This window comes from Hemitrygon akajei, chromosome 1 (genome assembly GCF_048418815.1).
Source record: "Hemitrygon akajei chromosome 1, sHemAka1.3, whole genome shotgun sequence".
Lineage (NCBI taxonomy): Eukaryota > Metazoa > Chordata > Chondrichthyes > Myliobatiformes > Dasyatidae > Hemitrygon > Hemitrygon akajei.
In genome coordinates this window covers 80,529,021-80,817,378 of record NC_133124.1, presented here as the reverse complement: position 1 = coordinate 80,817,378, position 288,358 = coordinate 80,529,021, and the positions used below count along the sequence as shown (strand labels likewise).

The 288,358-nt window shown below is 41.4% G+C and overlaps 1 protein-coding gene across 6 annotated transcripts; it reads right to left on the bottom strand.

Annotated features, from left to right (window-relative positions):
- Positions 1-144,444: 144,444 nt before the first annotated feature.
- On the bottom strand, positions 144,445-267,418 carry LOC140728151 (cadherin-7-like). 6 transcript variants are annotated; one of them, XM_073046400.1, is made up of 12 exons: positions 267,005-267,418; positions 219,515-220,007; positions 213,356-213,650; positions 212,104-212,223; positions 200,118-200,285; positions 191,930-192,117; positions 181,633-181,886; positions 172,464-172,600; positions 165,127-165,248; positions 161,040-161,157; positions 157,439-157,690; positions 144,445-151,963 (listed from the first exon to the last, which is right to left on the bottom strand). In XM_073046400.1, exons 2-12 carry the CDS (start codon positions 219,698-219,700, stop codon positions 151,476-151,478), a joined length of 2,328 nt encoding a protein of 775 aa, XP_072902501.1. In that variant the 5' UTR covers positions 219,701-220,007; positions 267,005-267,418; the 3' UTR covers positions 144,445-151,475. The 6 variants fall into 6 exon arrangements, with proteins under 6 accessions (XP_072902501.1, XP_072902518.1, XP_072902510.1 ...); XM_073046417.1 differs by lacking the exon at positions 219,515-220,007; XM_073046427.1 differs by lacking the exons at positions 144,445-151,963; positions 157,439-157,690 and adding an exon at positions 160,723-160,915.
- Between the last annotated feature and the right edge of the window lie 20,940 nt (positions 267,419-288,358).

Below are 288,358 nucleotides of genomic sequence, written 5' to 3'. Positions count from 1 at the left end.
TAATTCACATCTCATACCTTCAAAGTTACCCTTCTTTAAGTTCAGAACCTTTGTTTCTGAATTAACTATGTCACTCTCCATCTTAATGAAGAATTCCACCATATTATGGTCACTCTTACCCAAGGGGCCTCGCACGACAAGATTGCGAACTAACCCTTCCTCATTGCTAATGAAAACAACTTCCTTTGACTTGACTTTGACTTGTCCTGCTATAAAATCTCATCTCAACCGTCTTTGTTTAAACAGAACAACTCAGGCCTAATCCAAGACACAAAGATTCCGCCAAGGGTTCCCAAACTTCTTTATGCCTTGGACCCCTACCATTAACCGGGATATCTGTGGGCCCCAGGTTGTGAACCCCTGGATTCAGCAAATGCTGGAAATCTTGAGCAACACAGCAAAGAGCATGTTAGGCAATATCAATGGAGTAAAATTAGTAATTAATGCTCTGGGCAGGGATCTTCCCTTCATCAGCGCATCCTGTTCTCTGCCTCTCACTCTGTGATAACCTCTCTTCTGTTCTTGGCCGTCAGGGTTTGGGCCAGAGATAATCTTGGTTTTGTGGAAAATGATTAAGAGATCCAGGATCTAATTAGTGAGCAAGCACAAAGCATTCTTGTATTAGAATCTCCACCTTGCCTCAAGGGAAAGGGAATTACTCTGCAGGCATTTGGAAGTACTGTGACCGAGAGCAGACACCGAAGGGAAAGTGTGTACTGATTACCACAATATGTTCAGATTCTTCAGCAGTGCCAAGACCTGCTCAGGCTTCAATATCCCACTTGTGGTTAACAGCATATTTTAGAAAGATTTAGATTAAGTTCCCTGCTTTTTGTCTCGTGCATGTACTCATGAATCCCATGACCCAATGCACTTTACTAACCAGCCACACAATAAACCCTGCCATATTCAGTGATTTGCACACATATCCATCCAGTCTCTCTGTTGCTGCACATCCTTTAATACGATGCTATTAAGCCTGCATTGTCTCAACTCAGTCTTCCAACCAAGTAGTGTTCTGTTAATATAGTTCACATAATATATTTTCCTGCCCCTTAAAATTATTGGGTGGAAAATCACAGGGTGTGCATCCTCCCTGCTGATATATCTTTCCAGCAGGACTGAGGTCTCAGCCTCTGAAAAGCACAGAGTAGGAAATGCAGCAGTGACAGAAAGGTTTCTTTATTAGAGCAGTAGCTATAATCAGAGTGCCTCGGAGGACGAGTCAGGGAGTTTTATTGCAAGAGCCAAGTGTTCCTTTATGAAATAAGCCAAGAGTTTGTCAACCTAAGCCAGAATCTCCAATGGTTAAATAAGGTGAATCTTTTCTCTTTTCAGTCATACTCTTCTCGAGCAAATACCGGTAACTCATTTCCACTTTAATCAAAGAGGATTAGTACTGTGAAGATCAAGTTAATATCTGTGTATTAATTTTGACATCCACCTCACCTAGCTAACTAAAGTATGGAGAAATATTATCAATGATGTAAAGCCTGACAGGATGACATGTCACATCATCTCATTATCACGAATTTAAACAACAAGAAATGATGCATAAAATTAAAAAGGCTAATGGCATAAATGATTGCTGAAATGCTACAGTCAGTAAAACGATGTGCAATGGTTTTCTACACTGCTGCTATTATACCCATCATATATAAAATATCATTAGCTGATCTTGTACCAGCTGTGGGATCTAAACAAACACATTCCAGGGCAATGTGTTTGCAAAGATAAGCCTACCATAAATGATGTTTTTCTCCATGTAAGCTATCTCAAAGGATTTATAATTTAGCATATGACCCTCATGGGATGCTTTGATACATAATCAAAGTTATAACAGGCTGTGGAGTCAGGCTTTAGAAGCAACCAGAGCTCAAACATTCTAATTAAAGAACTCAAAAAATGTGTCAGGCTCAACACTCAACACTTCTCCTATCTCAGATGATCAGTAGTTGAAGCCCTCAATCTGTGGTTCTTACATCTGGACCCAAATCTCAGAACAAAGTATTGGACCCTGTCCCTCATTCCATGAAGCTGAGCTCATATAAAACTCTCATATTCGTGCCCCAATTAGGACCAACTCCCATCATCCATCATGCTCTGTTCACTGACCTTCACTGAAAAAAAACTCCCTAGTAAAATTCTTATTCTTGTTTACCGATTACACGGTCATAGAGACATACAGCACAGAAATGAACCCTTCAGCCTCCACATCACAATGACTTTCCCAATCTATACTAATCTCATTTGCCTGTATTAGGATCATATCCTCTGTTTTATTTATTCAAAAACCTCTGTAAATGTCTCTTAAATGTAGTTCAAGTACAACTTTAATTGTCATTCAACCATACATGAAAACCCATAAATACAGCCAAATGAAACAGCGTTCCTCTGGGACCAAGGTGCAAAATATAGCACTAACTGTATATATATATATATATATATATATGTATATAACTGGGTAATAGAGTACCCAGACAGTGGAAAACATCCTGTATTGTCCCGGTACCGAAGAAACCACAACCAAAGGAGTTGAATGACTTCAGACCTGTTGCCTTGACATCGCACGTGATGAAGACCATGGAGCGGCTGATAATACAGAATCTGAGGCCACAAACCAGGCACGCCCAGGATCCTCTTCAGTTTGCGTATAAGGAGAAGGTGGGAGTGGAGGATGCTATCACGTATTTGCTGTACAAATCACTCTCTCACCTAGATGGGGTCAGTTGTGCTGTGAGGATTACATTCCTTGACTTCTCTAGTGCCTTTAACACCATCCAGCCCAAGATCTTAAGGCACAAACTAACAGAGATGGGAGTAGACTCTCACATGGTGGATTGGATAGTGGACTACTTGACAGATAGACCTCAGTATGTGCGGTTGGGAGACTGTAGATCTGACATGGTGGTCAGCAGCACAGGAGCGCCGCAGGGAACCGTACTCTCTCCGGTCCTGTTCACCCTGTACACATCAGACTTCCAATATAACTCGGAGTCCTGCCATGTGCAGAAGTTCGCTGATGACACGGCCATAGTGGGGTGTGTCAGGAATGGACAGGAGGAGGAGTATAGGAAACTGATACAGGACTTTGTGATATGGTGCAACTCAAACTACCTGCGTCTCAATATCACCAAGACCAAGGAGATGGTGGTGGACTTTAGGAGATCTAGGCCTCATATGGAGCCAGTGATCATTAATGGAGAATGTGTGGAGCAGGTTAAGACCTACAAGTACCTGGGAGTACAGTTAGACGAGAAGCTAGACTGGACTGCCAACACAGATGCCTTGTGCAGGAAGGCACAGAGTCGACTGTACTTCCTTAGAAGGTTGGCATCATTCAATGTCTGTAGTGAGATGCTGAAGATGTTCTATAGGTCAGTTGTGGAGAGCGCCCTCTTCTTTGTGGTGGCGTGTTGGGGAGGAAGCATTAAGAAGAGGGACGCCTCACGTCTTAATAAGCTGGTAAGGAAGGCAGGCTCTGTCGTGGGCAAAGTACTGGAGAGTTTAACATCGGTAGCTGAGCGAAGGGCGCTGAGTAGGCTACGGTCAATTATGGATAACTCTGAACATCCTCTACATAGCACCATCCAGAGACAGAGAAGCAGTTTCAGCGACAGGTTACTATCGATGCAATGCTCCTCAGACAGGATGAAGAGGTCAATACTCCCCGATGCCATTAGGCTTTACAATTCTACCGCCAGGACTTAAGAACTTTTTAAAAGCTATTATTAATGCTTTTTGAGATAGTGATTTAGATGCATATCATATTTTTTACTGAGTTAAGTATTGTATGTAATTAGTTTTTGCTACAACAAGTGTATGGGACATTGGAAAAAAGTTGAATTTCCCCATGGGGATGAATAAAGTATCTATCTATCTATCTATCTAACTGTCATACACAGCTCAAGGCACATATAAGAGAGCAGTAAACATAGTCACATAAGCAAAACATAATATAGCCAAAGTCCGAGTTGAAAGATGTCGTCAGCGAGAACAAGCTCACAGCAGTCCGCATATGAAAGCAATCCAGCTTGTCTTCCACTGAGCAAGCACTTGAGAGCAGCACTGAATGGAGAAGGCAACCCAAATCCAGCATAGATACCGCGCCACGCCGCCCCAAAGTGACGTCTTCTGTGCGGCTGCAACAGGTGATACCGCGGCATGAGGCCCAGTCTGCGTTACAACTGAGGGCACGCAGCTACCCAACATCGGTCTTGCCAATAAACTAGTGAACTGGACTTGTGGTATTCTACATTGCCAATGTCCAACAGGGTCTTGCAATCACAAGAAAAATGTCCAAGACAACCATTTACTGTTAAACTGCACATCACCTTCACGCACCAACTCTGACTCCCTGTCTGTAGCAGGTAGCAACACAGTCTGCACAAAGTCCAGCTCGTCTGCTAATGAGCAACTCACTGACGGAGTAGGCATGCAGTACTTGAAGTTCTTAATGTCCGGCAGTATCTTAAAATTGTAAAAAAGACTTTTGAAAAAGAAAATAACGCCTTTAGTTTGCCCTGTAGAGGCTGCTGTGTCCAAATGTGCCACTATCTTACCGGATGATGTAGTAATTCTGTCTGACTCCAACAGCTCCTTTGGCAGGAGGTTCCAGATATCAACAGTATCAACAGCTCTCTGTATAAATAATTTACCTCTCATATCCCCTGTTAAACTCCTTCTTCTCACCTTAAAACAATGCCCTTTTGTTTTTGATACCACTTCCTTGGAAGCTAGATTCTGACTCTATCTATGTCGCTTACAAATTTCATAAACCTCAGTCATGTCACCTTCTCAGCCTCCTTTGCTCCAAAGGTAAACGTGCCAGCCTCTCCAAACTCTCGCCATAACTGAAGTCCTTCAGTCCAGGTAACATCCCTTCAAGTATTCTCCCTTTTCTCCACCTCAGCCTGTAATCCTCCGACTTTGGGTTCTTTATTTGCTGCACCTGGGTGTGCCTTCAGTTGCAGAGGTCTTTAGCTTTGCAATTTCCCTCCTTTAACATCTATGCCTCTCCTTCTGGACATAAGACACAGAACATAGAAAAGTACAGCACTGTAATGGCCCTTCGGCCCATGAAGTTGTGCTGACACTTTAACCTACTCCAAGATCAATCTGACCCTTCACTCCCACGTGATCCTTCAATTTTCTTTCACCCATGTGTCTCTTAAATTTCTCTAATATATCTGCCTCTAACACCTCTCTTGACAGCATGTTCCATGCATCCACTGCTCTCTATGGAAAACAAATCTACCTCTGACATCCCTCCTATGCTTCCTCCACACATCTTCGAATTATGCCCTCTCATTTTTGCCCTGGGAATAAGACACTAGCTGTGCACTCTACCAATACCTCTCGTCATACTACACAGCTCTATCAAGCCACCTCTCATCCTGCTTCACTCCAAAGAGAAAAGAATTAGGTCACTCAACCTCTCCTCATAAGACATGCTCTCTAAACCAGGCAGCATCTTGTTAAATCTCCTCTGCACCATCTCTAAACCTTTTACATCATTGTTATAATGAAGCAACCATGACTCAATAGAATATTCCAAACATGGTCTAAAAACAGACTTTTATAAAGCTGCAACAATATCTTGCAGCTCTCTAACACTGCTGAGAATCCCGTGATTAACCCTGTAACTCCCTCTTCAAGTTTGACCTTCCAAAGTGTATCACTTCACACTTTTCGGGATTGAACTCCATCTGCCACTTCTCATCTCGGCACAATATCCTGTCTACGTCCTGTTGTAACCAATGACACTATTGACACCACAACCAAGCTTTGTGTCACCTGCAAACGTACTGACTTGCACATTCAATTTCAGCTTTCTCAGCAATTTTTAGTCACCTATCCTAATATCTCTAAATGTGGCTTGACATCAGGTGTGGCTTGGTGGCAGTTGTTGTACAACACAGAAGTGTTCCTGTCACACTCTGTGCTCAGGAAGTAGAAGAATTTCCTTTAACATGTATATCATCTCCACAAATTACTTAGCATTAAATACATTCATCCCCTTGGGATTTAGAAGTTTTTATGGATGCAAGAAGGAAGTTTTAAAAAGGATTGCGATTTCTCAGCGCATTTCAATATAAATTTGCCAATGGTTTACTTCTACATTGGCTCAAGCTTTAATTCTTGAATTATTACAAGATACAAGGATTCAATGGAAATCAGTTGAACATGCCCTCTTCTTGTTACAATCATCAAGGAGGATGTAGTGGAAGCTTTAGGAGTAGCTTCTTCCCTTCCACCATCAGACTTTTGAACAGACCAATAAAACCATGTACATTACCTCAGTATTTTTTGCTCACTTTTTGCACTACTTATTTAGTTACACGTGGAATAGTAAGTACATTTCCAGCTGTGGTGTAGTGGGTGGCATGGTGGTGCAGTGGTTAGCACAGCTCGTTACAGTGCAGGCGACCCAATGCAAATCACGCTGTTCTCACCGTGACTGCGTGGGCTTCTTTCACGTGCTTTGGTTTCCTCCCACAGTCCAAAGACATACCGGTTGGTAGGTTAATTGGTCATTGTAAATTGTCCTGTGATTAGGGCAAGGATTAAATGGGATTATATTGCATTGTCCCTACATTAGTGTGTACTTCCAATCACTGTACGTTAGGAAGAGAGGGAAATTCTCAAGGCTACAGAAAATATTTACTGGGATGTTTCCTGGGACAAAGGATTTCAGCTCCAAGGCTGAACTGAACTTAGTTCTTCTCCTTGGGTGGAAGAAGTTCAGGAAGTGAGTTTTCAAAGATGGATTCAATTAGCTTAGATTGGTTTAGTAGAAGGCAGCTGTTTCCATTGGCAGAAGGTTCATGGACCACAGGGCAGAGATTTAAACTTCTGAGGTAAGGATACAAAGAGAATGTGAAGTGAAATATCTCAGCACTGGGAGTACACAAGAGATTTACAGATTCTGGAAATCTGGAGCAACACGCACACAATTCTGGATGAACTCAGCAGGTCAGGCAGCACCTATGAAGTGAAATTCATTGGGACTGGAAAAGAAGAGGCCACTAGGAGTAGTTTTGTATAATTTTTTTTAATTTATATTTTTTTGTGAATGCTGTATCCCTAGTGCTATGTGCCTGTGATGCTGCTGCAAGTAAATTTTCCATTGCACCTGGGCATACAATAATAAACTTGACTTTGACTTTGACTTTGATCCAGAGCTCACAGTATGCAGAGATAAGTCAATCTGTGCCACCAACAGGCCCTTAGACATTTTGTGAGGAGAGCAATTTGCAGGGCAAGATGAAAGAATGCGGACAGTGAGACTGATGGATTTGCTGTATTAGGATCTTCGTGCTGTAACAATCCCTTGGCTCCATACTCATAGCATTAGAATATCCTCAGGTCAATGGAAGAAACTGCAGAAGTTTTATCATAAGAAGTAGACTTAGGTATTTATTGCTGCTGACCTACCAGAGCTTTAAGGAGCTGGTGAACTGGAAACCTCATGTGGAAATCAGTGGACGTATGAGAAAGTGTAAATTATTGGCAATATACGTGTGAGAATTACAGCTGGAATGTTTCTGAGTTTCTTAGCTAGAAATGGATCAGAAATCATTGTCATCTGAATAGTTAGTTCCATGGAGTCATCGAGTCATGGAGATATATAGCATGGAAACAACTCATTCATGTTGAGCAAGATGTCCAACCACCACAGTCCAGGAACTGAAACTTAATGTTCTCCTTCTTGTAGTTGGACCTGGAGTATTCCTGTCACCTGCAAAATAATCAATAAAGTCCTTTTTAATGGCATTTCCTATCGCTACATGATGATAACATTCTCTGATAAACAAGGTCTGTAATGGGTCAGTCCGCCGCAGGCTCGTCACTTCCTTCCTACTAGTCCGTCTGTATGGTGTGTTGCTTCATAACATTATCAGCAACGATGCCTGTCAACTTGACCATTCCATCTTCTCTCTTCGACTTTCTGGAGCTTGAAAACTCTGACAATGAAACTCAAGAACAGCTTCTTCCCCACTGTTATCAGACTCCTGAATCAAATACTTTTTTCACAGTCCCTTCCCAGTGATGCTGCCACGTTCTTGGATTATTAATTCTGCCTTTCTTTTGGCTATTATCACTTCAGAGTTTTTTTTGTACTATTCTGGATTGCAATACAATCTTTTCACATTCTGTTGTTTAGTGCTCATCGCTGTTTCCATTGCAGTATTTATTATTTCCGTACATGCTGTTTATTCTGTAAGCTTCATGCAAGCAAGGGGTTTCATTGCACCCTGGTATGAATGACAATAAACTAATCTGAATATAGATTTGAATGTAAAACCAATCTGGTTAGACAAAATGTTGCAGATAATACAGTACCAGGTAGCAGTGCAGATTCCAAAGATTTAACCAGACAGACTAGTCAGGGAAGTCTAACTGAAGTTTTCTAACAGAGGAAACATTTCACAAGAGGAGAGATGGAATATTGTTCTGAAAACATAGTAAAGTGGAATCTTTATGCCATGGGTTTCAGTTGCAAATGTTTTAGTTCAAAGTTGAAAATAAATGTATTATTGAAGTACATATATGTCACCATATTCATCACCCTGAGATTCTGTTTCTTGCAGGCGTATACAGTAAATCCAAGAAACACAATAGAATCAATGAAAGACCATGCCTATGAGGATGGACAAACAACAAATGTGCAACATACATCAAACTGAAAATGCAAAAAGAAAGCTGAAAATAAATAACACAAACATATAAATAAATAAATAAACAAATAAGTAGATAGATAAGCAATAAACATGTAGAACGTGAGATGAAGAGTCCTTGAAAGTGAGTCACAAGGTTGTGAGAACAGTTCATTGTTGGGGCAGGTGAAGTTGAGCAAAATTATCCTCACTGGTTCAAGAGCAGTAAATATAGAGAGACGGGATGCTGAGGGTCTGGAGGTTTCTGGAGCTAAAGAGATTTGATACATGGGTTCAGAGTCATAAATAGTTTTGACGCAATAAATAAAAATAAACTGTTCCAAAAAAAAAAATAAGGTAATTGGCAAAAAATCAAAGGCAGAGTGTGGAGTTGTGATCTGGATTTACAGTCTGATAAGGATAGTGGAGGCAGATTAAATCATGATTTTTAAATGTTTGAAGGAGGCATATTTGCAGGGACATGGGGAAAGGAACTAGTTACTGAGGCTAACTGAATGGGTTTACCAAACAACCAGGTACAATGGCCTATATGGCCTCATTTTTGCCAAATTAGTTGACAGTTTTGTTCTGAGAAATGCATTGGTAGGAATGTTTAGAATTCTACTGTATATTGCATTAAAATAATCTTCCTCTGATTTAAATGGTGAATGCACTGTTTACAAAACAGCTCAACAAGATGGCAAAAATTGAACTAGCAATCTCAGTTGATAGAGTAATTGGTATAAGTAGTGACAGGTAGTTCTGTGGTGCCTGGAACCTTAGAAAACCTTAAGACGTAATAGCAGAATTAGGCCATTGGGCTTATCGAGTATGCTCCACTATTTGACCATGGCTGATTTATTATTCCCTCTCAATCCCATTCTCATGGCTTCATGCAGTAACCTTTGATGTCCTTACCAATCAAGAGCCTATCAACAATTTTGGTTGGCAGAGCAGCATAGCAGCTCATGTTATGCTTTACAGAACCAGTGAGAGGGGAGAAATTTGATAGATACCTAAGGGTCATCCTATACACCCAGAGGGTGGTCAGTATGTGGAAGAGCTGCCAGAGGAAGTGAGTGAGGCAGGTACATTAATGGCATTTGGGTACTTGGACAGGTACATGAATAGGAAAGGTTCAGAGGGATATGGGCAAATGGCACTAGTTTAGATGGGAATCTTATTTTGGCTGAATGTCCTGTTTCTGTGCAATATCACTCTATGATTCTACTCTTCCATCCCTTATACTTGAGAGGACTGTCCTATCAAGAAATCCTAAACAGATTGTATCTGTATTCCTGGGAGTTTAGAATAATGTGTGTGATTGTCTTGTGACGGGTAAGATCCTGAGATGGTTTGACAGGTCAACTATTGACTGTTTTTACACCAGTGGAGATCAGGCAGTAGACATATTAAATGAAGGTGCATAGAAGTTTATTTTTGCAGAATCTCTGGAATTCTTAACCTTGGATTATGGTGGAAGCTAGAAGATTAGAAGTATTAAAGGTGAAGGAAGATAGATTTTTGTTTGTTCGGGGGATTGGCAACTGTTGAGGAATCGGCACAAAAGTCTCCAGTAGATTGAATGGTGGGCTGATTGACCTCTCAAGGGGCTGATTTGGCCTATTCCTACTCTGACTTTCTTGAGGTTTAGCGTGTTTGTAATCAAAGTATTAAAATTTCAAAATATCTTGCCCATCTCAAATGAACGCTGCCTCATAAATTTCAAATTGAAGTAAACATTAACAGGTGCATTGCTTAAGTCTGCACAAAAGGTGCTACAATAGTCCGAGAAGTAGGTTGATTGGCTGAAAGCGCCATAAGGCCTGGTCAGATGAACTAAAAAGACTTGTTCATTCCTAATGAGATCAAATCACTACTGCCACTGTGGGGCTTGAGGGTGATTAAGTAGTTTACTAAGACAAGTTTTGAAATGTACAGCATGAAGTAGCTGGGGTTATATATTTCCTGTAGATATCTCTGCGCAGAGAAACAAAATTGAATCTGCACACAATTTTTCAAGAGGTTTTTGTGAGCATAAACAAGACAAAGTTGTGATGCGAAAGGAAAATGTTTTAGTAAATCATTTTTCATTCCTCTCGAGCTCACGTTGCTGTCCTCTATTGGTCGTTGCTGACGGGAATCATTGTTCAATCTGTCACCGGTTAGATCAGGACTTTCATCACACCACTGCAGAAACATCATGAATTACACTCTGGGTTCTGTCAAAAAAAAAGCAGAATTAAGCAGCCAGAAGCAAGGTTATTTGTTAACAACTGGAGCCACGCTTGTGCATATAGCTCATGATCATTTATGATTCACTGGTTGTCCTGAATAAATCAGACAACAGACAGTTTGAGACAAGTAACTGAAGAATAAAAGAGCAATGCGCAATATAGTTTTCAACTAAATCCAAGAACTTTTGTGCATTTTATTGAAGTGGCAACTTGTTGTCAGAAAATATGCAGGTACAATTCAAAACTAGTTTCAAAAACTCAACAGGTACAAGAGACAGCAGATGCTAGAATCTAGAGTGTATGGCTCTGTCTGTCACTCATCCTTTACTACTCCACAGCACCTCCAGTCCCTGTCTCACTCCACCAATTCTCCTCTTTATACTGACCCTCTTCCTTCTCCACTCCCAGTCCTAAAATAAACTGAAAACATTAGCAATTCTTTAGCCCAAAGATGCTGCTCAATCCATTAAATTCCTCCAGTGGTTTGTTAATTTCCTCATATCTTCAAGATTCCTGCCAATAGTTTAAGAACATGATAGAGTCATAAAGAGGTGCAGAACAGAGACAGGCATCAACCTTCAAGCTCTCATTTATGCTAATCCCATTTTATTCTCCCCATATTCCCTTTAACTCCCCCCAGATTCTGACGCTGACCCTCGCACTGGAGGCAATTTACAGAGGCCAATTAACCTACCAATCCACATGTTTTTCAGATGAGGGAGGAAAGCAGAGTGCCCAGGAGAAATCGACACAGGCACAAAGGAGAATGAGCAAGCTTCACACACTGGAGGCCAGGATCAAATCCTGGTCAGTGGAGCTATGAACTTTAGCACCATCAGGTGCTTCACGCTGCATCCCAATGTCTCTGAAAAGGCACTGGCTTTGCAAAATTCATAAAGGACTTCTTAAAATCAGGAAATGCCAGTTCCTTGTAGAATATGTAGATGCATTCTACATCGAATAAGATATATGCAGAGAAGCAAAGGAAGTTGGGATTTGAATAAAAGAGTCTCCGTTTACCGTCATGTACCTTAATATTAAGAAAAAAAAAGGTTAAATATTGTTTTTTTTTCTTTCAGGCTTTAGACATTACGGCCTAGGTTGACACTTAATTCAAATCCTTTCAGCCCTTGAGAAGGTGTTGGTGAGTACTCTTCTTGAACTATTGAAGATTTTTTGGAAAAGGAAGGTCTGAAAGTAAGATCTTAACTTCAAGTCTTAATCATTCTAATGTTCTGTGAAATAGTTCTAGGGTTGAGACCAGGCGAAATAAAGGAACAATGAAATATTTCTAAGCCAGGAAGGTACATGACTTGGAGAAGAACCTGTAGATGATGGTGTTACCATGTGCCTAGTGGACTTGTCTTTCTTGGTGTTGAAGTAGATGGGTTAGAGGTAAGGAACTGCAGAGCAGTTTGTAAATGTGCACACTGTGGCAACAGGACACAGTGGTAGAGAGGTTGGCAGTGGTGGTGGGATGGTATGCCTGGTTCTTGGTGTATTGACCTGCTAGACTGTTGTTGAGAATTCCATTCATCCAGGCAAGTGGAGGTTATTGAATCACATTCCTGTTTTATGCCTATAGTTGGAGGGAAGGTCTCAAGTTGTCAGGTAGTGAGAGACTTAAAGCAGAACATCCTGCTGTCTTGCTTTATATTGTTCTAGCTGGTCCAATCAGATTTATGCTTAATGGTAGGCCGCAGAACATTGACTGTGGGGGACTTTGTGATGGTATTACCATTAATAAAAGGAGAAAACTGAAGAGCACTAGAACAACAAGAAATAAAAATTCAAATACTCCATTCCCAACATCACAACCAATAACTTATCAACTACAGAATGACACTTCACAGTAACATTTGTTGCCTTTCAGGACCAGAGGGCTTTGCATGAATATAAATGCCTTTATTAAAATGGTACTTATGTTGTTAATTACTGGTTCTATCTTCCTGCACTGAGATTAATTGGTGATTAATGCATAATGCAACCACTTTGTGAAACTGATAGGTGACTGTTTCCTCAGGAGTAACTGCACCAATCATTCAGCGACTTCTCTGCACTACTAGTCACATGACACATCTCCTCTCCTCAAGCAGCTACGTGATCCAAATTTATTAAATTCATAGGTTTACCCTTAGTTCTTCTTCGGCCCTCCAGGAATGATGTAAGATACCTAGTGTATATGTGTCAGGATGCGACTACTTTCCGAGGAGGCTAAGGAAATCAGATAGGACTTCTTGATCCTTACCAAATGTTATTGATGCCCCATAGAAAGCGTCCTATCTGGATGCATAGTGACTTGGTATGGCAACTAATCTGCATGTGACCACAAGAAACTGCAGAGGGCCGTGGATGAGGTTCAGCATATCACAGAAACCAGCCTCCCCTCTGGACTCTTATATTTCTCACTGCATCATAACATAACCAAAGTCCTCACTCACCCCAGACATCCTCTCTTCTCCCCTTCCCATCCGGCAGAAGATATAAAAGCCTGAAACCTCATACCACCAGACTCAAGAACAGTTTCCACCTCATTGTTATAAGACTATTAAATAGTTCCCTAGACCTGACAATCAACCTTTTTAATGACCTTATTGTTTATCTGACTGAAGTTTCTTTGCAGCTGTTACACTTTATTTTGCATTGTTGTTGTTCTAACTTCGTTTACCTCAATGTTCTGTGTAATGATCTGATCTGTGTGAACATTATGCAAGACAAGCTTTTCACTATACCTCAGAATATGTGGCCATAATAAACTAACTTCAATTCCAAAAGCCAGCTTTCATCAGGTAGTGTGACTCTTGATACCTTGGTGCGCTCAGGCACTGCAGTTCAAGAGAAAGTATAGTCTGTTTAAAGCTCCATCTCAGTTGCTTTTCTTATGAAACCAGTAAGAGAAAGGGGAACACATGGTCCTGGGAACAAATAAACCAATTCTATACACACAAATATCTTAGTTCTGACCAGAACTTGTTTTGATCAGCTTCAACAGTTTTACAGGGACATAAATCATTATTAGTGCTTGATGGAAGAATAACATGGCACATCAAAGAAAGGTTGAAACGCATTTCTATCCAAACATCATGAAGTATTTTTATGACTAATACCATCTCAAGTAGAGGCAAACTTCAAAATTGTAGACCGTGAGATGTTTATCATATCATGATGCTAACTTACTGATCTGAGTGTGAATCCTCTCTCTTTCTCACACACATTCTCCTTTCTCACTCCCTCTCTCTCTCTCTCACAGTTTTTTATTGCAAATCTGTGAACACAGCTCATTTCATTCCACAACGCGAATCAATCTTCTCTCTATTGACTATCTACTTCCTGCTGCCTTGGGAAAGCAGTTAACATTATCAAAGACCCCACCCACGCCATCATTCTCTCCTCTCGCCCTCCCATTGAGCAGAAGCTAAAAACGTCTGAAAGCACCTATCACCAGGCTTCTACACTTTTATTATAAGACTCTTGAACAGAACTCTCGTATGATAAATTTGAACTTTTGATTTCATAAACTACCTCATCGTGGCTCTTATACTTTACCTGCCAACCTGCACTGCACTTCAGTGAGCAATTTTGAGTCCCTGGTGTTAATATCTTTGACCTGGTCCCAACATATTGATGCAGTTAGAAAGAAAGCAAAACAGTGGCTATATTTCATTATGATTTTGAGGAGATTTGGTATGTCATCTAAAAAACTCAAAAATTTCTACAGATGTACCATGGAGAGCATTCTGACTGGTTTGGTATGGAGGGGAGGTGCTACTGCACAAGATCGAAATAAGCTTGCAGACAGTTATGAAATTAATCAGTTCTATCATGGGTACTAGTATCTGCAGTATCTAAGGCGCTTTCAAGGAGCAATGACTCAAAAAGTGACATCCATTATTAAGGACCCCCAGCAGCCAGGACATGCCTTCTTCTCATTGTTACCATCAGGAAGGAAGTACAGAAGCCTGAAGGTACACAGCGATTCAGGAACATCTTGTACCTCACTGAATGGACATTGAGTCCTCAGACACTATCTCACTACTTTTTTATTTCTGTTCTTGCACTACTTATTTAATTTATCTATTTAATATGCATAGATACATTATGTCATTTACTTTGTTATATATTATATTTATCATGTGTTGCATTGTACTGTTGCTACAAAGTTATCAAACTTTGCGATATGTGCCAGGGTTATTAACGTGATCCTGATTCTAACTTTCTCAAACTATAACACTATTATTTGCATTCTGTTACTGACTTTGCTTTTGTACCATCTCAATGTACAGTACTTACGTATGAAATATTCTGACTGTGTGTCATATAAAAGCTTTTCACAGAATCTAGCATGTGATAATAATAAACCAATTAGTATTGCAGAAATTTCTAGTTTAATGTCAGCTTTTTGACATTGTCCCACTGCCCAAAAGCTGCTGATACTGTCACCTGCAGCTCTCACCATCTATGCTAGGGTTCCATTCCTGCGAACTGTTCATAACCCAGGCAGTTTGCAAGTCAGAAATGCAGCCATGAGCTGAGTTTCCAGACGGCAGAAGATGTCTGCTGCCAAATCCATCCTGTCGGTCTCCCAAACAATTGTTCCTATGTATGGAACAACACACACCAAATGCCAAAGGTTTGGGCCAAAACCTTTCATCGGGCTCAAGATGAAGGGACGCAGCCCAAAACATTTATCTCCATAGATGCTGCCTGACCTGCTGAGTTCCTCCAACATTTTGTGTGTGTTTCTTCAGATTCCAGCTTCTGCAGTCTCTCTTGTGTCTTCACATGAATGGGCTGTACATATGTTTTTTAATATAGATTTTTAACATATCAGCCTAGTATTTTGGCACAATCATGAAGGTAGACATCAATGTAAGCCTTTCTCATGTCCTGTTGTCTTAATAGTAAAGGAACTGACACTATTGTGGCAGATATGGATGAATGTTCCAGCTATGTTGAATAGTAATGATGTCTTTTTACATCAATATCATTGAACGTTCTGAATGTAGTTTGTTAAAAATGTTCAAATTGTGGTTCAGACTGTGCGATGTGGCTGTTGAGCTGGATTATAAGGTGATTCCAATCATTCAGTTCAGAAAAGAACATTCAGAAGAAAGTATACTGCTACATTCAGAACTCAAGGATCAATGCTGTTGTGATTGATTATTCACCAAAAAGTGTCAGAAATTACACTTAAGACTAAGTTTATTTTCACAGTTTGTTAAGTGCTTCTGCAGATCAATACTTATCTTTGTGTTTCATGGATTAATACCTAATGGAAACATATCAACATTAATATTGTTTGGAAATAAGAATAATGTGTTATGCAATATTACAATAATGATACTGTTTTTATTAATAGGAATCTGTTTATAAGAAGTATGAAAATGCTATGGAGGTGTATAAAATCACGAGGGGTGTATATAGGGTAAATGTTCACAGTCTCTTCCCTAAAGTTGGAACTAGAACGAGAGAGCATAGGTTTAAAGGGAAAGGTGAACAATTTAATAGACATTTGAATGACAAATTCTGTTACACAGATGGTGGTATGTATATGGAATAAGCTTCCAGAGGAAGTGATTGAGCAGATACAACAACATCTTCAAAAAGCCATTTTGGACAGGTACATGGATAGAAAAGGTTTTGAAGGGTATGGCTGAAATGCAGGCCAACGAGACTAGTTTGGATATGTAGCTTGGTCAGCGCAGACCATTTAGGCTAAAAGGCTTGTTTCTTGATTCTATGACATACCAGAGAGGCAATACAAGCCAGAATGATATGGAGCAAGCAACCCACACAAAATGCTGGAGGAACTCAGTAGGCCAAGCAGCGTCTATGGAAAAGAGTACAGTTAATGTTTTGGGTTGAGACCCTTCATCAGGATTGGAACAGATGAAAGGTCTCAGCGTGAAACTTTGACTGTATTCTTTTCCATAGATGCTGCCTGGCCTGCTAAGTTCCTTCAGCATTTTTGTGTGTGTTACTTGGATTTCCAGCATCTGCATATTTTCTCTTGTTTATGATATGGAGCAAAATCTCTTGGAAAGCAATGTGAACCTGGTTGAACCTGGTTCCTGAAATTTGAATCACATTATTGCTGCCACATGTACTGAGGTATAGTGAAAAACTCTGTTCAAATTTCAAAGTAAATTTATTAGCAAACTATGTATATGCCACCATTTACTGCTCTGAGATTCATTTTCTTGCAGGCATGCTCAGTAGAACAAAGCAATACAATAGAATCAATGAAAAACTACACACAACCAAACACTGCAAAACAACCAATGTGGAGAAGAAGACATGCCATCTGTACAGATCATTTAATTACATCAGTACTTTGAGGTGGTACAAGGGAAAAAACAATAACAGAATGCAGAATAAAGTGTTACAGTAACAGAGAAAATGCTATGTGGGCAGACAATAAGGTGCAAGGCCATAACAAGGTAGATTGTGAGGTCACGAGTCAATCTTAACATGCTAGGAAACTATTCAGTAGTCTCAGTGGGATAGAAGCTATTCTAGAGTCTGGTGGAACAGGCTGTTATATCTTCTGCATGGTGGAATGGGGGGTGGGAAGAGAAGAGAGAGTGACTCCGGTGGGTGGGGTCGGTGAAAATGTTGACAGCTTTACTGAGGCAGTGAGATATGTAGACACGGTCCATGGAGGGAGGCTGGTTTCTGTGATACTCAATTCTCTGCAGATTCTTGTGGTTCCAGACAGAGAAGTTGCCATATGAAGTGATGATGCATCCAGATAAGATGCTCTTTATTGCACATCGATAAAAATTGATGAGGGTCAAAGGGAACACGCCGAATTCCCTTAGCCTTCTGAAAAAAGGTTCTAAGGTTTAATTATTATCAAAGTATACAATGCTGAAAAGCTTCTTCTCCAGGTAGCCACGAAATCAAGAAAGAAAAGAAAGGCAGCACGATCATCAATCCCCAAATCCCTCCTCCCGTACAAAAAAACGAGAAACATCGGTCAAAACACAGAATATAAAAAATATAAAACTGAAAAAAAATCTATAGTCCAAGTCCACATCCAAAATACAGAAAAGCTGGGTAACATTCTCCCCTCTTCAGTAGCATAGCAGAGAGATCCTCAGTGATCAAACCACAGGCAGCTGGCATTCATCCTCCACACTCATCTCAATGCTTCAATCTCACTCATCGTTTTAGTTGGCGCACAATGGAAGCTTAAATCAGCGAAAATCAGTCTTTGTGCTACAAGGTCTATGCACACTACCTCTGTCTCCCGAAATCCTCTTGGAGACTGCAGAGCACCGGAACAAACAAACGATCTCCGAACTTTCACATTTGCCTCGATGTTTCAATCTCCCTCATCGCTTTGATCAGCGAAATGGAGCTGAACATCAGCTCCTGTTCCATCCCTCAACCTGCCCGCCATGAGATTCGCTCACACTGCTTCTGCTTCCCAGAATTCTCTCGGAGATTGAGAGACTCAGAGCACTGGAACACTCAAACAGCAAATCACGGGTTCCAACAATTCCAGAAACACATTCAAGATGAAAAACAAACATAAAAGACATAAAGCAAGTGATCTATCCAGAAGTTGTACAGAGGATCCATCTTGACCAAAATCGGAATTAATTCAGAATAGAGACAGTAGCCATGTTATCTATGTGGTTGGTCCAGGAGGGTTATTGTTAGTGGTCGTTCATAGTAACTTAAAGCTCTTAAACTTGAAATTTAAAGGTAACACATGGTCCTATACATCCCAATATTCCGGATGTAAAGTATTGCTTTGCAGTGCAGGACTTCAATTTTAACTTGATGATATTTTGCAAAATACCAGATGAGCCTTATCGTTGGAATCAAACACCAATATTTCAATTACCCGACATGGAAACACTTTCAGTACTACAGTGACTTTGTTTCCGCTTGCTGCACTCCAGTTGTGCAATAATTCCGTGTATTAGTGACCAATCTCCAGGTTGTACATTTGTCTACTCTGTCCCTGGGCTTGAATACATTGATATTTTTCAGTGTCCTCAGATGCACTAGGCTCAGGAATTTGGTGCTGAGCAAACATATTTACATTTCTGCCCACCCTTCTGCACTCTCTCACTGCGTAAACACATTAAAGGCCATTAACATGCATTAATGCTTGTGGTAAAGACTCAGTCCGTCTAAACCAAAGGCAGAACTCAGGCTACATCCACACTAGACCGGATAGATCCATAACCGAAGCTTTTTCTCTTCGTTTTGACCCTCCATCCACACTGAAACAACGTTTTCCTCCCCCAAAAACGGAGCTTTTCTAAAACGCCCTCCAGAGTGTGTAATTTGAAAACACCGATTAGACAGAGTAGTGTGGACGGGGTAACCGTAGATTTTTTAAAATGCTGTCATGACGTGCCAGAACAGATAATGGTGGCAGCACGGCATTTCATTATTTTCTTGAACACATATCCCCCACACAACCTAACAAGTTCAGAACAGACGGCAACGAGACTGAAGCCAGAAGAGTTAGAAATGTACTCACCAAATACTTTGACCCATAACTTACTGAATAAATAAGTATACTCACTTTACCCTGTTTTCTGTCCTTGCTTGTATGAAGGTGGTTTACCTATTTATGCAAGTACTTCTCTGACAACAGATGTGTAACAGCCTAATGTAACATTGTATGGAAATACAAGATAACACTGATGCAGGCATGTTTTATACATTTAACAAGGTGCTTTATTAATGCAACAGAGTTAGTCAGTTTTTCAATGTTCGTTGTCAGCTGGGTCATACTGGCCGTGAACTCCCTGTCGGCTGCCTCCATATGCTCCAGTATTTGTTTTTTTTTCCGTTTTAAGACCTCCTGCGCAATAGCCAACGGCTGTCCGTCATTTGACAATTTCCTTTTAAGTTTTTCTAGTCACAAACAAGCACGAGCACAAACGAGCACTTTCACAGTGAGATTTGACACCAAATATGTTGTTTGTTTTCTGTAGATGTGTCCTGCACATGCCCAGTAGGAGGAGATTCACCCTAATACTCATTTTAACGTGGTCGGAGGTATTTTCAAAAACGCTTAGTGTGGACACCTATTGCTTTTACTCAAAACCAGCATTTTCAAAATTATCGGTCTAGTGTGGACGTAGCCACAGTCACTGGCTGCTTGATTTTTGTAATGTCCCAATGTACCGTCATTGTGCTGAAACATTTAACACTCTTGCTACACATGCTGCCTAAGCTACTGAGTGCTTCCAGCTTGTTTTGTTTTACTTCAGGCCATTAATATTCATTCTGGTTTGCACATTTTTCCTCTGAAATCCCAAAGATGAGCTGTTAGGTCAGATAATTGGCCACTAAAATTGCTCTCAGTCAGTATTTGGTGGAGTATGAAGAGAATTGATGGGAATCTGGGAACAATAAAATGGGATTAATGTAGAATTAGTTTGAAAATACTGCTCAGCATGGACTTGATGGGCCAAAGGGCCTACTCAAGTTCTGCGTGATTCTATGACCATCACTTTTCCTCATTAAATAAATATCTACTGTTCCCCTGCCTTCCCCCTTTCAAAGCCATTTTCTTTGTCTTGTCCAACTTAAAATCAATATTAGCTCTTTCTTTCCTAGCTTTGATGAAGTGCCTTCTGCCTAAGATGTTCCACAGATGCTGACCAAGCATTTCCTGCATATTCTGTATTTCATTTGAGATTTCAAGTAGCAGCAGTTTATGAATTTTCAAATTTCAATGATACTTTCATCCTGTTATAGGCTTTACTTTCATTAACAAAACTCTATTGATAAAAAGATGTGAAATTAATTGTACCAGAAGTGTACCAAGTTTTTACCACTTCAGTTTTTCTATATTCTATAAAAATGGCACAAGTTCATATTATCAAAGCAAAGAATGACAAATGATGGAAATCTGAAACAAAAACAGGGTATTCTGGAAACACTCAGCAGGTCAGGCAGCATCCATGGAGAAGGTATTAGAGCTACCAACTCAGGGTGCTCTTGGGGTGATTGAGCTTCGGTGTTAATCAGACAAAGTCCATCCACATTTAATACAGACCATCCCTGGGTTATGAATCCAAAATATGGATGCCCATACATTTGAATGAGGCCCCACAATTATCAAATTAAAAAGTTCGATGTGTGTACACAGATGCTCTCTTTGGAACAGCAGAGTTAGCTTTTCTCATTATGCATTGCACCTTATTGCTTACTAGCACTGCATTTGCTCTGTAGCTGTTGTACTTTATTCTGCATTCTGTTATTGTTTTCTCTTGCATCATCTCCAGGCTGTCTTGTAATGAATTAATCTGTGTGAACAGTATGCAAGATGGTAACACTGAACATTCGTGCATGTGACAATCGGAAACCAATTTCAATTCCAGTTCCAATTGTCTCTCTCCACTTTCAGTAATTGTTCTTTCTTTATCAGTCTTGTATACTTTTGATGTTATTCATTACAATGCTCTGGAGGTGTGGTTACCATATTGAGGAATTTTTGTGCATTTGCCAACCTATGGATAAAATCAATTGGAAAAAATGGAACAAATTTATTGCCCATGGCAGCCTATGCAGTATATTATTTCTAATGAAGAAGCAAATCACTACAGGTCCCTCCTAAATTGCTGTCTGAAGCTGCTCACATTACTGAAGTTAATAAGACAATTAATGCAGGATTGGTGTAAAGGATGTAGACAGTCATTGAGGACTCGATGGCTGAAAGCTCTATCTCCATGTTATTCTGTTCATCACTCTTCATCACTCCAAGCTCTATAAGATATAGCCTTACAAATCTAAACCAGAGCCTATGCTTTGAACAATATGCAGTCCTCAGGGAAGTCTTCAATGTTCATCTGCAAAGATATTTGTTCAGGCAGAACACTCTTTAACCTTCAACCAATATCTGAATGCTTGATAAAACTAGTACTTCAAGTGAACATTGATCTCCAAGCCAACCAGCTGTCAGATAATAACCTATATTCATGTTGTGTCCTATAAAATTGAACTACAGCCTCCAGGCAGAGGACCATGCCTTTATTGTTGGAGGTATTAACACTCAACAATAATGATCAGCTAGGCACAGGGAGAAACTTTATTTACTGGCAAATAACATCATTGGCTTAAGAAGCAAACACATGAGTTTGCAAAACCAAATACTAGTGCACATAACCACTAGGCCTCTCTGATCCTTCCTGAACAAAGAATGGAAACAATAATACCCAGAAAGAGGAGTTTACACTGGCCAGGCATTCCTCTTGTGTATTCTCCACATTTCCAATGTGGGTTCATCCTTGTCCACGTGGTTGATCTCCAGAGTTGTCACAGTCTGTACTGCTGAAATCTTCCATTCTTATCCTTTTCCTTATCAGATCAATTGGTTATGTTTTGATTTCATTGGCTCGGGTTCATCTTACAGACCTGTGTCAGCTTCTTATTGGATCTGGCCCAAGGCAACAAGCAGTATTACTTTATGGCTCTTCCTCCCAGAGTTGTGACCTAGAGAATTTCCTTTGTTCTTTCCAACTGAGATTGGTTCAGACCAATCCAGCCAGGTCAGCCAAAGACTGGGCACCTGTCACTTCAGAGCACAGGTTGTGCTTTCTACAATCCTGCCATTTTTATGTAACCGGATTACCAACTTCTTAACTGGAAATCGTCTCAGGTTTCTTTCAACCTCATGCTTTGTCTGCTTCCACTATCCTTGCCTCGTTCCTGTTTGCTGTTTTGCATATCTTAGTTCTTTCTGGCCAACACTAAGAGGATGACGTAGTCAGGCAGCTAGTAGTGCTGTTGCTTCACAGATCCAAAGTCCTGGGTTCAGTCCTGACTACAGGTGTTCTCTGTGTGAAGTTTGCACATTCTCCCTGTGACTGTGAGGGTCTAATTTCCTCACACATTCCAAAAGCATATATGTAAATCACATTACAGATTGCCCCAATTTATAGATGAGGGTGAGGGGTTTATTGATGGAACATTTGGGAGAATAAGCAGGTTGTGGTATGAATTATGTAAAAGTGAATGGAGGGGTATGCCTTTGTGATTCTCCAACCACAAAGTATACTTAACACCAGTCTCAGGGTATCACTGTGACATTGGCAGGTGGTGACCATTGAACAGGAAAGCCTACCTTGGAAACTTCTTGAGCAACTCCTAAAAATAAGATTATAGTAAGGAGTTGTGAGCACAGCCCAGCACATCATGGAAACTTCGATCCCCTCCATGGACTCCATCTATAGTTCTCACCCCCTTGAGAAAGCTGCTAATATAATCAAAGACCCAAATATTCTCTTTTCTCTTCTCTCCTGTCAGGCAGAAGATACAGAAGCTTAATAACACACACCACTAGGTTCAAGGACAGCTTCAATGCCACTGTTATAAGACTTACAAATGGACATCTTGTAGGATAAAGATGAACTCTTGTTAACACAATCTATCTCATTATATCTGCATCTTATTGTCTGCCTGCATTGCACTTATTTTGTAAATGTAACACTTTACTCTGAATACTGTTATTACTTTTCCCCTGCACTACCTTGATCTACTGATGTTTTGGAATTATATATATGGATGGCACGAATAACAGTTCTTTCCCTGTATCTTTGTACATATGGCAATAATAAACCATTTACCAATGACAGTCACAAGAGATTCTGCAGATACTGGAAATCAGAACAATATGCACACAAAATGCTGGAAGAACTCAGCAAGTCAGGCAGCATCTGTAGAGGGGAATAACTAGTCAATGTTTTGGCCAAGAGTCTTCATCAGGACTCCGTTTCTACTTTTCCTTGGCTTCCTTGTATTTACCCTTGAATTCAGATCAGTGTTTGTCCCCCTTGAACTCTTCCTTTCTAACATTAATACTCGGCCTGTTCTTCAGACCTTCTTTTCAAAGTCACCTTCTTTTACATTCCTCCCCATGACGGGATCAGTGGATCTGGCTTCACTAATGGAACTAAATCTCTAACCTTCATTACTTGTGCCCTGAAGCTTTGATTCTGAGAGAGGATGACTGGGGTATTCAATTCTCCGGGATGTGAAACAATTTATCGGCAAAATTGCACAATATGTCTGATGCATTTTCCAATCCTTTTTTATTTATTTCTCAGCTAAACAACAGAGCACATAAATTTCCTGAATTATATTTCTCCAAAGCCCTCTTACAGAATTTACTGCTCTCACCAACATCCCGATTCAATCAGGATTCAATCGAACCATCTCTCCCAGTGAGTGACTACACTGCTCCTCATTCTTTTTCTCTGTTTCTTTCAGCTCCTGTCTTGTTGGCACTTAATCACCTGTCAGCACCAAGAAAAACCATTCGGCCCATCATGTTTTGACCAGCTCCTCTTCTTGTCTCCATTGCCGTATAAGATGTCCTGTATTTTTAAATTTTACTCAAGCAAATTTCAGTATCAGAATTGGAATCAGGTTTAATGTCACTCTTATATGTTATGATATCTGTTGTCATGTGGCAGCAGTACATTGCAGTACGTAATAACAAAAACTGTAAATTACAGTGAGAAGTATATATATATATTTAAAAAGTTAAATTAAATAAGTAGTGCAAAAAGAGAATAAAAAGTAATGAAGTAGTGTTCATGGTTCAATGGTCCATTCAGAAATCTGATGGCAGAGGGAAAGAAGCTGTTCCTGAATTGTTGAGTGGTTGAGTGTGTGCCTTCAGGTGTCTGTACCTCCTCCCTGATGGTAGCAATATATCAATAGTAAGTCTTAAATAGAGTTTCAATCCAGTTAAAATATGCAACATGATCTCTCTTTCATATTTTTCTTAATCTCTCTTGTTCTACCTCCATATCTTTCCTTCTTTCTCGCCTTCTTTCATCCTGTTTTTTTTCCTTCTACCTCTTTTTATCTTTCTCACTCTTCTTTCTCCTTTTCAGATTTCACTCTTTTTTTGCTTCGCTGCTCCTCTCTGTTTCTCACTTTCTCTCAGTACTCTGTTCATGGCTGTCAGGACGTACGGAAACACAGAGCCCTAAGCCCCTTCCCACCACCCCACCATCATCTGGCTAAAGTACAATCTCTGGAAAATAAAGCAAGGAATATTTTGGGAACAGCTTCTTCTCTCTGCCATCACACTTCTGAATGGTCCATGAACACTATCTTGTTCTTCCTTTTCTTTGTTAGTTTATGTTTATATTTTATAGATTTTTATGTATTTGCAATACTGTTGCTGAAAAACAACAAATTTCATGTCATATGTAAGTGATAATGAATTGATTATGATTTGTTCCTCACTTTTCTATCTTTCCCCTCTGCTTCATTCTGTCTCATTCTGCCTCCCTCTGCCTCACTCTACCTCCCTCTGCCTCACTCCTCTTCCCTCTCTTTTTTTTCTCATTAATGTTCCATTTCATATACTTTTCCATGGGCAACCAGAGGGCATAATTTGAAGGTGATTATAGGAAAGAATAGGGGGGGTGTTAGATTTAGTATTTTCTACAGAGAGTGTCAAGTGCATGGAACACACTGCTAAATGTAGTTGTAAAGGCAGATACACTGGGAACATTTAAGAGACTCAGATATGCACATGGATGAAAGAAAAATAGAGGGCCATGTAGGAGGGAAGGTTTAGACTGGTCCTGCAGTAGGTTAAAAGATTGGCATAACTCCTTTGCCTAAAGGGTCTGTACCTTACTTACAGTTCTAAGATCTATGCTTACTCTATATTCACTTCTTTTCACCCTCACACTCGGAATCAGAAGAGTAAGAACAGTAATTTCAAAGAAGATATGGGGAAATAAAGTTTCTGTAAGATGTGAATTGTAATCTTTTTTATACAGATGCAGTTCAGTCCATCATGAGTAAAGCAATGATCACATCTACATGGAGCGTTGTCACAGGAAAGCAGCATCCACCACCAAGGAGCCCCACCATCCAGGTCATGCTCTCTTCTCACTGCTGCCTTCACAAAGAAGGTACAGGAGCCTCAGGGCTCACACCACCACGTTCAGGAGAAGTTTATTACACCTAACCCTCAGACTCTTGAACCAGAGGGATTGTAGGAGCCTGGAACAAGCTGTCAGGGGTAGTGGTGAAAATAAATGGGATCAAGATGTTTAAGAAGCTATTAGATAAACACATGAGTATCAAAGTTCAAAGTTAAAATTAAATTTACTACCAAAGTATATATATGTCACCATATAATGTACAACCCTGAGATTCATTTTCTTGAAGGCATGTTCAATAAATACAATAACCATAATAGAATCAATGAAAGACCACACCCCAAAAGCTGGACAGCCAGTGTGTAAAAGACAACAAACTGTGCAAGTACAAAAGGAAAAAGAGAACAAATAAACAATAAATATCGAGAACGTGAGACGACTATTCCTTAAAAATGTGTTCGTAGGTTCTGGGAACAATTCAGTGATAAAGCAACTGAAGTTGAGCGAAGGTATTCCCTCTAGTCCAAGAGACTGATGGATGAGGTGTAAAACTGAAACTGGTGGTGTGAGCCCTGAGGCTACTGTATCTTCTTCCTGATGGCAGCAACGAGAAGAGAGTTGACCCTGGGTGGTGAGGGTCCTGATGATGGATGCAGTTTTCCTGAAAATACACTCCATGTAGATGATGGGGAGGGCTTTAACCATGATGGTCTGGGCTATGTCCACTACCTTTTGTAGGAATTTCCATTCAAAGGCATTGGTGCTTCCATACCAGGCTGAGGTACAGCCAGTCAATATACCCTCCACTTTATCCCTGTAGAAGTTTGTCAAAGTTTTAGATGTCATGACAAATCTTCGCAAACTCCCAAGGAAGTAGAGGCATTGTCGTGCTTACTTCATAATTGCCCTTATGTGCTGGATCAAGGCAGGTCTTCTGAAATGAATTTAAGGGATTTAAAATTGCTGAGGAATGACTCAGCCTCCAGTTTCCTCCTCCTGAAGTCAATAATCAGCTCCTTGTTCTTGCTGACATTGAGTAAGAGATTGTTGTTATGGCAAATTTTCAATTCTTCTCCTATATGATGATTCATCATTATCTTTGACTTGGCTGATGTCAGTAGTGTCATCAGCAAATTTAAAAATGGCATTGGAGCTGTGCTCAGCCACACAATCATAAGAGTAAAGCAAGTAGAGAACACAACCTTGCAGAGAACCTGTGCTGATGGAGGTGATAGAGGAAATGTTATTGCCAATCCAAACTGACTGGAAATCGATTATTCAAGTACACAAGGAGGTATTAAGAATATGCAGAGAATGAAGCGATATGGATCACCTGCAAGCAGAAGGAATATAGTTTAATTTTGCATCGTGTTCAGTGCAGACATTGTGGGCCAAATGGCCTGTACTGTTCTTTGTTCTATCTCCTATGAATCACTGTTTATACACTGTTGTTATACTCTCTATTGTTGATAAAATCTCAGCTGCAACAAGGGTGCATACAAGAGTTAGATAGATGGGCTGGTTGAGTTGAGTCGCTACAATAACCTATCATCAGGATGAAGTTGGGAAACGCACAGCAATTTTCATTGAGGGGTCAGAGGTGGAAAGGGGAAACGGCTTTACATTCCTGGGTGTCACGAAGAAGGCACACCAGTGGCTCTACTTTATTAGGAGTTTGAGGAAATTTGGAATGTCACCAAAGACTCTGGCAAATTTCCACAGATACACAATGGAGAGAATTCAGACTGGTTTCATCACAGCCTGATGTGAATGCTCCAATGCATAGAACTGAAAGAGACTGCAGAGTATTGGAAACTCAGACAATACCATCAAAGGCAGAACCCTCCCTAGCATCAGGGACATCTTCCAACTGTGGTGCTTCAAGAGGGCAGCATCGATCATTAAGAAACCTCACGATCCAGGACATGCCCTCTTCTCATTAGTATAATCAAAGAGGAGGTACAGGAGCCTGAAAACCCTTAATAATTCTGAAACAGCTTCTTCTCATCAGATTTCCAAATAGTCCATGAATGTTACATTGTTAATCCTTTATTTTCACTATTTATTTTGTAATTTATAGTAATTTTACATTTTTGTGCTGTACTGTTGCTGCAAAATAATAAATTTCACACCTTATAAGAATATGATGATAAACCTGATTCAGAGTCTGACTTCTTTTCAGCTTAACCCTGTGCTGTAAATGTCTCTGTTGTGGGTATTGATTTTCCTCTGTCCTCCCTATCCATGTGCATCAGAATACTGTTTACCCCCCCACCCCCTGTCTGTTTGCCTCCAAGGAAACACAACCCATATGATCTGGTCTCTCCTGGTATCGTAAAACAGACTGAGCACAATAGAAAAGTTACAATTAATAATACTCAATACTTCTCTCAAATTTGTTCATCATCAGAAAAAACATTAAAAATACAACAATGTTGATTACCCTGTAATTGATGTCTATTAAAAGATTTATTTTTTTATACAGAGTAATACCATTTTATTCTACATCCATGAAGGGCTCATTCATCTTAATGCAGTTAATTATAGCTTCAAAATATGTTTGGATATAAATTTGAATTGTTCACTGTTTGCCTACAGTAAATATTTAGTTGATCTGGATTATACTGTGTAATCACATTTCTATGTATTAACAATTAATTTAATTTAAAGTAGTGCTGAGTAGCATGTAATATCTATCCCCAATCTATCTGTGAGTCATCTATGGCCTTGACCAGTGACAATGTTTGGCGACAATAAAGTAATAATAATAATAATAATGTCTGTGGTGACAATATTGCTTATGCTGTTGGTTAGGATTTGTGGGATTTAAACTCATCCAGGAAAGTCAGGATGGTCTGTGGCTTGGAGGAGATGTTGGACTTGGTGGTGCTCCCACTGCCTGCTTGGGTGGCAAAGGCTGTGAAATTGGGAGGACAGCCTTTTACATGAGTTGCTGAGACCTGAGGGCCAGTTGATGAGAAAGCTTGAGCAGGCTGGAATCTTATTCCTGGGAATATAGGACACCGGCAAGTGACCTTACAAAGGCGTATTGATTCATAATGTACAGAGGTGTACTGAAATCAAACCCACATCCATCACTTCAGCTGGCAGTTTGTTGACACCCCCACCACTCTCTAAGTGAAGAAGCTCCCCCTCATATTCCCTATAAACATTTCACCTTTCACCCTTAACCTACAGCCTCTCAATGTACTTTTACCAAATCTCAGTGGAAAAAAGCCTGCTTGCATCTACCCTGTCTATACACCTCATAATTTTGTATAACTCTATCAAATCTCCCCTCAACCTTCTACATTCAAGGGAAAGTCCGAATCTATTCAACCTTTCCCTATAACTCAGGTCCTCAAGTCCCAGTAACATCCTTGTTAATTTTTTTCTGCACTCTTTCAATCTTATTTATAAATTTCCTGAAGGTAGATCACCAAATCTGGTGATTTATGGATCTCTATTCCCAGATACTTCTGTTCTACCATACTCCTCAGTACCCAACTTCTTGTCATGTAATGTCTGCCCTGCTCGGCCTCCCAAAGTGCAACATCTCACACTTGTGTGCATTAAATTTCATTTGCTATTTTTCAGCTCATTTTTCCAACTGGTCCATATCCCACTGCAAGCTTTGATAGCCTTCCTCGCTGTCCACTACACACCCACTCTTGGTGGCATTCTCAAAATTTGCTGATCCAGTTTACCATAGTATCAACCAAATCATTGATATAGATGACAAACAACAATGGACCCAGCACCAATCCCTGTGGCACTCCATTAATCATAGGCCTCTGGTTGGAGAGATAGCTATCTACAACCAACTCCTGGCTTCTTCTGTGAGGCCGAAGTCTAATCCAATTTACTACCTCATCCTGAATGCCGAACCTTCTCGACCAGCCTCAATTTCAATTACAGGATACAAATATGCTAAAAAAAAAAGTCCTAAAGCTGCTCAATCCATGAGATTTTAAATATAGAATAAATAATTGATTGCAACCCAAATCAGATAAAATTTGCTCTCATTTCATTGAAAGATCTGCACCAAGTGACAGGGAAGTCATTTGGTCACTGAGTTCTTCAAAGGGTTTTACCTATCAATACATTCTTGCCTTATTAGTCTTCCTAAAATATCTCATCCTGCATTCTTGGGCTTCAGTTCCATCTTCATCTTCTCTACCCTTTCTGATCTATGACCATCTACAAGAGTGAAAGAAGGATTGAACTGTAAGGCACCAAGATCTTGCAGGGCAAGGTCATGTGATACCTCAATCAGGGGCTGTACTGCTCCAGAATAACATTACACCTTTGAGGAGCTTTCAGCTTTCATTGGAAGTCCAGTGAACTGAAACACTTCATGAATTATGGTCAGATAACTTAAAGGCATTCATAAAAGTGAAATTAAAACATGCGATTTCACAACTGTTTATACCTTGTGTGTTCCGAATGCACTGCTGTATGACAGGTGCATAAACATAATACAGGAAGGGTGCAGCTTGCAATGCAGCTGTGTTATTTTGATAATAGAAGATGAAACAAGCTAAGAAGTATCTGGTATTTGATCCTGTATAGCACAAATAATTGCAATGACAACTGGATCAGATCCAGACAAGACCGTGTCCTACTGGTTTCATGTCAGATTGATCTTGCCTTTTCTTAACAGCAGTAACCCTGGTTAGAACCCCCCTTGAATTTGAATAAAAGCAGCACAGTATTACTGCAAGCTTAGAAAGAAAATTGATGATTTACACCATTAGGGCACCACTGCTTAATACAAGAGGACATGGCTTTAAGGTAACAAGTGGAAAGTTCTAGGGGGATATTAGTGGAAGGTTTTTTACTGAGTGAGTGATTGGTGCATGGAATGCACTGTCTGAGTCAGTGGTGGAGGCAGATACACTAGTGAAATTTAAGAGACTACCAGACAGGTATATGGAGGAATTTAAGGTGGAGGGTTATATGGGAGGCAGGGTTTAAGGGTCGGCACAACATTGTGCTGTATTGTTCTATATTCTATATTCTATTTTAAAAGCCATGATATTAACAATTAAAGCAAAGTTTATTTGCAATTATAGTTGCAAATATTCTGTCTTCCTACCAGCCACACACAACCATTAACTCCTGTGTAGATTAAAAATCAACTTATCTCTCCTCTGGGAGGAATTTTTAGGGAATGGTGAATACTGCCCAGTTTATCACAGGCTTGTCACTCCTTTCCATCCAGTCCATCTTCATGATGTGTTACTTCAGGAGGGCTAACAGCATTGTCAATGATACCTGCTGCCCCTGACCATTCTCTTTTCTCTCTATCTACATTCTCAGAAAAGATATAGGAGCTAAGAAGCCCCAAAACTAGGCTCAGGAACAACATTTTCCCTGCTGCTATCTGACTCCTGAGTGAATTACATCCCCTTCCCATTGGTTCCCCTACATTCTTAAACCTTTAATTTCTACTTATTTCAGTTATTCCATTATTGTCATTTTTGCATTTCTTTTTGCCCTAGCTAATTTTTCACCACTGTACTATGCAGCATTCTGTTTTGTTCTCATCACTGTATGTATGCTTCTACTGATTATTATCATATGTTCTGTTTACTCTGTGAGGTAGTCACAAGCAAGGAATTTCACTGCATCCCAAGCATATGAATGTTACAAGGATTTAACCCTAAATGATAATGATCAGTTAGGCAAAGAAAGAATCTGTATTTACTGTCAAGTACCTTTCAAAGTTCAAAGTAAATTTCTTATCACACTACATGTACGTCACCATAGACAACCCTAAGATTTGTTTTCTTGCAGGTATATTCAGTAAGTCTAAGAAATACAATAGAATCAGGGAAAGACTGAATCCAACAGCATGGACAAAGAACCAATGTGTCAAGGACAACGAACTGTGCAAATACAAAAGAGAAAATAATTATTAAATAAATAAGCAATAAATATTGAGAACATGAGATAAAAAATCATAGAAAGTGAGTCCATAGGTTGTGGGAGAAAAGAGCATGGCTCAGTTGGTAAATTCATGAATTTACAAAACTACGTATGTGTGCGCACATCCACTACGTTTCCCTGACCGACCGTGGACAAGCAAAAAGACAAAGGGTAATACCCTGGAAATGGAGTCTACAGTGGCCAGGCTTTCTTCTTGATCAAGATGTAGTCTACATTTATCTGACGTGGGGTCATCAACTTATATGATGGTTGGTCTCCACAGAGTTGTCACTGTCTATACTCCCAGAGTACTATATTCCAATTCTTTTCGATAACAGATCAATCTATGATGGTTTAATTTTGTTGGCTTAAGGTCATTTGACTGACCTGTATCAGCTCCTTATTGGAAGTAGCCCATGGCTATAGGCAGTATTGCTTTATGGCTCTTCCTTCAGCCTTATGCCTTAGGTAATTCCTTCTGTTCTTTCCAACTCAGAGTGGTTCAAACCAGTTCAACCAGGTGAGACAAACATTAGGCACAGACATCCAGATAACAGGCTGTTACTTCTGCAAACCTACGTTTTGCATAGAGCTTCTTATCCTAAAATGGTCGCTGTGGAAAACTCATTGTGTCTATGCTTAGTTCCTCTGATTAAGTTATCACTGACCAAGACCAGATCACCAAACAATTCACAAAATGGTGGCTCCAAGAACAGTCTCACTAAATGGCTGCCTCCATTCCTGCAACCACTTGGCAAAAACAAAGACTTTTGCATTGTCTGTTTCCACTGCCCTTCCCTCATTCCTGTTCACTGATTTGTAAATTATAGTTCTTTCTGGCCAACATAACAAATCTGAAGGTGAATATATTCAGCGATGTAGTCTTCTTAGCATGATGAAGGAGGCAATAATAAAAAAAATTCAATTTGAACTGTGAGACCCCCAGTTTAGATTTCCCCAGACGTTCCCTTAAAAATTCCCTCATACTCTTATGTGTTTCAATAGGATCACCTTACATTCTCATGTATCACCAAAAATTTCCATTACTTCAGATACTTACATTTCAAAGTTGGTGGACTGATATAAATACTTAAATAATAAGAAATATGGGTAAAGCAAACTAAAAATAAATAAAATAAGGTCAGTAAATGTTTCACAGTTCTGATGAAAGTTTGTCATAACATTAACTCTGTTTTTCTCACAGGTGCCACCTGACTTGTTGAATATCTGGAACATTTTCAGTTTTTTTTTTAGATTCATGAGACTGTGTCTCTTTTTCCAATTTTCAAGAATTGGGATTTCCTAGCAAGATCAGTATTTGTAGCCACTTCCTAACTATCTCTAAGAAGATAACAGTGAGTTATCTTCTTGAATCAGTCTAGTACATACTGTATGATGAATAATTCCGTAGTTCTGTATGCAGGGTGTAAGGAGTTGGGATGATCAGACCCAAACTATTTGTGTCCAGGAGATGTGGTAATAAGCGTACAAGCACAACAAAGTAACTAAGCTATATTTATTATCATAAAATAGAAAGCTCAAATAAATCACACAAAATACTATGTAGTAAGTTACAAAGATTTCCATAAAGATTTCAGGGCTCACAATTCTTAGCCGCCACTTGACTGTCACTGTTGTCGGGCGAACTCCGAATTCTGACTTGTGAAATCACCCTGGGTCTTCAGCACCTATCATGGTTCCTCAGTCTAGGCGAAGACCAAAAATGAGAGAAAGGTACCCCAATAACTAGGAGTTCCACAAGCATGGAGAGGCACACAGGGACAGAAAAACTCTTTGATCTTTTGTTCTCATGTCTCTAACTCCACATGGTTTCTGTAGGGGTTTGACAAGTGTAGAGAGATACACAGAGATGGACAAACTCTGATCTTTTGTCCCAATGCCATTAACACAGCATGGTTTCTTTCATCCAAACAACTCATGTTGTCTTCGACAGATATTCTTATGCCAATGCTGCCTGAGACCAAGGAAGAATCCAGCTACTATCAGCAAACATTAGACATTAACAAACCTGAAGTGTTTAATTTGTACAGACGCCCTACATGGTGAGAGCTCACAGAGTTAAACTGCCACTTTGAACTGTTCAGACTTTCATAGAGTATTTCACAAAATATAATAGAACACACAAGGTGTGCCAGGGTTTATACATTATTGAGAAGGTAGCATGTTTCCTCGGCAGAATGGTATTCGACTTGGAGGAGCAATATTAGATTTGGTATATGGACAAAGCAGTGAAGGCTCTTCACTATCTCTGCATCAATTAAGACTCATTCACAATAATTTCTTCATGATCTTCTACCATATCCATTTTCTTCATGATAAATAAGATCTATGTGCAAACATGTAGCTTTACACAATGGAGCAATGGTTTACCACACCAGCAAAGGTGCAAGATATCTCTACTCAGTTGGGTATTTTCCACGCAATGTGTATCAGATAAATACAAACAAGTACATTTATAAGGACTGGCTTCTTCATTGTACTATGTGTTGGGGGGGGGATCACATTATCAGAATATATAAAAGGAATAGTCCTGTTCTGTTCTGCCATACAAAGAAGAGCAGTGCTCTTTTATATTGTTATTTTGATGGATGTTATATTGTTATTTCTTGCTGTGTGGGCATGTGGCCAAGTGGTTAAGGTGTTGGTCTAGTGATCTGAAGGTCGCTAATTCATGTCTCAGCTAAGGCAGTGTGTTGTGTCCTTGAGCAAGGCACTTAACCACACATTGCTCTACGACGACACTGGTGCCAAGCTGTATGGGTCCTTGCCCTTCCCTTGGACAACATCGATGGCGTGGAGAGGGGAAGGCTTGCAACTTGGGCAACTGCTGGTCTCCCATACAACCCTGCCCAGGCCTGCGCCCTGGAAACTTTCCAAGGTTCAAATCCATGGTCTCTCGATTCTAACGGATGCCTATTGTTTCTTGTTATTTATTTATATCTGCATTTGCACAGTTTGTTTACAGTTTACAGTTACTGTCCTACAGATTGCTAAGTATGCCTGCAGAAGAAGAATCTTAGGGTTATATGTGGTGACACGTACGTTCTCTACTCTGATAATAAATGTTACTTTTAACTTTGAAGTTTACTTCATAGAACAGAACACGCAGATGAGATTGTAAACAACCTTGTACTGTTTCTTTTCTATTCCATTTGCCATATGTCTTTAGTTACTAATGAAGTTTATCTTGAAATTTAAAAAAAAATCTTCCCCACCCACCTACAATTGCTGCCTGGTCTGCTGAGTTTTTGCAGTTTTCTGTTTTATTTCAGACCTTACTTTGCTTTTGACTGGATTGTTGGGAGTACATCATGGAATTTTAAGGCTGTGGCATCATGCAGGTGAAAGCCATTAAGGTAATCGTTTGAGAGGTCCATAAGAGTCCAAAGGAGAAATAATATGTAATTACTGTGATTTTAATTATGATAACTTCTGCTAATTCCTCCAGAGTTTTATTTCCCATTAAACACTTTTCCTTAATTGTTAAGGCAGATCATCCTCAACATATCTGGAAACACAGTTTCTGTTTTATCTTCTGTGACAGGTACCACAGATCATAAACTTCGATGCTTTCTGGGATACATGATAAGATCCAAACTTCTGGTAAATCCTTCTGCCTAATCCTACCCAGATCCAAAATGTCAGCCCTGAGGGAGCAGCAGAGAGTCAGCTCTACTTTTTAATTAGTTTTTTTCTTTTGAACAAATACTACAAGGGTAGCTTTCTGAATTACATGTACGTTAATTCAGTAATCACCATCTCAGGCAATAATCTACTAACATAACTTGCCTACAGCACAGCAGGTTCTTCAGGGAGACTGCTCCCATGACATTTCGCAAACCCATTGCTTTTGCAAGTAACCAATGAAATTTCAAATAATAAAAAGCAGCAAAGTGTGAACCCGGAAAATGACAGCAATGTTGTTAAACCCAGCCGGAATAGGAATAAATCCCATTCTATTTTATCTGTGGATTACACTGGCCTGTCACATACTGTTCTATTTATGCCACTATCCTCCACTCACTGCTCTCTGCTGGAATAATCAACCTTTTATACTGACAGCTTTTGCTTTAGCCATGAATTCCAATTGCTGTGATTCATCATGGTTCTTCTGAAGTCAACACCGTAGATTTTTGCTGCAAAGCATTGTTGAAATAGACCTAGTTTGCAAAATAAATAAATTTTGTCTCATGTGAGTCACACCCCTCCTGCAACTGACTGCCTGACACAGCAGTAGTGAAGAGGCGTGAATTCTGGAATGGAATAAGAATTGAGAATGCCCTATTACATTTTCAGTATGTTAGCAACTGCCCTTACCACAGTTTTGGCAATGGTTCATTGTTAATTGTATTAAAGTATTACAATCTCTCTTTAGTGCAGTGTATAATAGCTATTTCTTTGATATCTAGATTGTGCTAATTTAATGTCTCATTAGAAATGCCTCAAGCAATGCAGTAAATAGAAAAGGTTCGTAAGTCTGATTCATCCTTCTATGCATTGCTTCTTCATTTGTTTCCTGCAGTGCTTACTCAATCTTTCTGTTTTGGAGATAAGAAATGTTTGATAAAGGTGTCATTGGTAGAACAACAGAATGGAGTACATCACCAATTTCACTGTGTTTTCTGACTGAAATCTCCCTGAAAGCTGGAGACCCTGTGAGACACTTTACCTCTCTGCATCTCACATGACTAAACATCCTGATTATTTTACTCTACTTGTATAAGTCTAACCTGCTGGTCTGTTACCACACCATCTTATTGTCATGTACCCTGTGACCGGGTTACCAAACCAGCAGAAATGGAATAATATGTTGGAGTCTGGTAGTATTGTAGCTAAAAGTGTTTATTAGCAAACTAAGTAATACAGTACTATAAAATGCAAATATACATATAAAACAGGTTAGCAATGATATATACAGAAGTGTAGAAATATAAATCAAAACCAAGCTCTATCAAAGTCTAGGGGTAAATGAATAGTCTTAAGATGATGCAGAGTTCAGTTCAGTTCAGTTTAAGTTGAGGTAGTTGCTGTGGTACCGTTGGAGAGAGAGAGCGAGCAAGAGGTGAACAGTTGCAGCAGGCAAACCTGTTGTCTTCTTGTCCTGTTGTGCTGTTGCGGTCACCGACTGTGACCTCTCTGTTCCCGGCCAGACCCTTCTTCAGTGGTGAGCACATCACCCAGGCGAGGGTGGACACACACACAAGCCCCCACTGGTCTGCCTTCACACACTGTGAGCCTCTGATCGATTCCCCCGGATCGATCCTCTAAGCCCCCACCTTCCTGTGGGTGCACAATGCTCTTTCAGTGTCCCGTGGTGTGCCTGCCTGTGTCTCAGCAGACTTGCTTTTTATCGCCCCTGCCAGGGTACGAGCCATCCGTCACATGTCCATCACTTGGCATCGCTTTGCTGTCTCAGCAGGAATGCTCACAAGCAGGCAAAGAAAGTGTCCTTGGAGCAAAAGTAAATAATTAGCCATGGAGCCATAACTTTAAATCATTGTCTCTCTCTCTCTCACATCTGCGCTGGGTGTCCCCCCCACTCTTCTTCCCTCTCTCTCATTAGCAGCACAAACAATGTTCAAAAGCCTGTATCATTCTCCCGCCATTTCAAAATGGTTGTCCACAGAAAACATGAACCCTAGGGGTACCTAACACTATTAACAAGAATTCTGTGTCAAGTCTTGTTAACAGACTAACGCATGATTGTGTTGAAGGGTCTCGGCCCAAAACATCAACTGTTTACTCTTTTTCATAGATGCTGCCTGGCTTGCTGAGTTCCTGCAGCATCTTGTGTGTGTTGCTGATGCGTGGTAACATCACTCACCCTCTGAGCGACTTTGTCTTCTGTCAGTCATATCCATCTTCGTTCTGCACTGACGTTCTCCATTGCTGCTTCCGTTATCTCTTTGCTGAACTTTCCTTAACTTACATAGGAGGACCAGCAAAGTTCCACAGATATACAGTAGATGCAGTGCATCCTGACTGGTTGAATCACCACCTGGTATGGAGACTCCACTGCAATGGATCATAAGAGGCTGCAAGGGGTTGTAGATCCAGCCAGATCCATCATGGGCACAGTCCTCCTCACCTTCGAGGGCATCTTCAGAAGGCAGTGCCTCAAGAAGGGGACATTCATCATGAAGGGTCATCACTGTCCAGAACGAGGCCTTTTAAGACCATGAGACCATAAGATCTAGGAGCAGAATTAGGCCATTTGGCCCATTGAGTTTGCTCCACGCCATTTCATCATGGCTAATCCATTTTCCCTCTCAGCCCCAATCTCATACTTTCTCCCTGTATTCCTTCATGCCCTAATCAATAACTGATCTATCAACCTCTGCTTTATATGTACCCAATGACTTGGCCCCTACAGCCACTTGTGGCAATGAATCCCACAGATTCACCACTCTCTGGCTAAAGAAATTCTTCCTAATCTCCATTCTAAAAGGATTCACCTCTATTTTGAGGCTGTGTCCTCTGGTCTTAGATTCTCCTACCATGGGAACCATCCTCTCCACAGCCACTCTGTCAAAGCCATTCAACAATCAGTAGGTTTCAATGAAGTTACCCCTCATTCTTTTGAATTCCAGTGAGTACAGGCCAGAGACATCAAACAGTCTTCATAAGACAAGCCTTTCAAGCCCAGAATTATTTTTGTGAACCTCCTTTGAAACCTCTCCAATGTCGACACATCTTTTCTTAGATAAGGGGCACAAAACTCCTCACAGTACTCCAAGGGAGGTCTCTGCAGTTCCTTTTAAAGCCTTAACATTACACCTTTGCTTTTATATTCTAGTCCTCTTGAAATGAATGCTAATACCACATTTATCTTCCTTACCGCCAACTCAACTTGCATATTACCTTTTAGAAGATCCTGCACAAAGCCTCCAAAGTCCCTTTGCATTTCAGATTTTTGAATTTTCTCTCCATTTATTTCTTCTACCAAATTGCGTGACCATACACTTCCTGACTCTGTATTCCATCTGCCACTTCTTTGCCAATTCTCCTAATCCGTCTAAGTCCTGCTGTAGCCTTACTATTTCCTCAAAGCTCTCTGCCCCTCCACTTATTTTCATATCATCTGCAAATTGTGCCACTAAGACATCAATTCAGTCATCCAAGTCATTGACAAGTAACATAAAAAGAATCAGTCCCAACACAGACCCCTGTGGAACACCACTAGTCACCAGCAGCCAATCACAATAGGATACGTACACAAGGCTGGAAGAACTCAGCAGGCCAGGCAGCATCCGTGAGAAAAGAGTAGCCAACTTTTCGGGCCGGGACCCTTCATCAGGAATGGGGGCCTGATGAAGGGTCTCGGCCTGAAACGTTGGCTACTCTTTTCTCACGGATGCTGCCTGGCCTGCTGAGTTCTTCCAGCCTTGTGTACGTATTCTTTGATCCACATCAACTGCTGTTGTATTTTTGTGTTTTGAATCACAAAAGGCTCCCTTTATTCTCGCTCTTTGACTCCTGCCAATCCGTCACTGCTTTATCCATGTTTGAATCTTTCCTGTAATACCATGGGCTCTTAACTTGCTAAGCAGCTTCAAGTGTGGCTCCTTATCAAAGGCCTTCTCCGATTCTCCTTCGTCTATCCTACTTGTTATTTCTTCAAAGAATCCCAACAGATTTGTCAGGCAAGATTTTCCCTTGAGGAATCCATACTGACTATAGTGTATTTTATCATGTGCCTCCAAGTACCCTGAACCAACATCCTTAACAATCGACACCAACATTTTCCCGACCACTGAGGTCAGTCTAACTGGCCTATAATTTCCTTTCTTTTGCTTCTCTCCCCTCTTGAAGAGTAGATTGACATTTGCAATTTTCCATTCCTCTGAAATCATGCCAGAATCAATTGATCCTTGAAAGATCATTACCAATGCTCCATAATATTTTCAGCCACCTTTTTCAAACCCTGGAATGTAACCCATCTGGTACAGGTGACTTATCTACTTCAGACCACTCGGTTTTCCAAGACGCTTCTCCCAAGTAATGGCAACTTCACTCATGACTACCTACTGACACAATAAAACCTCTGGCATACTGCTGGTGTCTTCCATAGTGAAGACTGATGCAAAATACTTATTCAGTTCTTCTGCCATGTCCCCCATTACTACCTCTCCAGTGTCATTATTTTAGTGGTCTGATATTCACTCTCATCTCTCTTTTACACTTTATGTAGCTGAAGAAACTTCTAGTATCCTCTTTAATATTATTGGCTAGCTTACCTTTGTATTCCATCTTTTCTTTCTTAATTACTTTTTTAGTTGCCTTCTGTTAGTATTTAAAGGCTTCCCAGTCCACTAATTTCCCCTTTATTTTTTACTCTATCATATACCCTCTCTTTGGCTTTTATGTTGGCTCTTGTTAGCTATGGTTGTGTCATCTTGCCTTTTCAATACTATTTCCTCTTTGGACTGTATATATCCTGTGCCTTCCAAATTGTTTCCAGAAATTCCAGCCATTGCTGCTTTGCCATAATCCCTGCCAGTGTTCTTTTCCAATCAATTCTGGCCAACTCCTCTTTCGTGCCTCTGTAATTCCCTTTATTCCACTATAATTCTGATAATTCTCACTTTAGCTTCTGCTTCTTAAATTGCATGGCAAATTCTTTATATTATGAGCACTTCTCCCCTAAGGGTTCTTTTATCTTAATCTTTCAAATCAATTCTGGTTCATTGCACATCACCTAATCCAGAATAGATGATCCCCTAGTAGTCTCAAACAAGAGCTGCTCCAAAAAGCCATCTCGTAGGCATTCTAGAAATCCCCCCGTTTGGGATCCAGCACCAACCTGATTTTCCCAATCTACCTGCATATTGAAATCCCTGCATGACTATTGTAAGTTTGCCTTTATGGCAAGTATTTTCATTCTCCCATTGTAACTTGTAGACCACATGCTTACTACTGTTTGAGAGTCTGTATATAACTCCCATCAGAGTATTCTTACCCTTGCGGGTCTTAACTCTACCTACAACAAATCAAATCCTTCTAACCCTAAGTCACCAATTTTGAATGATTTTATTTACATTTTTACCAACAGAGCCACACCACACACTCTGCCTACCTGGCTGCCCTTTCAATACAATGTGGAATCTTGGACATTAAGCTCCCAGCTATAATCTTCTTTCAGCCACAAAGTCATTGATTCCCACAACATCATACATACCAGTCTGTAACTGCGCTACAGGTTCATCTACCTTACTCCATATACAGTGCACATTCAAATATAACAGCTACATTCCTGTATCCAACCTGTTTATCCACCTTTTACATTGCAATTCTTCCTGCTGACTGCCAATTTGTCCTGTCAGCAGCCTCACTACGCATTGCTTGTTTGTAAACCAACTACCTCATCTCAGCACCATCACTCTGCTTCCCATCTCCCTGCCATATTTGTTTAAACCCTCCTGAACAACTCTAGTAAACCTGCCAAGGATATTGGTCCCCTTCAAGACCAGGTGTAACCAATCCCTTTTGTACAGGTTGTACCTTCTCCAGAAGAAGTCCCAATGATCCATAAATCTGAACCTCTGCGACCTGTACCAGTTCCTCAGCCACACATACATCTGCTAAATCATTCTAGCGTAACCCTTACTGGTACTTGGCACATTCAGCAATCCAGAGATTACTGCCCTGGAGGTCCTGTTTTTCAGTTTTCTATCTGGCTCCCTAATATTTCTCCTCAGGACCTCCACACCTTTTCTACCTATGTCATTGGTGCCAATACGTACTAAGCTGTTCACCCTACCCCTTTAGAATGCCATAGACTCAATCCAAGACATGCCTGACCCTGGCACTTGGGAAGCAACATACCAACTGAGTGTCTTTGTTTTGCCCACAAAATCTCATCTCTTCCTCTGACTATGGAAGTTCCTACCACTGCTGTCCTCTCCACCTCTCTTCTCTTCTGAGCCACAGCACTGGACTCAGTGCCAGAGACCCAGTCACTGTGGCTCCCCCAGTACTTCACCACCACTACAGTATCGAAAGTGGTTTACGTATTATTGAGGGGAATGGCCGCAGGCGGTGCATTTCATTCCTTCTCTTGACAGTCACCCAGTCACCTGTCTCCTACAACCAAGGTGAGACTACATCCCTGTAGCTCCTATCTATCACCTCCTCATTCTCCCATATGAGTTGAAGATCATCGAGCTCCAGTTCCATGACACATTCTCTGAGGAGCAGCAGAAGTCTCCCAGAATTCTCACATCTTACAAACACTGTCCCTGGAGCCATTCTCACTATGCTACTGTCCTCTAACAGATGAGGGATGATGGGTTAAGAACAACGAGAAAAACTTACCAGATGCTTTACCTCATCCAAGCCTGATGAGCTGAAGCCACATGAAACACTGATCTGCTCACTACTCTGCTTGCCCTTGAGTTATTTTTATTCACCCTTTCTAATGAGTCCCAATCGGTAATTGGTTGCAGTCCAACTCCGAAGAACTGCCACGAAGTTCTGCCTTTTTAATCTTGAGTGCGGACCTGATTGAAAAGGTAGTTCTCATTACTAAAATCGGGGAGGAGGTTCAGAAGCCTGAAGACCCACACTCATTGTTTAAGGACAGCTTTTTTCTTAATTTCTTAATAGTCCATGGGCACTACCTAGCTATTAATCATTTGCACTATTTATTAGTTTATTTTGTTTGTAACTTACGTTAATTTTTATGTCTTGCACTGTACTGCTGCCACAAGACAACAAATTTCATGACATATATCAATAATAATAAACTTAATTCTGATTCTTATTCTCAAGTTCCATTTACTTCTCAACAGTTGTGCACTGTACCTGACAATGAGGCAATGAGGCTCGTATGACCTGCCAATGGGAACAGGCACAAAACTTGTCCATTTGAATGATGCGGGTTTTCTAGTCTGTCTTTGCCTCTACCCGAGATTCATGCTGCATTGTTTTCTACAATATTCCACCTGGGTAGTTCCAACTTGATGGCATGAACAGCAATTTCACCAACGTCCAGTAATTTTGCCCCTCCCCCACTGTTTATTCCCCACTTTGGCCCCCTCTTAGCTCTTTTCTTCTCCTTACCTGCCTATCACATCGCCCTGGTACCCCTCCTCCTTCCCTTTCTGTCATGGTCCACTCTCCTCTCTTATCAGACTCCTGTCTAGACCTTTGCCTTTTACATCTATCATCTTCCAGCTTCTTCCTTCATTCCCCCCATCTCCACCATCCACCCAGCTTCAGCTATCACCTTTTAGCTTGTAGTCCTTCCTCTTGCCCCAGCTTCTTATTCTGCCTTCTTGCCCCTTCTTTTCCAGTGCAGATGAAAACTTTTAGTCCGAATCATCAACTCTTTATTCATTTCCATCGATGTTGCCTGACCTGCTGAGTTCCTCCAGCACTTTATGTATGTTGTTCTTGAATCTCTTGTGTTTTTGTTTAACAGTAAGCTGGTAACTTTTAAAAATCCCCCTAGGCATCAAAAAGTTTTCTAGCAAAGTAGTTACTGGAAACAAACCCAAAGTAGTTTTGCGGATTCGGCAAAAAAATATAGGTTGCTTTCAAAATTAGGTCACAATAATTAGGAGCATAAATTAAGTGCTGCTTTTCTAACTTTGCAATAATGACTGTTATTCAATAGTATTTAATTGGCTGCCTGAATTTTTGGGATGTAAGAGGCACTAAGCAGAATGTTTATTCTCACTGACATATGTCATGACATTCAATGTTTTGTGCAGCAACACAGTGGAAAACATTTTAAAAATTACTATCATTTACAATGTCCTATTGTTTACTTAGATCAGCACTTAACTTTTAAGACAGGGTTTCAAATTTCTGGGTCATTGGGATCTCTACTGGGAAGGTATGGCCTGTACAAAAAAGATGATCCATACCTTAACTTGGGGGCCCCAATCTTCTTGTGGGTATGTTTGCTCAAGCTGTTGGGGAGGGTTTAAACTAATTTGGCTGAGGGATGAGAACTGAAGTGATAGGGTTAAAGATGGGGCAGTTGGTATACAAGTTAATGCATTATGTATTGAGACTGTGAGGAAGGACAGACAGATGATGCGACAAAATTGCAGTCAGTGGGATGAGTTGAAATGCAACGGGGGGGAAAACAAAAAAGTACTAAAGATGTTACATTTGAATGGACGCAGTATATGGAACAAAATAGATGATCTTGTGGTGCACTTAGAGATGGGCAGGTACGACACGTGGGCATCACTGTGTCATGGCTAGAATAACATCATAATTAGGAGCTCAACATCCAAGGATACACATTGTATTGAATGGACAGGCAGGTAGCTCTGTTGGTAGAGAATTAAATCAAATCCATCAGAGTGATGATGTAAGATCAGAAGATGTGGAAGCCTTGTGGGCAGAGTTAAGAAACTGCAAGGGTAAAGAGACTCTGATGAGAGTTAGTTACATACAGACCTCCAAACAGTCGCCAGGATGTGAGATGTAAATTACAACGGGATATGGAAAATGTTTGTCATAAGGGCAATGTTACAATTGTCATGGAGATTTCAATATGCAGACAGATTGAGAAAATCAGGGTGGTACTGAATCCCAAGAAAGGGAATTTGTAGAATGTCTATGAGTTAGAGCAGTTTGTGGTTGAACCCACTATGGGAAAGGTATTTCTGGATTGGATGTTGTGTAATGAACACAATTTTATTAGGGAGATTAAGGTAAAGGACCCTTAGGAGACAGTGATCGTAATGTGATAGTATTCACATTGCAGCTTGGGAGGAGAAGCTAAAGTCAGATGTATCAGTATTACAGTGGAGTAATGGGAATTACAGAGGCTTGAGAGGAGAAGCTAAAGTCAGATGTATCAGTATTACAGTGGAGTAATGGGAATTACAGAGGCTTGAGAGGAGAGGCTAAAGTCAGATGTATCAGTATTACAGTGGAGTAATGGGAATTACAGAGGCTTGGGAGAGAAGCTGGCTCAAGTTGCTTGGAAGAGGACACTGGCAGGGTTGATAACAAAACAGCAATAGCTGGAATTATTGGTGGGGAGGGCAATTTAGAAGGCTCAGGATAGATGCACCCCAAAGATGAAAATGTATTTTTAAGGGAGGATGAAGCAACTGTGGCTGATAAGGGAAGACAAAAGCAAAAGAGAGGGTATATAATGTAGCAAAAATTAAAGAGAAGTTAGATGATTGAGAAACTTTTTAAAAAATGGAAGGCAACTGAAAAAAGCCATAAGGAGAATAAAGATTAAATATGAAAGAAAGCTAGCCAATAATATTAAAGAGGGTACAAAAAAAGTATTTTCAGATGTATAGAGAGTAAAAGAAAGGCAAGAGTGAATATTGGATCGCTGAAAAATGACACTGGAGAGGTAGTAATGGGGACAAAAAATGGTGGATGAACATAATAGGTATTTTTCATCAGTCTTCATTATGGAAGACACTAGCATTGTGCCAGAAATTTGCGAGTGTACTTGCTACTACTAAGAAGGTGCTTGGGAAGCTGCAAGGTCTGAAGGTGGATAAGAACTGCATTGTGGTGTTCTGAACGAGTTGGCTGCTGAGAAACACAGCAACGAGAAGTGCGTTTTGACGCATCCTAGCTGAGAAACTAAGGGAGCTGGAACCTCGTCTGAGCTCAGAAAATACCATGGAACAACAGTGGACCTCTATCAGCTCTGCGCTCTATGAGGCAGCAGCCCAATCCATCGGTCATAAGAGCAGGAACCACCAAGACTGGTTTGACGATAACTCAGATAACATTAACGACTTGCTTAAGGACATGCACGAAGCACATTGTGCAACTTTAGATAACCCTTCATCCACCAGCATCAGACAGCATTGGCAGGCAGCTTGGAGGAAAGTGCAGAAGGCAATACGGGCCATACAAAATGTGTGGTGGACTGAAAAGGCACAAGAAATCCAGTCCTTTGCTGATAATAATGACATGCATAATTTTTACAATGCTGTCAAAACCATCAAAACCATCATAAATCGATGCGTTACTCCCCTGAAAACAGCAGATGGTCTAACACTTCTGAAGAATCAGAATACCATTCTGCTGAGGTGGGCTGAGCATTTTAACACCCGGCTTAATCAGGATTCTGACACAGACCCCACCATCCTGGACGAACTGCCTGAATTTCCTCCTATCCACGACCTCAGTCTACCACCAACCTTCCAGGAGGCTCTATCAGCTGTCCATTCCCTTAAGAATAATAAGTCCCCTGGCACTGACAATATCCCTGCTGAGTTACTGAAGATCGGAGGGTACATGTGTATGCGCACCCTCTACAAGTACATCACCAAGGCCTGGACTGAGGAGAACATCCCACAGCAATGGAGAAATGCAAACATCATTGTCATTTATCAGAACAAGGGTGGCAAGGCCATCTGCAACAATAGTAGGGCATATCACTGCTTCCTGTTGCTGGAAAGGTCCTGGCTAAGGTAATGCTTCAGAGGCTCATCAGCAACATCACTGAGTCAATGCTGCCTGAATCGCAGCGGATTTAGGAAGAACAGGAGCATGATCAACATGATCTTCACAGCCCAGCAGCTTCAGGAAAAGTGCCGGGAGCAACATCAAGACCTGTTTATGGCCTTTGTCGAACTCTCCAAAGCAAACGACACAATGCAATGAGAGTTCTTATGGGATGTCCTCCTCAAGTTTGGCTGTCCCAATAAATTTGTTAACATCCTCTGCCAGTTCCATGATGGGATGACTGCTCGGGTGACCATAGGAGGACAAGAGTCCAAGCCCTTGCTTGTACGCACAGGGGTGAAGCTGGGGTGTGTGCTAGCGCCAGTTCTCTTTAACATCTCCCTCTTGTGTGTTACCAAGCTTCTCCACAACGAGATTGAAGACAGCAGTGGTGTGGCAGTGGACGTCAGATTAGATGGCAACCTCTTTAACATCAGGAGGCTCCATGGAACCACCAAACTCCTTAGAGAACGGGTCCTGGAGCTGCAGTATGCAGATGACTGTGCTCTTGTGGCCCATACTCCGGAGGATCTTCAGACTGTCCTTGCTGTGGCGGTCAGAGCGTACAGCAGGATGGGGCTGACTGTCAATACCAACAAGACGGAAGTGGTTTGCCAGTGGAGTACCAGTGTCCCACCCACCCTACCTGCCTTCACTGTTGGTGATGAAAAGCTGTCAGTAGTACCATCTTTCAAATATCTGGGGAGCATTCTCTCTGAGGATAGCGGCATTGACAATGACATCCAGAGCCGCATTAAACAGGCATCAGCTGCCTTTGGGAGACTTTGGTATAGAGTCTTTCAGAACAGGAGCCTTCGTCCCTCCACAAAGGTCACTGTATACCAAGCGGTCTGTGTTACCACCCTCCTTTATGGCTGCGAAGCTTGGGTAACCTACATCAAGTCCTTGCAGCACTTCCACATGAGCTGCCTTCAGCGCATCCTGGGAATTACCTGGCATCAGTGAGTGCCTCACACTGAAATACTTGTAAAGACCAACTGCAGAAGTATTGAGGCCATGATCACCCAGCGTCAGCTGCAGTGGCTGGGGCACGTGATAAGGATGCCCCCTTGTCAGCTACCCTGCAGTGTGTTATACGGCCAGCTACATCATGGTCGACGTTCAGCTGGAGGGCCGAAGAAGCACTATAAGGATCAGATAAAGAATGCTTTAAGGAAGTGCAAGATCAGACCTGAGGACCTGAAGGATGTTGCTGATGACCGTAACACTTGGCGACAGCTGTGTAGGGAGGGGGTTCCTATTCTGGAGATGGAAAGAACAACCGGAAGACAGCAGAAGAGAGCCAGGAGAAATGCAGCCATGGTTGCCATCACTACCACCACCACTAACACATATACATGTCCCACCTGCAATAGAACTTGTGGGTCCAGGATAGGACTGTATCATCACCAAAGATCTCACCGTTAAAGGAGTGGACGTCATCATCGGATTCCGGTGGACAACCGAAGAAGAAGAAGCTGAAGAGACTATGGAGGCATCAGTAATGGCCTTTCAAGAATCACTGGATTCTGGAGTGGATCTGGCACCCTGGAATGCCTCAAATGTCACTCCACCCTTTAAGAAGAGGAAAACAGAAGAAAAGAAATTCTAGGCCAGTTAACCTGACCAGTGGTTGAGAGGATGAGTCATTTGATAAGAAAGATGTTTTGGGGTACTTGGATGCACATAATAAAACAAGCCAAAGTCAGCATGGTCTCCTTCAGAAGAAATATTGCCTGACAAATTGATTGGAAATCTTTGAGAAAATAACAAGCAGGCTAGACAAAGGAGAGTCAGTGGATGTTGTGTTCATTGATTTTTAGAAAGCCTTTGATAAGATGCCGCACATAAGTTTGCTTCAGAAGCTGAAAGCCCATGGTATTACTGGAAAGATACTGGCACTGATAGGAGATTAGCTGACTGGTAGGAGGCAATGATTGGGAATAGAGGGGGCCTTTTCTGATTGGCTGCTGGTCACTACTGGTGTTCGGCATGTGTCAGTGTTGAGACTGCTTCTCTTCACATTATACAATTTGGATGATGGACTTGACGACTTTGTGGCCAAGTTTGCAGATAATTCTGAGATGTATGGAGGGACAGATAGTATTAAGGAAGCATGGAGTCTGCAGGAGGACTTAGTCAAATTAGAAGAATGGGTAAAGAAGTAGCTGATGGATATAGTGTAGGGAAATGTATGGTCATGTACTTTGGTAAAAGGAATAGACTATCTTCATAATAGACTATTTTCTAAATGGGGAGTAAATTCAAAAATCTGAGGTGCAAAGGGACTTGGAAGACCTCATGCAGGATTTCCTGAAGGTTAACTTGTAGGTTGAGTCTGTGGTAAGGAAGTCAAATGTAATGTTAGCATTAATTTAGAGTACTAGAATATAAAATCAAGGATGTAATACTGAGGCTCTATAAGGCACTGATCAGTCTGCGCTTGAAGTATTGGGAGCAGATTTGGGTCACTTATCCATGAAAAAATGTGTTGACATTGTAGAGTGTCCAGAGGAGGTTCACAAGAATGATTCTGGAAATAAAGGTTAATGTTTGAGGAGCATTTGATGGCTCTGGCTCTGTACTCTCTGGAGTTCAGGAGAATGAGTGGGAAATCTGATTGAAACCTATCACAAATTGAAAGGCCTAGATAGACTGGCGGGTAGCAGGATGGGGATGTGTTTCTACTAAAGGATGTGTAAGACCCTTCTTCCCTCTGCTAGCCTGCAGGTCACCCTTGGGCAAGATATTTCTCAGCCTCCTGATCAGGGTCACAGTAAGCCATGGGAGCAGGTGGGGGATGAACAGCTGGTGCATATCACAAGTCTCGGTAATGCGGCCACTGACACCAGGCAGATAATCTCTGAAGAGTATTGATAGTGTGTGGGGTCACTCATCTTGTAAAGACGCTGTCCAAAAGAAGGCAAAGCAAGTCACTTCTGCAGAGAAAAATTGCCAAGAACAATCATGGTCATCACCTATGTTGCCTATGTCTTTCAACATGGCATATAATGATGGTGATGAGATATACTGGAAATGGACAGGATGTTTCCTATAGTGGTGGAGTCTAGAACCTCCGAATAGAGGAACTTCTATTTAGAACAGAGATCAGGAGGAGTTACATTTGCGGGAGGTTGTTTTATCTGTGGAATTCATTGCCACAGACAGCTGTAGATGACAAGTCATTGGATATGCTTAAAGCAGAGATTGCTAGCTTCTTGATTAGTGAATGTGTCAAAGATTATGGAGAGAAGGCAGGAGAACGGGTTTGAGAGGGATGATAAATCAGCCATGATGGAATGGCCGAGCAGACTCGATGGGCCAAATCACCCAATTCTGCTCTAATCACAAACCTCCCCTCCCTCCTCCACGTCATCATCTCGTAGCTGCCATCAAGTAGAAGGTACAGAAGCCTGAAGTCCCATGCCTCCAGCTTCAAGACAGCTACATCCCCTTTACCATTCAATTCTTGAACCAACCAACAAAACCTAATCACTACAGCTTAGCAACGTGTCAACATTGATCACTTTGCACCACAAAAGACTTGCTTCTTATTTGGTCCCAATTGTGTTCTTTGTTGTATAATTTTGTACAATTTATATTAACAACATATAAGAAATAGGAGCAGAAGTAGGACATCTGGCATGTTGAGCCTGCTCTGCCATTCAATTAGATCATGGCTGATCTGACCATGGACCAACGGAGATGGGAGTAGACTCTCACATGGTGGATTGGATAGTGGACTACTTGACAGATAGACCTCAGTATGTGTGGTTGGGAGACTGTAAGTCTGACACGGTGGTCAGCAGCACAGGAGCGCCGCAGGGAACCGTACTCTCTCTGGTCCTGTTCACCCTGTACACATCAGACTTCCAATATAACTCGGAGTCCTGCCATGTGCAGAAGTTCGCTGATGACACGGCCATAGTGGGGTGTGTCAGGAATGGACAGGAGGAGGAGTATAGGAAACTGATACAGGACTTTGTGATATGGTGCAACTCAAACTACCTGCGTCTCAATATCACCAAGACCAAGGAGATGGTGGTGGACTTTAGGAGATCTAGGCCTCATATGGAGCCAGTGATCATTAATGGAGAATGTGTGGAGCAGGTTAAGACCTACAAGTATCTGGGAGTACAGTTAGACAAGAAGCTAGACTGGACTGCCAACACAGATGCCTTGTGCAGGAAGGCACAGAGTCGACTGTACTTCCTTAGAAGGTTGGCGTCATTCAATGTCTGTAGTGAGATGCTGAAGATGTTCTATAGGTCAGTTGTGCAATGGAAAAAAAGTTGAATTTCCCCATGGGGATGAATAAAGTATCTATCTATCTATCTATCTTATCTTGACCTAACTGCATTTTCCCCATAACCTTTAATTCTTCTGCTATGCAACAGTGTTGTTAATTTATGCTTTTTTATGAATATTATGCATCTAATATTATATGCCTGTGATGTGGCTGCAATACATTGAAAGATGTTTATGTGCTAGGAGTATGGAAGAACAGAAAGTTAGTGAGGAGAGTCAAGATAAAGTCAAAGTTGAGTTTATTGTCATATGGACAAATGCATGACTTTATCTTGACTCTCCGCACTAACGTTCTGTTCTTCCATACTCCTAGCACATAAAAATCTTTCAATTCTCTTCTTGAATATAGCCAAAATAGAAGCCACCAAGTAATAGCTCCTTCCAAACCCACAGCTTCTGCTACCAAGTTCAAGAGCAACAAGTGCATAGGAACAGTATTACCTCCATGTTCTGCAGAAAATCACTCAGCTCAGTGACTTCTATTAGTTGTTTCTTCACCAACATGGCTCTAATTCCTGGAGCTCTCTCCCCAACAGCACAATGGGAGCTCCATCAGACGGCAGGCATTCGATGGAAAAGCTCATCGGTGTGGCTCGAGATCAGTTAGGAAAGGGTAAGAAATGTTGATATTGTCAGAAATGCATAGATAACAAAAAAACATGGAAATGAGTCAGTTTTAGAGTCATAGAGTAATGCAGCACAGAAACAGATTTCAGCCCAACTGATCCATGCTTATCACAGCATCCTCCCCTGCTAGTTCCACTTATACACATTCAACTCATAATCCTACAAGACCATCTTTTCCAACTACCTATTCAAATGCCTATTAATTGTTGTAATTGTACACAAACAATCACATCCTCTGGAAACTCATTCCGCATTCTCATTATCCTCTGTATAAAAATTACCTCTCCTGTCTCTTTTAAATTTCTTTGCTCTTATCTTCTAACCAGGGCCTCAAGATAGTGGCTCCCCAACCCTGTGGAAAAGTCTATGACCATCAACTTTGTTTGTACCCCTCATTATTTTCTAAACTTTTGTGAGGTCACCCCATTCTCCTGCACTCCAAGGAATAAAGATCCAGCATGGACAACTTCTTCCCATAACTCAGACTTTCTAATCTAGGCAGCATTCTCATAATTCTCCTCTGCACCCTCTCCAGTTTGACAATGTCTTTCCTATAACAGGGTGAACAAATCTGTTCATGATACTCCCCAACAGCTTATATAGCTGAAACATAATGTCCCTACGACTAAACCTGATGCCTTTATTGGTGAAGACCAGCATGTTAAATGCTTTCTACGGTACTCTGTCCATTTTTGTGGCTTCTTTTACTGAATGGTGCATTTGAACTCCCAGGTCCTTCCACAACACTCATTAGTGCCCTACCATTCACATTATAGCTCTTACCCTGGTTTGAATATCCAAAATGCATCACCTCACACACACCTAAGTTGAAATTCATTTGCTATTCCTCAGCCCATGTCCCTTTTTATCACAACTTTAAGCTGATCCTGGGGCTTTGCATCAACACACAGTCTTTATTGCAGAGTTGGGAATCAAGAACAAAAGAATATAGGCTTAAGGAGAGGGGGGATGTTATTAGGAACCTGCGGAGAAATATTTTTACACAAAGTGGAGTGAGCTGCCAGTGGTTGAGGCAGGTACAATAACAATGCTTAGAAAACAGGTACATGACAAGGATATTGATCATATGCTGGCAAGTAGGACAAGTATCGATGAGACATCTTGGTCAACATAGACCAGTTAGACCAAAGGGCCTGTTTCCATACTGTATTGCTGCTGAACCCTATAACTCTATGATATCACAATGAGACCGATGCCTCTCTTGTGATTGGCTCTTGCAGTGATTGTGTCAGATCTGGGGAGTGGAAAACAAGCTTGGAGACTGTGTTCCCACGCAGAAGGAATATTGTCATTTTATGTGTCCGCCAATAACATAATCAGCATAATTTTGGTTCCTTTTTAAGCTTCGCTTACTTTGACATTGAAGCATGAGATTGTTACTTGAAGGTGATATATAATATCTGCAAAATAAAATGTTACTAATTATTATAAATGTAATTCTACATTCAAAGTGGATAGTTATTTATTTTACAAACCCTATTGGTTTTATATGCCACACGTCAGCTGCTTTTAGACTATATTAATATTAATTATGACTAGAAAGTGTTTTTTTTTATTTAAAAACATCTTATTAGCCAGCATGGATGGGGGGCATCTTGGGGAATAGTGTATAATGTGAATCCAAAGCAGCATGGTGGTTAAAAACAGAGATCCTTTAAAGGTCAAATGGTTTCAAGCAAGTAATCACAAAAATATATTGCATTTTATATTTCACTTTTAATGTGGCAAGCTATCCTCGGGATCTTTACAGGAATAATATTCGAGGTTTTACAAAAGCTATGTGCAGAAATACTGATGCAGATGTCACAAGGTAGGCTTGCAGGAGCAGGAGGGAGATAGAGTGATGGAAATGTTATTAAAATCTTGGAGAGATCCCCAGCAGTGATTTTATCTCCAAAACTGGAAGGAGTCAATTTTAGTGAGGCTTTTGACAAAGTCCCTCAAGGGAGGCTAATCCAGAAGATTAAGATGCATGAGGTCTGCGGAGATTTGGCTATTTGGATTCAGAACTGGCTTGTGCACAGAAGACAGAAGGTAGTGGTTGAAGGAACTTATTTGAACTGGAGGTCAGTAATTAGTGGAGTTCACAGAGATCCGTGCTGGGACCTCCGCTGTTTGTGATGTATATAAATGACCTGGAAGAAAATGTAGTTGGGTGATTTAGTAAATTTGCAGATAATATCAAGATTGGTAGAGTTGTGGATAGTGTAGAAGATTGACAAGGAATATAACACAATATAGGTCAGATGCAGATGTAGGCAGAGAAATGGCAGATGGAGTTTAACCTAGATAAATGTGAGGTGTTGCATCTTGGTAGGGCAAATGCAAGGAGACAGTTCACTGTTTAGGGCAAGATCCTTAACATTGTTGCTGAGCAGAGAGATCTTGGGATCCAAGTTCATAGTTCCTTGAAAGTAGCTACACAGGTTGCTAAGGTGGTTAAGAAGGTTTATGGAATGCTTGCTTTTATTAGTTGAAGCATTGACTTCAAAAGTCAGGATGTCACATCGCAACTTTATAAAACTCTGGTTAGGCCACATCTAGAGTATTGCATACAGATCTGGTGGCTCCACTATAGGAAGGATGTTGAAACTTTGGAGAGGATACAGAAGAGGTTTACCAGGCTGCTGCCTGGTTTAGAGGACATGTGTTATCACAAGCGGTTCAATAAACTTAGGTTGTTTTCTCTGGAGTGCTAGAGGCTGAGAGGAAATTTGATAGAGGTTTGCAAGATTATGAGAGGCATAGGTAGAGTGGGCAGTGTATATCTGTTTCCCAGGGTTTAAATGTCTAAAACCAGAGGACATTCATTAAATGCAGGTAGGTACAAGTGGGATATGAGGGGTAAGTTTTTTTACTCAGAGATGGTGGTTGCCTGGTAAGGTAGTAGAGGCAAATATTTGAAAGATCAAGAAACTGAGGGTGATGGGGTAATGGCCAGAAGAGGACTGAGGCAGCATTGATCAACCAATTCAGGACTGAGTTTTGAGGCAGCAGCTTTACCCACAATCCCATTGTGCAACTCCTTGTTCTACTGGGAGTGAACTCAATACTCAATAGTATTGAAAAAAATTCAGACATTCAGGAATGATTAAAAAATCATAAATATGAATCAAACTTTAAAAATGAAACATTAAAAATACAGTTAACTAAAAGCATTTAAGTGCATTTATAAAAAACAAAACAATAATTCATAGAAGATCTGTGGTCCAGAACTAGATGCATCTCTATCCAAGTTGTTCCTGTACAATTACAACTTTATTCATTTTTTAGTAAAATTTATCTGTTAATTATTGTCTGCACCTGTCACTGTAAGCAAATTTTTATTGTACCTGTACCTCACTGTACATATGCACATGACAATATAATCAACTTGATTTCACACTGGCATTTACTAGCTGCTGTTACAAAAAACAAGAGAGATTAATTCTGGCTAATTAAAATTAATTTAAATCTGTCAGAAAACATGTACTATCAAGCTCATAGACAGCTTCTATCCCGTTATAAGACAATTGAACAGTTCCTTCGTACAGTAAGATGGACTCAATCTTACAATCTACCTTGTTATGCCCTTGCAACTTATTGCCTGCCTGCCTGCTCCGTATCTTCTGTGTGACTGAAACACTTTTTCTACATTCTGTTATCGCTTTCCCTTTTTCTGTCTTAATGCAGTGTTGTAATGAAATGATCTGTACAGATGGCACGCAAAACAAAGTTTTTCACAGTGACAATAAAAAACAAATTTAACAGTTTATCAGTCTGGGAGATATTGCAACCACAAGTCTTTCCTTTCCCTTTTAATGGGATGAGATGGGATAAATATTTTGTGAAATTTCATTTCCAGCATGGAATCAGAGCTCTGGATTTCTGCCTGTCTGTACAAATACTGACAAGACCACAGTGTGGTGAGATACCTTTGCCCTGTTTCCCAGAATCTTGCCTTGAACTAAACGCAGGAAAGTTCATTCTTTTTCCAATAATGATTGATTTCCCTTTCAGCAGGCTGCTGTTAATTCCCAGCCATAGAGAATACCCTTTTTCCCTTTGCATCTATCAAAGTATATTAATATTATTATTGTACACTTAACTTTTAGTCTTATTTAGCTACAGGTATCAATGAACTCTTTAATAAAACTGCAAACTTCTCCTAAATCTAAAAGGTTTTCAATGAGTTAATCAAGATCCCTTAAATCATTCACACACATTTATAATTCCCCTATATTACAACAGTGCTGCATTTCAAGAAAAAAGGTCTTTGATTGTGGTACAGAATTCCAAAGACTTGTGACCCTTTGAGAAAGGAAATTTCTCTTCATCTTTGTCATAAGAGTGTGTCCCTTGCTGGATATTCCAAAAATCAGTCAAAGTGCCATATAGTTTACCAAGTAAAAATGAAAAAAAGCATAGATACTGGAAATCAGAAATACAAACAGAGATTAGGGGAAACACTCAGCAAATCAAACAGCACTTGGGAAATAGAGCAGTTATTGCTTCAGTTCTGGGACCATACATTCGAAACAGGAAAGAACAGAAGAAAATAAGAGCAAGGGAAGGCTACCAAGCTTCTCAACCTGCCTCACCATTCAATAGGTTGTGACTGATCTCACAGAAGTTTATGAACGCAGAAGTTTATAAGGGGTATGGATAATGTAGACATTCATCACCTTTTCCCCTGGGTTGGGGAGTCAAAAACTAGATGGCACAGTTACAAGATAAGAGCGAAGGGACTCAAAAGAGACCTGAGAAGTAACCTTCACACAGAGGTAACTTTTATTCATTCCAGTGAGAATGATTGCAATATTTAATAGATACTTAGATAGGTATTAGGAAGGAGGGTCTTGCAGGGTTATATGCCTTACATGGGCATATAGAACTAGCAGGGAGGATGCTGTGGTCAGCATGGGGCAGTTGGGCTGAACAGTCTGTTTCCATGTTGTATTAATCTATGACTTTATGATTCTATCCAATCTCAATTCCTCTTCTGTGCTAGTTCCACATTGTCCTCAATTCCTTTGCCTTTCAAATATGTATCCATCTCATAAAATACGTGATAATCCGGATTCCACCAACATCAAGGGCAGCGAACTCCAGGGATTCATTACCCTCTGAGAAAAGAAATTATTGCACACTTTAATTTTAAATGACCTGCCGCTTATTTTGTAGCTACATTGCTTGTTTGTGACTCTGGAGATAATTTACAGTAGGAGAGAAGGATGGATGAATGAGAAGGAGGGAACATGAATATATCTGCTTGGGTGGCACTGAGTAAGTTAATATAACAGTAGGAGTTGTAGTCTAGGATTAAAAGTGTTCCTAATTTACCCAAAGAGCTACTCCCACCATTAAGTTGGATTGAATTGAAACATTCAATTATAAAAAGAGACTGGTACCTAATAGACATTTAATACTGGAATCTGGTGGAAAAAGAAAACAAACTGCTGAAGGAACTCAGTGAATCAGGCAGCATCTTTGAAGGTAGATGGATGGTCAACATGTCAGGACAAAACTCTATTAGAAGAGAAATGGCTGAAAACTGAGGGGTAAGAGGTCTAATAGCCAATAAAAGAGATGAAAGTAGGGGGAAGAGCAGGGGTTGAGAGGTGAAAGGTGGAAACAGGTGAGGATGGGAGAGGTGAGCAGGTGGAGTCAGGTAGGGGAGGGAGAGAGATGGAATGGAGAGACAGTGTTTGGTGGAGGCAGATCAAAGCACAGCCTCAAAATACAAGATTAGAATAAAGATTAGGAGGAATTGCTTTATATAGGGTGGCAAATCTGTAGAATTTATTTTCATCGATGGCTGTGGAGGCCAAGTGATCGGATACATTTAAAGTGGAGGTTGATAGGTTCTTGATTAATCAAGGTATCAAAGATTACAGGGAGAAGGCAGGAGAATGGGTTTGAGAGGGATGATCGATTGGGAGTAAACTTAGCAGATCAAATGACCTAATTCTGCTCCTATGTCTTATGGTCTTATGGGCTCTAGAGATATAGTCCAAACATAGGCAAATGACTGTAACTTTGATGTGAATCTTGGCTGGCATAGATTGGTTGGGATGAGGGCCTGTTTCTGTACTGTGTGACTCAATGAATCTATGACCTTGCTGGGTTTCCTTGATGGTGGAAGGGGCAGTGGTGGAATGGCAAAAGATGATTTTAATTTTTCTAACTTTTTTATTTCATGGAGAAGGTGTTAATTGTCTATTCCATCTGTTGAATTTGATGATATCATACCAATATTTTGAAAAATATGGAAATCTCCCCAGAGCATTGCTCATGTTTAGTCTTCAATCAACATCAAAAACAGATTCTTAGACCACTATTAAATTGGTTTTCATGGGAGTCTGCTCTACACATGTCATAGGGTTCATCATAGACTATCTTCCCTACCATTGAGGACATCTTCAAAACACAGTGTCTCAAGAAGGCAGCATCTGTCATTAAGTGTCTTCTCCATCCAGGTTATGTCCTCTTCTCATTCTCATCATCAGGGAGGAGGTACAGGAGTCTGAATACCTATTCTCAATGTTTTAGGAACAGCTTCTTCCCTTAATGCCATCAGATTTCTGAAAGATCCATGAACCTATGAGCACTACCTTGTTATTCTTCCTTTGCATTGTTTGTTTATTTATTGTAACTTATGGTAACTTTTATGTCTTGCACTGTATTGTTGCCACAAAACAACAAATGTCTGTATTAATGAACCTGAACAAAAGGAAATCTGTAGATACTGGAAATCCAAGCAACATGCACAAAATGCTGGAGGAACTCAGCAGGCCAGGCAGCATCTATGGAAAAGAATGAACAGTTGATGTCCCAAAATGTTTACTGTTTACTCTTTTCCATAGATGCTGCCTGGCCTGCTGGGTTCCTCCAGCATTTTGTGTGTGTTGTATTAATAAACCCGATACTTTTTCTGACACATTTCAAAGATCTCATCTTGCGGTGAGTACTTTGAGATGTCCTAAAAGGTATTTTATCATTTTTTGATTGCTAATGCAATACAACCAGCTTTCTTTGAATTAAAATAATGAGACAATTTATTGGTGAAGAGCAGATAAATAAAAACAAATTGAATGATTAAATTGAAACTCCAGAGTAAGGTACTAAAATCAGGTTTTGATAATACTAACATTCATATGTTCATCACTGAATATATAGTTTAAAAATCTGAATGCAATTAGGTAGGTCTGGAACCATCACGTGGCAACTTCAGACCTATTAGCATTAGATCCCTTGGCATTGCTGCAAAGAGGAGTTGAAGAATTCACCCCATTCTTCTGTCACTGATATTAATATCAACTCATTGCTCATTAAAGATTATTGGAATGTGGGATCTCATTGTACATAATCTGGCAGAAGATACAAAAGCTGGAAAACATGAACCACCAGACTCAAGGACAGCTTCTATCCCATACTAATAAGACTCTTGAATGGACCTCTCGTACAGAAAAAGATGAACTCTTGATTGTAGTATATATAAAATTTCAGAAATATTTGAGTAATATTGTAAATATAGTGTTTGATTAAGCATTCTTTGTTTACATGATTCAGTATGGGTTATGTGTAAGAAGTACGTATATGAATGGCATGTGGCATTATGCCACCACGCACTATGGGGCACCTTATTAAAATAAAAAGAGCAAAAAAAAACCTAAGTGGACAAGTATCACAGCTCCTCTGTTTTACTTTGATTAGTTTTATGGAAAACATAACAGTGGCAATGAAGAAGTTTTAAAATGAACCTGAGATGACTAACTACTGTACTTGTTGAAGTACAGTGTGTTTTTCTTTGGAAGGAGGAAGAGATGTTTAAGAGAGTTAAACTAAAGGTAGAAATTAACAAACAATGAGTACCGCCACAGGCAGATACACAGAGAGTATTGCATGAATATAATAGTAATAAATGTTACAGAAGTACAACCAGTTGACAATATCTGAAAGGTAGACTCGTTCGATTGCATAACAAATAACTTGATGATGTTTACTAATAAACTGAGTAGTACTTTGAAGCAAATGAAATAGCTGATGAAAAATAATTGCCAATGTTGCTGAATGTAAAGGGTGGAAAAACATATAGTTTGCTTAGAAGTTAACTGCTTCAACGAAACCAGCTGAAATGTACTTTACTGATATCACGAACGTAAAGTAGTATAACTTAGAACAAAACCATTGTTGATTGCAGAAGTGAACAGCAAATTAATTAAAATTTAATTGGACACTGACTTGGCTGTTCAGTCATTGTACCACGTGGCTTCAATGGCATTTCAGATACTGAATTGAAGCCTGCAGATATCTAACTAAGAATGTCTGCTGAAGAAAAGACCCTTGTGTGGGACTGTCATTTATAATAGTGAAATACAACAACCAACGAGCCACATTGGGCTAGTATGTGGTAAAAACAGGACGCCAGCATTGTGGGTTGTGACTGGCTGAGACAACTACAACTTAATTGGAGACCTATTCACCATTTACAGTACATACCACACCCCCTTGCAACAGAGTCAACTGAAAGTGAATTAACAGGATACTGGATGATGCCACAGCAGTGTTCAAAGATTGTATTGAAAACGCAAACATACATTTGAGTTGTTGTACCATCCAATCTGGAGCTAAAGTTTTGCAGGAGCTTTAAGCTGGTCATCTAGGCATGGTCGAAATGAAACTGTTAGCTCGAAGCTTTGCTGTTGGCCTAGGGTAAATCAGCAAATCGAGCAGCTTGCTATGCACTTTGGGATGCCAACACATCTAGTGATGCCAAGAGCAGTTCCTCTCCATCCCTGGAAATGACCTGCATTACCCTGGCAGAGGATTCATGAGGATTTTGCCGGACCATTCGTGGACACAAATATCTTGGTAGTAGTGGATACAGCTACAAAGTGCCAGAAGTGTTCCCAATAGCCTCCACTACAGCCTCGCACACTGTTAATATGTTGAGAAGCCTCTTCCCAAGGACTGGTGTCCCAGAACATTTAGTCACTGACAGTGGACAACAGTTTGTTTTTTATTTATTCTTTTATGAGATATGGGATATGGGATATGCTAAGCTAACATTTATTGCCCATCCCTAGTTGCCCTTGAGAAGGTGGTGATGAGCTGCCTTCTTGAACCGCTGCAGTCCCTGAGGTGTAGGTACACCCACAGTGCCGTTAGAGTTTTGATCTTGACTCAGTGACAATGAAGGAATGGCGATATGTTTCCAGGTCAGTATGGTGAGTGACTTGGAGGGGGATTTCCAAGTGGTGGTGTTCCCAGGTATCTGCTGTTCTCATCCTTCTAAATGATAGTGGTGGTGGGTCTGGAAGGTGCTGCCTTAGGAACTTTGGTGCATTGTTGCATGCATCTTGTAGACAGTAACTGCTGCAACTGTATGTTGTTGGTGGAGGGATTAAATGCTTGTGGAAGGGGTACCAATCAAGTGGGCCGCCTTGTATTGGATGGTGTCAAGTGTCTTGAGTGTTGATGGAGCTGCACTCATCCAGGTGAGCGACGAGTATTCCATTACACTCCTGACCTAAGACATGTAGATGGTGGACAGGCTTTGGGGAGTCAGGAGGTGAGTTACATGCCACAGGATTCCTAGCTTTTGACGTGCTCTGCTAGCCACAGTGTTTATATGGCTAGACCAGTTCAGTTTCCTGTCAACGGTAGCACCTCGAATGTTGATAGTAGGGGATTTTGTGGTGGTGATGCCATAAGACCATAAAACATTGGAGCAGAATAGGCCATCCAGCCCATTGAGTCTGCTCCACCATTCAATCATGGCTGATCCTTTTTTTTCTCCCTCTCAACCCCAGTTCCTGGCCTTCTCCCCGTAACCTATGATGCTATGTCCAATCAAGAAACTATCAATCTCTGCCTTAAATACACCCAAAGAACTGGTCTCCACAGCTGCTTGTGGCAACAAATTCCACACATTCACCACTCTTTGGCTAAAGAAATTTCTCCGCATCTCTGTTTTAAAAGGGTGCCTTCTATCCTGAGGCTGTGCCCTCTTGTCCTAGACTCTCTCACCATGGGAAACATCCTTTCCACATCTACTCTGTCTGGGCCTTTTAACATTCGAAAGGTTTCAATGAGATCCCCTCATCCTTCTGAATTCCAGTGAGTACAGACCCAGAGCCAAAAAAAATGTTCTTCGTATGATAACCCTTTCATTCTTGGCATCATCGTTGTGAAATTCCTCTGGACCCTCTCCAATGCCAGCATATCTTTTCTAAGATGAGGGGCCCAAAACTGTCACAAGGTGAGGTCTCAAGCTGAGCCTTATAAAGCCTCAGTGTCTCATCCTTGCTCTTGTATTCTAGACCTCTTGAAATGAATGTTAACATGGCATTTGCCTTCCTCACCACCGACTCAACCTGCAAGTTAACCTTCAGGCTGTTCTGCACCATGAAGCCAATGGTCTAACCATGTTAGTAACTTTCTTGTAATACCATGGGCACTTATCTTGTGAAAGGCCTTCTGAAAGTGCAAATATACAACATCCACTGCATCCTCTTTATCTATCCTATTTTTAATCTCCTCAAAGGATTCCAACAGGTTCATCAGGCAAGACTAACATAAAATACTTAGTTCATCGGCCACCTCCTTGTCCCCTGTTATTATTTCTCCTGCCTCATTTTTAGTTGGTCCTATATCCACTTGCATCTTTCTTTTATTTTTAACATACTTGAAAAAACCTCTACTATCCACTTTGATATTATTTGCTAGCTTGTGTCCATATTTCATCTTTTCCCTTCATTTAATTTTTTTAGTTGCTCTGTGTAGGTTTTTTAAAACTTCCCAATCCTCTATCTTCCCATTAATTTTTGCTATATTGTATGCCCTTTCTTTTTCTTTTACAATAGATTTGACTTCCCTTGTCAGCCATAGTTGCACTATTTTACCATTTGAGTATTTCTTCATTTTTTGAATACACATGTCCTGCACCTTCCTCATTTTTCCCAGAAATGGATGCCATTACTGCTCTGCTGACATCCCTGCCAGCAGCTCCTTCCAATTTACTTTGCCCACTTTTTCTCTCATATCACTGTAATTGCCTCCATAACACCCAATCCAATACAGCTGATCCCCTAGTTGGCTCAATGACAAACTGCTCTAAAAAGCTATCTCTTAGGCATTCAACGAGCTTACTCTCTTGAGATCCATTACCAACCTGATTTTCCCAATCGACCTGCATATTAAAATCTCCCATGACTACCATAACATTGCCCTTTTGACTCACCTTTTCTATTTCCTGTTGTAACCTGTGGTCCACCTCCCAGCCACTGTTGGGAGGCCTGTATATAACTGCCATCAATGTCCTTTTACCTTTGCAGTTTCTTAAGTCAGCCCACAAGGATTCAACACCTTTCGATCCTATGTCACATCTTTCTGTTGATTTGATCCATTCTTTACCAGTAGAGCCACACCACCCTCTCTGCCTACTTTCCTATTCCTCCAATATAACATGTAATCTTCGACATTCAGCTCCCAACTACAACCATCCTTCAGCCATGATTCAGTGATGGCCACATCATACCTAGCAACCTGTAATATTGCAACAAGATCATCCTTGTTATTTCTTATACCTTGTGCTTTTAGATACAACACTTTGAGTACCGTATTTGCTATCCTTTCCGATTCTGCATCCCTAATGTTTTGATACTCAGCCTGCTGGCTGCAACTAAGTCCCATCACCTGCCTGCCCTTCCTGACAGTCTGACTGCATGCTACCTTTACTTTTTCACCATCTGTCCTATACTGAGTCCCTTCATTCCAGTTCCCTTCCCCCTGCCAAATTAGTTTAAACACTCCCCAACAGTTCCAACAAACCTGCCCGCGAGAATATTGGTCCCCTTCAGGTCCAGGTGCAATCTGTCACTTTTGAGCAGGCCATACCTTCCCCAGAAGAGATTCCAATTATCCAAGAACCTGAAGCCCTGCCCTGCACCAGCTTCTCAGCCACGCATTTATCTGCCAAATCATCCTGTTTCTACCCTCACTGGCGCGTGGCACAGGCAGCAATCCAGAAATTACTACCCAAGAGATCCTGCTTCTCAGCTCTCTAAATTCTCTTTTCCGGACCTCATTGCTTTTCCTTTCCATGTCATTGGTACCAATACGTACCAAGACATCTGGCTGCTTCCCCCATCCCCCAATAATTTTTGTGCAAAAAATTGAGTTTTGTGGACGCAATCTGAGACATCCCTGACCCTGGCACCTGGGAGGCGACATACCATCTGGGTGTCCCGTTCACATCCACAGAACTTCCTGTCTGTTCCCCTCACTATTCCCCTTGCATGCCACTGAATGTCAAGGGACGATGGTTAGAGCCTCTCTTGTTGGAGATGGTCATTGCCTCGCACTTGCATGGCTCAAATGTTACCTTCCAGTTGTCAGCCCAAGCCTGGATATTGTGATATTGTCCAGGTCCTGCTATATTTGGGTATGAAGTGCTTTGCTATCTGACAAGTCACGAATGGTATGGTGCAGAACATTGAGCAGTCATCTGTGAATGTCCCCACTTCTGATCTTATGATGGTAGGAAGGTCATTGATGAAGCAGCTGTAGATGGTTGGTCCTGGAACACTTCCCTGAGGAACTCCTGCAGTAATGTTATGAGGATGAGATGATCGACCTCCAACCACCACAACCATCTTCCTTTATGCCAGGTATGATTCCAACCAGCAGTTCTGGAACAATTTCAGTCATTCCTGAAAATGAATGCAAAAATACATTTTACATCTGCACTTTCCCACCCATCTACAAATGGCTTGGTGGAAAGGTTTGTCCGGAGTCTAAAGATGACACTGCAAGCAATGTCAGCAGAACACACTACACTGAATCAGAAGATCTCCAATTTCTTCTTTGCATATCACAAAGCAGCACACTCCACAACCAATAACTCACCAGCTACGCTGTTTCTGGGCCATCCCTTTTGGTCTCACTTGGATCTCCTCAAACCCAATCTGAAAAGGGATATGCACGATAAGCTATATATCTCAAGTAAGGAGATTCAATGTTTCACCCCTGGACAAACAGTCCTGGTGAGAGACTACAGGAAAGGTCAAAACTGGGTACTTGGCAAGATTAAGGACAGACCTGGAGCACTCTCCTACATAGTGGAGTTTGCATCTGATGTCATCTGAAGCTGACACATTGATCAGTTGAGGAGAGTAATCAACTGTTAGAGAAGAAAGGTGTCCACTCACTTCGTGCAGTCCCAGAGTCAACTCCTGCAACCACTATGATGGAAGCCCCAGAACTGGAGATTGTTTCACAGCCACACATCTCACCTGCCAAGCAGAGACCCCTTCCCCACCCGTCAGGAAGACATTATCCCACAAGAGTAAGAAATCTTCCACAGCGATTAAATCTTTAGGCCTGAATGGGACAATTTAAAACTTGCTATGCTGTGGATGTTTATATAGTAGTTGTATTATATTGTATACTATGCATATATAAACAACGTATAAGTAAATAGAGAGCAATATGTTACATATTTGAGTTGAGATGCATTCTGTATTAAGTTGAAGTTTATAGTTAAGTAGGGAGGAGTGTATTTAATACTTCAGTAATATTTGAGTAATATTGTAAATATATAATTTGATTAAGCATTATTTGTTTATGTAATTCATTTATATCTAAAAAGTACATGAATGACATTGTCATTATGGCATGTCATATGTGCCATATAAATAAAGGGGAAAGAAATTAAGTAGAGAAGTATCCTGGCTCTTGTGTTTTTCTTTCAATTAGCTTCTAGAATTAAAAACATGACATTGACCTCACAATCTATCTTGTCATGGTCCTTGCACCTTATTTGTGTCATGGTCTGGTCCGTAAAGTCTGCATTCCGGTTCATGCTCTGATCCATCGATCCTTATTCCGGGTTTTCTTGTTTTCCCTGGTTCCACTGGGTGCCTTAATTGAGGCACCTGATTCTCGTTTTGGGCTGGCTCCATAAATAGCTTCAGGATTCAGCTTCAGGCTGCTGGACTGTTCCCTTCCCCTCCTTTCTGAAGCCTTGCCTGAGAACCTATGCCTGTCCATGTGCCTTGCCTAGCCTGGTATTGGAGATTCCTTGTCCTGTGCTGGATTGACTGTGTCTGCAACCTATGCCTTGCCCACCACAGGAGTGCATCGCCCAGCTGGAGATTCCTTGTCCTGTGCTGGATCATCCCCATCTGAATCCTGGGTAGTTTACCTTGGCAGTTCCTTCGGCAAGCATCCTGGCACTGTGTCCAAGGAAGAGTCCTGGCCCTGCGCTCCAAGGAGGTGTCCCGGGTCTGTACCCAAGAGCTGAGCCAAGCTGAGTCCAAGAGCCACGTCCTGCTCAGGAGTTCCGCATCCTGCACGAGACCTCCAGCCTCCCTAAACCTAGTCAAGGCTTTGTGTTCTTGTGCTGTTCTTGTGTCTCATCCAGTCCTGTAGCCAGCCACGTCTTGTCCTAGCCTAGACCCGGGTTCTGGTTCTGAGTTAAGACCCAGGTTTCTAGTCCAACCAAGACCTAGGTTCTGGGTCCATGTCCAGGCTCTGTTTTGGAGTACTGTGTTCTGTGGTCCTCATCTAGTTCTGGTTCCTTGCCCAGTTGGATGCTGGAGGTACCTCATCCTGTCCTGTAGCCATGTCCTGTCCTTACTAAGATCCTAGTCCTGTGTCCTTGCCTAGATCCGTGTTCTGGGTCCCTGTCCAGTCTCTGGCTCAGAGTCCTAGCCCAGGCACCTAGTTCCAAGTTCCTTGTCTTGGTCCCGTTTTCCTTAACTTAGTCCTAGCCCTGGCCCTGAATCCCAGTCTCATCCGGGGCCTCTGTGTCCATGTCCAGTGTCATTTTGTCCCCACTTCCCTTGCTTTCTTGACATACCTAGTCCTGGTCCTAGTACTTCAGTGTCTGTGTCTTTCATTTGGGTCCGCTCTCAATGCCTGCTCTCCCCCCCCCCCCCCCACCCCACCCCCTGTGACAATTTGTTTGTATGCTCTGCACTTTCTCTGTAACTGCAATACTACATTCTCTATTCTGTTTTCATTTTATTCATTCGGTGCAGTTATGTATGGCATGATCTGTCTGGAGACCATGCAAACAGAAGATTATCACTTTATCTCAGTACAACTGGCAATAATAAACTAATAGTTGTGCCATTTTCTTAAATTTCCTTTGAATAAAAGTGAAGCATCAGATGTACATAAATATGCCATTTGCCTTGTAATAATTTGAGAGTGTTCTGAGTTCGGAAAAGATGATAAATGTGCATCAGTCCCTTTATTATCTTAAAACTGCAGTAACGTTTTGTTTGGTGATGACAATTCTGTTTGTACTTTTCACCAAAATGCTTTATTACACTAATCTACAGGGTCAATCCATGTACTAGGGGAGGGAGGGGAATAGAGAGCCCAACTAATTTTCATTTTCAGCTAATTAACTCTCCTTTTTCAATATATTTTATTACTCTGCTATTTCTTCTTTTGAAGGTTCAAAGCTCAAAGTAAATTTATTTTCAAATTACATCAATAGTATGCAACCCAGAGATTCATTTTCTTGTGGGCATTCTCAATACATCCATTAACCATAATAGAACCAATGGAAGACTGCACCCAACAGGGAGGACACCAGTGTGCAAAAGAAAACAAACTGCAAATACAAAAGGAAAATAAAGAAATAATAGTAATAATAAATAAATAAGAAATGAATGTTGAGGACATGAGATGAAGAATCCTTGAAAGTGACTTTGTAGGTTGTGGGAACAGTTCAGTGATGGGGCAAATGAAGTTGAGTGAAGTTATTCCCTCTGGTTCAAGAGCCTAATAGTTGAGGGGTAACAACTGTTCCTGAACCTGGTGGTGTGAGTCCTGAAACAGTTATTACTCTTCAATTCAAGCATTCATTTCAAGAGGTCTAGAATACACGAGCAGGGATCTGATGCTGAGGCTTTATAAGACATTGGTGATGCCTCATCATGAGTATTGTAAACAGTTTTGGGCTCCTCATCTAAGAAAGGATGTGCTGACATTGGAGTAGGTTCAGAGGAGGTTCACAAGAATGATTCTGGGAATGAAAGGTTTATCATACGAGGAACATTCGTTAGCTCTGGGTCTATACTCACTGGAATGTAGAAGGATGAGGGAGGATCTCATTGAAACCTTTGAACATTGAAATACCTAGACAGAATAGATATGGAAAAGATGTTTCCCAAGAAGGGGGGGTCTAGGACATGAGGGTACTGCCTCAGGATAGAGGGCTGCCTATTTAAATCAGAGGTGTGGAGACATTTCATTAGCCAGAGCGTGGTGAATTTGTGGAATCTGTTACCACAGGCAGCTGTGGAAGCCTGATCATTGGATGTATTTAAAACAGAGCTTGATAATTCTTGATTGGACAGAGTGTCAAAGGTTACAGGAGAAGGCTGGGGAATAGGGCTCAGGAGGGGAAGAAAGGATCAGCCATGATTGAATGGCAGAGCAGACTCGATGGGCCAAATGGCCTAATTAATCTCCTATGTCTTATGGTCTAAGTATCAGTCTCTTGAACCAGAGGGAACATTTTACAATGTTCTCATTGAATCAAACATAATTTCCTGAATCCAAATATCATCCAATGTTTGTATTCTGTAGATTGTTTGGTATGTATGACAGTGACTTAGCTTTAAAATGTGGTTCTTCAGAATATTGTAAACTATTCTTCTATCAAGTGAATGCAATTGTATCTTACACAGTGGCACTGAAGTAAAAGATCAATCATGATCTTGTGGAATAGAGCAGGTAGATGATACTCAATGACCTAGTTCTGCAGTGAGAACATCATTTTGAAGGATTCAGGAGGAACATTGAAAAAGTCAATTCACAGCTTTGGCTGCCTGGAGGAGATGTACCTTCTAATCCCATGTGAAGATGAGGTACATCAGGAGTTGTTAGCAGAAGGATTGTATCTTGTGCAGGATGAAGAAAGATTGTGGACCCCTGGCACATTTGGTGAAGAAGGGCCTGGAGCCATGGGAGACAACAATAAGCTACCAGCTCATGACAGAGATGAAGTGCAAGACACAGAATGTAAACTGTAAGAAGTGGTGAAAGGAATGCACATACCTGAAATCCTGGTTGGAGCCGAAGATCCCACAATCAGATTCTTTTGGTTCTAGTAATAATAGTCACAGAATCATACAGCATAGAAATAGGACAGTTGGAACACCTCATACACACCAACCAGGGTTCCCATCTAAGTTAGCCTCATTTAGCCTTATTTGGCCTCCATTCCTCTAAATCTTTCTTATCTATGTACCAAGTATCTTTTGAATGCTGTTAGTGTACCAGCCTCAACCACTTCCTCTGGCAGCTTGTCAAGTCAGGTCAAGTCAAGTCATTTTTATTGTCATTTCGACCATAACTGCTGGTACAGTACATAGAAAAAATGAGACAATGTTTTTCAGGACCATGGTGTTACATGGCACAGTACAAAAACTAGACTGAACTATGTAAAAAAAAACACAGAAACCTACACTAGACTACGGACCTACACAGGACTGCATAAAGTGCACAAAAACAGGAAACCAGTGCAGGCATTACAATAAATAATAAACAGGACAATAGGGCAAGGTGTCAGTCCAGGCTCTGGGTATTGAGGAGACTGAGAGCTTGGGGGAAGAAACTGTTACATAGTCTGGTCCTGAGAACCCAAATGCTTCGGTGCCTTTTCCCAGACGGCAGGAGGGAGAAGAGATTGCACAAGGGGTGCGTGGGATCCTTCATAATGCTGTTTCCTTTGCGGATGCAGCGTGTAGTGTAAATGTCCGTGATGGCGGGAAGAGAGACCCCGATGATCTTCTCAGCTGACCTCACTATCCGCTGCAGGGTCTTGCGATCCGAGATGGTGCAATTTCCAAACCAGGCAGTGATGCAACTGCTCAGGATGCTCTCAATACAACCCCTGTAGAATGTGATGAGGATGGGCGGGTGGGAGATGGACTTTCCTCAGCCTTCGCAGGAAGTAGAGATGCTGCTGGGCTTTCTTTGCTATGGAGCTGGTGTTGAGGGACCAGGTGAGATTCTCCATCAGGTGAACACCAAGAAACTTGGCGCTGTTTACGATCTCTACCAACGAGCCATTGATGTTCAGCGGGGAGTGGTCGCTCCGTGCCCTCCTGAAGTCAACAACCATCTCTTTTGTTTTGTTCACATTATGAGGCAGGTTGTTGGCTCTGCACCAGTCCATTAGCCGCTGCACCTCCTCTCTGTAAGCTGACTCGTCGTTCTTGCTGATGAGACCCACCACGGTCGTGTCATTGGCGAACTTAATGATATGGTTTGAGCTGTGTGTTGCAGCACAGTCGTGGGTCAGCAGAGTGAACAGCAGTGGACTGAGCACGCAACCCTGGGGAGCCCCCAAACTCAGTGTGATGGTGTTGGAGATGCTGCTCCCGATTGGACTGACTGAGGTCTCCCAATCAGCAAGTCTAGGATCCAGTTGCAGGGGGATGTGTCTCTTATTTGCACCACCTTCTGTGTGAAAAGTTGCCATTAAGACTACTTCTAGGAATAAGGCAGCACACATTCATTATCAAATACCCCTCATATTTTATGTACCTCTATAAGATCACTTTGCAGTCTCCTATGTTCCAAGGAATAAAGTCCCAGTCTCTCTCAATCTCCCTTCTTAACTTTGTCCCTTGTGTTCTAGCAGTATTCATATAAATCTCTACACGCTTTCCAGCTAAATGGTACCTTTCCTATAACAGTGTGGCCAAAATTGAACACCATGCTGTAAATGTGCAATCTCCAGCATCTTGTACAACTGCAAGATCATTCTCCAACTTTCCAGCTTTTATATTCAATGGCCTGACTTATTTAGGCCAGCATGTCTATACCTGAGATCTCGGCTTGCAGGCCTGCAGACGGAGTTGGAAGCCACGTGGGACAAGATGGCAGTGAGGACATGCTCTGAGGAAGGATTTGTGGCTGTAGTGCCCAGTCTTGGGAAGAACAAGGTTGAAGAGCAAAAGAGCAGTGGAAACCATAGAGGGGAGCAGTAAGAGAACCATAGAGGGGAGCAGTAAGAGAGAGTCTCACCAATTTCTGCACTTGATTTCTATGTCATCAAAGACTCTACCAAATTGCTACAAGTGGAGAGCATTCTTGCATCACAGCCTAGTACAGAGGCTTCAATGCACAGGATTGAAAAAGGTTGAAGAAGTTGCCACCTCCATCACAGACACAACCCTCCCACCATCAAGGACATCTTTAACAGGCGGCATCATCATTAAGGATGCTCACCATCTGAGATACGTACACCCTCTCCTCATTACTACCATCGGGGAGGAGGTATGGAAACCTAAAGACCAACCTTTATTGTGTTAGGAACAACTTCTTTTCTATCATCAGCTTTCTGAACAGTCCATGAACCCATGAACACCACCTATTCCTCTTTTGCACTACTTATTTATCTTTTGCAGCTAACAGTCATTTTTATGTTCTACACTGTACTGTTGTCACAAACCAACATATTTTACAGTGTACGTCAGTAATAATAAACCTATTCTTTTTTTAAATAGAGTTAGTCTTCTCCAAAAATAATTTAACCACATTGTACTTATAAGCATAACATATGCCCTTTTATACACAGCCAATTCCCAGCCCAATCTCCATCATTAGGATTTAAAATGCAGCCTTGGAAATGCACCTGGTGTCAGTGTAATATAAAGTAACTTGTGAAAGCCTATTTTGGGGATTTTTAGCAGGATGCAGAATGTAATTGAACTAATAATGAGTGCTTTATTAGTTATTGTTTTTTTTTCCACACTGTCATTTGTAATCATGTAGTTAGTAATTAATTGCTGCTGTGCAGATGGTAAACCTTTAATCATTGTATGTCTGAGCATTCAGAAATTAATGTGTGGCAATTAGCATTTAGGGGGTTTTCAGACAAATTAATAGATGGAAAACTATACTCTTCATTGTATATCCTCCTCATAACTTTTATTCATAATGCAACATGCCAGCAATTTTATTGCATTTGGTGATAATAGTCCAAGGGTTAATTATTTGCTTTGCAATCTCTATTGGCATGACAAATTTCCCACAAAGGGCATGGAAAAATGTTGAAATGCTGAATGAGAAAGAACTATAAAGAGAGCAAGGCTGCTCATAACAATCACTTCACTGAGATGCTCGGACCATACATTAGGGCTACACAGTTGGATTTTTGTCCCAAGTTCAACAAGATTGCCGGAAGAAAATGCTATGAATGTTGACGACATTGATTACTGGCAAGTGAAAGACAAAACTGTCATTTTGAGCAGAAAATATGTTAGGTCACAATGTCTGTATCTCCATCCAGATTCAGTACTGCATATAGAAGCTCTCCTTGTTAAGGTTTAATCTACTATATGTTGTTCTGCTTCACAAAGACACAAGCAAAGTCCATGAATCAATGCCTTCATCTTATCCATACCAGCTTTTTATTGCCTGCTGGTTAAATTTGGAAAGCGGATAATTGGTACATGTGAGGTGAAGGTCTCTATCTGGCAGTATTGACAATGGACATTGCATCCTAGTTGTCTAGATACCCAAGCCTGGACAGTACTATATGGAGAGCAAGCTGTTGCCCATGTAGCAAACTCCCCTTCTCCATGCATCTGATGAACCCAAAGGAACGGCAGAGACTGATACAGTTTGGTACCAGCAGCATTGCAGTAGTCGCTAGTCCACATTGAACTTAATGTAAGACTGCCTTAGGGACTCGAGCTCTGGATTTTTCCCTCAAGGTTTACTCCCGAAGCCTTCCCCATGAGTGGGTATAGCTACAAGGTAGCGAAGACTTAAGATCAGAGTTTTCCTTCTCCTAGGTGAGCTGCCAACGACACCTGATGAGCCCCATCTGCTCAAAGCAATGGGTTTTAAGGCACCAGTAACCCACCTTTGCCCCTTCTCCTGTCAGTAGAAATGGTTCTGTCAGGCTTGGTAGCTAAGCCACATGTGAAGGTCAAGAACTGGACTTGGTTGTCAGAGGCTATTTGAGGCGCACACCATTGGAAATATTAAATAAGTAGAGGGTGCTTGTCCCCATTACTACCTCCAGCTATAACAACCTTGAGGAACCATGGTACATACAGCTGCAATATGTTAATGGCACCACATCTCAAGAAGGCAGGAAAGAGGATTGAAAATGATGTAGATGAACACTTACTTTGACTAATTATACATTCTAGGTCAGAAGTAATTTCTGTTTACTGAGCACAAACTGGAAAACACAAAAGCTGCTCTTCAATTTCTGCTTAATACACAGAACATTCTTCTAAGAGGCGGCTACAAGCAGATTTCCATCACCACTGACAGTTCATCAGGAATTTATGGCAATAAAATCTGCTTCAAGTCTGCTGATGATACACAAATGTGTTGTCCAAGGTAATGGGAAGATTTTTCTCATGATTGAATAACATAAAGTTAGATTAGAGGTTTCACTCTTCTCAATGTTTCCATCATTTTATGATCAACTAATGGGAGCACAGAAGGGAATACAACAACAGAATTTCATCCTCAGTCAGGAGAGAAAAAAAATCATACCTTCTGAGGTCAGAGGAACTGAATGTCAGAAGTGGAGAGAAACAAACAATGGCTGCTGTTCTCCACATTTAATGAACTCATTGGCTTGGTATGGAAACTCCAATGCACAGGAATGCAAGAGGCCACAAAGAGTGGTGGAGTCAGCACATTGCATCATGGGTACAAATCTCCCCTCTAACCCGGAGATTTGCAAAAGGCATTGACTCAGGGAAATGTCATCCATAATCAGGGTCTCCAATCATCCGGATCATGCCCTTTTCTCCCTGCTGCCACAGGAAATGAAGCTGCACACCTCAAGGCCGGCCACCACTGCCATCAGGTTCTTGAACCGACCCGACAAACTTTATAATATTACCTTGGGCTATAAATTTTCTCTCTGTCTTTAATCTTATATCACTGTTATTATGTTTATTTTGTTATTTTACACTGATGTTGTTATGTACAATTTATGATAATTTATGTATATGATAATTTCTGTTTCTGTCTTTGTCTTGTAATGTACTGTGCTGCTGCTGCAAAAAGCTAATTTTCATGACATTTATACCTGTTGTATGTATGCCAATATCAATAATAAAGATGAAAATTATTATTTTTAAGATAATTGGTTCTGAAGAATTGTTGTTGATTGTCAGAAAGTCTTGAGCCCCATCCTTGATATGTCTTCAACATGTCTCGAAATTAATCCCAACCCTAAGACACTCATTCCCTAAATCTTCAAACTCTCATTCCTCTTTTTCAATACTTTCTTAATACATTCTTTCATTATCATTCTTCCACTAACTTTCTGAATAAAATATCTGCTGTTTTAAAAATGCTTGAATATCCCTGTGATGTGATTATCAGCATAAAGCTTTACAACTCCAGAGACACAGGCACAATCCAGACCTGGGGCTATTTGTGTGGTGTATACACTTCTATCTGTGACGTATGCATTTCCATCAGGTGCTTTGGTTCAAATCCCAAAAAATCATACTAGCTGATGGATTAATTGGCCACTGTAATAGTATTTTTATGAAAAAGTAAATATAAAATTTTAAAACTCAAGTCTTGGCTTCAGGTTATGGAAAGATGCTCTGGGCTATTTACTTGGAGCATCCTCCCATAATACAGTGGTCACTTGTAGTTAGTATTCCAAGAATTCTGAATTATTCCGGGAGTCAGGTATTTTCAGCTGGAGGAGCATTGCTGGGAACTATGGGACATTAATGGTCCTGATATAGAACATGGAACATAGACCAGCATAGTACAGACCTACTGATGAATGGAAAGTTCTCATCGGTGTTGATTCGGAGTCACAATGAAGGGTCTCAGCCTGAAATGTCAACCATTTATTCCCTTCCACACATGCTGCCTGATTTGCTGACTTCCTCCAGCATTCTGTGTGCATTGCTTCCCATTACTGCGACATTCATTAAAAAGGTACAGTCAAGCTCTTTTTATTTTTGTTTATTTGTCTTTATTTTACTTTATTTATGAAACATAGGTCATAGAAAATTGAACAGCTCAGCACTGGAACAAGCCCTTTGGCCCACAGTGTTGTGCTAAATTAATTAAATTAGTAACTAAGTGCCCAACTAAACTAATCTCCTCTATCTACCAATGCCCGTATTCCTCCATTCCCGGCACATTCGTGCACCTGCCTAAAAGCTTCTTAAACACATTTGTCCTATCTGCATCCACGACCACCCCAGGCAGCTCTTGACAGATACTCACCATTTTCTGTGTAAAGAATCTTGCAAAGTACTTCTCCTTTGAGCTTACCCCTCTCACTTTAAATTCATGCCCTCTAGTGTATCAGAACTTAGCTTCATGCACTCAGTAGGAGCAGGGTAATTACAGGTAGGGTGTCCAATGTACTCTTTCCCATTTTAATGCTCCATTTGTTTCAGAGTCAGTGTGTGATGAAGAAATCATCCAGGTGATGTATCATGGTCAGGAATTTCCAGAGGTTCTGGTAGAGGATCTCTAAGAATAGTTTATAAAAAGTGTCAGATGTGATACAGTGTAATTTCCTTTCGCTCTGTGAAAACATACTCATGGATGACTGCATCTGACAGCATCTGAAATGTCCTGATTTCAGAGAAAAATGTCCAGGGGCTTAAGTTATCATTTCTATTTTAGGAAGGAAAGATGAAAACAGAAGAAGGGAAGAAAGGGAAGGGAAGCAGGTAGTTGGGACTAGGCAAAAGATCAGGTTGGCATGGACTAGATGGGCCAAAGGGCCTGTTTCTGTGCTGTAGTAGTCTATGACTTTATGATTCTCAGTGCCTCTTAAAATTATACTCTTTTCTCTACTCAACTGCTTTCTCTGACAGCTCGTTCTATACCCTCTGTGTGAAAGAAAATGTCCGAAGAACAGGCACAAGTACAATGGATCAAAAGTCCCTTGTCAGCTGTGTGGCTCTGACTGTTGGGCAAAGAGCCAGGATGAATAATGATGTTGTCTATAATCAAATACACAGTGTGATGCTTGTTTCAGTAAGGGCTGAAGCAAAGGTTTCATGAATGCAAAGTGTTGAGATAAAGGTTCTGATAATAACATGACTGAAGTGTTTGTCTCTGAAACCACAGAGGGAAGATGCATTGGAATGGAATTGCACACTGCAATCCAGGACATTGGGTGTAGGGGAATGAATGAAATGCAAATCTGTTCCTCATGAGGGGCAACTTGTTTGAATGATCTTGGAGGTTAGATGTCATTGAGTCAGCTGCAATTACAGCAGACAGCTGGGCAAAATATAATAGGAGGCTTGTTCTAACCAAACACATTGCAGCAAGATTAAACTGAACAAAGTACTGGTCATGTCTCTGCAGATTAGTTTTATAGTTTTTATGTTCAAACATTACATTAGGAATAAAACATTAATGGGCATCTCATGAAGTTTAAAATTTACCTTTAAGAGCAGTAACTCTGTTATATTTTCTAATCGTAACATAGTCAGTTGACCACTTGACCACATAGACATGGTGGCCAAAAACACACACCTGTTCCCCCATTTTCTCAAAAGGCTAAGCAAACCTGACATATCTCAAATGGCCCTCATGAATTTTTATAAGAGCAACATAGAAAGCATTCTGTCCAGAGGCATTATGGCTTGGCATGGTAACCGTTCTGTGTGTGGCCATAAAAGACAAGAGACTTGTGGCCAGGACTCAGCATATTACCAAAACCTACCTCCCTCCATGGACTCTGTCTTTACTTCCCACTGCTCTGGGAAAGCAGCCAGCATAACCCATTCCAGACATTCTTTCTTCTCCCCCTTCTCATTGGGCAAAAGATACAAAGCTTGAAAGCACACACCACCAGGTCCAAGGACAACTTTTACCCTGCTGTTATAAAATTCTCATGTGGTCACCTAAAAAAACAAGAAGGGCTCTTGAATTCCCAATCTACCTTTTCATGACCTTGCACCTTATTGTCTGCACTTTCTTGGTGACTGTAACACCTTATTCTGCATTCAAGGGATAGCAAGGTCAGTAGGAATAGAGGCCAGTGGTCAATAGGCTGAAGATCTGTGGGGAGAGGTCAGTGGGCAATAGGCTAAGAGATCTGTGGGGAAAGGTCAGTGGTGAATAGGCTGAAGATCTGTGGGGAGAGGTCAGTAGAATGAGATGTCAAGGGGTGGAAGTCAGTGGAGTGACAGGTTAATGAGTGAGAGATCAGTGTGTGTGGAGAGATTGGTAGGGTGAGACATCAGTGGGGTGAGAACTTAATGGGATCCAGCAATTGAGATAGATTGAAGCCCCATTTGACATTACAATGCAGAATTTGGTCAGAGTTCCTACCATCCTTATTGGTGCATCATTTGAGGGAGGGAATGACACACTTCAGATTTCTGGCCTCTTGTAAAGTTACTTTCCAATCAGTTTTCTCTGGAAGTTATACAGGAAGCACGTGAAGAAGATAGGACTCACTGATTTGAGGTGTGGACTAAACTTTGGAAGCAGACTGATGGCCATTTTTGTATCAACTGCACAGTGGTTAGCTGTGGTTTGTAGAGGCAGCCACATCTACATTCTCTATCTGCCTTTTACCTCTCCTCTCCTGGATTCACTTATCTCCTGACAGCCCTTGCTATAACTCTTCTCATCACCTCTTTGTACTGAATATCTCCTCTTTATCTTTTATTCCAGGTGAAAAGACCAAAAAGAATGACGTCCGTTTTCCTTCACAGATGCTGCTTGACCCGTTGACCTCATACTGCTTGTTGTCTCTTACTTCAGATTTCCACACCTGCAGTCTCCTGTATCTCCACTCCCAGTGAATGAGGGGACGTGAGGTTTCTCTACTTCCCCCTTGCTTCGGATATTGAAGCAGGTGGATATATTTGTTGCGAAGATTAACTGCATCTTTCTCTCTTCACAAATTAACAAATTTGTTATCTACGAATAATTTACAGAATGTCACGCACATTAAAAAGCAATTGCTTGGGTTTGTCCTCTTGACTTGCATCCTGCTCTTTAATTCGTCTGTCATTGTCAGTTATGTTAATCCAACTTTAATCACTCTGTTTAATTACTTACCCTCTTGTATGCCCATGGTTTAATTCTTCATACAGTCTACATCACTGGATGCTGTGATAAAATTTTTATCAGCAAATTTCAGGCAGCTGTGACAAAATGTTTATTCCATCATCACAGTTTATAACATTTAAATGGGTTTCCTGTGAGAAGGAATATTATGTAAGTGTGCATGATTGTCCGAGATTTCCTGTTGAAGGGTAGGTGGGAGCCAATAGTCCCTCAAACTGACATAAAACCACACATTCCTTTGGCATTGCAGCTTGTCTGTGATTCACCTTATCAAGAACCTCATTGTTTATTGACAACATTAGGCTTCAAGCAACAAGCTGAAATAATGTTATTGAGTCCGGCCTGTTAATGGGCAAAGTCTTATCTTGAAGGTGCAGCTCACACAAAAGCCAGGAAAATATAATGAATTAAATACTGGTCACAAAGGCCAGTGCATCTGCATCTCATTGTTAGGAAATACCTGAATTCCACATTAAGCTGCACAGTACCATGGGAGATGGTCAATGGAAGAGAATCAAGTGCCCAGGTGCAACATCTTTGAAAAACAAAAATGCTAAAGTTGTCTCTATAATTAACTGAGCAGTGTGACAGTTTGATCTCAGCATCACAAAGTGATCTTCTAGCCTGTGCTTGCTTTGGTGTGACATTGAATGGTGTAGAAGCAGAATTAGGCCATTCGGCACATCGAGGCTCCTCCGCCACTCTATCATGGCTGATTTATTATTTTCTTTCAACACCATTCTCCTGCTTTGTCCCTGTAACCTTTGATGCCCTTAGTCATCAAGAAGTTATCAAACTCTGCTTGAAATATACCCATTAACACAACCTTCACAGCTGTTTGTGGCAATGAATTCTAAAGATTCACCATCATCTGGCTAAAGAAATTCCTCCTCAGTTCTGACCTTTACGGATGTCCTTCTATTCTGAGGCTGTGCCCTCTGGTCCTAAGCTCTTCCACTAATAGATATATCCTCTCTAGCTCCAATCTATTTAGGTCTTTCGATATTTGTTAGGTTTCAATGAAGAATCAATTATACTTCTAAACTTCAGCGTGTACAGGTTCAGAGTCATCAAACACTCCTCATAGATTAACCCCTTTATTCCAAGGATTATTCTCAGAAACCTCCTCTGGGTATGACACAGGACTGCAAAAATATTCCATCACAGATATGACCAGCACGGGGTCATGTAGTCACGATTTATGCAGCACAGAAACAGGCCCTTCAGTTCAGCATTCCTGTGCTGACCATCATGTATCAATATTACAAGGTTACAAATACCAGATTTATATTGGCCATATACAGTACATATGAATGAGCCCCCATAAAGTAATCAAACACCACTTTGTAAGATCACAGGCTGCCAGTTTCACCATGGGACACTACTTCAGAGAGTTGCTTTAGAAACTTACAATCTATTGATACCTGTTCAACAATACTCAATCAAACAATGTGTGGTAAACCATGTATATCTGTCTGGACACGCTCCTCTGCTGACTGCTCCTGTGGCTCCTCCCACAGACCCCTGGATAAAGGTGATTGTGTCTCTGCTCCTCCGCCAGTCATCCAGCATGGACGTCCTCCATTTTACTGCTGATAAAAGCCTTTCAGTATTTACTCTACTTCCAGTCTTTTGGAGTTATTGATAGTGCATCACAATGTAACATACACAGATAGTTCAAGCTCATTAAGATTAGCCACAGAGTGTGGGATATCCTGGTTTTGTACCCATTGCAACTAGGCAGGGAAAGACAATAAATAAATGTTCAGGCAGTGTTTCAAGAAGTTATCATTAAGAACAATCACTATCTGGATCATGCCATTTTCTCATTACTACCAGTGTGGAGGAGGTACAGGAGTCTAAAGACCCAAATTCAACATTTTAGGAACAGCTTCTTCCCTCCCCCCTCAGATTTTTGAATGGTCCATGATCTCATAAACACTATTTCTCTTTTCTCTTTATTTACTCTTTATTTCCTCTTTTGCACTATTTATTTACTTGTATCTTAATTGTAATTGATAATAATTTATTATGTCTTGCATTGTACTGCTGCCACAAAAACAAGAAATTTCACAATTTTGCCACTGATAACAAACCCAATTCTGACTCTGATTCTGATTCATTCATTGCAATGGTATAGAAGATATGATTATTGTATCAAGGGATTTTGTGTAGTTTCTGAATAACAGACAGAATTGACTTAGAGACACCTATAAAAACAGAACCTGTTCATAACTCAAGGACAGCCTGTGAAGTCATTTACTAGCACTTGGCAAGTTAAGTGCTTATCTAGGTACTTCCGAAATGGGGTGAGAGTACCTGCCCTTACTTATTCTTCACCAAAGAACCTAATTATTCGTCACAGCAATGCAGCAACTGTGAAACTGAAAGCTGTCCTGTGTCAGTATTTGGGGGGGGGGGGAGGGTGTCGGAGGATTTGGTAATCAAGGAATTACAGTGCAGTGGTTAAAGAAGGCCACTCATGACCACTCCACTTAGAGTCATATAACACTACAGCACAGAAACAGGGAATGCCTTGTCAACTCTGGGGATTTATTCACCCTAATTTATCTCAAGACAGCAAACTCCTCCTCCTCTGTAATCGTATAGGGTCAATGACCCTGCTGCTGTATTGCCTAACTTCAAGAGAGTCAGTATCCATCTCCCAAGTAAATACAGCTGCAAACAATGCATTTAAGATCTCCCCCATCTTTCAGCTCCACACATAGTGTTACAGTACACACCCGACTGCACTAGCCTCTAGGGTTTAGACGCTCCAATTCTCCAGAGTATGGATAGCTGGCGCAGCCCCTTTAACGACCCTGGCTTGCTCCGCTAATTGGTGGGTATGTTTGGTGCCAAGGTTTGGATATTTAAAGAGCTCAGCTTCAGTGTCTAATTGTCAGCTCAACTTTGATTCAGTCTACAATTGCATGTAGGATTTCTTATCCTTTTGGATTCTTGTATAGTTTCGTCAGGTTCTTATCTAGCCTCTAGTCAAGAACCCTGCTCTCATCTCAGTCTCAAATTCTTTTCCGATTGTAGTCTTGGAAACACCAGCATTTGGGTCCTTATCAATCTTGTCTGGGCCTCTTGTCACAGCATAGATTACCACTCTGATCTTCTAGAGGACCAATTTTGATCCTTTCAATCTTTTTGCTCTTAATATATCTGTAGAAGTCCTTTGGATTCTCCTTCACTTTGTCTGCTAGACACTTTGTCTCACCGTGGCCAATGTGAGAAGAACCCTGTGCAGGGTCAACCCACTGCTGCTGGACCAGACAACATCCCTGGTAGAGTGCTCAGGGGATGTGCAGACCAGCTAGCAGATGTTCTCCTGACATCTTCAACATCTCCCTGAGCAGCGCCACCATTCCAACGTGCTTCAAAGCCGCCACCATCATCCCCGTGCCAAAGAAGTCTTCTGTTCTGACTAAATGACTACCGTCCCGTTGCACTTACATCCATCATCATGGTGTTTCGAGAGGCTCGTCATGAGGCATATCAAGACCCTGCTGCCCCCCTCACTGGACCCCCTGCAGTTTGTGTACTGTCCCAACCGCTCAACAGATGACGCCATTGCCACCACCCTCCACCTGCCCCTAACTCACCTGGACAAAAAAGACACATACGTTGGGATGCTGTTCATAGACTTCAGTTCAGCATTCAGCACAATCATCCCTCAGAAACTGATTGGAAAGCTGAGCCGACTGGACCTGAACACCTCCCTCTGCAACTGGATCCTAGACTTCCTGACTGGGAGACCTCAGTCAGTCCGGATCGGGAGCAGCATCTCCAACACCATCACACTGAGCACGGGGGCTCCCCAGGGTTGCGTGCTCAGTCCACCGCTGTTCACTCTGCTGACCCACGACTGTGCTGCAACACACAGCTCAAACCACATCATCAAGTTCGCCGATGACACGACCGCGGTGGGCCTCATCAGCAAGAACAACAAGTCAGCTTACAGAGAGGAGGTGCAGCGGCTTATGGACTGATGCAGAGCCAACAACCTGTCTCTGAATGTGAACAAAACAAAAGAGATGGTTGTTGACTTCAGGTGGGCACAGAGCGACCACTCCCCGCTGAACATCAACGGCTCCTTGGTAGAGATCGTAAAGAGCACCAAATTTCTTGGTGTTCACCTGGCAGAGAATCTCACCTGGTCCCTCAACACCAGCTCCATACCATTTCTTTGGGCTTTCTTGCCCAGCAGCATCTCTACTTTCTGCGAAGGCTGAGGAAAGTCCATCTCCCACCATCCCCCCCCCCCCCGCCCCCCACCATCCTCATCACATTCTACAGGGGTTGTATTGAGAGCATCCTGAACAGCCGCATAACTTCCTGGTTTAGAAATTGCACCATCTCGGATTGCAAGACCCTGCAGTGGATAGTGAGGTCAGCTGAGAAGATCATCGGGGTCTCTCTTCCCGCCATCACAGACATTTACACTACACGCTGCATCCGCAAAGGAAACAGCTTTATGAAGGACCCCATGCACTCCTCATACAATCTCTTCTCCCTCCTGCTGTCTGGGAAAAAGCTCCGAAGCATTCGGGCTCTCACGACCAGACTATGTAACAGTTTCTTCCCCCAAGCTCTCAGTCTCCTCAATACCCAGAGCCTGGACTGACACCTTGCCCTATTGTCCTGTTTATTATTTATTGTAATGCCTGCACTGGTTTTCTGTTTTTGTGCACTTTATGCAGTCCTGTGTAGGTCCGTAGTCTAGTGTAGTTTTCTCTGTGTTTTTTTTACATAGTTCAGTCTAGTTTTTGTACTGTGCCATGTAACACCATGGTCCTGAAAAACATTGTCTCATTTTTACTATATACTGTACCAGCAGTTATGGTCGAAATGACAATAAAAATGTCTTGACTTGACTTGACTTGAATAACCTCATGCCTTCTTTTAGCCTTCCTGATTCCTTCATAAGTGCTCTCTTGCATTTCTTGAGGTATTCCTCAAGTGCCTCATTTATTCCTGCCTGCCTATAGCTGCCATGCACTTCCTTCTTTTTTTAGCAGGCTCTCAATATCTGTCAGACACTAAGGTTCCCTAAACCTGCTATCCTTGCCTTTTATATTGACAAGAACATACAAACTATGTTTTCAAAATTTTACTTTTGAAAGCCTCCCACTTACCAAAGAACCCCAAAACACTGAGCTGCCAGTCCTGTCCATCCTGCAACCAAGTTTCAATAATGGCTACAATGTCATAATTCCACATGCTAATCCATTCCTAACCTCATCTCCCCGCCCCCCCCCCCCCCATCATCCATGCATTGAAACATATGCAGCTCGGAACATTAGTCCCACCATGCTCGACCTTTGGATTTCTATCTTTGTATATAGGCTTAACGACATTTTCATCCCCATTATCTGTTTTGGCACTCTGGTTTCAACCCTCCGCAACTTAAAACTCTGTGCAGCACCCTCCAGTTCAGGTGCAAAGCATCCCTTCTGTACAGGTCCCACCTTCCCTGCAAGAGAGCCCAATGATCCAAAGATATAAAGCTCTCCAGCTCCTCAGCCACATGTTAAACTGTATGATTCTTCTATTTCTGGCTTCACTAGCATGTAGCATGGGCAGCAATCCTGTGATCACAATCCTGGAAACCCTGTCCTTTAACTTAGCACCTAATGCTTTGAACTCATTCTGTAACTCACTTTTGTCACCTGTCCTACCCATGTCAATGAAAGCGACGTGGACCACGACCTCTGGCTGCTCACTCTCCCAATTAAAAATGCTGCAGACTCAATCCAGGATGTCCAACCCTACCACCCTGGGGGCAACATACCATCGAAGAATCTTGCTCTCATTTACAGAACCTCCTTTCTATTCTCCTAATCAACAAATCCCCTATCATTTCAGCTTGCCTCTCCTCTCACTTTCCCTTCTGAGCCACAGCACCAGACTCAGTGCCAAAGACCTGTCCACTGTAATATCCTCTGCTAGGTCATTTCCCCTCAACAGGTTCGAAAGCATTAGACCTGTTATTGAGGAGAATGGCTATAGGGGCACTCTGCATTATCTGCCTCTCCGCTTTCCCCCTCCTGATGGTCACCTAGTTACCTGTGTCCTGCATCTTGGGTGTAACTCCTGTACCTCTTTGTATGCCCTGTCTATCAATCCTTCAGCCTCCCGAATGATCCAATTTCTTAACATGGCCTGTCAGAGCTGGAGGTGGATACCTTCTCACATCATGCATTTCAGTATCCAACCTGGCATCACCATACTCTAAATGTGCAATAAGAAAGAAAGAAAGAAAGAAAGAAAGAAAGAATAAATAAATAACAAAACAAAATCTGCCTCTAGCCTATGCATCTTCTAGCTGAAGCCTCGATGAGCAAAAGCCTAAACTCCATCCTTTAACACCGTCCCACTCACACAATGGCCACTCTGCTGAAACCTAACTTCTTTTTATTGGATCTTGCAACAAGTGCCTAATTATGTGCAATCCAATGTCTCCTCAGGAACTATTGTGCACCAAATGTGCTGACTATCCCTGCTCACTTCTTTTCAACTGTCTCTCCCCCTACATAATCCAATGTCACTTTAAGAACTACGACAAGCAAATCTGGGGCACTTTCTCAAGCTGGCTAAATGCTGGCTTATCCAGTGAGGCTATGTTTTGAAAACTGAAAGGAAGATATCTTGCGGAAAGGTTAAAAATCTCATGAATTTGTATCCCAGTTGCCTTCTAACTGCTCCACAATGCAAGCATGACTCCATGGTCCTCAAAACACAGATGGGAACCCTCTGACCCATTATCTTTTGAACAAATAACTTGTGGAACTGGTGCTGTAAGATACAATGCACTTTACTATTATTTTTAACAGACAAGTGATAACAAAAAGGAAATAATTGTTAAATGGTTAAAATTACATGGAGCCTATGTGAAATTTTATTTTAAGTTCTAGGTGACAAGTCAGCATAGGAAATTCAAGTGGACCCCTGCATTATAGAGGTTTGGGTAACAAATTCAGTTTTATGCAATTCACAAATCAGCACCAAAAATGTGAGATACAGAAAAACAATTCACTTCCATGGAATTTATGCTTCAATCTTTATTTTATTTTTAGATTTCTTGGTGCATGCACAAATGATGTGGCTTTTCATTAAGAAAAATCACTACATGAATTGTTTTCCTGAAATGCAACATCCCAGTAATGTGAGTATCAACGATGTTGATATTGTTTTGAAACTGATATCAAATTTCAGAAACAGAGGGCTTGAAGTCAACTCTTTGGTTGTTGAAAAGATTTAATGATATGATAATAAAAGGTTGTTTTGAACTAAAGTCTAATGTTTATTACTTTACCTCATTATGACAAAAGACAATTTAAAGGATTTATCTGTTTCATTTATTAATTTGTGATAGTGTTTGTGGCCCTTCTCTAACTTCTCAGCACTGATAGCTCACTGGGCCAGTTCACAATCAGTCATATTTCTCGGGGTCTGGAGTCACATTGTGGGCAGCAGTGTTGCAAAGGATACAAAGAAGCTTCAATGGGATGTGGACAGGCTAAGTGAATGGGCCAGGAATATATTGTGGGAAAATTTGGAGTAATTCAGAAGAAATAGAATAGTGGAGTAGATTTTAAAAGTTTAATAATTCTGTGTTTGAAATTCATAGTTACCCAGCATGGAAACAAGCTTCAATGCAACACACAAAGTGCTGGAGGGACCCAAGAGGTCAGGCAGCATTTAGAGAGGAAAATGGACAAATGATCTTTCACATCAAGACCATTCAGCCTAATTTGTCCATGCCAATCAAGATGCCTACCTACACTAATCCCATTTACTTGCATTTGGCCCATTTCCTTCTAAAATGTGTTCTTTGCAGCACTGAGTATAAAAATTGGCAAGTTGTGTTGTAGCTGAACAGACACAGAGGACCTACTGGTGGGTTCCTTCTGCTGCTTACTGAAATAATTTCCCTTTTTCTATCTTTACTTTCACTTTCAGATCCCTATGGAAGAACATCTAGATTTCTCCGAATGCCATCTCCTTTCAAACTCTCACCATTAAAAAAGTACGCTCCTTTTTCTCATTGTTCTCTACAAAATTGGATGACCACATTTTTCTACATTATCTTCCACTTTCCATGTCCTTGGCCATTTGTCTTAACCCCTCTGTATGGCCCTGAATCTTTTCTCCATCTAACTCATAAATCCCACTTCAGAACATTTTAATATATTACACATGGTCCTCTGACCCAAATCATTGCTTGCTGTAGGATCTGGGCCAACTGGAAAAATGGACTGAAAAATGACAGATGGAACTTAATGCAGACAAGTATGAGGTGTTGCAATTTGGGAGGGCAAATCAGCATAGTACTTACACTGTGAACAATAGGGCACTGAGGAGTGTGGTAGAACTGAGAATACAGTTCCATAGGTAGATAAGGTTGTAAAAAGGTATTTTGGAACATTGGCTTTCATAAATCAAAGTGTCGTGCACAGAAGTTGGGATTTTATGTATCTGTTGTATAAGATGATGTTGAGACCTAATTTGATAGAGGTACAATATAAAACATTATGAGGGATATAGATAGGGTAAATGCAAGCAAGCCTTTTCCCTGAGGTAGAGTGAGACTAGAACTAGAGGCCATGGGTTAAGGAGGAAAGGTGAAATGTTTAAGGGGAACATGAGGGGGATCTTCTTCACTCCGAGGGAGATGAGAGTGTGGACCAAAATGCCAGTGAAAGTGGAAAAATAGTGGTTCAATTTCAGCATTTAATAGAAATTTGGATTTGGATGGGAGGGGTATGAGAGTTATGGTCGAGGTCAATGAGACAAGGCAGAATAATAGTTCAGCATGGAATAGATGGGCCAAAGCGCCAGCGCTCTATGACTTTATTACTATGGATTGTGATCAGCTAGGGCTCCCACTGTGTTATGCCACTCACCATATACATCAAAACCAAAATGACCCATTTATTCCTACACTTCGCAGTCTGTCTTGGATTCAATGCTGGTTCGACCCAAATATGTTATCCCCGGACCAAGTGCTCCAATTTCATTTGACAATCTCCTGTATCAAGCCTTATCAAAGACCTTCTTAAAAGATAAACACATTAGAATCAGAATCACATTTATTATCACAAACATATGTTGTGAAATTTGTTGTTTTGAGGCAGCAGTATTGTTCAACACATAAAAATTATTATAAATTATAAGAGGTGGAAAGATACAGTAGATAGATAAATACATAAGTAAGTAAATAGACTAATAAATAAATAAGTTCTGTAAGAGAGGAATAGTGAGAAAGTTTCATGAACTCATGAGGAGTTCAAAAAACTGATGGCAGAAGGGAAGAAGCTATTGCTAAAATGTTGAGTATAGAGCATTGGGTTACTGCACCTCGCCCTGATGGTAGTAATTAGAAGAGGAAATGTCTTGGATAGTGAGGGTCCTCAGCAGTGGATGCCGCCTTCTTGTGTCACCAGCTTTTGAAGATGTATTCCATGGTGAGGAGAGTAATGCCTCTGATGGAGCTGGCTGAATAAACAATCTTTTACAGTCTCATTCAATCTTGTGCATTGGAGCCGCCATACTAGGTAATTATCAACCAGTAAGAATCCTCTCCACAGGACCTCTGCAGTACATCTCCAGAAGTTTGCTATAGCCTTTGGTAATATACCAAATCTCATTAAACTCCTAATGAAGTATAGCCACTGGCATGCCTTCTTCGTGATTGCATTATTATGTTGGGGGATATATCCTCAGAGAATTTTGTTTCCTCTCTATCTGTTCTGTTAGTTATTACATCAAAAAACTTCTAATGGATTTGTCCGATATGATTCCCTTTCAAATGTCTACATTGACTCTCCTTAATCCTATTAGTTTGCTTTTGCCAAGGAATGATTTTCTCCAGAGAGAGTTTGACTTCCACCGAGTGCTCATTATTAGTATATGAGGAGTAACCAGGGACTTAACCAATTCAGCCAAGTAAATGCTGTGGCTCTTACAGCAGGTCAGGAGCTGTGGATCATGTGGAGCTACTTTTATTTACTGTCTGTCATGCTAAGGTGCTTCTCTTGTGACTATCTGATTTCTCCATCCCTGCGAAAGGAGCTTAGTCTCTCTCTTCTCTCCTCAGGATTCTCATTCCCATTTTTGATAGAACTTAATTATTTAAAATTGGCAGCAGACTTGTGAGATAATCACACCCACATCCTACCATCTCTTTCCTCCAGGCACTGCTCTAAGGTGCTTCCATTAATTCTCAATTTTATTTCTGGTTTCAAACTACTATTATGTCTGTTCTTTTATGTCTTTATACATATATAGTTGTGAATATCACTAGCATTTTTTGTCCAGTGCTATTCTCATAGTCCAGCACATTGCTGTGGGTCTCAAACTGCATGTAGTCAAAGCAGCACGGGGTGTATAACATGGGTTCAGTGGAGGCATGGTAGCTTATCACTGTTGCAGTGCCAGCAACCTGGGTTCAATTCTGCCACTATCTGTAAAGAGTCTGTACGTTTTCTCTGTAATGGCGTGGGTTTCCTTGCATATCCCAAAGACATATGGCAAGTATGTTAATTGGCCACATGGGTGTAGTTGGGAGGTGTGGGCTTGTTGAGCCTGAAGTGTCTGTTACCATGCTATATCTCCAAATTTAAAATTAAAAGAAGAAGCAGAGGTATAAAATGAGGGGTAAGAAGCTCAGAGTAAATTAGAGGAGGCATTGAAAGTGATAGAAATATGGTAAATTGTTTTAATATTGTCCCATGTACCCAGGTGCTGTGAAAACTTGTCTTGCATACCATCCATACAAATCATTTCATTATAAAATTGCATTCAGTAATACAGGAAAAACAACAGAATGCAGAATAAAGTGTTACAGTTAAAGAGAATTTGCAGTGCAGGTAGACAATAAGGTGCCAAGTCATAACAAGGTCGAATAAGGCAGAATATGGCTAACACGAGAGGGCACAGTTTTAAGGTGCTTAGAAGTAGGTACAGAGGAGATGTCAGAGGTAAGTTTTTTTTTACACAGGGAGTGGTAATGATGTGGAATGGGCTGCCAACAATGGCGGTGGAGGTGGATACGATAGGGTCTTTTAAGAGACTCCTGGATAGGTACATAGAGCTTAGAAAAATAGAGGGCTATGGGTAACCCTAGGTAATTTCTAAAATAAGTATATGTTCGACACTGCATCATGGGATGAAGGGCCTGCATTGTGCTGTAGGTTTTCCATGTGTCTATGTTTCTAAGGACAAGAGTCTATCTTATTGTACAAGTGGACTGTTTAATAGTCTTATAACAGTGAGGTTGAAGAGGTCCTTGGACAAGTGGTATGTGTTTCAAGCTCTTTGTATCTCCTGCCCAATGGGAGAGAAGAGAGAAAGACCAAAGTGGGTTGGGGCTTTGATTATGCTGATAGAAAGGTGCTGTCAGGGTACATAGGATGTAGGCTGATTTCTGTGACGTGCTTAGCTGTGTCCACACCTCTGCAGTTTCTTGTGGTCACGGGCAGATCAGTTGCAATACCAAGCCATGATGCATTTGGAACATGCTGCCTGGGGGAGTGCTGGAGGCAGATACTCTGAAAACATTAAAGAAGCAACCTGACAAGCACATGAAACGCAGAGAAGCCTATGGTCAAAATGTGGGTAAATGGGACGACTATAGATATGTACTGTTATGACATGCACCCAACTGGGCTAGCTCCTGGCGTTTAGATGCTCTAACTCTGCAGAATATAGATAGCCAGCAATGCCCTGGTAAGGGCTCAGGACCGCCCTGCTAATTGGCAGTTGTGCTTTGGTGACAAGATTGAATTTTAAAGAGCATCTGAACTGAGGATTGGTGCTCAGTCATAAGCCTATCTAAAGATACCGTCTAGCGTTTTGTTTTTGCTCAGGTCTCATTCCAGCCATGGATACTCCAGCACTTGGGTCCAAACCATTCTCGTCAAGGTCTCTCATCACAATACAACTGAGCCAATGTGGATCCAGCCACAGCAAGAGGATTTCCATGGAGAACTTGGAGATACACGACCTCCAGGCCACTGTATATCAGCTATCGCAAGGAGAATACCAGAGTCATCTGAGTGAGGCTGTTGGTCACTCTGTGGAGCCAGTACATCTTCCAACAACAGAGAGATTCAACGGAGAACTGGGTTCTTGCTGTGGCTTCCTCACTCAATGCTCATTGGTATTCAAACTCCAGCCGTCCGGTTCTCTTTAGAGTGAGAAAAAGTGGCCTTCATGATCTCTCTCTTGACCTCTCCACATTGGCAATGAAAGTTGGAGATTTACGTGGATACAGAGGAATTCATGACCACCATGAGAAAGGTATTCTCTCACCCCACAGGCGCAAACAGAAGCTGCATCAGGGAAGTCGGTCTGTGGCCAATTACGCTGCTGAGTTCCGAATTCTGGCACAAGGAAGTTGTTGGAACAGGGATGCTTTGCCAACTCTGTACCACCATGGACTCCAGGATGAACTCCAGGATGAACTAAAGGGGGAAGAATGTGATCATGGTAATTATTAATTGATTTTCAAAGGCCTGAAGATTCATTGCCTTGAACAAGTTACCACTGTGGTGGAGACCCCGGCAAAATTGTCCTGGACCAGGTCTTCAGACTCCATAGTTTTCCGGTGGATATAGTCACAAATCACAGTCCACAATTTGCATCATATTTCTGGAGGGCATTTTGAAAGCTAGTTGGGGCAACAATGAGTCTTTCCTCCAGGTTTCATCCACAGGCTAACAGCCGGCTGGAGCGGGTCAACTATGATAGGGTATGTACCCTAGGCTGCCTGGCCTCTGAAAGACTAGATGAGCGGTAAGACCATTTGATGTGGGCAGAGGTTGCCCACAACACTTGAAGTCATTCAGAGCATGGTGTGTCCCCTTTTGAATGCCAACTTGAGTATTCTCTGCCACTTCTTCCTGAGCAGGAGGCCGAGGTTGGGGTTCTTGCAGCTGAAGTTTTCATCCGATGCTGCAAGGAGAAATGGACCAAGGCAAGGGAGGTTTTGTTAGCTTCTACCCAGAAGGCTGAAATAAAGGCTAACTGCAGGAGAAGACGGGGACCAGTTTTGCAGCCTGGGCAACAGATCTGGCTATCGACTCAGGATGTACCTCTCCAGGTGGAATCAAGGAAACTGGTTCCTATGTTCATTGGACCTTTTCAGAATCTCAGGAAGGTAAACCCTGTGGCTTACACCTTATTTGCCCTTAAGATCAATTCCAGTTTCCATATTTCCAAGTTGGAACCTGTGAGTACCAGTCCTTTAGCCCCATCACTATTAGCCCCAGTGGATTTGTTGATGGGAATCAGGTTCTCACTGTAAAAAGAATTATGGAATCACAGAGTGGTCGGCATTTCCTCATGAACTGGGAGGAATTCAGACCCGAGGAACAGTGCTGGGTTCCTGAAGGGGACTTCTTAGGACGAGATCTCATCCATGACTACCATCATCATTTCTCTGAGCAGCCAGGGCTGTAGGGGAGATGGGTGCTGCTACGTCACGCACACAAGCTCACAAGCTCCCGACGTTTAGACACTTCAGTTCTCTGGAATATGGATAGCTGGCGTGGCCCTTTTAAGGGTTCAGGACCATACTGCTAATGGCAATTATGTTTTGGGCACCAAGATTAAGTATGTAAAGAGTACCTGAACTGAAGTCTGGTGCTCAATCTAACTAGAGATATTGTCCACTGTTTTGTTTTTGCTCAATTCTCTTTCCAGCTTAATACCATGTCTTGATTCCAGCCTTGGACACTCCAGCACTTGAGTCCAAACCAACCGTGTTAAGGTCTGTCATCACAGTACAATGCCAGGCTTTGACTGGTTATGCTGTATGTCTCTATGACTCCAAGAAAGGGCAACAGAGTTTTGACTCTGAAAGATATGTGAGCATCAAATGGGATTTTTATCACAACCTAACAGTTATGGTTAGACTTAATGGAACCAGCTTTATTTCTCCCCACCAATTTAATTCTTCAGTTTAAATTACCCACTTGTCACAAGGAGATATGAACTCATGTCTCCGGATCAATGCCTGCTAATCCAGTAAATCAACCACTTTGCAACTATTCAGACATCTTTCCAGGATTGTGGAATCAGGGAACAGAGAGTAGAGATTTAAGGTGGGAGGTGCGAGATTTAATAGGAACTTGAAGGACAACTTTTTTTTACATGAAGAGTGATATCTATGTGGATACTTGAATCAACGAAGAAGGCTTGAATATTATCACTGCTTATAAAGATAAATCACGCAATAGAGGCGACAGCAGGGCTTCAGTTCCAGATGAGCTCAATGCCTTCTATGTTCCCTTTGACCATCAAAACATGGAGCTTCTATCATGAACTCCTACAACTCCTGATATCCTGTGATTTCAGTCTCTGAGGCCATCATATGAGCTGCCTTCAGGAGGGTACACCCTACAAAAAGCATTCAGCTCTGATGGAGTACCTATCCAGGTACTAATTACCTGTGCTGATCAACTAGTTAGAATGTTCACTGAGATCGTCAGCCTCTCAATTTAGCAGTCTGAGGTACACTCCTGCTTCAAACAGGCTTCAATTATACTAGTACCTTAGAAGAACGTGGTAACCTGCCTCAATGACTATCATCCAGTTGCACTTACATCCACAGTGATCAAAATGTTTTGAGAGGTTGGTGATGAAACATATCAATTCTTGCCTGAAAAGAAAATTGGATCCACTCCAATTTGCCTACTGGAACAACGGGTCCACAGCAGATGCCATCTCCTTGGCTCTTCACTTAATCAAGGAATATTTGGACAGCAAAGGTGCATACATGAGGATGCTCTTTATTGACTACAGCTTGGTATTCAATACTATCATCCCCTTAAAGCTAATCAATAAGCTTCAAGGACTTGGCATCAATACCTCCTTGTGCAATTCAATCCTTGATTTCCTCACTTGCAGACCCTATTCTGTTCAAATTGGCAACTACATCTCCTCCATGATCTTCATCAACACAGGTGCACCATAAGGCTGTGTGCCTGGCTCCCTGCTCTACTCACTTTGCACTTATGACTATGAGGCTAAGTACAGCTCCAATGCCATATTTAAGTTTGCCGATGACACCACTGCCATAGGCTGAATCAAAGGTGGTAATGAATCAGGATATACGAGTGAGAATGAAAATCTAGCTGAGAGGCGCCATGACAACAACCTCTCACTCAATGTCAGCAATACCATGGAGCTGATTATTGACCAGGAGGAAGAAACCAGAGGTCCATGAGCCAGTCCTCATCAGAGGATTAGAGGTGGAGAGAGTCAGCAATGATAAATTCTTTGGTATTATTATTTGTAAATGCAATTATGAAGGAAGTGCAGCAATACTTCTATTCCTTAGGAGTTTGCAAATATTTGGCATGACATCTAAAACTTTGACAGACTTCTATTGATGTGTAGTGGAGAGTATATTGACTGGCTGCATCACAGCCCAGTATGGAAACACCAATGCCCTTGACCAGAAAATCTTACAAAAAGTACTGGATATAGCCCTGTCCTCCCCGTTGAGCACATCTGCATAAAGCAGTGTTGTAGGAAGACAGCATCCATCATCAGGGAATTCTACCACCCAGGATATGCTCTTTTGTCACTGCTGCCATCAGTAAGAAGGTACAAGTGCCTCAGGACTCACACAGCTTGGTCAAGAACCCCTCAACCATCAGGCTCTTGAACCAAAGGAGATAACTTCACTGAACTTTATTTGCCCCCTTCACTGAACTGTTCCCTCAACCTATGGACTCATTTTCATGGACACTTCATCTCATTTTCTTGATATTTATTTCTTATGTATGTATGTATGTATGTATGTGTGTATTTATTTATTATTATTATTATTATTATTAGTATTATTATTATTATTATTATTATTATTATTATTATTATTATTATTATTTAATTTATTTTGTATTTGCACAGTTTATTGTCTTTTGCACATTGGGCAAATGCCCAAGTTGATGTGGTTTTTTATAGATTCTATTATGGTTATTATAATATTATGGATTTATTGAGTATTCCTGCTAGAAAATGAATTTCAGTGTTGTATATGGTGATATATATGTACTTTGATAATATGTTTACTTTGAACTTTGAATCAGCTGCTGGAGGAAATGGTTGAGGAAGGTACAATAAGAACTTTAGTCAACAGTTGGACAGGTACAGGGGATTTGGGCTGAAAGGCCTGTTTCCATTCTGAAAAATTCTATGATCTTTTCTTCAAAATGAAAATGATATCAAGCAACAATCCACATTTTGATGCAGAAGTGAAAATAAGAGCTGATCTGACTTTCAGAACTGAAAGTACATTATATATGAAAAGAGAGATTTTAAGAGACTACCAGTGCAATTAATTTGGAGATAATCTAGAACCAAATGTAGCATCTTGAACTATCATAACATTGTGGGCTGAAGGGCCTGTTCCTGTGCTACACCATTCTATGTTCACTGATTAGTTAGCACCTTGGGTCCATTTCTGGTCATTTTCAAGTAACAGTATGCTGCAATGACAATATACAACAAGGGAGAGTTTAACTACTATCTTCAACATTCAAGAGCTGATGCTCCACTGTAAATATTCTGTAGGTCACCGACAACCAGGAAATCAAATGGACCAGTCCCATGAATCCACAGCAGCAGGTCACAAGTTGGCCATCCTGTAAGGAATGACTCCTTTCCTGACACCACAACATCATGGAGGCGAGATTGTCAAGATTGGGGCTGAGAAGAGAATTGAATCAGTCATGATGAAATGGCAGAGCAGGCTCCATGGATCAAATGGCCTAATTCTGCTCCTATATTTTATGGTCTTGTGATCTTATGGGGAAGTTTAAGGTGAACATGCGGGTAAACCTCTTCAACTAGGGTTGTGAGAGTGTGGACGAGCTGGCAGTGCAAGTGGAGCATGCAAGCTCAATTTCAAACTTTAAGAGAAGTTAGGTTAAGTAGACGGATGGTAGGGGTCCAGAGGGTAATGGTCCGGGTGTAGGTTGATGGGAGCAGGTAGTTTAAATGGTTTGGCACAAAGTAGATCAGCTGTAGGGTCTGTTTCTGCACTGTACTTTTCAATGACTCTGATTTCATCAGCTACCTCTTTCAGAACACTGGGGTGTAGTCCATCTTGGCTTAGAGTGAATAACAGCTGCAGAGAAAGTGCAGTGCAGATAAACAACTAAGTGCAAGATCATAACAAGGTAGATTGTGAGGTCAAGAGCCCAATTTATCACACTGGGGAACAATTTGCTAGTTTTAACAGCGGTGTTGAAGTTGTACTGGTGGTAATTGCTTTCAAGCTTTTGAAGCCTGGGGCAGATCAGCCATGATTGTGTTGACTGGTGAGACATACCTGAGGAGCCAGTAGTTCTACTAATGCCCCTATTTTCTAATGTTCTTTGGTCTCTTTTTCTCTCCATTCAGCTGTTGTCCTTCCTGCAGAATATTTCGAGTTTTATTTTTACTGCAGGATTCTGAATTTCTTTTGGCTTCTTTAGGAATAGCAGTGAGCGAAGTCCCATTGGCACAAGAACTGGCTGAGTTCTTGGAACACAGAGCACAGAACAGAACATAAGAGTACAGCAAAGGAACAGGCCTAGTGGCCCAGAATATTAAATCATGTTAATTAAGCTAATGATGTCTAATTACATGAATCCCTTCTGCCACCACATGGTTCCTATCCCTCCATTCTCAGCACATTCATGTGCTTATCTAGGAGCCTCTGAAAGCAACTATCATATTTACCTCCACCACCGCTTCTGGTGATGTCTTCCAGGCACCTACTATTCTCTGTGCAAGAAATCGTGCCCTCTATATCTCCCTTGGATGTTGCCCTCTCACTTTAAGTGCAAAGAAAACATCACCAGCCTTCGTGTCCAGCACATAATTCTCCGTAACGTATTCCAACTCCAACAGGATCCCTCCACCAAACAAATTTTTCCCTCCCCCTCATTTTCCACTGGCATCACTCCCTATGCAACTCCCTTGTACATTCGTCCCTCCCCATTGATCTTCCTCCTGGCACTTATCCTTGCAAATGGAAACAATGCCAACCCTCCCCCTGCACCTCTGCCCTCGCTGTCATTAAGGGCCCCATATCGTCTTTCCACGTGAGCTGACACTTCACCTGTGAGTCTGTTGGGTCACCTACAGTATCTGGTGAGGGCTTTTGTACATCGGTGAGACCCGACGTAGATTGGGAGACTGTTTCGCCGAGCACCTATGTTCAATCCTGCTGAAAAAAAAGCAGGATCTCCCAGTGGCTACTTCCCATTCCAGCATGTCAGATCCATGGCCGCCTCTACTGCCATGATGAAGCCACACTCAGGCTGGAAGAGCAACACCTTGTATTTTGTCTGGGTAGCCTCTAACCTGACGGCATGAACATCGATTTGTCAAACTTTCGGAAATGCCTCTCCCACCCCCACTTCACCATTCCCCATTACTCAGTTCCCACTCTCAACTTACGTTCTTACCTGCCCATCACCTCCCTCGAATGCTCCTCCCCCTTCCCTTTCTTCCATGGCCTTCTGTCCTCTCCTTTCAATTTCTCCCTTCTCCAGCCTTTTATCTCTTTCACCAGTCAACTTCAGCTCTTTACTTCATCCCCCCTCTCAGTTCCAACTATCACCTACTACCTTGCATTTCTTCCTCCCCTCCCACCACATTCTTACTCTGACTTCTCATCTTTTTTTTTCTCCAGACCTGATGAAAGGTCTTAGCCTGAAATAACGGCTGTTTAATCTTTTCTGTAGATGCTGCCTGGCCTGCTGAGTCCCTTCAGCACGTAGTGTGTATTGCTGAGAATATATCAGCTGTCTGCTCTATCTCTGCCTCTCATCAATTTATAAACTGCTATCACTTCTCTGCTTAACCTCTGCTGTTTCAGAGAAAGCAACTAAGTTTGTCCAGCCTCTTATACCAGTTGCCCTTGAATCCAGGCAGCATCCTGATGAACCTCTCCTGCTCTTCTCCAAGGCCTCCACAACTTTCCTCTAATAGAACAATCAGAATTGAATGCAATATTCTAGATGCAGCCTAACCAGAGCCTTTTAAATCTGCAACTGAACTTCCTGACTCAATGCTTCAACCAAGTAAGGCAATAATTGGGCAAATTCTGTGCCCTAAAATATGCACTAATTGCCAACTAATTGAGATTTGCAGAATTTTGAGTGATAGTGGGAGCAGGCAGGAATATAGAAAAAGGTCATGGATTAACCATGCAACACACACAAAATGCTGAAGGAGTTCAGGGCAGGCCAGGCAGCATCTATGAAAAAGAGTACAGTTGATATTTTGGGTCAAGTTCCTTCATCATTTCCTGATGAGCCCTGATGGAGGGTCTCGGACCAAAATATCACCTGTTTTCTCTTTTCCATAGATGTCGTCTGGCCTGTTGAGTTTCTCCAGCATTTCTGTGTGTGGCTTGAACAGTTCAAAATATTGCTTTGGAAATGGTATAGCATATTATACATATAGTTCAAAATGTAGTTAACTTCCTTCACACGATCATAGTTTTCCCCAAAAGATCAAAGGACTATAATGTGGGGGAAAAGAAGTTTGGTGGAGGCAGCATCTGTGAAGGCAAAGGGATAGTCAATGTTTCAGGTCAACATCCTGCTTCAGGACAGGAGAGCAGATTTCAAATAGCCGATGTAAAGAGATGAGAGGGAGGATTGAGATGAGGGCTGCCAGGGAATAGATGGTACCAGGTGGAAATTTAATGGTCATCCTTCAATAAGTTGCAATAAATTGTGGTGTAGATGTCTATTCTCAGTCCCAGGCACTCAGCAGGTTTTGTGGGGTCCAGCAATGGAGTGTGTCTCCCAGCTTTTTGTTTAGTTCCTTTCCTTCTCTATTAGGGATATGTCACTCTATAACAGGTGCAAGTCAGATTGGAGGTACCAATCAATTATAATTACAATTACCAATGCTCTCAGCACCACTCCCCCACCTCAAAGCCAACTGCTTACAATCTCATCTAAACCTTTCAGCTGCATGCTCATCTTACAGAATTTCTGTGGGTTGAAGGAAAGGTGTCCAAAATAATACATTCTGAATAATACAGTACCATCACAAACCTTCTTTTGGGTCCTGGAGTAGAAAGGTAATAATTTTCAAATATTACTTTTGTTTATTTTTTATTAATTTGTCAATGCTTTAACAAGCTTCAATTATCTTCATTCATATAGCCACCTAGTAAACTGCCTTTTCCAAAAGTACCCTTCTAGAAGGCTCTTCAGAGCCACTAAAACAAAAACTTTGTGCCATTTTAAAAGTTTTTTCCCGCAGGCAGTTAATCTGATCAACTATTCCAATTAGCCCCTCCCCTTCTATCTCTAATCCCCATCACTACATGTGAAACCACATTTTATAATGTTGTTTACATTGTAAATACATGCTGATATTTATGTATTTATGCACATTTTATTCCATATCCACCCTTTAACCTCTAACCTTATTTTTTCTATCTTTCTTTATTCTTTATAATTGTTGAATGTTGTTTTTTTGTTGCATGTCACGCCCGGACCAAAACACCACAGCAATTTCCTAATACGTGAAAATTCGTGTGGAGAATAAAATTGATTCTTGATCATTGATCCTTGGTCCTTGATTATTTTTTAAATTATTTACATCAATTCTAGCACCTTCTTAAAATTTCTTGACCATCAGAGATGTCTAAAAACTATAAAAAAAGAAAACTGATGAAGCTTCTCAGACTAGAAACATCTCCTTTCTCTCACAACAGATGATGACTGACCTGCTGAGATTTTCTAGCATCTCAGGTTTTTATTATTAAGAAAGAAGCTCATATGTTGGACAGGAGGAAAAGCCTCCACTGCCCCCACCCCCACTCCCATCCCTAGCCCCTGATTTTCACTCAATCCAACTTCAGCACTGCCTCCTTCCAAAGTTTCCCTGCTGTCTGCTCATCAGAATCAGATGTAATATGACTATCATATGCTTTGAAACTTGTTATTTTGTGGCAGCAGTATTTTGTAATACATAATAATAAAATCAACAAATTAAAAGAAGAAGAATCTATACAAAAATAAATTAAATAGGTCGTGCAAGAAGAGAGGGAAAATACTGAGGAAGTATTCATGGGTTTATTGTCCATTCAGAAATCTGATGTTGGAGGGGAAGAAGCTGTTCCTGAAACGTTGAGTGTGTGTATTCAGGCTCCTGAACCTCCTCCTTGATGGCAGCAATGAGAAGAGGGTATTTCCTATCTGATGAGAGTCCTTAATGATTGATTGTTCCTTTTTGGAGGCTTCACCTTTTGAAGGTCTCCTGGATGCTATAAAAGCTGGTGTCCATGATGGAGCTGGCAGAGTTTACTACTCCCTGCAGCTTTTTCTGATCCTGTGCAGTGGCCTCTCTGCACCAGATGATGATGCAACCAGTTAGAATGCTCTCCGCTGTATATTTGTAGAAATTTGCAAGTGTCTTTGGTGACATACCATTTCTCCTCAAACTCCTTGTGAAATATAGCTACTGTGGTGCTTTCTTTGTAGTTGCATTAATATGTTGGGCCCAGGACAGATCACCAGAGATGTTGATACCCAAGTACTTGAAACTGCTCACCCTTTTCATTTTAGATTCCTCAGTGAGGACTATCCCTCAACCTACCCTTCCATGAACCATGCAACCTCACTCCCTGCCCATGCATGTGTCTAGCAAACTCTTAATTACCACCATCAAATCTGCTTCCACCTTCATCCCTGTCAGCCTTTTCAAGACACCCGTCATTTTGCCCCAGATATCTCCTTTAAACTTTCTCTTTCTCACCTTAAATGCTCCCTTGTGGAAATCTAGTACCAGACATTTTATTTATTTATTGACATAGAGTGGAGAATAGGCCCATCTGGTCCTTCAAGCAATGCATCTCAACAATCCCTGAATTTAATCCTAGCCTAATCATTGGACAGTTTACAATGACCAATTAACCTACTAACTGGTATGTCTTCAGACTGTGGAAGGAAACCAGAGCACTTGGAGGAAACCCATGTAGTCACAGGGAGAACGTACAAACTCCTTAGAGGGATTAGTGGAAAATACTACTCTTGGAAAATTATTCTGACTCTCTATCCCACCTGTACCTCGCATAACTTTATAAATTATCAGCAGTCTTCTCAGGCTCCTGGCATCATCCCAGTAAACCTCTTCTGCACACCCTCCAACGTGTCCACATCCTTCCTGTAATGGGGCAAGCAGAACTGCATAGCAGTACTCCAACTACAGCCTAACCAAAGTTTTATGCAGCTACAATGTGACATCTTTACTCTTGCACTTAATGCCCCAACCAATGCTGACAAACAAGCATGTCATATGCCTGCTTTATCACCCTATCTACTTGAGTTGTCATTTTCAGGGAGCTATGGACTTAGACCCCAAGATCCTTCTTTATATGTTGTGTTATGAGTCTTGTCATTAAGTGTATATATTCATCTTACATTTGTCCTCCCAAAGTGCAACATTTTGTACTTAAGTAGATGGATACACATAAGTGAAATAAATGTCTACAAATGGTAGGCATCTTGGTTGGCATAGATGAGTTGGGCTGAAGGGCCATTTCTATGCTGTAAAATTCTATGTATCTATGGTCGTTGAAACCTTGCTCTGGGTTTTGCACACACTTCCCGAGTGTATGGATGGATGCACTCCAACGGCTATCCATATCTGCCCCAGGTAAGTGTGGGTGAGCGTGGCCTTGACCAGTTATCCTGGGTGATGTGATGGATGATTATAACTCATTCTGATCCCAGTTTCCCATATTTGGAAATATCTCTCGCCACAATGCTATTGAGTAAATTTTTAAGAATGGCTTCTTACATTCTGGGTAAGCTAGCTATTAATGGACATCATTGATAAACAAGAGCTTAGGGTTTTTTTCATCACAACTGCTGGTTGAAGAACAATTCTTCAGCTTTTGTTAAAAAGCTGAAACTGAAAAACATTATTGAGCTGCTGATCTTTAAAGCTAATCTTTAAACTCAGAGAAGGCCTCAATTCAGGCTGAAAAAAAAATGCAAATGTTCACTCATTGTGTCTGGGGGATTAGTTGCAGTGTCAGTGTTTACTTTAAAATATAAAGATATGTCTTCCTTCAGGAGAGGACTAACATAGGAAGAAGGGGAAATGTAAATTAGTGTGCCATGAAACCAGGAAGGATTTGTTCTTATAATAACCCATACAGTCAATTTAAAGAAGTAATCGAATCATAAAGTCATAGAGTACTACAGCACAAAAACAGCCCTTCTGTGCCATCCAGTCCACGGCAACCCAGTCTTCTGCCTAGTCCCATCAATCTGCACCTAGACCCTATCACTCCAAACCCTTCCCATCTACATTCCTACTCAAACTTCTCTTAAATGTTACAATTGAGCCAATATTCACCACTTCTGCTTGAAGCTCATTCCTCACTCCACATCACCTTCTAAGTGAAGAAGTACTATGGCATGGCTTGTAATGTTGGCACCGGAAGTATGCCACCACATGTGGGCAGTCCCCAGCACATCCTCGGACTGTGTTGGTTATTGACACAAAAACAACAGATTTCACTGTATGTTTCAATGTACATGTAAGAAATAAAGCTTATCTTTAATCTTTAAGAAATTTCCCCTCACATTCCCCTTAAAAATTTACTTTTTTACCCTGAACCTATGACCATTGGTCTCACCCAACCTGAGGAGAAAAATCCTTATTTATATCACTCATAATTTTGTATTCTCATTGTACTCATAAGTCCTAGCAATTTAATCTTTCCCTATAACTCAATTCCTCAAGTCCCAGCAATGTCCTTGTAATTTATCTCTGTAGGTTTTCAAGTTTATTGATATTTTTCATATGGTAGATGACCAGATCTGTACACAATACATGACTTCACTAATGTCTTGTCCAGCTTCAACATAACATCCCAACTCCTGCACTCAATGACCTGAGCCAAGTCAACTGCTCTCTACAGAAAAGTATTGTCCTGTTTTGCCTTACTTTTAGAAGATTGGAGTGAATTGAACTATTCACTGTGTGTGGGCTTTCTTAACCCCAATTAAATGTTCAGTGCCGTCAACCAAAAGGGACTGAGAAGGATCATTGCAAAAGTGCCTCATGCCAAACTCCATTACCAGTCTATAAGTGCAGTTACCATTGGGTTGGAGGTACAGAAGTCTGAAGTCCCAGATTCAAGAATAGGTACTTCCCTTAAATATTTGGTTCTTGGATCAGCACATTGATGAAAGAAACATGGACGGTTATGGATTTTGTTGGAAGGAGATTTAGATTGATCATGAAGTAATTTAAAGGCCCATACTGTGCTGTACTGTTCTATGTTCTATGATGACATACATACCAGTTTGTAACTAACCAGCTCAGCAGAAACCCTTCCCATAGCATCTGGACTCAGAGAAGGCTCCAGCCCTCTTCCTCAATGTACAGTAGTTTTATATCTCAGTTTGAATGAACTTCCTGCTGGAGAGATACATGCATAGAAGAAAAATGGTGGGCTATCTGGGAGGGAAGGGTTCTATTGATCTTGGTATAGGTTAAGAGGTCGACACATCACTGTGTGCCAAAGGCCTGTACTGTTCTGTTCTGTTTGTGTTCTATACCTAGCAGGGGTTAAGGATGATGTGGCTGAAACTAATTTTCAAATGAGTTGGCAATGGAAATTTTGAAATATCTGAACAATTACACTGGACAGCAAATTTTTTTGGAAGTGTTGTTTCCTCAGATTTTTTTTTGGTTCATGATAGACCACTTGAAGCTGAGCACAAATGTTATTTCAGACTACTTGTATCACATAGGAATCTGAAGAAATAAATTAACTTGTATTAGATATAATTCATTTCATTGCATTATGGTGTTGATGCCATTAATGGTGCAATGGTTCAACTAAGCTAAAAATGTTTTGTTGATTTTCTTTGTACTCAGTGTCAGAGGCTTCTCGCTTGTGTCCAACAATAATCAGACAGCATTGGTCGATTCCAGTTGCCCTGATACAGTTTCTCCATGACCACAATGTCATGGTGAAACCTTTCACCATACTTGTTACTGCCAGCAGTAAAATTTGCAGGGAAGAAGTCTAAATGGGAACACAGAAAATGTATCTTTAGCGACATGTTGCACGTCATGATTTTCTATGCTTGAAGCATGTTGTCAACCAACTGCACATACGGTAGTTTGATGCTCTGTAGTTGCCATGAAAATTTTGAACAGCATCCTGGAATGCCTTCCATGTGATTTTCTCCAGTCCAACTAGAAGTTCTTCAAATTGGCTGTCATTGATGTCCTGTTTGATTTGTGGAGCAGCAGAAATGCCTTCCTTAATCTTGGCGTCAGTTATTCTGATTTGAATAATAAATTGAAATAACAGATGCAGACAATTTTAGAAAACGGTGAGTGATAGAGAAATCTCATGGTGATTTTCATGATTAGCAGCCCAAAATCCATAAGATACACCCGAAAGTATTCAGGAAGCAAAATCTTTATTGTCCAGTGTTATAGCCTGCCTGTTACGCAACACAGTAAATATCATATAACAATGCATTTATATTACAATTCTGCATCCTAGGTTAAAATAATTCTCTTCAATTCACTCCATGGGCACAAGGTCTCCAATAAGAAAAAATACCTCAATGAAAACTACAAATGCATTCCTTTATATTGCTGGAGCTAATTTACAGGTATTGATTTCATGATGTCACGTTGGTTGCTTTAATTGCTCTTTTTCCTGGAATAAATAAGTGGCAAAGGAATCAAAGAGGAGATCAATGGCAAGGTAAATATGCAGGGCCAATGGGAAAGGCACGGGATAATGGGACTGTTGGGATACTTTGCTGGGACCTTGCATGGACTTAATGGGTCAAGTTACTTCCTGCTATGGCTTAATAAGCAATACATTCTGGACTAGTAATTCAGAGGTTTGGATCAATGACTCAGGGGTTAACTTCCATTATGACAGCTGAAGGATTTTAATTTAGATCATCCAATTCACTTGTGTTTAAAAGGCCAGTACCAATAATGGTGAACTCAAAACTCTATTAAATTCAGTCTGATTCATTAATCTTCTTTTGGGAGGAAATCTAACTTCCGTACTTACTGAGAGACATTTGTAATGTCAGACCCACAGCACTGTCTTCAGCTGTCCTCTCTGAAAACTGAGTGAGGGTATGATCTGCTGAAGGGCCTGTTCCCATGCTGTAACATTCCATAACTCTATGTCTATTTAAGCAAGCTTCTTGATTGCACCCTCCCTCCCCGAGTAGTTCAAGAATGGTTCTCACCTGTATCTCCCCCACAAAGATTAAGACTGGGCCAAAACTGCTCACAATACTCCCAAGTGATGCCTCACCAGTGCTTTATAAAGCCTCAGCATTATGTCCTTGCTTTTACATTCTAGTCCTCGTGAAATGAATGCTAACATCACATATCCCTTCCTCACTACCGACTCAACCTGCAAATTAACCTTTAGGGAACCTGCATGAAAACTCTCAAGTCCCTTTGCACCTCAGACTTTTGAACTATCTCACCATTCAGAAAATAGTCTGCTTTTATTTCTCCTACCAAAGCACCTGGCCATACACTTCCAAACATTGTATTCCATCTGCCACTTCTTTGCCTATTCTTCTAATCTGTCTAAGTCCCTAAGACCATAAGACATTAAAACAGAATTAGGCCATTTGGTCAATCGAGTCTGCTCTGCCATTCAATCATAGCTGATTCTTTTCTCCCCTCTTCAGCCTTCTATTCGTAACCTTTCACACCATATCCAATCAAGAACTTACAGTATCTGCTTTAAATATACCCAATTAGATGGCCTCCAGAGCTGCCAGTGATAATAAATTTCACAAATTTGCCACCTTCTGGCTAAAAAAGTTTCTCTGCATCTCTGTTTTAAATGGATGTCCCTCTATCCTGAGGCTGTACCCTCTTGTCCTAGACTTCCCCACCTTGGAAAACATCCTTTCCAAACCTACTCTGTGTAGGCTTTTCAACATTCAAACGGTTTCAATGAGGTATCCCCTGATCTTTCTAAATTCCAGCGAGTACAGGCACAAAGCCATCAAACATTCCTCATATGATAACCCTTTCATTCCTGGAATCATCCTTGTGAACATCCTCTGAACCTTTTCCGATACCAGCACATTATTTTTAGATGAGGAGCCCAAAACTGTTCACAATACTCAAGGTGAGGCCTCACCAGTGTGTTATAAAGCCTGAGCATTACATACATACCTGCTCTTGTATTCTAGACCTCTTGAAATGAATGATAACATTGCATTTGCCTTCCTCACCACCGACTCTACCTGCAAGTTAACCTTCAGGGTGTTCTGCTCAAGGGCTCCCAATCCCTTTGCATCTCAGATTTTTGGATTTTCTCCTCGCTTAGAAAATTTATTTCTACTACTAAAGTGAATGAACATGCATTTTCCAATGTTGTATCTTATTTGCTACTTTACAGTAGAGGAGATCCTGCTTTCTCTGGCCTTTTGTATATTGTTGAGAACCGACTCAGACTGGGAGACCGTTTCGCTGAACACCTATGCTCTGTCCGCCAGAGAAAGCAGGATCTCCCAGTGGCAACACATTTTAATTCCACGTCCCATTCCCATTCCGATATGTCTATCCATGGCCTCCTCTACTGCCAAGATGAATCCACACTCAGGTTGGAGGAACAACACCTTATATACCGGCTGGGTAGCCTCCAACCTGATGGCATGAACATTGACTTCTCTAACTTCCGTTAATGCCCCTCCTCCCCTTCTTACCCCATACCTGACATATTTAGTTGTTTGTTTTTTTTCTCTCTCTCTGCCCATCACCCTGCCTGTTCTCCATCTCCCTCTGGTGCTCCCCCTTCCCCTTTCTTTCTCCCGAGGCTTCCTGTCCCATGATCCTTACCCTTCTCCAGCTCTGTATCACTTTCGCCAATCACTTTCCAGCTCTTGGCTTCATCTCACCCCCTCCGGTCTTCTCCTATCATTTCGCAATTCCCCCTCCCCCCACTACTTTCAAATCTCTTAGTATCTCTCCTTTCAGTTAGTCCTGACGAAGGGTCTCGGCCCAAAATGTCGACAGTGCTTCTCCTTATAGATGCTGCCTGGCCTGCTGTGTTCCATCAGCATTTTGTGTGTGTTGTTTGAATTTCCAGCATCTGCAGATTTGCTCATAGGTGCATAATATAACACTTGTCAAGTTCTTATCCTGGCTACGGAATTTCAGTCCTTCATCAGCCTGAAATGCCAAATGTTTAGTCCCCACCATAGATGCTGACTGACATGCTGAGTTCCTCCATCATTTTGTATGTGTTGATCCATTTAGTTAGCACTGCTTTTTTGCTTTCTCCGTTTAAAAAAATCTTCAACTCTTTTAATATATTCCCCCCCCCCTCCATCTTAAGCCGATAAAACCTTTTTTATGTAACAACCTTTTGAGTGGTACTTCATCAACTGCTTTTTGACAATCTATATCCACTGGCTCCCCTATATCCCTCCTGCTGATTTATCTTCAAACGTACTCTTTTCTATTTGACAAACACTATTTTCCTATCATAAAACCATATTGATTCTATCTAATCATGTCAAAATTTTCTAAGTGCCATGTTAGAATGTCCTAAATGATCGATTCCAGCACTTTATCACCCAAAGATGTCAAGTGAATCATTTAATGATTTCCTCTGTTTTCTGTCTCCATTGTTCAACAGCGGTATTACACTTTTCTCCTTCAAATCTGGTGGGGCTACTCAGGAATCTTGGAAATTTTGGAAGATCCTCACTCTATATCAACTAATTCTTCAGTCGCCCATTTCAAAATCCTTTGGATGCACTTCTCAATTATAGAACTAAAGGGATTACTAAGTATTAATTTCAGCTAATTTCTCCACTACATTCACTATAATAACATCAATAACTTTAAGCTCTTCATATAAAACAATGAAGTTCCACTGCCACTTATTTCCTTGCCTCCTCTGCCCTCTCACATGCCCATCAATGTACCTCTTGACTCTACTAGCACTCAACTGCATTGGGGATAATTTACAAGACTAGTAACCTAACAACTAGAACCTTTTCAAGATGCGGGAGGAAACTGGAGCCCACAGCGTCAAAGGAATAACTTGTAAGTTCCATGAAGACAGCACCAGGGATCAAGATTGAACATCTGTCACTGCAGCTGTGAGACTGTAGCACGAATTGCCATGCATGTTGGTGTATGGACGGATCTTGCTGCTGTAGTTCATCTACAAATAAGAGACAAATGGTACCTTGTTTTTAACATAAATGGGTTGACATTCAAAAATGGGGAAGTCTTGCTGAGACTGTAGACATGACATTTCAATAGTGGGCACAGTGTGGACTTCTTACTTAAGAAAGCTTCATTGCATTTATCCACATTCCCCTTAAAAACTCTGCTGCTGTTCACTTCTGTCACCCTGTGTTAGCAAGTACCACGTATTCTCTCTGGATAAGATTATTTCTCCTGAATAGTTAGAGAACTTATTAGAAAGTGATTAATATTCATATTCTGCTGTTTAAGATTCCACCATTTTAGTTTTTAACATGCTTTTCCTGAGCAATTTCACAGAAAACAAGAAATTAATGTGCCAAACTGACTTCCACAATAGAGCCTGATAAATAGTAAAGTATTTACATTAATCATAAATGAAGATAGATCTTCCAAATGTCTTTGGCTTTTGAGGACCAATGGAAAACCGGTGCCAAGCAGAATTAAAATATTTTTGTCAGATAATTGCATGTTGAACCTCACCAGTGCAGTTGCTGTGCCAATTCCCTGCAAAATTGCTTTTCAGAACAACTACATTTAAAATTAAAAATTTAAATGTTAGATATTACATAAGCAGGAAGCTTTTCTAACAGCTACAAGTATTTAATTAATCTCTGACATTTTATTTATACACTGAGGTTTCTATTTCTGTTCCGTGCTGACTATAGTTGTGACTAACATCTAATGTTTTGAAGAAAGCCATGCAACAAACTTTGCGTGTTCATTCAAAGTCAAGTGTGAGTTAGACTCAGCAGTCTATATTATAATTAACTGGCCTCAGGGAATGAATGTGCAGTTTCCTCCAGGAAGAAGGGATGAAGGTAACAGGCAGATATGGACCTAAAATCACTTGCTTATTACTCTGTGATGAATACCAGGGGGAGGTGTACATCCTGACGGCACAGCTACTGGGCTCTGGGAGGGGAGGGGATCCTGGACCTCAAAAACTCCTCCTAATAATTTACCTCTTTCATTCCAACTTCTTCATGTTCTCCAGAGAGCTTGGGTTTGAAGTGAGAGGGAAAGGTTTAATAGGAACCTGAGAGGCAACTGACTTTTGCATGGAGTGTGTTGGGAATGAGCTACCAGGGGAAGTGGTTGAGGCAGGTACAATAACTATTTAAAAGACAATTGGACAGATACATGGATAGGGAAGTTTCAGAAGGATAAGGGCCAAATTGAGACAAAGAGAACTAGATTAGATGAGAATATTGGTTGCACGTTCCTATGAGGCATGACTCTACAACTGGGAAGCCAGAGGCTAAGTGGGTGACTGTCTTACTGAACAGCTTGTTCGATTGGCAAATGTCATTTGTCATTTTAATTCTCTGCTTCACTCCCAATCTGCCCAGCAAACTGTGGTTTCCTGCTTCCCTGCACTGTTACACCATAGTCAATTCAGCAGTTCAGCCTCTGAATGGGCATGTAACTACTCCGAGGAAATGATTATAGTCAACTTCAGAGTGTGATTCTTCACCTGTTGACTAGACATTGAGACACAGCAAGTTACAACAGGGAAACAGGCCCTTCAGCTCATTGACTTCATGCTGAGCAGCAAGTTCCAATTTTTATGCTGATCCTACCCCAACCCATTTTATTCTCTCCACATTTGTGTCAACATCTCCAGAATCTACCACCTCCTTATATGTTAGGGATTATTTACAGTGGCCAATGAACCAATCATCCCTTAGCCTTTGGTTGCAGAAGGAAATCAGAGCACCCGGAGGAAACATGTGCAGTCACTAGGAGAATGGCAGAAACAGTACTGGAAACCAGTAATAAAGCGTGACTTTAGATATTCATGGAATCCAGGAATTAAGGGGTTAGTTCAGGAAAATAATGGAGGTAACTATTGAACTGCGGCACAGATATGAGAGGCTAAATGGCCTAGTCTCACTTCCAATTGTTCTACCCTTATCTTAAGTAAAAATGCTGAAAATACTGAGCAAGTCAGACAGTAGCAGTGGATGGAGAAAGGTTTCAGGTCCATGAGTTTTCAACAGAACTTCGCATCTTAAAGTCACAGAGACATAGAACACTACAGCACAGAAACAAGCTGTTTGTCCTATCCAGCCCATGCCGACTTGTTTTTCTACCTAGTCCCATCTTCCCACACCAAGACCTTAGCCCTTCATACTTCTCTCATCCATGTACCTACCCAAACCCAACTTCTCTTCTTTTTCCTTTGCCAGTCTTCCTGCAACTAAGCCTCCCTCAGATTCTCATTGTCTATTCTGTCAAGTTATTGTAACTATTATAAATCTGTATATATTTGTAATTGGAGTAGGTGGTCTTGATAGACTTGACAAGGACATTGGTGAGACAACCCCTGAAGTGAGGCAGACAATTGTGGCTTGCTATTTTAAGAGGAAACCTTTAAATTAGAAGTAGCCCGGGGGATATTCTTGCATTGGAAGTGATCTAGTCCAGAGAAAATTCATCAGATTGGTTTCTCTTGGAATGTTGAAACATTTGGGTTGAAACTCTGCAGAATGGAAAATCAGGAGGTGTTATTACTGAAACCTAATGATCTGAAGAAGATTATAAGAGGAAATTAGTTATCCTGCTGAAGAGAAGGCCACAGGCAGAAATAGTACCTGAACAAGGGGAAAATGCCTCACTCAGCAGCTTGTGAATCTTTAAAGTTCTCTTTAATGCAGAGGCTGAGTCATATTATGAATGTAATGGTTGGCAGAGACATACTTGGCTGAAGAGCTCTTAAAATGTGGTATAACTCTGCGGTAGATTGACTAAAGGGGCATCAAGGGATATGTAGGTAAGATGGGAAGTGGGCATGATGCAAAATCCATTGGTTTTAATGGATGGAAGAGAAGTCCAGAGAAGCAGGGAGAGAGTTCTTATCATCTACTCAGGCTTTTAATTGTGTTGCCCATTGTTCATGTTAGTTGCTTGTTCTCCATTATCTTTTTCAGCCTCATGATTTCAAGGGCCTGAAACCTTTCTCCATCCACGGCTACTGTCATTTGATAAGTATTTTCAGCATTTGTATTTAAGGTAAGGGCATAACAATTGGGTGCTCAGTGGGTACTTAGTGTTTTGAGAGCATCCTTTCAGGCAGTGACTTCCAGACCCTTCCCTCCCTCTGGAAAAACAAATCTTCTGATCTTTCTACCTTAATGTCCTGCCTTCTGAATAGAAACTTATTGTATATTGCTAATTCACTCTTTCATAAAGTACTCTGGCACCTTGCTGATAGAATGACATCTAAATTTGTTATTTATAAGTAAGTAGATGCAAAAAGGATTTCATGCTAGTGCAGCTTTTAGAGCTGTTGCAGCTAGTTCGATCCCTACCTCACCCGCAGTCTTTATGGAGTTTTGCATGTTCTCCCTCTGATGGTACAGGTTTCCTCCCACATCTGTAGGATATGTAAACTAGTAGGCCATTGAGTTTTGCCCCCAGTATGTAACTGAGTAGTAGAATTTGGGGAGAGTTGAAGATAAAATGGGGAAAAACATGATTGAGCAAGCAGGAAATTTTCTCTTCAGAGTGAAGAAGGATGAAAGACAATTTGATAGAGATGTACAAGAGGCATAGACAGAATGAACAGCCAGCACCTTCTTCCCAGGATGCCAATCAGACAGGATGAAGAGGTCAATACTCCCCAATGCTATTAGGCTTTACAATTCAACCGCCAGGACTTAAGAACTTTTTAAAAGCTATTATTAATGCTTTTTGAGATAGTGATTTAGATGCATATCATATTTTTTACTGAGTTAAGTATTGTATGTTATTAGTTTTGCTACAACAAGTGTATGGGACATTGGAAAAAAAGTTGAATTTCCCCATGGGGATGAATAAAGTATCTATCTATCTATCTATCTAGCTTATGCTTTTCATTGTTATTGTCCAGAAGGAGGTACAGAATCATGAAGGCACACACTCAGTGATCTCAGAACAGCTTCTTCCTCTCTGCCATCTAATTCCTAAATGGACATTGAACCCATGAACACTACCCCAATTTTTAAAAATTATTTCTGTCTTTGCACTATTTTTAATTTAACTATTTAATACGCATAAATATACTTACTGTAATTAATCTACTTTTTTCCTCCAATATTATCATGTATTGCTCTGTACTGCCCCTAAGTCAACAACTTTCATGACATATGCCAGTGATATTAAACCTGATTCTGATTTTATTATCAGACATCCTTTTATGGTGATTGGAGGAAGGTTTAGGATAGATGTCAGACGTAGGTATTTTATACAGAGAGTGGTAAGTGTCTGGAATGTACTGCTGGGGTTAGTGGTGCAGGTAAATACACTATGGACATTTAAGAGACCCTTAGTTAGGGGACTGATTAAATAAAAATGTTAGGGTTATGTGCTAAATAGGAGGAAAGGATTAGATTGATCATGGAGTAGTTTTATGTTGGTCATCAGAATCCTTTATTATCGCCAGGTATGAGGACACATCCAGGGAATTTGATGCTGGTTTCCCTGAGCTCTCTCTGTACAGAATCATGGGTCCAAGAGTGCACACTGTGCTGTACTGTTCTATGCTCTATAAAAATATGGGATTAATAGAGGATTATTGTATATGGATGGTTGATGGACGGTGTGGACACTGGACTGAAGAACAAGTTTCAATGTTGTATGACTCTATTACTCTAAGTGTATCTTCGGTCAGGAATACTCAACATATTACTTGTTAACAGCTGCCTTTCTAATCTGGTTTCAAAATACTGAAATACTGTCTAACAGCAGGATAGAAGCTGTCCTTGAACCTTGAGGCATGTGTTTTCAAACATCTGTTTTTCTCTCCCTGAGGGAGGAGATAGAAGAGAGAATGCTCAGGTGGGAGCAGTTTTGATTCTCTTGGAATGCTTTATTGAGGCAGCAAGAAGTGAAGACAGAATCAGTGGAGGGTTTCCATGATCTGATGAGCTGTGTACATAACCCGTTGCATTTGCTTGTGGTCTTGGCAGTGCAGTTGCTATACCAAACCGTGGTGCATCAGGATAGAATGATTTCTGTAATGTGTCAATAAAAATCAGTAAGCGTCATCAGGGACACACTGAATTTCTTTGGCCTCCTGGAGAAGTAGAACAAACCTCCATAAATTAACAGCTTTAGGAATATAGCAGGGCTTGTGAATTTTGTATATTAGATCTCTTATCTCTGAGTTAAAATATAGTTCAGACTACTGTGATGTGGATATACTCAACTCTAGGGGAAAATATCATTTTAGATAAGGTTGAATGGATTAGCTGATCTCTCAATAAGCAAGACACAAAAGAAAAAGAAAAAGACACGAAATTGGCAAAGTCTTGACAGAGTATGAGTGACTGAACCTAGGGTTGTGTTATGTTATTGCCAATTAACACACTGTGAAACTTGACTTGAGAGCTGTGATACACTTGTCCTGAAGGATTTGTGATGTTGGTTTTATTCACAGATGTCAGTGCTAACAATTCTTTAGATGCAAAATTCATGAAACTTATATAGCACAGCGGAAAGGGCAAGGATAGAAGTGTATCCAAATGCACCTAAATCCTTTTTTTCTGGATAAAACAATAAAATATTTAAATATTGATCAGGAATAATTTACTGAGCTGTATATTCAACTTCCAGCTCTTGCATTTTGTGTTTCTCTGTTTGGGATGATTTTGGGAAACAGATTGGTGCTTATGATTTTCATCATGATTTCAACCATTAGCAATAATTCTTTTGGCAGCAATCTGATAGAGGAACATTTTTGTTGAGTGGTTTGGCCCAAAATTGTAATAAAATGTCATGACTGCAGTTGGAAGAGAGCTGGGGCTTACTGAGGTGACTGTTCAATGATTACAAAGATGATACAAAAAAAAGACAAATTTGAAATGAATCAAAGGTGCAAAAACATCTGTGTTGCTTTTCCAATTAATTTATTTTGTAAAGCCTGGCTGGTGCAAAGAAGCATCCACTGAGTGGCTTTAGAGGCTATTCCTGAGTGCATTTCAGTTAACTACATTGCAGAGTCCTGATGTATGAACAAACTCCTATAAAATTATTAAATTTCTAATAGATATATGCAGCATATACACCTGGATTCACATGCAGACACAATGAACAGGTGAGTAATGAACAAGTTTTGTTTTAACAGGTACCCTTTAAGTCAGTTTTGTCCATAGGTCAGAAAATAAAGCAGTCAGCATAATCAAAGACAGAAGCCTGAAAGCACCTAACATCAGGCACAAGGAGAGCTTCCGCCCTGCTGTTATAAGACTATTAAATAGATCCCTAGTGAAATACTCTTTACCTTGTTATGATCTTACATCTGACTGGTTACCTGCACTGCACTTTCTCTGAAGATACTACACTTTACTATTATCGCTTTACTTTGTTCTGCTTTAAAGCACTGTGTAGTGCTCTGATCTGTGTAAAGAGTATGCAAGCAAAGCTTTTCACTGTATGTCAGTAAATGTGACATTAATATTCTAATTCCAAAAATACACAAAAATATTTTTTCTGCTTTGCACTCCTTTCTCTGTCAATACTTCTGGACATTAAAAGGACCATAAGTGGAATAGAACTCTTTCCTTAGAAAGTATGTGCGTGATCAACTTTGCAAGTAATAGGATTACATCCAGCTAAAGTGTGAAATGGCCAGATGAAGGAATTAAATGAAGAAGAAAGAAAAATCCCTTGACCTTTAATCAAACCTATTAACAGAGTCTAGCTGCATCTGCTTTATAATTAATGTGCTAATGTGGCTTTGCCTCACCTCTTGTGATGTTACTGAGATAAGGTGTTATGTAGTTGCTTCCAGCTTCCTCGTTCTGTCACTTAAGTTTGATCCTCCAACACAGCTTATCATTATCTCAATGAAAATCAGTGGAGAATTTTTAATGTCTATCATAGCAAATGCACAGCCTTAATTTGCAGTCATTAAATACACCTTGAACTCATCAAAATATTCATGAATTGCTTGTGTAACCAGTTTTGAGCAGTTCAATTAGAATTTGCACTTAACCTAGAAACATAATTATAAAGTAAAGGAATATTTCATTTTTACCAAACTGATCATTAAGAGATTAAGATTTATTGGACATGTTTCAGAATTGGACAACTTTAACTGGATCGAAGCCTGTAATGGAGTGCTTGCTACTGTTTCTTTAAAAAAAACTGTAAGATCGTGTAACATTATAATCATCACCAAACAAATTCTCTAGAGCTTAAAAAACTCTCCACAAGCTTTTTTTGTTTCATTTTTTCAGCACTGTTGACAAAGCCAGGATTTGTTGCCTAATCCTAATTGCCCTTATGAAGGAGGAGGTGGTGAATTGTCATCTATAAGTCATAGTTTTACAGTATGAAAACAGGCCCTTTAGTGCAACTCATTCATTCAAACCAAATGCCCATCTAAGCTAGTTCCATTAGCCTCTAAGCTTTTCTATCTTGAAGTGCAGCAATCTTTCTGGTTAATAGGACCATTGCCCTATTACAAACAGTTAAACAGATGATGAGAACAGAGACTGTAGATGGTAGAATTTGAAGAGATAAACAAGATGCTGGAGGAACTCTGGATAAAGCAACATCTCGGGGGGAAATGGGCAATCGACATTTTGGGTTAAGACTTTTCAGTTGCACCCTTCAAGTGGACAGTCCAGATAATTGTTCTTGACCCAAAACATCAGCTGTCTTATTTACCTCCACAGATGCTGCCTGAGCCCCTAAATTCCTCTAGCAGATTGGCTAAAGAAATTAGAAATGTATTCTGTGCAGTTCAAAAGAATAAGAGGTGATCATACTGTAACACTGAAAGGCTTGACAGGGTCAATGTTGAGATGTTTCCACTAGAGGGAGACGCTCCAATGAGAAGACATAGTTACAAGTTTAAGGACTAGTCATTTAAAACTGAGGTACAGTATGTGGGAACTTCTTTTCACAGATACTATTGACCTCTGGAATTCGCTTTTTGGGCAGGTTGTGAAGACTAGATCAATGGGTGCATTTAAAGAGGAAAGAAATACTTTTTTGAAAGATTGGGGAATGGTGGATGATGGGAATTTGTCATAGAAAAGTTGATGCCAAGGACAGTTAAGCCATGATCGTGTTGAGAGGTGGACAGTGAGCCAGTTGTTTAAATAGGTTTGGTTTTTCATCCAATAAAAACTTCAGCAGATGTACTGTTAAAAGTATCCTGACTGCTTGCATCATGATCTGGTACAACAATTCCAACACACAGGAACACAAGCAAGTGAAGAGAGTAGAGATCACAGTCTGGTCTGTAGGGCACAGCCCTTCCTACCATTGATAAATTCTACAAGAGCTGCTGCCTCACGAAAGGGCATCTATTATCCTGTCATCCTGGCTATCCATCTTATCACTGCTGCTGTTCAACAGGAGGAACAGAAGCCTGAAGTCCCTCTTCATCAGTTTCAGAAACAGCTATTTTCCTACAACCATTGTGTTCTTGAACAGACCTGAACAACTCTAACCCTAATTCTGCAACGTAACTCTACAGACTATTTCTTGCAAGACCGTGACTCCGTGACTTATCTCTGATTGTATCTTTGCTGCAGATAGAAACTGTACATTACCATATAGTTTCGTTCAATAAACTGCTAAATTGGCGAATTGGTTCATTATTTTCACATGTGCCAAGGTCCAATGAATTCTTGTCAAATATATGGACCATTTCATCAGATTGAGGGTACTTTCAGACTTTTGTATCTTCTGCCTGACGGGAGAGGGGAGAAGACAGAATGTCCAAGATGTGTGGACTTTGATTATGCTGACTACTTTACTAAGGCAGTGGGAAGTACAGACAAAGTCTATGGAAAGGAGACAAATTTCTGTGATGTCCACAATTCTCTGCAGTTTCCATAATGCACTGTGATCTGTCCAAATAGGATACTTTCTATAATCCATTGATAAAAGTTGGTGAGGGTAAACAAGGACACTTGGTGAGATGAGAGAGAGAAAGGCAGTGAGGGTGTGCGGAAACAATGACATGGTATCTCCCTCCCTATCCACCTGTGACTGTCCCTGTGCAACCAGTGACTCCACCTCTTCTTGGGGCAACTTCATATCAGTCCTGTCCAGCAGGAATTTGCCTCTTGTAATGGAATGGTTGGTGTGTGGAGACCTTCATATTTGTTGACTATTTGTAACTAAAATCAGCATTTGTTAATTATTGTCTCATGTATCAACATGCATAGAAAAGCTTGTCTTGCATACTGTGTATACAGATCATGTCAATACACAATGCATCGAGGTAGTTTAATGTAAGACAATAACAGAATGCAGAATGAAGTGCAATAGTTACAGAAAAAGTGTAGTACAGGTAGACAATAAGGTGCAAGATCAGAATAAGGTAGATAATGAGGTTAAGAGTTTATGACTTTCTTCCAGCTCTCCTCAGCAAGCAGGAGTGCATAGTGACAGCAAGTACCTTGGACAGCATGGCTAATATGCTTTCATGCAGTCTGCAGACAAATCTGTTGGGGTAGGCGGTATCTCCAAAAGAAACAAGCATAGATTGGACAATAGTTCTCCATCCCCAGTAACACCCTCATCAATCATGTCTTCACCCACACCAATGCACCACAACTGTCCTCAGGTGTGGTGACAAAACTATGCAAATTCATGCTTCTGATGGAGCTTCAATGTTTGGCTGAGTAGCCAATGACTACCTGGATATACTGTATCTGATACTTGCATTAATAAACAACAAGTTTGACCAAAGCACAAGCAAATCAATGCCTGAAAGGCATGGGTGACTCTCAGATACTAGACAGCCCATTCAATAGAATTACTAGTTTTATTTTGCTGTAATGTGGAATCAAGGACATGATTAAATTCAGTAGGTTAAAGGGAAAAAAAAGTTATATTACTTCAGTGACATTACCACTAATTTATTTTCTGATGTTATCTGAAACATTTATCTTTTGAAGATAAATGCATTATCACTGTGGACTGAAATACTGCCCATGGCAATGATTCATTTATGAGTTACTGTGAATACACACAATGCTTTGAGTATCAGTAAGACCAAAATCACTTCCATCTTTGTTCAAAGACACCTAAGGAATGTGTTCAAAATTCAAATACTCCCTTTCCATTTTTGCTTAATTTCTCACCCATCAATGGTAGATAAAATAACCATTGTGATCCCGTGTTCATTTGCAAGCCTTTAACTGATTGCTAACTCCCTGTCTCTTTAGTTAGTCAGTTGACAAGTCAATTAACTAATTTTAAACCTACTGATTCCCACAGCTATCTTGACTACACCTCTTCCCACTGTTTCCTGTAACAATGTTATTCCTTTTCTCAGTTGCTTTGTCTCCATCACACCTGTTCTCAGGATGAGGCTTTCCTTTCCAAGACATCAGGGATGTTCTTCTTCAAAGAAAAACTGGTGTCCCTTCTTCCATCATTGATGCTGTTCTCATTTGCATCTCCTCCATTTCCCAGACATTCGCGCTCAACCCATCATTCCATCTTCCCATCACCTTAACAGTGATAGAGTTCCTCTTGTGTTTGCCTTCAACCCCATGAGCCTTTGCATCCAACACATCATTCTCCGTATCTCCAAAGGGTTCCTACCACCAAACATATCTTTAACTGCCTCCACTCCCCACCCCCCCCCCCACTCTCCGCTTTCTGTAAGGATTGCTCCTTCCATGATTCCCTTGTCCATTCATTCCTCCCCACTAATCTCCTTCCCGGCACTTAACCCTGCAAGCGGAAGAAGTGCTACACCTACCTATTCACCTCCTCCCTCACCTCCATTCAGAGCCTTTCAAATGAGGCATCACTTAATCTATGAATTTGTAAGGGTTGTCTATTGAATCTGGTGCTCCCGATGTGGCCTCCTTTACATTGGTGAAAACGTAGTAAATTGGGGGACTGCTTCATCAAGCACCTCCACTCCGGAAGTAGAACTTCCTCGAGGCCCAACATTTTAATTTTGATTTACATTCCTGTTCCAACATGTCAATCCATGCCCTCCTCTTGTGCCATGATGAGGCCACCCTCAGGGTGGAGGAGCAACACCTTATATTCTGTTTAGGTTAAAAAATTCTTCTGGTTAAAAAATATTCTTCTATTCCTTACTTTGGTCTCTTACCTCTATCTACCTGCCTGTCACCTCCCCCTGGTGCCCCTCCTCTACGTTCTACTATGGTCCACTTTCTTCTCCTATCAGATTCCTTCCTCTCCAGCCATATGCCATTCCGACATCCTTGGCTTCACTATCACCTTCTGGCGATATTTATTCTGCTCCTCCCAACTTCTTATTTTGGTGTTTTCTCCCTTCCTTTACAGACTTGAAGAAAGGTCTCAGCCCAAAACATCAATTGTCTTTTTATTTCCGTGGATGCTGCCTGACCTGCTGAGTACATCCAGCATTTTGTGTGTGCTACTTTGGATTTCCCCCATCTTTAGAAATTCTGACCAGAAGATGCATTATTAGAATTCTGATGTTAATAATGGAAGTTACAGTTACCAGATGAACTATATAATGTTTGTTCACTTAATGTGAACAGCTTGTAGAATGGACCTGTCACAGCAATTATACGTGGCCTATCAGCGGTGCCAACAAAGCTTTACCAAGAGGTATTTTTCGCAGGTCAGCGGTGGTTATTTAAAAAGAGAGCTTTGAGAGCATTTGTCCATTGTATGTGGCCTATCAGCAGTGTCAACAAAGCTTTACCAAGAGGGATTTCTGGCAGGTTGGTGGTGGTTATTTAAAAAGGAAGCTTTGAGAGCATTTGTCCATTGTATGTGGCCTATCAGCGGTGTCAACAGAGCTTTACCAAGAGGTATTTCTTGCAGGTCGGTGACAGCTATTTAAAAGAGGTCTTGGCTAGGAAGAGATGTCAGCTCCATGTAAAGCGTCTGTTAAGGTTTTCTTTTTGTTTTTATTCCTCTTTTACTGTACCATTTAAATGGCTGTGGCGTGCTCTTTGTGCCGGATGTTAGAGAACTGGGAGACCCAGAGTCTCCCGGGGAACTACATCTGCATGAAGTGCATCCGGCTACAACTCCTTAAAGACCGTGTTAGGAATCTGGAGCAGCAACTGGATGACCTTCGGCTTGTACAGGAGAGTGAGGATATAATTGATCAAAGTTACAGGGAATTAGTCAACCCGAAGTTGCAGGAGGCGAGTAGCTGGGTGACCGTCAGGAGAAATGGAAATAGGCAGTGAGAGTAGAGCACCCCTGTGGCCATTCCCTTCGAAAACAAGTATATCACTTTGGATACCTTTGTGGGGGATGACCTCCTGGTAGAGTGCCATGGCGACGGGGTTACAGGCACTGGGCATGGGTCTGTGGTGCAGAAGGGAAAGAGATAGCAGAAGGTAGTGATAGGGGACTCGATAGTGAGGGGAACAGTCAGGAGATTCTGTGGACGTGAACAGGACATCCAGATGGTATGTCGCCTCCCAGGTGCCAGGGTCAGGGATGTCTCAGATCGCGTCCAAAACATTTTGGAGGGGGGGGGGGAGTGGCCAGATGTCTTGGGACATACTGGTACCAATAAAATAGGAAGGAAAAGCAATGAAGTCCTGAAAAGAGAATTTAGAGAGCTAGGTAGCAATCTGAGAAGCAGGACATCCCAGGTAGTAATTTCTGGATTACTGCCTGTGCCACGCGCCAATGAGGGTACAAACAGGGTGATCTGGCAGATAAATGAGTGGCCGAGAAGCTGGTACAGGGGGTATGGCTTCAGGTTCTTGGATAATTGGAATCTCTTCTGGGGGAGGGTATGACTTGCTCAACAGTGACGGGTTGTACCTGAACTTGAGGGGGACCAATATTCTCATGGGCAGGTTTGTTAGAACTGTTGGGGAGCGTTTAAACTAACTTTGCAGGGGGGTGGGAACTGGAGTGAAGGGACTCGGGATAGGATAGATAGTAAAAGAGTAAAGATAGCATGCAGTCAGATTGTCAGGAAGGGCAGGCAGGTGATGGGACTTGGTTGCAGCCACAGGCTAAGTATCAAATCATTAGGGATGCAGAATCAGAGAGCATAGCAAATACGGTACTCAAGGTGTTGTATCTAAATGCACGTAGTATAAGAAATAAGGTGGATGATCTTGTTGCAATTTTACAGATTGCTAGGTATGATGTTGTGGCCATCACTGAATCGTGGCTGAAGGATGGTTGTATTTGGGAGCTGAATGTCCAAAGTTACATGTTATATTGGAGAGATTGGAAGGTAGGCAGAGGGGGTGGTGTGGCTCTACTGGTAAAGAATGGCATCATATCAGTAGAAAGACGCAACATAGGATTGGAAGATGTTGAATTCTTGTGGTTTGAGTTAAGAAACCGCAAGGGTAAAAGGACATTGATGGCAATTATATACAGGCCTCCCAACAGTGGCTGGGAGGTGGACCACAGGTTACAACAGGAAATAGAAAAGGTGAGTCAAAAGGGCAATGTTATGGTAGTCATGGGAGATTTTAATATGCAGGTTGATTGGGAAAATCAGGTTGGTAATGGATCTCAAGAGAGTTAGTTGGTTGAATCCCTAAGAGATAGCTTTTTAGAGCAGTTTGTCATTGAGCCAACTAGGGGATCAGCTGTACCGGATTGGGTGTTATGTAATGAGCCACAGGCGATTAGGGAGCTTAAGGTAAAAGAACCCTTTAGGGACCAGTGATCACTTGAAATTCGAGAGGGAGAAAGTAAAGTCTGATGTAGCAGTATTTCAGTGGAGGAAGGGAAATTACAGGGGTATGAGAGAGGAGTTGGCCAAAGTAAATTGGAAGGAGCTCCTAGCAGGGATGTCAGCAGAGCAGGAATGCATGCGTTTCGGGGGGAAATGAGGAAGGTGAAGAACACATGTATTCCAAAAATGAAGAAATACTCAAATGGTAAAATAGCACAACCATGGCTGACAAGGGAAGTCAGAGCAATTGTAAAAGCAAAAGAAAGGGCATACAACAAAGCAAATAATTAGAGGGAAGATAGAGGATGGGGAAGTTTTGAAAAATCTACAGAGAGCAACTAAAAAATTCATTAGAAGGGAAAAGTTGAAATATAAGAGCAAGCTAGCAAATAATATCAAAGTGGATAGTTAAAGTTTTCTCAAGTATGTTAAAAATTAAAGAGCGATGAGAGTTGATATAGGACCACGAGAAAATGAGGTAGGAGAAATAATAACAGGGGACAAGGAGACGGCTGATGAACTAAATGAGTATTATGCATTAGTCTTCACTGTGGAAGACACCAGCAGAATGCCTGATGTTGTAGTGTGTGTAGGTGTGTAGGAGAAGTGGATGCAGTTACTGTTACAAGAGAGAAGATGCTCAAAAAGCTGAAAGACCTAAAGGTACTTAAGTCACCTGGACCAGAGGAACTGCATCTTAGGGTTCTGAAAGAGGTAGTTTTAGAGTTTGTGATGGCTTTTGGAAAATATCTTACAAAAACCATTGGAATCTGGCATGATTATTGACTCCTTAAGAAAGGAGGAAGACAGCAGAAAGGAAATTATAGACCATTTATTCTGACCTCAGTGGTTGGGAAGATGTTAGAGTCAATTGTTAAGGATGAGGTGATGGAGTACTTGGTGACACAGGACAAGATAGTACAAAGTCAGCATGGTTTCCTTCAGGGAAAATCCTGCCTGATGAACCTGTTGGAATTCTTTGAGGGGGTTACAAGTAAGAGAGATAAAGGGGATGGAATGGATGTTGTATATTTGGACTTTCAGAAGGCCTTTGACAAGGTGCCACACATGAGGCTGCTTACCAAGTAAAGATCCCATAGTATTACACGAAAGTTACTAACATGGTTAGACCATTGGCTGACTGATAGGAGGCAGTGAGTGGGAATGAAAGGATACTTTTCTGGTTGGCTGCCAGTGACTAGTCGTGTTCCGCAAGGGTTAGTGTTGGAACTGCTTCTTTTTATGCTGTATATGAACATTTCAGATGATGGAATAGAAATCTTTGTTGTCAAGTTTGCAGATGATATGAAGATTGGTGGAGGGTATGTATGTTGAGGAAACAGGTAGCATGCAGTAGGACTTAGACAAGTTAGGAGAATCGGCAAGAAAGTGGCAAATCAAATGCAATGCTGGAAAATGCATGGTCATGCACTTTGATGGTAGAAATAAATGTGCAGACTATTTTCTAAATGGGCAGAAAATCCAGGAATCGGAGTTGCAGATGGACTTGGGAGTTCATGTGCAGAACACCGAAGGGTAACTTGCATGTTGAGCTGGTGATGAGGAAGGTAAATGCCAGGTTAACATTCATTTAAGAGGTCTAGAATACAAGAGCAAAGATGTGATGCTGATGCTTTATAAGGCACCGGGGAGGCCTCACCGCATTGTGAACAGTTTTGGGCCCCTTATCTTAGAAAAGTTGTGCGGGCATTGGAGAGGGTCCAGAGGAGATTCACAAGGATGATTCCAAGAATGAAAGGGTTATCATACGAGAAATGTTTGATGGCACTGGGTCTGTACTCGCTGGAATTCAGAAGGATAAGGGGGATCTTATTGAAAACTTCCGAATGTTGAAAGGCCTAGACAGAGAAGATGTGAGAAGGATATTTCCCATGGCGGGAGAGTCTAGGACAAAAGGACATAACCTCAGGTTAGAGGGGTGCCCTTTCAAATCAGAGATGTGGAGAAAGGGTGAATTTGCAGAATTTGTTGCCACATGCAGCTGTGAAGGCCAGGTCATTGGGTGTATTTAAGGCAAAGATTGATAGGTTCTTGATTGGACATGGCATCAAAACTTACAGGGAGAAGGCCAGGAACTGGGGTTGAGGAGGAGAGAACAAAAGGATCAGCCATGAGTGAATGGTGGAGCAGGCTTGATGGGCCAGATGGCCTAATTCTGATCTTTTGTCTTATGATCTATTATATGATGTTATGGGTTGGATAGGATCATCATGGTCACCAGTCCGCTATTGAACTGAACATCTACTCACCTGTTGTAATTGCAATGAGAAATGAAGGGACACCTGGTTGATGTGTGAACCCCGGAATCTTCCTCTAAGACATCTGAAAAACACTGTGGAGAGTTGTGGATACAGCTCAGCACATCACCTCAGAAATCAGCCTCCCCTCCATAAACTGTGTCAACTCTTCTCATTACCTCAGTAAAGCAGCCAGCATAATCAAAGACTCAAAGACATCCAATCCCACTACCACCACCCCCCCCCCCCCCACCACCATCTCATCCTGGACATTTTCTGTTCTAGAATTAGTATCAGAATTGAAATTGTCTTTTTTAATTGTCACACATATGACTAACCACAAAATTTCAAGTGCACCTTCACTAACTCCTCATACACAGTAGAATGTCTGGTACTCGAGGACATTTATTAAGCTGAGTGGGGAAGGTTAAGTAAATGTTTGGGTCACAGAGAATGTCAAGTGTCTGAAACCAGCTGCCGGTGGATCGGTGGAAGCAGATATGATATAGGTGATTCAGAGTCGATTGGATATATACACAAATCTGCAGAGAATGGAATGATATAGATCATGCACCGGCAAAAGTGATTTAGTGTAATTCAGCATTGTGTTCAGCATAGACGTTGTGGGTCGAAGGGCCTGTTCCTGTGCTGTACTGTTCTCTAAGTCTCTTTGAATGATCTTTGCCCACTCACTTAATACATCACTATTCTCCTGTGGTTTCTTCATAAGATACACTCTTATTAATCATAGTGACATTAGCAAATTTAGCAACCATGCCTTCTGTGCCTCTTTCTGAGCCATATATCTTTTGCTAAACCTTTACAATAGTTGAGAGCCAGTTGAGAGATTGTATGCCATTCATAAGTCCAAAAGCTTAAGAAGCTGATGACCGTGGAGAGGGAACAGAGGAGATTTCTGGAACAATTCCAGGTGGGACATGTCACGGGTTTTAAAGGAAATTTGGGGAGCCAGAGCTGTATCCTTAGAGCAGGGAGATAGAAACTAATATGATAGAAGTGTTTAAATATCCGGTCAAGAGGGCATTCAATGCTCCCTCGGTTGACATCTGTTGGATAGACCATGAAACTTTTGATTTCACTTCTTTTACATCTGTTTTTAATCTTAAATGTGTTTCTGGAACTGTCAGAGCCTGCAATTTACAGTTTGGAATCGAGTGAGTGATCCATTGCTTTGCTGTATCTGAGAAGATTCTGGGAAGCAGCAAGTGCGAGCCATGATGTGAAGAGGCTATGAGATAGGGTGCAAGCCGATGTTTGCTGAATAATGCTTGCATTACTTGCTGAGAAAAGCAATGAAGATTGAAACATCGAGGCGAATGCAGGAGGTGAGCTCCAACTGCCTGTCTTTTACTTGCTGATGGGACACTCTGCTGCCAGGGAGGGAGCCTGTGTGGCCTACCTCTGTGCCCAGAGGTTAGGCCTTTGCATTCTAGCAGTGTCTCTCTCTTTCAATGATGTTGAAGGATGTTACCGTGGTTTTGTGTCTATGAATTTGCACTATGAACTTTTTAGTCTTATGGTTTTCATATTCTGTGTTTTCACCTGCTCTTTCCTGTTTTTTTTTTGTGTGGGGTGAGGGTTTGGGGAATTGATGTTTTTGTTGCATTTTGTGTGGGGGGAAAGGGGTCTTGGGATTGATGTCCTTGTTGTGTTGTTGTTAGATTTTTGTGTAGGGGAGGGCGTTTTGGGGTCGCTGTTCTTGTTGCGTTCTGTGTGAGGGTAGGAAGGTTTGGGGAAGGGGTTGATTATCATGTTATGTGGGGGGTGGGTTTGCTGTTTCTCTTTGAAATGACTTCCATGATTTTTCTTTGTTTTGTGGCTGTCTGGAGAAGAGGAATCTCAGAGTTGTATAAGGTATACATACATTGATAATAATTGAACATTTGAACCTATGAATCTTTGAACTTTTAAGGTCATAGAAGTCTTAGAAAAGGTAAATAAGGAGAGACCACAGATTTAATCAGATTGATAAACATTCAGAAAGGAAAAGATAACTTCTGGAAACAGTGGTTAGGACTTAAGGCTCACAGACTGACAGGAAGGTATATTTCAATAAGTCCAGATGAAGGGTCTTGACCTGAAATGTATACTGTCCATTTCCATCCATAGATGCTGCCTGATCTGTTGGGTTGCCCCAGCAGTTTGTTATTCCAGGTTTTAGCATCTGCAGTCTCTTGTGAAACAAATTCAACTGGAGTCTTCAAAGGAAACTGGATTCTTAGAGGAGAGGGAGAAATGTAAGGATCTGGAGATGGAGTTGGGGAGTGGAGCTAAATGATTATTCTGCATAGTTGTGGACTAAATAGGCTTCATAATCCCATGGACTAATGGAAGTTAGGCTGTGTAGAATCATGGAATTATTATATAACAGAAGGATATTTGGCTCATCAACTCTATGATAGCTCCTAGTAAAATCAGCTCAATAATACCATTTACATGCAACTACTCTACGAAATATTCTCCCTTAAATTTATCCAATTTATGAGATATTCTCCCTTGGAGTTTACCCAATTTCCTTTTGAATAGCTGGTCTAGTTCTCTTTTGAGCAATTCCAAAGTAAAGCATTCAGCCCATTCAGCTTCACTGTCCCTTTTATCGTTTGTGAAAATGTTTAAGTATGTGCCCCATAAACCCTCAAATGACTGCAACAGTCCATAAAAATCAAGAGCAAAAAGTGGAAGTTATTTGTTGCTCTGCAAGAGCTGGCATCAACTCGTTGGACCTAACGGTGTATTTCTATGCCATAGATTTGAAATGTTATGGTTGTAAAACTGCTGAAACTGTCACACAGAAATCTCTGACATTCTCCTGGAATGAGTGGCTTGTCCATGTGTTCGGTGAGGTTATAACATGAGGGGAGTATTAGAATAGAGGGATGGGTACCCGGGGGGGGGGGGTGGGGTGGGGGCACTGTTGTCTAAACACTCAGTTAATAAAACCATGAGTAATCAATCCTTGTGATCGGAAGGCAGCTATAAGTACTCCTCCCTTCAGAAGTGGGATTTAAAGCACTGGGCAGAATGGAGCACAGTAAAGGGAGGAACCAGAGCCCCTTGATATTGGGCTCTAACTACAGGTTTATACGGTGATAGTAATAGCCTGCCAAAGGATTCTGAACCGCCACTATGGTAGGGCATTTGGTTAAGACAGCATCTCCCAATTAAATGGGGTGATATTGCCTTTAATGGGATTGACAGCTGGAGGTACCATAAATGCAGCCATTTGGTTGCTGAAAGGGTTAGAGTATGAGGGAAAAGGTAAGCACAGCCGGGTGGGGGATCTGAATAATCAGACAGGGTGTGGCAGATCCTACATGAAACATAAGATGTTTTTAGGCATGGGTCCTGAAGGAACAGGTCAATGGAGTTTCTACTCCCATGCGATGTTGAAGGTATGTTGTGAGAAGAAGGGAACTCTTCAAGGGAGGGGCATCTTCTAAGGCCTCCCCCACTAAGGATTCATTTGATACTTTGTCAGATTCCACATCTTGCGATTCTGGTTCCTGATATCCCTTTCTGGAAGCCTTACAAAGGGAACTGGCAGACCTCCAGCGGCAGTGGAGGTCAGGCAAAGGGTGTGCCCTCTTGCCCCGCTCACATAGGGATGGGGTCAGGGCTCCTGGCGGATATGTTCAGCGGCCCTTTCCCAGCCAGGGGAGCAAATGCATTGTGGTGCATTGGCAGAAAGGAAAATGAGTAGCAGTAGATGGTACTGGTAGACACCAGCACCAAGAACACCATCATTCCACGTAACCCCGGCAGGTAGCAGGGTTCCTGGGCTCAATAGAGAGTTTAGGGTGTTCCCTTCTTTCTGCCCAGGAGGTTACCCTGCAGTTGGCCATTGGATCAGACCAGCCAGGACCCAGGACTGTCTTGACAATGATATTTGTCGAGCGCATTCTGGGCATGAATGTGCTGAGGGGTAGATCCCTGCAAACCAGTAAGGGTCACTTTACCTTTGCGATGGCCCGTGTGAAGATATTGAACGGATTGGCCAGTGGGAGCCTTTGGCGATTCTGCTCCCCTCGAGTGTGATCAACACCAAATACTTCCTGATTCCGGGAGGCAGCAAAGAGACTGGGGAGACTATCGGTGCCCTGTTGTGGGAGAGAGTCAGTCGCCCTGCCACTTACCTCTATAACAGCCCGGTGTGGCCAGTGGGGAAGGGGATGGGACACGGCACATGATGGCCAACTATCAACAGTTGAACAAGCATGCGCTACCCCTCACAGCAGCTGCCTTGGATATGGTGACCATTATTGAGGAAATGGGGGGTAGGGAGGAGAACCACTGGTATGCGGTAGATGTCCTGTCCAATGACTTTTTCTCCATTTCCGAGTCTGGAATCACAAGATCAGCTCATCCTCATATGGGAGGGTTGCGGGAACCCTTTTCACTGCCTCCCCCAGGAGTATGTTCAGAATCTCACGTTGTGCCACTGTATGGTAGCTCAAGATTTATAGGGGATACAGCTAGACCCTCATGTCTCCGTGCCTCACTATATAGTTCCACGGGCTCTCGCAGGATGAGGTGGTTACCTCTCTGAGGAAGCGGGGTTAGTCTATCAACTCCGATAAGATACAAGGCCAAGAATGCTCTATTCCCAGTCATATTGTAGCATTCTGGGCAGTGCAAGATACCTGATAAGACCATCTGAATGATCTTGAATACTGTGGATCTCACCCCCAGCAGCCAGCAGTAGATGTAGCGACTTGTAGGGCTTCTGGTGTACTAGCGCCAACATACCCACACCTGACCACGATATTATCACCCCTATACCAGGTCTCCTGCAAAAAGTCTGCCTTCTCATGGGGCCTCTGAGACTGCCAACAGGCAGTGGAATGGGTCTCCCATTAGCCCCTAGACAGGGTGGAGCACCCTTTGAGACTGCAGTTTTCAGCTAGTCTTGGGGTGGCCATGTGTGCCCTGTGACAGGTAAAGGGATAACCTTTCCCCTTGGGGATTTTTGGACAAAGACTTTCTGTACGGCAGAGACCCAATATATACCCTTCCAGAGGCAGTTTTAGGCCTGCTATTGGGCCCTCCTGGGCACGGAACACCAGACAGCCTCTGAGTCAGTTGTGATACAGTGGGTGAAGTCCGACAATACGGTGCACACAGAGGGCCATGCCCAGCAGTCTTGGTCATTAACTGGAAATGGTATTGTTACGTACCCCGTAACTGGGTCACTTACCAGCAAAGATAGAGAGGTCCGTTAAAGTCTGATGGTACTATTTTTAAAAGTCTTTATTTATAAAGGGGCACAAAAATAAAATTAATACAAACATTCAGATAACATATGTCGTTGATACTCAATCTAAAAGCGCGGGTATAATAATAATCATCAATAAGAAATAGGTCTATCGTTTATCTAGGGGATACTATATTGCCCGATGGAAAAATAAAGTCAATGTCATTCAAGATGCTCATTCAAGATGCAGCTCTTTGGGTTTTAGAGAGAGACAGTCTTAAACTTGCCCGGGTCTTTTGATGAGGCCAATCCGTTGAGTCGGGGGAGTTGGTTCCCCGTTGTTAGTTCAAAGTCGTTTTCTGTGGTATCAGCCACCGGTTCCCAGGCAAGGGAACCGAACGCACGTGGCTTCCTTCAAATGGCTTCACGCTATTATGGGATCACCAGCGTTTCTTCTGGTGCGTCTGAGGGGCCGTCTCTACAGCCCCTCTTTTATCTTGACTCGCAGGGTAGTAGATGTCAATCAGGTTGGGGGTGATGCAATCTCTCTCTCAACCAGCCCACTTTGCCCGAGGGCTTGCACGTAGCATAGTCCCCAATCCACAAATGTGTCTCCAAGAGACAATGGCCAATGTCGCGTCATTTTGCATCGCCGGGGAACGAGGCATCCGGCACGTCTCTCTCCCATTTCCTGGGTCCTCTGACCCAACCCACTAGTGCTCTTGCGATTCTTACAAAGGAGGGGGCTGCGGGCATAACAGTATATATGGCAGACAGGCAGAGATAGGTCCTGATAGGGTGAGCCGTATCCGTGGATAGGTTACATACCTGCCTGATAACAACCATTTCACTCACAGTGACATCCCTACAATTGACCCCTCACCCATACAGTGGCGTAAGGTGTATGATAATCTGAACCCTGAGGAGAAGCAACATGTCTGGTTCACTAGTGGTTCCAACTATTGATGGGATGGCAAGCAGTGATGGAGGGCCACCATTTCCACCCTGCGATGAGCAAAGTAATAAATGAGCAGGAGGGAGTGTATGGGTCCATACAATTGTCCTGAAAGTGGCTGGGCCTATTAGAGTCCACACCTCTTGGGGCACTGAGGATGCCATACTGTAGATGGAGCAGCTCAGATCAGAATGGCCACAGTGTGCTCCGAGGTGCACGGCGGCGGTGGCCTGGTGGTCTGGGCACACCAGAAAAGTGGGTCTTAGGGATGGATGGGATAAGGAAATGGCCAGATGGTTGAGGAGTGGCTCTAACTTATGACAAACCCAAAATGATGGCCATAAGTTGACAATTTGCCTGACCTGGCAACAGAGTAAGGCCAGGAGATGGCCAGCAGGTCCATCAGGACACATCTGAAGGGATACAGGAAGTAGGTTAGCCAGAACAAAATAAAGAGCAGCATGTGCTGACCATAGTTAACACATAATTCAGAGCCTAGTGACCATGCTGACCAGTAAAACATGATAAAAGGATTACAGGGCTTGTCATCCATGTATGGGATTCCCTAGGGGATTCTATCAGACAATTGCTCACATATCGCAGGAGATAACGTCCAGGATTGGACTGTAAAATCCAGCACTTCATGGGTGTATCAAATCCCATACTACCTGCAAGCAATGGGGCTGATCAAATGCATGAGTGGGTAATTGAAGAAATAGATTAAGCTATTGACCCCTACCCACTCCCTCCAGGAGTGTCTGGGTGTGCAGCAGCGAGTGATGGGCCACCTGAACTCATGGCCGGTGTGTCTGGGTGGGTCCCAACGTTTAGAAGCGTCAGACCTTCCAAAGCCTGAAAAAGTGAAGTTGGAAGAGGATTCGGGGAAAGTTGGGCGCAGCAACCACATGGGGCCAGTGGAGCACAGGGAGATTGTGGCACACAGGACAGGGAATATGCGGTTGGTTCCATTACCAGGGGAACTGGGAATGACATGTCCAAATGCCCAGTGATTAACCAGGTTGGAGTAAGTGTGTGTCTCCCTACATTGCGGAATGGTGAAGTGGTGGGTGCTGATGGCAGTGGTGATGACACTGATCTGTGGCGGGAGGTCCTATAACACGTTCCTGTGGATGGCGTGTAAATATGCGAACAGGACCAATGTGTCAGATTGCTGGATTTCAATGAGGACTCTGACCTATGCAGCAGAAGTAATCCCATTAAAACCAATCCGTTCTGTGGTCTGATCAATGATTTATAGACCCTCAGCATTTCAATCTTGTTTTTATATTCTAGTCCTCTTGAAATGAATGCTAACACTGCATTTGTGCTGCTTACTGCTGACTCAGACTGCATGTTAACTTTTAGGAATCCTGCACTTCTCCCTTTTTACCTCTGATCTCGGAAATTATTCCATGTTTAGAAAATAGCTTATGACATTATTCCTCCTTGTTATGTGCATGGCCAGTCACTTCCCAAAACTGTATTTGAAATTGGTGGATTTAATGTTAAGTTCCAAAATCTGTAAAGTCCTGTTCAATGTGTTTCCTTTGGGCCCCATTGGAACAGTGTAGAAACCCAAAGACTACAAAGTCAGAGTGAAAACTAACAACAGACACTGGAATTTGGAGCCACAAACTGCTGCAGGATCTCAGCAGGTCAAGCAGCATCTGTGGAGTTAAATGGCCAGTCGATGTTTTGGGTCAAGACCCTTTGTTTAACTCAAATAAATAGAAACCAGAAACCACAGAGGGTCATCAGTGAGAGAGGGTATTACAGAACTTCTGATGGAGAGAGCGGGAAAGGTTCTTCAAATTCAGCGTGCCATGAAGAAATGTCACAGTGAAGTAGTACAATAGGGACACAAGAGAATGCAGATAATGGATCTGGGGTAACAAGCAAGTTACTGAAGGAAGTCAGTGAAACAGGCAGCATCTGTGGAGGGAAACAGAAAGTCAACATTTTGGGTTCAGACTCTTCATTTGATAATTAAAGTGACAAGAACCTCAGGGTAGATTGTAGGGAGGTGTCCTGCAGAGTGGTGGTCTGTTTGGTCACTGAGTACATAGGAAGCTGAGGCCGAACCATTTTGCAGCACAAAGAATGAGAGCATTAGATACAAAATGTGCAATATGTTAGCCTTGATCTAACTGAATGATAACTTGAAGGCTATTCCTGGTGTACTCCAGCTCCCATCTCTCTTCTTTCTGAGGTTTGTGGGTATTTGGTGGTCAATCAAAAACTGTGATTTGTAAGGCTTGGTTGTGGAAGTGTCTGGGACAATGAGAAGTAGAGGGAGTTAAGAGACACATCGGTGCAATTGAAATGAACGAGGAGACCCGCTTTTGGCTTTGCTTCTGTTCCAAAGGTTAACTTGAGAAACAGTAGACCACTAACCCTCCTAATATCTGCAACAAATCATTAGAAATAACAAGAAGAAAGGGTATGAGTGTTAATACCATTTTAATTGCCTTAAATATAAATGGAATTATGTATCACTAGTAATGCCTCATTGCAGACACTCTTAGAATTCAGTCAGATTCTACGACCAAGATGCTGGGCTCTGGATTGTTTGAGAAAATAAAAATGATTACTTCCATCTTCATTCATGACTTACTAACAATCTCTTGGTCACAGACAGTTTTAAACTCGTGATTTCAAAGAATGCAATTTATTTAAGGGAATGGGAAGAAGACATAAATCCAATGATAACTCATCAGCTGTAATAATCCTCTGGTATTTGTCATGTCACTAAAGAGCCTTCCAGGCAGCATAAATTTACATGGGGTAAGGAAGGTATTATAGTATTAAGAGCAGAGATTCCAATTAAGTGCACACAGCAGAGCAGCTTAGAAAATGTACAACGAGGAAGAAATTCAAAGGGTCAAATCAGCCTCCTTGTAAATCTCCAATCATAATTGGGGATTATGTGCCTTGGTCATGTTCAGTCAGTTCCAGTCTTAGTTCTGACTCAATATTAGGTATTCAAATCCCAGCAGAGAGGTTTGTGTACAAAAAAAAACTGGGTTGAAATACAAGTGAATGTGACATTGTCTTCTGTAGTTAATGTCTGCCTCTCAGGTGAGTGTGAAGAAACCTGAAAGCAATAACGAGAAGGGGAGTTCTCTGGTGCAGTAAAACAAGCTGCTGGAGGAGCTCAGTGAGTCAGGCAGAGTCCATGGGAGGGAAATGGGCCACTGAAGTTTCAGACTGAGACCATTCACCTGGTTTGAAGCAGTGGATGGGAGAGGGCATGGATAAACAGGTAATGGGATGGAAGATGTAGCAAGCGATGGATGATGCAGGCAAGGAGAGGTTGAAATGCAGCTGGAGTCAACTAGGGAAGGGAAGGGTGGAGAGAGGAAAGGAGGCTTGCAAGTAATAGCTGGAGGCAACAAAGGGAAACAGGTGATGGAATCTGAAAGGAGAGGGAGGTGGAGCATTGAACCAAATAAATGAGGCATGGAGATAAGATGCAGCTAGTGCATGAACGGGGCCCAGTGGGAGAAGTATTCGGGTAATAAGCTGATAGAGTGGATGGAGGAGGGTGAAGGAATTTGGATACAGAGGGCTGTAGTTATAAAGTAGGGTGTATACTTGAGAGAACCTGAGATGATCAGAAAGGGAGAGAAAGAGACAGTATTTTGTGATCAGTATTTACCCCTCAGGAAGACATCATTTGCATGCCCTGTGTTGAATTGCTGCACTTTGACAGGAAGCAGCTCATCAGCTGTAATGGATGAGTTATAATGTCTGTGATGCTGAGAGGGATTGACAGGAAGATGCCAAGGAGATGTTTCCGTCATCTGGAGACTAGATTTGGAGGATATAATCTCAGGGCTAGTGTCGACCATTTGGGAATAAAGCTGGATTGGGGCACCTTGAATTCAATTCATCAGTGGAGAATCATGCACAGAAGCTGTTCTTACAGCCCACCAGACTGCACCATCTAGCAAGGATTGAGAAATAAGAATCAACCTCAATGCCATATACATGATTTAGGAATTTCAGAATTTGTGTTGGTTGTAGTGTGAAATGTAGCCTAAAGAGATTAAAGAATGGATATGGAATATGGAATCGAGCAGTTTTGAGCCCCTTATCGAATAAAGTATGTGCTGGCTTTGGAAAGGGTTCAAAGGCCATTCGTGAGAATGATTCCGGGAATGAAAGGGTTATCATATGAGGAGCACTTGAAGGCTCTGGACCTGAGCTCACTGGACTTTAGAAGAATGAGGGGGAATCCCATTGAAACCTGTTGAATGATGAAAGGCCCAGATAGAGTGGATATGGAGAGGATACTTCCTATAGCGTAGGAGTCTAGGACCAGATGGCACAGCATCAGACTGACAGAATCTCAATTCATTTAGAACTGAGATGAGGAAGAATTTCTTTAGCCAGAGGGCGGTGGATCTGTGGAATTCATTGTCACAGATGGCTGTAGAGGCCAGGTCATTGTGTGCATTTAAGGCAGAGTTTGCTAGGTTCTTGATAAGCCAGGGTGTGAAAGTTTATGGGGATAAGGGAGGAGAATGAGTTTGAGAGGGAAATAGATCAGCCATGATCAAATGGTGCAGCAGACTCGATGGACTGAATGGCTAGGCTAGGCCCAGAACGTGCCAAAAGATAAGAGCCAGGGAGGCAATGACAAATTTTTAAGTTAAAAGTTCTCGAGAATGTTTGCCAACAATGTACAATTGTTACTATTTGCAATAGTTAATGGGGTTTTCTTCCATTTTATACTTCAGGCATTTCTTGTTTTTATATGTTCTTTGAAACTACGCACCTGATTGCCCTGTTGCATCTAGTTCGATTGAAATTCACTCCTTTTCAGGTTCAAGCTGAAGTATAATTGTCATTCAACCATACATCAGTGCACATGAATACAGCCAGATGAAGTAGCATTAGTCCAGGGCCAAGGTGAAAAGCACAATAGATTCTTGATAAGCCAGGGTGTGAACGTTTATGGGGATAAGGGAGGAGAATGAGTTTGAGAGGGAAATAGATCAGCCATGATCAAATGGTGCAGCAGACTTGATGGACTGAATGGCTTAATTCTGCTCCTATGTCTTATGGTTTTATGAAATAAATGTACATGAATACATAAATATCACTATATATTTACAATGTAAACATCATTATAAAGTGTGGTTTAATGTGTTTACAATACAGTTCAGTGGCTGCGGTAATAGATAGAAGAGGGTGGCGGTCTAACCAGAATGGTTGATTGGATAATCTGCCTGGAGGAAGAAACTTAAGATGGCTTGAAACTTTTGTTTTGTTTTGTGCTTTCCAGAAGGGAGATTTTGAAAAAGGCATTTTACAGGGTGGGTCGTGTCCACCTCCCCCACCCCCCACTATTTATACTGATCCTACATTATTCCTATTCTTCTCTGCCCATATCCTTAGCTCCTCCCAGATTCTACCACTTATGTCCATGAGTAGTGGCCATTTAACATACCAACTCATAGCTTTGGCATTTGGGAGGAAACCAGAGCTCCAAGAGGAAACCCATGCAGACACAGCAAAAATGTAATTTCCACACAGAGATTGGTATCAAAACATGTTGTGAGTGCTGTGAGGCAGTGACTCTACCGGCTGCCCCATGGTACAGCTCTTCATTCAATTCATGTTAAATCTGTGCTTAAGTAAGTACTGAAATCATTGTAGATAGAATGTTGCAGCTCATGGGCTATGGATCTAATATGCCCACTCTTCAATGGATAAAAAGTAGGATAGCAGCACACTTGGGCGCAGTGGCTTCTACTGGGTCAATGAAAGGTGTTATTGTCCCTTTAAATGTATTTTCTACGATCACAAGATATTTCCTGCAGGAATGCTGGAAGTCCAATTCATTGATTTATCGGTGAATGGCGGGGGAGCTGCATGGCCTTGGTCATAGCAAGGAGTAGGCCTCAAGCCTCAGTGTCGCCTGCTCAGGCATCGGAGTCAGGCACTGCACCATCAGGCAGTGTGGTGTGACGTCCATGTTAGAGCCAGTGGTGCCTCCACTGTTCAACTGGTAGAAGTCAAGCTGTAGTGTTTTGGACTGCAGACTGTTGCAGTGGGCTCAGGAACTTGGATTATATTTTTTCTGTGATTACTATCTTAAATATGCTTGCCGACTTATACGTGTTATATGTCCCTCGTGCTGTGTTCTATATTTATTGCTTAATTATTTTTTTTCTTTTGTACTTGCACAGTTTGTTGTCTTTTACATATTGTTTGCCTGTCCTGTTGGGTGTGATCTTTCAATGATGTTTTTGTGTTTGTTAGATTTACTAAGTATGCCTGCAAGGAAATGAATTTCAGGGTTGTATATGGTGATATATATACACTGTAAATACTTTGATAATAAATTTACTCTGTTGCTCCCCAAGACTCTGGAATTTGATGTTCTCAGTGGTTTTTCTGTCTCTCTGGTTTCATCTCGGCTACAGTGTACTCCTAAACCTGAGGTGACCCTGTATCTTCAGAAGCTCTCATCGCCTCCATGTAGCTGTAAGGAAAGATTCTGACCCTGGGAAGTGTACTTGTTCCTGAGGGGTTTTGACAGTGTGGATGTGGAGAAGGAGGTATGAATGAGAAGCACTCATTCCCTTGAACGTGTTCCATCATTTATTCACTGATCTAACTGCAGCCTCAACACTATATTTCAGTCTATAGAACTGAAATATATTTCAGTCTACTCGTGGTGAATTTTCATGCAACAAACTGCCTCTAACTTAAATTATTCAGAAATTGTTACCAACGTCAGTTGTAGGGAATTTAAAAAATTAATGCAATTATGTGAGTCCCCTGGAATCAGAAATATACCTGTTACTGAAATGACAGCATAATTAAACAAATATTTTCGTTTAGTTTTCACATAATTGTTAAGGAACCAGAATCAAGAATCACAATCAGGTTTATTGTCACCGCCGTATGTTGTGAAACTTGTAAACGATGTGACAGCAATAGATAATAATATAGAAAAAAAACCTGTGAATTATGTCCGTTTAGGAATCATATGGCTGAGGGGAAGAAGCTGTCCTGAATCGCTGAGTGTGTGCCTTCAGGCTTCTGTACCTCCATCCTGATGGCAGCAATGAGAAGAGGGCACCATGAATCTAATGGGGAGAAGGTGAATGGAGGAGTTGTGGACAGTAAAGAACCCTTATAGATTTAGGAAGAGAAGACCACAAAACCGTTAAACATAGGGGGCAGAATAAGACCATCTGACCCATTGATTCTGCTCTTCCTTTCGATCATGGCTGATCATTTTCCCTCTTAACCCCATTCTCCTGCATTCTCCTCATCATTAGAAATCAAGAAACTGTGAACCACTGCTTTAAATGTACACGATGGCTTATTCCCCACAGCCATCTGTGGCAATAATTTCCACAGCTTCACCATTCTCCGGCTAATAAATTCCTCCTCATCTCCGTTCTAAGGGGATGAACAATTCTGAGGCTGGGTCTGCTGAATTCTTAGAAATGGCAGAAGAGTTCAATCTGAACAAGTGAAGGGTGTGGCACTTTGGTGGTGGGGGGGGGTGGGGGATGTCAAATGAATGAAGATAATATGCAGTTGCTGTTAGACCTCAGATATTGAGGTACAGAATGATCTTGGGGACCAGATTCATAGTTCACTGAAAGTAGCTACCCAGCTTCATAAGGTGGTCAGGAAGGCATGTTTGCCTTCATTAGAAAAGGTGCTGAGTAGAAGAGTAAGGATGTAATAGTGCAGGTATACAAATGTTTAATCAGGCCATTTTTAGAGTATTATGTGCAGTCCTGAAGAAGGGTCTTGGCCCAAAATAGTAACTGTTAATATATTTCCATGGATGCTCTGTGACCACCTGAGTCCCTTTAGCATTTTGTGTGTGTTGCTCTGAATTTTCAGCATCTGCAGAATCTCTTGTGTGTATTATGTGTAGTTCTAGTTGTCCTGTTATAGAAGGATGTGGAGACTATGAGAGTTTTACCAGGACATTGCCAGATTAGAGTGCACGAGACACAAGGAAAAGTTGGACAAATGTGTTATCTTCTCCGGAGCAGCAGAAGTAGAGGGGAGACCTGACAGAGGTTTCTAAAATTATGAGAGGTAAAGATAGGTTTTCTCCAGGACTGAAATACCAAACAGTTAAATACATGCCTGTAAGGTTAGAGGGAGGATGTTTAAAGGTAATGTGAGGGGTGCATTTTTATTTATGCAGGGTGTGGTAGGTACTTGGAATGAGTTACCGGGGTAGTAGTGGAAATGAGTAGTTTGGTGGAGTTTAAGGGGCCTGTAGATAAGTACATGAATATGAAGGGCATTGAGGGATATGGATGGTACACAGGAAGAGGATGTTCAGTATAAATTGGCATCAACATCAATCAGCATATCCCTATGGGCCAAATGGTCTGTCCTGCACGGTACTGTTCTATGTTCAAATTAAAGGAAATCAGCATCATTAAGAAAGTAAGATTTAAGCCAATCAGTGACTGGCCTTGATCTTTTGAACCACAGAGTAATAAACCAGGTGCCATAGAAATAGAAGTGCTTTTATTGCCGTTTTCCAGAATTTTATAGATCATGAATTTTCTAGAAATGTAAGTGGCATGAAAATCAGGAAACTATAGATTGATTAACATAAAATTAACAGTAGGGCACATGCTTGAGGTTCCTATAAAGAATTGGATAACAGGACACCTTCACAATATCAGTAGATGACTCAAAGTCAACATAGGCTGCTGGAAAGGAAATCATCTTTGCCAAACCCCCTTGGAGGCTGTAACTGGCACAAGAGTTAAGGGAAATGCAGTGATGTGTACTTGGATTTTCAGAAAGCCTTTGATAAAATCCTGCATAAAGGAGATACAAGAAGCTGCAGATGCTGGGGATCAGAAGCAACAAATAACACACTGAAGGAACTCAATGGGCCAGGTAACATCAGTGAAGGGAAATGGACTGAGAACAATTCAGGTTGAGACAACTTATCTGGCCTGAAAGACTGAGAGGAGATAGCAATGTAAAGAGATGCAGAAAAATGGTATGGCAAGATCTGGCAAGTGACAGGAGGATCCAGGTGAAGAGAGGTAATAGGTAGATAGAGGAGGGAAAGGGGGAACTAGTGACAGAGGATTGGAGGTGATAGGTGGAGGCAACAGTGGACAGCAGATGATGGAGTCTGATAGGAAAGGAAGATGGAGCTTGGAGGTGGTGTGGGCCAGTGGGAACATGTAGGACACCAAGTGGGAGGTGTGTATGTTGATAGGAGTGTGTAGTGGAGGGAACAGAAACAGGATGAAGGAGGCTGGAGTAGGTGTAAAAGGAACTGGGTTGGTCAGAGAAGAGAGAAAAGGTTAAGATTGGGAGCAATTTACCTGAAAATGGATAATTCAAAGTTCATGCCATTGGGCTGAAGACAACCCAGGCAGAATGTCTGTCCAGTTTGCATTTAGCCTCACTCTGGCAGTGGAGGCAGATTCTTTTTGTGATATGGATTATTCCCATTTTAAAGTCACCACCAGATTCTACAGAAAATGAATAGCAACTTAACCCAGTTATTGAAGACAATCTATTTTATTTTATACACATATATAAATAGAAATATAAGATAAAAAGAAATATATATTTCAGATTTACAGGGAACAGAATTTGTTTCTTTTACAACAAAGCACTTTGTCATTGATATTCAAAAGCTAACAAATCTAAAGCATAAACATGGATGTTCTCAAATGTATGCAAAATATTTTAAATAATGGAATAAATCTTTAAGTTTCCCCAGCAATGAAAATATTGATATTGCCTGTAATTCTAGTAACAATTTGCATAGCCCCACTTTTACTTCTACTTGTCAGAATGGGGTGATTCTGAAATATTTTCTCCACCTCAAGGATCCAAACCTCACCCACTGAGGGCATCAGAATCTTCTGTTATCATTATCGATTATAGATGTTAGGTTATATCTTTAATTTTAAAACCAAATTGTCAAATACAGGACTGTAGTGTTACACTCTCTTTATCTGGCTGATGACCATTCAGATTTGATAAATTGTGCCGATGTTTTCATCAGAGTTATGGGTCGAGTATGGGCAACAGAATTCATTGCACTTTCTGTACATTCAAAATCAACAGCAAACTAGCTAGTTAATTATAAAGCATTTGAACTTATCCATAAATCATCAAACTCTTGATCATAATAAATGTTTCCAACTCTCCTCCTCTTGAAGGATTTAGTCACCTGGTTTTGTACTTCTATGGAAAAGTGATGATGGCACTAAAAAGCAATTCTTTTGCTTGTATCTTCAGAAACAGCTTTATTTCTATCTTTGATATCTTTTTTTTCTTTTTCAAGGTTCTTTTGAAGACCCTGACCTGGAGTTCCACTCTGACTCCAGTTCTTTGCAGGAATGGGACCCGCCATCAGGGCCTCACCACCAGCCACTTTTTTGATATCCCAAAGACGTGGCCTGGAAGACTAGTGTGCCTTCAGTGAACTGGATTTTCGTGGCTCTGGAGATGGGCTGATTCAAGGCCAGTGCCCATGACTGAGGTGTCATGGGAAAACATGGAACATCAGGAGGAGTGGGTTAGCAGCCGTGAGCTGTTTGTCCAGAGAGCTGAGCTCCCTGGGCGCAGAGCTCGGAAAAAGCGATGCAACAGACTTTTAACATCATCAATCAGTAAGTTGCTTATTATGTCTCCCCTCTCACTGTGAAACGGGGACACCATTTTTTCCATTATTAGGGAGAGAAAGAGCCCGTGGTATGTGGAATTACTGGGTGAACGAGAAGACTTTGTGGTACTGCAAGTCTGTGTCGTTATTGATGCTTTGCTGTACGCTTGAGTGCTCGGTGGGGGGGGGTGTCGATGATTTTTGCTGGGGGGGAGGGGTGGGGTAATTGCTTTGCTGCTGCTTGTGTGTGGGAGGAAACGTTTAACTGTCATTCATTGTTTGGGGCACTCCCCTGTTTTCGTGGATGTTTGCAAAGAAGAAGAATTTCAGGATGTATATTGTATACATTTCTCTGACATTAAATGTACCTATTGAAACCTAAAACAGAGGAGGTGATGGACACAGTAAAGGTTTAGTCACCTGTTTTGTACGTCTATGGTAAAGCCGAGGAGGCAATGGTCCTAGTGAGGGCAAATGTAATTAGTGTAGATGTGATGAGCTGATGGGCCTGTTTCTATGCTGAACAAATCCAAAACTCTCAGAATGTGTGTTTCCATTGTAGCTTAGTCTCAACAGGTTTGATAAAATTCTTGTGAAATACATTGGCATGTTTGACTATTCAACCTTACAAAACTATAGAAAGATGATGACCTTTTACTGCATTGAATTGGTAGTAGCTCTGTGTAACAGGAATTCATTGATCAAATTTCCTTAAACTCTCCTTATAGTTTGACAACTTGCTCAAGTACTGCCAGTCCACATTTCAAAGCTACAATTAAATTTGTCTTCACTATTACATCTAGTAGCATATTCCAGATATGAACCATGAAGAAACTTTGTCCTCCTTTTCACTTTTGGTTCTTTTGCCAGTTACATTTGGTCAATACTTTCTAGTTCTTGATCCACTCCACCGGTGAGAACAGGTTTTCTCTATCTGATCAGTCTATACCCTTCATTACCTTAAATACCTCCATTTGATTCTATTGCAATGTTTTTCATTTGAAGGAGAACAACTTTTCTCTATGATTAAAGTACATCCTCTAGGGACATTTTCTGCACTCCTTCCAAAGTTTACAGCTTTCCCAATGTGTTATGCCCAGAAATGGATCCTCTCAATCAGCTCCACCACTGCTTGTGTAATTCAGTCCTTCTCAGTCTTACCCTATCTCAAACATTCTCTTTGCTCCCTCAGGTCTTTCCCATTCTTGGCAACTGAAACTATGTTTGATTTATAACTTGTCCTACATGAACATCCATGATGAGAGATAGGGAATTATAGTAGCCCAGATAAAGGGACTCAACCTCAAACAGAAACTGTCCATTTCTCTCCACAGATGCTGCTTGATCTTTAGAGTTCTTCCAGTTCTTTTGTGTGTTGCTTCAGACTCTAGCAACTGCTTTGTTTTGTGTCCACTGTTCCAATGAAGCTCGGCATTAGAGCAAGGAAGAGCATCTCACCTTTTGGTTGGGCACATTATATCCCGCTGGACTCTACACTTCAGATGATCAGTCTTCACAGTTTGTATCAGAAGTGGCCAGCTCTGATGGAAGATTGTCAACCTGAAATGTAACTGTTTCCCTCTGTGTTCCTTCCACAGATGGTTACTTCCAGCATTTGCTGATTTTATTTCAGATTTCTAGTGGCTGTTGTTTTTTTGACATTGTACATACTTTTGGGTCAGAAATAGGACAACTGGTGTAAGGATAAAAGAAAGCTGAGGAAAGTCTGGAACTCTCCCTATAAACAGATGGTGGAGGCGGAAACCTTCAGACACTTAAAAACCGTTTTGCTGAACGCGATAAATCCCAAAATGATCACTGAACTATCAGACCATGATGAACACAATGGACCAAACAGTCTCCTATTCTGCTATTAATATTTATGACTGATTATATGGTTAATATCTAACACAAGCTTAAAGACCCACTGAACTGTTCCAGCATTTTATGTGTGTTGCTTTGAATTTCCAGCATCTGCAGAATTTCTCATGTTTATGGTATGTTGAAAAGGAGCTCCAAAGTTATATGAAGACAATCAATGTTTTTGCTTCTGCTGAAATTGCTGCATTGTGAAATGGATTACAGTTATGCAACTAGTGGGCTGAATGGCCTATTTCTCTGCTGTGTTGCTCTATTCACAGAAAGTCACGTCACAGGTAGACAAGCGGGCAAAGAAGGCTTTTGGCATACAGTCCTTCATCAGCCAAGGCAATGAGTACAGAGGTCAGAAGTTTATGTTGCAGTTGTACAAGATATTGCTGAGGCTGCATTTGGAATATTGTGGTCAGATTTGTTACAGGAAAAATGCCACTAAGCCAGGAAAAATGCAAAGGAAATTCACAAGGACTTGAGGGTCTGAGTTATGCAGAAAACTTGAACAGATTGAGACTTTTTTCATTGGAATGAGGGGTGATCTTATGGAGGTGTACAAAATCATGAAGTCCATAGATAGGGTGAATTCACACAGTAATTGCATCAGAGCTGGGGAATCAACAACTAGAGGCCATAGGCTGAGGCTGAGGGGGAGAGATTTAATAAGAACTTGTGGGGTAATCTTTTCACCCCAGGGGTAGTCAGTATCAGAATGAGCTGCCAGAGGAAGTGGTTGAGGCAGGTATATTAACAACATTAAATGTGTTTAAACAGCTACATAGATAAGAAAGATTTAGAAATAAAGCCCAAAAGCAGGCAAATGAAGCCAGCTTAGTTGGGAATACTGGTTGGCATGGAACTGTTGAACCGAAGGAAACGTTTCTGTGCCTTATGACTCCATAACTACAATTCAACTGTCACCGCTGGTTAGAGGAAATTGATTTAAATAACACTTCCCTGGGCTATACACAGAAAAAAATAGCTATAGTGTACAAATAGCATTCTGTAATGTAGGGGTTAAATCCATATAGATAGTATAAGCAGGAGGATGATAAATCTCTCATAACGAATGAAAAATGTGGTTCTAGATGATGGTATAATGTGTACAATCTGGCAGATGAAGATCTTTTCTAGCTCATCCCCAAACGCTGCAAACAGTGGGGTCCAACTGTATGCAAAATGCCACCTTGGAACTGTGCAAGGACAGAAATAACTGCACAATTTTCTTTCTATTCATCTATTAGTTCAATTTCTGCAGATACAATTGAAGTGATTGTTGGAAATATTTCCACTGACAGCATTTATAAATGTCGGTTTAGGGATTTCTTGCCCAGTGGCTCCCTCAATAAATATAAAAAGCAGCAGCTTAATAAAATCTTCATCTTAAATTGTATGAGCAGGTTCACAGTTATTCCCAGCAACCGTACCTTGCAATAGGAATAAAGAGAAAGTTCAACACTATTTTACTACTTAGCTGGTATTCATCTGCTGGGGAGGAATAATTTATTTAAACAATGGCAGTTAAAATTGAGACACACAGGGAAAAAAATCTCCAGTTTACAATTGTATATATGTATATATATATATATATATATATATATATATATAACTAATTGCATCCTTCTCATGCTAACCAAAGATGAAGAAGAGTTGTATGTATATATATAGTCCTTCACAAACTCACGATTTACCGAAGTGCTTCATGTTTGGAGGGTTGCCACTGTGATATTGAAGGAAACAATGAACAGGGGCATCTGCATATCACCACCCTACTTATGAATCCACCTATCGCCGCCAACTCTTCCCTCTACCTCTTTATAATGGTTACCTCTCCTCATCTTTTCAGACCAGATGAAGGGTCTCAACTCTAACTGCTGATTGTTGATTTCCCTCCACAGATGCCACCTGACCCATTGAATTTCTCCAGTGTTCTCTGCATTGTTCCAGATTGTAGCATCTGTAGCTTCTTGTGTCTCCACTCAGCTCTGGGTGTCTGCTAGATCATGGTTGATAAAGACATACAGCCACAACAATAACCTCTCATTCAGTGTCAGCAGGACCAATGAGCTGATTATTGACTTCAGGAGAGGAAACCGGAGGTCTATGAACCAGTCCTCAGTGGGAGGTCAGAGGTGGAGAGGGTCAACAATGTTAAATTCCTTGGTGTTATCATTATAGAGGATCTGTCCTGGATCCAGCACATAAGTGCCATTATGAAGGAAGTACAGCAGGGCCTCTAGTTCCTTAGAAGTTTGCAAAGGTTCAGCATGACTTCTTAAACTTTGACAAACTTTGAGAAGTGACATTATATTGACTGGTTGCATCACAGACTGGTATGGAAACACCAATGCCCTTGAACAGAAAATCCTACAAAAAGTAGTGGATATGACCCAGTCAATCATGGGTAAAGCCCTCCCCACTATTGAACACATATACATAAAACAGTGTCACAGGAAAACAGCATCTATCATCAAGGACCCACACCATCCAGGCCGTGCTCTTTTCTGGCATCAGGAAGGTGGTACAGGAGCCTCAGGGCTCACACTACCAGGTTCAGGAACAGTTACTACCCCCCCTCAGTCAGGCTCTTGAACCAGAGGGGATAACTTCTCTTGCCCCATCACTGAACTGTTTCTACAAGCTATGGGCCCACTTTCAAGGATTCATCTCATTTCTCGATATGAATTGCTTTTTAATTTTTTTTCTTTCGTATTTGCTGTTTGTTGTATTTCTCACAATGGCTGTTTCTCCGTCCTGTTGTTTATCCGTCCTTTAGGGCACGGTCTTCCATTGATTCTATTGTGCTTCTTAGATTTACTGGGTATGCCTGCAAGAAAATGTATCTCAGGTTGTATATGGAGGCATACGTACTTCAATAACAAATTTGCTTTAAACTTTGAGCATTGAAACAGACCCTACCAGATCTCACCCATGCTGATCTTTTCAAGTTGATAGGATTCGGGTGATGGGTGAAATATTGAAGGAGATCCTGAGAGGGAATCTCTTCACTGAGAGGGTGATATGAGTGTGAAGCAAGCTACCATCGAAGTGGGTTAATTACAACATTTAAGAGAAGTTTAGATTGGTATATGGATGAGAGGGGAATGGAGGGATATGGTCCAGATGCAGGTAGATAGGATGAGGCAAAACAACAGGCCAGCACTGACTAGATGGGCTAAAGGACTCGTTTCTGTTCTGTCGTCTCTAAATTAGTGAACACATTCACCTCACATCTTCCCTGTTGGACCCTTTAAGAATGTTTTACATTTCAGTGCAATTGCCTCACATTCTTCAAAACTATGGGAAGATGAGCAAAGCCCCCCCCACCCCCCACCCACATGCACCTCCAATAACCCACACCCTCCCAAGCCTGACCCACCATCCCATGAGGTCATGACTGATCTGCACATTAACTCCATATGCTGAAAACTAAATCTATCATTCCTCACTGTCTATGCAGCCACAATTACTATTTGCAGAAGAAAAATTAAAGGGTATTGCTTTAAGGTGAGAAGGGAAAGATCTAAAAGGACCAAAATTACAACTCTATAGCCCAGAGGGTTATGCATATATGGAGTGATTTGTTAGAGAAAGTGGTTGAGATAGGTACATTAACAGCATTTAAAAGATGCTTCAATAGGTACATGTATAGGAAAGGTTTGAATGGATATGTGCCACACAGGGATAAATAGAATTAGCTTAGGTAGGCATCTTGGTCAGTATGGTCCATTCTGAGGACAGCGCTGTGTCTATGCTCATTGGTTCTATGATTCTTTAAGTGAGTTCCAAAATTCTACCATCCTGCATGTACAGACATATTTCTTTATGTTAGAACTGAAATTAAACCAGGAAAAGCTGGAAATATTCAGCAGGTCAGGCAGCAACTATCAGATAAGATTAATGTCTACCTGGAATGTTAACTGAGATTCAATTTCCACAGCTGCTACCCAATTTGCTGAGTGTTCCCCACCTAGTTTGATTTTAGATTTCCACAGTCTACAATTATTTTTCCCTTTGCTTATTAAATTCTGAGCTCAGTAATTATACTCTTTTGTAGAATAGTGTCATCTCAGTTCCAAAAATTCAGGCTTTCACAGACAATTTATAAAGAAATTTAATTTCCAGGACAGTATTTCTATAGTTAATGAGAGCAAATTAATCTGTTGTCACACAGTTGCCCAAAGTCTTAGGTTAATCAACTTTTGATGCAATAAATATTTTGGCTTTAACATATAGAATTTTTCTCAGAGAGGATGGAAGTTATGTGGCGGTTGTGAGGGAAATTCAATGAACTCAGTCCTTTGACTTCTATACTGAGCTATCTGTGTAGACTGTACCCCCATCTAGTTCACCTATCACTATTGTCAGCAACTCTGATAGAATAGAACCAATCAAAACTCTAGAATGAGGAGAAAGGAAGCAATTATTAAGTCTAACAGAACATTAGCATCAATTACCAGGGAATTTGAACGTTAAAGGAGTTTATGGAAAGGGAAATTACTGAGAAGGATTGTCCAATCATTTCTGGAGACAACACTATCTTAAAGAATGCATTGAGAAAAATTCAGAGTGGTTTATTCAGATATGAAGGTTGTAGATAGTGTAGAAGGTTGTCATAGGTTTCAATGGGACATTAATAGGAAGCAGCTCTGGGCTAGATGGAGCTCAGTATGGAAAAGTGTGAAGTGATACAGTTTGGAGGATTGAACTTGAAGACGGACTCATGGTAGGATTCTTTGCGGTGTGGAAAAGCAAAGGGATCTTGGGATCCAAACTCAGGGATCCCTCAAAGTTGTCACACAAGTTGATAGGACGATTAAGGTGTTTGGTGTGCTAGCCTTCATTAATTGAGGAATTGAGGATAAGGGCCACAATGTAATGTTATAGCTCTACAAAACTCTGGTTAGACAAAACTGGAAGTACTGTGATTAGTTCTGGTCACCTCATTGTAGGATGAATGTGGAAGCTTTAGAGAAAGCAGAGCAGATTTACCAGGATGCTGCCTAGATTCAAAAGCATGTCTTATGGGGAAAGGTTGAGAAAGCTAGGACTGTTCTATTTGGAGCAAAGTAGGATGAGATGATAGAGGTGTATAAGATGATAAGAGACATAGACAGAGTAGACAGCTTGTGCCTTTTTCTCAGAGCAGTAGTGGCTAATACCAGTGAGGATCCTTTTAAGGTGAGTGGAGAGAAGTTTAGGGGAGATGTCAGAGGTAGGTTTTTAACTCAGAGAGAGGCAAGTGCCTGGAACACACTGTCAGGGTGGTGGTAGAAGCAGATACATTAGGGACATTTAAAAGACTCTTAGATAAACACAATAATGAAATATAAATGGAGGATTATGGGCTTTGTATGAAGGAAGGATTAGATTGATCGCTGGGTAGGTTAAAAGGTCAATACATCAGGTACTGAAGGGCTATGTTCATTTGCACAAACCAGCTTCATTTGTACCAATGCCCAAGAAGAATGTGGTAGCCTGCCTCAATGAACATCATCCAGTAGCACTTACATCCATTGTGATGAAATGCTTTGAGACATTAGTGATGAAGCATGTCAACTCCTGCCTGAAGAGCAACTTGGATCTGTTCCAATTTACCTACCATCACAACAGGTATACAGCAGATGCCATTTCAATGGCACTCCACTCTGCAACATCTGGACAGTGAAGATGCATGCGTCAGGATGCTCTTCTTTGACTAGAACTCAGCATTCAATATCATCGTCCCCTCAAGACTAATCAATAAGCTCCATGACTTAGGCCTCAATATCTCCCTGTGCAACTGGATCATCATTCTTCCCAGTTGTCGACCCCAGTCAGCTCAGATTGGCAACATCATCTCCCCCACAATCTATAAGAGCACAGGTGCACCACAAGGCCATGTGCTTAGCCCCCTATTCTACCAGCTTTACACTTATGACTGTGCGGCTAAGCACAGCTCCAATGCCAAATTTAAGTTTACTGATGACACTAATGTTGTGGGCCAAATCAAAGCCGATGACAACTCAGGATATGTGAGTGAGATTGAAAATCTGGCTCAGTGGTGCTACACCAACAATCTCTTAATGTCAGCAAAGCCAACGATCTGATTATTGACCACAGGAGATGGAAGCTGGACATCCAGGAGACAGTCCGCATAAGGGGATCTGTGTTGGAGAGGGTCAGCAACTTTTAATTACTTGGTATTATTATTTCAGAGAATCTGTCTTGGGTCCAGCATGTAACTGCTAGTACAAAGAAGGCACGACCATGCCTCTACTTCCTTAAAATTATCTGCAGATTCAGCATGTCACCTAAAACTTTGAAAAACTTTTATAGGATGAGCAGTGGAGAGTATAAAGGCTGGTTATGTCATGGCTTCTTATGGGAATACCCATTTTCTTGAAAGGAAAAACCTTCAAAAAGTAGTGGATACAGCCCAATGCATCACATGTAAAATTCTCCCCACAACTGAGCACATTTACAAGGAGCACTTTCACAGGAAAGCAACGTACATCATCAAGAACCTCCACCGTCCAGGCCATGTTCTCTTCTCTTTGCTGCCATCAGGAGGGAGGTACAGGAGTCCCACACCATCAAGTTCAGGAACAGTTATTACCCCTCAACCATCAGGTCCTTGAACCAGAGGGGATAACTTCACTCACCCCAACACTAAGCTGATTCTACAGTCCATGGACTCACTATTAAGGACTCTACAAGTTGTGTTCACAATATTTATTACTTATTTATTTTCTATTTTTTTCTCTTTTTCTTTTGCATTTGCACAGTTTGTTGTCTTTTGCACATTGGTTCTTTGTCCATCTCTATAGTGCACAGTTTTCATTGATTCTAATGTCTTTCTTTCTATTTGCTATGAATGTCTGCAAAAAATGAATATATATACAAACATTTGTATATTTTTTGTACTTTGATAAATTTACTTTGAACTTTGACTGTTCTATGTTCAATACCAGAGCTGCAAGAAAATTGGATAGGCAAGAACCATCTACATTAGTAAGGGTGAGGGGAGACTTGACTGAAACTCAATATGCCAAGGGGTTCTGACAGCATGGATCCAGGTTTATTGATGATATATTGTAGAGGGGGGCCCAGCCAGTCTATACCAGCTGGATTAACCCATTGGAGAGGACTGAGTGTCACCAAACACAGTGCTGAGGATATTGGACTGGGAGAGGAATATTACAACGCAGCTGAGTGGCTCAATTGGATTGCTCTGTGAGCTGGCACAGAGTGGACCAATCTATCTGTCTGTTAAGCCATGTCATTTGTATGGCCAACTTGTCTACCTGCACCTTCTTGGTAACTGAAACACAATATTCTGCATTCTGCTTTGTTCTTTACTACCTCAGTGTAATTGCATACAGAATGTGATGCCTGGATGGCATGCAAAACAGAAACACATCACTGCTTCTTGGTACCTGTCAATAATTTGTGCATATTGCTGGAGAAACTCAACAGCTTGAGCAGTATTTGTCGACATTTTGGGTTGAAATCCTGTATCACAATTGAGAATGAAGAGGGCAGATGGCCAGCATAAAGAAATGGGGGGGGGGGGGTGCGGAGTCCAAGGTGATCGGTTGACTGAGATGACAGGTTGTGTCAGGAATTAGGAGTTGGGACAGTGGAGTGAAATGGGGGGAGTGGAATGGTGGAATGTGAAATATCTGGAATGAGAAATGAGACAAGCATCAACATGAAGGACCACCAGGGTTAGGCTCTGATAAGTAAAGGTGAATAGAGGAGCCATTGGGGAGAGGGGAATGGCAGATGGAATCAAAACCAGAGGGGGAATGGGTGGTGAAACTATGGATGAACTGTAGTTGAATGGAACTTGGGTGGGATGGTGGAAAGTAAGGCAGAAGTTGGACTGTGTGAATAAATAAGAACAGAAAGTGCTGGAAATATTCAGCAGGTTGTGAAGAGGAACAGAGTTAACTTTTCAGGTTGAAGGCACTTCATCAGAACTGGGAAGGAAACAAAAGAGGCACATTGGATTGGAGGGAGGTTGACAGGGTTATGGTGGGAGTGTCCCTGATTGAGTAAAACTGGGATCTACACGGAGATAAACTGTAAACAAGGCTACACTGGAGCATCAGAAGCTGAGGAGACACCTGATAGATAAGATTATAAGATGCATAAATAAATAGTTTGTATCCATTTCTCAGGGCTGACATTTCTAATACTCTAGGACATGCATTTAGGGTGAGAGGGATGAAAGTTCAAAAGGTATGTGCCTGGCAAGTTTTTCTTAAATATGAAGCCTGGAACGTGCTGCCAGGTGTGGAGGCATTTAATTAGTTCCTAGATAAGCATATTAATATACAGAGAATGTAGAGATATTGATCATGTGCAAGCAGAAGGGATGGCACAATATCATGGGTTGAGGGTTATGCTCCTGTGCTGTACTATATACTACGGTTTAGACTCTAAAGTGACCTGGTCAGTGAGCGAGAGAAAGGAAATATAGAGTGAGAACACAGGCAAAAGAAAGAGATCAGAGAATGCAGGAGTTAGAAATGAAGAGCAGGAAGGCATGGCCAGATAAGGCTGGGCTACTTCCCCACTTCCAGAGAGAGAACAATGGAAAATAAAACACAATAAGCTGGGCCAATATCACCAATGGATGAATGATGCAAAACGTGGCTTGCACTCGGAGTTGCTTATCACTAAGAATTCTCTAACAAATGGTGAGAGTCTGTTTCCATTGGTTGGATAGATGGTAACAAGAGAGAAATAAATTAAATCAGTCACCAAAAAAAGAGCATTTTGATCATTAGAGCTATGGGATGAACAATCTTTCTGTTAACTGTGAGTACTGTTTGTAAAGTGAGCTTGTTCAGTATCAGTATTATTTCCTGCCTAGACATTGGTAGGTCACATAAGCATCCCTAATAGCGTCCTAATCACTATTAAATTGCTACTGTCACGACAGTGCAATCAGGAGTGCTCTTCTGAGATGGGTTTGGTGCTGAGCAAGTTTTGCTTTACACCGTACAAGGCAGTCTTGGTAATGCATGAGACAGGCACTGCGTGACTGAAATGGAAAGTATCCTGTCTTGCTGAATAAGCACAAAACTTCTCTAGGAAAACTACAAGAAAACACAACAAAAGCAGGGTGATTAAAAAGCTCTGCAGCTTGGCTGGTAAGACTACTGTCTCATAATCAAAAGGTTAAGGGTTCAAATCCCCCTCTGGGGAAAACAGACAACAAGAGGAGTTTGGAACTGAGGAGTAATGTTATTATATTGGAGCTGTTGCCTTTTCAGAAGGATTGCTAAAGAAAGAACAGTCTGTTTTTTCAGGTGGATCTAAAGGATCTCACAATGCTATTTTGAAGCAGAAAAGGATAGTTCTCCCTGGTCTCCTGGTTAACATCAGTCCCACAGCTAGAATCAAAAAATGATTAGCTGGCTATTTTCATATTGCTGTTTCCAGGAGCTTGCTGTATGTGCAAATTGGCCATTATAATTCCTACACTACAATAGTGACTTGCAACTCAAAAATATCTTGCTGACTGTAAAGTGCTTCAAGACATCTGTAGTGAAGTGTGTTACAGAAGTCTAAGGCCGGCTTTCTTAAAATTTGAAATACTCTCTTATTGATCTACAAGATGCACCAATCTACACACTTCCATCAGAATTTACACTGAAGTATCTTGTTGTAAATGAATTAGTGCCTTTGTTAGAACAGCTTAGAAGATCTGGGTAACAGATTGTGCACTGCATCATCTTGAACGTTAGTCATCTGCATAATGCAAGATCCCCTCAATGCATCTTCCTCATCACCCTCCACTATCAGCACACCCCTAAGTACGGTGCAACCTTAAAAAGATGATGTTCCTAGTGAGTGGATGGGCAACATCTCCATTTAGTATTGTATCTGAAAGAGGCCACCCTAGATGTCAGCTTAGTTCATGTATTCATGAGTCTAGAGGGTAAGAGAACCCACAATTTACTGACAAATGGTAGAAAGACACTGAGCTTGCAGATGTGGCTGACCTCTGACCCATGAGCTTAAGAAATGGAGGAACACTAATCCAAATTCTGCTGGTGCTCAAAATTTTACGCTAACAAATTCAGAACACTAAATAAATCACTTCATCTTGTCTTTAGTTTGCAATGTTCCAAGTCCATGTCAGGTGAGAAGTGACAGGAAAAGGATCTTTAGCAGTCACGTTCTCCACAGATTCCCACTGAAGCCCATTTGTTATCCCAGTGTCACTGGTGAATTTTTCCATTGCTCTGGATTCACGCCAAGAATTTCAGGTTCCAAATATCTAACGAGAAGCAATCTTCTGAAAGTGGAAAGTGGTAAAAGTTTTTTGGCATCAGAAGGAATGCCCAGATGTAAGCAGGCACAGAAGGTGAATGAGACGACATCAAAAGCACAGAGATGACCTCAGCGGAGATACTTACGACTGTCTCCTGCCTTCATGAGGCTGAGTCATAGTTCCCATACAGTTCAGCCAGGTGGCGGAATCGGGGACCCCAGTCGCGGAGATAATCGTAAGGTGGGTCTGAACTAGAGGCTATTGAGGAGATTGAGCTCAGGGACCCTGCCAGTGAGCCGCTCCCCTCAAATGCATATGTTTGCAGGGAATCATATGGGAGAGCAGAGGGATCCGAGTCCGCTTCCCTGAGCCTGTCGTTGATAAACTCTCGGAATACAGCAGCATCAGGCCCCAGCCCAAGAGACTGCCGACATACTGACCGAACTTCTGGTTTTACTTTGTCACGGAGCTTGGCTGCTCGCCGAAGGTGAGACCCTCTCAGGGTGGCGATGTCGAAAGCCTGCGTGTCCTCCTCTCCGCCTCCTTCGTCGTCGTATCGGATAATGTTCTCACACACGTCGTCACCTTCGTCAGCTGACTGAGGCTCCTTCTTGTGTTGCCTGAGCGTGAGGAGGAGGAGGATAATTGCTGAGGAGGAAAGCAAAAGGAAGTTGCATTACAGGTAGACAAGGTGGTGAGAGGACAGCTTTTGTCACGCTAACCTTTATCAGTCAGAGAACTGAGTATCAAAGTCAGAAAGTTATGTTACAGTTGTACAAGATGGTGATGAATTTGGAGCATCACATTTTACTTTGGTCAGCATTTTAGAGGGAAGATGGTATTAAACTGGAAAGAGTGCAGAAGAGAGTTGCAAGAATTTTCCTGGGACTCAAGGAACTGGGTTGTAGAGAGAGTGTGAAAAAGTTGGAACTTTATTCATTGGAATCCAGCAGAATGAGTGGTGAGAGCTGTACTAAGTCATGAGGGATATAAATACAGTGAACACACAGGTCTTTTTCCCCAGGGCTGGGGAATCAAGATCTGGAGTGCAAAGGTTTAACATGAGAGGGGGGAGATATAAGAGGAACATGAGGGTCAATGTTTTTACCTAGAGGGTGGCCCATATATGGAATATATATTCCATATATAGCCAAGCTGCCAGAGGAAGTGGTTGAAGCATTTAAAAGACACTTGGACAAGTACCTGAATGTGAGTTTAGACTGACAAGGGCAAATGGGATTAGCTTAGATGGGTATCTTGGCTGTCATGGATTAGTCATAATTTGAAAAGTTTCAGCTGGCCATTCGCAATCCGATGAGAACTTGAAACAGGAGCCAGCAACCAATATTGTAGCTGGATTTCAACCACACTGAGCATGTCATGCAACACCTTTCAATACACAAGGTGCTGGGAGATTTGAAACTTTTTATTCATCGAAGAGGTCTGGGCTTTGCAGGCTGAGACAACATTTAATTGCCCATCCCCATTTTTCCTCGGAGACAAAAGAGGCAACAGAGATGGAAAATGCTAGAATTTGGAGTAACTCATAAGAAACTGGTGGCACTACATATGTCAGGTCAGGTACCGGCATCCTTTGAAAAGGTAGTGATGAGCTGCTTTCTTGAACTGCTACAGTGTTTGAGTTGTGAGTACAATCTACAATGTTATTAGTGAGGTAAAATCTTGGAAATCTCTCAGTGAAAGAACATAGTTCCAAGTATGGATGGTGAGTGCCTTGAAGGAAATTTTCCAGATAGGGGCTTAGGACTCCACCCATCCAAGACATTTTCTGTTCACCATGACATCTAAAACTTTGACAGATTACTATGGGTGTGTAAGGGTGGGAATATTGACTGGCTGCATCACAGCCTGGTATGGAAACACCAATGCCCTTGAATGGAAAATCCTACAAAAAGTAATGGATATAGCCCAGTCTATCATAGGTAAAGCCCTCCCCATCATTGAATACATCTAGACAAAGTGTTGTTGCAGGAAAGCAGCATCCAGCATCTGAGACCTTCACCACCCAGGTCATGCTCTTCACACTGGCGCCATTGGGCAGAAGGTACAGGAGCCTCAGGACTCACCACCAGCTTCAGTAACAGTTATTACCCCTCAATCATCAGGCTTTTGAACCAGTGGCAACAACTTCACTTGCCCCAACACTGAACTGTTCCCAAAACCAATAGACTCACTCTCAAGGACTCCATCGCATGTCCTCGATACTTATTGCTTATTTATTTATTATCACTAATTCTTTTTTCATTTGTATTTGCAGTTTGTCGTCTTTTGCATAGTTTTTTTGTCTTCCCTGTTGGGTGTGATCTTTCATTGATTCTATTATGGTTCTTGGATTAACTGAGTATGCTCTAAAGAAAACAAATCTCAGGGTTGTATACAGTGATATGTACTTTGATAATAACTTGACTTTGAACTTTGACCAGCAATCTCACTTTCAAGGGCTCTTTACAACTCATGGTCTCAGTATTATATTTGTTTGAATCGCATTGCCTGCCTTATTTTGCACATTGGTTTATTGTCAGTCTTTGTCTGTTATGTGTAGTTTTTTTTTGTAAATTCCATTATAGTTCTCCTCTATCCCTTTTAAAGGCCTGCAAGAAAATGAATCTCAAGTTAGGATATGGTAATATATACTGTATGTGCTTGGATAATAAATTTACTTTGAATTTAAAAGAATCCAGTGACTGGGTCTTCACAACCTTTGGGTTGGAGCATTAAACAGTTTGATGACCCTTACACTGAGCCCCCAGCACACCTCAGCCAAGGAGGATGAGTTGTACTTGAATCTGAGGTGGACCAATATCTTGGCAGGGAGGTTTTCTAAGGCTATTGGGGAGAGTTTAAACCAGAATTACTGGGGGATGGGAACCAAACTAAAGAGATGAAGGAAGGGGTGGTTGGCTTACATATAGAAAAAGCTTGGAGACAGTGAGAGAGGGTGGATAGGCAGGTGATAGAGAAGGGATACGCTCAGACTGATGGTTTGAGATGTGTCTGTTTTAATGCAAGGAGCATCATGAACAAAATGGATGAGCTTAGAGCATGGATCAATACTTGGAGCTATGATGTTGTGACCATTACAGAGACTTGGAGGGTTCAGAGGCAGGAATGGTTACTCAGAGTGCCAGGCTTTAGATGTTTCTGAAAGGACAGGGAGGAAGACAAAAGAGGTGGGATCGTGGCACTGCTATTCAGAGATAATGTCACGGCTGCAGAAAAGGAGAAAGTCATGGAGGGATTGTCTACTGAGTCTCTGTGGGTGGAAGTTAGAAACAAGAAGAGGTCACTAACTCTACTGTTTTTTTATATATATAGATCACCCAATAGTAACAGGGATATCGAGGAGCAGATAGGGAGACAGATTCTGGAAAGGTATAATAATAACAGGGTTGTCGTGGTGGGAGATTTTAATTTCCCAAATATTGATTGGCATCTCCTTAGAGCGAGGGGCTTAGCTGGAAACAAGTTTGTTAGGTGTGTTCAGGAAGGTTTCCTGACATAATATATAGATAAGCCTACAACAGGAGAGGCAGTACTTGATCCAGTATTGGGAAATGAACCTGGTCAGGTTCCAGGTCTCTCAGTGAGAGAGCATTTTGGAGATAGTGATCACAATTCTATCTCCTTTACCATAGCATTGGAGAGGGACAGGAACAGACAAGTTAGGAAAGCATTTAATTGGATTAAGGAGAAATATGAAGCTATCAGGTAGGAACTTGCAAGCATAAATTGGGAACAGATGTTCTCAGGGAAATGTATGGCAGAAATGTGGCAAATGCTGAAGGGATATTTGTGTGGTGTTCTGCATAGGTACATTCCAATGAGATGGAAAGGATGGTAGGGTACAGGAACCATGGTGTACGAGAGTTGTTGAAGATCTAGTCAAGAAGAAAAGAAAATCTTGTGAAAGGTTCAAAAAACTAGGTAATGATAGAGATCTAGAAGATTATAAGGCTAGCAGGAAGGATCTTAAGAATGAAATTAGGAGAGTCAGAAGGTGCCATGAGAAGGCCTTGGTGAGCAAGATTAAGGAAAACCCCAAGGCATGCTACAAATTTGTGAAGAGCAAGAGGATAAGATGTGAGAGAATAGGACCAATCAAATGTGACAGTGGAAAAGTGTGTATGAAACCAAAGGAGATAGCAGAGGTACTTAATGAATACTTTGCTTCAGTCTTCACTACAGAAAAAAGATCTTGGTGATTGTAGGGATGACTTACAGCGGATTGAAAAGCTTGAGCATATAGATATTAAGAAAGAGGGTGTACTGGAGCTTTTGGAAAGCATCCTGAATAAGTCTCCAGGACCGGATGAGATGTACCCCAGGCTACTGTGGGAGGTGAGGGAGGAGATTGCTGAGCCACTGGCAATGATCCTTGCATCATCAATGGGAACAGGAGGTGTTCCAGAGGATTGGAGGGTTGCAGATGTTGCTCCCTTATTCAAGAAAGGGAGTAGAGATAGCCCAGGAAGTTATAGACCAGTGCGTCTTACTTCAGTGGTTGGTAAGTTGATGGAAAAGATCCTGAGAGGCAGGATTTATGAACATTTGGAGAGGCATAATGTGTTTAGGAATTGTCAACATGGCTTTGTCAAAGGTAGAGCAGTGGATGTAGTGTATATGGATTTCAGCAAGGCATTTGAGAAGGTACCCATGCAAGGCTTATTGAGAAAGTAAGGAGGCATGGAATCCAAGGAGACCTTGCTTTGTGGATCCAGAACTGGCTTGCCCACAGAAGGCAAAGAATGATGGTAGACAGGTCATTCTCTGCATGGAGGTCAGTGACCAGTGATGTACCTCTGGGATCTGTTCTAGTACCCCTTCTCTTCGTGATTTTTATAAATGACCTGGATGGGAAGTGGAGGGATGGGTTAGTAAATTTTTTGATGACACAAAGGTTGGGGGTGTTGAGAATAGTGTGGAGGGCTGTCAGAGGTTACAGCGGGACAATGATAGAATGCAAAACTGGGATGAGGAGTGGCAGATGGAGTTCAACCTAGATAAGTGTGAGGTGGTTTATTTTGGTAGGTCAGATATGATGGCAGAATGTAGTATTAATTATAAGACTCTTGGCAGTGTGGAGGATCAGAGGGATCTTGGGGTCTGAGTCTATAGGATGCACAAAGCAGCTGCTCAGGTTGACTCTGTGTTTAAGAGACCCTTCATCAACCATGAGATTAAGAGCCGAGAGGTAATGTTACAACTATATAGGACCCTGGTCAGACCCCACTTGGAGTACTGTTCTGATCACCTCAGTACAGGAAGGGTGTGGAAACCATAGAAAGGGTTCAGAGAAGGTTTACAAGGATGTCGCCTTGATTGGGGAGTATGCCTATGAGAATAGGTTGAGTGAACTCAGCCTTTTCTCCTTGAAGCGTCGGAGGATGAGAGGTGACCTGATAGAGATGTTTAAGATGATTAAAGGCATTGATCGTGTGGATAATAAGAGGCTTTTTCCCAGGAATGAAATGGCTGGTACAAGAGAGCACAGTTTTAAGGTGCTTGGAAGTAGGTACAGAGGTGATGTCAGGGGTAAGTTCTTTTACGCAGAGAGTGGTGAGTGTGTGGAATAGACTGCCAGTGATGGTGGTGGAGGCAGATACGATAGGGTCTTTTAAGAGGCTCCTGGATAAGTACATGGAGCTTAGAAAAATAAAGAGCTATGGGTAACCCTAGGAAATTACTGAAGTAAATATGTGTTTGGCACAGCATTGTGGGCCGAAAGGCCTGTTTTGTGCTGTGGGTTTTCTATGTTTCTGTGTTTCTATGTTTCTATTCTCCCACCAGTGAGAGCTAGCATCAGCTGTTATTTATTCACCTCAATCCATCAGTGTAAACTCCATTCCCTTCTTCACATGTTTGCCAAGCCTGCCATGAAATGCAAACATCTTATTGGGTTCACCACTCCCTGCAGGTTAAGTCGCCCCTTCTCACTACTTTCTCACTAAAGAGGGAATTTGTAAATTTAGCTACCTATCTTATAACTTGACATGATTAATGTTGATCCAAGATCTCAAGTCCTGATGTGAAGCCCCCCTCCTCATACATTTTGCCCCCACGGATGACACACAGCGCTAGTAGAAAGGCAGTGAGCTTCCTCACCTAATATCATCAGAAGGCAGACTACCACAGCGATGAGGGCTCCTGTGCTAAGGCCAGCAGGGAGCAGGAAAGCTTCAGTGTTGCATAGTTGGCCAACTCCATTGTTACTGCATTTACAAACAAAGACAGTGAGGGTATTGGTGCTGCTCAGAGAAGGCATCCCATTATCCTCAATCAGGATGGGCAGCAAGTAAAAGGCCTGTGCCCGGCGATTAAATCCAGTTGTCCGTGTCAGAATGGCAGCGGTGTTATCTGCAGATCAAGACGGTAACACAAAATCTTTGTTAGGTAAAATAGTGAAATAAAATTAAAGTTAATAAACTGTTATTGTCACATATCAAGGTACAGTGAAAGACTGCTATGTTTGCCATTGCTGCAGATTGTTCCTTCATGTAGTACATTGAGGAGGGATAGGGGAAAGCAGTACCAGAAAACCATCTAAAATATTATAGAGAAAGTGCAAGGCAGCCCGTCAATAACGTGCAAGGTCTTGACGAGGATGATTGTGAGGTCAAGAGTTCAGCTTACGAAGCTAGGGGATCATTCAATAGTCTTTTAACAATGGGATAGAAGCCATCCTTAAGTGTTAGGTCTATGTGTTTTCAATTTTTGTATCTTCTGTCCAATAGGGGTGAGAAGAGAGAATGTCCAGAGTGGTTTCGTCATTGATTATGTTCTTTGCTTTCCTGAGGTAGCGAGAAATATAGACAGAGTCCATGGACGGAGTGCTGGTTTCAGGATCTGCTGAGCTGTGCCCACAATTCTCTATAGTCTCAAGCGGTTACGTGCAGAGCAGTTGCCATACCAAGCTGTGATGTATCCGGATGGAATGCTTTCTATAATATATTGACAAATATTGGTGAGAGACAAAGGGGACATGCCAAATTTCTTCAGCCTCCTGAGGATGTAGTGGCACTGGTGAGCTTTCTTATCCGTGGCATCCGTGTAACTGAACCAGGACAGGCTATTGGTGATGTTTATCCCTGGGAACTTCAAGCTCTCAACCATCTCTACCTCAGCACCATTGATGGAAACAGGTGTGTCCACTTTACCACTTCGGGATGTCAATAACTGGCTCTTCTTAGTGTATGTGGCAAAGAGGACACCCAGCATATTCTCCATGGGTTAATATCAATAGACACATAACACAACACAGTGGTACATTAAGTCAAAGTCACTCTCGATTGGCATTCCTCCAATTTACATCCAGTCACAATGTCTGCTTGGATAATAAACATTATCCCATGGAACTATATATAAAGCATGCAAAAGTTATTTGGCTCAACTTGAACATGCTGGTGACCAGGGACTCCATCTGCACTTCCTCATCATTCACAGAGCCACCTGTTCCTTCCGTTTCAAGTGTCCATCTACATTGCCAAAGTGCCTGTGGCTTTAGTTCACCATCTCCTACTCTGACCATTCTGTGCATGGTCTCTTGAACTGTCACATTGAGGCTCAATGCAAACCTAAAGGACAACCTCATCTTCAATCCAGATACATTGCAGTCTTCAGGACTCAATATCAAATCCAATAATTTAAGATTACTCACTTTCTGTTTATATCAGAACAATCCAACTCTTTTCAATATCATTCAATCAGATCATTAGGCAACTCACTCTTTCTTGTGCAGAGGAAATAGAAGATGGAGTTTAATCTGAGCAAGGATGAGTTGCTGCACTTTGGAAGATGAAACAAAGGGAAAACAGAGTTAATGGCAGGACCCCTAATAGAGTTGAATATACCAAGGAAGAAGAAAGAATGAACAGATTAAGCTGAGCCTTTATCAAGTGAGTTCATCTGATCAATTGCAAGGGAGTAGTAGTTCTTTAGAATAACGATGCCTCACAATACGTACACTAGAAATTAAACAGTATTGGGTAGCTAAAAGAACAGAAGACACTAGAAATATTCAGGTCAGTTTACATCACAGGGAAGAGAAATATAATTACTATTTTGGGTCAGAGATCCTTTGTTAAATACTCAATAGCTTGGCCTGCTGAGCATTTCCAGCATCTTCTCTGTCTGTCATATTTGGTTTTCATGTGCCAATTGACTGAAATGAAACAGACACATGTTTAAAAAAAAAAGTCACAGGGCATACAAGAAGAAGAGAGCTCAGTTTCTCTAGAGCACTCTGGTTAGTTACAATATTCTGGGGGCAGAAACATTTCACTCCCTCTGACAAAAGCAGAGACTGGAAATCCAGCTGCAGCTCCTGTAGGATTGGCATTGCCCTTTACTGAATGCCAGGGTTCACAATGATGCTACATCACACCTCAAAATGCACGGCAATAATGTGCAGCTGCCAAGAGAGCAACTTAAGTTAAATCATGTGCTCAGTAGGGAGTAGCACAAAAAGCTGGAGTCATCAGCAGACCTAGCCCTGACCACAACTCTGCATGGCATTAGAATTGGTTTATTATTGTCACATGTAACAAGATACAGGGGAAAAACTTGTCTTGCATGCTGTTCATACAGATCAAGTCATTACACAGCGCATTGAGGCAGAACAATATAAAACAATAACAGAATGCAGAATGAAGTGTAACAGCTACAGAAAAAGTGCAGTGCAGGTAAACAATAAGGTGCAAGGTGGACAATGAGGTGAACTGTAAGGTTAAGAGTCCAACTTATCATACAAGGGAACTACTCAATAGTCTTATAGTAGCAGGATGGAAGCTACCCTTGAGTCTGGCAGAACACATTTCCAGATTCATGTATCTTCTGATCAATTGAAGGTAAAAGAGAGAACATCCAGGTGCAAAAGGTTTATTTATTATGCCGACTGCTTTACTAAGGCAGTAAGTGTACAGACAGAGTCCAGAGAGTGGAGCCTGGTTCTTCTGATGCTTTGAGCTGCATCCACGACTCTCTGCAGTTTCTTGCAGCCCTGTGCAGAGCGGTTGCCTTACGGAGGCATTATGCATCTAGATAGGACGCTTTCAGTGATGCGTCAATAAAAGTTCAAAGTTCAAACTGTATTTATTTTCAAAGTACACACACTGTATGTCACCATATACAACCCAGAGTTTCCTGTGGGCATGAACAGTAAATAAAAGAAACACAATAGAATTCATGAAAAACTGCATACAACAGGACAAACAACCAAAGGACAATGAACTGTGCAAATAGAAAAAGAAAAAGAGAAATAATAATAATATTAATAATAAATAAGCAGTAAATATTGAAAACATGAGATTGAGGCCCTGAAAGTGACTCCATAGGTTGTGGGAACATTTCAGTGATGAGGCAAGTGAAGTTGAGTGAAGTTATTCCCTCTGGTTCAAGAGCCTGATGATTGAGGGGTAATAACTGGTCCTGACCCTCGTGGTGTGGATCCTAAGGTTCCTGTCTCTTCTTCCTGATGGCAGCAGCGAGAAAAGAGCATGGCGTGGAAGTTGGAAGTGCTTGACGATAGATGCTGCTTTCCTGTGGATTCGAGAGAATCAATCGAACATGCCAAACTTCTTTTGCCTTTTGAGGAAGTAGATACATTGATATCCTTTCTTTGCCATGGCAGCTACATAGTTGGATCACGATATGTTATTGGTGATGTTCACTCCTTGGAATTTAAAGCTCTCGGCCGTCTTAAACCTACCTTGATTATCTCTGACAGTGAAGTTGAGACTACTGGTAGCATCTGTAGCAAGAGTGAAGCGGAAATGCTGGCCGTCCACCGGATCATCCTTGTCCACTGCACTAATGGTCTGAATGAGCTGAAGAGGGAAAGATTCAAATATCAGCCTGGAATGGAACTAAACATCTCAGCTCCCCTTTGACTGATCAATGCTTGATTGGTAGGAGCTGGATCATGGTTGCAGGATGGAATTGACCTTTAAATATTCTCTTTTGGAGCCATTTGGAGTCAATGTGTGCCGTTCTAATCAGCTCATTACAGAAAGGATGTAGTGTCTTTGGAAAGGTTCACTGGGGTGCTGCCTACAATAGTGAACTTGTGTTATAAGGAGAGGATGCACAAACTTAGGATGTTGACTCTAGTGTGCTAGACGCTCAGTGAAGAAGTGAGAGAAAGTTGCTAAAACTATATACGACATAGAGTCTTTTTTTGCCAGGGTGCTATTGGCAAATACTATAGGGTATAGCTTTAAATAGGGAGTTGGGATGGGTGGCGAAGAAATTTAAAGGACTTGTATAGGACTAACTTCTTAAAAATATGTACAGAGAATGATTAGTGTCTGGAATGTACAACCAGGAGTAATGGCTGAAGCAGGTACAACAGTGACATTGAAGACTCAAAGCCATTTTTTTTAAAACATATCCGCAAGTGCACATGTACAATGAAAAACTTACTTACAGCGGCATCACAGACACAGAACAACAGAAGCACACATTTACCATAAGACCATAAAATCTAGAAGCAAAATTAAACCATTTGGCCCATCGAGTCTGCTCCACCATTTCATCATGGCTGATCCAATTTTCCTCTCAGCCCCCATCTCCTGCCTTCTCCCCATATTCCTTCATGCCCTGACCAATCAAGAGTCTATCAGCCTCTGTCTTAAATATACACAAAGCCTTGGCCTCCACAGCTGCCTGTGGTCAAGAATTCCATAGATTTGGCATTCTCTGTCTAAAGAAATCCCTCCTCCTCATTTCTACTCTAAAAGGATCCCCCTCTATTCTAAGGCTGTGTCCTTAGGCCTTAGATTTACACCATAGGAAACATCCTCTCCACATCCACTCTGTCAAGGCCTTTCACCATTCCGTAAGCTTCAATGAGGTCATCCCTCATTCTTCTGAATTCCATGAATACATGACATTCAATCCTGGAATCATTTTCATGAATCTTCTTTGAAATCTCTCCAGTTTCAGTACATCTTTTCTAAATAAGGGGCCCAGAACTGTTCACAATACTCTGTGAGGACTCAGCATTCCAAACTCTAGTGATTTTTGAAAGATCATTACTAATGCTTGCACAATCTCTTCACGGACCACTTTTAGAATCTTGGGGTGTACACCTTTTGCTCCAGGTGACTTACTTACCTTCAAACATTTTATTTTCCCAAGAACCTTCTCTCTAGTAATGGTAACTCCACACACTTCACGACCCCTAACACCTTGAATTTCCATCATTCTGCTGGTGTGTCCCACAGTGAAGACTGATACAAAATACTTATTCAGTTCATCCACCATTTCTTTGGCCTCTATTCTACCCCTCCAACATCATTTTGCAGCAGTCCAATATCGACTCTCACCTCTCTTTTACACTTTATGTATCTGAAGAAACATTTGACATCCTATTTAATATTATTGGCTAGCTTACTTTTGTATTCCATCTTTACTGTCTTAATGACTTTTTTTTAGTTGCCTTATGTTGGTTTTTAAAAGCTTCTCAATCCTGTAATTTCCCACTAATTTTTGGTCTATTATATACCCTATCTTGGCTTTTATGTTGGCTTTGATTTCTCTTGTTAAACAGTTATGTCATCTTTCCTTTTGAATACTTTTTCCTCTTTGGGATGTATATATCCTGTGCCTTCTGAATCGCTTCCAGAAATTCCAGCCATTGCTGCTCTGCCGTCATCCCTGCCAGTGTTATTTTCCAAACAATTCTAGCCAACTCCTTTCAATGCCGCTGTAATTCCCTTTACTCCACTGTAATACTAATACATCTGACATTAGCTTCACCTTTTCAAATTTCTTGACCACTTTCCCCCAAAGGTTCTTTTACTTCAAGGTCTCTAATCCTACCCATGTCATTGGTACCTACATAGACAACGACCTCTGGCCGTTCACTCTCCCACTTAAGAATCTTGAGCACTAGATCAGAGTTGTCCCAGGCTCTGGCACCAGGAAGGTGACATAACATCCGGAAATCTTGTTCTTGCCCACAGACCCTCCTATCCATTCCTCTAACTAATGAATCCCCTATCACCACAACATCCCTTTTCTTCCCCCCTTCCTTTCTGCATCACAGAGCCGGACTCAGTGCCAGAGACTAAACAGCCAAATCAGCGGCCGGAGCAGACTACAAGGATGAGGTTTCACACAGGTCGACGATGCTTGTTTAAAAGTACAGAAGGGACAAGTGCGGCGGCCATTGTTGGAAGTAGGTCAGTAGTGAGGTAGGAGTGTCAGGCTTTGGCTCAAAGGAGATTTAGGCTTGAAAGAGGTGTTGGCTCTGGATAAGATTCTGTTAAGGTTCCCTTTTTTTCTCTCACTGTACCTAGTGTAGAAAATGGCTGTTGTGTCTTTTTCATGCCAGATATTAGAGTCCTGGGAGAACCAAAGTCTCCCAGGGAACTACATCTGCATGAAAAGCATCTGGCTGCAGCTCTTGAAGACCGTGTCAGGGATCTGGAGCAGTAACTAAGAGCTCCCTGACCACCTTCTTACATCAACTCCATATCCCTTGATTAATTTATTGGGTAAAACTCCATGAGGCCCTGAAGATCCTGTTGCAGAAGGCATCAGGTTATATTCTGAACTTTACTGTAAATTGAATTATTACCAATTTCCATTTACCCGAGTGTTCTGGAGGACTCATAAAATGATTCAGTCCTTAATTTTAGACTTCTCATTTCTTCTGAGTTTTTGCAAGACCATCTGACATAGAAGCAGAATCAGGTCATTTGAACCATCAAATCTGGCTGATTTCACCCCCCCCCCCCCAGCCCATCCTCTCACTTCTCCCCGTAACCATTAAGCCCCTTACCAATAAAGGTGCATCTCTACCTCAAATACACTCATTGATTTGGCCTCCACCTCTCTCTGTGCAACAAATTCTACAGATTCACCATCTTCTGACAGAAGAAATTCCGTATCTCAGTTCTAAAGGAATAACCTATAATCTGAGCCTGCGCCCTCAGATTCTGGATTCTCCTACTAATAGAAACATTTTCCCCACTTCCAATCCATCCAGATCTTCCAGTATTCTCCAGGTATAACAATCCAAGGCTGTAACTTTTCATGTGAACAATTACTGTCCCTTTTCTGCCAACTCATTTTAAATTGATCCAATTACCCTCTCCCCACAACTCTATAAATCTTTTTCTGACAAGTGCTTATCTAGAGTTCTTTTCAACATAATTGAATCTGTGCCAGCAGGTCTGCAGAGTCAGGTCACATATAAATATCAGCCCACTGAATCTCTGCTGACCAATGACACTAAATCCATATTCTACTCCTTGGATTTCCATTGGATCTCCTCTCACCCAGATCATCCTGCTATCTCCCCATTACAGGTAAATAATCTACCAGCCACCACATCGTCGGAAACTGGAACACACAGAGGAAACCCAGGAGAACATGCAAACTCCACATTGACAGCACTCAATGTTAGGATCAAAACTGGGCCTTTGGAGCCATGAGACAGCAATACTAACCATTGCACTATTGTGTTGCCTCCAAGTACCTGCATTTACCTCTCCATAAATTCTGCAACTTAGGCCATGAAATATTTTGTGTATTAAACAAAGTATCAAAAATGAGGACCCCGAAATTAGTAGATCATAAAATAATCTTTGCTTGATGTTTTTTTGAAAACCCATATGTGACATCTAGCCCAAAGTCCGCTCAAATAGACAGGTAAACTTCCCTCACATTAAGGACCACACTCCACAGAGTGAATTCAAAAAACTCCTGAAATGATACTTGCATCTCCCACATGGCCAGTGAGAATAATTTGCAACAGGAACAGCTTCCTGCTTCTGGGGATTTCTTACCTGCCCGTACTTTGCATTTTCACATACAAATGTTTCGTAGGGAATTGGAAACATCGGAGAGTGATCATTCTTATCCAGGACTCCTATGTGTATCAAAACAGAGGTAATCTTCTTTGAGTCATCTGGAGAAAGGAAAGGGTAATGAAGAAGGGTTTACTAATATTTATACCTCTTTTTCTTCTAAGCCTAATCACTTCTTCTTACAATTTTGCTTAATGCCTGCCATTGCTTAAAGAAACAATCACTGACTGTTACTGATTTTAAAAGATTTTCCATTTGTTTCACTCATGGCAACAGTCCCTTCAATCTGAAGATCAGTGTCCATTTACATTATTCCTATGCTGATCCCATTTAATTCTCCCTTCAATCCCATAATTAACTCCCCCACAAATTCTCCCATTAGGGTTAATTAACTTACCAGCTTGTCTACTTTTGGGATATGGAAGGAATTGAAGCTTCCAGGGGAATCAATGCACTCAGTGAGAACATATATTAGACAGTGCTGGAGATCAGGACTGAACCCGGGTCACTGGAGATGTGAGGCTACGAGATGTGCCACTGTGCCAGCGAGAATGAGCTGATTAATTGGATTGTCTTTTTAACACCACAGTTTTTGAATTTGATCATCTAAGCTCACAATATTGATTAAGTAGTGACTCAGTAATAACAAGCTACTTTTTAACATTTACCACATGATATGTAGGCATCACAGGTAGAAGAGATACTACCCTTCTGTAACTGTCCCTGAGAAACTTGCTGACCCATCTTCTGGAACATCTGCAGACCTGGTAATGTAGGTTCTCCCAGATATGGGATTCTTAAGCTTAAATCTAGCAATGAGGAACAGTGAGATATATCCAAAAATAATTGATGTGCAAGTGTTATCCTTCAAAGTACTTGCATGATTATTTACATGATAGTACCTCATTTAAATAGAGATGAGTGAGTTGTGGTCTCAGGGATACAGAAAACTGGAAGTGAAGTTATAGATTATTTATTATAATATGCAGATAATATGAAATGGAACAAGTAATCATACTAGACAGTTTGATTGCAATTTTGAACCTCTTCCATGAATGGTATTGGTTTGTTGCCACGTACTGATACAAGGTAAAATAAAACTACGTGTGCCACCCAAGCCAATCATACCATGAGTGCATTGAGGCAGTACAAAGCAAACAGAATGCAGAAGATAATGTTACAGCCACAGAGAAAGTGCATTTCAGGTTGGCAAATAAAGTGCAAGGGTCATGAGTAGACCGGGAAATCAATTGTTCATCTTCAGCATACAAGAGGTCCATTCAACAGTCTTATAATATTACCAATTTTTATCAATGCACCATAGAAAGCACAAAGGCTTGGTATGGCAACTGCTGTGGACACAGCTCAGCATATCACAGGAACCAGTCACCCCTCTATGGATCTATACTTCAAACTGCCGCAGTAAAGTAACCTGCATAATCAAAAATCTCACCCACCTCAGACATTCTTTCTTTTCCCCTCCCCAATCGAGCAGAAGATACACAATCCTGAAGTCATGTACCACCAGGCTCGAGGACAGCTTCTTTCCCACTGTTACCAGACTCTTAAATGGACTTTTTGTTCAAAAATATGAGTCTTAGGCCTCACAGTCTACCTCATTATTGTTTATCTCCATTACACTCTTTTGGTAGCTTTTACTCTTCATTCTTCATTGTTGTTGTTTTACATTATTCTTTCCCAATGCACTGTGTAATGATTTGATCTGCATAAACAAACTTCTCACTGGATCTTGGTACGTGACAATAATAAAGCAATGCCAATATAACAGCAGGGTAAAAAGTGTACTTGAGCTCAGTGCTACGTGCTTTCAAGCTTTTGTATCTTCTGCTCAGTAGGAGAGGTCAGGGAGCTGAGAGAATAACAAGGGTGGGAGGGGTATCCCTAGATATGTCAGCTGCTTTTTGGAGGGAAGAGGAAATGTAGATGGAGTCAAGGGAGAGAAAGCTAGATTACATGATGGACTGGGATACGAATGGAAAATTGAAATTATGAGAGAATCTGCTGGATACAGTTTACATAGAGTCACCACACTCCAGCACCATTGATTGTGTGGTAATTGTATATTTTATATCTAATGTCAATGGATTTTTATTAAACAAAACTATTAAGGAATAAGGAATATGAGGTTAGGTCACAGATTGATCATGCTTCTAAATGATAGAACTAGTTAGGGAAGATGTGGGCTGAATGGTGTTCTCTTCTTCAGAGAGGCAGGAAGATGGAAGATCAAATCTTCCTTTCTCATCTAAGCAACACAAAAAAATGCTGGAGAGACACAGCAGGCCTGACAGAACCTATGGAAAAGAGTAAACAGTTGACATTTCAGGCTGAGACCCTTCATCAGGACTGGCAAAAAAAAAGAGAAGTCAGCTTAAGAAGTTGGGGGAGGGGAGGAAGAAATACAAGGTAGTAGATGATAGGTGAAACAGGGAGAGGGATGGAGTAAAGAGCTGGGAAGTCAATTGATGAAAGAGATAAAGGGCTAGAGAAAGGGGAAAGAGGGAATCTGAAACGAGAGGACAGAAGGCCATGGAAGAAAGGGAAGGGGGAAGAGCGCCAGGCAGAGATGATGGAAAGGTAAGGAGATTAAGTGAGAGAGGGAAATGTGAATGGGAAAGGGTGAAAGTGGGTGGGGGGAGCATTACAGAAATTCAAAAAATTGATGTTCATGCCATCAGGTTGGAGGTTAACCAGATGGAATATAAGGTGTTGCTCCTGCAACCTGAGTATGGCCTCATCGTGGCAGTAGAGGAGGCCATGGACTGACATGTCAGAATGGGAATGGGAAGCAGAATTAAAAAGGGGTGGCCAAAAGAAGGGTATACAATATTTAGGTATTAACTTTCCCCCTCAACTGAAGAATTTAGTAAAGGTAAATTTTGATCCATTATTGCAGAGAATTTCATGTGATGTAGACAGATGGTCATCACTGTATCTGTCAATGTCGGGAAAAGTGAATGCCTTGAAGATGAATAGCATTCCAAAGATTAATTAACTGTTCTAATCATTACCAGTGCAAATCCCATTAACATATTTTAAGCAATTTGATAAAATAACTAAGGCTTTTATTTGGAATGGTAAACGCCCACGTTTAAACTTTAACAAATTACAATTGTCAATTGAAGGGGGGGGGGGCTTAGGTTTGCCAAAGTTAATATATTGATACAATGTCTGCACTCTTAAACATTTAGCACATTGGTCTCTCCCTCTGGAGAGAGCGCCTTCTTGGTATCGTATTGAGTGTTCTCTTCTTCCTCCTATCCCTCTATCACAATGTTTGTCTGTCAAGTAACCTCCTGAGGCAAGGTCTCACCCAATTATATCGCATATGCATTTGTTCTGGAATAAACTAGCCAGATTATTTAAATTTAATCCATACTTGAATGAAGCCTCATGTATCTGGATGAATCCAAAGTTGTGTATTGATAAGTCCCCTTTCTTCTGGAGGTAATGGCAAGGGAAATGCATAATTAAATTGGGAGACCTTTATAATGGTGATAGTTTAAAATCTTTTAATCAATTAACCCAGCAGTATGATATTTCTAGGTCACAATTTTGGAGATATCTTCAACTGCGTTATTTGCCACATACAACTTTTGGTTCTACACAGCAACACCCACAGGTTGCTATGATACTGTCTACTGTACTGGCTGCATATTGTAAAGGTCACGAAGCTTCAACTTATTTTTCAGCTTTAACACAAATTTCTGGGGACAAAATTCTGTTGGGCCTTAAAAGAGCATGGGAAAAAGACCTGAATGTGACTTTTGAGACAACAGAGTGGGACAAAATCTGCAAAAATGTCCAAACAATGTCAAGAGACCTGGGGGTGCGCCTTATTCAGTTTAAGATCCTACACCATTTCTATTGGACTCCAGCAAGGTTACATAGATTAGGGTTGAATAATACCGCTGAATGTTGGTACTATGAGGCGGATAAAGGGGACTTAGTACATGCTCTCTGGTCCTGTCCCAGAATTCAAGAATTTTGGATTATGATACATAAGTATATTGGTGAAGTTTCAAATATTCAACTTCCTTTCTGCCCCAGACTTTTTGTCTTGGGAGATACACTTGGGTTACTTGGGGATAAACACTCTCAAAATTGGATCCAAATTATACTTAGAGGTTGGAGGAACTGGGGGGGGGGGGGGGAACCATCATTTCAGGAGTGGGTCACAGAAATAGCCAAAGAAGCAGCTTTTGAACACGTCTTACAAACAGTTTGATAGATTGGACATCAATACACAAAAATGGGGCAAATATTTAGGTTTCCTGGGGGGAAATAGTGGTGAATGTAGTGGTGAAGCACATTGTTGAATGGTAGTCTTTTCTGTTATTAGAGGTCTAATAGACACACTTGGTTATTACATTGATATTTATTTCTGCCATGTTTGTTTTTATTTTATGGATAATTTTATTTTTTGTAAGCTATGGTTTACATAATTCTAACACTGACTCAAGGGTTCTGGGGAAAAAACTTCCAGATATAAATTTTTTTTTAAAATGTCTGGCCATTGGGAGATCCTGCTTTGTCTGGGGGACGGAGCATGGGTACTCAAAGCAGTCTCCTAATCTACACCAGGTCTCACCAATATACAGGAGGCCAAACTGGATACAGTAGATGACCCCAACAGACTCATAGATGAAGTGCCACGTCACCTGGAAGAACTGTTTGGGGCCCTGAATGGTAGTGAGGGAGGCGCTGTAGGGGCAGGTGTAGCACTTGTTCCACTTGCAAGGATAAGTGACAGGAGGGAGATCAGTGGGGAGGGATGAATGAACAAGGGAGTCATTTAGAGAGCGATTCCAGTGGAAAGCAGAAAGTGAGGGAAAGACATGTTTGGCAGTGGGATTCTGATGGAGAGGGTGGAAGTTGCGGAGAATTATGTGCTGGATATGGAGGCAGAAGGATGGGGTGAGGGCAGATGTGTGTGAAATGGAAGAAATGTGGTTGAGGGCAGTATTGATGGTGGAGGAAGGGAATCCCCTTTCTTTGAAGGAGGACACCTCCTTAGTTCTGGAATGAAAAACCTCATCCCAAGAGCAGATGTAATGGGGACGGAGGAGTTGAGAGAAGGGGATGGCGTTTTTATAAGTAACAGGGTGGGAAGAGATATAGTCCAGGTAGCTGTGAGAATCAGTGGGTTTATAAAAGATACAAGTAGATAAGCTGATGCAAGAGATGGAAACAATAATCGAGAAAGGGGAGGGAGATACTTTTGAGGGCAGGGTGGAAGTTGGAGACAAAGTTGATGAAGTCAACAAACTTGGCATGACTGCAGGAAGCAGCACCAATGCGTCATCAATATAGCATAGGGAAAGTAGGGGAGTAATACCAGTGTAGGCTTGGAACATAGACTGTTTCACATAGCTGAAAAAAGACAGTCACAGCTCGGACCCATGTGAATGCCCATGGCTACACCTCTTGTTTGAAGGAAGTGGGAGGGGCCAAAGGAGAAATTATTGAGAGTTAGGACAAGTTCTGCCAGTTGGAGGAGAGTGGTGGTGAGGGGAAGCTGGTTGGGTGCGGTATCAAGAAAGAAGAGGAGAGTTTTGAGGCCTTTCTGATGGGGGATGGAGGAGTTTGTGGACTAAACATCCATAGTGAAAATAAGATGATTGGTGAACTTGAAATAATTGAAAAGATCAAGAACATGTGAAGTGTCAGGGTTGTGGGTAGGAAGGAAATGAACCAGGGGATATAAAACTGAGTCGAGGTATGCAGGTACAAGTTCAGAGGGCTAGGAACAAGCAGAAACACTGGATCTATCTGGACAGTTTGTGGATCTCGGGTAGGAGACAGAAATGGGAGGTGCAGGGTGAAGGAACTATGAGGTTGCTGGGAGTGGATGGGAGATCCCCAAAGTTAATAAAGTCGGTGATGATGTGGGCGACAATGGCTGGTGCTCCTTAGCGGGGTCCATTTCGAGGGGTAAGTAAGCAAAGGTATCTGACTGTTGTTGCCTGGCCTTTGCAAGGTAGAGGTCAGTCCACCAGACTTCAACAGCACTCCCCTTATCTGCGGGTTTATTGGTGAATGAGGAGAGAGTGGAGAGCAGTGTGTTCGAAAGGAGTGAGGTTGGAATAGGAGAGAGGGGTAGTGAAGTCAAGATGGCTGATGGCTCTGGCAGTAGTGGGGTCTTGTTTGAGGGGTAAGTCACTTAACTACAACTTTTTCTCATCAATTCTTTACTGTGCTATCTCTTGCCTTGTTGCGTGGTGTTGTTCTTCTCATCTAAACTGGTTTTCCGTCTGGTTTATGGGTTTAAAGAAACGATTCAGGTCTTTAATGAGCTGTTATAAATGTCTGGCATAGAGGGCAATGCACCTAAAATGGGTAAGTGTGATTAGAATAATGACCAGCATGAACACCTTCAGATGCAGAACCCATTTCTGTGTTGCACAACCCTATGATTCTCAATGATGAGGAGGTGCTAGACTTCTTGAAACTGGATTGAAGTACTACTCAGGAAATTAGTTCTACTAATTGCACTTTGGTGGTGATAGATCACATAAAATAATAAGTGAGCTGAAAGGATTAACATAATAAAATTATTGCCTTCCACCATGTGCCAGCTTTTGAGGATGTTCAAGTTTTGGATGCTGAAGAGAGAATGATGGTCAGCTTAATGGCTGTAGGTAATACACACAAAATGCTCGAGAAGGATTGCAGCTCAATACGTTGACTGTTTACTCTTTTCCATAGATGCTGCCTGGTCTGCTGATTTCCTCCAACAGTCTGTGTGTGTGTTGTTTGGATTTCCAGAATCTGCAGCTTTTCTCTTGTTTGAGATTAATGTCTCTGCTCATTCTGCTTTGCAAACTATAGGTAACAGCAAATTTCTGATTGTATTACTAGGTTGATGATCCAGAATTATTAAACAATACACAGAGAAATCTCATGCAATTAGAAAAATGTTTAAGCAATGGAATTGTTATTGAAATACAACTCTTGTACATGTAAAATACAAGACCCACATCAGAACTGTTCTTAACTAAATTAAAGAAATTAACAAAATAATTACCAGTACTTGGTGAAAAACAGCCTGATGTGGAAAGCTGCTATTGAAAATCAAAAACTATATGATTAAGAATGAACTTTTAAAATGAAAACAAAATAGTCAGTGGTGAAAATCTGAAGGAGAAATATAAAGTGCTGGAAACACTCAGTAGGTCAGGCAGCACCATTGGAGAGTGAATGAGAGTTAACATTCCAATTTAATGATTATTTCAAAGGCACCCGACCTGCCAAGTGTCTCCAGCATTTTTTGGTATTACTAAGTATGAACTTACTTGCTTCTGAAGCCCACACTGATACATTGTACCAAGGGGTCTCCTCTCGGTCGAGGGATTGAGAAGTTACGATGGTCCCCCTGTTTGCATCAATGATGAAGGCACCGCCCATATTTGTCTGACGATCAATGGAATACCTACACAGGAAGCAAACCATTCAATTTTAAAACATTTTGTCTTTGTAATGGAAATCCACAGAGGCACCACACACTCTATAAATAAATAGTCTGCCCAAAATAAATCTGATGAGAATTCAATCACTTTCCTGAAATTAAGTTAAAAGCAGCAAAATCTCCTTTTTAAACAATGCGATCTCCAGGCTGACAGAGTTGAATCATAGTTGGGCATTCACTTGCAAACATATTCCAATAAAAATTTGGCAAGTTTCGTGTACCCACCTCTCTATTCACAGACTGCAGAGCATTTCAGATACAGGGTCATTGGACTGAAACAATAACTATTTTTCTCTCCTCAGAAGCTGCCCGACTGAATTGGCTATTGTGAGCTTATGTTAGAACTTGTATACATATATGATACTGTTTAGACCATTTAATGTATACTTTGATGTGAACTTGAAGTTCAATGATCTGGAGAACTATGAACCAAGTAGGATTTGACACATTAGCTCTTGATTGGCATGGAAACAATAGTCCGATTGGCCTTGTGACTTAATTCTATCAATTAAAATAAAATACGCCCGTTGAGATCCAAACTATAATTGACACAAATACACAAAGCGCTTTGAGAAAACAAAATGGTACCATTATGAAGTCACAAGCAATTCTGCATATACTGGAAATCTTGAGCAACACCCATATAAATTGCTGGAGGAACTCAGCAGGTCAGGCAGCAACTGTAGCAGGGAAAGGGAACTCAACCTTTTAGTCTGAGATCCTTCATCATTACTGGCCTGCTGAGTTTCTCCAGAATTTCACGTGATACCACCTGTTGATCCACCATTTTCATGCTGATGATTAAGAACCTATCATTGCTAATCCTATTAACCGACACTGCACACAACCTTTTAAACACTGGGGAGTCATGCTCATATAGATAGTTTTGACTTATTTAGAAAGTGTCTGCCTCCACAGCTCTCAGAGAGTGTATTCTCGAATGATTAATGTTTTATTGCATTCTGTCACCATAGAAACAGATGCAGGGAGCATCACCTTGCATCTTTCCTGCTTATTACACGTAGCCAATGGACAAGCATTACTGTTAGGGATTATTCTGGAGTGATGAAATTATGGAGAACATAATTATGGATTAATTAAAATCCATAACTGGTTCTCCATTGTCTATCCTGTCTGTAATTTCCTCAAAGGATTTCAGCATACTTGTCAGGGAAGATTTCCCCTTAAGGAAACTATGCTGACTTTGGCATTTTATTGTGTGCCTCCAAGTACTCTGAGATAAAGCCTATATACAATATAACTTTAAATGACATTTTAAATGTACTGTCATTGGTTGATTATTGTCACATGTACCCCAATACAGTGAAGTGCTTGTCACGTGTACAGTTCATACAGATCAAATCATTACACGGTGTATTGTGATAGAACAAGGTAAATCAATAACAGAATACAAAATATAACAGCAACAGAGAAAGTATCGTGCAGGTAAACAACAAGGTGCAAGAATATAACGAGGTAGATTCCGAAGTCAAAAGTCCAAATTATTGTTTCAGGGAACCACTTAAGTAGTCTTATGAAACTAATCATTGGGTATAAGACATTCTGATTCTGTACCATAGAAACTACACAGCGGAAGACAATAGATAAATGTTCATATTAATTGGAGCCCATTGAAAACTTCAGGATGTGTTCAGGGAAGACATGCAATGGCCACATTTTAAAATGTATATCCCAGCTTCTTAATGCATAATTGAGGACAACAACACTCAAAATGCTGGAGGAACTCAGCAGGCTGGGCAGCATCTGTGGAAAATAGTACAGTGGACGTTTCAGGCTAAATTAGGTCATGTCTGATTTGTCTCTATTAGGCATAGGTCTTATCTAGTTAGTTGTACTGTATGTTAAGGGAGACACAACTTAATACTGTAACAAAGGGGGGCATATTTTGGGAGCTAGGAGTTTGAGCTCAGAAACACTTGAGAACAGATGCCAGTTCTGAATTTTTTTTTTGTACAGAGAGCCGTGGTGCGTGGAATGCACTGCCGGTGATGGCAGTGGAGGCAAATACAATAGGGTCTTCTAAGAGACTCTTAGATAGGTACATTGAGTTTAGGAAAATAGAGGGCTATGCAGTAGGGTAATTCTAGGCAATTTCTAGAGCAGATTACATGGTCGACATACCATTGTGGGCTGAAGAGCCTGAAATGAGCTGTAGACTTCTATGTTATATATTCTAAAGACAAAGGAGAGTTAGAGGACGTAGATTATTTGCATTTTCAGAAGGCCTTAAACAAGTGTTGAACATGAAGCTGCTAAACAAAAGCATATGGTATTACAGGAAAGATACTAATAGGGTGAGAAGATTGGCTGACTAGCAGTAGGGAAAGAGTGGAAGTGGATATCTCTTCAGATGGCTGCAGATGACTAGAGGTGTTCCACGGGGGTCAGTGTTGGGACCGCTTCTTTTCACGTTATATGTTTATGATTGGGGTGATGGAATTGATGGCTCTGTGGCCAAATTTGTGGAAGATACGATGATAGGTGGAGGGGCAGGTAGTGTTGAGGAAGCAGAGAGTCAGCAGAAGGACCTAGACAGATTAGGAGGATGAGTAAAGAAGTGACAGGTTGAATACTGCAGAAGGATGAGTATGTTTATTGCACTTTGGTAGAAGGAGTGAAGGCATAGACACCTTTCTATATGGGAAGTGATGAACCATCAATAGCTCACTCTGAGACGTAAAAGCGAGATATCGGCTTTTATTGACTGGAAGAAGGAATGAGCAGTGAGTGACCACCATACTACATCTTGGAGACTGAGAGGCCGGGCTCCGACCTCCATCACCTTTATACAGGGGTCTGTGGGAGGAGCCACAGGAGCAGTCATCAGGGGGTGTGTCCAGACAGGAATATGTAGTTCACCACAGGAAGCAAGTTCAGTAGTCAGAGGTGCAAAGGGAGTTCCAGTGCAGGATTCCCTAAAGGATAACTTGTAGTTTGAATTAAAAAAGGTAAATGCAATTCATTGAGATGATTAATGTATAAATACAAAAATATAATGCTTAGAATTTACAAAAATATCAGTCAGACCACATTGAATTGTTTTGGGCCCCATTTGTAAGAAAGCATGTGCTGGCACAGGAAAGGATCCAGAGGAGGTTTACAAGAATAATCCCAGGAATGAGTGGCTTAATGTTTTGGGAGTATTTGATCCACCAAATATTGTTAGACCTAGACAGAGTGGATGTGGAGAGGATGTTTCCAATAATGGCCAAGTCTAGGACCCAGAGGGCACAGCTTTAGAATAGAAGGGCATCTCTTTAGAATGGACTACTGTGGAGTACAAGTTATTAGGTATATTAGAAGAGGAAGTTGATCAGTTCCTGATCAGAATCCGGTTTCATATCGCTGACATATGTTATGATATTTGTTAACTTTATGGCAGCAATACATGATAAATAAATATAGAGAGAAAGAAAAACCAAGTTGCTTTAAGTCTGTATATATGTGTGTGCATACATATATGTGTACAAAGTATTATTTATAATACTTATTTTAACTGAACTATTTATAGTAAAGCTAAAATAAAAAAAACAAAATGAAAAAGCATGAGGTAGTGTTCATGGATTCAATGTCCATTTAGAAATCGAATGGCAGAGGGGAAGAAGATTTTCCTGAATTGCTGAATGCCTCTTTCCTGACAGTAACAGCATGAAGAGGGCATGTACTAGGTTGTGGGAATCCTTAATGATGGACATCGCCTTCCTAAGGCACCTCTCCTTGAAGGTATCTTGGATACTAAGGAGGCTAGTACCCATGATGGAGCTGACTAATCTTCCTCAGCTATGGAGGAGAAAGTAGAAGAATGGGGTTGAGGGGGAAAATAATTCAGCATGATCAAATAGCTGAGCACTCTGTGGCTTGAGTAGTCTGATTCTGTTCCCATGTATTATGGTCTAATATTGAACCCCTCTGCTATCTTCATAGTTGAACAGTAAGAAAAGTCTGCTTAACCCTGAAGGCAGTTTATAGAAATGGTTGACTATTGAATGCAGAGACAGGAAAGTATTCCCTCTGTGGGTGTTGGAATTCATTGACCTGGAGGGCCTGTGTGGGGAGCCAAGGTTTTCACACGCACCTGAAATGGTTAATTGTTGTTTAATGAGGGTTCTTAATTGTATAGCATTCCTTATGTTTTTTTCTTGAGCGACTCACTCTTCATATTGTAGGTTCCCAGTGCTTTCCATTTAAACTTGTTAAGTTTACTTTGATTGACTGAGGATTTTCATGTTACTTGTATTATTTAAGCAGATGGTTATCACAGGACCCTAATTTTGAGAATCATTGTCTCGCAGTGTCACTCAGCTGAACCACTGATGTTCTTTTGGAATTCATATGAATAGACTCTGGTTGCTGTCTCTACGTTGGAATCTATCTTCCCTCTGCACTTGAGTTCCCACATTGTGAGCCGGAGAGCAATGGATGCTGTGTCAATGAACATGATCAGAGCAGAAATGAACCAAGTTTTGGATTACTGAAGAGTCAATAGTTATGAAAGGAAGTGGAGCTGAGACCCAAATGAGATCAGTTATCCATTTGTGGGGTAGCATCAAGGTTCTGAAAGGTAAATTTCTGCTCCTTATCCTTGTTGGATTTGATGTTGATTCAAAGGTTCTCAGAAATCAAGAAGGAGGTGATGGCCATTTTACTTAGTGCTACAAGAACAAAGAAAGGCAAAGAAAAAGTTGCAGTCATCTCCGACTTAGATTAGAGATAAAGCACATTGCTAGTACATAACATATGAAATTACCAGGTTCAAGTGGTGTGACACCTGCTGCAGAAAAACTGAAGCTTCTAGACAATACAGAATTAACTCTACTAGAAAATTTACTGAACAATTGCACACATACACTATTGGTGATTACATACAAATTAGAAGCAAAGAAAAGTTGAAACTACAACAAAAATAGCAATTCTACACACTAATCCAACACCCTTGACATACTTGCGTATGGAATAATCTGTGCAATAGCATGCAGAAAGTAATGTTTCATTATATCTCGAGTTACACACACACACAATACTGTAGAAACTCAACAGGTCAGGCAGCATCTTTGGAAGAAAAAGAAGTCAATATTTGTGACAGACGCCCTTCACTAGGACTGGATTGAAGAGGGGAAGAAGCCAGAATTAAAAAGGTGGGGGTAGAGGGAGGAGTAAATGCCTGCAGGTGATAGGTGAGACCAGGTGACAGGGAAGGTGGCTGGTGCATGTGACAATAATAATCAAAATAATTTTCAGTTTGCTCTGCTAATGAGAGTACACCACAACACTTCAATTATTGGAAAATAATATAAACATGCTTAAACTAAATTACCATCTGCTCAACTGTAAGGAGCTAATTTTCTTCTTTTATCAACCACCTTAGACTTAAAGCTTTTTGCCAGGATGGCTTCACACGAGGAACAATGCTGTCCTGTTATTACTGAACAAGTCACCATTACCTCAGTAATACACGTTAACCTCACATAGTAGAACACAAAAGCCTTACGCACTAGATTTCTGACCAAATCCTGATGCAATTGACTCATTTGACGAAGCTGACAGGAAATTGAACTGCACAAGCTTGACCCTGCAAGAGGAAATCTGGAGATGCTGGAAACCTGAGCAAAACACACAAAATGCTGGAGAAACTCAGTAGGCCAGGCAGCATCTATGGAAAAAAGTACAGTCGACATTTCAGGCCAATTCCTCCATCTCCGTTGCATCTACTATGCCATCCTCTTTTCTCAATTCCTCCTTCTCCCCCACATCTGCTCTCAGGATGAGGCTTTTCATTCTTACTTCTAATTTTATGTAATGTCCTCCTTTTTCAAAGAAAGGGACTTCCCTTCCGCCACCATTGAAGCTGCCCTCAACCGCATCTCTTCCATTTCACGCACCTCTGCTCTTACCCCACTCTTCCTCCATTCTACCAGGGTAGGGTTTCTCTTGTCCTCACTTACCACCCCACCAGCCTCTACATCCAGCACGTAATTCTCCAAAACTCTCGCCACCTCCAAAGGGATCCCACCATGAAGCACATTTTTCCGTCCCCCACTTTCTGCTTTCCGCAGGGATTATTCCCTATGAGACTCCCTTGTCCATTCATCCCACCCCAGTGATCTCCCTCCTGGTGCTACCAGTGCTACAAGTGCTACACCTCCTCCCTCACTACCATCCAGGGCCCTAAACAGTCCTTCCAGGTAAGGCGACACTTCACCTGTGGGTCTGTTGGGGTCATTTACTGTCTTTGGTGGTCCCAGTGTGGCCTCCTGTATATTGGCGAGACCTGATGTAGATTGAGAGACCATTTTGCCGAGCACCTGCGCTCCATCCACCAGAAAAGACAGGATCTCCCAGTAGCCATCCATTTGAATTCCACTTCCACTTCCCATTCCCATACGTCCATCCATGGCCTCCACTGTCGTGATGAGGCCACACTAAGTTTGGAGGAATAACACCTTATATTCCGTTTGAGTAGCCTCTACCCTGATGGCATGAACATCGATTTCTCAAACATCCGGTAATGCCCCCCAACCCACACCCCCTCCATTTCCCATCCTCTTTTCACTTTTTCACCTCATCTTCGTGCCCACTCATCGCCTCCCTCTGGTGCTCCTTTCCCCCTTTTCTTTCCTCCATGGCCTTCTATCTCTTTCCCCAATCAACTTCCGAGCTCTTCACTTCATTCCTCCCGCTCCAGGTTTCATCTATTATCTGGTGGTTCTCTCTCCCCTCCCCCCACCTTCTAAATCTACCCCTCAGCTTTTTTTTTCTCCAGTCCCGCCATAGAGTTTCGGCACAAACCATCAACAGTACTTTTTTTCCATAGATACTGCCTGGCCTGCTGAGTTCCTCCAGCATTTTGTTTGTGTTGCTAAGTTTAACCCTGCAGTCCTTTTCCTGAGGATTGGTACTTTGTTATTAATAAAATATCTCCCATCTTTATTACTCACTTGATTGTGGAGGTCACTAGTAATGTGCCTCAGTCACGAATCTCCCAATTGATGCTGCTGTTAATTGCTTCTAACCACAATCTATTGAGCTCTCAATGTCTCAGCAAACATTCATCCCACAGTGCAACAAAACAATCTCTAGTCAGTATCGATTTGTTGTTTCTGGGATCTAACTGTGTACACATCATCTACTCTCCTTCCTCCTGTTCTACAATGACTTCAACATCATGCATCGGTTGGACAATTCCTTGTATCTTCCTGAGATTGTGAAAGCTGCTATACAAATGCAAGACCTTTTCTTACTCCCTCTTCCATTGATGTATATCCTAATTATTAGAGTCATACCACACAATTAGTCCTGCCTGTCATTTCTCCTATACATATCCCAAACAACAAGTGATTGTGTACAATAGCATAATGTCTTGAATTTCAAAAATCTGGATTAAATGCTTAACAAAAGTTTATAAAATTATGAAGAACATTGAGGTAGTGATAGAAGTAGACATGAGGAATTTAAGAGGCTGGACATGAAAGGATCGTAAGGATATGGATCATGTTCAGGAACAAGAGATTTAGTTTAATTCAAAATAGTGTTCAGCACACACATCATGGGCCAGTTCCTGTGCTGTACTGTTCTCTGGTCTTGAATAGAACACCATAGAAACAAGCTCTTCCAACGAACTTGTCCATGGTGAGCAAGATGCCCATCTAAAAGTAGTACCATGTGCCATTGAAACTTTCCTATCTATGTACCTGTCTAATTGTCTTTTAAAATTGCACCTAACTCAACTGATTCCTGTGGCAGCTTGTACTACATACACACCACCCTGTGTGAAGTTGCCCCTCAGACTTCCAATTGCCCCTTCCACCTTAAACCTGTGCCTTCTAATTCTTTTAAATTCCCCTTCCCTGTAAAACAGATTGCGCATTCACGATCTCTTTCCCTCCATGATTTTATACATTAAAATAAGTTCATTCCAAAGGCTCCGACACCTCAACAAATAAATTCCTCCTGCAATTCAGGTCCTCAAGAGTTGGAAATATTCTTGTAAATCTTCCTTGCCCACTTTAGAGCTAGAAGACATGTTTTGCATCGCAGGGCAACCGAAACCATGCAGCCTCACCAATGAGCTCATGGCAGCCACAGTTGTTCAATTTCTATCAATTAAATTAAATGGGAGCAGCTTCAATGTCAGTCTTGACCATCATGGACCAGTTGGACTGAAGGGCCTGTTTCCATGTTTCATAACTAAAATCTGATGTTAAACACTACGTTTCAATGATATATCCACAGAACTCACTGATGCATCATCAATTCTAGTGTGATCTCTCAGAAGGGGTGAAGGAACCTTACCATTCTTTTGGATGGCAACTCCCCACTTACAAGTACGTCTTTTGCCCTCTTCTGATATGATCCAATGATCCACTTAGTTTAATAGGCAATTAGGGTAGGTAGTTAATGCAATCATGCACATATCTTGGAAATAAATCTCAAAAAAAAAAGAAACATGACTTTAAGGTGTGCTGATTCATTGCTGTTGTACACACCTGGATAAAGGAAAATAAAAACTTCTGTCTTCCCTGCTTCAATATTGACAGGAGTATTCTGCTGGTTTGGGGAGATATGTTTGATATGTTCCCTGTGAATATGCCCATAGAAGCAGCAGATAATGCAAGCAAGTCTAAAGCAGGAGCAACAACATCACTGAATGATGTCAATAATGAACTAGCAACAAGACACTTGCAAGTGAATCAATTACAGTGAAATCTTTGAAAGTTCATTAAGCACAACGTGAAAACAGGATGACAACTAATAATGGTCGCTTGCTTTAAGTGTTTATCTGGTCCTCTTGACTATTTTCATTGTCTTGAATTTATTTATATTGTTTAAAGAAGCAAAATAGCAAGATTTAAATGTGCAATTTCCTCCTCTGTTGTCACAGAAGCAGCAGGGGTTCCTGTAATCAGGACTGCATGGAGAATTTACACACTGCTTAATGGAATTGGCAATCAGCTCCATCATTCTGAAGCATCACCTACCTGATTGAATTGTTTGCAGCGTCAGGGTCCCTGGCAGTCACCTCTCCTACAAAGGCTCCTGGCTCCTGGTTTTCTTGAACCCAGAAAGTGTAGGTGGGAGAGAGAAAGAGCGGGGCCTCATCAACGTCAAGTACATTGATCTTCACACTGGTTGTATCTTTAAACCGATCCAGCTGGAGCTGCCGCGGGTCAACGTGCTTATTGAGCGCTTCCACCCTGAGGCTAAACCACCTTTTGGCCTCATAGTCCAGAGTCTGAAGGAAAGTACAGAAAGGATTCTGTTAACCCGCTCATCATTACTGATTCCAAAAACGTCATGTTATTGATCAGCCACACATTCCAACACAGATAACTTGCCAGCCACCTGATTAAAGGGCTGTTTGTTCCTTTAAATAGTTCTGCCGTTCAGTTTTAATTAACCAGATTGTGGGCATCACTCACATTTGGTACCTTGCTTCTGGAATAACACACTGAGAATGGAGAGCGGTTACGAATTGATCATCTATTAGTGTAGGGCTCCCAAATAAGAGGAAAGTGACATGTAGGGCTTGTCATTCGGAAAAAATTTCAATGTTACTGGAAATTACTTTAGAGGTGAGCCATACATCAAAGTCAAGTTTATGATGTAGGTGCAGGAATAGGTCATTTTCTTAATAGGCCTTTGATGCCCTTATTAATCAGGAGCACATCGACTTTAAATACGCCCAATGACTTGATCTCCACAGCATTCTGTAACAATGAATTCAACAGATACACCACCCTCTGGCTAAAGAAATTTCTCCTCATCTCTGTACTAAGGAGACATCCTTCTATTCTGAGGCTGTGCCCTCTGGTTCTGGACAGTCCCACTATTTCAATCATCCTTTTCATGTCTACCAAGCCGTTTAATATTCGGCAAGTTTCAATGAGATTTCCCTTCATTCTTCTCAGCTCCACTGAGTACAGACCCAGAACCGTCAAAAGGCTCCTCACATGTTAACTCTTTCATTCCTGTAAACCTCCTCCAGGCTCTCTTCAATGCCAACACATCCTTTCTCAAATACAAGGCCCAAAACTACTCACAACACAGTGAGGTTTGACCACTGCTTATAAATTCTCAGCATTACTCTGTTGCTTATATACCCTACTTTTCTCAAATTAATGCAAAAATTACATTTGCCTTTCTTATTACCAACCTAACCTGCAAGTTAACCCTTAGGGAACCCTGCATGACAACTCCCAAGACCCTTTGTATCTCTGATTTCTGAATTTGTTCTGTTTAGAAAATAGTCTTTGCTTTTACTCCTTCCACCAAAGAGCATAACGTTTCAATTCCCAGCACTGTTTTCCATCTGCCACTTCTTTGCCCATTCTCCTAACCTGTCTAAGTCCTTCTGTAGCCTTTTTGCTTCCTCAATACTGCCTGCCCCTCCACTTCTGCACCATCTACAAACTTGGCCACAAAACCATCAACTCCATTGTTCAGATCATTAACATATAATGTGAAAAGCAGCTGTCCCAACCATGATGCCTGCAGAACACCCCTAGTCACCGGCAGTCAACAAGAAAATGCCCCCTTTATTGACACTTTGTCTTCTGCGAGTCAGCCAAGCTTCTGTCCATGCTGCACTTTTTTTATTGTATTGTATGCAACAATATACGTGGTCAGGAGCAATGTAAAACTTACTTGCAGCAGCATCACAGGTGCACTGCATTAGCGACACAATGTTCAGAAGAAAAAACACAAATGAAACGTAAGTTATACAAAGAATACAGGAGGAAACAGAACTGGAGGAAGAACAATGAATCCAGTTGTAGTGCAAAGTGAGGCAGTGTTTTTGTTGATACGTTCAATAACTGAATCATTCAAAGGAAGCAGTTGTTTTTGAATCAAGTAACGTGGGTCTTCAGCCCTGTCTGAGGGTAGCTGCAAGAAGATGGCATGGGCCAGATGGTGGGGATCTTTGACAATGTATGTTGCCTTCTTGACATAGTGCTTCAGAGAAGCATTACTGCCCATCTCTAATTTCCCTTGATAACACAGAGTACAGTAGGAGCCAGCTGCCCTTTCGAAGCTGTCCACCATTGAATGGGTCTCACATCTCTTCTGTATCAGTTCCTCATAGCCCTCAGTTTTCAAATCTCTCAAAAAATTCCAGTGCTAAGAGGCTTGGACTCTTGATAGAAGATGTGACTTCAAATCCCACCATTGCAACTAGAAAAATTCAATTCAAAGACTATCTCACATTTTAAATCTGGTAGTAGGATTGCTTTTTTTTTTCCAAAAGACTTCAAGTTCCTGATACACCTGGCAGTTATTATCATTCCCTAATGGCTTTTGAATCTAGGTGGGAGTTTTGAATCATTTGTGTTAAGCATGCAACTACTGCCTATAAACTTCCCATCTGGTGGAACAAAATATTCCAGGGATATCAACATCCCATCTGCTCTATTAAATGAAAACCCCGTTATCCTTGCTTGGTCTGACCAGCATGTAGCTCTAGACTCCTTTGTAAGTACTGTACTAATGCCAATGCTTGTTCATTGAATTACCCTACCTACGTTGCCTGCTATTGCCAAACTCTGATTTCTCTGGACTGTATAGTTTCCAGCTTTGGCCACCATTCAGTCATGTTGGTGTAATGGGAATTAGATCACACTGATTTATGAATATTTGCTACATTCACTCCTGTTCAGCTTTTTGCAAATGCATCATACATTTCGATATGCTGCTCGCAGATTTAAACTTATAACATTTTTCTCAGAAAGTATTTTGCTTCAGCAGATAATGTAGAAAGCAAATAAAATAGGGCAGCGTAAACAAAGGTAGGCATTAAATGGTGTCAGAGGGAAGAAAGATGTTAAATTGGAAAATTATCATATAGTATGTGGAAATGGGCAAAAAAGGTCAGTGAGTTCATAAAGGGGGCCCTTTACGTTTTTGATGATACTAGCTTTTTTAGGTTTTGGAATGATTGCAGTATATTTATGGGAAGCAAAGGTGATCTCAGATTCTTAAAAAAGGGTGAGAGAAAGCAGGAAAAATGCTTGAATCTATAATATAGTATAATTGCATAAAATCTGATCACCAGACTCAAGAGCAAATTCTGACCCACTGTCATCAGGCTCTTGAATGGATCACTCAATTGCTAAAGCTGAACTCTTGATCTCCCAGTCTACCTCATTAAACCCTTGTACTTGCATACTGCACTTTCTCTAAAGCTGAATCGGAACCAGATTTATTAACATTGCCATACATTGAGAAATGTGGTGTTTGGTGGCAGCAGTGCAGCGCAGTACATAAACATTAGAATAAATTACAATAAGAATATATTAAAATAAATAAATAGAGCAAAAAGAGAGCAAATTAGTGAGTTAGTGTTCAGAAATCTGATGGTGGCAGGGAGGAACACTGAGGCTCCTGCACCTCAGTGCAGTAATGAGAGGAGGGCATGCCCTAGATGGTTAGGGTCCTACACAATGGATGCTTCATTCTTGAGGCATCAGCTTTTGAAGGTGTCCTTGATGGTAGAGACGATTGTGCCCATGATGGGCTGGCTGAGTTTATAACCCACTTAAGCTTTTTCTGGTCCTGTGCATTGGTGTCTCCATACCAGATGGAAATGCAAACCAATCAGAATGTTCTCCACACATCATCTGTCGAAAATTACAGAGTCTTTGGTGACAGACCAAATCACTTCAAATTCCTAAGAATGGCCATCACTGGTGTGCATCAATTGCATCAATTGCATAATTGCATCAATATGTTGAGCCAAGGATAGATCTTCAAATGTGTTGATACCCAGGAACTTGAAGCTGCTCACCCTTTCCACTGCTGATGCCTTGAACATGACTGCCTTGTGTTATCCTGATTTCCTCTTCCTGAGGTCACTAATCAATTCCTTGATGTTACTGACAGTGTGAGTAATCTGCAACACTATGTTCTGAATTCTGCATTTTTCGTTCTTTTTTGACGGGTTGGCATGCAAACATGAGTTTTTCCACTGCATCTTGGTACATGAGATAATCAATATCAATCAATCCTAAAATCAAAGTATGTACATGTAGCATCCGTTCCCCCAATCTACCCCCATTCACCTAGGGTGAACCTCCATCGCCTCGCCAACAGTGCAATACTTCATTGTAAATACAGTGTAACGCTCCCAAGTACACGATCGCAACACAAATATCAGACAATACACCAACGGTGAGTAAATAATTACAACTTTATAGTTATTTCTTAGTGATGGATTAGTAGAAACTGATAACCTAAAGGTGCCAAATCAGTAAGTTTATCAGTTTGTGCACATAATATTTTAATACGTTGGAGCTCACGCCTCCGGTTCCATCCACAACAACCTTCCGAGCCTTCAGCCACCGTCCGAACCGCCAATGTCCAGTATCTGCCGCCCTGGAACCGCTGTCCACTCCTCACACGTCCGTCCTCCTCGCTCGCCTCCCGAAAAAGATCGCGAACTCCCACTCAACTCACACATACAAGATAGCATAACAATTCTCCATTGGTTAGTTCCCCCCTTATCTGTAGTTATAACCCAAACATTTCAGCTACAGAAACCCATTACAGCATTTAGTAACATTACAGAGAAGCCATTTCATTATAACAATACAGAGAAGCCATTTTATTAGCCTAAACAGTTAGCAGCACAGTTACTGGTACCGACAGCCCTGCATATATTATATACAACCTTGAGATTCACTTCCTTACAGGCAGTCACAAAACAAAGACACCCAATAAAACCTTTTTAAAAAGGACCATCAAACACCCTATGCACAGAGAAGAAAACAAATTGTGCAAACAATAAAGCAAGCAATAAGCAAATGATATTCAGAACTGAAGTTCATGAAGTGAATCCATAGCCACGGAGCCAGTCACCACTGCAGTCGATCCAAGAACTTATTAGTTGCAGGTGCAGAGGTGGCTAAACATCACTGAACAGCGAACTGAAGACTGGCACATCCCTCACCTCCAGCCCCAACACTCTGACCTTTTCAATCTAGCCAGGCACTTAAATCAGCCAAACCTGGGCTTGCTTTTTACTCTTGGACCTGGACCCTGTGCTTCAATATGCTCTCGAGTCCAGGACCCACCACCTCAATTCAGCCCCTTTATGACCTTTCCCTTTCTGCCTGGCACTTAAATTGGTCAAACCTCAGCTTGCTGCTCACATTCAGGTCTGTGCCCTGCTGCCTCACTTCAGTTCTGCCACTTCAAATCACCTCCAAGTCCCCTCCATCAGCCAAACATTGACCGATTCCCCACTCTTGGGCACGAGTCCAGCAGCCTTGATTCAGCCCAACGCACCACAACCATCTTACACCTTTGTGGCTTCTGTTCGCAATACAAAAATATCGAGTAGTACATCCAGTTCAAAAGCTCATTTCCAAAAGGGAAGCTACAGACTATTGATTAGAGTGATCATGGTCCAGAAAAAGTGTGATTAATAAAGTAATTAATAGCTGCTTTTACTGCCAGCAAGTCATCTCTATGTTTAACCAGCACCGTCATAAACCGTAAAATCCTAGTAAATGACAATATGATTGAGCAGAATCAGGGTGGTTTCATGAAAGGGGAAGTACATTTAACTAACCATTTGGAGTTCTTTGAAAATATATCTAGTAGAGTGGATTTGGGAGAATCAATGTATATGGCGTATTTGGATTTTCAGAAGGGTTTTGATAAGTTCCTGCATGGAAGCTTGGTGAACAAAGTGCACATGGAACTTTGGATTTAATGTACCAGTGTGGATTAAGATCTGGTTAACAAATGGATGCAAAGATTGGGGATGAACTAGTTTTCCTTAATTTGGTAGGCTGTGCCTGGCAGGATTCCAGAACAATTGATGTTTGGGTCCTGACCATAAACAATCTACATATCAATGTAATGGACGGGACCAAATATAACAGATCCAAGTTTGTGCAAGACATGAACCGAAATGAGAACGCAAGTGGTGTTGTCGAGACTTCGGGGGCACATGGAAAAGAGAGCACCAGCATAGAGTCATGGAGTCATAGATTTATGCAGCATGAAAACAGGTCATTCAGCCCAAATTGTCCATGCTGACCAAGATGTCTATCTAAACTAATCCGATTTGCCTGTATTTGACACATATCCCTTTGAACCTTTCCTATCTATTGACATGTCTAAATATCTTTTAAACATTGTGATTGTACCCGACTCTACAGCTGCACTGGCACCTTGTTCCATATACCCATCACACTATCTGAAAAAGCTTTCCCACAGATCCCTTTTAGTTCCTTCCCCTCTCATCATAAACCTTTGTGCTCTAATTTTAGACTCGCATACCCCTGGAAAAAGACTGCAACTTTCTACTCTATCGCTGAACTTCCTAATTTTTTTAAACCTGTATTTGATCACCCCTCAGCCTCCTTCACTCCAAGGAAACCAGTCTTTACATCTAACTCAAGGCCTCTACTCCAGGCAATATTCCTATCAATCTTTTCTTCACCATCTCCACCTTAATCACAAAATTCCCATAGCGTGGTTACCGGAACTGCACACAATACTCCAAGGGTAGTGAACCGATGATTTATATGACTGAAACGTAACATCCCACTCCTGTACTCTGTGCCTTACTGATGTGGGCAAGCATGGTGTTCATCTTCTTCACCACTCTACTTAACCGTGTTGTCACTGAAGGAAATTTGCACATTTTCCCCAGATCACATTGTTCAATAAACCTTCCAAGGACCCTATCATTCACTTTGTAAGTCTTGGTCTAGTTTATCGTTCCAAAATGCTGCATCTGGCAGTTGTCTGATTTAGATTCCTACACACATTCCCTTTTCCCATTTCTCACTGTTCTAACTTCCTTCATTGTCTACTGTAGCAATTCTGCTCATATTTCTTACATAAAAATTTAATTACAATACAGTATTTCTCATGTAACGTAGGTTACAATAGGATATTGATAGGTACAGTACCGAGCTGAGAAGTGGCAGATGGAGTTTAATCTGGAAAAGTGTGAACTGATACACTTTGGAAGATGAAACTTGAAGGTAGAGTTAATGGCAGGATTCTCAGCAGAGGGAAGGAACATTGAGGTCCACGTCCATAATCTCTCAAAGTTGCCTTGCAAGTTGACTGGGTAGTTTAAGTGTATGGTGCATTGGGCTTCCTTAGTTGGGAGATTGAATTCAAGAGCTACAAGGTAATGTTACAGCTTGATAAACAGTGGTTAGACCACTCTTGGAATATTGAGTTCGGTTCTGGTCACTTCATTATAACGAGTATTGGTATAGAGCGGAATTACCAGGACGCTGCCTGGATTAGAGAGCAGATTTTATGAGGATAGGTTGAAGGGCTTGTGCTTTTCTCTTTGGCGAGAAGGTGACTTGACAGAGGTATACATGATATTAAGAGGCATCCCATGTTTTCCCACCTTGTTACTTGTAAAAATGCCATCCCCTTCTCTCAATACCTCTGTCTCTGCTGCATCTGCTCCCAGGATGAGGCTTTTCATTCCAGAACTAAGGAGATGTCCTCCTCCTTCACAGAAAGGGACTTCCCTTCCTCCACTACCAAAGCTGCCCTCAACTGCATCTGTTCCATTTTGAGCACGTCTGCCGTCACTCCGTCCTCCTGCCACCCCACCGGGGATAGGGTTCCTCTCGCCCTCACTTTCCATCCCGCCAGTAACTTCAACCATCTCCAACAGGATCCCATCCCTAAGCACATCTTCCTCTCCCCCTCACTTTCTGCTTTCCGCAGGGATCGCTCCCTATGTGACTACCTTGTCCATTTATCCCTTTCTACTGATCTCCTGTCTGGCAGTTATCCATGAAAGCAGAATAAGTGTTACATCTGCCCCTAAATATTCTCCCTCACTACCATTCAGAGCCCCAAACACTCCTTTAAGGTAAGGTGACACTTCACCGGTGAGTCTGTTGGGGTCATCTACTGTATCCGGTGCTCCCGGTGTGGCCTCCTGTATATCAGAGAGACCTGACGTAGATTGGGAAATGGCTTCGCCGAGCACCAATACTCCAGAAAAATCAGGATCTCCCAGTGGCCATCCATTTAAATTCCATTTCCCATTCCAACATGCCAGTCCACGGCCAGCTCAACTGCTTTGATGAGGCCACACTCAGGTTGGAGGAGCAACATCTTATATTCTGCCTGGGTAGCCTCCAACCTGATGGCAAGAACATTGATTTCTTGAACTTACGGTAATGTTTCCCCACCCACCTCTCCTTCACCATTCCCCATTCCAATTTCCCCCATCACCTATCTCCTTACCTGCCCACCACCTCCCTCTGGTGCCCCTCCCTTTTTTCTTCCATGGCCTTCTGTCCTCTCCTATCAGATTCCCCCTTCTCCAGCCCTGTACCTTTATCATCAATCAACTTCCCAACATTTTTCTTCACCTAACACCTTGTGTTTCTACCTCCTTACTCTGACTAATCTTTTTTCTCCAGTCCTGCTGAAGGATCTCAGGTGGAAACATTGACTTTGCTCTTTTCCATAGATGCTGCCTGGCCTGCTGAGTTCCTCCACCTTGTGTGTGTTGCTTGGATTTCCAGCATCTGCAGATTTTCTCTTGTTTGTGTTAAGAGGCGTAGATCAGGTAGAGAGCTAGAGACTGTTTTCCAGGGCAGAAAACAACTAATATCAGGGGGCATAATTTTTAAAGGGATTGGAGGAAAGTTTAGGGGGGATGTCAGAGGTTTTTTTTGCACAGAGTGTGGTGGGTGCATAGAATGCTCTGCATCAGGTGGTGGTGGAGGCAGATATATTAGACGTATTAGAAACTCTTAGATAGGCACATGGATAATAGAAAAATGTTGGGGTATATAGGACAAAGGATTAGATCGCCCTTAGATTAGGTTAAAAGGTTGGCCCAACATCATGGGCCACAGGGCCTGTACTGTGCTTCATTGTTCTCTTTTCTATGTTCTACGTTCCAGATCTGTTGAGCAATGAGCACATTGGCTGAACTAGTTCCCTTGACTTGCTAACGAATAACCAAAGGCCAAGCTTCAAGATAATATTCTGCTATTATAGTTCTGAGAGCAAGAGGGGGGATCTTGTAACTTCTATGAGTGAGAAGAGGGGACTTGTTACTTCCATACACAATGACCTGAGCTAGAATGTTTTGAATTAGTTCAGCAGAGGAAGCAGAATTAATAGGCATTTTCAAAAGGAAATTAAATAGTTCTTGATGTGGAAAGCACTTACTGGACAATGGAAAAAGGGAAGGATAGGGGATTAATTCCTGCAAGAGCAAATAATCTCCTGAGAAGAGCTTATTCGCCATACAGTCTACGCCGGGAAAGCACTAGATCCTTTTTCCTGAAAGAGCAGATAGAGGAAATAAACTGCTTATTCTTACATAGTAAAAGACAGTGATTATGATACTGATAAGTGATTCTAGAAACATTAGGATTGTGGAAATAAATTAAGCTTCGAAAGTACAGATAAAACAGTGATGCAGGTCTCAGGCTGATCAAATAACAAAATGGATTGGGATCTTCGTTGTACTGAAAAGAATAGATTACAGAGTAAGTTATATTATTTTTTGAGAAGGCTGGAAAATTTAATGCAGGTTCAAATCCAATCTTTGATTGAAAATAGGAGTACATTTTGGTTTAAGCCTTGTGTTTGTTCATTTCACATAGCATAGCTTAAGATGCCTAACATTTTGTATGGAGTTGAACAGGGGAGTTTGACATTGTGGAAACTAGGAAAACTTAAGGAACTCTGTATTCACATGATTAATTCATTAGAGTGATACAGATACAGAAAGTGAGTTCAAATACCCCAAAAGCAATTGAGAAATTTTAGTTAATGAATTTGAGGCAGCATATAAAAAAATCTGGTTTTAAAAGTGGTGGTAATGAAACCTTTGAACTCAAGAAATCTTGAGCAACGCATATACAATTCTAGATGAACTTCGCAAGTCAGGCAACATCTATGGAGGGAAATCAATAGTTGATGTTTCAGGCTGAAACCCTTCACCTGGACCCTGAACTTTGATTGAAGTCAGGCCTGAAACTTCAACTTTTTACTTCCCTCCATAGATGTTGCTTGACTTGCTGAGTCCCCCTGATGTTTTGTGTGTTTTGCCCAAACCATTGGACTGTTGTGATAGAACCTATTCACACAGAAAGAAATTGGCCATCTTTACCAAATGTAGTGCATATGAAACTCCAAGCCCACCAAATGTAGTTGACTCTTAACTGTTTCCTCGTCTTTGGGCATCTAAGGATGCAAATAACCGTTTGTAATGTGAGCAATCTGTATTTGAATTCCAAAAAACAAAAATCATCTACACCAAACCTTCTTTAGAATGACGACACCTTCCTGGGTCTCACTATTTGTAAGTATGCCAAAGGTATCTGAGCCATCACTGCCTTCTACAGTGTAGGTCATTTCTACATTTTGTCCAATGTCGGCATCAGTAGCCATCACCTTCCCGATGGTGGTCTCGATATCAGCCGATTCTGGCACGGAAAAGTGGTACAGCTCTAGAAAGGAGAGAGCAAATCCAATGCAATCAGTGAAAAAAGTCCCTCTACAACACTGTGCAGCTGCTGGAAGGTACTATAGTAAGAAGTGAACACACATAGGTTATGTTGAAACATGTTCATAGTGTCACAGGTGAAAGACAAATGTGGGCCAGTTGTGGCTACAATCTGTTCTGAGATACCAATCATAATACAGGTTAGATCAGAGACTAGATTAGTTTAGCTTATTGCCATGTACACCAATATTCAATCAAATGCCTTGTTTGCGTGAAGCCCAGAGCAAAAATGTTGCATATCATAGATCTAATGTTAAATACAGTGATGAGCCAAAAGCAATTGAATGATGTAAACATAGTCATACAGTCTACAGTCCTACCAAAAAGCAGTGATAAAGTACAGAGGGATGGGGAGAAAACATTTCCAGATCCAACCAGAATTATGTTGCTGGAGGAACTCAGCAGGTTGAGCAGCATCTGTAGGAGGAAGGAAATTGACATTATCGGTCAAGGCAAAAATAAAAAGACTCAGCCCAAAACACTGACCATCCTTTTGCCTCTTCAGCTGATACTCAACTGTTGGGTTGCTCCAAGTTTGTTCTAATTGCTCCAAATTCCAGTGTCTGCTGTCTCCTATGTCTCCACAGTCAGAATCTACCTCTGCCACCTAATAGTGAAGGAAATTTTCCACTCCCCACACTAGTGAGATGACATTTCAACTTCCTGCTAAAATTCCTTTCCAATGTCACAAATGCGAGATCTCCCAATCAGATGATGTGTTGGAAATCAATAAAACTCCTGTTACTTGAAACTTCGTTAATTGGTAATAGTTTATTATTGTCACATGCAGTGAAAAGCTTTGTATTCATGCCATCCAGGCATGCATTCCATTCATCAATATATCAAGGTAGTAGCAAAGGGAAAAAAATACTGAAAGCGGAATATTGTACAGAGAAAGTGCATTGCATGTAAATAAATTATGTGCAGGGGCCATGGTGAGGTTGATTGAGGGACTGAGAGCTCATCTTTATTGTATAAAAGATCCATATTCAGGAATCTGATAATAGCAAGATAGAAGCTAACCTTGAGCCTAGTGGTGAACAGAAAATCCTGGACATTCTCAACAGGTCAGACAGCCTCTGTGGGGTTACTAGCAAAGATAACACTTCAGATCAAACCCCCTTCATCAGAAGTCAGATGTGATAGTTTAATTTCTTGGAACCAATATATTCCTTGGAAAGTGGAACCCTAACAGTGTAATTGATCACAATATCATATTACAAAAATATGTACTGCTGGGATGAGTGGTTTAAAACCCCTGAAATTTGTGAGACCATGTTGAACCACTTAGCAACTTCACTGAAAGGCACCTCATTTCTTAGGATGTTGAATTATTTTTTTCAAAGTAAATTGGTATCTTTGGAAAAAGTAAAACAAAGGAGACTGCAAATGTTGGAATCTGGAAGAGAATACAAAAACCGGAAAAACTCAGTAGGTCAAGCAGCATCTATAGAGTCAAAAGACACAAATCCATATTTCAGATTGAGACCTTGCCTCTCAAGTATTAACTCATACCTTCAACGATGCTGCTTGACTCCACCCCCAACCTCACCCTAGAGTTCTTCCACCATCCGGTTTTACGTTCAAAGAAAATGAAATGCAGTTTGAGGTTCCTTCCTCAGTCAATGCAATGACCAGGATCTCAAACCGTTACCTGGTGTGAATGTGATCAATTTCTGGGCAAATGCTAATCCTGGGGATTTGATGAGTTAGCTCTGTCATGTGAGGGAACTAAAATCAAAAGTGTAGTCACTGATAAACACAGTTGAGAAATTCTATGTTGAGAAGGACTAGTTTAATGATGCAGAAGTGTCTGAGGTGAATGTGACTGAGGCATTTACAGAACAACAACTAGTAAAGACTTGTTGGAAAAAGGAACAGTAAGGTGTGACAATGGAGTGAGGGAAAATGTTGTATGGCCCATCGGCACTGGTACAGATTTGTTAGACCAAATGAGAGTCAGCATCAGGTTTAATATTACTGGCAAATGCCGTAAAATTTGTTGTTATGCGGAAGCAGTATATTGCAATACATAATAAATTATAGCAAGTACATATATTAAAAAAGTTACATTAAATAAGTAGTTCAGAAAGAGAAAAAGCAGAGTGAGTTAGTATTCATGGGTTCAATGTCCATTGTGAAATCTGATAACAGAGTGGATGATATCATTGGGTGTGTACCTTCAGGCCAAAACCAGAGAACTGTTTTCTGAGTTTAATGCAAACTATATCACCATTCTAACAATGAAAGAGTACAATAGGAGATTGCAATATTAATTCACTAAGGTCAAGATTCATGTGCTTGAAATAGTTTCACACTTCTTATGTGCCATGCTTTTCATAGTCTTATGAGCCTATGGTATCCTTTGGGCAATAAAAGCATACTTTCAAAGTAGTGTCTTTGTTTTAAATGTAGGAGAAACAATTCCCACCGAGCAAGATCCCATAAGCAGCAACATGACCATACTGGGATAAACTGCTTTTCTGATGCTGAATGCAGGATAAATATTGGTCAGGAAACTGGGGAGAACTTCCTTGCTGTTTTTTCCAAAACAGTAACATTTGATTTTTAACACCTCCAAGAGGAGGCAATTTCTTGGTTCACTACCTTGCATAACAGATGGCACCTCTGACAGTGTAGCACATCCTCATAGGGTGTTAGTCTAGATTTTCATGTGGCAGTCCTGAAGGGGGGACTTGAATCTACAGCCAGGAGTTGCTGCTTCTGATTCTGAGCGGTATAATTTCCTCTCAGTAATAGATACATGTGTGGTAGCTTAATGATGTAGAAAAGTCCTCACAATCAATTGTGTGTTTAAGTACTTCGATGTGCAACAGACCAAACTTTTGGCAATTGATACATGTTTATATTCTGTTTAAGTGATGGGTTTCTAGTGTTTCTTTGTGGATTGACACCGTTTCTCTCAACCCCTCACAGCATCTACTAGAAATTATATCTTCACTTGCTGTGGAGTGCCATCTGCTGCAAACTCAAGGGAAAATATAATAGTGAGTTCAGATGGTGGTAACAAGCTGTCACTGGTTGATTTTTGGATGAAGGCAATCCATTTGCATTGCACTAGAAGTGAACTGGCCCTCAGGGCAGACATTTTGAGAATGAAACTCCAATTATCCAGATTATGTAGGGAACCAGTGTGCCTACCACCAGCAGTTTGGGGAGCAATTGGTGATGAATGCAACAGGAAAATATAAAGCATTGGAACGACACAAAAAATCTCAAGCAGATAAAATCAGTATTGTGTTTAGGTTTGGTCACTCCGCTACAGGAGCAATGTTATTAAACGGTAAAGAGGGTAAAATATTTTTACAAGGATTGTGAGGATTTCAGGGACTGAGTTATATGGAGAGATCAGACAGACTGAGCCTTTATTCCTTGGGGTTTTGGAGACTGAGGAGTGATCTCAATAAGGAAAATAAAATTGTGAGGGGTGTAGATAAGATAAGCAGTTTTTTTCCCCAGAGTTGTGGAATTGGTCATAATGCCAAAGTTAAAGGTGAAAAGATTAGTAAGAACATGGAAGAATGGTTTTTATACAGCAGGTGCTATTATTCAACTGGATTGAAAATCTGGTTGAATGGCGCCACAATAACCCCTCACTCCAACGTTAGTAAAACCAAAGAGCTGATTATGTGGAAACTGGAGATCATGAGCCAGTCTTCATTAAGGGATCAGTGGTGGAGAGGATCAGTAATTTTAAATTGTTTGGCATTATCATTTCAGAGGATCTATCCAGGGACCAGACCATAAGACCCATTACAAAGAAGGCGTAGCAGTGCCTTTACTTCAAGGTTTGCACAGATTTGGTAGACCGTATAAAACTCTGACAAACTTCTAAAGATGCAGTGTCCTGACGATCTGCATCACATTGGTAACACTAATGCCCAAGAATGGAAAAGCTTTCAAAAGGTAATGGATACAGCCCTGCTTATCACAGCCCTCCCCACCATTGTGCACATCTACAAGGAGCACTGCCTCAACAAAACAGCATCCATCATCAAAGACCCAAACTGTCCAGGCATGCTCTCTTTTTGCTGGTGATATTGGCAAGGAGGAATACCAACTTTAGCTTCAACAGCACCAGGTTTAGGAAGATTTCTTATCCTTCAATCATCAGGCTCTTGAACCTGCGTGGAAAACTTCACTCGCCTCAAAACTGAATAGATTGCACAACCTGTGGACTCAATTTCAAGGACTCTACTACCCAGGCTCTCAGTAGTATGTATTTATTTACTATTATTTGTGCTTTTGTATTTACGTAGTTTTTCTTCTTTTGCACATTCATTGTTTAAGAGACTTTGTACAGTTTTTTTAATTGATTCTATTATGTTTCTTTTTCTGCTCTGAATGCCTGCAAGAAAATGAACCTGAGCGTTGTACATGGGGATATTTACACTTTGATAATAAATTTACTTTGAAATTTGAACTGATATATACTCTATACGTGCTGAAGAATCACATGGACAGGTATAAGAATTTAGAGGGCCTGGGAAATGGGATTGGTCAGCATGGATTTGCATGGTTTTAAGGGCATTTTTCTGAGCTGTACAATCTGGCTCTATGACTTCAATGCAAGCTAATACTGGCCATCTACTTCTGAATGAGTGCAATAGTTGGTTGCAAATGTCAGGAGAGTACAATGTTCTTAATTGTATACATATTTGATTAAAACTAAACTTGCATTTATATAATGCCTTTCAGGGTGTAAAACTGTGCTTTAAAGACAATTAAGTATTTTGTAATGTGTCATCATTATTGTAATAAAAGATGTTGCTTAGGATTTCCAGCATCTGTAGAATCACTTATGTTTATGATCAGCCGCCAATTTACAACCCAGAACTTACTATGTACAGAAAAGTGACTAGGTAATGCGTGTTTGTTATGTTGATTGCAGAGGAACTGTCAAATGGTAGGCATATGTACATTTAATTGTATATATTCATGACACTGTATGACTTCTGACTTGTGGTGGAAACCATTTTGAGAGTAGATAATGCAGTACAGGAAACAGAAAAGAACAAATAATTCATCTGGATCATACATTTAAATGTGTGCATTAAATAGTGAGAAAATCTCCAGTGAGTAAAACATAAGTTAAAATATGAGTAATTGTATGTTGTTCTGGTCACTTGGAGTATTGTCTGTAGCTGTGGTCAGCACACTATAAGGAACACTGCCCATAATCCCAGTGCTGCCTTAGCAGCAGATCACCTCTTACATTACCATTTACTTGTCTCTGACAGTGTTTTGTTTTACACTAATATCTTGTTTTGCAAAGCATTTTTTCTTCACCATTCTGTATTATTTATGTATAACTTTGTTTTATGTGCTCCATGTGCCTGTGAAGCTGCAGCAAGCAAATTTTTCATTGAACCTGTACTTCAAAATCACCTTGTCTTGATCTGACATATTTAAGTTGGAGGGGGAGGAGAAAGTGTTCACAAAAAACTTTGGCTGGACTGGAGGCTTGAGCTATTAGGAGAGATACAATGGATGAAGTCTGTTTCCCTGGAGTGAAAGAGGCTGAGAGGTGACGTGAAAGAGCAATGAGACACATAGATTGACTAAGATAGCCAGTGTTTGTTTCCCATGGCAGGAGTGTCTAAAACTACAGGGCATAGATTTAAGCTGACAGCGGAGAGGTTTGGCAGGAGTTCTGAAAAGTTAATTAATTAATTAATTTATTGAGATACCGTGTGGAGCAGGCCCTTGTGGCTCAGCCACACCACACAGTAAACCAATTTAACCCTAGCCTAACTACAGGACAATTTACAATGATCAATTAACCTAGAAACCAGCAAGTCTTTGGACTGTGGGAGGAAACCCTGCAGTCATGGGAAAAACTTACAAACTCCTTACAGGCAACATCAGGAATTGAACTTGGGTCACTTGTACTGTAAAGTACTCTGCTGACTGCTACACTACAGTTACAGGACAGTTTTTCCACACGAAGATTAGTTCGTATCTGGAATGAGCTGCCGGAGGAGGAAGTGAAGGCAGCAACTTTAACAACATTTAAGAAGCACTTGAATAAGTAGAGCATAGAGCGTTAAGGAATTAATGAAGATTGGTGTGATTGGTATAGATAGTCATGCTAGTTATCATAGACCCAGTGGGCTGAAGGTATTGTCCTGAAGGTAAAAGTCAATGACTATAAGGAGTAATATTTATAGAAAAATAATGAGCATGACATAAACAATTCCTTCATGATTCAGAATGAGTGACAATTACACATTTATAAAATAGGCTTCCTGAGAAATCTGAGGATGCTTCCCTTCTGTTAGGGACCAACATCTCAAACAATGAGGTATGGTAGCATACCAGAGTTACCAAACTAACAGCCTAGCATTTGAAACACACCGATCCATCAACATTAGTTTAAATCCCACCATCGCAACAGGGAAATTTAAATTCAAGATATTAATTAAGGAAAAATATATTCACTGTAACACTCAGCATGAAGCTTGTGGATTGTTGTAAAATCTTTTGGTTCATTAAATGATCTTTAGAGAAGGAAGTCAGCTGGCATTTCTCCGCCTTTTCTACCTCCCACATGCAGTGATGCCTTATGTTTGTGGCTCCGGTGAAGTGGTAAAATGGTTTAATATTGTCACATGTTCTGAGGTGCAGTGATCTGTTTTGCATGCCATTCTTATAGATAATTTCAGGTAGTACAATGAAAAAAAGCTCTCGCAGTTATGGATATGGGGCAATGCAGACAGACAGTAAGGGGCAAGACCATGATGAGGTAAAGTCCATCCTATTGTAACAGAAGCTGCCCTGGATCCTGGTGGTGCACACTTTCAAGGTGTTGCATCTTCTGCTCAATGGGACTAGGGAGAAAAGAGAATGTCCAAGGTGGGTGGGGTCTTTGATTATGTTTATGTTTTGCTGAAGCAGTAAGAAACATAGACAGAGTCCCTGGAAGGAAGGCTGGTTTCCATGATATGCTGAGCTATACCCATAACTCTGTAGTTTCTTATGGTCTTGGGTAAAGATGTTCTTATACCAAGCCATAATGCATCTGAGTAAAATGCTTTCTATGGTGCACCAATTAAAAATGGTGATGGTCAAAGGAGACATGCCAGATTTCTGCAGCATCTTAAGGAAATAGAGGCACTGATGCACTTTCTTGATTGCCAATGACAACACCATGATCCAAGCATCTATTGGTACGACAACCCAACTGTGATTCCCAGCCAATTGTGCACACACTGATGGAACAAACAGGAATCTCCAGCACAGGGATGTCATTATATCATGAACATTTACTTTGTATTAATTAAGAGGCTTAGTATTAATTAGGCAGCACAACAAAACCTAGGAATGGGGGTCCAGTTCATTTTGAAGCATCTCAAAGCTCTTTACAGCCAATTAAGCTTGTCTGAAGCTTTATTACTGTTCTAATGGAGGAAACATGACAATCAATGCGTGGACACCGAGCTCCTGCATGCAGAAATAAGTGAATGATCAGACTAACTTTAACTGAAGTTAAATATTGTCCAGGACACTGGGACAGCACACCTGCTCTTCTACAAAACAATAAAGGTGTATCCTTTCTATTCACCAGAGAGAGGATGTTGACCCTTAGTCTACCATTTCATTGGAAGGATAGCACCTCTAGATGTACAGCATTACCAGAACCCTGCAATGAAGTATCAGACTAGACTTTTCTGCAGGATTAAACATCAGGAGTTAAAGGACTCTGCAATGATCTCCCGATCTTGAAACAATTTTCTCTATCTTTATTACGTTGACAGATTGTCACTCCAGGTGGTCCTTGAAAATAAATTTCCCTTCATGTTTTCATGAGATGTTCTGCTTATAAATTCATGCTAATGGAGACAGGAAGATATAATGTAGTGTCTTCAGTATTTATAACTGGTATGATACTGAGAGATCTCATTGAGCTGAGAACATACTTACTGTGTTGGAATTTTGGTCCATTGTCATTAACATCAGATAAGGTGATGGTCACAGTTGTTGTCCCTGAGAGACCTCCTTTCAATCCAGCCATGTCTTTCGCCTCAACAATAACCATGTAATGTTCTTTGACCTCTCTGTCCATATTAGGTAAAGCTACCCGAATAATTCCTGTGGAAAACATTCCCCTCCTGATTAAAAAGGAATCAGTCTTCCTTGTACAACATATCAGATAACCAAAAACAATAGCACACAATTTATAATTGGTTTCATTATCTCCTGTTAGCCGTGGTCGCAGTTCTAGGGGATTTTCCCATGAGATTTGTAACAAGGTAATTTCTGCTCATACAAGTAATTTAAAGTTCTTTCAATTCCATGAAATGACATTTCAGCTAGCTAAATCAGGGCAGACCTATTTTGTTGAATATTTCTATGTAGGACACTTAAATCATTGAAAAAATGTGTCAACTCTAAGTGAATGAAAAATCATCCTCTTTGCAATTTCCAAGTGTTTGAACCATCAAGGCACAGAAGGCAGCAGAACAAATACTGGTAGATGGTACAGAAGGTGGGTATTTGATGTTTGACATGTGCACGGTAGACTGAAAGGCCACTTTCTATGCTGTGTAGTTCTATGCCTCTATAACTGGCAACACCTCCCTCACATTCCCACGAGGTCAGATGACATGGGGCAAAGAACAAAAATCTGGAGGAATCCAATGCATCAGGCAGCATTTGTGGAGAGAAATAGACAACCAAATTTCCAGCTTCAGATGCATCAAATAGACTGAAGGGGTAGAGCCAGAAAAAAAAAAGTTGGAGGGGAGGGATGGAGCCCAGGAGTTGGTACGTGAGCAGGTGGATCCAGGTCAGGAGGGGAAGAAAGGCAGATGGTAGAGGGGAGAGTGTCACTATTCCCAATGTTTGTTGCTCCAGATTTTGGCATCAGTAGTCTCCACATGACTCATGGTTTCAACCAGTCTTACTTCCACTCTCCATTGCACAACATGGAGTCGTGCTTTTGTACAACACAGAAAGGGGCCCTTCACACACTCTACATGCGAAAAGCTTAAATTTTCATCTGCTTTAAAATTCCCTCTCATCTTGAACCCTTATTTTTTTAAACTTTTGAATGATTTTGAACATCTTCCCTATCTCAAAATCTAATGAATCTGCACTGCACTCCCTCTACAAGAGAGATATAATTTATTGGAAAATATGAATGGTTGAAAGATCTTCATTGCATTCTTGCAGACAGAAGTGTTTGTGAAGACACCATGAAAGATGCTAGCAGTATGGTGGAAGTTCCAGGTGTCAGGAAACATGGTGTGTGAAGTTACCATAGCTAGAGAAAAGATTATCGGGAAATAGAAAGGTTTGAAAGAAGATAAGTCATCTGGACCACATGGTATAAATGCCAGGGTTCTGAAAGAGGTGGCTGAAGTGATTGTGGAGGCATTAGTAATGATCTTTCAAGAATCACGAGATTCTGGAAGACTGAAAAATTGCAAATGTCACTCTACTCTTCAAGAGGGAAGCGAGGCAGAAGGAAGGAAACTATAAGCCAGTTAGTCTAACTTCAGTGGCACGGAAGATGTTGCAGTCGATTATTAAGATGAGGTCTCAGGGTACTTGGAGGCACATGATAAAATAGGGTGTACTCAGCTTGGTTTCCTCAAGAAAAAAATCTTACCTGACAAATCTGTTGGAATTCTTTGAAGAAATAACAAACAGGATAGACAAAGGAAAATTGGTTGATGTTAGGTACTTAGATTTTCAGAATGCCTTTAACAAGGTGCCACACATGAGGCTGCTTAACAAGAAATAAGCCTGTGGTATTACAGGAAAGCTTCTAGTATGGATAAAGCAGTGGCTGATTGACAGGATGCAAGGAGTCGGAGTAAGGGAGCCTTTTCTCATTGGCTGCCAGTGACTAGTGTGTTCCACAGGTGTTTGTGTTGAGACCGATTCTTTTTACATTATTTCAATGATTTGAATGTTAGACTTGATAGCTTTGATGCAAAGTTTGCAGATAATATGAAGCTAGGTGGAGGGACAGGGAGTTTTGAGGAAATAGAGAGGCTACAGAAGGACCTAAATAGATTAGGGAATGAGCAAAGAACTGGCAGGTGGAATACAGTGTCTGGAAGTGTATGATCCTGCACTTTGGTGGAAGAAATGAAAGGGTTGATTATTTTCTGAATGGAGAGAAAATACAAAAAAAAAACTGAGATACAGAAGGACTTGGAGGTCCTTGTGCAAGATTCCCTAAAGGTTAATTTACAGGTTGAGTCTGTGGTGAGGAAGGCAAATGCAAAGTTGGCATTCATTTCAAGAGGACTAGATCATAAAAGCAAGGATGTAACGTTGTGATTTTATACAGCAATGCTGAGGCCTCCCTTGGAGTATCGTCAGCTGTTTTGGGCCCCTCATCTTAGAAAGGTTGTGCTGAAACTGGAGAAGGTTCAAAGGAGGTTCATGAAAATGATTCCAGCCTTGAATGGCTTGTCATATGAAGAGTATTTGATGGCTCTGGGTCTGTATTTGCAGAATTTCAGAAAAATGAGGGGTGACTTCATTGAAACCTATCGAATACTGAAAGGCCTTGCTAGATTGGATGTGGAGAGGATGTTTTCTTTGGTGGGAGAGTCTAAGACCAGTGGACACAGCCTCGGAATACAGAGACATTCTTTTAGATAAGGAGGAATTTCTTTAGCAAGAGAATGGTGAATCTGTAGAATTCTTTGTCACTGGCAGCTGTGGAGGACATTTTTACATATATTTAAGGCAGATGTTGATAAATTCTTGATTCTTGTGGCCATATCTGAAACTTGGCTAAAGAATGGCTGCAATTGGGAGCTGAACATCCAAGGATATACGGTGTATCCGAAAGGCAGGTCAGTAGGCAAAGGGGGTGGTGTGGCCCTGTGTACAAGAAATATTATTAAATCATTAGAAAGGGATAACATAGGATCGGAAGGTGTAGAGTCTCTATGGGTTGAGTTAAGAAATGGCAAGGGTTAAAGGACCCTAATGGCAGTTGTATACAGGCCTCCAAACAGCAGTCGGGATGTGGATTACAAATTACAGCAGGAGATAGAAAAGGCATGTCAGAAAGGCAATGTCATGATAATTGTTGTGGATTTTAACATGAAAGTGGTTTGGGAAAACCCAAGCCAGTACTGGACCTCAAGAGAAAATTTGTAAAGTGTCTGAGGGATGGCTTTTTAGAACAGCTTGGTGTTGAGCCCACTAGGGGATCGGTTGTGCTGGATTGGGTATTGTTCAATGCCCCAGAGGTGAAAAGAGAGCTTAAGGTTGAGGAACTCATGGGGAACAGTGATCACAATATGATCGAGTTCACTTCAAAATTTAAGAAGCAGAAACTAAATTCCAATGTGTCGGTATTTCAGTGGAATAAAGGAAATTACAATGGCATGAGAGGGGAACTGGCCAAAGTTGACTGGAAAGGGACACCAGCAGGAAGGATAGCAGAGCAGCAATGGCTGGAGTTTCTGAGAAAAATGAGGGAAGTGCAAGACAGATATATTCCAAATAAGAAGACATTTTTGAATGGAAGAAGGACACTACTGTGGCTGGCAAGTGAAATCAGAGCCGAAGCAAAAGCAAAAAAGAGGGCATCCAAGGAACCCAAAGCTAGTGGGAGGATGGAAGGTTGAGAGGCTTTGAAAAACTTGCAGAAGGAAACTAAGAAGGTCATTAGGAAGGAAAAGATGAATTATGAAAGGAAACTTATGACTAATATCAAAGAAGATACTAAAAGCTTTTTTTTTAAGTATATAAGAGGTAAAAGAGAATTGAGGTAGATTATAGGAACAATAGAAAATTACGCTGGAAATATTGTAATGAGAGACACACAGAGATGGCAGAGGAACTGAATGTGTATTTTTGCATCAGTCTTCACAGTGGAAGACATCTGCAGTATACCGGACATTCAAGAGTGTCAGGGAAGTGAAGTATGTGCAGTGAAAATTATGAGTGAGAAGGTGCTCAGGAAGCTTAATGGTCTGAGGGTGGATAAATCTCCTGGACCTGATGGAATGCACCCTTGGGTTCTGAAGGAAGTAGCTGGAGAGATTGTGGAGGCATTAATGATGATCTTTCAAGAATCAATAGATTCTGGCATTGTACCGGATGACTGGAAAGTTGCAAATGTTACTCCACTTTTTAAGAAGGGTGGGAGGCAGCAGAAAGGAAACTATAGACCTGTTAGCCTGATATCAGTGGTTGGGAAGTTGTTGGAATTGATTGTTAGGGATGAGATTATGGAATACCTGGAGGCACATGACAAGATGACCCAAAGCCAGCATGGTTTCCTGAAAGGAAAATCCTGCCTGACTAGCCTACTGCAATTTTTGAGGAAATTACAAGCAGGGTGGACAAGGGAGATGCAGTGGACGTGGTGTACTTGGATTTTCAGAAGGCTTTTGACAAACTGCCGCACATGAGGCTGCTTAGCAAGATAAGAGCCCATGGAATTACAGGAAAGTTACTAGCATGGGTGGAGCATTGGCTGATCGGCTGAAAACAGAGTGGGAATAAAGGGATCCTATTCTGTCTCGCTGCCAGTTACCAGTGGAGTTCCATAGGGGTCAGAGTTGGGACCACTGCTTTTTACAATGTATGTCAATGATTTGGACTATGGGATTAATGGATTTGTGGCTAAATTTGCTGATGATATAAAGATAGGTGGAGGAGCGGGTAGTGTTGAGGAAACAGAGAGCCTGCAGAGAGACTTAGATAGTTCATGGAAATGGGCAAAGAAGTGGCAAATGAAATACAGTGTTGGAAACTGTATGGTCATGCACTTTGGTGGAAGAAATAAACTGGCAGACTATTATTTAGATGGGGAGAGAATTCAAAATGCAGAGATGCAAAGTGACTTGGGAGTCCTTGTGCAAGACACTCTAAGGGTTAACCTCCAGGTTGAGTTTGTTGTGAAGGCAAATTCAATGTTGGCATTCATTTCTAGAGGTATAGAATATAGGAGCAGCGATGTGATGTTAAGGCTCTATAAAACAATTGTGAGATCACACTTGGAATACTGTGTGCAGTTTTGGGCTCCTTATTTTAGAAAGTATGTGCTGACATTGGAGAGGGTTCAGACAAGATTCATGAGAATGATTCCAGGAATGAAAGGGTTACCATACGAGGAACATCTGGCAGCTCCCTGGAGTTCAGGAGAATGAGAGGTGATCTCATAGAAACATTCCGAACGTTAAAATACCTGAACAGATTAGATATGGCAAAGTTATTTCCCATGGCAGGGGAGTCTAAAACAAGAGATGCGAAGAAATTACTTTAGTCACACGGTGGTAAATCTGTGGAATTTGTTGCCACAAGTGGCTGTGGAGGCCAAGAAATTGGGTGTATTTAAGGTAGAGATAGATAAGTTCTTGATTAGCCAGGGCATCAAATGGTATGGGGAGAAGACAGGGGAGTAGGATGACAGAAAGAATTGGATAACCCATGATTGAATGGTGGAGCAGATTCAATGGGCTGAATGGCCTACTTCTGCTCCTATATCTTATGTCAGGGCATGTAGGGATATGGAGAGAAGGCAAAATATTGGGACTGAGAGCAAAATTATATCAGCCATGATAAAGTGGTGAAAGAGACTCAATGGGCCAAATGACCTAACTCTGCTCCTATATCTTATGTTCTTATGGTGACTCATGGACTGATGTGAGAGACCAAACAAATTAAAGCATGTCACAGCAACAAGAACACCCTACTGCAATAAGACTCCCTCAAGCCTGAGTTCTGTGGAAAGGTTGTGTAGACTGGGATGTTATTCCCTGGAACGTGGGAGATTGAGGGGTGACCTAATTGAGATATACGAGATCATGAGTGATGAAGGCAGTCTGCTTCCAATGGAGGAGGTACTAAAAACAAGAAGGCAAAGGTTTAAGTTGAAAAGTGAGCTATCAGGAGCCCCTCACGTTCTTGTTAAATGTCTGCCCTCTCACCTTAAACTTATGTCCTCTAATTCTTGATTCCCCAACCCAAGAAGAAAAATTGTGCACGTGACACACACACACACACACACACACACACACACACACACACACACACACACACACACACACACACACACACACACACACACACACACACACACACACACACACACACACACACACACACACACACACACACACACACACACACACACACACACACATTGCTCCTCCAGCAGTTTTATACACATTGATAGAGCAGTCATCTGGGCAAAAGAAAAGTCATTGTATTAAAGAACAAATCTTCCTCAAATGCAGGGAACAAAATGTATCCAGATAAACCAACAATGTTGAGGATCAAATAGCAAGTGTAAAGCATTTTGTACTGGAGGCTGTACAAATCACTCAGGGGTGGATTATCACAGGTTAAAACAAAGATAAAAAAAATACTGTTGGAGTTTATCACTTTTGAAGGAAAATTAGCATTCTAAATTAGCTGAAAAAAAAACATCTCTTTGGAATGTGTGCAGATGCTGCTGTCATTAGTATTCAGCACCTTCCTTCCAATGGCACTGTAACAATTCATATTCCCCTGCCATGATTCTGACTGCAGGTTCAGAAATGGTAAGAAACTATTTAAAGAAAAACTCGTTTTCCCCCCCTTTTCTTTAGGGAGTGCTGCAGAGAAAAAAAGAGCAACCGTATTTATATTATTTTGAAGACTCTTAAATGCACTGGCTAAACTGTACCTCGATTATTATGTGCAGCGCTGATCACATTATTGGAAAGAAGTGGTTGCAATGGAGAGAGTGCAGAAGGGGATTCACCAGGATGGAGACTTCAGTTATCCAGAGAGAACAAATAGTCTTGGCTTGTTTTCCCTAAGGGCACTGAGGGGTGATCTCATGCAGGGATATAAAATTGAGGCATTGCTTACCCTGATATTCAGAATCTGTTTCCCATGGTAGGGCATAAGTTTAAGTCAGGAAGGAGCTTTAAAGGGTTTTGAAGAAATTATAAAAAGGATAGATAGAGCAGACAGAATCTTGTTCTCGTGGTAGGGTATCAAAATAAGAGGGCAGAGGTTTAAGGTGAGAGGAAGGTGTCTTAAAGGAGATTTGATGGAAAGACTACCCTGCCCCACAGAGAATGCTTGCTATCTGGAACTCACTGCCAGAAGAGGTGGAGGAATAAATACAAAGGCAATCCTTAAGTGATTTTTAGACAGGCATGTAATAGGCAAGGCATAGAAGGATACGGTTCTCATATAGGCAAATGGGATTAATGCAGAAGTGGAAAACGATCAGCATGGATGTGATGGGATGAAGGGCCTATTTCTATGCTGTATGATTCCCTGGCTGTACAAGTCACAACTGCAAGGATATTTTTGAAGCTACCACTACACTGAACAGTCCCACAGAGGACAATAGCCAGATAATATTGAATAATTACCAAAGGCCGATGAAGAAAACAGGGAGAGATCCCCAAATACTCTTTGAAATTGTGTCAAGAAGTCAGTAATGTCTCACTGAGGAAAAAGAGCCTTTGTTTTGTTTATCCTACCTGACATTGTAGCATGACATTCAGTCAGCCTGTAGTTTTGTCTTCAAATCTCTGCAGCAGAGAGCAACAAGTAATTTCCATGACATGTTGAAATGACCACTCTTCTATGCAGCTCCCAATGTGATGGAACTCTCTATTTTCTGAATGACTTTACTCCCAAAAGAACTCAAGCAGCTCAACACCGTCCAGGACATAATGGCACTGTGTGCACTACCTTAAACACAAGCCTGTGGAGACCTCGGGGAGTGTGCAGAACAATTTTACCAGTGTACTTCCTGGATTCAAGGCTATAAGCTAAAAGCAGAGGTTGCATAAGCAGGTTGTTTTTCTGGAGTGTTGAATGTAGAGATTAGAAAGTAGGGATTTATAAAATTATGATAGGCATAGATATGGCAAACCAAACACAAACAAGAGAAAAATCTGTAAATACTGGAAATCCAAGCAGCACACACACAAAATGCAGGAGGAATTCAGCAAGCCCAGCAGCATCTAAGGAAAAGAGTACAGTCAATGTTTCAGGCCAAGACCCTTCATCAGGACTTCATGCGAAGCTCATCAACTTTGCCTCCAACTTCCTCCCTGCCCTCAAATTCACCTGGTCTGTTTCCGACATCTTCCAACATCTTGATCTCTCTGTCTCTATCTCTGGAGACAGCTTACCCACTGATTCTCACAGCTACCTGGACTATACCTCTTCCTACCCTGTTACTTCTAAAATTACCATCCTTTTCTCTCAATTCATCCATCTCTGCTGCATCTGCTCTCAGGATGAAGCATTTCATTCAAGAACTAAGGAGATGTCTTCCTTTTCCAAAGAAAGGGGGTTCCCTTCCTCCACTATCAATGCTGCCCTCAGCCGCATCTCTTCCATTTCATGCACATCTGCCCTCACTCCATCCTCCCGCCACCCCACCAGGGATAGGGTTCCTCTTGTCCTCACCTATCACCCCACCAGCCTCCCCGTCCAACACACAATTCTGTGTAACTTCTGCCATCTCCAGTGTGATCCCACCAAGCACATCTTTCCCTCCCCCCCCCATTTCTGCTCTACATAGTGATTGTTCTCTACCTGACTCCTTTAACCATTCATCCCTCCCCACTGATCTTCCTCCTAACACTTATCCTTGCAAGTATAACAAGTGCTAAACATGCTCCTACATCTCCTCCCTCCAAACAATCCTTCTAGGTGAGGCGGTACTTCACCAGCGAGCATGCTGGGGTCATCTACTGTATTTAGTGCTCCCTGTCTATCAGCGAGACCCGACACAGATTGGGAGACTGCTTCGATGAGCACCTACGCTCTATCCACCAGAAGAAGCAGGATCTCCCAGTGGCCACCCATTTTAATTCCGCTTCTCATTTCCATTCCACTGTGTGAGTCCCAGACCTCCTTTACTGTTGCAATGAGGCCACACTCAGGTTGGAAGAGCAACATCTTACATTCTGTCTGGGCAACCTGCAACCTGATGGCATGAACATTGATCTCTCGCACTTTTAGTAATCCCCGCCCCCCCCCCCCCCCACCTTCACCATTCCCATTTCTCACTTTTACCTTATTACGTCCTTCTGGTGCTCCTCCCCTTTTTCTTTCTTCCATGGCCTTCTGTCCTCTTCTATCAGATTCCCCCTTCTCCAGGCCTGTATCTTTCACCAATCGACATCGACGTTTTAACAGTTTATTTCATCACTTCCCCTCCCCCTCCCGTTTCACTTATCACTTTGTAGTTCTTGCACCCCTCCCCTCAGATTCTTACACTGACTCTTCATCTTCTTTTCCAGTCCCAATAAAGGGTCTCGGCCCAAAACGTCAACCGTAGTCTTATCCATAGATGCTGTCTGGCCTGCTCAGTTCCTCCCACGTTTTGTGTGTGTTGCATAGATAGCATAGATTCTTTTTCCCAGGGTAGAAATGTCAAGTAGTAGAGGAAATGCATTCAAAGTGAGAGGGAGGGAATGGTCAAAGCAGATGCAATAGTGACATTCAAGATGCTGTTCGAGAGACACATGGATATTGCAGGGACCAGAGAGATGAATAGACACAGAAGAGATTTAGTTTATTTCAGTATCTCTTTTGGTGCAGACATTGTGGGCTGAAGAGCATTTTCCTGTGAATTACTCAATGTTCTATGATGGCATTGGGTTTGATGACTGTGAAGTTCTAAACTCAAACGAAGAACCTAAAGCCTTACTGGATATATAGTAAACAGCCATGAGCTCCCTCACTAAAGGGAGATTATATTGTAACTACCCAACCTTCAAAGACTAGTTTATTTCTTCGTTTAATCTCCACAGTGAGTTTAGCTGCCAAAATCCATAATTTGAGCTGTGGGTCCCCTCACCCTACCAAGGAGAAGACACTTCCAGCTAACAAAGTAGTTTAAAATAGTTATTTTATTTTCAGTGAAACAAATCCAAACATTCTTAAAACACATATAAAGCTCAGAGGATTTTAAAACAAAGCATTTTCATAACACAAGGATTTTTAAACCTTTTGGGAATTAAAGATTTTTAATTCCCAAATCATAAGGCACAAATCATTTCTCAATTATGAAGGTTTTCTCAAATAAAGAATTTTAAAAACATGTACAATTCTTATAAACTAAAAAGACATACCAATAAGTTGCAGACTAACAAGTTGTCTGTTGCAGAAACCGAAGCCGAAGATTCGCTTTGTGCTTTGCCCATATTTCTTTACGTTCTTGTTCGCTATGATTATAGCCGTTTTCTACCACTCATGTGACTTCACAAGCATCTGATATTTTCTCAGATTTTTTTTTAACATAAATGCTCTAAAAGCATTTTCAGTTACCAGTTAATCCTGTAAAGATAACTTTTCCAAGTACATAAAGCTTAGAACTATAAACACATTAGTTATTGATATAGTAAGTTATATTATTCATCTGTTCTGCAAGCTTCCTTGAACCAAGTGATTTAAGAGATGGCTTGTCTGTTTCAAACAGCCCAAATTAAACAACCCGTTGTCATATACTACACTTTGAGCAATAATAAAGCAGGTGTAGTGAGGTACCATCTGCTTCTTCACAGTTTCTTCTATCTACAGAGCTTGTTTGCAAAGCTGTTCTATAGGCAGTATTTTTAACTGCCTATATCAAGCCGATTACTTCCTCCATTTACATCTTCCAACCAGAAGTTAAACACACTGTTAGTTGGAAGTTTACTTACATCTGTTTCGTCCTACAAAATGTTGTATTTTTGAAAGCAAGCTTAGCAAACATGATATCTCTTGCACCAGATGGTGAATGTCCATCACAATTCTATGTTCTTCTCCAAGTCAAAAACCTCCTGAACTAGAAATGTATTGTGATTTCTTCATTTTAGCTGGCTCTACTTAATTTAGCAACCTCTTAACACCATGAATATATGGATTTGTAGCATCAAACCATACCTATGAAGCTATAGATTAGAATGAGGGGTAGCCCAAGTGTCTCTTTTAAACATAATCACTGGTATATTTCTTGTACAATTAGAGAGTGAGTGGTTAGGAGCAATTGGCTAGAAGTTTCCTACAGTGACACAAATACCTCAAGTTGTTTTGTCGAGTTCAACTCTTCATGACCTCATGGACCAAAGGGTCCATAAGGTTTTCATTGAAAGACATGGTGCCAGGCCTTTCTTCCACACAGATACTGCTGCTGCCCAAGTTGGGAGCCAGCTGGGTTTGAACTCAGGACCATCTGACTTGAAGTCCAGTGCTGATGCCACTACACCACCAGCTGTCCATAGAGTGGTACAGAAGAGAAAAAGGCCTTTTGGTCCATCACGTCCATGCCACACTTTGTACAGTTATCCCATTTGCCCATATTAAGACAATTCCTTATGTGCTTTGACTATTTAATTGCCAGTCTAAATGTTCATTATATTTAATATCTGCTTCTGCCACTTCCTCTGGCAGCAAGTTCCAGATATCAGCTACACTCTTTGTGAAAACATACCCCTCATGTCCTTTCTATAGTTCCTTTCTTTCACCTTAATCCTATCTCCTATTTTGATGTGCTCAGCTTCCTTCAATCCAGGGTAAACAAATCCAGCCTACCCAAGCTCGCCTCATAACTAAAGACCTCTAGTCCTGACCACATCTGGTGAATCTCTTCTTCATTCTCTCCAGCACATCTTTCCTATAATATGGTGACAGAAAAGTACCCAGTACTCAAAATATAGTCTAACCAAGATTGTGAAGTTGCAGCATAACATCACAACTTTTGAAATTTTATATATCTGGTCATGATCTAGTTGAATGGCTCAGGCTGCTGAAAGGATAGCCAGTTCTTTTTCTTTTATCCTTTTCCTGTTACAAAGAATGTAATTCCTTTTTATTTTACTACCAATTTGAAATATGTTTCTCATCTTGATTGTATGTTACCACTCGTTATTCAAGCTCATTGGGGAAGACCATCACACTATAAGGTGCAAGACTCTAGCATTACCTGTTGTTGGTTCTATCAGGAAGTATGGTTGACCTTGAAGTATACGATACACAATCCTGGCATGGGCCCCGAATGAGGGGTCATCAGCATCTGTAGCTGTTACTTGGGTAACTGAAGTTCCTGCACATAGTTCAAGGAACACATTCATTAAACATTTCTTGCACACTCTTTTCCATTCAAATCCTCTCTTGTTAAAACGGATATACAGCATCAACACATATGGCAGGAAAAATGTCTTCCATTTATATAGCACCTTGCTTTATGTATAAAAAATTCAAAGCCTTGAGAAGAGCTCAGTGGGTTAGGTGAAGGGAGGTTAGGTGTGTTTCCCTTGGCTCAGGAGCCCTAAATTGATAGTCAGTCTCAGAATAAGTGGTCAGCCATTTTAAAGATGAGAAGAATTTCTTCCCCCCCCCCCCCCCCCACTCTGAGGGGTGAATCTTCATAATTTTGCACCATGGTATGATATTTTTGAGATTGTTTGAAAGATATCTTAACAAATGGTGCAGTAGGGTCAATGCATAAAATGGCTCCTGTCACTTATGCTGCTGTTAACAAACAGAATTATGATGAAGCCCAATGTAGTAGAATTATGTAATCTGTTACATGCAACAAAAATGCATCATGTAGTGTTGTACAGGTCCTCCTGGGATCTATTTCATGCAGAAATATGGTTAATGATCAGCACAGATTTAGAAACTGAAAGGCAAAAGCAGTTGAGGGGCTGAATGGCAAGTCCTATGCTTATTCCTCATGGCAAGGTCAAAGGAGTTGTGCAGGGCAAGTTTATTGATTTACAGAGAGTGACAGGTGCTTGGAATGCACTACTTGGAATGGCGTTGCAGGCAGATATGATAGGCTATTGGAGAGGCACAGGAATGTGCAGGAAATAGAAGGATATGGGCATGGGTAAGCAGAAGGGATTAGTTTAGGGAGCATTTCATTACTAATTTAATTCGATCAATACAGCATCACGGTCTAAAGGACCTGTTCTTGTATTGTACCATTCTATCTTCTATTTTGCAGGATTATAGTGCGATTATGTAGAATCAAACTAATCTGTCCCATTTCCCTCGTCTATTAGAGTCATTGTCTAGTATAGACAATGGTACAATAAGTAACCACTATTTATAAAGAAACTTTGATGTACTGTATATCCATCAGCCAATTAGTAGTGACTGCTGTATGCCCAAAGCTCAGCTGGAGAGGTGAGCTGGTGATCAGAGCTACACATAATATTTTAGGTGCTTACCATCAGGTGACATTTCAGGGACGGTGGCAACATAAGGACCATTCAGAAACCTGGGTTCATTGTCGTTGATATCCTGGACTTTGATGTTGAATTCAGACTCTGGTTCAACAAGCTGATTGGTTGCCTTGTTTATCACTTGTGCCCGCAATGTGTAGAAGGGTTTTTCCTCTCGGTCCAGCTTCTTCATGAGATAGATGTCTCCTTTATCCTCAACAATAGTGAATATGGTGCCAGCTCCTTCACCACTCAGGGTATATCTCAGAGTACCATTGCCATTGTCTGAATCAGAGTGCAGCTGTGGGTATAAAGTTATCCAGGCTATGAAAAGAATGTAATTTTAAGGTTGCAAGTTCACTGGTAATGCAGGGGAACCACCATGACTCCAGCAAAACTCATCTCAACACAATATTAACAATAATTCCACCTTACACTGAAACATCACTATTCAAAACAGCTGGCTTTGAAAACTTGTACCTGTCCAAAAATTGGATGCATTGTGCTCTCTCTCAGGGATGGCAGGAATTTATTGCAGACAAGTTCGAAGTGTTGCAGTTTGGGAAGATAAACAGTGTAGGACTTTCACAGGGAATGGTAAAACACTGAAAATGCGGAAGAACAAAGATCTGAAAATTTAGATTCGTAATTCCTTAAATATGGTGTCACAGGTGGATAGAGTCATAAAGAAAGTTTTTGGTACATTGGCCTTCATAAATCAAAGCACTAAGTAAAGGAGTTGGGATGGAATGTTGAAGGTGTGCAAGATGTTGGTGAGGAAAATATGGAGTATTGTGTGCATTTCTCCTTACCTACCTACGGCAGAAATATCAATAAGATTGAAAGGGTACTGAAAGAGGAAATTTACAGTGATGTTTCCGGGAAATGTCCTGAATTACAGGGCAAGGCTGAATAGGTTAGGAGTACAATAGACTGAGATGAGATTTGACGAATATTATTAAGGGTATAGAAAGGAGAAATGCAAGCAGATCGAGTGAGACTAGAACTAAGGTCATTGGGGAAGTATAAAATGTGAAATATTAAGAGGAACCTGGGGGTTGGGATTTCTTTACTCAGATAGTGGTGTGTGTATGGCACGAACTGCTAGTGGAAGTGATGGATGCAGGTTCAATCACAACACTTGAGAAGTATGAATAAGTACATGGATTAGATGGACTGAAGGGCCTGTTTCTGTGCCATAGTGCTCAATGACTGAATTTAAATTCCATACGCCAGCCTCCAGAATGTTGTAATGAAAAGTTTATGATGGCACACACTATAAATTTACATTGCATAGCACGACCTCTGACTATATTGGCGTATCATTGACACATGTACCAAGATACAGTGAAAAGCTTGTCTTGCGTAGTATTTATGCAGATCAAGTCATTGCACAGTGCATTGAAGGTAGGGCAAGGTAAAACAATAACAATGCAGAATCAAGTGTAACAGTTATGGAGGAAGTGCAGTGCAGTAAACAATGAGGAGCTGGCTCATAATGAAGTAGATTGCGAGGTCAAGGATCCATGTTATCGAATACAAAGTCAGTTCAAGAGTCTAATAACAGTGGGGCAGACTGTCATTGAGCCTGGCAGTACATCCATTTGTATCTTCTACCCAATAGGAGGGGGAGAACCGCAAATGCCCAGAGTGGATGGAGTCTTCGATTATTCGGAGTTCTTTCCTGAGGCAGCAAGAAGTGTAAACAGAGCATGTGGGGAAGCTGGTTTTCATGATGTGCTGAACTGTCCATAACTCTCTGGCACTCTTGTGGTCACAGCAGAGCTGTTGCTATATCAAGCCATTATGTGGTCAGATAGAATTCTTGCTCTTGATTAAAATTGGTAAAGGTCAATAGGGACATGCCATGGAGTAGAGTAATTTCATTGGTTCTAATTGAGTTCTTTAACAATTCTTGAATAAATTTATGTTTAGTTTATGTATTCTTCTAAAAAGGTAATATCTCTAACGCTATATGCTTGTGAAGCTCCTGTAAGTTTTTTAGTTGCACTTGTACATATGACAATAAACTCTACTTGGCTTCACATTGCAGGTGCAATGTTCTGTCCAGTTGTCACAAGATGGACAATATTATGCCGAATATCTTTATTGTGAAACCATTACACTAGATGTCATTTGTCATAAAATGGACAATATTATGCTGAATATCTTTATTGTGAAACCATTACACGTGATGTCATTTGTCACAAAATGGACAATATTATGCCGAATATCTTTATTGTGAAACCATTACACCAGATGTCATTTGTCACAAAATGGACAATATTATTCTGAATATCTTTATTGTGAAACCATTACACTAGATGTCATTTGTCACAAAATGGACAATATTATGCTGAATATCTTTATTGTGAAACCATTACACTAGATGTCAGTTGCTTAAACTTCAACAAGGTGATACAGAATGACGTAGTTTATCAGTTCCATAGCAAACTCCTTTAATGGAATACTATGCCCCAAGTTACGTCATCCAATATATTTTAACACTGTGCTCTTTTATAACTCTTCATATCTCTCACTGAAATAGAAATGAGCAGGGACAAGGTTTCTGCTTTGCAGATATCCAAAACAACGACCATAATTTGTAGGCACAACAGCACTCTGGTGAAATTATTGGACTCGCCTCCACAAAGCCTGAATTATTGATCCAAGGACTCTGGGAGTTGGGAATTACTACTCAAGCAACCTAAAATAAAACCCCTGTCAGTGGTGACCAGGGAACTATTGATTTTCATAAAAACCTATCACTGGGGAGGAGATACAGGAGCTTTAAGACCCTTACTGTCTAGGCAGAAGGGATTAGTTTAATAGGGCATTTGATTACTAATTTAATTAGTTTGGTACTACATTGACAGCAGAAGAGCCTGAGGGCCTGTTCCTGTTCTGTACTGTTCTATGTTCTAAATTCTTGTGATATTTACACAAAAGAACTTAAAGTTCTCAATTTTCAGAATATGTGGAAAACTGATTCAATTCTGAAGCTCAGTGGCTTACTTCGGTGTTGTAAAGATAAAGGAAACATACAATCTGAAATTTTGCTTAAAGTAAGAGATAAATAGAGCTACATGATATTTATGCATGAAATCAAGCACAGTATATTAGACTGAGTGGTTTGTCTAGAATCATAGGGTCATCCGGCACAGAAGCTCACCTTTTGTCTCCAAGATCCCCATTTGTCCCATTTGACCGTATTTGGCCCATTTCCCTTTAAGCGTTTCCTATCTATTTACCTGTCCAGGTGTCTTTTAAATGCTATTATTGCAGCTGCCTCAACCACTTCCTTTGGCAGCTCATTCAATAGAAGGATCACCTTCTGTGTGAAAAGGTTGCCCATCAGGGTTGCAAATAAATATCTCCCCCTCACTTTAAACTGAAGCAGCCATTTCTGTGCCAAAGATCCTACATAGAGGGTTCTGTCTGTACATGATCCTTGTACCTCCACTCCCTAAATAAACAATGCAGATAGCTCAACAAGTAGGATTTTAAGGACTATCTTTCAGGATGAGAGAGAGAGAAAGTCAAGGACATAGGGAGATGATGCTCTAATAAGGTAACTATAAACTGAATGAGTGATCACAGATCTCTGCTTATCTCGTTACACTGAGCCCTCTCCTTGGCCTATCTCCACAGCCCCTCCTTTACTTTTGCTTAATAAAATCTATAAGCTTCACATTTAAAATGTACAATAGATCCAATATTATTTGCCATTGGAGGAATAGGTGTCCAGAAATTGACATTCTGAGTGTGGAAGTGAACACTATCTGTAAAGGCTGGCTCTAATTTTAGCTTGTCTCCTTGTCCTAGATTCCCCAGCCAGGAGGGTTAGTACATTTTCTACACAGTAACAGTTCTACTTCACATCATGAAATCTTCAGTCCATTATTCTTTAAAGGAAACTTGAGCACCTTGTTAAAGTTTAACATTGATTTCAAATATAGAAGAATACAGCAAAGCAACAGGCCCTTCAGACCACAATGTGTGCTTGAACACAGTGTTGAAGTAAACTGAATCCCATCTGCTTGTACATGATTGGTATCTGCTCCTGCCCCTCCCCCACACATATCCGGGCATAGTCATGTCTAACAGCCTCCTAAATAGCACGGTCATACCTACTTCCACCACTACCCATGGCATCTTGCTCCAGGCACCTATCACACTGTTAAAAAACTGTCCACAATACTCCAAGTGCAACCATTTTATATAGCTGTAGCATGACTTCTTGAGTCTTATACTCAATGTGCTGACCAAGGAAGCCAGTCATGTCATATGTCTTTTTACCACCTTACCCACTTGAGGCCAGTTTCAGTTTCATGGATTTGGACCTCAAACTCTTTACATCAATGCCTTTAAGGGTCCTATAGGTTCCTATATGTTCTATAGGTCAGTTGTGGAGAGCGCCCTCTTCTTTGTGGTGGCGTGTTGGGGAGGAAGCATTAAGTCTTAAAGGCGGGCTCTGTCGTGGGCAAAGTACTGGAGAGTATAACATTGGTAGCTGAGTGAAGGGCGCTGAGTAGGCTACGGTCAATTATGGAAAACTCTGAACATCCTCTACATAGCACCATCCAGAGACAGAGAAGCAGTTTCAGCAACAGGTTGCTATCGATGCAATGCTCCTCAGACAGGATGAAGAGGTCAATACTCCCCAATGCCATTAGGCTTTACAATTCAACCGCCAGGAGTAAGATATGTTAAAGTGCCGGGGTTGATTGTATTTAATGTATTTAAGTAAACTACTTAAGAACTTTTTAAAAGCTATTATTAATGCTTTTTGAGAGAGTGATTTAGATGCATATCATATTTTTACTGAGTTAAGTATTGTATGTAATTAGTTTTGCTACAACAAGTGTATGGACATTGGAAAAAATGTTGAATTTCCCCTTGGGGATGAATAAAGTATCTATCTATCTATCATTATCTATGTACTTCCCCCTTACATTTGACCTCCCTTATTATTTTGATAAATGCACTAAGGTAAGCATAATCTTCCATATACCCCAGAACTGCTCTTAATGCTCCAGGTCTGATTTCAGGTCTTTGTATCATTCTGGTACAACTTTCCTGTTTTTATCTTCCAGTTTACTGACAGCAGTCCATCTGCATTTATGATTATGTTCCACACCTGATCATATTGGTGAGAGGAGGAAAGCTGAAACAGGGAGTTGTTCAGGGTATATTTTTGATTACACTAGTGGTGGGTACCTTCAACACACAGCTGGGGTAGTGATGGAAACAAATGTATTAGAGGCATTTAAGAGGCAGTTAGAGAGACATACTATTATCTAGGGATATGAATCACGTACTGGATGAAGAACTTTAATTCACTTTACCATCATGCTTGGCACAGACATTCAGAGTTGAATTACTGTTCCTATGGTTTACTGTTTATGATACATGTTTTATAAAGCTTTTCTCTTTTTTCAAACTCTAGAACTAACACGGTCATCAGGGTAAAAGGAGTTACCTCAACAATCCAGTGGATTCATGTTCAATTTTAATTCTATTTCAACCATACACACGAATACAGCCAAACAAAACAACATTCTTTTGGGTGCAAAACACAGAACCAACAGTCATAAACAGCACATATAAATATGATAACAGAGAAGCCTACAGTTACAAATATATATTTTAAAAAGTCACAATATAGCCCGAGTCCCTGAGTATTATGGCCTGTAGATTGATGGTGCTTGGATGTTGTCCTTGAGCCATGTTTCTACAAGAACAGCCCACACCAAGTTCCTTACTTTGCATAGTGCAGCCTCAGGTGAAGGCAATCCAACTTGTCTCCCACTGAGCAGACACTGAGAGGCAGCACCAGTGGGAGGATCCAGCCTCCAAACTAGTGCAGAATCCAGTGGCATATCGCCACCTCCAGCATCTCCTTCCTCGGCAGCTGCAACAGGCAGCCCGAGGCATGAATGAGGGCCTGATCCGTGCACACAAACAAGGCCATGCAACTTCCCCATCAGTCTCACCAATGAACTAGTGAAACAGAATCAATTACCAATGTCCAACAAGGTTTTACGATTACAACAAAAACGTCCACACCCTCCATTCAATCATGCACTGGCTCCGCACAACATTTTGTGTGATTATACTAACATGTTATTAACTTTCAAAATGATCTTAAAACCAGTGGCTCACCTTCCCAATGTAGAGTTGATTCTCTATGACTTGCTCTTCTAAGACAAAGAACTGGTTCCACACCCACTTCCGCTTGACACGATGACGAGAGTGATGGTGATTCCCGACCTTGTGGTGCTCTGAGTAAACCAGGGTCATCAGCCAACATCCCACGAGAATGGCCCACCAGTTGCTACAGCTTAACATTACTGGTGAGTAGGGAGTGTTTCACGTGAAGGAAACAATCGGGGCAGATGTTCAATGGATAATCACTATGTCTGAACTCTGATAGAATGCAGATATATCTTTCCTTCTAATGCAGTCACTGTCACTAAAGGGGTAGTGATGAGCAAACTACTGGGCCTAAAGTTAAACAAGACCCGTGGTCCTCACGAGGAAATCTGCAGATGCTGGAAATTCAAGCAACACACACAAAATTCTGGTGGAACGCAGCAGGCCAGGCAGCATCTATAGGAAGAAGCCCGTGGTCCTGATGGGATGTGCCCCAAGGGTACTGAAAGACATGGCAGAAAATATAGTAGACAATTTTGTGATAATTTACAAATTTTCTAATGTCAGGAAAATGTTTGAAACTATCATTAAGGAAGAAATAATGAGTCATCTAGATAAATTTCCACAGGCAGACAGAATAGATTCATGACAGGTCCTGTTTCACAAACTTACTATAATTCTATGAAGGTATAATGGGCACAGTGGACAGTGGATGTTGTATACCTGAATTTCCAGAAACCATCTGATATTCTGCCACATAAAAGACTTAACCGTGAGATAATGATGCATGGAGATGTGAGTAATGTATTAGAATGGATAGAGGATTGGGTAACCAACAGAAGCAGAGTTGGGGCAAATAGGTGTTTCTCTGGTTGGCAGTCAGTGGTAAGCAGAGTGCCACAAGTGTTGGTGCTAAGCCCACAACTATTCATGATATACATTGATGACTTAGAAGAATGGATCCTGTGTTAGTCAAACTAGGTTTGCTGATGACTCGAACTTGAGTGAAATAAAATTGTGTAGTGGATGCGAAAAATCTGCCGAGAAATATAGATAAGGTAAGTGAGTGGGCAAGAGTCTGGCAGAAGGAGTACAGTGGTATCAACTTTGGAATGGAAAATAGAAGATCAAATTATTATTTAAATTGTTAAAACCGTACCATTCTGTTGTGCAGAGGGACTCGAGAGTGCCTGTCTATAAATTGCAAAAGTTGATTTGCAGGGGTAAGAGCTTATCAAGAAGGTAAATGGAATGTTATTCTTCAATGCTACAGGGTATGAATTTAAGAGCTGGGAGGTGCAGCTGTACAGGGTGCTGGTGAGGCTTTACCTGGGGGTCTCGTTGCCAGTTAACAAAAGACGGTGGCGGTGCAGAGGAAGTTCAGGAGGTTGTTCCTGGAGATGCAGGGGTTAGCCGATGAGGAGAGACTGAGCCTTCTGGAACTATACTTGCTGGAATTCAGAGGAGTGAAGTGGGGATCTTAAAGAAACATAAAATTATGAAAGGAATAGATAATATAGAAACAGGAATATTGTTTCCACTGGTACATTAGACTAGAACAACTGCAGATAGTCTCCTGATTTAGGGAAATAAACTTAGGATGCAGATGAGGAGAAATGGCTTTTCACAAAGAATAGTGAATCTGTGGAATTCTCTGCCCAGGGAAAGCAGTAAAAGTGACCTCGTTAAATATATTTAATTTGCAGTTAGATTTTCACAAAGCAGGAGGATTAAGGGTGATAGGAAAAAAGGTAGATGGAGCTGCGTCCACAGCCAGATCATCCATGAATGGCGAGCAAGCTCGATGGGTCAGATGGCCTACTCCTGCTCCTAACACTTAAGCCTTGATGAGTAGTAGAATCTAGGGGAACTGGTGGGAACAATGGGAGAGTAAAATGACATCAGCACATGAATTGTGTAAATAGGTGCTTAGTAGCTGTAGTGAACCCCAGGGCTATTTCCATGCTGTATGGCTCTACAATTCTGTGTTAAATCACCTGTTCAGTTTCACTTCCCAAGACAAGATCAAGTACTGCCCATCTCTAGTAAGAATATTGATATATTGTTTCAAAAATATTCAAGTATATTTAACAAATTCCAATCTACCAAAGCTCCTTGCACGAAGATAATCCCAGTCAGTATTCAAAAAGTTAAAATCCCCTGTAACATAACTCTAATTGTTCTTACACCTGTTTGCAATTTGCTTACCTCTCGAACCTGATAAAGTGGTCTAAGTGTACGTCCATCATCCTCTGCTGCTGTAGCCCATACACTTCAAGGTTCAATGTGTTGTTCACTAAGAGATATTCTTCTACACACCACTGTTGTAACACATGGTTACTTGAATTACTAGCACCTTCCTGTCAGCTTGAACCAGCCTGACCATTCTTCTCTGACCTCTCTCATTAACAAGGCACTGCTGTTCACTTTTTTTTCCACTTTTCACACCATTCTCTGTAAATTCTAAAGGCTGTCGTATGTGAAACCTAGGAAATCAGAAGTTTCTGAGATACTCAAACCACCTCAACTGCCACCAACAAACATTCTATAGACAAAGTCACCTAGATCACATTTGTTCCCCACTCTGTTGTTTAGTATGAACAACAACTGAACCTCCTAATAAGGTCTGCATGCTTTTATGCATTGAGTTGCTGACACATGATTGTGTCATGATCCCGATGGTTAATCCCCTATTTTGCCCCTAATCTCCTTTGATTATGCCTTGATTCCAATTGTTAATTTCCCATTTACTGCTAATTCACTTAATGACAGCACACCTGGTCTCCATCAAGAACTGCTGTATAAGAACCCTGGCAGCACAACCACTGGTCACCAGTTTGTTGGTCTATTCCTATATGATAACTTTGTTTCGCAACTGCTTAGAACCATAAGTTCAGCTCCAGTTTCAAGATATTCCATAAAAACCCAGTCTCCATGTCAAGACTCCATAATCAGAGCTTCATGTCAAGATTCCTCCTGTTTGCACCAGCATCCCCAACTCAATCTCTGTGCCTGTATCCTGCATTTGGGTTCTCCTCAGTTACTCCATGCAACAGATTGGCTGATTAGATATATGGATTAAGGATAGGTATACAGGTGCACCAAGTGGCCATTGAGTGTAGTTGTTTCTGTTGTCTCTGCTTACTGTTATTAACTCAGGAAAGTGATAGATCTGCTCTTATTCTTAAGTTCCACCCACTTTTGGGTAGACAACCTCCTTAATGTCCAGTGTGACCTGAAGTCTCTGTCATGCCTGAACCTTCTCTGTTCTGGAACAATAAGCTGCTAGTCCTGCCCTTCATTTAACTACGTTTCAGTGAGTGCAGTAACATAATAAGTCCAAGTGTTGATCCATCTGTAGAATGACTTCTGTTCTATCCACTTGTGTTTAGTGCATCCTGATATGAGGAGGACTGATCAAGGCAATAGCTCAACTGTAAATCTTCTCTCAATGATTAAATATCTTCCAGATGGAATGTAATCGATATTCAGAATATGAAACTACATTAAGATAACATTAGCTACTCATGGACTGTATTTTGTTTTACATTTGAGATTGGATGTAAATGCAAATTGCTCTTGTAATCACCTTGTTATTGATGGCTTAGGATTCAATTTCATTGAAATTTTGTATACAAAATATATCATATTGATTCTAATGTCAGCCCATTCCATGCTTTCTTTGGCACCGGAACATCTTACCCAATTCACTGTGCTCTGTATCACTGCCACTCCTATCAGACTGTCCCCTATCCAGAGAGACACAGAGGAGATGTACAGAAGTGCCATAGACTCACAGAGTACTACAGCAAGAAACAGGCCCTTTGACCCATCCACTCCAAACCAACCCGATCTTCTGCCCAGTCCCATCTACCTGCACTCAGATCATATCCCTCGAAGCCTCTCTCACCCATGTACTTATCCAAACTAGTCTAAAATGTTACAACGGAATGTGCATTTGGCAGCTAGTTCCGCACTCTCACCAGGGAGGATATCCCTTGATTATAGAGGAGAAGGTGTAGTTGTTTTTGTTGAAACAATATGAGGCTGAAAGCAGGTCTAATTGAGATGATGTAGAGTTGGGAAGGATTTCCCTGACCAGAGAAGAAAATGCATAGGAGGTAAAATAGAAGGTAGGTGATGGATTATTGTAGGTGGTTGATCTGCTATTTTTATACAGTGTAAAAATGAGTGGTCAGCACAGATTTAGAATAATCAGAGTCCTAGAATCCTACAGCATAGAAACAGGTCACTCAGTTCAACTTGTCTATGACAACCAGTGAGCATCCTCTGCATTAATCCCATCTCCCACCACCTGGTCAATACTCTCTATGACTTTTGTATTCAAGTGCTGGCATTTTTTAGGCACTTTTAAAATACTTTTAGTGAGCTGGCTTCTCAGGATATGCATTTTCAGTACTTAACACTCTCTGGATGAAGACGGGTGCCTCATATCCCCTCAAAATCTCTTCTTCCTTATCCTAAATCTGTGTCTTCTAATTTTATCTACCTCTGATAAGGGGATTTTTCCTGCATTCTTACAGCGGCATCTTCAGAGCAAAGGGCAGTTTGTATTTGCCAGAAATAGCATATTAACAATATTTAAAAGCCATCTGTATATGTATATGGGTAGGAGAGGTTTGGAAGACTGCAGGCCAGACATGGGTAGATGTGTCTAGGTCACTGGGAAACACATGGATAAGTTGGGCTGAATGGCCTGTTTCCGTGCTGAATGACTATGACTGTTAGTCATTCTGGTTTTAAAAAAACCCAGCTTACAAGAAATAGCAGTTCATTTATTTTGTGAAGTGTTCACTGTGCACTTTAGATAATGACTGGATCTAAATTTCCTTCAGCAATGAAACAGTGGGGAAGGATTCAATGTATAAGTGGGAACACATTCGTAGGTTAGAAATGAAGCGAATAGGTTCTTGCTCTGCGGCAGATAAATATTTCTCCTGTAAATGAGCTTGAATGCATTAAACCTAAAAAAAGATAATTTGAGTAAGTGGCAGTGGCTTGAATGTGCAATGTGAAAGAGGGGCTTACTGGTTGGTCTATTGAACCTGAGTGAGGGTTGAGTGTTGAATATATTTTCTCTTCCTTTTGCCAGCACTGCCAACAGGACCGATTTCAAAAAGCAAGACAACAGAAAAAGACAGCAAAGGAATTAAGGCTGTGGAACAGCTGCACTGTTCTACTTTCGAGTCAGTCAGAATTAACTGGCTCATCTTGTTCTGTGCCTTCCGCAAGTCAATGTTTTTAAAATAGACAGGAAAAGTGCAGCCTGAGAAGCCTGCTCCTCTGTCTGTCAGTTTAATTGATGCCACAAGTTGTCCTTTTTGTGAACAGAGCTTTTCAGAGGATTTGAATGTATTATCTTTGGTAGTGACTGACTTATATATCTTTGCAATCAATGCACTGTCAGTCTGACATCAACCAGTTCAGCTCTGACTTATTCTTAGGCCTAGTATAAAATTATATTCCCATTGGCTCAACAGCACCCTGCTACCTGAGCACCACCCCTTTTCACGTTACCTCAGAATCAGCTTTATTTTTGCTGTTAAATGTTGCAAAATTTGTTGTTTTGCATCAGCAGTATCCAATGCAATACATAAAAAGTACTAGGTTCCAAGAATATACTGTATTAAAAATAAATAAGTAGTGAGAAAGAGAAGAAAATAGTGAGGTAGTGATCACGGGTTTATGAACTGTTTAGCTATCTATCCCATGACTGTCATGGAATAGTACAGCACAGAAACAGACCCTTCAGCCCACTATCTTCATGTTGGCCTACACAGCTCCCATTTACATGCATTTTGTTTTCTATCCCATAGCGATTTAAAGGCTTGTCTAAATACTTTTTAACTGTTGTAAGAATACCTGCCTCCATCAGCCCTTCAGACAACGTGTTCCAGATTTCAACCAGTTACTAGATTAATAAATTATTCTTGAAATCCCTTTTAACTTTTAAATGCTCAACTTAAATCTGTGCCCACTTATTTTAGGCACCTCAGCTATGAAAAGAAATGTTTCCTTCTATCTGCCCTATCTTGTGTGCACCTGTGCTGATGGAGATCGTGGAGGAGATGTTATTACCAATCCAAGCAGAATGGGGTCTGCAAGTGAGGAAACTGAAAATCCAGTTCCACAAGGAGGTATTGAGGCCCAGGTCTTGAAGATTAGTGATTCGTTTTGAGGGGATGATAGTATTGAAATCTGAGCTGTAGTCAATGAAGATCATCCCGATGTATGATTCTTGAGGTTTAAGATATCGGTGAGTACTTCAGCCAGTTGATCAGCACAGTTCTTTAGTACTCGACCAGGTACCCCATCTGGGCTGGATGCTGTCATGTCAGCCTCAGAGATGGAAATCACAGGGTGGTCGAGGGCTGTGGGTGTTTGTGAAGGTGCCTCCTTGTTTTGATGGTCAACATGAGCATAAAAAACATTGAGCTCATCTGGCAGCAAAGACTTGTTGTCGCCTATGTCAGCAATACACACCCTTAAGCCATGACTTTGCTTGTAGTCCCACCCAACCACAGTGAAAAAAGCCTACCTGCATTTATCCATCTATACCTCTCAGAATTGTGTGTACCTCTAACAAATCTCCTCTCAGTCTTCTATATTCCTAACCTGTTCCTATGTCCTAACCTATTCAATCTTTCTTATAACTCAGGTCCTCCAGAACTGGCAACATCCTCGTAAATTTTATCTGCACTCTTTTAATCTTGTTTACATCTTTCCTATAGGTAGGTGACCAAAACTGCTCACAGTGCTCCAAATTTGGCCTCGCCAATGACTTATACAACTTCAACATAACATTCCATCTTCTGTTCTTAATACATTGATTTATGAAGGCCAATGTGCCTAAAGATTTCTTTATCTACCTGTAATTCCACTTTCAAAGAATTATGTACCTATAATTCCCAGATCCCTTTGTCTACTATTATATTGTGTTTCTTGTTTTACTGTGGAAAATGAAAATGAATCTCAGGGTTGCATATGGCGAGATTTATACTTTGATAATAAATTTATTTTGAGCTTTGAAGTATACCCCTCGTAAGGAAGGTGCTTAGCATGCTTGCTTTTGTCATTCAGGAATTCAGGAGTTCAGATGTCATGTTACAGATGCACAAAATACTGGAAAAGCCACATTTGGAGTACTGAGTTCTGGTTGCCTGGCTCTGGGAAGAATTTCATTGAACTAGAGAGGTTGCAAAAGAGATTTACAAAGATGTTACCAGGACTGGAGAGCTTGGGTTATAATGATAGCATAGGACTTTTTCTCCTTTGAGAATAAAGGATCTGGGGATGCCTTATAAATGTATATAAAATCACGAGGGGCATGCATAAAGGGAATTGCCAAAGTCTTTTCGGTAAACAAAGGGAGTCCAAAACTAGAGGGCACAGATTTAATTTGAAAGGGGAAAGATTTAAAAGGGGCACAAGAGGATGTGCAGATGCTGGAAATCTTGAGCAACACACATAAGGCGGTGGAGGAAGTCAGCATCTAAGCAGCATCTATGGAGGGAAATAGTCAACGTTTTAAGCTGATGTCATAGCTCCTCCAGCATTGAGTGTGTGCTGCTCAGGATTTAAAAAGGTTCTGAGGGGATTTTCAGCCCCAGGATGGTATATGGATGGAATTGGCAGAGGAAGTGGTAGAAGCAAGCACAATAATGACATTTCAAGGCAGTTGAACAGCTGCAAAGATAGGAAAGGTTTAGAAAGATAACAGCCAATCACAGACAAATGGGACTAAGTCAGTTAAGCAGCTCAGCTGACATAGATAAATAAGGGTGAAGGGGGAGCCTGCTGCACGGGCAACAGCTTGCTCTCATGTTGTAATGCCCTGGCTCGCGTATCGATGACTGCTAGGACACAGCATCCATGGCCGACCCCAAGCACTGGAGGTCTCCTAGATTTAAGGTTGGGAGTGAAAGGAAAATTTAACGAGGAAATACAAGACAAGTTTCTCACACAGAGTGTGGTAGGAGTGGTGTGTGACTGTTTCACCTCAAGGTACATGGTGGAAGCAGATACAATAGCAACATTTAGAATGTGTTTAAGCAGACACCTGGACAGTAAGGGAACAGAAGGATATAGATCGTACACAAATAGTTGGGATTAGATTGGATTGGTGTCATAGTCTGCATAGGCATTGTGGGCCGAATTGTTCCATGTCCTATGTGCCTTTAATCACTGTTCAGTACAAGGAGAGATTAGCTGATTTTCACACAAAGTGCAATGTGATCATGACTAACCACTGTTCTGGCAACATTGAGTGAGGGATAAATATTATCAGGGCTGCCGGCAGGACTCCTGCTTCTTCTGTGAAAGACTGCTCTGGGTCACAGACTGCGCGCTGAAGCATGCTACGACCCCTCATCTGAAACACAGCATGATTGTATGGTGCTCACTCTTCGCTTCTGTGTCGACCCAGCATTTTTGTCTACAAACTTCTGGCGTGGGAATCGAACCTACAAGGTTTTGCTTTAGAGGAAAGGCAGTATCACCCATGAAGTCAGACTTGGCTCTATTATTGAACAGGCAAGAAATAGCAGACGCTGGAATCTGCAGCAACAGACAAAATACTTGAAGAACTCAGTGGGTCAGATCGAATCTTTGGAGAGGAATGTCCAGATGACATTTTGGGTCAAGACCCCTCATCTGCAGAGTTCCACCAGTGTGCTGTATGTTGTTAGCTCTCTATAACTGTTTAAAAGGCAGTTTTTTTCAGATGCGATCATTAGCAGTCAGTAACACAGTGACTGAGTGGAAAAATCTTTTATTTTGCAAAGTGATCCTGATAAAAAAAATAGCATCTCAAAGACTTAAGTAGTGAGATCCCTGGAACCCACTTGAAGTAAATAGGAATGGGCTGATTTATAATGGTTTCTAAACAATTTTATAGCTTCAGAATGCAAATTGTTTGGTTTTGATAGAGGCACTGAGGTATGGGTTAAAACACTATAGAGCTGTGTTCGTGCCATCAAATTCATTGATGGGGAACGGTTAAAATTCAGAGCACACATCGCTGGTTCATGCATAAATCTACATTGAAGGAATGTTTATTCCCATTATGTTACTGCAAAGAATATCGGCTATAGGCTGTATTGAAGAATGAGGCTCATTAGTATCCAATCCTCCATCCTCAAACCTTCCTGGGAAAAAGACTGCAAATGAAGGGACCTAGTGAATGCTGGGCTGATTTTGAAAGGGAAAGTGAAAGAGAGAGAAAAGGAGATGATGAAGGGAAGGAGAAGGCAGGGTGTCAAAGGATGACATGAGGGAAGGGAAGGAAGGAGCAAGAAAAAGTAATGGAGAGAGAAAGGTATGGTGGAAGGGAGAGATGGAGGAAGGAAAAAAGCAAAGGAGGGGACAAGGAAGGAGGAAGGGGAAGAAGGAGGCAATATGTGAGGAAAGAAATGAGGTAGGGAAGGAAGGAGTGAGAAAAGGAAGAATGCAGGGAATGGAAGAAGGAGATGAAAGAAGGGAAGGTATTGATATTGGTATTGGCATTAATTTATTGTCACATGTACCTACGTACAATTGAAAGTTTGTCTTGTATACTGTTCATGCAGATCAAATTATTACACATTGCTTGGGGTAGAACTAGGTAAAACAATGACAGAATGCAGAATAAAGTGTAACAACTATAGAGAAAGTGCAGTGCAGATATACAAAGTGCAAGATCATACCAGGGTAAATTGTAAGGTCAAGGGACCATCTTATTGCATTAGAGAACTACTTCGTAGTCTTATGACAGCTTGGTAGAAGCTATCTTTGAGCTTGGTGATACAGACTTCCATGCTTTTGTATCTGCTGCCCAATGGGAAGGGGAAAAACATTGGCTACCTTCTCTCTACTCTTTCAATCCAGATGAAGGTCTCAACTCGAAATGTCAACTGTCCAGTTCCCTCCAAAGACACTATCTAAGTTCCTCCAGCATCCTTTTTGGTGCTACTGTTTTGTATTTTGTTTTCTCAGTGGAGTCGTAAAATGGAGACACAAGAGTCAGCAGATACTGGAATCTGGAATAAAAAAATAAAATGCTGGAGGAACTCAGGCAGCATCTGCAAGCAATACTGCAAGGTCATAGCCTGAAAATTAACCATCTGTTTCCCTCCACAGATGCTGCTCAACCTGTTGAGTTATTCTGGCAGTTTGATTTTTACAATTTTGTATTTCTTAAATTTCTTTTGTTCATGAATACATTTTGTTTTTGAAATTAAGCATGCTTTGGGGAAAGAATGTGGCCTAAGATTCTGTTAAGATTTGGACACTGAGTGACTGTATAACGTATGGAATGGTATCTCAAACATCACTTATGTGTATTGTTAAACTGTGTTGTTGCATTACAGTAATATTGTATGTATTAAATAGATGGCACAATAAATCTAGGGAAAGGTATGTACAGATTTCCTACGTAATCTCCATCTACTTATTTATTTATTTGTCTCCATGTCTGTTTGCTTATTTATTTAATATTTATTCATTGATTTGGTTATTATAAATTAGTAACTTTTCTAAATCTTGCACAGTACTACTGCCACAAAGCAACAAATTACATGACACATGTTAGTGATAGTGAAGTTGATTCTAATTCCAATTCTGAATACTTTTGAAATAAAAACATGTAATGTTAAAGCCTTTATCAGAAGAACATTCTGATAAAGGGTCTCCAACATGAATCATTACCCTTCTTTCTCTCTCCACAGATGCTGCCTGACCTCCGAGTGTTTCCTTCACTTGGTGCTTTTATTTGTGCAAGGTCTGCTGCTAAGTGTGACTGCTCCCACAAGAGACCCGTGCAAGCATGGCTTGTATCATTTAGTAGCAATTTCTTGATTCAGATTGTCTAGTTTTGATGCTGGATATATTTAGGCAGGTTATTTTTAAATATTGGATTAATTTGCATGATGTTCTCACTTCTTACAGGCAGAGTTCTGTTGTAGACGTCTCCAACTTCTGATTCCACACTGCATAATAGAGCCACTGACACAGAACTGGACATCCAGGAATATTGACAGCGCAATTTTTACGCTACTTCCTATGCAGACAATTACAGGGTCAATTATTATGAACCAAGGCCAGATGTAATGGCTGAGACACAGTGAAATGATCCATAGGAGATTTGTATTGAGTTAGTGAGATAGCAAATTCCATTGCTAACAGATTTCAGTCCTTTCACTCTCATGCAGTTAAAATTGTCCATTTGGTTTGAGAAGTCAAATTTGTTGAGAAGCACTAGACTCCCAAAAATTAAAGAAACCATTTTGGGTAAAACTTTACCTTTGCCCTCATGCTAAGTGAGTTGGAAATGAATTTCTTCTCACTTTTTGTTCACCTGCCTCATGACTACAAAAGCAACAAATGGTAAATAGTGGTGCTAGGAACTTTGTGAACCCTGTGGAATTTTGTCTATTTCTATATGACCTAAAATGTGATCAGATCTTCATGTAAGTCCCAAACTAGATAAAGAGAACCCAATTGTATAAATAGCACAAAAACTATATGTGTTCATTAATGTATTTGTTGGAAAAAGTATGTGAAATGTTACATTCAGTAACTGGTGTGACCCCCTTGTACAGCAATAATTTCAACCAAACAGTCCTGCACATCAGCTTGGGGGAATTTAAATCCATTCCTCCTTACAGAACTGCTTCAACTCTGGGATGTTGGTGGACTTCCTTGCATGAACTAATTGCTTTGGGTCTTTCCGCAGCATTTCTATAGGATTAAGGTTAGGACTTTGACTTGGCCATTCCAAAACACAAATGTTCTTCTTTTTAAACTATCCTGTTGTTGACTTACTCTTGTCTTTCTGATCATTGTCTTGTTGCATAATCCAACTTCTATTAAGCTTCAGGTGATGGACTGCTATCCTGATATTATCCTGTAAAATGTCTTGATGAATTTTGAATTTATTATTCCATCAATGATTGCAAGCTGGCCAGCCCCTGAGTCAGCAGAGCAGCGGCAAACCATGCTTCACAGATGGGCTGAGGCACTGGTGTTGGTGTGCGGTGCCCTTTTTCCTTCAGATATAGCAATGAGCATTTCTGCCACTAAGTTCAACTTTTGTCTCAAATGTGCTGTAGAACATCCAGGTGGTCTTTTGCAAATTTGAATTTTGGAGAGCAGTGGTTTCCTTCATGACGTCCTTCCATGAACACCATTCTTGTTCAGTGTTTTTCTTATTATGGGTACATGAACAGAGACTTCAGCAAGTTCTAGAGATTTCTGCAGGTCTTTTGCTGTTACCCTTGAGTTCTTTTTCAACTCCTTCAGCAATGCAAATTGTGCCTTTGCTGTGATCTTTGCAGGATACCCACTCCTAAGGAGAGTAGCAGCAATACTGAGTTTCCTCCATTTGAGACAATTTCTCTCACTGGACTGATGAACACTCAGGTCTTTAGAAATGCTTTTGTAGCCTTTTCCAGCTTCATGCATCTCTACAATTCTTCTAAGGTCCTCTGAAAGTTGCTTTGATTGAGGGATGGTGCACATAAACAGATCTTTCTTGAGAAGAGCAGGCTCTGTCAGTAACCCGACTTTGTGTGTCTTTTTTATAAGGCAAGGCACTAACCGCACCTCCAATCTCATCTCATTAATTGGAACACCTGACTCCAAATAGCTTTTGTAGAAAGCATTACCCCAGAGGTGCACATACATTTTCCAACAAATATATCTTTTATTGGATCATTTTTCTTAATGAATAAAGGAACATGTGTAACGTTATTTGTACTATTTATTTAATTGGGTTCGCTTTATCTAGTTTTAGGACATATGAAGAACTGATCACATTTCAGGTTATATTTATGCAGAGATAGAGGAAATTCTACAAGTTCACAAACTTCTATAGCACCACTGTGGTTTTAAGATGAGAGGGCAAAGATTTACACAGAGAGAGGTGGATGGTTGGAACAGGCTGCCAAAGGTAGTGGTGGAAAAGTACAACCGTGTTGTTCAGGAGGATTTTAGATAGTCACATGAACACGTAGGGAATGGAGGGACATGGACCACCTCCAGGCAAAAGTTTAAGTTGGCATTCATGCTCAGTGCAATCACTGTGGGCAGAAGGGTCTACTCCTTTGCTGTACTGTTCCACATTCTGCCTCTCCACCTTGTTGATCACAAGGCCCAAGTTCTGAAAACTGGGATACTCACTCTCCGTCTTGGCTTCCAACAAGTGCTCGACAATGGAAATCATAGAGTCATATAGCTTGGAAATAGTTCTGTCAGATCAGCTGTTCCACTCTGATTAAGAATCCCATCTAATCTAACTCACTGGTCTATATTTGACCCGTATCCCTCTAAACCTTTCCCATCTACATACCTCTCCATTACCTTTTAATTATTAGCATTCCTGCCTCAATACTGAACATCACAAGGTGAAAAAGTTGCCACTTAGGTTCATATTAAATATCTCCCCTCTAGTCTTGATTCCTCAATCCTGAGAAAAAGACTGGCCACATTCACCCTATCTAATATCCCTTACAAATTTGTACATTTCAGTGGATGTGGAATATTCCCAATGAACATTTTCCCATTAAAGGCATAGACTTGGTTTAAATCAGCTCCAGCTGGTGTCAACTACCCAGTCCTAAAACTGAACCACTTGGATATGCATCAAAGCAACCCGCAGAGCCGGAATCTGTAATCCAATAATAACCTGAATATGTGCCCCAAGGTTGAAATGTGCTGAGTACTAGACTTAAGGGTCCTGTCTTAAATGAAGCATTGAAGCAAGAAGTATGAGAGGCGATTTTATTGAAACATAAACTTTTGCGAAGGGTTGACAATGAAGGACGTTTTCCTTCAGTGACAGATTCCATAATATGGGCCATTGTTTCAGAATTTAGGTTGCCGGTTTAAGCTGATTTAAGAAGTTTTTTGCTTCATGCATCGGACTGTTATTCATTGAAACTCTCTACCCTAAAGAACTGGAAGTTAGTCACCAAAATTGAAGGTGGAGGTAGATTTTTAGGTAATAGAGTTAATGTGGTCAGGGCATAAGATTAGAGTTGAGACCAGAAATCAATCCAGCCTTGATGACTTTTCAAGTGACTGGTTCTTATGTTCCTCATCAGTCATTTTCCAGTAGAATTCATTCCTCCATAGCTGTTTTCCAGTCCTGATGATCTACCCCCACCCCACCGCTTATTCTTCCCTTTCTCAGCTTTGTATCCACCAAAGCATTACTGTTATGGCAATACAATTTTGCAGGATATATATAGATTGGTGAATTTTCCCCGAGTGAGGCAAGATGATTTCAAATCCGATAAAGGCACATTTTTCTTCACTAATCCTTGGTTGTTGATTTCTTGCCTGATCTGTTACGGATCTTCCGATGATAGGTTTGTCTCTTATTCTTGTGGCCAAAGACACTTTCAGTTTATACATCCACACTCTGACCTGCAGGAAAGAATTAAGGCTTTCTTTGAAAGGACTTGATGCAGAAAAATGAGAGTAATCTTTGTATCCCATTTTTATCTCGAGTGATGATTGGTTGCAATGTGTCTTCCATTTCAGACAAAGGCTTTATTGATTGTGAGGAAGAACAGTCCTTTAAATGCTACAACAAGAATTGGTTAGCAGCTAGGAAGCAGTGAGTATGGATAATGGGTATTAACTCAAAATGTCAGGATGAGACTTGTTATGTCCCCAAGGAGTCTGCGGGGTTTCTCACAACATCTATCAGTGGCTTGACTGAAAGAATGGAGAACCTTATACACAGGTTTGTTGATGCCATCTAGTCAGCAGGAACAGTGCAGACAGTGGGAGGAAGCTTCAAAGAGATGCCGAGAGAATAAATGAATTGGGAAAGGTTGTGGCAGATGAAGTTCGATGTGGAAAAGAAAGTCCTTGGCCCTAGGCCTAAAGCAAAGATAGATTTAACTGTTTTGTGAATAGGAAAGACCAAGGATCCATGAAGAAGATTTGAGGGTCCTTGCACAGGGGTAATAACTGGGACTAGATGGGCTGAATGGTCTAATTAAGATCCTATGTCTTATGAATCACTAAGAACTGATGGATTGGAGGCAATGTCATTTAAAAAAGGCCAGCTTTAGACCATTTTGAATGGAAATTAGGAGAAATTTCTTTACTCACTGAACCTTCTTGTATATTAGAGGTACCAAAGAATATAAGGATATTCCCTAAATGGTGGTAAATTGCGAGTTAAACCATGATTTTGATCAATGGGAAAAAGAACCTACCGTAGATTCCGTACTACAGAGCGCACCTGATTAAAAGCTGCAGGCTCTAATTTTAGAAAGAAAATCAATTTTGTACTTGTACAAGCCGCATCGGATTTTAAGCCGCAGGTGTCCCACATTGTAATATGAGATATTTACACAGAAAGATATTACACGTGAGGATTTTTTAACTTTTAATTAAATCTGTATGGTAACATAAACAAATACATATTGCAAATGCTTTTTTTCGAACCATGCCTGTAACACGGCTACTTTTAAATATACATACGTATCGGTAACACACAAATTACGTTGTGTATACTTTTTTACTGAACAGTGCACGAACAACATTCCAATATCTCCTAACGACTGGTAAAAAAATATATACTGCAGCCTACCAGGAAAAGTTATTGATCGCCTTTAACTTAAAAGCAGCGTTTTCGTTTGGGTCTAATGCGCTCACCCCCTCCTTTCCGTTTATCGCAAACCGGTATTTCCCCACAAGACGCGGCGAAACCGGATGTGACGTCATAGCATCCCGGGATGTAGTACAGAAAACAAATATACTTAAAACACTTCTAACTTTAACTAGAAATTACTAACAAATGAATTACTAAGCGAAAATATTATAAACTAAATAACTGCCATAAAGGCAGCACAATGCTTTTCTTCGAGTGTTTTCCATGTTGATGAGGGTGAGTACAAATGACTGATTTACAATAATTTAATTGTGAAAGTGCACTTGATTTATCGTACTATTTCATTGGACCTCATCAATTTTATTGGTCTACTGTTACGAGGCAAAATGTTTTTGGCGGCATGAAAAAAAACCATGCATTAGCCGCACCGTAGTAAAGGCCGCAGTGTTCAAAGCGTGGGGAAAAAACGCTTATAAGCGGCTTATAATCCGGCATCTACGGTACTTCAACCAAGCATTTACCACAACCAAGATAAGCATTTTGTCATAAATTTCACAATTATTTAGTTACATGAATGCAACTTCCTCAGGAAACATGGTGGGATTCAAACTTATACTTCTGGATCAAAGATGCAAGAATGTGCGGGACGACTCACACACGGTGTACAATTCTGGTTGCTATGCTGTAGGAAGGACACAATAGCACCAGGGACCTCTCAAGGTAATCCCCCAAGCTGTGGCCTGGACTCTTTCAGTTTGGGGGGAGAATTGAGACAGTGGGCCCATTGGAGCAGAGGAGGCTGAAGGAGGAGCTGAACAATATGTTAATAGATATGGATTGCAGGGCTCAGATAGGCTAGGGTTTCAAAGTCACTTATTGAACTTCTCGCAATGTGCAATGCTGGCACTCGCAGTGGTGGGCAGTGATCTATCAGCCCCGTTACCAACCTCGTTAGAGGTCTCTCAGCCGATCATGGCAGTGCACAGTTAGACCGTGTTTATTTGCCTGAGTCCATTCTCAGTTTTTGATGCAAGGTAGGGGAGGTCATTGATAATTGGTGAGTGCTGTATTGCACAGAAGAGAGGACAGTAGGCTGACGATTGTTGAGCTCTGTCACTCACGGAGGAGAGGACGGAAGTCTGATGATTGGTGAGCGCTGTCACTCACGGAGGAGAGGACGGTAGGCTGATGAATTGTGAGCGCTGTCACTCACGGAGGAGAGGACAGTAGGCTGACGATTGTTGTGCTCTGTCACTCACGGAGGAGAGGACGGTAGGCTGATGACTGGTGAGCACTGTCACTCACAGAGGAGAGGACGGTAGGCTGATGATTTGTGAGCGCAGTCACTCACGGAGGAGAGGACAGTAGGCTGATGATTTGTGAGCGCTGTCACTCACGGAGGGAGGACGGTAGGCTGATGATTTGTGAGCGCTATCACTCACGGAAGGAGGACGGTAGGCTGATGATTTGTGAGCGCTGTCACTCACGGAGGAGAGGACGGTAAGCTGATGATTTGTGAGCGCTGTCACTCACGGAGGAGAGGACAGTAGGCTGATGATTTGTGAGTGCTGTCACTCACGGAGGGAGGACGGTAGGCTGATGATTGGTGAGCGCTGTCACTCACAGGGGAGGACGGTAGGCTGATGATTTGTGAGCGCTGTCACTCATGGACGGGAGGACGGTAGGCTGATGATTGGTGAGCGCTGTCACTCACGGACAGGAGGGTGGTTGGCTGTTGATTGTTGTGCTCTGTCACTCACGGAGGAGAGGACGGTAGGCTGATGATTGGTGAGCACTGTCATTCATGGACAGGAGGGTGGTTGGCTGATGATTGGTGAGCGCTCTCACACATGGACGGGAGGACGGTAGGCTGATGATTGGTGAGCGCTGTCACTCACGGAGGAATGGACGGTAGGCTGATGATTTGTAAGTGCTGTCACTCATGGACGGGAGGACGGTAGGCTGATGATATGTGAGTGCTGTCACTCATGGAGGAGAGGACAGTAGGCTGATGATTTGTGAGTGCTGTCACTCACAGAGGGAGGACGGTAGGCTGATGATTTGTGAGCGCTGTCACTCATGGAGGAATGGACGGTAAGCTGATGATTTGTGAGTGCTGTCACTCACGGAGGAGAGGACAGTAGGCTGATGATTAGTGAGCGCTGTCACTCATGGAGGGAGGACGGTAAGCTGATGATTTGTGAGCGCTGTCACTCATGGAGGGAGGTCGGTAGGCTGATGATTTGTGAGCGCATTCACTCACGGAGGGAGTACGGTAGGCTGATGATTGGTGAGCGCTGTCACACATGGACAGTAGGGTGGTTGGCTGATGATTTGTGAGCGCTGTCACTCACGGAGTAATGGACGGTAGGCTGATGATTTGTGAGTGCTGTCACTCATGGACGGGAGGACAGTAGGCTGATGATATGTGAGTGCTGTCACTCACGGAGGAGAGGACAGTAGGCTGATGATTTGTGAGTGCTGTCACTCACAGAGGGAGGACGGTAGGCTGATGATTTGTGAGCGCTGTCACTCATGGAGGAATGGGCGGTAAGCTGATGATTTGTGAGCGCTGTCACTCACAGAGGAGAGGACAGTAGGCTGATGATTTGTGAGCGCAGTCACTCACAGAGGAGAGGACGGTAAGCTGCTGATTGGTGAGTGCTGTCACTCATGGACGGGCGGACGGTAGGCTGATGATATGTGATTGCTGTCACTCACGGAGGAGAGGACAGTAGGCTGATGATTTGTGAGTGCTGTCACTCACGGAGGGAGGACGGTAGGCTGATGATTGGTGAGCGCTGTCACTCACAGAAGGAGGACGGTAGGCTGATGATTGGTGTGCGCTGTCACTCATGGATGGGAGGATGGTAGGCTGATGATTGGTGTGCGCTGTCACTCACGGACGGGAGGACAGTAGGCTGATGATTGGTGAGCGCTGTCACTCACGGAGGGAGGACGGTAGGCTGATGATTGTTGTGCGCTGTCACTCATGGAGGAGAGGACGGTAGGCTGATGATTGGTGTGCGCTGTCACTCACGGACGGGAGGACGGTAGGCTGATGATTTGTGAGTGCTGAACTCACGGAGGAATGGACGGTAGGCTGATGATTTGTGAGCGCTGTCACTCACAGTCAGGAGGGTGGTAGGCCGGTGATTGGTAGGCTAATGAGGAGCCTGCAGTGCATTTTCTGAGCATTGATTGGACTCGCTACACAACTTCCCATGTGACATCAGCCTCTCCCTCCCGAATTACCCACCACCTCAGCCTCCCCTTACACACCGCCGACTTATGGGAGTGAACAAACGACCAGAGTAGTAGAAAACTGGAAGGAAAGCTTCATTCTAATGAGATTCCAATGTAGCCTTTTTTCAAATGGAGTTGTGAGATGGACGAGGAGATGTGAGATGGAAGAGAGTGACTCTAGGCCTAAGCCTACAATCAATTCTGATTTAGGTTAATGATGAAGAATCAGAATCTTCTGAGTCTTTTCACTTCACTAGTGCAACACCAGACACAAAAAATCCATCTTTACAAAGAAAGCTACTTGTCAATGGGTTTTACACAAACTGGTGATCCAGGTTGTCCTATTCCATGTGCCTAGTCTGTGGCAAACAAATTACAAATGTACCAAAGGCTCTAGTAAAGTTGTAAAGACACTTAACTACAAATCACAGCTGTATGACATGCAAAATGCTGATTAATTAAATGACTATTGGATTCTCAAAACAAACAGATTAAAGCTTTTGAAAATAAAGTCACAGTCAGTAAAACAACTCAGGAAACAAGTTATTTAGTAGCTTTAATATCAGTCCACTCGAAAATGTTTGAAAAACTATGTGAAAACATGAACAAAGAGCACAGCGATCTCCTGCTACAGACAGAAATCCAGTGACTTAGCAGAGGAAGAGTTCTCAACGAGGCATTTGAACTGAAAGGTGAATTTCAGGAGTACTTTCAAGGAAACGCTAGGCCAGATTTTGCTTTAAAGATGAAGAATGGTTGCTGAAACTCTTCCCTATTTAACATACATTTTTCATCACATAATGTATTAAGTATCTGCAAGACCTTGGAGAAAATATTTTGACTTCATGTGACAAGATTCTTGGATTTAGAAGGAATTGAATCTTGGAAAGATCATGTTGTAAAAGGAAATCTTGAAATGTTTCCACTGCTGCTTGAGCTTGAGAGTGAGGAAGGGTAGCAGAAAGTCATGAGTCTTATTGAAAATCACCTGGAAGAACTGCAGAAGAAAATTGAACAATATTTTCCCACCCTTTGAACACAAGTGTATGACAGGATGAGGAACCCTTTCTCTGAACCTTCTGCTTAGCCTGAGAACTTGACTTTGAGAGAAGAGGAAGAACTTTGTGAGCTACACTCCAATGACGCACTTAAGATGAGATTTACTGACTTTCCCCTGGACAGGTTCTGGATTTCTGTGAAAAAAGAGTATCCAGCCATTTATAGAAAAGCAATTAACATTTTGCTGCAGTTTTCAACTTCTTTCATGAGTGAGCAAGCTTTGTCTTGTTTAACAAGCACCAAGAGCAAGGATAGAAATTGTCTCATTTCAGCTGAAGATGAAATCTGTGTGTCCTTATCTTAAGTTTGAACCAGAATTGAGAAATGTATTCTGTTTGCTTTATGAAGATTTAAAATTTATGAAAGGGAAAGAAAGATAAGCTAAGCTTAACTATCTTTCTTTTTGAAGTAATGTGTGTGTGTATGGGTTGTGAAATGAGGAGGGTCAACTAAGTTGATGGGTTATGAGTCAGATAAAGGCCAGACCAGCTAAAGGTCCCCTTCTCTGAATGACATTGATAAAACCTACTTAACGACTAAATGTTTGACTTAGTGTGATTTTGTGCCAAATAGTTTGCTCATCTTTTTGCTTGTGAAGAGCTTTTGTCATGGTAGTGCATCTCAAAGTGTTGCTCAGAAATTTTGAAAAATGAGCAGATTTTAAAGGATATCCCGAAGAAAATGAAAGAGGTAGAGCAAAGGAGGGGGTTAAGACAAAGGTCCAGATTTTTAGGCAGCTGTTGGTGTCTGGGACAATTAGAACTTGTGAATTCCACCTGACTACATTTGCCTCAGGGATACCATAGAATGAGTCCATGGGGAGATCTGAAAGCAATGCTGTGAATTATAAAATCTGTATGTTCACAGACTGGGTCAGTGAACACAAGACTGATGGTGCACAGGAACATCTACGAGCTTAGATCTAGGATACCACTAGTAACTTTGAATGAAAATATTCATGACTTCAGCAGATCCATAAAGATCAGTAAAGATCAGCAAAAAGACCAGGATAGAATATAGTGTTCTCAGTAGCACCATTAATATGTTTACCCAGCAAGTAACAAAAAAATACACATCCCAATATATTAATTTTATGTGTCAGTTAGTAGCAGAAATAAAGAATTGCTGAAGCAAAAATGTGATTTTAGTAATTCTGGCCAAGTCCTTGAGTTCTATGTATAACAAAATTGCAATTTCAGTTTTTATTAAAGTGATTACATCCTAAATGTGTTTAAATGTGACACTTGATGGCATTGCTATGAGTTAATGACATTAATTACTTTTGTCCAGTACTATGATACTTTGTTATTGAAGATGTTTTTATTTAATGATTGTTGAACTTCATAATGGATGCCTATATAACATTTTAAAGTATTATAGAGTGCTATTGCAAAATAATCTGTTTGACATTGCACAGTTACTTGTATTCTCTGAATAAAATTGATTTTGATTTTGTTTCCCTTGTCCAAAATGGGTTCACTACTCACAGGTTAAACTTCTTTTAAATGTAATCATCTTCCTTTTGTAAGTTTTTCTCTTTCTTGTAATAAGATTTTGTTTTGGTATTTAATAATGTGTACATAATTTAAACAATATCTTCACAAAGATCAGATATCTCACTAACCTGAGTATCACCTGAGTATCAGACACTTCTAACAGTTATATTGTTTACACACTAACCTTCAAGTTCATTTTTTGTGAATACATTAGCAATTATAAGAAAATAGGAACTAGAAGCGGGAATAGCTGATAATACCTGGGTTCCACTTTCCTGCTCTAATAGTATATTCCTGAATATTGAATATTTTTGATATTTTTTATTTCCAGTAAGGCACAGGTCCAATGTCAGATTTAAGTTTGCTGACCATGGTCTAACGCTGATTCAAAAGTGGTGACAAATCAGCATCTGGAGGGAGACTGAAAATCTGACTAAGTGGTGCCACAATAACAACCTGTCGCTCAATATCAGCACAAGACCAAGGAGCTGATTATTGATATGAGCAGGAAGAAACTGGAGGTCCATGAGTCAATTATCATCGTGGGATCAAAGGTAGAATGGGTCAGCAACTTTAAATGCCTCTGTTATTATTTTGGACGACCAGCCCTTGGTCTAGCACCTAAGTGCATTACGAAGAAAGCACTTACTTCCTTAAGAGTTTGCAAAAATTTGGCATTTCTTCTAAAACTTTGGCAAACTTCTGTGGATATGTAATGGAGACTATATTGCATAGCTGTATTACAGCCTGGTATGGAAACACCAATGCCCTTGAATGGAAAATCCTACAAAAAAAGTAGTTGATCCGGCCCAGTCCATCACAGTTAAAGCCCTCCCCATCACTGAGCACATTTACACAAAGCATTGTTGCAGGAAAGCAGCATCCATCATCAGGGACCTATCCCATCCAGGACATCCTTTTTTCTTGCTGCTGCCATCAGGAAGAAGGTTCGGGAGGCTCAGGGCTCTCACTACCTGGTTCAAGAATAGTTATTACTCCTCAACCATCAGGCTCTTGAAAAAACAGAAAACTTCACTTCATCATAGAAATGCTCCCACAACCATTGGACTCACTTTCAAGGATTCTTCATCTCTTGATCTCAATATTTATTCCTTATTTATTTACTATTGTTATTATTTCTTTCTTTTTCAATTTGTACAGTTTATTGTCTTTTGCACATAGGTTGAAAGCCCAAGTTGGTGTGGTCTTTCATTGATTCTATTATGGTTAATATTTCTTATGGATTTATTGAATATGCCTGCAATAAAATGGTGACATATATGTAGTTTGATAATAAATTTACTTTGAACTTTAAACTTTGAATACGCACAGTGACTGAGTGTCCTCAGCCCTCTTGTATTAAGAATTCCAAATGCTCACTCCTTTGAGTGACGTGTTTTTTTTCTGTATCTTTACCCCTTTATTTTGAGACTGTGAACCCTGGACCAACTCACTCCTGTCAGGAGACATGTCACTTCCACTTTACCCTTCAATAGGACCATGTCAACAGGACTCTTTAGGTTCCTTAAGGTTGTTATAGCCAGGTGTGGTAGTGGGGATCAGCTCCCAGCACCTTTTAAATGCTCCCAATGACATGCATGTCAAATAGCCTCTGACAACCGAGTCCAGCTCCTGGCCTTCATGTGTGGCTTAGCTACTAGGCCCAGTGGAACCATTTCTACTGACAAGACAAGGAGCAAAGGTGGGTCACTGGCACCTTAAGACAAGTCACCTTGTAGAGATTGTTAGCCATGTTTGGCAGCTCTTCTAGGAGAATAAAAACTATGATCTCATTTCTCAGCTGCCTTTCTGCTATACCCACTCATGGGGAAGGCCTGTGGTAAAAACCAAAACTGGAGTCCCAAAGGCAACCCTACATTGAGTTTCACATTGACTCGCAAATCCTGCAACGCCCCTGGTGCCAAATTGTATCAGACTCTGCTGTTCCTTTGGATTCATCAGGTGCATGGAGAGGAGAAGCCTGCTCCATGGGCAACAGCTTGCTCTGCATATCGTTCTGCCCTGACTAGCATATCACCTAGGCAGCTATATGTTCTTCATTCTAGAGAGTACAAAGTCGATCTCCGTATCTCCATCTTATTAGACCATTCCCAATTCCCAGGTGAATCTACGTTATACTTCTGCTATCCTAACTACATCCAGAGATGACGTCAAGATCTTTATCAAAGCCATTGCTGGTGTGTTTGCTCCCACTACCTTTACAGGCATTAATTCATAACATATTTTGTTTTCTTTGTATTGATCTTGTTTCAACAACCACTGATTTGTGTTTCTGATCATCAACTTTTCTGAAAACAGATTCTCCTTCCTTATCCAATCAATGATCCATGTAACCTCTGCCTATGTTGCATGAAGAAAAGCCTTGGATTTGGAATCTGTGTGTAGGGGGATATCTGGTGGAAAAATGAAGAGATTTGTACTGAAAGAGGAATATGCCAAGAGTGGACATTCTTCTGAAGGCACTTTGAACAGGAAGACCAATATATGCAATGAAGAAATGGGATGGGGGGAACCAGAAGGATTGACTCTAGGAGGAAGGGTAAGAAGATTTTGGAGAATGGTCAGGATTGTCCAGAGACTGTTGGAACTAGAAAAATTCTGAGAACCTTGGGAATAATTTTATTTTTTCTTCTTCCTTTACACATCCAGAGAAAGCAATGACAGGGAGGATGTGTTTTGCTTCCACACCACCGTTGACAGCATTTGTGCCCAAAGAATAGATGACTTCAGGCCATCCTTTATATCCAGGTGCAGGGCAGGATTTTAGACTGTCCTGTAGTGACTGCACCTTGATATATTGTCTGGTCAGTAGGTAATGCTACATCTCATCAATAAATTGACCCTCTTCCATTCCCTTTACAACTGCAGCTTGATGATGACCAAACATTTAAATTATAGGAGGTATTTAGGCAGGCAGAATCAGAATTATGTTTATCGTAATTGTCTTACAGTATATGACATGAAAGTAGTTGTGATGGAGGGATCTATCCCATGTGCAAGCAATGGGATTAGTCTGAAACGGCATCATAGACAGCGCAGGTATCATGAGCTGAGGGGCCTGTTCCTCTGCTGTACTGCACTGTTCTATCTTCTATGCACCGCTTTCAGAGCAGGACTCCGTACGGTCACACAGTAGATACAGTTATTTCCAAATACAGCAACATCCCCGGCTGAGTTAACTGCCCTCAGCTCAGCACATCACAGGAACCTACCTCACCTCTATGGACTCTGTCCACACTTCTCACTGCCTCAGTAAAGCAGCCAGCATAATCCAAGACCCCACAACCCCTAGACATTCTCCCTTCTCCCCTTTCTCATTGGGCAGAATATACAAAAGCCTGAAAGCACATTCCACCAGGTTCAAGGACAGCTTCTATCCCACTGTTACCAGACCTCTTACGTGATAAGGTAGTTTCTTGGCCTTACAATTTACCTCATTATGATGTAGCACTTAATTGCTTGCTTGCACTGCACGATGCATGGTGTAATGATTTGATCGATATAAACAGTTTGCAAGCCAAGCTTTTCACTGCATCTTGGTACATGTGACAATAATAAACCAATGCCAACACCCTACTCCAACAACTTCTGATGTCTTGTACTGTTACAATGAGGTCCAAAGCAAATTTAATGGACAGCAGCTCATCGTCCGTCTTAAGCTTTCTGATCTCAATAATGACTTCAAAAACTCTGTCTGTTTAAGCCATCCAGCTTCGATATTAGCTTACTTTTATTTATTTATTTCTTTTCTTATTCTGCTCTGGGAGTGGAGAACATGACCGCCCTGATCTGTTGGGTAAGGCCTCGTGTTTAGCATTTCACATCCCTGCATTCATCTATCAATGTTCTGTTGACTCTCTGTAACTGCTCCATTCACCCAATGACCAGATGATTTTGCTCCTTGATAATCCCAATGGTTACCTTATGTTTACCCCATCACACAGAAACCAGACTCCTTTCCATGGATTCTGTCCACACTTTTTGCTGCCTCAGTAAAGCAGCCAGCAAGATGCCTCCTACTCTGTACAATCTCTGCTTTCCCTTCTGTCATTGCACAAAAAATACAAAATCCTGAAATAGTATACCTCCAGACTCAAAGGCAGCTTTCATCCTGCTATTATAAGACTACTGAAGAGTTCCCTAGCCTGATAAGATAGATTCTTGATCTCACAATCTACCTCATTATGATGTTTACCCTTATTATCTGCCTGTACTATACTTGTTCTGTTACTGTAACACTTTACTCTGCATTGTTATTGTTTTACCTTGTACTATCAATATAACATTGTAATAAACTGATCTGCGTGTGTGGTATGCAAAAGAAGTTTTTCACTGTAGCTTAGTACATGTGACAATAATAAAGGAGTGTATTAACTTACAGCCCTCCTGCAACTGGGCAAGCTTCTTTTGTCTCCTGTCAATATCTGACAAAAGGTGTTTGACCTGAAACATTGATTGCTTTTCAACCTCCATCTGTCTGGACTGAGGTAGGAGGAAGAAAATTTAACTGAGGTTGGAATGATCCTGAAGATGGCTAGCAAGTATTAGAGGAGCTAGAGCATGTGGACAGGGTTTGAACTGCTGTCGGATTGCATGCTAGTAGGTTATTTGGTCATTGTAAGTTGTCGTGTTGTGTAGGTGAAGAGTAGAAGCTGGGGGAGAGTTAATGGGAATGCGGAGAGAATAAAGCGGTATCAGTACACTAGTGGTATAATTTCCAATAAATCTGGTATTAATACACCAAGATATTCGTTCTAAGTAAGTGACATTAGTACATTTGTGCAAGGAAGGGGCGATTTAAAAAAGAACAAATCTCATCGGAAGTGAGTCATAATATGAAGCAGTGAGTGAGAGTGAAACATCATTACAAGGCATCAGCCATTTGAGACGAACAAGCCTTGTCAGGAGTATGTCTTATTTCAGCCAAGAAAAAGAAGCGGAGCGGCCATTGTTGGAACAGGCCAGTGTTAGAGTGGGAGGTTTTGGCTCAACAGGCTCAGCAAGAACTGACTTGGGAAAGCACAGGTGGAGGTTCTAAGCAAGTTTCTAGTAAACTTTTTCCTCTTTCTTTGTCTATCAGTACATAGCTAGTGCATGGAGAGATCCAGAGTTAGTGGTATATCGGCTGTGTGAGATGTGGCAACTTTGGGAGACATTAAGTCTCCCTGATAACTGCATCTGCAGGAAGTACACCAAGCTGCAACTTCTTAGAAACCGTGTTAAAGAACTGGAGCTTGATGACAATCGGTTCATATGGGAGAATGAGGAGGTGAGAGATAGGAGGTGGTGAGGAGAATGAGGAGGTGAGAGATAGGAGGTGGTGAGGAGAATGAGGAGGTGAGAGATAGGAGGTGGTGAGGAGAATGAGGAGGTGAGAGATAGGAGCTACAGGAAGGTAGGTACCCCGAAGTTGCAGGAGGCAGGTACCCTGGGTGACTGGCAGGAGAAGAAAAGGAATACACAGCCAGTGCAGAGTACCCCCGTGGCTGCTCCCCTGAATAATAAATATAAAGCCACGGATACTGTTTGGCGGGGGGGGGGGGGGTGGTGTGGTTGGGGATGACCTACCAGTGAGAAGCTGCAGGTCTCTGGCACTGAAGAGTCTAGTTCAATAGCTCAGAAGGGAAAGAGGGAGAAGAGAAGTGGATTAGTTATAGGGTATTCCATAGGTTAGAGGAGCAGACAGGAGAAAAAATAAATCAAATTATATTTTGCCTCCCTGATGCCAGGATCAGGGATGTCTCAGACTGGGTCCACAGCATTCAAAATGGAGAGGGTGAGCAGCCAGAATCATGGTTCATATTGGTACCAACAGCATATGTAGAAAAAATGAGAAAGTCCTGAAGAAAGAACCTGGAGAGTTGGGTAGAAAGCTGAAACGCAGGACATCCAGGGCAGTAATCTCTGGAATGCTGTCTGTAACATGTGCCAGTGAGGGTAAGATTAGGATAATTTGGCAGAGGAATGCATCGCTGAGGAGTTGGTGCAGGGGACAGGGTTTCAGATTTCTAGATCATTGGGATCTCTTTTGAGGGAGGTATAACCTGTACAAAATGGACAGGTTATGCTTGAATCCGAGGGGGAGCAATATCCTTGCAGGCAGGTTAGCTAGGGCAGTTAGGGAAGGTTTAAATTATGATGTGGACATGACTGAGTCGTCACTGAAAGAAGATCATAGTTGGGAACTTAACATCTAAGGATACACTTTGTATGGAAAGGTAGGCAGAGGATGTAGGGTGGCTCGGTTGGTAAAAAATGAAATCAAATTCTTAGAAAAAGGTGATATAGGATCAGTTGATGTAAATCCTTGTGGGTAGAGTTAAGAAATTGCAATGGTAAAAAGACCCTGAAGGGACTTATATACAGGCTAGTATGGGGGGTTACAAATTACAACAGGAGATAGAAAATGCTTGTCAAAGGATAATGTTATGATAGCGATGGGGGATTTCAATATATAGGTAGATTGAGAAAACTAGGTTGGTGATGGATCCCAAGAGAGGGAATTTGTAGAATGCCTATGAGATGTCTTTTTAGAGCAGCTTGTGGTTGAGCCCACTTAGGGGAAAGATAATTCTAATTGGGTGTTGGTAATGAACCTAATTTGAATAGGTAAAGAAACATTTAGTGCTCAGTTCACCTTTTAAATTGCTGAATTACTTCTGCTGAAAATATTAGAACATTTTCTCCAATTCTCCTATTTCAGGTAACCTACTTCCTTACCTCTTTTCTCTCTCCTCCTGATCTACCCAGATCCTCCTACACTTAGTCGCTGATCACTTAACCCCCTATCATCCAGCCCCAAGTTTCTTTCTCATCTCCACCCATTCCATCTGCCCATCACTCACACGTTTCTCCCACTAGTTCTCCCCCTTTGCAATTCCCTCCGTGTATCCCACCTCCTTTACTAGATTCTCTGCTTCACCTTCCTGTCCTTTCAGACTCCATCATCTTCAGCCCTTTATCTCCACCTATCTCCTCTCAGCCTACGTTGCAACTTCCATACTTCCCTCCTTCACCTGCCTATCATCCCTTCTCACCTAGATCCACCAATCGCTTGCCAGCTCTTGCCACACCCCTTTCCCTCTGCCTTTTATACTGCCCACTTCCCCTCTATCTTTCAGACTCTCAGCCCGAAATTTCAACTGTCCATTTCCCTCCACAGATGCTGCCCGACCTACTGATTTCATCCAGCATCATTTTTTTTGCTATTGTTCTGGATTTTTTTTGTGAAAAATAGTATTAAACAATAATGAGAAATAATGCTGAGGAACAGCATACAACAGAGTGTTACAGTTACAGAGGATGTGCAGTGCAGGCGGAAAATAAGGCAAAATGAGGTACGTGGTAAGTAAGATTGTCAGAACTGAAATTAAAAAGACTTTGTGGGGAAGGTCCATAAAACTATGAGGTTCCTCCAACATATTACGTTCCTACAGTGATGTTGGGAAAGGTGTTCCAATATTTAGACTTGGCAGCAACAACGGATTGGCAATGTGTGTTTAAGTTAGAATCGTATGCAACTTGCAGATGGTGGGATTTCCATGTTCCCAGTGATCTTGTCCTTGTTGCCAAGGTGCAGTCATTGTCAGAGCAACTGCAGTGTATTTTGTAGATGATACACACTGCATTGATTGGCAAGGGAGTGAATGTTGAAATTGATGATAGGGTTGCCAATCAAAAGACTTCTTTGACCTGGAATCTGTCAAAGTGTCAAGCTTTGCTGGAACAAACCTCTTCCAGGCAAAATGGGATAAAAATTACAGTCAAGGTTTTGAATTTTGATGATTTTAGTTCTGCAGCTCAGTGCCAAGATTTTAAAGGTTTCATAAAGACCCTTTCATAAAAAATCACACATATCCTTCAGCCTTTAATAAGAAGTGAATCATATACAACTCAGATTAAATGCAACACTTCAATGTACTATAACATCCTGACAAGATGTTTCCTTTACAAAATGTCAGCTCTGGCTGAGTAAGTAAAACTCTCAGCTCTGAGTGAATATGTTGCCCACTCAAGGTCTATTCCTGAGACCTGACAGTGACTGTGTGGGCTTGCATTGCAGAACTGAAGGAAGCCGCAGTCTGCAGCCTGCATCTCAAGTGCTAACTCATGCCTGCCTTCTCCCTCAAAATATGGAGAGCACAGGACACAATCTTGAAGAACAGCAAGGTAGTTTCTCCTTGTGTCACATCCTGTATGTATCCTTCAATCAGCATCAGATTCTGATCATTCTCGTGTGACAAGTTGTGGGAGCTTGCTGAGAGCATATTGGCTGTCATGTTTCCCATTGTAGAATAGTGACAACACTTCAAAAAGGACTTCAGTTTCTACAGAGCATTTGAGTACTTGTGGTTTGTGAAGTGCTGCAGAAATGCAGTCTTTCTTTGAAAGAATCTTACAGAATAGAAATAATATCCTCAGAGTACTGAGTCCACAATGACAAACAAGAACCCATTTACACATAACCTATAAAAAACATTTTCATTCTCTCCACTGCCCCTAGATTCTACTACTCACCTACACAGCAGTCAAGTGTGTAAGATTTAATTACATCCTCCTGGCTGGTCATCGCTGAGAGTGATAGTGAAGTGTCTCTTGACTCCTCAAAAGCATTGTCTGTGGCAAAAGACCTGATTATCTGTGACGGAGGTGAGAGCCACAGTGATTTGGCTGTGGAAACAGCTATCGAAGTTGGAGAAGTGCAAGAAGTGATGCAGCTGATTAAGGGAACAGTACCGGGGCCATTCAATGATAACACACAATCTCTATAGGTCCACGGTTATGCTTTAGGGTCAAAGGATGTAACACAGTAAGGAAATGACTGGGATGCAGAACTGGCATTTCTCTAACTTGCAGTAGAGTTGGTTTTCGAGGAGAGGTTGAAGGACTGTGCAGATGTGGCAGACGTGGTCTTGGCATTCCTTGGAGAAGATGAGGGTATCATTGAGGTAGAAAACTACATAGCTGTGTAACACGTCTCAGGAGATCTCTTGAATGATGGCTTGGAAAATGACTGAAGTGTGGGATATTCTGAAAGGCAGTACACATGGTGGCCAGTGGATGTTATGAATGCCATCTTCCACTCATCCCCTGGTGGTTGCAGATTAGGTTGTACCTACTCCAGTCTGGTAAAGATCTGGGCCACATGGACTATTTCAAATATGCTATCAATCAAGGGGAGAGCATAGCAGTTCTTAATGATGATCTTGTTGAGTTTATGATAGTCAAGGCAGGGATGGAGACCCACATTGTTCTTTTGGATAAAGAATAATCCTGCACTGGTTGAATGAAGCTGGGCTGTAGTGCTTCAGCAATGTAGTCATTAATGGCTTGTGCCTCAAGAGGGGAGAGGGAGAACAGATGGCCTCGGGGAGGGTGATCGCACAGCCGTGTGGTTTGTGAGGCAACAGGGCACTCACTTCCCTTTTACTGAAGGCGATGGCTAAGTCGCAGTATTCCTGCTGGAGTTTGGTGAAGTTGAGGGTTTCCTCCATCTTCAGATGTACAGTGTGATGTCAACTTGTAGGGTTTTTTTGCGAATCAATTGATGTGAGGCATTTAAAGTTTACCAAAAAAAACAACATATTTATTGAACACCAAAACCTGAACACAAAGTGCACTGAAGTCTTTTGCGTTATTACATCATCACATCAGACCAGCCTCTTAAAGTGAACCCCAACTCAATGTTAGTGGTTGTGAATTATGTACATTTCCACCAACTACATTACCCTACAAACTGAGCTTGCAGGCAGATGGGTCCCCACCTCAGCAGTGAACCAGATGATGAGGCGAAGTGAGGGTTGTGAGTGGAGACCAGGGGCTGCTCAAGATGAGAAGAGTGTGCTGCCTTTATGGCAGTTATTTAGTTTATAATATTTTCGCTTAGTAATTTGTGTGTTAGCATTTTTTAGTTAAAGTTAGGATTGTTTAAGTAAATTCGTTGTCTGTAATATATCGCGGCATGTGATGATGTCACATCCGGTTTCGCCGCGTCCTGGGGGAAAATACCAGTTTGGGAAAGACGGGAAGGTGGGGGCCACACATGTGCCAGTCCAGCGCAAGTAAGGTTGTTTTCTACGCACCAGAAACATAGTGAAAGCAACGCTGTAAGTCATGAGATAATCGATATGTTGAATTAAAATGTTAACGCCGATTCCATTAAAAGTAACCACGGTCGATAAGGTTTATGTTTTCGTTAGTTAAAGAGTCGGGATAGTTTGTGTTGAAGTGTATTTAAAGCTGTCAATGGAGAAAATAGATTCTGACTGTATGCTGCACTTTAATGTAATGTAGTTGTTGTAGTTTTACTTTTGCAAGTATTCACAATGTAAATGTGATATCTAGAAGGAAACAAATACTGTACCAATCTTGTATTGTTTTATCAACAGTTTTCACCATACGTTAATGTGGAAGAGTGAACAGTAAATGGTTAATCTTACTGCGACCTTGTTTTCATTGACTCCGGTTTAACTCGGGTTCCGTTACACCCGAGCGAGAACGTTACAGTGAAAAAGCGGCATTATCAGGTGTTTCAAGTACTGCAATGACAACTCGATCCAGCATCAAGTCGTTGCCATCCAGCGACAGGGGCAGTAGGGCATCAACAAGTAAGGCCGCCCAGGCAAGAGCTAAAGCAGAAGCCGCCCAGGTGCGAGTGCGCTACGCCAAGCGAGAAGCAAAATTGAAGATGGAAGCAGCTGCCAGAGAAGCCAAAAACCAGAAGGAAGCGGCTGCCAGAGAAGCTGAAAACGAGTTGGAAAGAAAAAGGGTATAGGCAAAGTTAGAAGTGCTGACGCTAGAACGAGAAGAAGAAGCTGCCAGGGTGGAAGCAGATTACATAGAAGAGGCTGAAGGAATGCATGATCCAATTGACGGAAAATCTACTTCAGAAAAGATCAGATTGGAACGCACAAGCGACTATGTCCAATCTCAAATAGACTGGAAGACTCGTTCTTCCTCTCCATACTTATTTGATAACGTCCCACGTCATGAGGAGTCTCAGAGAGGCCCGATCGCATCACACCCATCCGAGGAAGACAATTTACCATTGCAACTCCGCGATGAATCCAGGAATGAAAGGGCTCATGACAAGTACTTCTCGACACCAAACTTACCAGATTTGGGGAGAAGAGAGGCAAGGGTCGAATTCAGGACAGCAAATTCCACAACAAATGTCATATACGCGCCAATATATTTCCCCAGCCCGCATGCCACTTGCAGTTGAACCCACGGTACAGTATTTAGCACAATGGGATCTCGTCACTTCGGGACTATACCAGTTTGATGATAAACCTGAAAATTACCATGCATGGTACTCCACATTCACCAACGCTATCGACGGAGTCCAGCTCAGAGCAACCCAAGAGTTGGATCTTATGGCGAAATGGCTGGGAAAAGACTCATGTGAACAGGTGAGCATACGCTCAGTGTACATCAACGACCCCGGGCTAGCCTTAAGCAAAGCATGGGAGAGACTTCGGGAGGGCTATGGGGCCCCCGAAATTATTGAAGTGGCGCTATATCGACGTCTGGAAAATTTTTCTAAGGTGTCAGCCAAGGACCACACTAAGTTAAGAGAACTCGGAGATTTACTCAAAGAGATTCAAGGCGCCAAAGAAGATGGCTATTCAGCTGGTCTAGTATACCTAGATACTCCAACCGGGATTAGACGAATCGTGGACAAACTTCCATTTGGGCTGCAGGACAGGTGGGTGTCTGTTGCCTCAGAGTACAAGGAAGAATACAGTGGTCGATTTCCTCCCTTTAAGTATTTCACTAGGTTTGTGTGTAAGGAGGCGAAGAAGCGAAATGACCCTAGCCTCATGGATCCAGGAAGCAGTACAATTTACACCAAGCCAGATAGTTCCTCTTCGAATCCTTTCAACATCAATAAACCCGTCTCAGTGCTTAAGACTGAAGCCTTTACAACTAACAATGACCCTAGCAAGAATTGTCCATTGCATAACAAACCCCACCCCCTCAAAAAATGCAGAACGTTTAGGGAAAAACCCCTTGAAGAGAGGAAGGCCCTTCTCAAGGAGAAAAGAATATGTTTTAAATGCTGTTCCTCGACCTCTCACTTTGCTAGAGAGTGTACGATCACCGTGAAGTGCCCGGAATGTAATAGCACTAATCACGATGGGGCCATGCATCCCGGCCCGTTACCGTGAACCGACAACGCTCCTTCACCCCCACAACAGGACGGCGGGGAGGGAGAAGCTCACTCCAGGACAACCGTTGTCAACTCGAGCCGTACAGAAGTTTGCGGTCAAGCTCAGTCAAGCCGTTCTTGTTCAAAGATCTGTCTCACTAAGGTGTACCCTAAAGGAACCAAAGACAAGGCCATCAAAGCCTATGTAATTCTGGATGATCAGAGCAATCGCTCGCTAGTCAGTCCAGAGTTCTTTAACTTGTTCAACATTGAGAGTGAGCAGTTCCCATACTACCTTAGAACTTGCTCAGGCAACATGGAAACTTACGGAAGGAAGGCAGAAGGCTTCCAGATCGAGTCCCTGGATGGTAAAGTCGTCATCTGTCTCCCTCCACTCTTAGAGTGCAATGAAATCTTGAATAACTGCACTGAGATCCTGACGTCAAGCGCAGTGCTACACCAGCCACATCTCCCCAACATCGCCAAACACATCCCAGAACTGGATCCAAAAGCAGAAATACTCCTGCTATTAGGGAGAGATGTTCTTCAGGTGCACAAGGTTAGGCAGCAGGTCAATGGACCACACGACGCCCCCTTTGCGCAACGCCTGGATCTGGGCTGCGTGGTGATAGGAGAGGTGTGTCTCGGCAACGTACACAAACCAACAGTTAACACACTCAAGACCAATGTGCTAGAGAGTGGCCGCCATTCAATTTTTCAACCCTGCACAAGTTTCATGCATATCAAGGAAGCACGACAAGGCTTTAACAAATGTAAAGTAACTGACAAGACGCTGGGTCAGTCAGTCTTCGCTCAAACTGAGCACGATAATAAACTTGCTCCATCAGCTCAAGACATCATTTTCTTAGAAATAATGGACACCGAGGTCTTCAGAGATGAAGCAAATAATTGGGTCGCCCCACTACCTTTCAGAGAACCACGCCAGCGCTTGCCAAACAACAAAGAGCAGACAGTCAAGCGATTCACGTCCTTGCAAAAAACCCTGAAAAGGAAACCTGAGATGCAGCAACAATATGTAGCATTCACGGAGAAGATATTCGGTAATGGACATGCTGAAGTAGCACCGCCACTGAGGGAAGGTGAGGAGTGCTGGTACCTCCCAACATTTGGGGTTTACCACCCACAAAAGCCCAATCAGATCAGCGTGGTCTTTGACTCCAGTGCTCAGTGCGCTGGTGTCTCTCTTAATGACGTGCTCCTTACAGGCCCCGACCTAAACAATACCCTTCTCGGGGTCCTGCTGCGCTTCCGGAAGGAGAAGGTCGCAATCTTAGCGGACATCCAGCAGATGTTCCATTGTTTCTTAGTAAAGGAGGACTATCGCGATTTCCTCCGTTTCTTATGGTACAAGGACAATGACATTAACAAGGAAGTCATCGTACAAGTATCTGGGAGTACAGTTAGACGAGAAGCTAGACTGGACTGCCAACACAGATGCCTTGTGCAGGAAGGCACAGAGTCGACTGTACTTACTAAGAAGGTTGGCGTCATTCAATGTCTGTAGTGAGATGCTGAAGATGTTCTATAGGTCAGTTGTGGAGAGCGCCCTCTTCTTTGTGGTGGCGTGTTGGGGAGGAAGCATTAAGAAGAGGGACGCCTCACGTCTTAATAAGCTGGTAAGGAAGGCGGGCTCTGTCGTGGGCAAAGTACTGGAGAGTTTAACATCGGTAGCTGAGCGAAGGGCGCTGAGTAGGCTACGGTCAATTATGGATAACTCTGAACATCCTCTACATAGCACCATCCAGAGACAGAGAAGCAGTTTCAGCGACAGGTTACTATCGATGCAATGCTCCTCAGACAGGATGAAGAGGTCAATACTCCCCAATGCCATTAGGCTTTACAATTCAACCGCCAGGACTTAAGAACTTTTTAAAAGCTATTATTAATGCTTTTTGAGATAGTGATTTAGATGCATATCATATTTTTTTTTACTGAGTTAAGTATTGTATGTAATTAGTTTTGCTACAACAAGTGTATGGGACATTGGAAAAAAGTTGAATTTCCCCATGGGGATGAATAAAGTATCTATCTATCTATCTATCTATCTATCTATCTATCGAGTACCGGATGAAAGTCCACGTTTTCGGCAATATTCCATCACCTGCCATGGCCATCTATGGGCTGCGAAGAGCCATCAGGGAGGGCGCACAGGAGCACGGCGACGACACCGTTCAGTTTGTAGAAAGGCACTTCTATGTCGACGACGGCTCGATATCGCTACAGAAAGAAGACGAAGCAATCAATCTGCTCCGACGTACACAAGCCTCACTCGCTGAGTCAAACCTCCGCTTGCACAAGTTCACATCAAACTGTCAGGCAGTAATGGAGGCCTTTCCACACGATGACTGTGCTCCGGCAATCAAGGACCTAGATCTAGATGGAGAAACCATACCCACACAAAGGAGTTTGGGTCTCCTTTGGGAGATTACAACTGACACATTCACATTCTCCGTGCCGACCGTGATCAAGCCATTCACCCGCCGTGGAGTTCTCTCCACTGTCAACAGTGTTTTCAATCCCTTGGGTCTACTGGCGCCAGTTACGATCCAGGGAAGAGTCCTTCTCAGAGAACTTACATCTGAGCTCTCTGACTGGGATACTCCCTTACCAGAAGACAAGCTAAGCAAATGGGAGGCTTGGAGAGATTCACTTCAAGACCTAAAACAGCTTCATATCCAACGTAGGTACACTGCGACCTCACCCACCGAGGCAGCGCACACAGAATTGTGTGTTTTTTCGGATGCGTCTACCAAGGCCATCGGTGCTGTGGCTTACTTGAAAGTAGTTGGGAAGGATGGTCAAGTCGAAGTAGGATTTGTAACCAGTAAGGCAAAGCTCACTCCCCAGTCCGAGCCGACAATTCCAAGGCTTGAACTGTGCGCAGCTGTCCTAGCTGTGGAAATAGCAGAGCTTATTCTGGACGAGCTAGACCTAGAGTTCGACGAGGTCAAATTCTACACAGATAGCAAAGTAGTGCTTGGTTATATTTATAACGAATCAAAACGCTTCTACATGTACGTTCATAATAGAGTTCAACGTATCCGCCTGTCTTCAAAGCCCGAACAATGGTATTATGTACGTACCGAGGATAACCCTGCAGACCATGCATCAAGATCCTTACCTGCATCCCGCCTGGCTCAGACATCCTGGTTCACCGGACCCCCCTTTTTGTATCAGCCACCAACAGAAAAGACTCAAATGAGCAAGACATTTGAGCTGATCGAACCCGAAAGAGACTCGGAAATTCGCCCGCAAATACAAACAGGAGCCACCTACCTCGAAGAATCGATACGTACTAATGAACGCTTTCAACGGTTCTCCACTTTGCATTCTTTAGTGAGAGGACTTGCGTTCCTCATTCACATGGCCAGATCACACAAACGTTCATCCTGAAACAGTAAATGCAGGAGATGGCACAAATGTAACTTACCTCGCACCGCGGACGAATTGGCCCAGGCAAAGGATGTCATCTTTAAAGCAACTCAAAGAGTGGCTTTCGCAGGGGAGTTTTCAGCTCTCCAAGTTAATAAACCAATACCAAAGGACAGCCCCTTGAGGAAATTCAGCCTGATCCTGAAGAACGGATATCATCTGCATCGGAGGCCGGTTAATCCACTCCCAACTTCCAGCTGCAGAAAAGAGTCCAGTAATCCTGCCCAAAGACAGCCATGTGTCCTTACTGCTCACTCGCCATCACCATGAACAGGTAAAGCATCAGGGCCGTCACCTGACGGAAGGAGCCATAAGGGCAGTGGGACTGTGGATCTTGGGAGGTAAAACACTGATCAATTCAGTACTTCATAAATGCGTAACCTGCAGGAAACTGCGAGGCAGGTTGGAAGCTCAACGTATGGCAGACCTCCCACCAGAACGCCTCGAAGCCTGTCCTCCTTTTACATTTGTGGGGCTCGACGTATTTGGTCCCTGGACTATCACCACGAGACGTACCAGAGGGGGACAAGCAGAGAGCAAGCGGTGGGCCACTATGTTACAAAGAGTGTTGTGTGAGTCAATAAGGAGGAACTGGGTGCTCCCTGATACTCATATGCCCAGCCTGTGAGCACACTCTGACTATCCAGACACCAAGGGACATTTATCAATGGTCATACTGCAGAAGGGGTGAGAGATAGGCTTGGTGGGGAGTCCATGGTGCACACATAGTCCTGTCTAGAATGTTGTCTGCTGCTCCAGGATTCACCAGAGCCCCCTGTGTACATAGAGCTGTTGGGGTGTGGAGGAGGACAGAGGGAGTGAGTCAGGCATTGGTGTTAGAATGAGAGACTGGAGAGAGACCCCTCATCTCTACCTGGTGGAATTGCTTTCACAGACAGAGTGGCTCTGCACTGAGTGCACAAGATGTTTCTCCATTGATGTCCATGCTCTTGTGGAGAGTTCTCTCTAACTGCGTGGGTTCTGGATGAATTGCTAATGATGGTTCTGCAGCCTGAAATTGTTCTGGGAATGGAACCGGGGTTCTGGCTGATGATGTAGAGGGTTGTTCCATAAGACCCTTGTCAACATGGAGAGGCAGAGCGAAGAGGCTTTGAAGGTTGTTGGGCATTTCCCAGGTAGACAGTTCATCTTTCAAGTGGTCTGAGAGGCTGTGGCGATAGTGCTGGTACTGGCCAAGTATCCAACCTGTCTCCTCCTTTCTACTTCTTGGATGGTCGAAAATTCAGCACATCTCAGCAGTGAAATCCTCATATTTCTTGCAGATGGTGGTTTTATTGACCCATTTTGCGGCAGCTCGGATCAGAGCAGACTCAGTCTAAAGAGATGACAAAGGCGATCTGGCTCAGTCCATGGAATACGGAGCTTGGCTACAGCTCGAAGTGAAAGGTGCACTGGGATCGGGAGTGAGGCAACAGGATGGGGATCCATCAAAGTGCTCTGAGGGAGGGTGACTGGAGGGTGTAATGAGACGGAGAGTTGGTTGAGAGTGACGAGCAGACGGTCAATGGTTTTCTGCTACTTCTGCATCAGGTGCTCGTGTCAGCTGATGACTTCCTTGAGGCGAGCAAACTCTGCTGAGTAATTCACCAGTTCACCCATCCTGTCAGGAAACGTAGAGGAGGCTTGACCCAAATGCAGAGCAGCAGAGATGATTTAGCAGTGAACAATAACTTTACTGATAAACTGCATAATAGCAAGCCACACGGGGCTCTGAAACAAGAGAGAATGGATACTTAACATGACAAAGCAACTGAATACTAGGAGCAAGTGGTTGCGTCTGGTTGGTTTGAATCAGTGAGCAAGTATTGTGGACGGGGGCTGGGTTTAAAATGGGCTGCAGTTGATGAGTTGGAAACGTGACAGATGACTCCTGTTAGCCGGGTAGAGACTGGGATGTACCTGCCAGTGTAGGCCTGACAGATACATTTGGGACATTTAAGAGTGTCTTAGATAGGAACGTAGATGAAAGGAAAACAGAAGGTTATGCACTGTGTAGGAGGGAAGGGAGTGGGTTAAAATGTCAGCACTAGATAATGGGCTGAAGGGCTCATACTGTACTATTTTCAGTTGGAGAAAACCAAATTACCCAGAGGAAACCTATACTGACAGAGGGAAAATGTGTAAACTCCACACAGAGAGCGTCGGAGGTCAGGATTAAACCCAGGTCATAGGAACTGTGAGGTGTCAGTGCTACTGTGCTGTGCATTTCATTGACTGTGTCACAGATACCAGCATTCAGAAAAAGAGGCTGCCAGTAAAATTAATCATAAATGTATAGAGGCAAGAGCTCAGAAATATTCAAACAAAGAACAGCACAGTAACAAGACCTTCAGCCTACAGTATCTGCACCAATAATGCTACCATTTAAAACTAATTCTATCTGCTTGCATATATTCAGGTTCCTCTATTCCCTGCCTATTCACGTGCCCATCTAAATACCTTTCAAATATTCCATCAAATCTGCAACCACCACTTCCCTTGGCAGAGCGATCCAGACATCTCCCATTCTTTGTGTTAGATAAAACTTGCTTCCTAATTCTCCTTTGTAGTCACCTCTCTTACCTTATAAGCTATATCCTCTGGTATACGGTATTTTCATTCCAGGGAAAAGAAGCTACCCTTTCTATGCCTTTCATAATTTTGTAGACTTCTATCAGGTTACCCCTCGGCCTTTAATGCTTTTGAGAAAATAACCCTAGTTTGTCCAGACTCACCTTATGGCTAATACTCTCATTCAGGCAATATCCTGAGGAACATCTCTACAAGCCTTGTCATTCTTTCTGTAATGGGGAGACAAGAAATGCACACATTTACTGTGCGTGACCATATGACCAACAGATTCACACAGAATTGTGCACATTTACTTTGTGTGGCAATATAGAAACATAGAAAACCTAAAGCACAATACAATCCCTTTGGCCCACAAAGCTGTGCCAAACATGTCCTTACTTGAGAAATTAGCTAGGATTACCCATAGCTCTCTTTTTCTGAGCTCCATATATCTGTCCATAAAAGACCCTATCGTATCCGCCTCCACCACCGTCGCTGGCAGCCCATTTCATGCACTCACCACTCTCTTCGTGAAAAACTTACCCCTGACATCTCCTCTGTACCTACTTCCAAGCACCTTAAAACTGAGCCTTCTCGTGTTAGCCATCTCAGCCCTGGGAAAAAGCCTCTGACTATCCACATAATCAATGCCTCTCATCATCTTCCACACCTCTGTCAGGTCACCTCTCATCCTCCGTCGCTCCAAGAAAAAAAGGCCAAGTTCACTCAACCTATTCTCAATTCGCATGCTCCCCAATCCAGGCAACATCCTTGTTAATCTCCTCTGCACCCCTTTCTACGGTTTCCACATCCTTCCTATAGTGAGTCAACCAGAACTGAGCACAGTACTCCAAGTGGGGTCTGACCAGTATCCTATATAGCTGCGACATTACATCTTTGTTCCTAAACTCAATCCCACGATTGATGAAGGCCAATGCACCGTATGCTTTCTTAACCACAGAGTCAATGGCCAGCAGATTCTATCATGGTTTCACACAAAACTGTGCACATTTACTTTGTGTGACCATATCACCAGCAGATTCCCATGATGAGCTCACTGGCATTGATTTCCACCATATTCTGTCTATCATATTGGGGTGTATTGATGTACAATACCTGAATACACTGGGAGCTGTAAGAGTCTGCAGATGCTGGAATCTGGAGCATCAAATAATATGCTGGAAGAACTCAATGGATCAGGCATCATCTCTGGGAGGAAAAGCAATGTCCATATTATGGGTCATGGGTTGTGTAGTGATATCACGTGTCATGTGTAAGAACGTGATTGGACAGAGTTCGGAGCATGCGCAGACATGACAGAATGATCAAGAAACTTGTATGTTAAACGTGGTTACTGTTTGCTGTTAAATAAATGTTCTAGTTATATTCTTCCAGAATATGTTTCTTTATGAGTAACCCACAGTACGTATAAAGAACACAACATGGTGTCAGAAGTCGGTCTGGAAGAATAATACATTTCACTAACACGGAGAAGTGAAGATAATCGAAGAAAAAGAGCACAAACTTTTTCATTGTTTGCTAACAGCTTTAAGAATTGAAGTTTTGCAACCCCATCGACGCTTCAGTTGACTGGAAATGTAGCTGAAAACTGGAAAGATTCAAACAGCATTTGGAAATGTATTTATCGGCGATCGGAGCAGAAAATAAATTGGAAAAAACGCAAGCTGCCATTCTACTTCATAAGCAATTTGAATCTAAAAGCGATAATCGACAAGTTTGAAGCATTTTGTATACCGAAGCGTAAAATGATGTATGAACGTTACAAATTTTTTACAGGCAAGTAGATAGCTGGTCAAACGATTGAACAATTTGTTATGGAATTGAGAAACTACTGTAAAACATGTGAGTTAGCAGAGCTGACGGACTCTCTCATTAAAGATAGATTGTTTGCAGCATTCTGGATAACGCTCTGAGAGAAAGACTCGTAAAAGAACCAGACGTAAATTTGGAAAAAGCTTTGATTCTCTGCAAAGCTTTGGAAACTGTGAAGTCGCAGGCTAAAGGGCTTTTTATTGAGAGCTGTGTAGACACTGTGGAAAAGCGCGAACATGTTAGAAAAAATAATAAAATGGAAACAAAGAGAGCAAGACATCATCTGAAAGAGAAAAAAAATTGTGATCGCTTTGAGCGGCAACATCCGCCAAAAAAGTGTCCAGCGTACGGGAAATTGTACAACACCTGTAGAGGAGTAATTATTTTTCACACTGTTGCAGAAGTAGAAAGGAAATAAAACAAGTAAATGCAGTGCTTGAAAATGAACATGAGGAATTTTATATAGATGTGCTTTGTGAAAACAAGCAAATTAAGAATGACTGGACTGTGCCATTGCAAGTGAACCAAAATAATATTCTGTTTAAATTGGATACTGGAGCTCAAGTAAATGTTCTTGCAGAATCTGAGTTTAATGCATTAAAGCCAAGACCAAAGTTACATAAGGCAAATGTAAAAGTGACTGGGTATTCAGGTGCAGACATTCCAGTTAAAGGAACATATGTGACAAAAGTATCACACAAAAATATTGTGCACACGCTTTCATTTGTGGTGGTACCAAAATATGTACAGTCAATACTGGCTTTATCTGCCTGTGAGAGACTGAATTTAGTGAAAGGAGAATTAGTCCTGGACAGTGACACAGAGTCAGAATACAGTGACTTGATGAAAGAGCGAGAGAGAACAGAATTTGATTCCAACACGGCAAAGGTAAAGTAGGTACAACCCAGATCATACAGGGTCCAAACAGAAGAAGGAGCAGTGTTAAGAAGAAATCACAAAGACCTCAAGAAAGAGCCAGCTTCAGAGTTTCAGTTAACTGATGCAGACCAGACAAAACATGGAATTAACAACGAAACACAAGAACTGCGTGAATCACTGAGAAGGTGTACTCATGTTCATAAACACCCAGAGAGACTGATAGAGACATGTTAAATTATGCATTTGTTTCGATTAATGTTGCTAATTGTTTTTCTTTTTAAGGAAAGGAAGATGTGGTGATATCATGTGTCATGTGTAAGAACGTGATTGAACAGAGTTCGGAGGATGTGCAGAAATGATAGAATGATCAAGAAACTTGTATGTTAAATGTGGTTGCTGTTTGCTGTTAAATAAAAGTTCTAATTATGTTCTTCCAGAATATGTTTCTTTATGAGTAACCCATTGTACATATAAAGAACACGACAGCTTGAGCAAGGTTTTGACCCAAAACATTAACATTTCCTTTCTCCCCACAGATTCAACTTGACCTGCTGAATTTCTCCAACAGATTGCTTGTTATTGTGATGAATTCATCTTGTTCATAAACAGCATAAGTACTTCATGTTTTATAGTTGCTGTTCATTACAAATTACAGACACGTTCATGGTTTCTGGTGTCCTCATGTTATTGCTATTTGTGGAAGTGTAATCTAACAGTCCTAAACTTGTTGCAGTTCATCTCCCACCTTATGGAGTCATAGAACACTACAGCACAGATACCGTCTCCTCAGCCTGTCTGGTGCTGAACTATTAACCTCTCTGGTCCCATCGACCTTTACCTGGAACATAGGCCCCCACATCCCTCCCATCCAAATTTCTCTTAAATGTTGAAATCAATCCTGCATCTACCACTTGCACTAACAGCTCATTCCACCCTCTCACCACCCTCTGAGTGAAGAAGATCCCCACCATGGAAAAAAGTACAGTCGACATTTCGGGTCGAGCCCCTTCAGCAGGATTGGAGAGAAAAGTCTGAGGAGTAGATTTAAAAAGTGCGTGAAACACAAGTTGATAGGTGAAACCGTGAGAAACAGGGATGAAATAAAGAGCTGGGAAGTTGATTGGTGAAATAGATACAGAGCTGGAGAAGGCAGAATCTAATAGGAGAAGACAGAAGGCCATGGAAGAAAGAAAAGGGTGGGAAGAGTGCCAGAGGGAGGTAATGGGCAAGCAAAGAGATAAGGTGAGAGAGGGAAAAGGGGATGGGGAATGGTGAAGGAGGTGTGCATTTCTGGAAGTTCGAGAAATTGATGTTAATGTCATCAGGTTGGAAGCTACCTAGATGGAATCGTATTGGAATGGGAAATGGAAGTGGGATTAAGATGGGTGGCCACTGGGAGATCCCACTTTTTCTAGTGGATGGAGCATGTGCTCAGTGATATACAGGAAGCCACAGTGGGAGCACTGGATACAGCAGACAAGCCAACAGACTCACAGGTGAAGTGTCGCCTCACCTGGAAGAACTGTTGTGGCCCTGAATGGTAGTGAGGGAACAGGGATAGTTCAATAACAGATTCTTCCCCACTGTCATCAGGTTCTTGAACCAACCTGTAAAACCCTCATGTTACCTTGGTCTATTTTCCCTCAATTTGCACTAATATTATTATGTTCATAGTTGTTTATTGTATTGTGTAAGTTAACTGTAATTTATGTTAATGTAAGTTGAATTTAATTTATGGCTGTCATGTTTGTAATGTACTGTGCTGCAAAAAAAACCTAATCTTTATGGCGTATGTACCCAGAGTAAGCATGTCCATGACAGTAAAGTTGAACTCGAAATACAGTTTAAGTGTGATCAGAATTTCTGCCTCTCTCAGCTCTTCAGGCAATGAGATCCCCATCACCAGCACCTCTGGGGTGAACATATTTTTATCCTCATCTCCCCTCTAATCTTTTATTGAATCATTTTCATTCCTGGCTTTTGACTCCACTGCTAAGTGAAATTTATCTTTCCTGTTCACTCTATTGTGGCCTCTTGTAATTTTATACATCTCAATTAAGTCTCACTCATTCTCTTCCCTCCCAAAGGACAACCACATCTATCATCAGAGTTACAAATTTTCCAGTCTTGGTAACCTCTTCATAAATCATCAATGAAATCATCTTGTTCCAGTAACATGGTGACCCAAGCTGCATACTCATAGAATCGTAAAGACATACAGCACAGAAAGAGGTTGTCTTCCCAGCTTGGGGATATGCAACAGTCAAAAAAAAAATAGTGCAGTCATAGGAAGAATGTGCAAACTCCACACAGACAATACTGGAAATCAGGATTGAACCTGGGTCACTGGGGCAGCAAGATGGTAGCTGTACATGCTAGCTGTGTCACTATGCTGTGGTCTAACTAATGTTGGAGACATTTCTTGCATGACGTTATATTCTGCAGTAAAGGAAATCATTAAAAAACAAACTACAGGCATTAGAAATCTTAAGCCAGGGAAGCACTCAGCAGATCAGACAGCATCCATGGGGAAAGAAACAGGGTTGATATTTTGGGATTATAACCTTTTGTCATTCTGGTATCATTCCTCTTTATGCTTTGTGCCTTGCACCATGGTTAATAAAGAAAGATCCCATAGGTCGTCTTAACTAGATAGATAGATAGATAGATAGATAGATAGATACTTTATTCATCCCCATGGGGAAATTCAACTTTTTTTTCCAATGTCCCATACACTTGTTGTAGCAAAACTAATTACATACAATACTTAACTCAGTAAAAAATATGATATGCATCTAAATCACTATCTCAAAAAGCATTAATAATAGCTTTCAAAAAGTTCTTAAGTCCTGGCGGTAGAATTGTAAAGCCTATCCAACCTATTCAACAGCAGTTATGGATCTGTACACATCAAGTTCAAGGACATGTTCAGGTTTATTGTCATTCAACTGTACACGGGTATAAGACTAAATGAAACAATGTTCCTCTGGGACCAAGGTGCAAAACATAGTATATATGTCACATACAGCACACACGATAATACCAATACAATTAACAGATAATACAGAAAAATTCTGTAGATGTACAAGTTGACATAAAGTACATGTACAACCTATAGGTAAATATGCCACAATGTAACAATGTAACCAGTGTGTGAAAGATATTAAATATGCCACAGTATTACTAGTACTAGCGCTGTCATAAGTAATGTGTACTGAGTGGTAGCAGGGTGTTGAGAAGTCTCACAGCCTGCAGGAAAAATCTGCTACCCAGCCTAACTGTCCTTGTTCTTATTTCTGGGGTACCTTCTGTTAGATGGTAAGAAATTAAAGAGATTGTGGGACTTTCTACAATCTACTTCTTTCATCCTTTGTTAATCTCACACTTTTGTTTCAGCTGGGAAAATCATTACTGTGCTAAATTAATTCTAAATCAGTATGAGGGGGACTGAAATATTAGCTCCAACGAACCTCACAGGTAACAATCTTCCAGTCACAAAAATATCTATCAATCATCATCTCCATTTCCTGCCTTTAAGCCAACTGTAGGTCTAGCCTGGAGCAAAAAATAAATTGTAGGAAGAATTCAGCAGGTCAGGCAGTGTCTGTGGATGCAAAGAGATGAACAACATTTCAAGTTGTAGATCTTGCATCAGGAAAAGAAAGGCTCCCCACCATCGAGAACATCTTCAAGATGCCTCAAGAAGGCAGCATCCATAATTAAGGACACCTGCCACCCTGGACATACCCGAGGTACCAATGGCTTAAGATGCACACTCAATATTTTGGGAACAGCTTCTTCCCTTCTGATGTCCAGTTTCTGAATGTTTCAAGAACACTAGCTCACTATTCCTCTTTTGCACTATTTATTTATTAATTTGTTTGTTTCTTTGTTTATTTATTTATTATTGTAGCATAATTAATGCTTATACCTTGCACTGTACTGCTGCCAGAGAACAGCAAATTTCATGGCAAATGTCAATGATAAGAAACCTGATTCTGACTCTGATTCTGCAAATGTTGGAATCTGGAGCAAAAATTCAAACTGCTGGAAGAACTCAGTGGGTCAATCAGTAACTTTGGAGGCAGAAGAATGGTAGATATTTTGGATTTAGATCCAATTTTCCCACTCGCCTTTAAATCTTCAATGGCTTGTATTTGTTTCACCAGCTTGCCATGTAGGACTTCGTTAAACCCTTGCTGAACTTCATGAAGATCACACTCAAATGACTGCTGTCACTAATAATTATTTGAAATTTTGAGTGTCTTTTTGTGCCTTTTTTTTACACTAGTCCTTTATACTTGTTCAAGATGCCCACCCACTGATTGCAGTGGTTGACTAGTCTCTTCCTGCTGTCTTCATTTTCACAGGTGCTCCTGTGATGTTGAGTGTGTCTTATGTCCTACCCAAAAATGAGTATGCTAGAGAACCTACAGAGTTATAGTACAGAAATGAAAAGATTAAGTAATTCAGTATAGTTGTTTAATTCAGTACTTTACAATTGCGTAGGCAGGTAGATGACTAGATATGTTCATTGACAATGTTTTTTTTTAATGCTAAATACACTTTCAAATAGATTGATGAAACTGTACTAACTCCCTGTTCTTAAAAAAATATTCAGACTTTTAACTTAATAGGCTTGTTGTATTCCACTGCCAGATTTCACCATTGATCTCATACTGAGCATCATACGCGATCTTGAAAAGTGATCTAATCAACACAACTTCAAGAAGAATTTGGACATTATTTCCTTATTATGTTCAAATATTGTCTCATTTTCCCACATTGATTAATAATGTATCAGGTCTACATTTTATATATTGTCAAATGTAAAACATTTTGTGGAAAAGCTCAGATTTCAGTATGAAGATTCTGCTCAAATACAAAAAAAATTCCGCATTATCTCCACCAAGTATTATCTATGGTTCTGTCCAAATTACATTGAATTGACTGCTTGCATTTCATGTGTAAATACTTAAAAGCTCTCAAGTATTTTCACTTAAATCATGAATTGCTAATGCATCTGGAAAATTAAATTGCATCACTTTGAATTTTACTCTCTGAACAAACAATGCGGAATATATTATTAAACTTATAATGATCCCTCAGGATAAATACTGTAAGTAAAAATGCAGCATGCTCAAAAATACTCAAGGGCAGTTTACCTTGGATAGAATCTGCAGCACTTAGTTCCAGTCCACACATAAAGCTCATACAGGACTACAACCACAGGCAGAATCGGCTTGAACTTTTTCTGTTCTGTGTATGTTTCTGTGGAGAACTATCTACTCTTGAAAGTTACCCAGCTGAAGAGTCCAGTTCTCCCAAAAAGCATCTGGACAGTACACCTATCTAAGCATTCTTCTTGATGGTTTTGCTGGCTGTCAGCTCTTGCGTCCCGTGAGAAGTACTTGGCAGTCAGAAAAAGAACTTCTGTCACGCATGAGTCAGCCACTGCTGATTGTGATGCAGATAGCCCAAGCCAAGTGCAGCACAAATGGAATTGCTCCGAGAAAAATCAAGAGCTCATTGGGGGAGAAAAATGAGCTAGTCTTGCAAGGAGGCAATTCATCCCTGTGCTGAAGTACTTGCAAGTGCAAGGAATGTGCCTTTCATTCGGCGATTAGTCAGAGAGAAAGCGATCAGTTTAGGAACTGGGAGGAGGGCCTTCAAAGAAAACTGCAGCAAACTTTGCCTTTCCTCCTCCAACACTCTGACCATTATTCCTTTTGGAAACATAACCGTCTATTACTCTGCATAGCCCTAGGAATTCCTGGCCACAAGCTGCTCTGTTTTCATCCAACTCCTATTTACACACGTCTTTAGAGCCAGCACACTAGTGTCTGTATTTAAGTTCATGGACACACTTGGAATGTAAATGCACGTGGTTAGAAGGTATGTCTCTCCGGTTAAGCACAGCACCAGCTCTGAATTCTATGATTAAGTGGAATCAAAGAAATGCTTGTATTCCTTCTTGTGTTATTTTTAAAGCCAGGATTTGCTGACTTGATGGTTTTTGCTCTCAGAGAAATATAGAAGCACAGAGCATGTGTGGAAGCCACTTGGTCCACCAGGGCTGTGGTAATTCTTTGTAAGAGCAAGCGGATTAATAAAACCAGAAGATGCTGGAAGCATTCAGAGAATCAGGCAATATCTGCAGAGGGAGACAGAATTAACAATTGTAGGATATACGTTGAACAACCTTATTTTGGATTTCCAATGTTTGCAATTTTTAACAATTTCCAGTCACTTCCCTGACTTTTTCCTTATTCACAGTAAACCTTCCAAACACATTTCCACTCGATTTCTGAAAGATGTTATTGAACTTGCTTTCTTTACTGTTCACCAGCGTGGTCCAGACACCAGCAATTCACTGCTACAGACAAAAAAAATGGTCTTTACTTATCTAGTTCGGGTTCTTGAGCTAATTATTACAATCAGTGTCCTTTAACACTGACTCTCCTGTCACTCAAAATTGTTTTTCCTGACACAGACATAATGGGCTGAAAGGCCTCCCTGTATACTAGTTATAGTATGAGATTGGTGTCGTTAAGCATTTTGGTCAGCACTGATGAAAATCGGAATCAGTTTAACTATGGCGTAAAATTTGTGGTTTTGCGATTTATGTACAGCACATGCCCTGAGTCGGTCAGTGCTGGTAGAACTATATGACATAAGCTATTTCGAACAGTTTTATTGAACACCTCTCTGTTCCAAAAGACTTAAGAAAGTTTGTCTGCATTTGTAGCATAAACTGAGAGAAATCTTTAGCTGTTGCACTTCATTCTGTATTCTGTTATTGTTTTCCTTGTACTACCTCAGTGCACTGTTTTAATGGTGTATGAATGGTAATGCAAGACAAGTTATTCACTGCACCTGAGAACATGTAACAATAGTAAACCAATTGATCAAGTTACCAGACTTACTCCCATTTTTCCAGCCTTGGGGAATCAAGAACAAGAGTGCACAGGTTTAAGATGAGTGGGAAGAATTTGAAGGGCAGACATTTTACAGAGGGGGTGGTACATTTATGGAATGAGCTGCCACAGGAAGCTGTTGATGCAATCAGAAGGAAGGTGTGCCCAGAGTCTTCATTTTCTTCGGAGGTTAACACTAACAAAATTCTACAGATAAAATGGTGGAAGGACTCCTGCATTTTGTGTGTGTTGCTTGGATTTCCAACATCTGCAGCTTTTCTCTTGTTTGTGATTGGTTAATTTCTATAGATGTACTGTTGAACATATCTTGCCTGGTTGACTAATTGTATCATGGTCTGGTACAGCGAATCAAATGTGCAGGAACATAGAAGCTGCGGAGGTTTGTGAACTCAGCCCAGTATATCATATCCCTCCCGTCCAAAGGTCATATCTATATTGCGTATTGCCTCAACAAGATAACGTCTATCATCAAAGATCTTCACCGTCTTCTTCCAGCTACCTTTGGGGCAGGTAGTTCAGAAACCTGAAGTCCCACACCACAGAATTCAAGGACAGCTCCTTCCCTTCAACCAGCAAATGGCTAATCACTGCAGTTTAGGAATACTATGACCACCTCAACCACTGCGCACCAAAATGGACTTTGTTTTGTTTTTATAGTAATTGTGTATTCTTGTAAAAACATGCAATAGTGATGTTTAATTTTTGTTTTCTTCTGATGCTTTGTGATGCTATTGAAAGTAAACTTCTCATTGCAGCTGTACATAGATGTACTTGTGTAAATGACAATAAACTTGACTCTGACATTGATTCATTCCTGGGGCATAAATGGGAGAAAGGAAATACGATAAAAGGTTGTGGTAAATATTATTTCTTTTTATTCCTTGGAATTTACATTTGCTTCCTGATTTGAAAACAAGTTTTTTTAAATTATTTAAACAGCAGCTTGTAAATGTCTTTGAATATTAGAAATATTTAAAAACCTTGTCAGTATTTCAAACAATTAATCAAAGTACAGTTGTTGTCAAAGAATGTATAAATTTTACATCTTGAGATTTGTTTGCTTACTAGCAGTCACAAAGCAAGAAACCAGAAGAACCCAATTTAAAAAAAGAAAGACCATAGCTTCTGTGCAGAGAAAGAGAATAAAACACACACATCATGCAAGTGTCAGCATTCTGAACCAAATGGAATCCTTAGATCCACTCCCTGGAACAGCCCAAGCAGAAGGTCCAAGCTTCGATCCCAAATTCATCATATTAGTGGGGCAAAAACACTGCAAAATTCACAGAGACAATAGCCACCAGAGAGAGGAATGAACCTTGCGGGACAACAATCGTAATCAGCCCAGCCCTTGCCTCCAAACTCGGGCTTTCTAGTGTATCTGGATGGCTTTTAAATTGTCCAAGCACTGAGTAATGCCTTGCTCGAGGACGCGAGGCCCAGCACAGCGACACACCCAGGCCACACAGCTCAAAGCAGTCCTCAATCTCACCGAATTGGAGTGATGCAAACTTGCACTTGGGTTAGGTGGACGGGCATTGAAGCTCTTTCACATCAACTCCTCTCCAAATCATTCACTCCAGCTCTGACAGTGATACCAACTCTGTCTGTGACCATGTCTTGAACACATTGCGTTCCAGATTTGCGTTGATCCTGAACAGCCCATCCCATGAATTAGCTTCACCTCTGCTTGCTTCTTCACTGTTTGCTGTGATAGTTGACCACAATTTACTTCAGAAATGGTTTTATTAGTAATCAATTTAGTCGCGTATCTTCTGATCTACCAGTAAGCTGTTGCACAACTTCAGTAGTGCCATCTTAAACTGGAAGATCTTAGATCAGAAGAGGTTTACCAAGATGATGCCTGTATGAGTTTATGAACTATAGAGAAATATTGGACAAAGCTGGGTTGATCTCCCTATGGTATTGGAAGCTGAGGAGAGACCTGATAGTGTTTTTTTTAATTATGAGAGGCATAGGTAAGTAGGCAGCTAAAATAATTTCTCCAGGGAAGAAATGTCTTATACTAGAGACCATAGCTTACAAGATTAGAGGGCTGTCATTTAAAGGCAATGTGAGTGATATGTTTTTTACCGAGAGCAGTAGGTGTCTAGGACAGACTACCAGGGGTAGTAGTGGGAGCAGGCAGCATGGTGGAATTTATGAGGCTTTTACACAGACACTTAATTATGAAGTAACTGGAAGGATACAGATGATACATAGGAAGAGAACATATATTAGAAGTTGGCATTAAGACCGATGTAACACCATGTGGTGAATGGCTATCTAGTGTTATACTGTTCTATGTTTATTGACAGTAGGTGAGGTTCTGCTCCTAGCCCACCTATCAATTGTAAGTATTTACGGAGTAGGCATCAGGAAGATAGTTTCACTTGTTGAAGCCCCATTTAGCCATGGAAAGTGAGCTCATTTGGCTCTCTTGCACGAAGCAGCTTTGGGGTGGGAGGAAATAATGGAAGTCAGTCATGAATGGACCAATTCTATCTTGGTTTTATAAAAAATCAAAACTACCCGCAGAACCTGGAAATCTGAAAGAAAAACATGAAGAAAGACTCAGCAGGTCAAGCAGCATCTATGCGGAGAAATAACTGATACTCTTTCCACAGAAGCAACGTGGCCTGATAGGTTTGCAGCCATTTCAGTTTTGCATCGCCTTAAGTCAACATTTTGTTCTGAGGAAGTCTTCCATCCATGGAAATCTTCTAGTTAATCTTCTCTGCAATAATTAGAACTCTCATACAATTGAACTGTTAGGTGGGACATCAAGCTTTTGTTAGATTTTGGGAGATTACTGGCTGGTTTGTGGACCAGGGGCTTTGGATTATCTTGGAAGTTAACTAAGATGAATGCTACATTGAGCTCAACCTTTAGGTAGGGAGTAAAGTCACCCATGATGGATACATTCCCATAGCTGCCATCGTTCCTCAGAATAGGGTGGGTATAAAATGAAGGGAGAACACCTACAGGTAATCATTGGAGACTGAGTGCCAAGGCTCAGAGTTCTATCAGCACTGAGGAGTGCCTGGATGGAGAGAGTGAGGCCTGCGGAGAGTGAGGAGTCACAGTCAGAGCAAAACCTTCCATTCTGTAGCAAAACATCACAGGAAGATTTTTGGGTGAGTCACTGAACAGCACAGCCATTGGTCCTCAAGGATATATTCTGAAAAATTGATTCTTTTGCACATTTTTTAAGCCTGGATGAACGGTGTTATAGAGAGACATACAGTAGTATCATATAGCACAGAAACAGGCCCTTTGACTCAATGTCTCCATACTAAGCAGGATGTCCATCTAGCATTTGGCTCATTCTAAACTTTTCTTACCTCCATCTGGTTCCATCAGCCAGTCAAACTCTCCTCAACTATCACCTGCTTGCTTCTCCTCCATCCCATATCCTTACCTTGTTATACTGGCTATCTTCTCTGTACTCTTTTAGCACAGAAGTGTCTTGACCTAAAACATTGACTGTCTATTTCCCAGTGAGTTTCCCTTAGCAGCTCATTCCTTACTCCTGATTCTGGCATCTGCAGTTTGAAATTGGAATTGGTTTATTATTGTCACATGTACCAGCATACTGTGAAAAGTTTGTCTTGTGTATTGTTCATACAGATAAAATACTTTTTCCTTTGTACATTGAGGTGGTAGAAGGGATAATAATACCAGAATGCAGAATAAAGCGTTAAAGTTACAGAGAAAGTGCAGGCTATGAGGTCCCATAACGAAGTAGTTTGTGAAGTCAAGAATCTGCCTTATCCAACTAAGGAACCATTCAATGGTCTTATAATGGCTGAATAGAAGCTGACTTTGAGCTGGGTGATATGTGTTTTCAGGCTCTTGTTTCTGCTGCCCATTGCGATTGGAGAAGAGAGAATGTCCAGTGTAGGTAGGGTTTCTTTTCCATTGTTTGGGGTAAAGTTGTGACATTGTTGTGTTTCCTCAGTAATCTGCAGGAAAACAGATCTCCCTGTTAAAGCCCACCGGTGCTGGAAAGAGGGAGCAATTCTGTAGCGAGCATTTGTATGTTCCGGAGAGGGACAAAGAAAAACATATCTAAACTGATAATTCATTTTGCAGCAGCTCCCTCCTGTGCTGTTAAAATACTCAGACTTCTTAACAATTTACAGCAATAAATAACTGCAAGACATCTAGGTTGCTCTTCATCTGCCCTTGCTATATTTTCCAGGAAGATCTCATTTTCATCCTGTCATGCTTCTGTCAGACAATGCCAAGGGAGTCTTGGAAACTTTTGAGATCCCACGTGTATTTCTTCTGGTAAAGTAACAAAACAAGCCTTCAATGTCAAAAACAAAATTTAGGAGGTTTTGATAGTAAAATTAAATCTAACTTCTTGCAAACTGAGGATCCGTGAAGAACTCACTCACAGCACAAGGAGAAGACTTCAGGGGTTTGCCTCAAGGACCACAGGTTTAATTATAAACAGGGTTCGGTCTCAGTATTTCGCTTCTCAAGGACAGAAAATGAGCTGCTGGAAGAAGGCAGTGTGGGAAGCAGCATCTGTGGAGGGAGATGGGCACTTCACTTGCAGTGACTCTAGGTGTGTGTGTGTGTGTGTGTGTGTGTGTGTGTGTGTGTGTGTGTGTGTGTGTGTGTGTGTGTGTGTGTGTGTGTGTGTGTGTGTGTGTGTGTGTGTGTGTGTGTGTGTGTGTGTGTGTGTGTGTGTGTGTGTGATGCACTACTATATAACCAGTAATTTAAACAAAGAAAAGAACTCGGTAGAAATAGCTCACTCTGTGTACAACTGCATTTCTTCCTGTGGTTTGGTTTACAGAGAGCCAGTTTTTTACTCCAGAAGCAAACTGAATGCTCTACCTTGTACATTAGTATAACTCAAGGCACGGTAGTGTAAGTGGTCGGCACAATACTTTACAGTACGGGTGACCCACTGCTGCCTGTAAGGAGTTTGTACATTCTCCCTGTGACTGCGTGGGTCTCCTCTGGATCCTACTGTTTTCTCCCACAGTCCACAGTTAGAAGGGTAATTGGTCACAATTCTTAAAGGAACACATAACACCTTATATTTTGCCTAGATCTCTACAACCCACTGGCATGAACATTCAATTTTCCATTTTCTGGTAAACTGCTCCCCCATCAGCCTCTTTTCTTTCTCCTCATCTACCCAGTTCTTCCTGTGCTTAGTCCAGGTCCATTACCTTCTCCACCACTTTACCTGCCCACCACCCATATATTCCCCTCATTTGCTTGCCCTCTTCTGCTGTTCTGTCTGTCCTCCTCATATGACTTACTTGGTTCCACGCTCCATCTTCCTCTTCTATCAGATTCTATCAACTTCAGCCCTGTGTCGCTTCCACCTACCACCGTCCATTCCTCTTCCTCCATCTGCCTATCAATCCTCTTTAACTAGATCTCCCCATCACTTGCCAGCACTTTTTATCTTACCTATCAGACTATACACCCTATCTACATCCATACTAATATAGTAAACCTCTATTAGATCTCTCCTCAGCAACCTGCACATCAGTGAAAACATCCCAACCTATTCAACATCTTCATATATCGAGAGCCTTCCATTCCAGGCACATAGAACAATACAGCACAGGAACTGGCCATTCGGTCCACAACGTGGTGCCAAACCAACTCGAAAGCAAATCTAAAATCCTCAATACTAATCCCTCCTACCTACACCATGCCCATATCCATCCATTTTCCTTACATCCATGTGCCTATCCAAATGTCTCTTAAAAGCCTATAAAGCATTTGCCTCTGGCACCACACCAGGCAGCGCAATCCAGGCATCCAAGGCTCTCTGAGTAAAAAACTTAGCCCTCACATTCCCCTTGAACCTACCCCATCTCACCTTCAATGCATGCCCTCTGGTATTAGACATTTCAACCCTAGAAAACAGAAACTCTCTGTCTACTCTATCTATGCCTCTCATAATTTTATAAACTTCTATCCGATCTCCCCTCTGTCTCTGGTGCTCGTGCTAATGCATACCCACTAAACTAAGCACCCTAGTAAACCTCTTCTGCATCTTTCAGCATGCTTCCTAGAGTGGGGTGACTAGATCTGTATGCAATACTCCAGATGTGGCCTAACCAGAGTTGTATAAAGTTGCAACATAACCTCCTAACTTTTGGACTCAATGCCTTGACTAATAAAAGCAAGCATTCCATAAGCCTTCTTAACCACCTTATTGACCTGTGTAGCCACTTTCAAGGAGCTATGAACTTGGGTCCCAAGATCTCTCTGCTCAGCAACACAATTAAAAACCTTGCCCTTAACCGTGTACTGTCTCCTTGCATTTGCCCTACTGAGGTGCAACACCTCACATTTATCTGTGTTAAACACCATTCGCCATTCTCAGTCCATATCTGAAACTGATCGATATCATGCTGTCCTGACGAAGGGTCTCGGCCTGAAATGTCGACATTGCTTCTTCCGATAGATGCTGCCTGGCCTGCTGCGTTCCACCAGCATTTTGTGTGTGTTTCTTGAATTTCCAGCATCTGCAGATTTCCTTGTGTTTGCTATATCATGCTGTATTGTTTGCCAGTCTTCTACACTCCACCAATCTTAGTATCATCTGGAAATTTACTAACACACCCAGAGACAGAGAAGCAGTGTCAGCGACAGGTTGCTATCGATGCAATGCTCCTCAGACAGGATGAAGAGATCAATACTTTACAATTCAACCGCCAGGAGTAAGATATGTTAAAGTGCCGGGGTTAGGACTCAATGTATTTAAGTAAACTACTTAAGAACTTTTTAAAAGCTATTATTAATGCTTTTTGAGAGGGTGATTTTAGATGCATATCATATTTTTACTGAGTTAAGTATTGTATGTAATTAGTTTTGCTACAATAAGTGTATGGGACATTGGAAAAAATGTTGAATTTCCCCATGGGGATGAATAAAGTATCTATCTATCTACATTTTCATCCAGGTCATTTATATACATCACGAACAGCAGAGGTCCCAGCACAGATCCCTGAGGAACTCCACGAATTACTGACCTCCAGCTCAAATAAGTTCCTTCTATGCACAAGCTAGTTCTGAATCCAAACAGCCAATTGCTGCAGACCCCATGCTTCTAAGTCTTCCAGATTTGCCTCCCATGAGGGTTTTTATTAAACGCCGCACTAAAATTCATGTAGACAACATACACTGCCCTACCCTCATCGATTTGTTTTATCACTTTGTCAAAAAACTCAGTCAAATTGGTAAGGCACAACCTGCCAAATGCTCATAAATCCTATTGCTAACAATTTTCTCCAGCAATTTCTCTACAACTAACTTGAGACTCACCAGTCTATAGTTCCCAGGATTTTCCCTCATTCCCGACTTAAATAGATGTACAACATTAGCCATTCACCAGTCCTCCAGGACCTCATTTGTGGTTAGAGAGAACACAAAGGTACTGGTCAAGGGCCCAGCAATCTTGTCTCTTGCCTCCTTCAGTAACCTGGTGTAAGTCCCATCAGGGCCTGGGGACTTATCCGCCTGAATACTTTAAAATTAGGGGGCCCAACACTTTTTCCTCCTTGATCTCTAAATGTCCTATTGTATTTATACACTCAGCTCCAATCTCCTGGTGCTCCATATCATTTTCCTTGGTAAATACTGAAGCAAAGTACTCATTAAGTACTTCAGTCACATTCTGTACATCGAAGCAAATTATCTTCCTCTTTCCTTGGTTATTCTCTTGCTCTTGATGTATGTATAGAATGCTTTGGGATTCACCTTAATCTTACTTGCCAAGGACTTTTCCTTGCCCCCCCCCCCCCCCCGGCTTTCCTAATTCCCTTCTTTAGTTCTTTTCTGGCTTCTTTATACCCCTCGTGCACTTTGTTTGATCCTAATTTCTGAAGCTCGACATAATTTTCATTTTTCTTTTTAACTAAATTCATCACCTCTCTGGACATCCAAGGTTCTCTTATCTTTCCATCCCCATCCTTCCTGCTAACAGGAACATACCTTTCTGTACTCTGTACAATTAATCTTTGACTACCCTCCACACGTCTGATGTGGACTTGCCAATTAGCGGTTTTTAGTTCCTGCCTAATGCCCTCATAATTTTCCCTACTCCAGTTTAAATCTCTCCCACAAGGACCAGGCCAATCCTTATCTATAGCTATCATGAACATGTTAATTAATCTTTTCTGATTCCTTCTGGTGCTGCCACATCCTTCCTATGGTGTGCTGACCAGGGCTGCACATAGTATTCCAAGTGCAGCCTATCAATGATTTCTACATCTGTTACATGGTATCCCAACTCCTAGACTCAGCCTTGGCTGACGAAGTCAAGCATACTGTGCACCTTATTTACCACTCTGTATACCTGTGTCCCCAGTTTCAGAGAAATATGAAATATGCTACAGTTCATATGAGTTGAGATGCTTACTTGAGCAGCATCACAGTCACATCGCATCGTATAAGCAGCATTCACAAGAAAAGCATAAACTAAACATAACATATTCCTGAATTTTACAAGAAATTACACAGGTTGAACCAAAAAAAAGTATGTATAAAGTTTTAAGTGCCAAGAGGTCATACACACACCACACACACACTTCTGCTTCTTCTGCTTCTTCTTCTTCACTCTTCTGCTGTCCATCGATTTTCGATGATGACTGAGGCCTGGGCAAGGTTGTATGGAAGACCTGCAGTTGCCTATGCTGCAAGTCTCCCCCCTCCACGCCACCAATGTTGTCTAAGGGTAGGGTATTAGGACCCATACAGCTTGGCACTGGTGTCATCGCAGAGCAATGTGTGGTTAAGTGCCTTGCTCAGGGACACAACACGCAGCCTCAACTAAGGCTCGAACTAGCGACCTTCAGATCACTAGACCGATGCCTTATCCACTTGGCCACGCCCCCCCCCCCACACACACACACACACACACACACACACACACACACACACACACACACACACACACACACACACACACACACACACACACACACACACACACACACACACACACACACACACACACACACACACTCTCACTCTCTTTTCTGCCACGGGGTTGCAATAGGGATAATATACAATGGCCAAACAGGATGTATTTTTGTTGTGAAAGGGAACTAGAGCACTGGGAGAAAACCCACATACAGTGAGAGTGTGCAAACTCCATACAGACAGCACCTACAGTCAGGATCGAACCTGGGTCACGGTAGCTGTGAGGTAGCAGTGATTGTTCATCTCGTCCTGACATTTCTTCATTTGACCATGTCATGTTTAGTTTGATAATGCTCCTCAGAACATCTTGCAACAATATGTGTGTTGACATACTTCATAGCCGTCCAATATTACCTGCTGTATTAACAGAAATTTAGCTTATTAAATGAAGGCGTTTAAAATATGCTGGTCCAAATGAGTAAATTACTAGGTGCATCAGATGTTGTACCTGAATAAGATGTTATAGTAGCACTGAAAGGCAGCATCATTTCAGCAAACAAAGAATATAGCACAGCAAATGATTTCATTGCAACCTGCCTTTCACACTGCTTTGTGCACATTAGTTCCAGATAATCTATACCTTGGAGATGACATCTTGCTATTGATTCTGGCTGTCTAGGATCAACCCTGCACGTGTTGACAAGTGTGATTTAGTCAGATTGAAGGTTTGTACCCAACTTAACAAGAGCAGGATTCATAGTCAGCACACGCTTTCTCCGAGAATTTTTCAGCAGATTGAGGTGAGGTGATCTCCTGTTCCTTCTACATCAATGTATATAGCATTTCTCCAGGGAAGATCAGATAGAAACTTATAAGATTATGAGAGGCATAGATGGAGTAGACAGCCAGTATCTTTTTCCTAGAGTCAATATGTCTAATAGTTGAAGACATGTATTAAAAATGAGAGAGTGGCTAAGTTCAAAGGGGATATATTGGGCAATTTTATTGTTCATACAGTGGTGAGTGCCTGGAATCTGCTGCCAGGGATGGTACTGATGCAAGTATGACAGAAGCATTTAAGAGGCTCTTAGACAGGCACATGAATGTACAGAGAATGGAGGGATATGGATGTGTAAGCAGAAGGGACAAGATAAGTTAGTCTTTTAATTACTAGTTCAACTAGCCTGCTAAAACATGGCTTCCTCCTGTAGTGTACTGTTCTATATTCTATGTTCCTCTATATTCAATCAATAGATTAAAACTCCATAATCTGGAACTCTTGGAAATTAGGTGGCACTGGAAGAGCAAATTTTCAAGGCCATTTGATGTTATTCACTATAAATATGGCATTACATGGTTTATGTTTTATAAGAAAGGCAAGCAGAGGGGGCGAAGCCACCTTGTTTATTCCCCCTAATCTCTGTCTTAAAGGGATGTCCTTCTAGTCTGAGTTTATGCCCTCTGGTTCTAGATGCACCCACTACAGGAAACATACTCCACACATCCACTCTATCTAAGTCTTTCAATATTCAACAAGTCTCAATGAGAACCACCCCCCCCCCCCCATTCTTCAAAACTCGAGCAAGTACGGAATAATTCATTCACGGAATCATTCCCATGAACCTCCTCTGAACCAATGCTAAAACATCCTTCCTTAGACAAGGGGACCAAAACCGTTTACAGTACTCCAAGTACAGTCTGAACAATGCTTTATATAGCCTCAGTATTACATCTTTGCTTTTATATTCTAGTCCTCTAAAAGTGAATGCTAACATTGCATTTTCCTACCTTACCACTGAATCAACCTGCAAGTTAACCTACAGGGTATCCTACTCAAGGACTCCAAAGTCCCTTTACTCCTCTGATTTCAAAATTCGCTTCATGTTTAGAAAATAATTTATACCTTTATTCCTTAAACCTTAAGACACGGGAGTAGAATTAGGCTATTCAGCCCATCGGGTCTGCTTCTGCCATACCATCGTGGCTGACCCGGATCCTACTCAATCCCATGCACCGCTTTCAATTTTCGCTTTAAATATACCCATGAACTTGGCCTCCACAGCTGTCTGTGACAAAGCATTCTACAGATTCACTATTCTCTGGCTAAAAAAAAAAATTCCTCCTTACCTCTGTTCTAAAGGGTTATCTCTCAATTTTGAGATGTGCCCTCTAGTTCTGAACTCCTCACCATAGGAAACATCCTCTCCAAATCCACCTTGTCTAGTCCTTCCATTCAGTAGGTTTCAATGAGATACCCCTCTGCTTTATCAAAGTGTATGACCATACGCTTTTCCACACTACATTCCATCTGCTACTTCTTTGGCTTTTCTCCTAATCTGCCTATGTCCTCCAGCAGACTGCCTGCTTCCTCAACACCACCTACCTCTCCACCTATCTTTGATTTGTCTGCAAAGCTATCAATTCCATCATCCAAATCACGAAAGGAAGCAGTCCCAGCACAGACCTCTGCAGCACACCAGTAGTCACTGACAGCCAAACAGAAAAGGCCCCTAAATTCTCACCCTTTGCCTCCTGCCAATCAGCAAATCATTTATCCATACTTGTATCATTCCTGTAATACCATGTGGTACTACACGGTGCAGAAAATATTTTGTCACTGAGGTGTGGGGAAAGATGGCTCTCATCATGCTAGGCAGCAGAAACCTGTTCATCTGTAGTCCTCAGGAAAGTAGAAAGGATTGTGAGTTCTCTGAACGTTGAATACTGCTCTAGTAAGCTGTTCAACAGGTGAAAATCCTCTCAAATCCAAAATCTGTTGGCAGATAAGCAAAACACGTGAAAGTGACTGATGCTAACATTGAGATGGTCTGGCAATCTCCAGTTGCACAAGGAATTTTTTTTTAATGATTTATTAATTTCCTCCAAAGAAACAGACTAATCAACAATTCGATGTAGAAATACATTAGCTACACTTGTTCATCAAACACACAGACTCACCCAAAAACTTCAATTAGCATGTGGGTGAAGTGCATAAGAGCTCTGATGTATCAATAGACATAATTAAATTGAAGTTTTTTCCCTTGATATTTGAGAAATGCTGAAAGGTGCTCACATCTGAAGCACAGAACTATCTAAAAGTCATTATTGACACAAACTGAAATAAATGAGTGGTGCAGAGAAATTGGCTCACAGAGATCACAACCCTGAGCGCTGTCTGTGAGTAGCATTCTCCTCGTGACCTCAGGGTTTCGTCTGGGTGCTCCGGAACCCATTAAAAAAAACCCAATGTGCAGAGAGCAAACAAACACACATCGTGCAAACAAAATATCTGGAGGTATTGAAGGGGAATATAGGGAGAATAAAATAGGATTAGTATAGCATGAGTGTAGATCAATAGTTGATGGTCAATGTGCACTTGGACTAAATGAAGGAGCTGTTTCAGTGACTCTCCGAAATTAATTTAAATTTGGATTGGTGATTCTCCATTATATCGGACAATGACAGGAAACATTTGAGGGAGGGTTTCTAAATTGGAAAAGCCACTGCACCGGGACGGCTCCACTCTCTCGACCTCAGAAGTCTGGGTCCAGTGGTATGAACAAGCATCACAAACTGGGGTCCTCCTTGGTTAGACTGGATGATCATGATGTCTTCTGTGTCTTGTTATGCCTTTGGCTGTCCACAGACCGTTGCAGTACCACCTTCCTGGCCATTGGATCTCATGGTAGATCTTATCCGCACGGTTGGCTAGAGCTGACTTCACATGCAAGGACAGGCATGTCCCCATCTCACCGGGGTATGAGGTTGCCAGCTACACTCACCTGGTTTAGCCCACCTGTCGAAGCAGTGTATGGGGTGTGGATGCTGTTGCATGCAAACAGATTCTTGAAGCCACAGGTGGAGACCAAAGGTGAGTGAGCCTCTTCACCAGAGGTGCTACCCCTCCCTGGACACCCCATTTAAAATAGGCAATGTTAATTTTCTTTCAAACTTTGATGCTGATCTTGGGAACCTACAAGCAAGAGTGACAGGCTTAGGAATGTCAGTAGGTGCAGGTCAGTTTGGAAATCTTGAATAGATCATTCTTAACAAGTCATTGCTGAGGCTGCACTTGAAAGACTACAGCAATGGTACCATTAAGGTGGAAAGAATGCAGCAAGGATTTACAAGATTGCCAGCACCTGGAGACTGGCAAATAGGGAGAAATTGGGCAGGCCAAGATTTTATTCGTTGGAGTGTAAGAGACCGAAGGGTGATCTGATAGAGAGTAAAATAATCATGAAGGGCATAGAAAGGGTGAATATACCGCGTCTTTTTTCTCGGGGCGGGAAACTAAGAATTTTTGGACATAGATTTAAAGTGAGAAGAAAAGATGTAATAGGAACCTGAGTGGCATTTTTTCCACAGGGAGGGTGGTGCATATATGGGATGAGTTGCCAGAGGAAGTGATTAAGGGAGGTACAATAACAATATTTTTTAAATATTTGAATAGGTACATGGATTTGAGGTTTGGAGGGATGTAAGCCAAACACAGGCAAATGGGACTAACATGGATTGAGTGTCTTGGATGGTATGGGCGAGTCGGGCTGAAAGCTGTGTTTCCATGCGGTACTGCTCTGCAGCTATGACTCAGTGCAGAACACATGCTGTAGATTTCGGGACTGGTGTAGGAAGCATGTCAGTCACTTGCACTTTCTTAGGTTGACCCTGATGAGAGTGTTTAGAGTTGCTCTGTGAAATGATGGAACCAGCAGAGCCACTGTCTCCCGTCTCCAGAGACCCAGGTTCAGTCCTGACCTCAGGTGTGGTGTTTGTGTGTTCTCCCCATGAATGCACCAGGTGCTCCAGTTACTTCCCACATCCCAAAGATGATTCTAGCCTATAGATGAGTGCTAAGATCTAGGGGGAGTTGATGTGACAAAAAATAATTAATGAACTGGGATTGATGGAATTGCTCTGGCTGTCGGCTTGGTCCTGATGGGTTGAATGTCTTCCTTCTATATCACAAGGTTTAGAAAAACCTTCCACTTCGACTTTCTGTCTCATTAAGCTAATCTCACCTCCAGTTTTCAATACCCTTGTCGCATCTATTTTGCTGACCGTCATTATTTCTTTTTTCTCCCCTATTTCATCATGCCTCCACAAATTCTACATGCACCTACACAAGGGGGAGAGGGGATGGGGGGTTTAATTTCACATGTAGTTAAATCATGTATAATTTATTAATTTGTTGATGTTAACATATGTTTGTCTTTGTGATTCTCTGTGATACAGCTGCAAAAAGCTAATTTTCATGGCATTTATACCTTGACATTTCCAAGTTGAAACCTGAAACACTCAGTCAGCAGCAACCTTTGGATCAGCTCTCCGTGGCCAAATCATTTCAGTCCGTAGAAACAGGTGGAGATGATTTAGACCTTCAAATTGTTCCACTAGTCAATGAGATTAGACCATAGAACAGTATAGCACAGGAACAGAAACATGAGCAAATCTGCAGATGCTGGAAAACCAAAGCAAAACACACACAATGCTGGAGGAACTCAGCAGGCCAAGCAGCATCTATGAAAAAGGTTAAACAAGAGTGTTTACTCTTTTCAATCAACACTACCAGGCCTATTGAGTACCTCCAGCATTTTGTGTGTGTTGCTTTGGCACAGGAACACGACCTTTGGTCCACTATGTCTGGCATGTCCATTATTCCAATCTAAACTAATATGATCTACTTCTATGTCCTGAACCCAGAAGACAGATAAAATCATTAAAAAGTGCACCAGCGTGCATATTTTCTTACAAGGTAAAGACTCAGAATCAGGTTTATTATCACCAGCATGTTACATGAAATTTGTTAATTTAGGAGATTTGGCTTATCACCAGTCAACAAACTTCAACAAATGTACGATTGAACACAATCTGACTGGTTGCATCATTGTCTAGTAGAGCAATTTGAATCTGCAAAACTGTAAGAAGCTGCAGAGAGTAGAGGTCACTGCCCGATATAATATGACTATATCCTGCCCCACCACTGATAATATCCATAGGAGTTGCTACCACAAGAAAGCAATATCCATTATCAAACATACCATCATCTGAGCCATGCTATCTTCTCACAGCTACCTACGGGCAGGAAGTACAGAGTCCTGGAGACCCACACCAACAGGTTCAAGACCAGCTACTTCCCTTCAATTAGCAAATCACTAATCACTGCAACTTAGACCATAAGACCTTAAGATATAGCAGCAGAATTAGACCATTTGACCCATCAAGCCTGCCCCTGCAAAATAAAAAGACTGTGAATGCTCATCTTTTCTAAGCCATCCATGATTATTTTACTTCCTATCACGGCTGCTCCAGCTTTTCTCTCAGCTCCAATCTCCTGCCTTCTCCCTATATCCCTTCATGTCCTGACCAATCAAGAATCTAGCAAACTCTACCTTAAATATCTATAAAGAATTGGCTTCCACAGCTGTACGTAGAAAAGAATTCCACAGATTTACCACTCTCTGGCTAAAGAAATTCCTTCTTATCTCCAATCTAAAATGATGCCTCTCTATTCCGAGGCTGTGTCCTCTGGTCTTAGACTCTCCTAAAGGAAGCACCATTTGATGAATACAGGCTAAGAGCCATCAAACGCTCTTGATATGACAAGCCATTCACTTCTGGAATTATTTTCATAAACCCCCCTTTGAACCCTGTCCATTTTCAAAACTTCCTTTCTAAGATAAGGGACCCAAAAGTGCTCGCAATATTCCCAGTGAGGCCTTACCAGTGTCTTATATAGTTTCAACAATGCATCCTTGCTTTTATTTTCTATTTCTCTTGAAATGAATGCTAACACTGCATTTGCCTTCCTCACCACAGATTCAACCAACAAAATAACCTTTAGGGAATCCTGCAGAAGGACCCCCTTGTCAATTTTCACCTCAGTTTATTAATATTTTTTCTTCATTTAGAAAAAAGTCAACCCTTTAATTTCTTCTACCAAAATGCATGGCCATACACTTCCTGTATACCTCCTGTACTTCTTTGCCCACTCTCTTAATCTATCTAAGTTTTTTTGTAGCGTTTCTACATCCTCAAAACTACCTGTCCCTCTGTCTATCTTCATATTGTCTGCAAACTTTGCACCAAATCCATCAACTCCATCATCCAAGTCATTGCCATATAATGTAAAAATAATCAGTCCCAACACACACCCCTCTGGAACACCACTGGTCACTGACAGCCAGCTTGAAAAGGCTCCCTTTATTCCCACTCTTTGCATCATGTAAATCAGCCACTGTTTTAATCCATGCTAGAATCTTCCACGTAATGCTATAGGCTCGTAACTTGTTAAGCAGCCTCACATACGGCACCTTGTCAAAGGCCTTCTGAAAATTCAAGTATACAACGTCAACTAATTCTCCTATGTCTATCCTGCTTGTTGTTTCTTCAAAGAATTCCAACAGATTTGTCAGGGAAGATTTTCCTTTGAGGAAACCATGCTGACTACAGCCTATTTTATCATGTGTCTCCAAGTACCTGAGACCTCATTCTTAACAACTGACTCCAACATCTTCCTAACCACTGAGGTGAGACTAACTGGCCTATAGTTTCCTTTCTTCTGCCTCTTTGCCTTCTTGAAGAGTAGAGTGTCATTTGCAATTTTCCAAACTCTTGGAACCATTCCAGAATCTGGTGATTCCACTAATGCTTCCAAAATCTCTTCAGCCACCTTTTTTTAGAACCCTGCGGTGTACACCATCTGGTCCAGGTGACTTATATACCTTCAAGTCTTTCAGTTTCCCAAGAACCTTCTCTCTGGTTATGGTAACTTCAGACACTTCAAGTCCCCTGACATCTGGAATTTCCACCATACTGCTAGTGTCTTCCACCATGAAGACTGATGCAAAAAAATTATTTAGTATATCCACCATTTCATTAGCCCTATTACTACCCCTCCAGCATCATTTTCCAGCATTCTGGTATCCACTCTTGCCTCTCTATTACACTTTATGTATCTGAAGAAACTTCTGGTACCTTCTTTCATGTTACACTGGACAACAAATTTTTTCAAAAGTGTTGCTTTCTCAGAATTTTTTTTATGATAGACTGCTTGAAGCTGAACACAAATATCATTTCAGGCTACTTGTATCACGTAGGAATTTGGAGAAACAACAAATTAACTTCCACCGCCTCCCTCAGCAGCATTTTCCAGGCACCTACCACTTTCAGTTTACAAATCTTTCCTTGAACATCATTAAACTTTTCCTCACTCACCTTAAAGATATGTCCTATAGTATTTGGTATTTTGAGCCTAGGACAAATATTCTCTCTCTACCTGATCTAATGTATTCACTTCTATCAGTTCCAATGCTCAGCCTCCAATGCTCCAGAGAATACGATCCAATTTATCCAACCCATCCTTATAACTAATACTCTCCAATTCAACAGTGTCCTGCTGAACCTCCAAATCCATCATATCCTTTATGTAATTCAGCAACCACAACTACACACAGTACTCCATATATGGACTAACCAAAGCTTTGTATGCCTGTAACATAATGTGTCAATTTTTAGACCTAGTACCCCAAGCAATAAAGTCAAGCACCCTGTATGCATTCCTATCTACTTGTGTTGCTGATTCTAGTTAGGTACGACAGGATCCCTTTGTGCATCAATGCTCTTAAAGGTGCTGTCATTTAATGGATACTTTGCTCTTGCATTTGAACTCCAGAAATGTATGACTTTACACTTGCTCGGATTAAACTCAATCTTCCATTTCTCTGCACTGTATCCTTTGTATTCTTTTGCTAATCAGGCCAACTAAATTTCTGTCCAGGTCATTCGTATATCAAAAAAACACACAATGGCCAATTAACTGACCAACCTACCTATTTGGGAATTTGGAAGGAAACCAGAGCACCTGGATGAAACCCACACCGTCACAAGGAAAGTGTACAGACTCCACACAAACTGTGAAGAGACAGGATTGAACCTGAGTCAATGATACTGCATGCCATTGGCTGTACTAACTGCCTAATGGCTTGATGAGAAAACTTAGCTTGCGACCGTAGGAAACCGCAGAGAGTTGTGATCACAGCTCAGCTCATCACAGATATTAACCTCCTCTCCATGGACTCTGTCTAAATTCTCCTTGCCTTGGTAAAGCAGCCAGCATAATAAAAGACCCCATTCACCTGGACATTCTCTCTTTTTCTCCTCCCATTAGGTAGAAGATACAAAAGCATGAAAGTGCTTACCACCAGGCTCAAGGTCAGCTTCCATCCAGTTGTTATTAAACTATTAAATAGTTCCCTGATATTTTAAGATGGGCTCTTGACCTCCCAATCTGTCTTGTGATCTTGCACCTTATTGTTTACCTGTACTGTGCTTTCTCTGGAGCTGTTTCACTTTATTCTGCACTGTTAATGTTTTATTTTGTTCTACCTCAATGCACCGTGTAATGAGCAGCATGCTTGACAAACTTTTCACTGTATCCCAGTACATGTGGCAATAATAAACCAATTCTAAAAATGAGAGCACTAGATCCCTCCCTCCATGCCCTGAATATTCATATTCTGCTCATTATGTGAATTTCTCCGTCCACGACCAATTTTAGCTGGAACCAGCCCCACCCTTATGAAGTTAAGCAAACAGCTCAGAGGAAACACAGACGACATCACAGACAGAATGGCTGTCGTGCCAACTTGAAAGGTAAAAATAAAATATACAAGTTACACCTTGTTGACTTTGGCAAGCTTCACAATCTCACAAAAGTCTCTAAAGGGAGCTGGTCTCATGCATTTAAATTGTCAGCTTGGTGCAGGGTGGGTGATATTCACTTCCTGCCTGAGGTGTTAAGGTTTTAAAATTATCCCACACAAAATCGGATTGGAGCTGAAAACATCTTCTACTGTCGGGTCCTTTGCAGTGCGGTCATATAATCTGACCATTTTATTTCTCCACAGGAATCATTATCTTTGTTTTTTTTTTGGTATGGGAAGAAGTATTTAATTTCCTGGAAGGTCATTTATTGTTACAGATAGGGAGAGACGAATGTCTTAAAATGGCACATCTCATTTATTTATTCTTTCACCAGATATGAAAATGTTTGATAAAGCCAGTATATATTGTCCTTCTTTAATTACCCCTGAACTGACTCAGAGAGCACAGAACAGTACAGAACAGAACAGGCCCTTCAGATCAAGCTCTTTAAACTAGTAACTAAATGCCTAATTACACTAATCCCTTCTGACTTCACAATGTTCATAGTACTCCATTCTCTGCATAATCACATGCCTATATAAGAGCCTCTGAACTGCCCCTGTCGTGTTTACCTCCACCACTCCTAGCAGTGCTTTCCAGGCATCTACCACTCTGTGTAAAACTAACCCTGCAAATCTCTTTTGAAATTACTTCCTACCCCACTTTAGCTTAAATGCATGCTCTCTAGTATTAGACATTTCAATCCTGGAGAAAGATACCGGCTGTCTGCTTTATCAATGCCTCTCCTAATTATAAATTTCTATCAGGTCTTCCCTCAACCTCTGCCTCTCCAGAGAAAACAGCCCAAGTTTTTCCAGCATCCCTATATAGTAATGTCCTTTAAATCAGACAGGACTCTTCTGCAACCTCTCCAAAACGTCCAAATCTTTCCTGATGAGTTGACCAGAACTGAATGCAATACTCCAGATGCAGCCCAGCAGACTTTTATACAAGAGCAACGTAACTCAA

Coding starts and splice junctions, on each gene's coding strand:
- LOC140728151 (XM_073046400.1), bottom strand. CDS start 219,700: ATGTTAAGCTGTAGCAACTGGTGGGCCATTCTCGTGGGATGTTGGCTG. Junction 172,601..181,632: donor GCTGCAAACAATTCAATCAG/GTAGGTGATGCT, acceptor CTTCCTGTGTAG/GTATTCCATTGATCGTCAGA. Junction 157,691..161,039: donor CACTGTCAGAGATAATCAAG/GTAGGTTTAAGA, acceptor CTTGATCTGCAG/ATAACACCGCTGCCATTCTG.